This window comes from Bubalus bubalis, chromosome 3 (genome assembly GCF_019923935.1).
Source record: "Bubalus bubalis isolate 160015118507 breed Murrah chromosome 3, NDDB_SH_1, whole genome shotgun sequence".
NCBI lineage: Eukaryota > Metazoa > Chordata > Mammalia > Artiodactyla > Bovidae > Bubalus > Bubalus bubalis.
Genome location: NC_059159.1, coordinates 165147981 through 165386470, shown reverse-complemented (window position 1 = coordinate 165386470; position 238490 = coordinate 165147981). Strand labels below are relative to the sequence as shown.

General features: G+C 52.4%; 3 protein-coding genes across 14 annotated transcripts; 1 reads left to right on the top strand and 2 right to left on the bottom strand.

Annotated features, from left to right (window-relative positions):
- The first annotated feature begins 1382 nt into the window (after nucleotides 1–1382).
- AKNA (AT-hook transcription factor) lies at nucleotides 1383–60509 on the top strand. Of its 7 annotated transcripts, none has more exons than XM_006061210.4 (22): nucleotides 1383–1454; nucleotides 18375–18761; nucleotides 22248–23314; nucleotides 25209–25283; nucleotides 32256–32412; nucleotides 33145–33302; nucleotides 35846–35905; nucleotides 38495–38622; nucleotides 39081–39288; nucleotides 40998–41152; nucleotides 41252–41431; nucleotides 42262–42508; nucleotides 43910–44016; nucleotides 44605–44816; nucleotides 46298–46460; nucleotides 49759–49935; nucleotides 50574–50689; nucleotides 51349–51495; nucleotides 53751–53846; nucleotides 54814–54930; nucleotides 55186–55378; nucleotides 59337–60509. In XM_006061210.4, exons 2-22 carry the CDS (start codon nucleotides 18488–18490, stop codon nucleotides 59596–59598), a joined length of 4299 nt encoding a protein of 1432 aa, XP_006061272.3. In that variant the 5' UTR covers nucleotides 1383–1454; nucleotides 18375–18487; the 3' UTR covers nucleotides 59599–60509. The 7 variants fall into 7 exon arrangements, with proteins under 7 accessions (XP_006061272.3, XP_044796440.2, XP_044796441.2 ...); XM_044940505.2 differs by lacking the exon at nucleotides 1383–1454 and adding an exon at nucleotides 1862–2005; XM_044940506.2 differs by lacking the exon at nucleotides 1383–1454 and adding an exon at nucleotides 2054–3448.
- Nucleotides 60510–62661: 2152 nt separating this feature from the next.
- Nucleotides 62662–65556, bottom strand: ORM1 (orosomucoid 1; the record flags this gene model as incomplete). The annotated part of the gene is given in 5 exon segments (NM_001290935.1): nucleotides 62662–62831; nucleotides 63977–64080; nucleotides 64224–64331; nucleotides 65100–65170; nucleotides 65414–65556. Coding segments are annotated over 5 exon segments (492 nt in total), but the record flags the coding sequence as incomplete, so codon positions are not given.
- A 14832-nt stretch (nucleotides 65557–80388) lies between these two features.
- COL27A1 (collagen type XXVII alpha 1 chain) lies at nucleotides 80389–233163 on the bottom strand. Of its 6 annotated transcripts, none has more exons than XM_044940501.2 (61): nucleotides 232787–233163; nucleotides 224416–224486; nucleotides 217851–219568; nucleotides 209306–209359; nucleotides 205123–205176; nucleotides 195425–195478; nucleotides 193900–193953; nucleotides 184174–184218; nucleotides 183481–183534; nucleotides 183007–183051; nucleotides 179698–179751; nucleotides 178762–178806; nucleotides 169837–169890; nucleotides 167515–167559; nucleotides 158237–158290; nucleotides 157481–157525; nucleotides 154118–154171; nucleotides 152826–152879; nucleotides 151929–151982; nucleotides 149063–149116; nucleotides 148860–148913; nucleotides 146685–146729; nucleotides 145279–145332; nucleotides 143377–143421; nucleotides 138082–138135; nucleotides 137394–137447; nucleotides 137105–137158; nucleotides 132983–133036; nucleotides 127508–127561; nucleotides 126908–126952; nucleotides 126780–126824; nucleotides 126448–126501; nucleotides 125172–125225; nucleotides 124234–124287; nucleotides 122776–122829; nucleotides 120893–120946; nucleotides 116838–116945; nucleotides 114639–114692; nucleotides 114415–114522; nucleotides 113203–113256; nucleotides 112185–112238; nucleotides 107632–107688; nucleotides 107410–107463; nucleotides 106596–106649; nucleotides 106258–106311; nucleotides 105356–105409; nucleotides 105165–105272; nucleotides 104590–104697; nucleotides 103304–103411; nucleotides 101518–101571; nucleotides 100961–101023; nucleotides 100399–100452; nucleotides 100221–100256; nucleotides 100099–100116; nucleotides 99858–99893; nucleotides 99577–99603; nucleotides 96329–96394; nucleotides 95319–95487; nucleotides 94160–94269; nucleotides 83660–83878; nucleotides 80389–82399 (listed from the first exon to the last, which is right to left on the bottom strand). In XM_044940501.2, the coding sequence occupies exons 1-61, from the start codon at nucleotides 232840–232842 to the stop codon at nucleotides 82253–82255; spliced, it is 5520 nt and encodes a 1839-aa protein (XP_044796436.1). In that variant the 5' UTR covers nucleotides 232843–233163; the 3' UTR covers nucleotides 80389–82252. The 6 variants fall into 6 exon arrangements, 5 of the variants coding, with proteins under 5 accessions (XP_044796436.1, XP_025138102.2, XP_044796439.1 ...); XM_025282317.3 differs by lacking the exon at nucleotides 232787–233163 and adding an exon at nucleotides 231033–231577; XM_044940504.2 differs by lacking the exon at nucleotides 232787–233163 and adding an exon at nucleotides 227457–227478.
- Nucleotides 233164–238490: the final 5327 nt, after the last annotated feature.

Sequence of the window (238490 nt, the reverse complement as noted above, 5' to 3'; positions counted from 1 at the left end):
TTTATCCCTCTCCTGCTTTCCCCTTTGGTAACCTTTGTTTTCAGTGTCCATGAGTCTATTTCTATTTTGTAAATAAGTTCTTTTATATTTACACATATAATTGGCATTGTAATTTTCTCCTCTTTAAATTGGGAGTGTAATACTAACCTAACTTGTGAGCTATTGTAAGTCAATAAGTCAAGTCGCTCAGTCGTGTCCGACTCTTTGCGACCCCATGGACTGTAACCCACCAGGCTCCTCCATCCATGGAATTTTCTAGGCAAGAGTACTGGAGTGGGCTGCCATTTCCTTCTCCAGGGAAGCTTCCCAACCGAGGGATCGAACCCGGGTCTCCCGCATTGCGGGCAGATGCTTTACCGTCTGAGCCACCAGGGAATAATTTGTGAGCTATTGTAAGGAGTAGCTAAAATGTTTGTTCCTGGGACAGAGTAAAGCTTCAGTGCATAGAAGCTGTTACTATGATTACCATAAGATATGTGTGTAGGAGGTCACCGAACCTGGGGAACTGGGAGGAGCTTTCCACCAAAAGGAAAGAGAACTGTGTTATAACACAGCTGGATACCAGACCTTGGGCAGATCACTTCCTGTCTCGGGGCCTATTACACGCCCTTGCCCCTGTGAAATACGATTGGTCGAGGAGCCCTTTAAATTACTGTCACTGATTTATTTCTTATAGGCCTGGTGCGATGTTTATTCATTTACTCCCTTCAGCAACCCTGTGAGGTGAAAGTTAAGAATCCCGTTTACCTGAAGTTCAGTGGCAGCGAGCGGCAGAACTGGGGCGAGAACCTAGGCCAGTTTGACACCTTACACTGTCATCCTTCCCGGAGCACTCTCACTGAACAATGGATTATTTCTGTCTCGTTCTCACTGCAGGACTTTAGGCAAGTTCCCATCTCTGCCCAGGCCTGCGTTTGCCTGCTTGTCTAAAAGGTTTCGAGTAGAATACACTCGAGGGGTAGTGATAATACCTACTTACCTTATAGGCAAGGATCGGACAGGAAGAGTTTACAACCGTGCCTGACACATAAGAGCTCTAGAAAACTTTATTATCGTTACTGTCGTGTTTATTATTCGCTTCCGCCATCAGAGTTTATGTATTCTTCCTCACTGCGGTTCTGTGAAACCCTTCACTAACGTCTTAACTCCAGGCGCCTCAGTCTCCCATCTGCGGCTGGGCGGGTTTCAGAAGAACACGCAATCTCCCAGATTTGAGATTTTCAGTCCTGGAGCCTGGAGCCTACGTCCAAACCTCTTGCGGCGGGACACAGGCTGCCACCTCTCAGCGATTGGTGGAACATCCAGAAACCCCGCCTCCCGGGGCCGTGCCCGGGCCGTCATAGGCCGGTCTTGAGATTATGCAAAACATCGCCGCTCCGCCCCGCGCCCGGATTGGAGGCCTTTGTTTGCCGCTCAACTCCAGGAAACTACCCGCGCGCCGCGGCAGCCGGCAGGTGAGACCCTGGGAGGGGCTCGCGGTGGGTCTAGGGCGGGTCCTGGCCTCTTGCCGGGTCTCAGTTTCTCCATCGGGGAAATGGGGAGGAACAGTGGACAGCGTCGGTGGGCTCCGATCTACAGGGACCGCGCAGCTTTCGGCCTCTCCCACGTGGAAACCCCTGCGCTCGGGAAGGAGACCGATCGCCGCTCCGGGAATGGGAGGGAGCTCTGGATGGGCTATGGGGTTCGAGTCCAAACCCCGCCGGCCTCAGTTCCACCCTCTGACCTCAGTTTCCACCTCCGCGCAATGGGGGCGTTGGCTTTTTCTCTCCCTATCTCTTCAACTGGGGTTGGTCACAGGGAGGGGAGGGGTCCCGAGGGAATCTGGGGGTGGATCTTGGCTGGGCTTACGGCTGTGTTTGGGTTGGAGGTGTGGCCCGTGTAGCTGTGGTTACCCGGGAGGTGGGACTTCTGTGTCTGTCCTGGGATTTGTGTGATATTCGCTCACCCGGCAACAACCTGCGCAGCCTGACAATCCCGAGCCGCGCACCCTCCCCGGACAACTAACGCAAGTTTCTTTTCCTCTTTTTGGCAGGGGTGGGGAGGTAGAGCAAGGCCCAGCATGAGGGTGGGCCACTGTGACACTGGTGGGATCTGGAGCGGACTGCAGGCATAAGGCCAGCCTCTCTGGTTACGAAGGTGGGGACACTGAGCCCCAAAGAGGAGCTGAGACTTGCCCAAGGGCGCGCAGCGGGGCGGCCGCAGAGCTAGCTTCTCCCCTGTGTGATGGGTCTGGCACAAGCGGAGCCGGAGCCTTCTTACTGCGCCACCTTGGACAAGACTCTTCCCTGCTCCTTTCCCTGGCTTTCGTTGAAAGAAATGACATGTTGGCACGGATCATTACCTACATTTGGAAAGTGTCTGCTTCAAAGTTAAGAAAGTTGGAAAGGAACATTGCTGATAACTGGGCTATTTTGGAGCTGAGAAAAGAAGCTGAGATAGGTTGCAGTGATAAGAGGCATTGTTCCTGTCCTCTAGAACACAAGGAGAAGAAATGACTGAAAGTGAAGCATGAAGGACTGGGGTTAGATACATAGAGGGACTTCCAAAGAGGCATTTCCAGGCACCTCCTTTGGAGTTGGTGGGTTTTATTTTTTTGGCTCTTGTTTTGTTTTGTCAAAAAACAGAATTGCTACCTATCCATTTGAGGGGCCCTAAGTCTGGCTTACTTACCAATAGAGGATGGACTCTGTGGTCTTTGGAGGATTATTTATTCTCAGGGGTGGTCTCTGTTCTTCAGAAAGAGGGAGAAGATGCCCATGTGAGGCCTTTAGGCAAAGGCCCAAAGTCCAGAGGTTTGCATTTGAAACATGTGATTTGGGTTGTTTCTTGCAAGGGGGTTTCATCAGCTCCCATCAGTCCACAGAGTCCACCAGAAGTGCCAGGGTTTCCAGAGAGACTGGGAATGGTCCTGGCACTGTGGCTGGCATGCTGAGAGGGTATTTTGGAAAGTGGTGCACATCAAAGACATTTCAGTGTACCCCCATGAAGTAGGAAAGAAAGAGTATTTTTTTGCTTTTTTCAGCATCCGGCTGAGTCACCAGCTGAATTCCAGGCCTTTTTGTGTTTCCTCAGTCCGGGAGGGAGGTGGAACAGATCTGAAGACTGGGAGTTAGAAGACCTTGGATCGAATCCTCAGCCTAGCTTCAGTTCTGAGTGCCTTAGCTTCCCCCTTTGCAAAATGGGAATGGTAATGACATTTTAAGGCTCAAGTGAGGTGGCATCACAGGAAGTTTGGTTCAGGCTACATTCTAAGTTTGGCGATGGGGACACTGAGGTCCACAGAAAGGAAGGCATAACAACAATAAGACTGTTAATAATACAGAATGCTATCTTCCAGCTACTGTGCAAACGGTTTTACTGCATCAAGTAAAGTCTGGGAAGGCAGGAGTTTTTGTGCATCTTGTCCCCAGTCACCCTCTCCGTGCCTAGTACAGAGCTCTACCACATGGTAGGTACCCTGTATATTGTTGTTGATCAACTAGTGTTCACATTGTTGCCATAAGATGAGTGCTATTGTTTTACATTTTACAAATGAGAAGTTCGAGATTCAGACAGGTTAAGTCACTCACCTGAGGTCACACAGCTCTTCTTTGGGGTTAGTCTGCTGTTATTTTGGGATGTTGCAGGGGTGTGTCATCTGGTGAGAGCTGATTGAATGTATCTCTTCCCAGTGCTGTGTTCAGTGATACTGTGTTGGTAGCGTGAAATTGACCATAGTAAGGGCATTTATATTATAGAAATTAGTAAAGGCCATGGTTCAGGGCTTTTTCTTTTCCTTTCTTTCTTTCTTTCTTTCCTTCCTTCTTTCTTTCTTGACTGAGCCATGGGGCATGCAGGATCTCAATTCCCTGACCAGGAATCAAACCCAGGCCCCCTGCGGTGGAAGCATGGAGTCCTGGTCACTGGACTGCCAGGGAATTCCCATCGCCCCCGACCCCTCCTGCCATGCTGTTTTTAAATAAGAGAGCTGCATGTGAAGTGTATGGGGTAATGAAAGACTGGCCTTTGCATGACAGCCAAAGTTGGCCAAGGCCTGCTCCCCACTACTGTTCCCCTGAAGTGCAGAATTTTGGAAAGTGACTTTTATGAGATGAGGCTGCTAGTCTGTGATGCGAGTGGTGCAATGCAACAGCCCTCTGACTTGGGAACGGGTTGTTACAAGCCTGAATTCCAAGCCAAAATGTCTAGCCTTTAACCTGAAAGTGACAGCAGCCACCAGTGGCATTTAAACAGGGAAAGGCTTGGTCAGAATGATGCTCTAAGAAGATTTATCCAGCAGCATGTGCTGAAGAGATTGGAGGGTGAGCTGGGGGCAGGGCAGCTGGGAAGAAGCTCTGGTTGATCCGAGGAGCCAGGAGAAAGCTAACAGGGTCCCTGGTTTTCTTTTCTTTTTTTAAAATTCTATTTGTTTATTTTTACTTGATTGAGGATGATTGGTTTGATTTCTGCTATACCTCAACATGAATTAGCCATAGGGATACATATGTCCCCTCCTTCCTGAACCTTGCTCCCACCTCCCAGGCTTTCCCACCCCTCTAGGTGGTTACAGTTTGCGTTTCCTGAGTCATACAGCAGATTTCCATTAGCTATTTATTTTACATATACATATGCTTCCACGCTACTCTCTCCATTCATCTCAGCCTTTTAACAGGGCCCCTGGTTTTCTGAGCACATGTGCTAAGGCTGGCAAACACTACCCTGTAACTTTTGAAGTGAACCTGGGTCTCCACTTCCCAAGCCATGCTTCCTTATAAGCAAGGCCCTGAGGACAGTGTTACCCTCCATCTGTAGATGAGGCTATGGAATATATGTTTGGAAACATATCAGAACCACCAGATTTGGACCCAGGCCTCTCAGCCCCCACACTCTCACATTTTTAATTTTTTGGTCCCTCCTCTATTCCAGCCTGCAGTCCCATCTTAGTCTCATTTTCCTTGCCAAGTGTCAGCCAAACTCCAGCTAGACCGTCGGGAGAGACTGCCTGCCCCCAGAGGTGGTCCTGGACCACCTCCCTAGATCCTCACCAGCATTTCTCACATCCTCCACTCCAAGCTGAGCCTCTTGTGGGGGAGGGACCAGTGATCAAAGCCAGACTTGGATGCCTAGCTGTGAGTCTTCTTAGAGTCTTGGGATCACAGCCAAGGACCAAGGAGGGACCTCAGGGGTCAGGAGGCTACTTTCAGCCCCTCTGCCGTCAAATCAGGGATTCATCTGGAGGGTAACACTTTACTTGTGGGTGCAGATCCAACTCTGCTCCTATTGTGCTGTGTGACTTTGGGCAAAGTGTATAACCTCTCTGGGTCTTTTCTTGTCTGTTAAATGCGTGATTATGAAGTTCCAATGAGACGACACATGCCGTGTCCTGAGAGGTTTGACTAAGGCTGAGGCTGGGATTGCTTCCTTTCCTTTTTGTGATCTTCACATAATCCTACGTGTTGCATAATGGCTATGTATTATTTATTCATGAGTAAGCCATGTGAAAAAGCACAGGGTCAGAGTCTAAAAAGAGGAAGAGAGGAGGTGTGGGATGGGGATACCGAAGAATGTCAGAGCTGCGAAGGCCCTGGAAGAGCCCAGCCTTCCCCACTTTCACGGGCAGGGAAACGGAGCAGGGTCGGGACCAAGGTCACATCAGAATGAAGACCTGCACAGCTGTGCGGCAGTGGCTTGTGTTTGTTTTGCTTTGTTTTTTTACCAAATAGTGAAAGTTCATTTTACTCTTAAAATAGCTGTTATTTTTAGAAAATACACATAAGGAAAAAGAGTAAATTTGCCTTAGTTTTCTACCTAGTAATAATTATTGTAAACATTTTGGAGGAATTCTCTTTTTCTTTTCCTGTTTCCCTCCTTCCCTCCACTTCCTCCATATTTTACTGTGTTTTTCTTTAATGGACTCAAATTAGATATTTATTATTTTCTAATTGGCTTCTTCACTTAATGTATGACGGTTTTTTGCATTACATTATATTCTTCTACAATATGACTGTTCCTCACTGCATAATATTCCTTTGAGTGGAAATACCATCATTTATCTTTTTAATGATCCCATTATTGGACACCGAGGTTGTTTCCCACCTTTCCACCACCTGCAAAGTGATTAAGATGGTAGTGTCTGGTTTCAGACTACTTGATTCAAACCCAGCTTCCTCTCCTGGGACATGGGCATAATAATTCCTGCCTCCTTGGATTGGTATGAGGATTAAATAATGAGTTTCTAATCCATGGAAGGGCCTTTATGTAATAGGTGCACAATAAAATTTTGCTGTTAGCAATGTGTTCCCGCACGTGCACATTTTTTTGTTGTTGAACTCTTTCCGTGGAAGATAAATTTGAGTGTGTGTGTGTGTGAGTGTGTGAGCATGAGTGTGTTTTCTTCAATATAAGCACACTCTCCTACATAACCGGTGTTTTAGTTGGCTGAGGAAGACCTTTATTCTCCTCCTTAATGATTCAGGGTGAGGACACAGTTTCTAGCTGGGTCAGTGATCCCCAGACCAGGTTTGGGGGCCATAGGGAGAAGAATCCCTGGGAGATAGCAGCATTTCTCTCCACTTGATCAGAAGGGCTGGCTGCTGCCTTTTGTGTAAAGGACTCAGAGCTTGATCTGTGGTTAATATTAGGAGAGCCAGGAAAGTTCAACTTGGTCCTACAGGCAGCAGGCCATAAAGCCATTTCATAGATATGTCCAAAGTCATTTATTCATGAGTTCTGTGCCAACTAGGCATTGGCCATGGCTTTAGGCTATGTAGTCTCATTGACCAAAGATCCTGTAAAGTCCCATTTTATAGATAAGGAATCTGGAGTTCAGAGAAGTTAAGTGACTTGTCTAAGGTCACACAACTTCCAAGAGAGACCCTGGAAGCCTCTGATTATTCACAAAACCCATGTGCCCTGAACCCCTGCTCCTCACAGCCTCCCATCAGCTTAGTGTTTCTGCCTGTGTGGGCAAGTGGGATCAAAGAACCCAGGAGATTTCATGACAGAAGGCCACTCTGATAACCTCAGAGAGAATCCCATTAAGCCTCAAAGATCCAGAGCCAAGAGAGGGAAAAGCTTTTGTCCAGCATCACTCAGGCTGAAACTAGGTCTCCTCTTCCCAAGCCATGCTTCCATCATTTCTGGGTCCATTCCTGAAAGTCTCTCCTGCCTCCTTACCCCTGTGGATTTTAACGATAGGTGCAAATCCAGCAATCTGGGCAGGAAAGAGTGGGTGACCTCAGGGTGGGTTTTCATTTCTTCCCCAGGGAAGGAGAGAGCTCAAGGAGGCACTGAGGATGAAATAACAGCCATGGTTTCCTTCAGGATGGCTGAGAAGCCTGCGGGTCCCCGGTACCCCATGGGCCTCGGGACATCATGTAAAGGAGCGACTGTCCAGGGCTCATCACATCAGCCAGCAACGCCTGTCTGGATCCTGGGCCATGTCCTGTGCTGTGTCCTGGGAGGCACCAGAAGGCTTGAAAAAAGATTCACTTTCCAGCCTGATTAACATGCCAGGCATTTAGGTGGGGCTTAAGAATGATTGTGGAGGCGGGGAGTAGGGAGTGTGGGTGAGAAATAGCCATCAGGACATTGGAGCATTGTGACCCAGGGGCTGAGGAAACAAATGGCCAGGGCTCGCTGAGCTCCTGTGTTGAGAACTGGCTCGTGCAGACACAGCCCTCCAGGCGTGCTTCTGATGAAGGTGCTCAAGCCCTGGCTGCTGCTGCTGCTAAGTCGCTGGCAGTAGGGGCCAAAGGTTTGTGTTTGCTCCTTTGCTTCTGACCCATCTCTGGGCCTCTGTTTCCCTGATGCATATGATGAAATCATATCCTTGTCCTGCCCATTTCCCAAGGTGTTTCTCAAGCATCTAATGCTGTGAAGGATGGGAAAGCACTTCAGAAAACCGAAAGGCTTTGTGAGGAACCAGAGCCTCCTTATAAAGTCAGAACGTTGACTTAGTGAGTTGCAATTCGGGATATAAGCTCCCCTCCTGATTTTCTGGTGCCTGGATTATTAATGATCTCCACAGTATATACAGTGTGAGGACCAAGCATGGCTGTTAAGACTTGGGTCTTTGCGCGTCTGAATCTCTAGCGGCACTCACCAGCTTTGTGACTGTGGGCAAGTTGTTGTGACTCTTGGGGCCTCTGTTTCAGTTCAGTTCAGTTCAGTTCAGTCGCTCAGTCGTGTCCGACTCTTTGCGACCCCATGAATCGCAGCACGCCAGGCCTCCCTGTCCATCACCAACTCCCGGAGTTCACCCAGACTCACGTCCATCGAGTCAGTGATGCCATCCAGCCATCTCATCCGCTGTCGTCCCCTTCTCCTCCTGCCCCCAATCCCTCCCAGCATCAGAGTCTTTTCCAATGAGTCAATTCTTCGCATCAAGTGGCCAGAGTACTGGAGTTTCAGCTTCAGCATCATTCCCTCCAAAGAAATCCCAGGGCTGATCTCCTTCAGAATGGACTGGTTGGATCTCCTTATAGTCCAAGGGGCTCTCAAGAGTCTTCTCCAACACCATCGTTCAAAAGCATCAATTCTTTGGTGCTCAGCTTTCTTCACAGTCCAACTCTCACATCCATACATGACCACAGGAAAAACCATAGCCTTGACTAGACGGACCTTTGTTGGCAAAGTAATGTCTCTGCTTTTCAATATGCTATCTAGGTTGGTCATAACTTTCCTTCCAAGGAGTAAGCATCTTTTAATTTCATGGCTGCAGTCACCATCTGCAGTGATTTTGGAGCCCCCAAAAATAGAGTCTGACACTGTTTCCACTGTTTCCCCATCTATTTGCCATGAAGTGATGGGACCGGATGCCATGATCTTCATTTTCTGAATGTTGAGTTTTAAGCCAACTTTTTCACTCTCCTCTTTCACTTTCATCAAGAGGCTTTTTAGTTCCTCTTCACTTTCTGCCATAAGGGTGGTGTCATCTGCGTATCTGAGGCCTCTGTTTACCTACCTGTAAACTGGGGGTGTCACGTCAGCCTCACTGGGTGGCTGTGAGGGCCACAAACAAGGCTGGGATGACAGGCTAGATTCAGAAGATCAGCCAGCAGGCGTCCGCCGCGCTTCTCCTGCGCGTCAGGGTCTGTGCTGGGCGCTGGGTAGTGGTGTGCTTCACAGAGCTCCCAGGTGTCAGGCAGACCGTGCTCAGTCACGTCCGACTCTTTGCGACTCTATGGACTGTAGCCTGCCAGGCTCCTCTGTCTGTGGGATTTTCCAGGCAAGAATACTGGAGTGGGTTGCCACTTCGTCCTCCAGAGGATCTTCCTGACCCGGCGTCTCTTATGCCTCCTGCATTGGCAGGCAGATTCTTTACCACCATAGGCACCTGGGAAGCAGACCCAACGTCTAATTCCAACTGGCAAGTCTGCAAAAAGGGCACATGGTTCTGGGATCTGCAGGCTGACTGCAAGTCACCAGGGAGAAGAAGTGGGGTTGAGTGAAGAGGGGGGCACTGTACGTTTGTCCCAGGGACACCAAGGAGCCCCCCGTGTTCCCCAAGCATGCTGAGGACAGAGAGGCTGGAGTGCAGCCTAGCTGTGGAGTTTCATCTTCTTTCTCAGAATAGTGGGCAGCTTAGCACAATGTTTTAAGCAGAGAAGGGCTGTGTTTGGACATGTCCGTTTTGCGAAGAGCACTTGGTACAGTGTTCGGAAGGGCCTAGAGAGATCCTTGGGCTTTCCAGGAGATGCTGTTACAAGAGGCCACGTAGGGATGCAGTGACGGAATGGATTCCAATGAGATTTAGGAAATAAAATCACTAGCAGTTGATGATGGATTGGTTATGGGGTGTAAGAGGGAAGTATCCAGCATGGTGGTCGGTTCTGGCCTGCGCACTTGAGTCAAAGATGGGGGCCAAGCTGCGTACAGAAGGGTGGGTTCAAAAAGTGAGTGTTCGTTGCCATTCCCTTCTCCTGGGGATCTTCTCGACCCAGGGATCAAACCCAGGTCTCCCACACTGCAGGCAGATTCTCTACCATCTGAGTCACCAAGGAAGCCCAGGGCAGGTGCCAGGGTAACCATATAATGAATGAGCTTGGTTGGTTAAGTAGCATTCGGCCTGTAGTTGGAGATGATGTGCTGGCGGAGGGCACCACACAAGCAAAGGAAGGGAGAAGGGTTGGTAAGCCTGGGGTGTCAAGGAGATGGAACAGGGCACACAGGGGCTGTCTCCCTTGGGGTTCGGCGCCTGCTTCTAAGTTAGGGGTGGGGGGTTATTTAGGGGCTGCACGGCGTGCCTGGAAGCAGCAGCCACCTGGCATTTTGATGGCAGTGCTGCCTGAATTAATGGCCAGGGAGGGAGAGAGTGAGTGAGTGACGGGGTGTCAGGGGAGCCCGCCCCTCACACAATGGCCCACATGGTCACCAGAACTGGCAGGGAGGAGCCTTATTAGGAATTGGCTCCGTTCCACCTTTGGCTGAGGCTGCGGGTAGACCCCGCCCCCCAGATGTGAGAAAAAGGCAGGGGAGGGGATGGGGTGATTACTGGGATGAGGGCACCCGGTTCTAGCTTTGCCGGATACAAGCTGACCTTGGGAGAATTCATTCATTCCTTCTCACGTGTATGCTCCAAGCACCGGGGCTCTGCACTTTGCAAATGTTACCTCACTGGATCTTGGCAGCAGTCCTGCAGAGCGGCTATTCTTCTTATCCCTGTTTTATAAATGAAGAAACTGAGGCTTGGAAGGCTGAGGTGAAGGCTCAAAGGTCACAGAGTTCTCAAGAAAGAGGTGGGACTGGGATTTGAAGCCAGGTCCGAACTGTCTGTAAAATACATTTTTCTGTCCTACCTGGGTAGTTTCCAAACCTGGCTGCTCAGCAGCACTAATCAGAGGGCTTTTTGGACAACACAGAGGCCACAGTGTCTTTTTCTGTTTCCTGAATCAGAATCCCTGGATCCTGGGCAGGGCCAGGGCTGGGAGCCAGACTGCAGGGGACGGACACTGAGGCCACCCCTCTCCACCTTGGCTCACTCTGCTCTGCACACACACACTTGCTGTTCCCAGGGAAAGCCCCGCTGGTTCCCACCTTGCCCTTTGCACTCACCCTTCCAGAATACTCTACCTTCAGCCCTTCTTGTGGCTTACTCCTGCCCATCTTTTCCTTCTGGTCCCCTGTTTGAATGTCACCTTCTCACAAAGACCCTCCTGGCCATCCCCAAACTCTTTGCCCCAACACATGACCCTCTGACCCACAGATTGGCTACCAGGGCCACACATTCCAGTCACCTGGGACACTTTAAAATCACTGATGCCCAAAGACTGATGCTGTTACTCTGGGTGAACCTAGGCATCAGTGTTACTGAAAGCAGCCTGGGATATGGATCTTCATCTCATGTCACCCTCTCTGTCTCTCTCCATGATTGTTTACTGTCTATGTCTAGTGGAGCCAGGGCTTGGCCTGTCTTGTGCCCTGCCAGTGAAGTTCAGTTTGAACAGCAATCAGCCAGTTCTCTACCTCCATGATGCCTGGAAAATATCCCTCTTAATTACAGGCCCAGCTTGGGAGGAGGACAGTGGGTGGGATGGCAGGAATCATTGCAGCCTCCCTGAGGTGTTGGAAGCCTCCCTGAGGTATTGGCAGACAGGCCAGAGTATTCTAGCTGGATCCCAACCTGATCTCTGATTCTGATCTCAGTGAACTTGGGCAAACGCTGGTGCCTGGGGTGTGCTTATTGGCACATGATGAGTTCATCCTACAGGCTGCAAAGGGCTGGAAGGGTGCCAAGCAAGCATCTGCCTCCTGTTCCCATCCAATCCCAGCCTAGGCTCCCATTGTACAGATGGGCACTGTGCCTTAGTGAGGGGGCTTCGAACAAGGTCATGATCTGCAGAGTAGGGGCTGTGGAGAAAGCTCTTAGAGGGTTGAGGCTGCTGGAGGCCTCCTTCCAGGCTCAGCATGCTGTGTGACCCTGGCCAACTCTCTGACCTTCTCTGGGCTTTTTTGTCCCCATTGTATACTCTGGTGGAGATGGTCCCAAGCTCTGACACTGGAAGTTTCTTCAAGTCCTTTGCTGAGCGGTGCCAACCCGCAGAGGGCCTGCAAGGGGTTAAGCTCCCTCTGTTCCCTCTTACTCTGCGCACAGACAAACCCCCTCCTTCTGAGAAACACTTGTAGGAAATAAGGCTGGGCGCTTCCTGCCGAGGCAAGGCGGCCTCAGCCACAGCAGGGGCGGGGAGAGGTGGGGAGCGATGCTTGTCTGTGAGCAGCGGCTGGGGCTGGCAGAGCGGCCTGGAGGCGGGCCAGGGTGCCGTGGAGACAGGGGGCTCCCCAGGTTTGGAACAAAGACCTCACATGCAGGTCCCCTGAGCCTGGGCCAGCAGGATGGTGGTGGAGCCTGAGAGAGGTGAGGGAGCGGAGGAGGATGGGGGGTCAGAGGAGCCGCCTTCCCCCTGGACGGGCCAGTCACAGGCTCTCTGGGACAGTCCAGGCATCTGGACCAGCCCAGCCAGGAAGTGGCAGCTGCGGCAGCCGTATTACTTCTCTGCGGCTTTCGGGAGCCCAGCCCCCAGGGGCAGGGGTGGATTTGGGGGGCATTTCCTCAAGCCTCGGAATCCTGGATCCCAGCCTGAGCTCTGGTTCTGATCTCTGTGAACTTGGGCAAGCGCTGGTCCCTCTCTGTGCCTGGGGAGTTCTTTCTTCTCTGCACATGGCGAGTTCATCCCATGGGCTGCTAAGGGGCTTCAGACATGATGCATGGATGGGGAGCAGCCAGGATGCAGTGGGAGGTGGGGTCCCCATTAAAGAGTGGCCCTTCTGCTGCACAAGGACAAGGAGAGAAGCCAGGGAGGGGCCCCCAGACCCAGCCCAGTTTTTAGATTGGTGGAATTAGATTGGTGGAACAAGAGTCCACAGCAGCGAGGGGCATCTCTCCTCTTTCTCCTGGCCCTCTACTACCGCTGATGGGCAGGGGGCACATCCAGTGTGGAAAGTGGCTGGGGAACTCAGGGAACTAGTTTCTACACAGCTGGCAGGACACCTCCCCCACCCCCCCGCCTTGATAACAGCAGGTCTGTGCCCTGCCAGCTAGCCACGGAGGGCAGCTGAGTACAGGGCTGTGAGCTCAAAAGCCCTGCCTTTTCGGAGAGGACCAGCCACTTGGTAAAGGGCAGAGGGGGGTTCCTTCCCCTTCCTCTCACTGCCCACCGAGTCTGATGGACTTGGTTTCAGAGTCACAAGCCCTGGGTTTCGATCACTGGCCACACTTCCGGGCTGTGAGGTCTTGTGAAAGCTGACCGCCTCCCTCCGGCTCGGTTTCTACATTTGGGAGATGTCAGGGACTGGGTGGGTGTGGTGGGGGCTGCCTCGGAGAGCCCTGACTGGACAGTACAGGGTTTTGGAGGGCAGGGTAGGTGGGCAGAGGTGGGCTGTGCAGCTGAAGTTGGCAGAGGAGAACCTGGGGACAGAGCCATGAAGGGAAGGGTCTTCACTTTTGGACTGAGGGGACAGAGAAGCCCCGTGGGGGTGGCTGAGCCCCTCAGGAAGTGGAGAGACACCACAAGGGGCTCAGAGACCCTCAGGAGAACCAGGCGAGAGGTGGCGTGGCGGCAGGGAAAGGAAAGTGAAGTCGCTCAGTTGTGCCCGACTCTTTACGACCCCATGGACTGTAGCCCACCAGGCTCCTCCATCCATGGGATTTTCCAGGCAAGAGTACTGGAGTGGGTTGCCACTGCCTTCTCCAGGGGATCTTCTCAACCCAGGGATCGAACCCGGGCCTCCCGCGTTGTAGACAGACGCTTTACCGTCTGAGCAGCAGGGAGGTGGCGCACCAAAGGCGCGGGGAGTGGCTGGCGCTGCCTTCTGGGGCTAGCTCCCCCAGGGCTGGCAGGGCCCCCTCCAGGACAGCCCAGCTCCTGATGAGACTCAGTGCTCCTGGGGCTCTCCCGAGCTCAGCCCCCCAACCCCACCGCCCCTCGGAAGCCGCCATGTGCCCTCAGAAGGCCGACTAGAACCAGCCTGCCTTTGGCCCTCAGTCAGGGGCCCTGCCATAGCCTCAGCCAACTTCTGTTCGCCCTTTCAGACCTCTGCACCTCTGCCTGTACCATTCCCTCTGCCTGTAACGCCCTTCCTCTTCTTCTTCCTCCAAACCCTTTGTCTCTCAGGCCCAGTTTCAGGCTTCCTGCAACAATAGCCCTTCTGTACCCCTCATCTGAAATTTTGGAATGCTTTTACTCATGTCTGTATTCCTCGTGTATGGTGTAGCGCTTGGCACACAGTAGATCACAGGGCTGAGTTTTTTTTTTTTAAACTTTTGATGTGGACCATTTTTAAAGTCTTTATTGAATTTGCTACAATATTGCTTCTGTTTTATGTTTTGGTTTTTTGGCCTCGAGCCACACAGGATCTTAGCTCCCCAATCAGGGTCCCAACCTGCACCCTAGATAGGTGAAATAAATCCCAACCACTGGACAGCCAGGGAAGTCCCAGGGTTTTTTTGTTTTTTTTTTTTTCAAGTTAATTTGCACCCACTGGGCATTCAATATGTGTTAATATCTGTTACTATGAAGTAGGATCTCAAGGAGGAGGAGGGAGTTGAGAGTTGTGAGTCTGTGGTCTTCAGAAGCCAACAAGTCAACCAGGAAACTCTAAGTTCTTACCTCCCAGCCCACCCTCATAGGGTGCCGCCTCCCGCGGTTGAAAGGCAGGTGGCGTTTTCTCCATTTTGGTGAGAAAACTGAAGCCCAGCTGTTCAAGGTGGAGCAGCTGCACCAAGCCCAGAAGCTTGTCTCTGGACCCCTGCCTGCTTCTCTTTCTCGGTTGCCTAGTGAAAAACTGTCCTGGCCCAGCATGAAGTCCGCATGTGATTGGCACTCATGTGTGTTTGTTGACTGACTGGCTGACCGACTGGTCCTGGAGCCTGTGGCTTGCACAAAAGGCAGGGGTGTTGCTCACGAAAGGCTCACAGGGGAACATATGCAAAAGTCCAGCCAGTGACCGCAGCTGCCTCTGACAGGCGGTTACCCCTGGTCACAGTGAGATTTCTGCCATGACTGAGTCATCCCAGGAGACAGGATGTTCCTCTTTGTGCGCCCGAGGCCCCTGTGATTGGGCGGGCTGCTCTGTGGCACGACCAGAAAAAAGCCCTTTAAAGCATCAGAAAACCCCACATGCCTCCCCCACCCCCTTCCTTGGCAGAAGTTTCAAAAAGAGAAAAGCAACGGCTTTCAGCACCTCCTACACCTGCCATAGCAGCAGGGTCCGGAAGGCCTGCTGCTGCTGCTGCTAAATCGCTTCAGTCGTGTCTGACTCTGTGTGACCACATAGATGGCAGCCCACCAGGCTCCTCTGTCCCTGGGATTCTCCAGGCAAGAATACTAGTCAAGGGCAAAGAATGGGCCTTGCCTGAAGAGCTGTTTAAAATGCAGATTCCTGGGCCCTGTCCCAGGCCCTGCAATCCTGCTCTGTTTGGGTCAACCTAGGGCTCTGCATTCTTAGAGGATTTTTTTTTTCCCTTGAGTCTTTATTACTATTAGGCAAAACAAGTGAATTGTTTTTTTCTTTTTGTCTTTTATTTTTAATTGGAGTATAATCGCTCTACATTGTTATGTTGGGTTCTGCTATATAGCAAAGTGAATCTGTCTCTTGTATGAGCGCTCAAGTTATCAGGAATTTCCAAGAGGGGTACAGACCCCCAAGAGAGTATAAGGAGCAAGGATTAGAACTTCCTTTTCAAATATTTGTTTTCTATTGGATCTTTAAAAAATTCAATTATATATATATATATTTTTTTTTTTTAACATGTTCACGTGAGAAGTCATGTGGATAATGTTATCAGAAATACACATGTATTAGGTATATGAGCAAATATATTTTTAATGGTGTGTGATTTAAAAAAAAAAAAATTGGCCCCTCACTGGGCCAAAGTCGATTGTTACAAATTCTTTTTTTTTTTAAACTTTAGTTGGAGGATAACTGCTTTACAGTGTTGTTTTGGTTTCTGCCACACAACAGTGTGAATCAGCCGTAAGCAGACACAGTCCCGTCCTTCCTGAACCTCCTTCCACCGCTCCGCTCCGTCCCACCCCTCAGGGTTGTCCCGGAGCGCCAGGTTGAGCTCCCTGGGTTACACAGCAGCTTCCCACTGGTGGTCTCGTTTGTATATAGTAATACACATGTGTCAGTGCCACGCTCTCAATCCAGCCGCCCTCTCCTTCCCCCACTGTGCCCACGAGCGACAGTCGCAATCTTGCTGTCACTAACCAGCTGGGTGGTCTCGGCTACGTCACCCCTCCATGCTGAGGTCTAGTTTTCTCACTTGAAAACTAGTTTTCTTTTGACCTCCTTACCTGTTTGGGGTGAGAACAGATTGAGAACAGGTAGTAAAGCGTCTTGTCTGGGCCAGCAGAGAGAGGGTCCAGCCTGTGTGGTGGCGATCACGCAGAGGCTTACAGGGTGATCTGGGGGACACTCGAGGAGGAGGGAAGACAATTGGGTCAGGGGAAGAGGGTGAGGACCCTGAGACCAGAGAGAGAACAGTGTTATTCCCCGTTCCTACGCCGGCCCTTGAGTAGACGGCAGACTTTCTCGGGCTGTGCTGATCCCTGGGGGACTCTGTCGAGAAATTGTTGCCTGCTGGCTTTTCTCAACGGTAAAAACCAAGGCTCTGACCAGGACCCGATCACTCACGAGGCTGCAGGGACAAACACAGATAAATCTGTCCTGAGAGGCCTGGAGTTATTCTCATTGTCCCCAGGGTATGGAGGGAAGAGCCAGGACCCTAACTACCCTAACTGCAAGGTGACGTCTCATGACAGCCTTGTCCTGACCTGTGCACGGCTTCAGGCAAGGCCCCTTCACGCTCTGGGCCTCAGTTTCCCCATCTGCAGAGTGGGTCCTTTGCAGGAGCCCCTTGGGTGGGACCATGCCACTGCTCTGCCAGCTTTGTGTTTCTAGGACTCAGAGGGAGTGTTTGGGGGGTGCTGGCCATAGCAGGAGGGGAGAGGAGATGGGAGGGAAGAAGAAAAGAGGGAAAAGAAGAGAGGAGAGAAGGCAGGTGGTGAGGAGCCCTTCTCCAGCCATCCTTCCCTTGCCATGGCTCTCTCAGTAGCCAGCCTCTCCTTTCTGGCTCATTCTCCCCAAGCAGCCGGAGTGAAACTTGTAACCACGCCTCTGGGTGCTCTCCCAAGTCAGGGATATGCTGCAAATTCCTGAACAGGCCCCAGGGGGCCCCCGGGTCTGGTCATCACGTCTCAGGCCCACACTGTCTGTTCTCAGAGCCCCAGCCCCTGCCCGCAGATAGCACCGCCATCAAGAAGCCATGTCCACGTGCCCCTCCTGCCTCCGGGCCTTTGTACTTGATGGTCTTCTGCCTGGAATGCTCTTTTTGTTTTTTTCCAATTGAGGTGAAATTCACAACATGAATCTAACCACTTTCCAGTGAACAATTCAGCAGCATTTAGTATATTTATAAAGCTGTGCAACGACTGTTATCTAGTTTCAAAACATTTTCATCACCCCAAAAGGACACCTATGTCCGCTCAGCAGTCACTCCCCTCTGCCCCAGCTAAGAGCACTAGTCTCCTTTCTCTGTGGATTCACCTATTGTGGATATTCCATATGGACAGAATCATACAGTTTGTGGCCTTTTGTATTGGGCTTCTTTGACTTAGCATCCTGTTTTGGAGGTTCATCCCTGTAGCATGTGTGAGCGCTTCATTCCTTTTTGTGGCCGGACCATACTCCTCTGTGTGGATGGACCACAACTCGGTGGTCCATTCATCCATGGATGGACGTCTGGGTTGTTTCTACCTTTTGGTGGTTACAAGCGGTGCTGCTAGGAAAGTGTGTGCACATGTATTCATTTGAGTACCTGTTTTCAATTATCTGGGGTACCGGAATGCTGTTTTCACCATTCCCTCACTCCCAGTCTTGATTCTTACCCGAGGGGGCTCAGGAAGTTTCCCAGAGGACACGCTCTCTACATGGGACCTATATCTTGACCTTCTGGGCCAGCTCTGGACCCCCGGGATCCCTCCCTGGGCTTCCCCATCACTCTCACTTGGATTTGCAATTGCGGTTGTTTGTCTGCTACCTCTGGGCTCTCAGTTCTCAAGTGAACAGGGCCTGTGCCCCAGCGCCCACATGGGGACCCTGGCCCACGGTCACGGCACACAGGGAACCCTGCCGTTTGCTGACGTCTGGGCTCCTTATCCTGTATCTCAGGTCATTTTACAAAACTCTTTAGAGAAAGAAGAATTATTACCCCAGTTTTACTCATGAAGGAATCCAAGGTGGAATGATCGGGCCAAGGTCAGGCAGCTTCAAAGGGCTGGAGCCAGGACTGAACCAGGGCTTCTGATTGCAAAGTTCCTGCTGCTGATTCCTGCTCCTGAAGACAGGAGGGGGCTCGAGGACTCATGGTCTCCCTTTGTTTGTGTCCCTGACAGGCCACAAGCAGGATGGCTGGTGCTAAGACGGGCCAGTGGGGACTCTGGTGCCCATAGGGGCAGCTCCACCTCCTGAAAATGAAGGGGCCCAGGTGAAACGCAGGCCAGGCCCAATGGCCAGCTCTGGAACAGAGGTCCACTGGGTCGAGCCAGGCCTGGGGAAGGGGCCCCAGCGGCGGCGCTGGGCCTGGGCTGAAAAGGGAAAGGATGCTGATGAGAGTGGCACACGCAGCTCAGAAGAGGAGGGACCCTTTCCCACCGCGAGCAGCCCCGAGCTCCTGGAGGACTTCCGCCAGGCCCAGCAGTGCCTGCAGCCACTGAAGTGGGGCCCAGACTCACAGCCTGCTGGGTGCCCGGATCCCGAATCTGGAGAGTCTTCAGAAGCCGGTGAGGCTGACTCCCCTACAATGCCACAGTGGTACCCTGAACATCCCACCTTCTAGCGGGAGGGAGGTGGGAAGTGAGTGTGGAGTTTCAGAATTTTTTAAATTAAAATCTATGAAGTCTATGCTTAAATTTTTTTTAACTTTTAATTTTATGTTGAAGTATAGCTGATTAAAAATGTTGTGATGTCTTCAGGTGGACAGCAAAGGGACTCAGTCATTCATATACATGTATACTTTGTCCCCCAGACTTCCCTCCCATCCAGCTGCCACATAACATTGAGCAGAGTTCCCTGTGCTATATAGTAAGACATTGTTTGTTATCCACTTAATGAAGCCTATAATTTAAATTTTTTTAAAGATTTAAATTATATAAACAGTATTGTCCATTGCAGAAAAATCAGAAAATACAAACCAAAATAGAAAAAGACTGAAAATTACTCATAATCCAGATAGCTGCTCTTTTTCATATGTGTGAAAATATATATATATGTAATATGAATATAGACCATTCTACAAGCTATATTGTAGCTTCCTTTTTTGTAACTTAACAGATACGAACACTTTCCCAGCTTATCACATATTCTTCCACAAATCATTTCTAATGTCTGCTTAGGAATTCCATGGTGTGGGTATTCTGTAATTTGTTGAGCCAATCCTTTTACTGCTGAGCATTGGGTAATTTCTAGTTTTTTGCTATTACAAATAATGCAGAGATATGGCATTAGTCTATCTTTGCACACCTGATTTGATAATAACCTTGATAATTTTAATTGCCTGGTTCAGGGGTTATGCCCATTTTTACAATTTTTTAAAATCCCAGTTAGCAACGAGAATGTTGGCTTCCCTTGTTTTCTAAAATAACCGTTCTCTTTGCATCAAAAACAACTGAGACTAAATTCCTAGCTTGGCTCAGCAAGTCCTTTCTCCTTTCTGAAGCTTGATTTTCCCCATCTGTGAAATGGGAATAATAATACCATCGAGTTTGATTACGTTGTGCCTACTACATTTGAATATGAGTGAAACACCCCCGTCTTAGGATTCTGCAATCAGGTAGGCCCTCATGGATGTCAGAGAAGCCATCAGGCTGATAGCAGATTGTGCAGTGACCCCAGGTTCCTTAGGCCAGGTCTGTGTAAAGTGGCGTTTGCCCACAGCTACCCACTCGGGAGCCATTTCTGAGCTCTCCTCAGGGAATGGCAAATGGGATCTCTCCTTGAGGTCACGTGGTTGCCCCCTGCTGTGATGTAACAGCCGCTGCCACATCCTGTGTCCTTACTCTGTCCCAGGCACAGGGCTGGGCAGGGCACAAACCGTGCCTCCTTCTTTACTCACCGCCTTCTGCCAGTAGGAGACTAGCCTCCAGATAAAGACCGCCACAGCGGTCAACTTCTTATTCATGGCGCCCTGTGAGGGATCAGAAAAGCCAGGAATGAACCCACGGCTGCCTGGTTCCAAAGTCCGACCTCTTCATTCCACCGCCATGTTCCCCATCAGCAGAGATTAACTTGCCTTCATAGCTGGGACCTTGCTTCCAAGTCCAGAACTGCTCTGAGCCACTGCATGAGCAAGTTACTTAATCTGCTGTAAACAAGAGAGGCTGGCTAAAGGAAATTTTAAGGAGTGGAAAGATATAGAAGTGCCAAGGCTAGAGGAAAGAGCATGGGGGAGCAAAGAGTGACATAAAGATTATGGCAAAGGTGCATCTGCCAGAGCAGAGAGTCTGTGCTTGGTGGTACCCAGACTGTATCTCCTGAAACTCGGGATCTGTGCCAGAGGCGGACATGGGGTCTGGGACAGTGTAAGTGCTCAATAAGCATTGACTTCATGGATGATGCATAGATGGATAGATGGATGGATGGATGGATGGGTGGGTGGATAGGCAGATAGGTGGATAAATAGATGGATGAGTGGATGATTGGGTGAGTGGTTGATAGGTGAGTGGGTAGTGGATATGTGAATGGATAGATGGATAGGTTGATGAGTGGGTAAATGGATGGGTAATGAATGGATAGGTAGGTGAGTGGATGAGGGATGGGTGAGTGGGTGGATAGGTGGATGGATGGATTATTGGAAAGATAGATGGTTGGATTAATGGATACTGCTACTGCTAAGTTGCGTCAGTCGTGTCTGACTCTGTGCAACCCCATAGACAGCAGCCCACCAGGCTCCCCCATCCCTGGGACTCTCCAGGCAAGAACACTGGACTGGGTTGCTATTTCCTTCTCCAGTGCATGAAAGTGAAAAGTGAAAGTGAAGTCACTCAGTCGTGTCTGACTCTTAGCGACCCCATGGACTGCAGCCTACCAGGCTCCTCTGTCCATGGGATTCTCCAGGCAAGAACCCTGGAGTGGGGTGCCATTGCCTTCTCCGGATCAATGGATGAGTGGGTGACAAATGGATGAGTGGGATGGTGGGTGAGTAGGATGGATGAATGAATATTGAGCACCTACTGTATAATAATTCCAACAACTATCCATTTTGGGGGAGTTTTGCATGCATTATTGTCTTTTATCCCTCCCTTCCTTCTTCTTTCTATTCTGTCAACCAATATTGAGCAGTTCCTCTGCAAATACAATAGTAAATAAAAGCAGAGGGTATCTTCGTCCTCATGGAGCTTACAGTATAGTGGGGGAAGAAAATATTAATCAAACAATCACATAAATAAATAGAAAGCTGCCACTGTAATAAGTATTTCAAAGTAGAGGTATTCAGTCATGTGAAAGCCTATAAAAGGGAGATTTTGACCTAAGTTAGGAAGGTTAGAGAAGACTGCCTTGATGAGGTCAAGGTTGAGCTAATGTGTGAAGGACAAATAGGAGTTAACTAGGCAAAGAGAGGGCAAGAGGACCCTACCAGAGAGGTCAGCATGTAGAGAGGCCCTGTGGCAAGAGAGGATGTGGCACGGCTAGACCAGGGAAAGACTGAGAGGGACCGTGGAAAGAGCTGGAACAGGAGAGCTAATGGGGGATGGAGACAGGGACCTTCAGCCCTGTCCTGTCAAAGGCTCAGCTCTGTCCTGGGAACAACAGGAAGATACTGGTGAATTTTCAGATGGAGGATAAGATGATTAAGTGGCTGCTACAGCGGTCCAGGCAAGAGGCTTTAGGGCAGTAGGTGAGTTTGAGAGCACCCTAGGAGGTAACCAGGAACGGAGCAGGTGACAGGTTGGATTGTGAGGTTTAGGGAAAGGGAAATAGCAAAGACACCCTGCAGGTTTCTGCCTTGTGCAGTTGGATGGGGTGATGTTTCCATTTGCTGAGACAGAAAACACTAGGGGGACAACCAGGTTTAAGGATTGAGGTTGGAAGACCTTTGAGACCACCAGAGGAAGTATTAGGTAAGTATTTGTCCATATGGGGGAATTTACTGGGCTTCTTGCCATCACCCCATATTAAGAAAATGAAAGCCCAGGGGTTGAGATGACCTAGGTAATGGGACTCGGTGAGTCCAGGTCTAGTGTATATGAAGCCATGATGTGTCTTTCCAGAATCTGAAGAAGAGGATGAGGACAGCCCAGAAAGTTCCAACTTGCTTCTCAGCTGGCTCCCCCAGCAGGATCCTCAATCGGACATGACCAAAGAGGATCCAAGTGAGGCTCTGCAAGGTCCTGAGGTCCAGGAAGCTGGAGAGAGCTCCCCGAGGTTGGGGTATGAGACCTATCTCAGCTCAGGGGGCCATGGGAGCACCAGCCCCACCACTCTGGACTGGGGTCAGCCTGCAAGCTGGGTGGCTTCTAGCAAACAAGCCAGTGGAGACAAACTTCCAGAACATTCTGAGGTCAACCCAACTGTTGACTTCAGCTCACCCAGGTCCTGGAGCAGTGGGACTGTGAGCCTAAATCACCCCAGTGACAACCTGGATTCTACCTGGGAAGGAGAGACTGATGTACCCCAGCCCACTGCCCTGGCAGAAACTTCACCCCAGAGCCCCAGCCACCACCTCCTCAACCCAAATGACAGAACTGAAGGAAGTGTTGCTCTGGTAACGCCCACGGAATTCCAGGGACCCTCAGCACCACCCGCCCAGAGCCTCCAGTGTCCTGCAGACAGATGGAGGAGAGAAAACAGCAGCCTCTCCTGCCCTCAGCCCGGGGACCAGTCCTGGAAGCAGACACGGATATCACCTAAGCCACTCCCTTCCCGATTCACCGGCTCCATCAGCCCTCCCAACCCCTCCCCTAGGCCAGCTCGGCAGGACAGGCCACCCCCCAGGCCAGGAGCCACTCTGGCTGGCCACTCATCTTCTGATGCCCCCAAGTACGGCCGGGGGCGGCTGAACTACCCGCTCCCTGATTTCTCCAAGGTGGGACCCCGGGTGAAGTTCCCCAAAGATGAGAGCTACCGCCCCCCCAAGGCCAGGAGCCACAGTAGGCTGCCCGAGGGCCCTGCCAAGCCACTGATCTTCAAGTCTCCTGCTGAGATTGTGCGGGAGGTGCTGCTGAGCAGTGGAGATGTCTGCCCTGGAAAGAACCCACCTCCTACCCACCCTATCACCAGGGTGCCCCAAGAATTTCAGACACCCGAGCAAGCCACCAAGCTTGTCCATCAGCTCCAGGTAAGCCTGACTCATTTCCACACCAAGGCGCCTGCTGGTGTGGGTTGGAGGCTGAATAGGATTGGCGGGGGCGGGTGGGGGGGCGGTCTAGAGGATCTGGAGGGGCCAACCAGGAGCCCCCTGCTCGTGATGGGAGTGTTGCACCCCCAGCGATGAAGATACTCCCAAGCCTGTTGTTCAAAAAAAAAACCAGTGATTGCACTCATGCTATAAGGATAGGCTGTGTTTGTTTTCAAGTCCTGCTAAGAAAAACTGGAAACATACAAGAGAGAAAATAGCAGTGATGAGCCCTGAAGCCCGATCACACAGCCGTATCTACCTTTTTCATCAACGGCCTCTCCTCCTCGACCTCTCACCTGCTACTCCTGGGGTATTTTGAAGCAAATTTCAGGCATCAAATCATTTAACCCTCAAATATTTCAGTGTGTATATCTAACAATAAGGAATCACTCTTAAAGATAATCGTCGGCCTACCTAAAACTTAATGCCCATTCCTTAATATTAACCAATGTCCAGTCAGTATTCAGATCTCCCCCTTTGTCTCATAAATGGCTTATTTCAGTTTGTTTGAATCAGGATCCACACACGGCTCAGATAGGTATTGGTTGTTGTACCTTCAAGTCTCTCACCATCACCTTCTGCCTTTTTTGCTTTTTTTTTTTTTTGATGTGGACCATTTTTAAAGTCTTTATTGGTTTTTTTTTTTGGCCGAGAGGTATGTGGGATCTTAACTTTCTAGCCAGCGATCAAATCCAAATCCCCTGCATTTGAAGACAAAAAGTCTTAACCACTGGGCTGTCAGGGAAGTCCCTTCTTTGCATTTTCTGCCAAATCTCTTTCTTCTGTGTAATTTATCTGTTAAAGGAATCAGTTCTGTCCTGCAGAGTCTCCCACATTCTGGGGTTTTATGATACACCCTCTGATATCTTTTCATATGTCTCCTTGTCCTCTCTTTGTCCTGTGTTTTGCCCAGTTAGAACTAGAGGTGTTTCCAGGTTGTAGTCATTTGCTTATTTCCCCCCGATCGTAGTTCCATGTGGGTAGGGATTTTTGGCAAGAGTCCATCATAGGTGGTGCCTTCAGGAAGCGTGAACTGCCTGCTGGTCTCATTTGTGATACTGACCATTGATGGCCATTACCTTGATCCAGGCTTTCACTGAGGGCGACAGTGGTAGTATCCTGCTTTTTTTTTTTTTTTCCTGGAAATCTTCTATAAAATAAAACTTTCCTTCATCAACTGTTTGGTTACCAAGGGCTCATTCACATGGGAAAGACAGGAGAAATGCTGGATTCTGTCCTTCTAACGACCAGTTTTCAGAACAATGCATCGGTTCCCTGGCCTCCTTCAAAGGTGACCAGTGACATTTGTTTTTGCTTTTCCTCTGTAAGGACTTGTTTTAACAAGCACTTCAGTTTTGTTTCTGGCAGGTTGTAACTCTGAGTAAATGCAACTGTGATTTTCAAGTCTTCTATTTTCCTACCAATGGACCCTTAGATGGTTCATTCAATCAGCCATTCAGAAATATTTACTAAGCACATATTACTTAACTCCTGGGAGCAGAGCCATGGGGGAGACACATGCAGGCAGAGTTCAGATAGATAGGCAAGTAGCTGAGATTCTCTGTGACTGGGTTATGCATCGCAGTGAGCTGACCCTGAGGCCATCGCCGCTGTCAGGGCTATAGACAGGTTGGTGCATGAGTGGTCCTGCGGCCTCAGACCCTCCAGGATTTGGCCATGGGGTCTGTATTGCAGGGGTCTGCTGAACTGCCACTACTGAGCCCTTTCCCTCCGAGGCACACAGAGGCCCCCTTTGGGGAGTGGGTTCCCGGGGTGGGGGGAAATCTCACAGTCAGAGGCCGGGTGTGTGACCTCGTTGCCCCCCTTCCCGCAGGAGGACTACCACAAGCTCCTCACCAAGTATGCCGAGGCCGAGAACACCATCGACCAGCTGCGCCTTGGGGCCAAGGTACTGGGCCGGCCAGGGTGGAGGGGTGGAGAGGTGGAGGGGTGGAGGGGTGACACTTTTCCCTAGCCACTGCCTCCTGCCTCCAGAGACCCTGGGGCTAGGGGACGCATTCCTTCCTTGTTCTACCATAGGGTCACTCTGTGACCCTGGGGCGGCAACCTGTCCTCTCCAGGCTGTTGATGAGCTCTGAGTCCTCGAATCCTAGAATCTGGGGTGCCCAGGAATTTCACCAGAAGCTCTCCTTCTAGATAAACTCTGGAGTAAGACCACCTGGGCTCAACTCTTGTCTCCATTACTGACTAGGTCTGTGACCCTAAGGAAGTTACTTGGACTCGCTGAGCCCCAAGGGAGTAGTGCAGAATTTCTGCTCCACCCTGGGGCTAACACTCCCCTTTGCCTTTCTCCTCCCCTGTCTTCTCACCCACAGCCTCTCCACCCATTCTGAATGTCTAGTGCAGGAGAGGGGAGTGTGGAGGGGGAAATCAGTCCCCCCACATCCTGCCCAGTCCTCACCCGGTCTATGGGAGGCTGTGAACACTGCACTTGGGACCTTCCCCTTTTCTGGGGTGAGGCAGGAAGTGGAACTTGTTGCAGTCCCTCCTGGCTTCCTGCTTCCGCCTACGGGCCTCTTGCCTCATCAAGCAGCAGTGGAGGAGGGGTGGGAGCTGGGGTGCAGAGATGCAGACTCTCCCTCTCACTTGCCTCCTCTCTCAGGGCCCCCACCCAGGCTGCCCCCATCCTGCTCCGAGACCCTCTCCCTTCCAGGGAGCTGCTTTCCACCATCTAGCAACTCCTCTTCCATGACGTGTTGCCAAGGCCGCCACGTTGAGAAAGCGGAGGGGCCCTGTTCTAGGAGCAAGACTTCCCTGCGTCCCCACATCCTCCTGACACAGGCAGATCCTTTCTGTCCTGGCCTCCTTGGGCACAGCTGTAAAAGGGGGTTAAACACACTTGTTCCTCGGAAGGAAACCTATGACCAACCTAGACAGCATATTCAATAGCAGAGGCATCATTCTGCCCACAAAAGTCCATATAGTCAAAGCTATGGTTTTCCCAGTAGTCATGTGTGGATCTGAGAGTTGGACTATAAAGAAAGCTGAGTGCTGAAGAATTGATGCTTTTGAACTGTGGTGTTAGAGAAGACACTTGAGAGTCCCTTGGACTGCTCGGAGATCAAACCAGTCAATCCTAAAGGAAATCAACCCTGAATATTCATTGGAAGAACTGATGCTGAAGCTGAAGTTCCAATATTTTGGCCACCTGAGGCAAAGAGCCAATTCATTAGAAAAGACCCTGATGCTGAGAAAGATTGAAGGCAAAAGGAGAAGAGGGCAACAGAGGATGAAATGGTTAGATAGCATCACTGGCTCAATGGACATGAATTTGAGCAAACTCCGGAAGATAGAGGGCAGGGGAGCCTGGAGTGCTGCAGTCCATGGGGTTGCAAAGAGTTGGACACAACTTAGGGACTGAACAACAGCAGGCCTCCTGGGAGCCATTGGGCTGCCCCCTCCCAACCCCCATGTCTTCAGGCTTCTTTCAGCTCTCTGAGTCAGATTCAGGGGCAGAAAGAGAGCTGGAGGACTGTTGAGGGGGCTTGATAAGACATCCCTTCTGGGGAAACCACATTGTCATAGGCTCCTAGAAGGTCCAAGGAGAAAGGATCTGGTCATCAGGTCCCCTGTCTCACAGATTGGAGAATCAGGACCCCAAAAGGGGCAGAGGTTGCCAAAGGTCAAGGTCAAGAACAGAGGCTGGGAATATCTTCTCCCTCCCTCCTTTCCTACCTTCCTCCTTTACTCTTTAAAGGGAATGAGTCTGGGTTTTGGAAGTACTTATCTAAGAATTAGAGAATATTAACAGTATTAAAATGAAGGTGTTCATTGGGTGCCCTTGTGTGCCAGGCACAGAGTAGGCATGAGCAGGGGGACTCAGTGGGATCACAGCCATGTGCGTCTCCTGGACATTTCCCCCGACCCAGTGGGGACTCACCATGTGGGGACGCCAGCCTGGCTGGTATCCCAGACCCCAGTGTGTGAAGAGGTAAGGTAGAAGAGGCCAGGGATGGTGCAGCATTAGCTCACCTGCTTTTGCTTTCTAGAAAAAGTGATTCTTTGGCCTGAGAATTCTCCTCAAGAGAAAGGTGGGTACAGGTCAGCTCGACGCTCCTGGAAGCAGAACAATCCTCTCCCCACCCTGGGAAACAGTACAGGCAGGACTCACGTCCGTCCCAGTGTGCTGAGAAGGACGTGGAGCCTGAGTTGGGAGGGGCCTCACTGGGTCTGCAGAGCTTGGGGAGCTGAGTTTCCAGCCGGGCCTCTCACTGTGTCCAGAGCTCTGTCCAGGCTCGGGAAACCCCAGGATGGCTTCCTGCTCAGAGCCCTCGCCAGGGAGGCCAGCTCACAGAGGCAAAAGTGTTACTGCTCCTGCAGGCTGAGCTGCTGCTAAGCTGCAGGCTGAGCTGCTGAAAGTCCCTTGGACTGCAAGGAGATCCAACCAGTCCATCCGAAGGAAAATCAGTCCTGAATATTCATTGGAAGAACTGATGCTGAAGCTGAAACTCCAATACTTTGACCACCTGATGCAAAGAATAGCAAAGAAAAGACCCTGATGCTGGGAAAGACTGAAGGCAGGAGGAGAAGGGGACGACAGAGGACAAGATGGTTGAATGGCATCACCAACTCAATGGACTTGAGTTTGAGTAAACTCCAGAAGCTGGCGATGGACAGGGAGGCCTGGTGTGCTGCAGTCCATCGGTTTGCAAACAATCAGACACGACTGAGCGACTGAACTGAACTGAACTGAGGTTGAGCTGGCTGGAGTGACCTTCCCAGCAGCCAGCTGAGCCACTCACTCTGTTCAGAGCCCCCAGGGGAAGGCCTGGACCCCAGGCCAGGGATGTAACCCTGGAGACCCAAGCCAGGCACAGCAGTAGAGGAGCAGCGGCAGGTGGGGACCAGGGGAAGGAGACTGGCATTTGCTGAGCAGTAAAAGCTGCCAGGCCCCAGGCTAAGCATACTGCCAGGGTCAACTCATTTGATCCTCTTCACAAGAGGAAACTGAGGCTCGGCCAGTTGGAGCGATTTGTGCAACCTTTCCACAGCTGGTAAGAGATTAAAAGTGGGGGATTAAACTCTGCCTGATTCCAGAGTGAGCACTGTTTCTCGCCGTGCCTGGGTGAGCTCCGCTCAGGCCCTGGCAAGGTATGTGGCAGAGGCATAGGGACAAGGTAGAATGAGGATATTACAGTGTAATAACAATAGCAATAAGTGATGCTACTGACCACTGTCCTAAGTCATCTACCACTGGGGAAACTGAGGCACAGAGGTTAAGGGATTCACCCAAGATCACTCGCCAAGCAGGTGCCAAACCTGGGGTTTGAGCCCAGTGTTCTGGCTGCAAAGCCCACTCTGAGTCGACTGTCTTTTTAGGCTTACGAGTTTGTTTATGTATTTATTTTTTTAGGTTTAATAGAGCCAAACTTGATGATCCTGGTTTCTGCTGCTGAGGTGGCTGACCAGGGAGTCCCAGGGCCTGGCCTGGGGGCACCACTGGATCTGTTCTGGGGTGGAAGCAGGGAGGGAGATAGGGCTGATCAGGAGTCGGTGCCCGGGGACCAGCTTAGGGTCAGAATTGATAGGGGTGCCCTGGCTCAGCCAGTAAAGAATCCACCTGCAATGCGTGAGACCTGGGTTCTATCCCTGGGTTGGGAAGATCCCCTGGAGAAGGAAAAGGCTACCCACTCCAGTATTCTGGCCTGGAGGATTCCATGGACTATATAGTCCATGGGGTCGCAAAGAGTCAGACAAGACTGAGCAAGTTTCACTTCACTTCACTTCCTGCATTCACTACCCTGTGGCCATCTCCCTCCAGCTGCTGTCCCCCATCTCAGCTGTAGGAGGGTCTGGAGGAGTTGAGACCGGAAGTTACCCCAGAGAGAATCAGGGGGCATGACACAAAACCGTCTTTCCTGAAGTGTGTGTTCTGCAAGCCACCTGGTGGGGGTGGGGGTGGGGATGCAAGGATGGGGGAGGGGCTGGGGGAGGGGGACGGGGGGGTGGGGAGTAGGGAGAAGGGCTAGGGAGGTTTGTGTGTTCTGAGGGGTTGAGGAAACATTTCCTATTCTCTCCACTCCCCGCCCCTTTCATAAAGTCCATTAGCATTTTAAAGGCTGTGTGAAACCCAGCTGTGCTGAGAATAGTTGGTTATTTAACCCGCTGCTTCCCACCCTTGCTGGTCCACCCTTCTCTGCTTAACACCCTTGAGGGAGCCAGTCCAGCCTCAGGGAGCACCATGGGATGCCCTGGTTTAAATGGGGGGTGGCCCTGGGTTAGGTCCTGCCCGTGTCATGAGACAGGTTGGGAGGGGCAGGCCTGAAGCCTCTCAGCGATTGCCCACACTCACCCCCAGCTCCCTGCTTTCCTGGGCCTCCACACAGGCTGTTGGTCCCTCTGCGGAAACAGAGGTGCTGAGAACTGCTTGTTCCTGTTGCTCCCCCAGGTTGGGGTCTTTGGGGGGGAGCCAGGCCTGAGGATAGGGGATAGGCAGGGTAGGGCAAGGGAGAACATGCAGGAGGGCCAGGCCTTCCCCAGATTTGGGTCACCTTGGGAGGAGAGGGGTGCTGGGGGGCACATCCCCCCAGGCAGGCTTGAGCAGATGGCCAAGGGGATTATTAAAATCCAGCTTTGTTCTCATCAGAGGCTGGGCCTGAAAGAGGGGGGAGGCAGCAGGGGCCAACCCATGGCTGGGCCATTGTCCCTCACTTTGGAGGAGATCGCTCTGCCATGGCCAGGACGTGAAGAGCAGCTTAAGCAGGCAGAGGCTGCCTGTCTGTAGGCCTGGGAGCCCACCCTGAACTGTCCACTCCTGACCTTGGGGGAGCAGAGGGTAGTAAGATAAGCTGCCTGATGCCGAGGACTGGGGGGCACTGAGGCACCAGGGGAGAGTAGCTTTTTTAGGGACCTGCCTCCATGAGGGCCAGATAAATAACAATGGCAGTGATGAGGGTGGTAGCGATGGTGATGGAAGGAGTTATACCTCCGATGATGACAAACACGAGGGTGATGGCTGCTGTTCATGGAGCGCTCCGGGCACAGGCAGGTGAGTCCAACCAGCTGCTGTAGGACTCGAAGCCAGAAGTAGAGCTTCAGCGCGAACCCAGGCGCTACAGAGCTCAGAACCTCAGCCGGGGATCAGCGGACTTCCTGTTTAGAGGGCCAGATAGTGACTATTTTCAGCTCTGTGGGCCGTACATTCTCTGTGGTAACGATTCATTTCTGCCATTATCACATGAAAGCAACCACAGACAATACATAAAGCAAGCAAGCGTGGCTGTGTTCACTAAAACCATGTTCGTTAAAACAAACCATAGTTTGCCAGGCTCTGCTTTAAACCACTATATGGCACTCGGGTCTTTAGCCTCAGATGGTCTTCCCTGACTCTCTACCTCTCTCCCACATGCTGGACTGTTACCATATGAAATCCATCCTCAAATGATGGAGAGCTGCCACAACTGAGAAACAATCCCTTCACTTGGTTTATGCATTCATTGAAACAGCTATTAATTGCCTTTATTATCAATGTAATGGTAATTCTTAGAAATGTTTTTATTAAGAAAAATAATAATGATCATATTATTGTAAAATGATTATACTTTACATCTGTTCAGTTCAGTTCAGTTCAGACGCTCAGTCGTGTCCAACTCTTTGCGACCCCATGAATCGCAGCATGCCAGGCCTCCCTGTCCATCACAAACTCCCAGAGTTCACTCAGACTCAAGTCCATCGAGTCAGTGAAGCCATCCAGCCATCTCATCCTCTGGCATCCCCTTCTCCTCCTGCCTTCAATCCCTCCCAGCATCAGAGTCTTTTCCAATGAGTCAGCTCTTCACATGAGGTGGCCAAAGTACTGGAGTTTCAGCTTCAGCATCATTCCCTCCAAAGAAATCCCAGGGCTGGTCTTCTTCAGAAAGGACTGGTTGGATCTCCTTGCAGTCCAAGGGACTCTCAAGAGTCTTCTCCAACACCATCGTTCAAAAGCATCAATTCTTCGGTGCTCAGCTTTCTTCACAGTCCAACTCTCACATCCATACATGACCACAGGAAAAACCATAGCCTTGACTAGATGGACCTTTGTTGGCAAAGTAATGTCTCTGCTTTTCAATATGCTATCTAGGTTGGTCATAACTTTCCTTCCAAGGAGCAAGCGTCTTTTAATTTCATGGCTGCAGTCACCATCTGCAGTGATTTTGGAGCCCCCAAAAATTGAGTCTGACACTGTTTCCACTGTTTCCCCATCTATTTCCCATGAAGTGATGGGACCGGATGTCATGATCTTTGTTTTCTGAATGTTGAGCTTTAAGCCAACTTTTTCACTCTCCACTTTCACTTTCATCAAGAGGCTTTTTAGTTCCTCTTCACTTTCTGCCATAAGGGTGGTGTCATCTGCATATCTGAGGTTATTGATATTTCTCCCGGCAATCTGGATTCCAGGTTGTGCTTCTTCCAGCCCAGCGTTTCTCATGATGTACTCTGCATATAACTTAAATGAGCATAAATCATAACAAAAATTAATAAGATTATTAATATGGAAAACCATAGACTCTGGAGTCAAAGCAGGGTTATAATCTCAGCCCAAGGATTTTTCAGTTGGAGATTCTGAGTAAGTAACTCAGCCTCTCTGAGTCTCAGTTCCCCCTTCTGTAAAATAGGCCTGTGGTCCCTCCCTCTTAGGGCTACCATAAAGAGAGAAGGAAAGGATGCATAAGCCATTGGCCCAGTATTTGGCCCCCACCCATAGGTTCCACTGAAAGGCAGTAGTTATTATCCATTTTTAATTTATTTATATTTATTTATTTACATCTATTATCCATCTTTATTGAGCACCTGAGTGATGGCATGAATGAAGGGGATGCCTTCTGGGTGGTTTGGCCCACCTCTGACTGGGCTCTGCCATGCCTCCCCTCCCTGACAGGTGAACCTGTACTCGGACCCGCCCCAGCCCAGCCACAGCATCCACGCGGGGACGATGCCCCAGGGGACCAAGGTCTTGTCCTTCACCATCCCACAGCCCCACTCTGTGAAGTGGTATGTGGGCCCCGCCGAGGGCCCGCAGGCTTCTGAGGCTTCAGGTGAGTCTGGGAGACAAGATGTGTCTGGAGGCTTCTCTGTGGTGACTGCTCTGGGGACACTTGGTCCACCCCAGGGTGGCCCCAGCTTCAGGCTGGGGAAGAGAAGGAGGGAGGTGAGGCCCCTCTCTGGGCCCTGTGACTTGAAGAGGTCAGATGGAGATGTGGAAATGTCTGCTTTGAGCCAGAGCTGCATGGGTGAAGCCCTAGCTCTCTCTACTTAGCAGCTGGATGGTCTTGGACAATTTGTATGACAAAGCGTATCATCACAGTAGAGCCCATATCAGGCTAGCCCCTGCGCCAAGCCTTGCCATGCACGGCCTCAGTTAATCACATCAGCCCGGTGAGGTCCCCACTGGTGTTACCTCACTGACAGTCAAGGCAGCCAAGGCTTGGCGAGGTGATGGCATGAAGAAGGTCACACCGCTACAGAGGAGGGTCGGGATTTGAACCTCCATCGTTCTGAGCTGAAGCCCACACTATTGACTGGGAACCCAGAGGTCTGGCTTGGCCTCTAGCTGTGTGGTCCAGGGCAAATTTGCACCTTGTCCTTGCCTATAAATGGGGACAACATTGCCCAGGTCACTTCCTGGGGCTGGCAGAAAGGTGGGGAGATCGTGAGAAGGCTGAGCTGTTACTGGAGGATGGAGGTGGTGGTTTTGAAGTTGAGCACTAGTCTCTCAGCCCCAGGAAGGACTGTTCTTGGCCCCAACATGTAGTGACTGTGTATTCCAGGGTCGCCATCAGCTGGAGGAGACCTGAGCCCCTCCTCACCTCCCAGCATGCCCACCCTAGGGTGGCTTCAGGAGGACACAGGGGGCATTGCCCAGGACCAGCCCTCAGTGGAGCGGGCCCAGGAGCTGGCTTCTCAGGCCAGCCAGTTCCTGACCAAGGTGAGTGGAACCCCAGCTTTGCCCATGGGAGACAGACTTCCCTTGGAGAAAGCAGAGCCTCTACCCGCTTGGGGGAGGGGCTGTGTGTGTGCCAGGCTCACTCCTCACTCCCCTGCAGCAGTTAACTTGGGACTTTCCTGCTGGTTTTAGAGGCCACAGAGCTCCAGCGTCCTCCTTGTCCCCCAGCGCTAGGTTTAACTCCCTTTTTGGCACTGTGTCTCATCAAACTCTGTCTAACTGTGCTTGAAAGTATCTCCTGGTTCACTCCTGGGGGAGACTTTCAGCTTTTTCAGGATTCTGGAAGGGTTATGGAACCTTTACTTTCCCTTTTCCTCTTTGGATCACCCCACTTCTCTAGTTCTTTTCATTATGGAATCCATTCTCAGTTACTTCTCAAGAGGCCTTTTCATTTTCATCGAAATAACTATGAATTTGTTATTGTTTGTAACTATACGCTTGGCCTTTTTCCAAAAGTACTTTAAAGCAGCTTAGAAAATACCCGCATTGTAACCACATTTTGAAAACAGAAGCCAGGAAACTGGGGTAAAGGGGAAGTATGAGTAGGAAAAAAAATAAAATGAACTTAGGGAGAAGTGAATAAACAAAGACCCTGAACACTTTATCAGATTCACGTTTGGCTTTGAACTTCCTAGTAGTCAATGCAAAAAGGGAAACGCAATAGTTACGTCACCATGTCCATAAAACAAATTCTTTCAAAGAAACACTACCATTCTCTTTTCTTTCTTTCTTTCTTGGTAAAAACTTTACTGAAATATAATTCACATAACATGCAGTTCAGTCATTTAAAGTTAATGCTTCATGGCTTTTAGTACTTCATAGTTGTGCTGCCATCTACACCATCGATTTTAGAACATCTTCATCATACACTAAGAAGCTCCATATCCATTAAGCAGTCGCTTCCCATTCCCCTTCTCCCCAGCCCCAGTCAGCTGCTCATCTACTTTCTGTCTCTTTGAATGCATGCTAAGTCGCTTCAGTCGTGTCTGACTCTTTTCTAGCTTGCCAGGCTCTTCTCTCCATGGGATTCTCCAGGCAAGAACACTGGAGTGGGTTGCCATGCCCTCCTCCAGGGGATCGCCTCCTCTCAGGGATCGAACCCTTGTCTCCAGCATCTCCTGCATTGGCAGACAGGTTCTTTACCAGGAGCACCATCTGGGCTTCCCTTCTGTCTCTTTGAGTTTACCTGTTGTGGACATTTCGTATAAATGGATTTGCGTACCGTTTGTCCTTTTGTGTCTGGCGGCTTTCACTTAGCACAGTCTTTTCCACGCTCACCCATGTTGTAGCAACATGAACTTAATTCCTCTTCATCCCCGCCATTCTGGGTCCTGTAACTGGAGAGACATTTCTCCTTGTCCTGTGGACTGTAAAGCATCTCAATACTTTTTTTACATTTGATTACATGTCAAAATAATATTTTAGGTTTATAAAATATCTTATTAAAATTAATTCACCTATGTCTTTTCACATTTTTAGTATGGTTACTGGAACATTTTAAATTACATATGTAGCTTGCATTATGTTTCAGTTTTATATGTTATATAAGTTATATAATGTAATTATATTAGGAAAAGTTGTATATTTTGGCACTGATCTAGAGCTTTCCTAGAAATCTACAAATAGTCTTTGCCTTTTTTCCCCTAATTAAATTTTTTTGGTAACTGTAATAGATACTCATGGTAAAGATCTTCACACAGGGCCAAGAATATACTCAGTGAAATTTGCTTTCCCATTCTTGCCCTTCTGCTTTGTACCAAATCTTTAATGAACACACATGTGTTTATAGAAATGGTCACATAAGTATATACACTATGTTGTACCTGGATTTTTTTTAATGTCCCAAATTTGTATATTTCTGAGTAGGCAATAAATTCACTTGGCTCAAAGTTCAGAGAATACATATAGTAGAAAACCTTCCTCCTCTCCCTGTCCTCCCACACCATCCAGTTCTCCTCCCCAGAAGCAGTTAATATTTTAGTTTCTTTCATCCTTCTAGAGATAATTTATAATATATAAGCAATTGTATTTGCATTTTCCCTTTTTTATTCTCTCTACATTTTATGGCAGATGGTAGCATACCAGGCACACTGTCCTGTACCTTGATTTGATGCTGAAAAGTAGTTCATGGAGGCATTTACACACAAGAACACACACACACGTGCCTTCCTCCTCTGGATGGCTGCGTACTATATCACGGATAGGCATCTGGATTGCTTCCTGTCGCCTCACCCCCCCCCACCCCAGGATGCAGCTAATATCCTGCCTCATAGGTTTCATGCACATGAATGAAATAAAATCAAATCCGGAAGCTCCGCTTAGATCTTCCCCAAGGCTGCCATGGCCAGTGCCAGTGCCGGAGCCTGTTTCTGGCACCTGCCTCTCAGTGCTTGTCAGAAAACCCACGTCCCAAGGCGGGACCCAGCTCCCTATGCCAAAGTGTGACTGTGGCTAAGTGTGGGAGTTGGCAGAGCTCACCTGAGCCTGGATTAATGGAGTGCGTTTCTTTCCCCTCCAATGCCCAGGTGGAGTCCTTTATAGAGCTGATACACGCAGGACGGCTGACACCCCAGGACCAACTCAAGGTACTGTCCTCTTCAGAAGCTGCCCGCTGAGCTGCTAGACGACTTCTCTGTGTCCCATAGCACAGTCTCCAAAGCCTTGTTTGCTGCAAGACAGACCAGGGAATCCCAGACACTGTGTCTCCCTTTTGAACAGACAGCCCCGCGTAGCTTTCCATGATAATGATCGCTAGAGCACAATAGTCACCACTTACTATGCAGCGGTGGTGGTGTACCAGGCTCTGTGGCAAGCCCTTGATGTACATTAATTCATTTTATTACCATAAAAACCTGGTGAGGCAGTTACAGTCATCACCCCCCATAAATGGAATGAACTGAAACCCAGAGAGGTGACTTGAAGACCACACAGCCAGTAGGGTACAGCCCAAATGGAGTTCTGTCTGATTCCCAAGTCCAGGGTCGTAACCACTGCCCTGCCCAGCTCCCCACTGATTATCCTACCTGTCAACAACCAGGAAAAGGCATTTCCTTTTTAAATTTTCTTTATTATAAAAGCGATTGCTAAAGCTTGAAAACTGAGGATAGGGAGGCGAAGAGATCCCCTAATCTAACCATTATTGGCTTCTGGACTCCAGTATTTCTAGGTAACTATGGTCACTCATGGAGAAGGCAATGGCACCCCACTCCAGTACTCTTGCCTGGAAAATCCCATGGACAGAGGAGCCTGGTGGGCTGGAGTCCATGGGTCGCTGAGTCGGACACGACTGAGCGACTTCACTTTCACTTTTCACTTTCCTGCATTGGAGAAGGAGATGGCAACCCACTCCAGTGTTCTTGCCTGGAGAGTCCCAGGGACGGGGGAGCCTCGTGGGCTGCCATCTATGGGACACAACTGAAGAGACTTAGCAGCAGCAGCACGGTCACTCATAAAATTTAGATTTCTGCTGCATCAGACAGGGTCCCAGGAAGGAGCAGTTGGAGCTCTCAAAGCTGCAGGTGTAGGGATCAGTGAAGGAGCTGTTAGCAGGGGTGTAGGCAGCAGCCTCAGGGGGCCCGGCAAAGGACAGAGAAGCCCAGGGACTCACACCTGCCTGAAGCTGCTGTCTCCCAGTTCTCTCCCCTCCCACCCTCTGACCTCTAATAGATGCCTCCCCTAGAAAGACCCCAGGGGAAGGTACAGCTGGGAGCCCAGCTGAGGCTCAAGGCATAGAGCAGGGTGAGGAGAGGAGCCGAGGGGGAGGACTGGGAGGGGCAAATGCAACATCCTTGGTTTGACAGTTTTCACTGTTATTATATCAGCAGTTACTGTGTTGTTATATGGGCTTCCCAGGTGGCACTAGTGGTAAAGAGCCCACCTGCCCATGCAGGAGACGAAAGAGACGCGGGTCCACCCCTGCAGGAGACGAAAGAGACGCGGGTCCACCCCTGCAGGAGACGAAAGAGACGCGGGTCCACCCCTGGGTGGAGACGACCCCCTGGAGGAGGGCGTAGCAGCCCACTCCAGTATTCCTGCCTGGGCAGTCCCACGGACAGAGGAGACTGGCCTGTTACAGTCCACAGGGTTGCAAAGAGTTGGACACGGCTGAAGTGACTCAACAGGCATGCATGTTGCACACATGCTCCAGTTACAAGATGTCACACGGATAGCATTATCCCATTGAGTAGGTAGTCAAGGACCTTGAAAATCAAAATTATTCTTTTTCTTCCCCCCTCTTCTAATTCCTCCATATCCAGGGAAGTTGAGAGCTGTTGGAAGATCAAGCTAGACTGGGGATGAGCCTCTAGGTTGTCCTTGGCCGACCTCTGTCGTCAGCATAGAATGAGTGAGATGAGGATAAGAAGTCAGGGATAATGGTCCCACCTCCCATGGTTCTAGCCAAGAGTTAACTAGCATCACGTTTACTATGGGGGCCTCATGCAATGGTTGGGACTATGAGCTCTGGAGCTTGAGGGCCTGGGTTCAAATCCTAATTCTACAACTTGCTCACTCACTGTGTAACCTTCACCAACTTTAGTAACCTCTCTGTACCTCAGTTTCCTCCTATTTAGATGAAGATGATAAACTACCCCTCTCGTTAGGGTTATGCTGAAGATTAGATGAATAACGCAGCGTCCTTTTAGACAAAGCCTCAGTGCTTCGTAAATGTCAATTATTGTTATCAATAGTATGACGCTGATGATAATACATCTGTTGGGTGTATTATCCAACAGGATGTATTGGATTCAGGAGAAGAGTGACTAATATTCCAAAACCCACAGTTTTGAGAATCAAGTATGAGGAACTAAGGCCTCTCAAGAAGTAGGTCTTTATGGCGACACAGCAATAGTATATTTGACACTGTGACCATCATGGAACATCAGGGTTCTTATGGGTCTACCCAGGGAAGACTGGCACCCTCTGGGGCTCATGCCGAGGCTCTAAGCCTTGCCTGTGTCCTACCAGTCTAAGGGCAGGGAGATCAACCAGGGCAAACAGGTTCCAGAGGCTACCAACCCCAGCCTTCCAGACACTCGGGAGCCCAGAGGTCTCCGCAGTCCAGGGTGAGTCCTGTAGCCATCCCATGCACCCGCGAGCAGCTCATGCACTGTGTCCGCAAGGATGGAGCCCACAGGGCCTAGGCACTTGAGTCTTACTGGCCTGTCGGGTTTCAGGTCTTCCAGCAGCTAAAGGCTGCCCACGTGGCCCTGGAGGAGGACTACCTGAAGGCCTGCAGGGAGTGGCACCTGTCCCAGCAGCTTGCCGGCTCCAAGGGGACACCCAGGAGATTTGATCCTGACAGGTACCTGCTGGGGAGGGAGGCCTGCGAGGACAGATGGGCCAGGCCCCAGGTCCCCGCCGGGAGGGGCACGCTTCATCCTTATAATTCACACACTTGGGGAGCGGCAAGAAATCCCATCCCAATTAGCAGCACGTCCAGATGGGGGATACTCAAAGGCTGAGTTCTGTGTACTTTGAGACTCCCTGCCATGAGAAGTGCCCTTGGAGATAAGAGTGGAATCCCCTCACTGGAGAATGGGGAAACTGAGGCCAGAGGGGAAAGGGATTTACTCAAGGTCCTACACCCAGGTGGTGACAGAAAGGAACTTGGACTGAGCCTCCTTATCCCCAGTAGAGTCTGCTTTTATCTTGTTTATTTATAATCTACATGATGATGTCAGATGGGCCCTCCATGGGCATTTCTGGGGTCTGTACTCTAAAGCACAGCCTTCGAGACCCGCTGACGTTTCCTTGTTCCAGGGAAGTGGAGGCAGAGATATTCCAGCTAGGAATTCGCCTGGATGAGCTGAAGGACCTCATGGACCGCAACGAGCAGGAGCCTGGGCAAGTTGGGTCAGACTTGGCTCTGGACAGCCCCCCAGCCACGCCCTCCCCCCACCAGCCAACAGACCTGCCCTCTCCCTTGGAACAAACCCGCACATCGGCCATCCAGACCCTCGGCCCTGAGGTACCTCTTTACTCAACCGTACTAGATTGTTCCTTCATTCACTGGTTTCTCCATTAGTTAGCTTCATGACATTTGAGAAGTTTGTACCATATGCCGACACTCAAGACACATGGTGGGAATTCAGTAGAAAACAACCAAAATAACAGGTGGCCTGTACCCTCATGGGCTCCTCTGGTGGCGCAGATGGAAACGAGTCTGCCTGCAATTCAGGAGACCCGGGTTCAATCCCTGGGTTGGGAGGATCCCCTGGAGGAAGAAACGGCTACCCACCCCAGTACTCTTGCCTGGAGAATTCCACGGACAGAGGAGCCTGGCAGGCTACAGTCCATGGGATAGCAAAGAGTCAGACACAAAGAGTCAGACTGAGCAACTAACACTTTCACCCTCATGGAATTTTCTGTAGAGTTAAACTTGTTACTTTAATTTTGATTGGTGCTCTGAAGGAGAATTATGGAGTTCTACACCAAGTAGATAACAAGCTAACATATCTGAGTTCATTAAGGAGTCAGAAAAACTTTCCTTGAGGAAGTCATGTTTAAATGAAATCTGAAAAGGAGTAGGAATTACTAGGTGCAGAAGAGGAAAAAAAAATCTGGCAGAAAAAACAGCCTATGCAAAGGCCCTGTGGTTAGAGTATAAACAGTGAGGCGTCCATCGTCTAAGGGGTCCACATCTAAGAGATGTGGCTGGACAGGCAGGTAGGGGCCCCAGGAATTAGGTATGTGGTCACATCAGGGGGATGGTTTTAAACTGCTGTTTTTTCAGCAGGGGATGATATAAGAGGATTTGCAGGTTGGGCTTCCCTGGTGGCTCAAATGGTAAAGAATCTGCCTGCAATGCAGCAGACTGTCTGCACGATGGGAGATACAAGTTTGATCCCTGGGTCAGCAAGATCATCTGGAGAAGGGAATGGCTGCCCACTCCAGTATTCTTGCCTGGAGAACCCCATGCACAGAGGAGCCTGGCAGGCTACAGTCCATGGGATCACAAAGAGTTGGACATGACTGAGAGACTAACACTTTCACCTTCAGAACTGGGGTGGGGGGCAGATGCAGAGACATGCATGGACTTGAGAGAGGTTTAGAAGGTGCATTGGACTGGAGTTGGAGTGATGGTGAGAGGAAAGGAGCGAATGATGGCCTCCAGGCTTCTAGCTTGTAGACCCAGGTGGATGTGGAGACTATTCACAGAGATGGCTACACTAGACAAGAACCATACATGGAAGGGGCTGTGAACGATTGTCTCTAGCCCACGTCACAGCCCTATGGGAGATGGCGATCTCTAGTGCATTATCTTGAGGGACTCCCCTGCTCCCACAGTGAAGGTGTTTTGAGTGTCTGCGTGTTCACACTGGAATGAAAATCTGGGTTCAAATCCTGGCACCACCCCTTGCTGCTGTATGGCTTTAGGCAAATCATTTGAGCCTCAAGTACCTGTCTGTAAAATGAGCTGTAATAGCCTGTATACTGGTGGGATTGTTGTCAAGTGATATCTGTACAGTGCCTGGCACATAGCACATTCATGGCAGCTGGTTTTGGAGATCAGTGACCCAGTTCTTACTTTTACACACAGGAAAAGAGTAATAGGCCAGTGAATCTAACCTCTTTCTTGCTCTTCAGCACCCAGCGTGAGCCTGGCATAAGGTAGGTCCTTAAAGAGTGGTCTTAGGTATCTGCTGAATCTCTGCCCCTCCTCCTTTCTGGCCCCAGCCCGACGCCACCAGCATTGGCCCCCACCTACTGCCCATGAACTCGGATCTGAGCGCTCCCAGCAATGAGGCAGAGAACGGGCCGCTGGGCCTCCCGGCCCCGCTCAAGCACAAGGAGCTGCAGGTGGAGCAGGATTTCCACGGCCTCCTGGAGCGGTGAGTGCCCACCAGGCCCGAGGCCAGAGTGTCTGGCCCTGTGGTGGGATCTTGCTGGCCTTGTGGGTTGAAGTCACATTTCTCTGTGTTTTTCTGCAGGTACCTCAGTGTGAAGTCCCTTCCAGAAGCCCTGAGGATGGAGGAGGAGGAGGTGGAGGGCCAGGACTGCACCCTGGGTTTTGACAGGCCGGATCCAGCTCCAGGAAAAGCCGTGGCCCCAAGGCTCCTCACCAGGCAGCCCCCGGCGCAGGCTGAGAGAAGTCATGGGGTTCCCCTCGAGTAGGTCACTGAGCTTTCCCCGCTGGTCCCACACCAGCTCAGAAACCACAGGGCAGTAACTGTCCTAGGAGCTAGACAGCCCTTTACAGTTTAGAAACGGCTTTCCTGACCTGTAGCTCAGTGTCTCTACAAACCATGAAATGTACACCATTGATAGCACTTGAAATGATTTCGGGAGGTGTGGGATGAGATCTCTCGTAGGAGAGATGCAGCATTAAATAGCATCACTCTTAGTCTCAGAGATTCCATGTACAACAAGGAGAAAGTCTCAGGGCTATAAAGTCTTCAGGGCCTCTCTTGATCTTCCTTTAAAAAGAGAGAAAGAGAAAGAAAGCCAGCAGGCCTCAGGCCAAGAGCCTTTACTAGGCAACAGGATTTATCTAGACTATGATATTGCTGTTTTCATGTTCCTTGTATTTATTTGCAAAGTTCGCTTCTGTCTGTAACACAAAATACTGGTCTTCTGTTTACGATAGTGACATGGTCTTTTTGAGTAGATGGAAGTTGATGGAAATGGCTGGAATAGGAAAGAGGGAAGGCAAATTCCAGAAGCCTGGGAAAGGGTGCTCTGGCACCTCTATTTCCGCACGGTTTCTGCCCCGGTGTATGGGGCGGGTTTTGTCAGCACCCTCATTTTACAGTTGAGATAAGTGTGGTTCAGAGAGGGTGGTACCTTGCCCAGGGTCACACAGCAAGAGGGAGGCAGCATAGGGTGAGGATGGAGGGGTGCCTGACTCCAGAGCTCGTGTCCTGCATTGCATGGCTCCCAGGACAGAGCTGCCCAGCCCATGCCAGGGCTCAGGGGCACCATGCCTCTCCTTCCCTGCCAGGGAGACCATGGAGCAGATGGTGTCTGTGAAGCCAGCAGATGTCTGTGCATCCGTGACCAGAGATGGGCATCTGCAGGGTCTGGCAAAAGCCGAGGAGGCCCCTCCCGGCCACAGCAGGCCCCCCCATCCTCGGGGCCCCAAGTCCGCAACGTCCCACCAGAGCAGTCTGGCCAGCCTCGAGGGAAGTGGCATCTCTGAGCGCCTCCCACCAAAGTCTCTGCACCAGGCCGGCGGGCCCCCGCTGGAGGTACGCGTGGGTGTGGGGCCTCTCCCTGCATCTCCCCTAGCCTCCTGCCTCCAGGCCTTTGCTCAGACTGCCTGCTGCTACCGCCTCTGCCGTGGCTCCCCACACCTCCACCTCTCTACCTGGACCTCCTCTTTCTCCTCTGAGACCTGTAGCTCAGTGCCTGTATCTTTCTGAGCCTGCTTAGCACAGCTGAAGGTGGGGGTGCTGTCTTTGACTCCAAGTAGTTTGTGCCATGAGAATGGCACTTTTTAAACTATGACAGGAATCACAAATCACTGTGGAAATATGACTTATGGGATGGCTCCTCCCCTAAAAAACCACATATGGGGATTTCCCAGGGGTTAAGACTTCACCCTCCAATGCAGGGGGCACAAGTTCAATCCCTGCTAGGGGAGCTAAGATCCTACATGCCTTGTAGTAAAAATAAATAAATAAATAAATAATAAAAGAGAAGCAATATTGTAACAAATTCAATAAAGACCATATGGTCCACATCCAAAAAAATAAACATACATTTGCATGTGTACACACACACCCCTATAGTCCTAATGAGCCCATGGTAAGGAATATGCACTCGGCCATGAACTCATTGAGGGCAGACACCCTTGTCTCTCTGTTGGTGATCTTTGCCCCTTGCATTAGATGTGGTGTGTTGGAGGTGTGCGTGGTTGATCAGTTTGGTTTTCCCAATTCACGCTGCTGCTGCTAAGTTGCTTCAGTCGTGTCCCGACTCTGTGCGACCCCATAGACAACAGCCCACCAGGCTCCCCTGTCCCCGGGATTCTCCAGGCAATAACACTGGAGTGGGTTGCCATTTCCTTCTCCAATGCATGAAAGTGAAAAGTGAAAGTGAAGTTGCTCAGTTGTGTCTGACTCTTAGCAACCCCATGGACTGCAGCCTACCAGGCTCCTCCATCCATAGGATTTTCCAAGCAAGAGTACTGGAGTGGGGTGCCGTTGCCTTCTCCAATCCCAATTCATGGCACCTGGGCATTTCTGCAATCAGGTAGAACACGACATTCCAGGCCCACCCTGGAAGATGTGTGGATTCGAGAATCCCATTCTCGCAGTGGGACTGCTTTCTCCTCCTCCCCTTTCTATTTCTCAACTCAGGAAGTCTATGACAGTCTCCCTCCCAAGGGCTCTGGCTCTCACCCCTCAGGGACACGGGGCATGCTCAGGGTCCTCTCGGGGCGTGGAGTCCCTGCTGTTGGCCCGGGGCTTATGCCAGGCCCTGAGTACCTCAGGACCCCGCGCGCCCAGGGCCTGCCTGTTGGGAGCTGGGCCAGCCTCCCTGTCTGTGAGCCTCTGGAATGTGAGGCCCAGGCCAGCACTGGGGAAGGGTTTCCCAGTGTTCCCTGGGCACATTCCTCAGATTTAAAGGGACACTGTCTCTTTCAGGAGCCCTGGATGGCATCCCCCGAGACAGACAGTGGCTTCGTGGGCTCAGAAACCAGTAGAGTGTCACCCCTCACTCAGACCCCAGAGCACCGGCTCTCCCAGATCAGGTAATGGGGACCCCATCAGTGTTACCCACTTGGGGTAGGCTGAGAATCAAAGTGCCTGTGAGCTCAGAACAGGGTCTGGGCATTCTCAGAGCCCCACACTTCATCCCCACCAAGGATGGGTTATTGCCTTCATGTTATGGATAGAGGGAAAGTGACTTGCCCAGGGTCACTCTGCCACATATTGACAGACTGGGAATTTGTTGAACAAATGGGTGATGAAACGGTGAATGAATAAGATGTGCCGGGAGGGTGTCGTGACAGAGCCGCCAGGTTGAGTGACAGCCTCCAAAGCCAGAGGAAGGTCCCTGGGACTACCCAGGGCTGCGTGGGAAGGGAAGATTACAAACCTCATTGCTGTTTATATTATCTAAAAACTAAGTTGAGCTTTATGACTTTGTGTACATGAGTAGGCAAGTGTACCGCTCTGCAGTTTATAAAGAAAATGTGTGTGTAATGGAGATGCATCCTCAGAAATGCCATCCTGCCAGGGCTGCTGAGTCCCAAAGGATAGGATGGTCTAGCATGTGGAGGGGCTCGGAGGTTGTGGCCTCATTCTGTGTGACCTCAACGTGTCTCTCTCCCCCCCAGCACCCCGGGGACGTTAGTCCGGTCCTTCACTCTGCCTGTACCCCAAGATGCAGCCTCCCACCCCCAGACCAAGGGTCTTCCAGTCCCCAGAAGAACCTCTGAGCCCAGCGGACCCAGAAGCCGAGCCCAGAAGCCCCCATCTGGCCAGGACAGTCCTCTCCAGCAGAGGGCGCCCAGCTTCTGCCTGGAGCGGGCACTGGCGTCTGAGATGGGTGAGTGAATGTATCTGGGTTGGCCAGAACCTGGGGGTGGCTGGATCGCACAGGGTAAAAAAGATCAATAAGAAAATCTGCATTACCCTTTAGGATGCAAAATATCATACAGGTTCATTATAGGAAAATTTGAAAAGGGAACAAAAAACAATAATTAGCTAAAAACCATCATTGATGACATTTTAGTCTAGAACCTTTGAGCTGTTTTCTATGCCATTGTGTGTGTGTTTATTTGCAAATACTTAAAATGGAAATGGGATATTTTACATGAATGTTTTATAATTTTTTTTTCACAAAACACTGTGTTATGAACACTTTCTGTGTCTATAAAATCTGTGATTTCTTTGTTTACTTTAAAAACATACATGTGACCTTTTTATTGAAATAAAACAAGTATACAGGAAAGAACAGAAACTGATGAATTTTCCCAAGGCAACCACAGACAGAAAAACTCCACATGATCAGAACCCCAGCCCCCTCCAAGCCCCTCCTAGACACTCCCACCCTTCTCAAAGGTAACCACTGTTCTCAGATTAGCTTTGCCTCTTTTTGAGGTTCCCATTTAATTTTTAAAAATTAAACTTTAGTTAAAAGTTTAAAGTTTAAGTCACATGCAGTTGTAAGAAATAATACACAGAGAGCCTACGTGCCCTTCCCCTAGTTTTTCCCAACAATATCTTGCAAAACCATAGAGCAATGTCACAACCAGATTCTAACATGGACTCGGTCAAGACACAGAACATTTCCACCATCTCAGGGTCCCTCCTGTTGTCCGTTTATAAATACATCTAACCCCACCTTAACTCCTGATAACCACCAATCTATTCTCCATCTCTGTAATTTTGTCATTTCAGAATGTCATAGAAATGGAATCGTATAATCTTTCAGGATCGGCTTACTTTTCACTCAGCATACTTTTCTGGAGATTCACATAGATTATTCCATAAATCAACAGTCTATTCCTTTTTATATTGTTGAGTAGTCTTCCCAGGGTGCATTGTTTTTAATGCACATGCTGGACGAGTGGTTTGTAACTCGGGTCACCCACCCACGTTGAGAGCCTTAAGTTTTGAATGCTCCGAGAAACATGCAAGCAGGCAAAGCTGTGACTAATTTCAGAGGGAGGTGGAGGCTCCGAGGCTGGTCCTAGGGCAAGCTGGTGATGTGCAGAGTCTGAGGGTCTATGTGGAGGAGAAGGGAGCTCTTTGCAGGAGGACAGCCTTGGAGACTCGGATCTGATGCAAAAATAGTGGATGGTAGGGGGAATCTAGTCATAAGGGCCTCCGCAGCTTTGCACCCCAAGCTCCCAGCAAAAACCACATCTTCTTTCTGTTTTGAGGGTCACTGGCCTCCACAGGAGCTTCATTGTGACCTCAGCCGGGCCCCATCTCTTCACGCCCACCATGCTTCCATCCACACAAGTTCACACTTCAAGGGTCCTCTCGGCGTAAACTCACTTTGGTCTCCTTCCGCCTCCCTAGCGGTCCCTGGCTCAGAGTTTAAGGGGCGGAAGCGGATTCCTGAACCGATCCTCCCCAGCGCGACAATTAGCCCACCTCCCACCCCTGCCCCTGTGGCTGCCACTCCACCCCGTGGACCCGCAGAGATCACCTCCACCTTTTTCCTCACCAGGACGGGGCGCGAGTAAGTTGGATGCTTGGGCGCTGAGGATTCAAGTGCATCAGAGAGACAGGAGGGTGACGCCCGAGGGCGGCAGGGGCTCTCTGGGGTCTCCATCCCGTGCTGGCTGTGCTGGGACCCAAGCATCCCACCTCCCAGTTGATCCTGTGGGTCCTCCGTGGTGTAGACGCTGAGGACACTTCTCTAGCCAGTAGGAAATAATCTAGAATTTCACCTTACTGGTGCTAGGAGCCCTCTCCCTGCCTCCCAGCATTTCCCTTCCAAAATGGGTCTACACTTCCTGGGGGTGTGTTTTCTGCAGTTTACGGGTTTATTATATGAACCAAAAAGAGAATGTTTTTTCAATTTTTTCTTTTTAATCCAAGTGCAGTTTTTCTAAGAAAGATTTTTCCTTGCTTCGCTAAACAGGAAAGGGAAAGGGGGTTAGTCCTCTTCCTGCTCTCCTGAGTGGCTTTTGGCCAGGAGTCAGTCACAGGCCTTTGTCGGTTTGGGGTGTTGGTTTCCAGGCCTGAGCTTAGCAAGTGCACTCCTGCAACCCTCTGTGACATCAGCAGAGGAACGAGAGGCTTGTTGTTGTTCAGTCACTAAGTCGTGTCCGAATCTTTGCGACCCTAAGGACTGCAGCCTGCCAGGCTTCCCTGTCCTCCACTGTCTCCCAGAGTTTGCTCAAACTCACGGCCGTTGAGTCAGTGAGAGGCTTATTTACCTACAGCATGCCAGCCCCTGGGAATACAACAGTGGACGAGACAGTCCTTGACCTCGTAAAGCTCACCATCCTGTAAGATGGACCAAGAAACAAGGTTGCACCCCCAGTGGGATAAGTACAGTGATAGCACAGGCCCGAGGGACCGTGGGAGCACAGAGAAGGGGCATCTGGCCCAGTCAGAGGCTTCAGGGAGGGCTTCCTGGAGGAAGTGGTGTCTCAACTGACACCAGAAGGCAGAGAGCTGAAAGAGTATCCCATGTGCAAAGGTCGAGGCACCTAAGTTTGTTATAGCCAGATCCTCAAGTATAAGGTGGGCCGTTAAACAATAAAAGCAGAGAGGAAGACGGGGAGACCTGGGGGAGAGCTTAGAGAACCTCTGATACAGCTGGTGAGAAGTTCGGATAATGTCTTTGCTCAGAGGAGGTGCTCACTGAATATTTATGAATGTGGAAAGTCTCATCTAAGGATAATGAGGGAGGCTTTAAGTAAGGAAGCTGCAGGGTTGGATTTACACTGTAGCAAGAATCCTCTGGCCACCATGATTGTGGGTGTGGAGGCCAGGGACGGCTGAGAAGGCTACCACACCCCAGAGAGAGGAGTTGGGGCCGTCAGCGAGGGCAGGGAGTGTATTTGAAAAGGGGTAATTAGGCATTGGGCCAACAGGATTTGGGAGTTAGTTAACTTTCAGGGTGCTCGGGGGAAAAGAAAGGTTTAGAACAACTCAGATTTCTGGCTTGTCAACCAGTTGGATACCGATGCAGAGATGGGGAACTTAGGAGGGGGAGTGAAATTGCAGGGAAAGATGACTTTTAGGTGCCAGCTGGCTCTCAGTCACTGAAAGATTAGGTCAGGAAGGCCGAGATCGTGATGGAAACAAGCTGGAGAGGACAAGTGACACTCAAGGGCATGGTCCAAATTCCAGGCCCTCGCTCAGCGGCCTCTGACCTGGACAGGGAGCCAGAGCCGCCCTGGTCTTGCACCATTGCAGGACCGTGGTCCTGCCTTTCAGGGGTTAACAGGTGGCTAGAGTTCTCACTCTCCTGCAGCCGCCACCCTCATGGTTTGCCTTGGAAACCCCAACAAGCGTTTCCCTGGGAATTGCCGAGGGAACCAGCTGCCTTGGACGCCCAGAGCGCCAGGGCAAAGGCAGAGAGAGGTCTCCACTCCCTCTGGGCACACCCATCTGAGAGCTGATGTCTGCTGCAGGTGGCGCCAGGAGCCACCCCACCACGAGTCCAGGGACCACCAGGCAAGAAATAACCCTGAGGGGAGCCCTCACCCCGGAAGCTGGTCCAAACAGTAGACAGAGAACCTGTATCAGCGTGGAGGAACGCCATGCCCAACCCGGACTCTAAAGCCCCGGGTGTAGGGGGTTTGTGTGCCAGGGTGTCTGGGTGGGATTGGCTGCCTCAATGCCAGTGATGCCCTCAGAACAAGACCCTAGAGATTCAGGGACCAATCAAGGAGAAACACAAATAAGATTTACTCCTGAGATGCTAGGGGCTCAAGAGGTTCCTTACCAATCACAGGTTGGGCTGTGTTTGGGGGCTTCCCTGAGATGGCAGTCTGCTCACATCCAGCTGGTGATGGGTAGCACCACATGTCTCCTTGTCCCCTCTCCACACACACATCTTTCCTCTGCTCCCTCTTGGAGTCTGGAGGCCAGACGAGTGACAGGCCCTGAGCACCTATGAGGTGTGAGGCTCTCAGGCGTTGTGAGATGGGGAGGTCTGCTTGGCCGCCAGGCGCTCGCCATCTGCGTCGGGAGACAGACAAACAAGCATTTTCTGCCTGGAGCGGAGTGCTGGGTTTGAGCAATTTAGGAAAGGTTTAGGGGGAACCCTGTAGGGGCGGCGCTAGCAAGGGAGGGGAGGAAGCAGGCCTGGAGAGACAGTCAGGGTCTCTAGAGACAGACATAGAGGAAGGGGAGGCAGTCCAGGGCCTGAGGCAGATCCGAACTGAAAATTTTTGTTTTGCTTAGGCCGCACTATGTGGCCTGTGGGATCTTAGGTCCCTGCCCAGGGACTGAACCTCTGCCCCCTGCATTGGGAGTGTGGAATCTTAACCACTCGACTGCCAGGGAAGTCCCAGAATTGAAATTTTAAAGTGCAGCTTTAGCCAATGCCCTCTTTACTCATCAGAGCGTGAGATGGTTAGATGGCATCACTGACTCAATGGACAGGAGTTTGAGCAAGCTCCGAGATGGTAAAGGACAGGGAAGCCTGGCATGCTGCAGTCCATGGGGTCACAAAGAGCTGGACACAATTGAGTGACTCTCTCTACTCTGCATCCTCATCTCAATCTTGAAAATGTGTCACTGGCATTTCAGAATAGCTACTCAGAGGCCCTGCATGCTAGGTTGGGTAAACCTCAAAGAAAGTTCTGCTTTGCTCACCAAATGTTCAGGGACATGAACTCAAGAGAGCTGTTTAGATATGCAGCGAGGAAAGTGGACACTCAGGGAGTTCAAGATCCCCTGAAGGCAGACTTAGACCATGCTTGCTGGGAAGGGACAGAGACCTGGCACCCAGCGAGCGGCTGCTCCCCGGTTCATTGTGCGCCGTTCTTCATTCCCGTCTCTACCCCCAACTCCAGCCAGGCCATCCGGGAGCTGCAGGATGAGGTCTCCCGGCTCCGGCTGAGGCTGGAGGACAGCCTCCACCAGCACCCCCAGGGCCGCCCCACGCGCTCAGCGTCCAGCTGCGACCGCCCCACCCGGGCCCGGGAGCGGTCAGGGGATTCCTCAGCCACTTGGAGCTCCCATTACGTCAGGTAGGTGACCCCCACGTTCCTGCCCCCATGCCTTGGTGGGAGCTGCAGAAGGCAGAGTTAGCTGGTGTCTGGCTGTCCCCTGACATGTGGACTTGGGCACAGCCATCCCCCTCTCTCACTTATTCATTCATGCTTAGATTTTTTTTTACCATGTCATATTTGATGCATAAAAGAATAGACTGAACACATGTGTTACTAATAAAGCATGATACAGTGAATGTCCCCGAACTCATCACCCAAGTGAAGAGCTAGAACATTCTCAGGACACTCACCCTCTCACCCACTCACTCCGCAGCTGCTCACCTATGATGACTTATAAAATCATCTCTAACTTCTGAGTGTCCCTATCGGAGGGCACTAGGTTAAGGTTTTCAAAGGACACGCTCTCATCACTTCTTCCCACGACACTTTGAAGTAATCGCGCCTATATCCTCATTTGACAGATGAGGAAACTGAGGGTCAGAGAGGCTCAGAGCCATCTTCTGTGGGTCTGACTCCAGAGTCTTTGCTTTTGACTTTTATGTTTTCCTCTTTCCTTATGTTATAAGCATTTCTCTGGGTTGGCCTTCTCACTGATCGTCTTTAAAGGCTGCATAAAACCACATCCAGTGACATCATCACTCTCTCTCTTTTGCTAGCAAATCCACGGAAAGGTCGTCTGGTGAGCCCGGGGGTGCAGAGCAAGCTGTCCCCACGGGAAGGCGGCGAGCCAGGTCCTCCTCGGTGCCTCGGGAGGAGCCTCGACTGTCCCTGAGTAAGTGACCACCTGCCAGGACTGATTTTTGGAGGCCACAGTCTGGGCAAGTTGGCTCAAGAGTCAGGGGCCACAGAAGCCACCCTCGAGGAAACCCAGAGAAGGTTTTGGGGCGTCTTTGTTGGGCAGTTGTAGTGCTCTGAAGTGCCACGTGCTTCCAATGGCAGCCGCGGCGTGCTGCGCACCGGCTCTGTGCTGCAGTTTCTGAAAGGGCTTCGAGCGTATGTGTCATCTTGCTTCGTCTTCACTGCAGGGTGGGTCGAATCATCCACCTTCTGCAGATCAGGACGCCAAAGCCCGAAAGCACAGGGGACTTGCCTGGAGGAGCAAGGCTCTGAAGTCGGTGGCCCCAGCTCATGTCCTCCCAGCTGTGTGGCCTTGCCAGCTTGTGTACCTGCGCTGTGCAGTTAAGGGGCCAGCTAACAGTGCAGTGATCACAGTGTCCACTCCTGGGGCTGCTGCGAGGGTGCGTGACAGGGAGCATGCAAAGCGCTTAGCACAGGGTCAGGGGTCCGGGTGTGTCGGCTGTGATTACTAAGGGGCCGGGGGAAGGGGGGCTGTAGGCTTAAAATCCCAGAGCCTGGACTCGTGATCTGCCCAATCCCTTAGCTACGTGTCCCCCATCCCCTCCCCCTCTGATGCCCCTCTTTCCACCCCAGGTTCCGAATCTGAGCCAGCCTCCCCCAGGTTGTTCTCTGAGAGGGGCAGGACCACCGAGAACAGTCCGCAGGCCGCTCGGGATGGAACAAAAGGAGTGAGTAGCACCGGACGGCCCAACAGGGTCACCTTCCGAGGCCAATACACAGGTGAGCCAGGAGGGGGCGCTGGAGGTGCACAGTCCCCAGGTGGTCGCTTCCATGTAGCCAGTGGGCCATTGAAATATTGTCTTTTTCTGAGTTCTGTGATACAAAAACATCAGGGAGCATTGTCTCTGTGAATCTGGGTGTGTTTGTCCATGGATTCACTCAGCAAACAGTTTCTGAGACCTCCGCTTTGTCGGGGCCTGTGCTGGGTTCAGAGAAAGTCCACTCAGCTGGTCAGTCATGAAGCGGGTTATGAAGAGCTTCCTGCTTGCGGGACCTGGGTATAACAGTGAACACAGAATCACTTCCTCCTGGCCTTCCATTAAGGTTGTGATTCCCCAGGGGGCACCCAGCACATAGCGTGTGGTGACACATAGTAGGATTTCAAAGTGCATTACGTTAAATATAACCTAGCTTCCCAGGTGGCTCAGTGGTCAAGAATCTGCCTGCCAGTTCAGGAGACATGGGAGATGTGGGTTTGATCCCTGGGTTGGGAAGATCCCCTGGAGTTCAGTTCAGTTACTTCAGTCGCTCAGTCGTGTCCGACTCTTTGTGACCCCATGGACTGCAGCACACCAGGCCTCCCCGTCCATCACCAACTTCCAGAGTTTACTCAAACTCATGTCCATGGAGTCTGTGATGGCATCCAACCATCTCATCCTCTGTTGTCCCCTTCTCCTGCCTTCAATCTTTCCCAGCATCAGGATCTTTTCAAATGAGTCAGTTCTTCGCATCAGGTGGCCAAAGTATTGGAGTTTCAGCTTCAGCATCAGTCCTTCCAGTGAATATTCAGGACTGATTTCCTTTAGGATGGACTGGTTGGATCTCCTTGCTGTCTAAGGGACTCTCAAGAGTCTTTTCCAACACCACAATTCAAAAACATCAATTCTTCGGCGCTCAGCTTTCTTTATAGTCCAACTTTCACATCCATACATGACCACTGGAAAAACCACAGCTTTGACTAAATGGATCTTTGTTGCAAAGTAATGTCTCTGCTTTTTAATATGCTGTCTAGGTTGGTCATAACTTTCCTTCCAAGGAGCAAGCATCTTTTAATTTCATGGCTGCAGTCCCCATCTGCAGTGATTTTGGAGCCCCCCAAAATAAAGTCTGTCACTGTTTCCACTGTTTCCCCATCTATTTGCCATGAAATGATGGGACCTATTCCCCTGGAGTAGGAAATGGCAATCCATTCCAGTGTTCTTGGCTGAAAAATCCCATAGACAGAGGAGCCTGAGGGGCTACAGTCCTTAGGGTCACAAAGAGTCGGACATGACAAAGCATGCCCACAGGTCAAATATTAAATATGGATGTGGTTCCTACTTTCATGAATCTGACTGCACAGCAGAGAAGGCAGTAACAAATAAGCAATTATAGTAAGCATGTAAATTGCAGTAAGTAAATTACAGACTTGGCTCTCACCCATGTATCTCTGGGAAGGAGGGCGGTTAACCTCAGATCCCGAAGGCTAAGTGATGCAGACAAAGCAGGAAATGAGATACACATCTCCCAACGGAGCAAAAAGACACTGAGGTTTAGAAGTCAAAACAACAGCGTGTCCAGGGTCCCCAGTGCAACACACACGGAGTATAAAGTGAAGACCCTGCATGGCAGAGGAGAGAGAAAAAAATAATCAGGCATCATCCCAAAGGTCTTATGTGAGATTCAGGGATGGATAAGGCAGGGAATAGTATAGCTGAGTGCAGACCCAAGAGTCTGTCCGATTTTTTGATAACCTTAAGGACCTGACATCTGCGGAATGCAGGGCAGAATACACGGATACAGCCCCCCTCAGTCCTCCCAACAAGCCTGTGAAACCCACAGTATGACTCTCCCCATTTCCCAGCCACTTGAAGCACAGAGAAAACACCACTGACTCCATGCCCAAGCCATTCTAATCCTAACGAGCAAGCTGGGGTCTGGGGAGTACCATCATGCTTTGTCATTGCTTATCCTGTCTTTCTGCCTGCTTTCCAGTCCTGACTGAGCCTGGGTTTGTTGATTTTTTTCCATATGTCAAGAACTAGGCAGTTGGTTCCAATAGGATCTGAGATGAAACAGGAGTCTGGAAAGGGCTTACAATAAATGGACAGATAAACGTGTTTTATCTATATATGTATACGTACATGCACACTTATGAAAAAAAGATTGAGAGGGAGACTGTTAAACCATCTGGAGGAAGAAGAGAGATTTGTATTCTAAATCATCTCCAGTTCTGCATCCACGCACAGCTGATACTGTTCTGGTTTCTTCCCCAGGCCAGGAGTACTATGTTCTGACCCCCAAGACTGTCCCAAGAAGCAGTGTCCCGGTCTCCTGTCCCCACTGCCAACCCCCTAGGATGGAGGATCCAGGTAGGGGGTGGTACCTAGAGAAGCAGCCAGGGCCGTAAGGCTGCAGCTTCTTGCTCTTGGCTGGGGGGCAGAGGTGCGGTTGGGCCGGACATAGGCTGCCCTGAGCCCAGGCAGGTCAAGGTGCAGACGGGAGCAGGACTTTTCTGGACTTCTCAGCTTTCCCAGAGTGCTCTGCCCTCACACCTATTTCTCCAGGTGCTTTGCCTGAAGCCACTCTCCTTCCCCTTGACGTGGAGAAACCATGAACATGATTTCAGAAGTTCCTGATGCGGGGAGGGGTGTGAGCAGCAGGCAGGCTGGCAGCGATGATTATCTTGTCTCCCCTCTGTCTACCTTCTGCCCTCCCCACCCTCTCCCCCAAACCCAAGGGTTTAGGGGAAGAGTAGTGGGGGGAGCAGTGGCCTGAGAACATGGACACCAAGTTCTAGTCCTGGTTCTGCCACTGACATGCTGTGTGACATCAGACAAGTTCCTTAACTTCTCTGAGCCTTGGGCTCCACATCTATAATGAAAGGTTTGGAGATGGTCTCTGAGGCTCTTTCAAGCAATGGTGATGATACTGATGGTGCTGTCGTTTATTAAGCCCTTACTTAGCAACATGATAAGGCTTTTACAAGCATTATCCTCACAACCCTAGGAAGTAGGTTTTGTCCATTTTATTACCATTCCCATGAGCTCAGAGAGGTCAAGTGACTTGCCGAAGCACACACAGCTCACAAGTGGTAGAGCCAGCTAGTTCAGTGGCTTGTTGGATTCAGTCAATCAATAAATGAAGACTCTGAGCAGAGGGCCTGGCTCATGAGGTGCCTCTCCCTGCCATGGTAACCCATCAGCACTGTTGCCCAGTGGAGGCAGCCTGTCTCCTCTGCAGTGGTCCCTGAGAGGAGCTCAGTGCCGCGGGAGGCCTGCGGCGGGGCCTGGTGGCTCAGACATCACCCTCTGCTGACCTCCCTGCCTCCTCTTCCAGGTGGTGCTGTCAGCAGGGGCCCCCTGGGACCGTCTCGCAGTGAGACCTTGCGATGTCCCCTGTGTAGTCAAGTTGGGTCCCCCTCTGAGGGGGATGGCCCAGACTCAGCCACCTCTGGTAGGACTGATGCTCTGTCTCTTTCCCGCTGCTCCCCTGGATTTGGGTTTGGGGCCCTGGGAGGGGGTTTACCCAGGGTGGCAGCTCACCCAATCTGGGGTGGAGCAAACTGGATGCGAGCTGGCTTCCCAAAGCGAGGCACTCCCTGCATGGCCAGCCCCCGCTCCAGTGGGGTTGGCGGGGCTGGGGGCCTTCTGTTCTCTGCCAGATCTTCCCAGGTTGTGAGACTGTGTCTCTACTGTCCCTCCCTGACAGCGCCAGAAAAGGCCGCCACCAGCAGAAATGCACCTTCAATGTCCAGCCCCAAGCAGAGGAGCAAGCAGGCAGGGTCGCCACCCCGGCCACCTCCTGGACTGTGGTATCTGGCTGTTGCACCCTCGGCACCAGCCCCTCCTGCCTTTGCCTACATCTCCTCGGTTCCCGTCCTGCCTTATCCATCAGCCACTGTGTAAGAACCTTCCCTTCCAGCCCTCCTTGCCTGTTTGAATCGCTTAATAGCATTCAGCCCTGAGCTGGGTAGCTGAGAACTCAGCACTGAGTACTCCTGTGTTTCTCCCCAACACTTGTATAGTCACTCAACAAACCTTGAATGCTCCCTGGGTACCAGGGAGACTGCTTGACCCTGGGGACCCAACAGTGAAGGAGCCTGGTGCAGAGGGCCTTGCCCTCATGGGGACTTAGAACCCTAATCATTTCCCATTTCCTTGTGAGTCTTCTTAGCAAGCAACTAATGCCCTCACTTAAAAAAAAAATAGACTTTATTTTTAGAACAGTTTTAGATTTATAGAGAAAAGGAACAGATAAGACAGAGAGTTCTCATATACACCCCAAACACAGTCTCCTCTAATACTACCATCTTACCTTGATATGGTAACCTTCCCAAGTAGCACAGTGGTAAAGAATCTGCCTGCCAGTGCAGGAGATGCAAGAGACTTGGCTCAATCCCCGGATTAGGAAGATCCCCTGGAGAAGGAAATGGCAACCCACTCCAGTATTCTTGCCTGGAAAATTCCATGGACAGAGGAGCCAGGTGGGCTACAGTCCATGGGGTCGCAAAGAGTTGGATACAACGGGGCAGCTAACACACACGCACACCTTGACATGGTCCGTGTGCAGTTAGTGAACCATTATTAATACATGGGTATTAACTATAGTCCACAGTTTACTTCGGCTTCTGCAGTTTTTTCCTGAAGTCCTTTTTCTGTTCCAGGATCTGCCGCCCCAAGGAACCACATACATTTAGTTATCACATCTCCCAGGCTCCTCCTGGCTGAGACAGTTTCTCAGACTTTCCTTGCTCCCAGTGGTCTTGCCAGTTCAGAGGCACACCAGTCTGGTCCATGGTAGGATGAGCAATCGCTGTTTACATGTTACATTCGGATGTAACATCGGTTAAGACAGAAGACACAGGAGTCGAAGTGAAAAAGGCTTAGGTTTTAGAATCAGAGCTGCACTGGAATCCTGTCTGCCCTTTATGATTGCTGTGGCCTTGGTAAAGCTACTTCCTCTCTGAGCCTGTTTCCCTCTCTGTTAAATGGGGTCAGGTCTCGGTCGCATACAGTTGGTGTGAGGATTAGATGAGGCAGGTGGCATGAGATGTTTGTGGGGTTTGTAGTGCATGCTGGCACATGCTCTTTGCTGAATAAATGGCAGCTGTGCCATCGCCGTGGATGCTGCCACCGTTCAGTATTGTTGTCAGTAAGGAGAGAAATGAGGGAAGGTGCTTTCAACAGGATAGGATTGTGCAGGGAATAAAAGCCCAGACCCTGGAATTAGGAGATTTGTCTTCTTCTGCAGACTGTTGTCAGCTAGTTCTATACCGGTTTCCTTCACTTTAAAATAAGTGGGTCAGGGCGGCCAGTCGCCATAGTGCTTCTAATACTACTTAAATTGGGACTGATGACACTACATTTCTCCAGCGGCCAGTCAAGCAGGACTGAATATGCTCAGGGGTTGCGGCCGGGAAAGCCTTAGAAAGCTGAGTGGGCCTGTGCTGCCACCTGCTGGCCAGCCGCCTTATAACCTCTGAACTAGAGGCTTTCTAGTCCGGCTTTCTAGTTTCTAGCAAATTTTTCGGTTTAGTGGGGTTTTCTGGTTGTTGTTGTTCTGTTCTGTAGCATCTGCCCTATGGGGAATTCGGGGTAACTTTCAGGTCAGTCTGGTCATCAAATTATCAGAAGGCAGGGGTGTGTGGGAATCCAGTAGTTACACTAGCTCGTCTGTCCCTAAAGGAGAGAACTGGGTTCAAGAAGCCCATTCATTCATTCGGTTCAGATGATATGTATCAGGATCTACTGGGAGCTAATTAGCTGTGGGTTTAAATCGAGTACTGCCCCAGCCCCCTGATTCTGGGAGAATCCTCAGTAGCTGTTATTTATAGGGCACCAAGAGGCAATGGCACCCCACTCCAGTGCTCTTGCCTGGAAAATCCCATGGATTGGCGGAGCCTGGTGGGCTGCAGTCCATGGGGTCTCGAAGAGTTGGACACGATTGAGCAACTTCCCTTTCACCTTTCACTTTCATGCATTGGAGAAGGAAATGGCAACCCACTCCAGTGTTCTTGCCTGGAGAATCCCAGGGACGGGGGAGCCTGGTGGGCTTCTGTCTATGGGGTCGCACAGAGTCGGACACGACTGAAGCGACTTAGCAGCAGCAGCAGCAGCAAGGCAATGGCACCCCACTCCAGTACTCTTGCCTGGAAAATCCCATGGACGGAGGAGCCTGGTGGGCTGCAGTCCATGGGGTCGCGAAGAGTTGGACACGACTGAGAGACTTCCCTTTCACTTTTCACTTTCATGCATTGGAGAAGGAAATGGCAACCCACTCCAGTGTTCTTGCCTGGAGAATCCCAGGGACGGGGGAGCCTGGTGGGCTGCCGTCTATGGGGTCGCACAGAGTCGGACACGACTGAAGCGACTTAGCAGCAGCAGACATACAGAGCTTTTTACCTGTGTTTTCCTATTGGCTCTACCCTGGGAGGTAGCTAAGTGTGGCTGTTTTCTGGGGGAAATGGAGCCCTTGAAAGTGATGTAGCTTGTTCATGGTCATGCGGGTGGCCAAGAGGAATGACCAGGATTCGAGGCAGCCTTCTGCATCCCTTAGCTTCTCTGAGCATCACTTCACTCATCTGTAAAATAAGCATAAAAGTACCTACGAAATAAATGAGGTAGTGCTAGTAAAGCACTTATCTCAGAGGCTGGCCTGTGGGTACCCAGGATGAAGATTCCAGTCCTGGGCTAGGCACTGTGTTTAACTGTTTGAGCAACAGTCAAACTGCCTTCCAAACTAGTGGCACCGTTTCACATTCCCACCAGCAGTGTATGAGGGTTCCAGTCTCTCACATCCTCTCACAAAACTCACTGCTATCTGTCTTTGTTTTTAGCCAACCCAGTGGGTGGGGAGTGTGTGAAGTGGCATCTCATGTAGTTTTGATTTGCATTTCCCTGATGGCTAATGATATTGAGCATCTTTTCATGTGCTTGTTGGCCATCTGTTTATCTTGTTTGGAGAGACATCTGTTCAGATCCTAGCATAGCACACTGTGCAATAATGCAAATTAGAAAGTGAAGGATCAGCAGTAAGACTGGAGTTTACCGCATGCCAAGCAACACACCAGCGAATGTCTCCAGCCAAGTCTTCCTAAACTCATTCCTGCTCCATTTAGGCAAAACACTTCTTTGTCCCCATCTTTCAGTCTGTCCCCCTCGACACACTGTATTCCACGTCACAGATGCCACTGCTTCTTGCCCAGCAGTAGTTTCCTTGAACCCTAAACTTGGGCATCTTTGGATGAATGCAGGAGTCACTTCGTGGGGAAATCTGTGCTTCATCTCGTGGCTCCTCTGCCCATTTCCCCCAGGACTTTTAAACAACACCCCCACATTCCCGCAGGACCGGGCTGGGAAGGACGCACTTCCACCCCCTGCTCTGGGTGAGAGGAGCCAGACCATCGCACTCCTGCAGCATCCTAATTATTATTGTCACGCCTCTCTATCACTCCACACCTGACAAATAGGACTCCACGCATTACCTCTCTGGTGAAGGAGGCTTGCTCCAGAACCTGGGGTGGTCCTGGTCTCCCTGAGACCAGGCGTCCAGACTAGATGCTCCAGGAAGGCAGCAGGCAGGGTTGTTCATTCACCATGGTAACCGCAGGCCCCAGCACACCAGTCGGTACTTAGTATAAGGTCAGTACGTATTTGTTCAATGAATGGATAGATGGCACTGACTGCTTTCGAGCATTGTTCTGGCTTCATCCCTCCAACACATCCCTTGGCGGGGGATATTTTTCCCATTTTGGAGGTGAAGAAACCGAGGCTCAGAATGTAGGGGCCAAGGACCGAGCCGGGCCTGAGGCGCCCCAAGGCGTCCCCGTGGTCGGGAAACTCACCCATCTCTCCCTGCAGGTACTACGCGCCGCCAGCACCTACCTCAGCCCCCTCAGTCCGAGCAGCCACCGAGTGGCCCCCCACAGCCTGCTCCCGGCCGGCCCGGGGACCCCGGCACTCCGTCCAGCTGGACCTGAAGGACCTGGAGGAGCTCAACAAGGCCCTGAGCCGGGCGGTCGAGGCTGCCGAGAGCGTCCGCTCCACCACCCAGCACATGAGCCGCTCGCTGTCGGCCGAGCTGCGCCAGGCCCGCAGCCTGCGGGGCTCCTGCCTCTTCTGACTGCGCTCGAGGCTCAGGCATGCGTGGCGGGCAGGGGGCTGGCAGTCGCCCCCCGCCCCAGGCCAGAGGGCGCTGAGCCACTCCCAGAGGCCCCGCAGACCCTCACGAGGAAGGCTCCCTCCGCCCCGGGCCCTGCCTTCTCAGCCTCCGTGCCTCCAAAACGGAACAAGTGGCAGTGGGTGACTCAGAGAAGCCACTTCCTAGCCCTGAAGGAGGTTGAGGCTGGGACTGAGGCCACCCTCTGCCCAGACGCCATCTCTGGGAGGCCCCTGGCCTGCACGCGTCCATCTCCAGCTAATAATATGTATTTTATATATGATGGACAGGTTGTTGTTTTTTTTTTTTTTTCTTTAACTGAGGCATTTTTCTGGCCTTGAATCCTTCTTAGGAGGCCAGATAAGAGGGGATGGGGCCAGGGTCTCTGGTGAAAACTTGTCCCCCACCTGTGACCAGCCACTCCAGAGTAGGCGTCTCTGGGAAGGACGTGGCTGGGGACTTTCCTTCTGGTGACTGGTGGTCGGTCTGTGGGGTACTTTGAGGCCATTGGAATATCTTAGAAGCACCCAGCTTCCCCATGATCAAGAAGCCTTTCCCACGGGCTTGCTGCGATGGAGACACCCCACTGGGGGCCCCGGAAAGTTGTCTACCACGGTCCCGCCTCAGTACCTCATGCTGAGACCCCTGGCTCTCCCCTCGGACCCCTGTGGAACTGGGCCAGTGGCCAGCTTCCTGCCAGCTCCTGGTGTGTGCCCCTGAGGCCAGGCCATCTGCTCCCCAACCGTGTAGCAGCTCAGACCTCAGCTTTTCTGGAATGTGTGTGCATCACTGATATTTGTATATTTGGGGCATTAAAAAAAAGTCTATTTTCGTTATGAGAGCAAATAAATAAGAGTGAATATTGATCTTTAAAATTTCTTTATTTGTATTTTTTGGCCATGCCACGTGGCACGTGGGATCTTAGTTCCCTGACCAGGGACTGAACCTGCGTGCCCTGTAGTGGCAGCATGGAGTCCTAACACTGGCTCGCGATGGAAGTCCTACATAGTAATCTTAAGAAATGGAGGTCAAAGAACACCCCAAACATTCGCAAACCCACCCACATCTCTGGTGTATGTCATCCACTTATGGTTTTTAAGGTCACGTTAGGGTACAAAAGACTCAGCACTGAGCGGAGCCCTCCCCCGGAGGGCAGGTTGGGCGCGCATTTCCAGACTTGACCTGCCTGCCTCTTGGTGCCATCTGTTTCTCCAACTTTACCCACTCAGAACCGTGAAGCTTTCTGCTGGACGGGGCTGCGAGGAGAGGCCGTCTGGCCAAGCCTCTCTTGTGAGACATTGTGAGCAAATTGGTGTCTGGGTGAGCACGCGCCTGGACTCTCTTTCCAGTGCTCCTTTTGACACCAAACAACAGCTACTATTGACTGAGCGTCTCCTAGATGCCAATCCTTGAGCTAAGTGTGCCCCCATTTTATTGATGAGGAGACCGAGGTTCTGTCTACCGGAACTTGCGATGGTCTGACTCCAAAGTCTGTGTTCTTTGTAACTGTTTTATTCTCCCTAAACCTCCATGACATTTTCTCCCTGACTCCTGCTTCCTCTTCCCTTGGCCTTTTCTTCAGTCTTTCCCACCTCTCATCTCACTTGCTTCTCTGGACCCCATTTCGATTTCATTTTTCAGCTGATCCTTCTCAGGAGAGTTGACAATGGCATCTTGCTGAGATGAAGGATATCTTGTAGGTTCTGAGCCTCCAGGCCCACACCCTCATGGGACGTGGATGGGAAGGCAGAGCCCAAGGTAGGGACCCAGGGCAGTGTCTCCAGCCTCACTGCCCCGGGCACAGCATGGCTGCAGCTTTGGACAAAGGATGCTGGAGTCTTGGGGGTGTGGCTCTTTGGAGGATGCAGGTGTGTGAGCCACAGGACTGGGTTTCAAGAGCGAGGGTTATGGTCCTCTCTCTCCAGATGGCTTAGGACCTGTGTACACAGAATACTTGAATTATTCAGTCCAACTTCTCTGCCACGTGCATCATGCTGCTTTTCTCCTGTGACCATATATCGCAGAACGCTTGGGTCTGGAAGGAGGACAGCCTTCTTTTTTATTTTTTAATGTTTATCTATTTATTTATTTATTTGGCTGCACTGGGGCCTTAGTTTGCACGTGGGACCTTTGTTGCCGCATATGGGATCTGTTCCCTGACCAGGGATTGAGCCCAGGCCCCCTGCATTGGGAGCATGGATTCTTAGCCGCTGGACCACCAGGGAAGTCCCAGACACGAGCCTTCCTTGCTCAACTCCTGGCTTCAGACTCTCAGTCCTCTTTGCACCTCTGAGTGGGTCTGCCTTGGACATGGCTCCATGACGAGAGCTCCGATCACATATGTAAGTTGTCTGGATTTGAGAGACCCTCCTTACCCTTAGGTGTCCTTTCTTCCTTCTGGGTGACAGGCGGGCACTCTGGGGACACCTCAAGGAGACACACAGCCCCTCTGGCCTGGCCCCGAGTCCCCTGAGCCTCCATCCGGCCCCTGCCCTGCCCCCGGCACCTGCCTCTTCCAGGATGCTCACGGAAGACTCCGAGCCGGTCTCCCTGCCTCCTGCTTTGCCCCTCCCAACTCACCTCCTCAGATGGCCAGGGTGACATCTATTAATAAAGTGAGGACCCTGGTGCTTGGCACCACACTCCTGAGTCTTCACCACCCTCTCTCTGCCTGACCTCCTGCTCACGGTCCTCTACCTCGATATTCCTTAAACAGATCTTTGGCTTCAGTGGGAACAGCAGGTGCTATCAAGCTCTAATCTTTCTAGAGTGGTTCAGGCGCCCCTTCCAGGTAGCCTTCCCAGACTTCCCCACTAGAAGGAACCTTCCCTGTGCTGGGCTCCCAGCACTCCCAGCACTGGGCACTCAGTGCATATGGCTGTCCATTCTGGTACATGTGCTGGGGACTACAGCAAGGGCTTTTCCATCCAGGGATCCACTCAGGGCAGCTGATCAGCCAGGGCTGACCTCAGTTGACTCAGGCGGGCACATGAATGAATGAATGAACGCTCAAAGGACAACCTGACTGCACCAAAACAAACTTTATTGATGCAACCAAGGGAACTGAGTTACAAAGGGTGAGCAGGGGGCTGTGGGTGGGCCCTCGTAGCCCCCAGGATCCTGGCCCAGTACTAGGACGCTTCTGTCTCCTTCTTCCTTTCCTCCTCGTGCTGCTTCTCCAGCGGCCCACACGCATCCTAGCGGGAGAAGACAGCACATGGCCAGGGAGGGGTGGGCTGGGCTGGGCAGGAGGCAGGGCCGGCTGAGCTCAGGAGACCAACGGGCCAGGCCTGGCAGCGGGCACGGAGCGGGGGTGAGGGGAGGGGCCGGCCAGAAAGAGACTCTGGGTCTTCGGAGGGGAATGAGCTCTGGACTGTGGCACCAGCCCACGCAGGGCTCCGGCTGGGTGACCATGGGCAGGTTATTTTCTCTCTCCATATCTCAGCTTATTCAGCACTGAAACAGAGGCTCAAACCCTCAACAACTGGCGTGTCTGAGCACTCACGCCCTGTCTGCCCTTCTGTTATCTCCTGGATTCCTCGCACCGTTTTGAAGATGATGAGGGGGAGGGTCAGGGCAGCCTGGGGCCTGTCCCCCGAGCCAGCGCGATGGGGGAGGTAGGCTGCTGGCCGCAGGACCAACTCCCGTGCCTGTGTTCATAAGCTCTTTTCTGAGGTTCCCGAAAATGGGGGGCGGTGATTTGTGCCGCTAGTGGTCATGGGAAATGACCTTCAGTGGCAGGCAGATGGAGATGTTTTGATTTTAATAATCGTGATAGTATTCCACGTATATCAAGAAAGGGTAGCCAGCTCATCAGCTCTGTGACTTCAGATAGTGCACAGGACAAGACCAAGTAAAGCCTTTCATTTAACACAGATTTAAAGGAAAGCATTAAGAGGACACAGAAAATTCTGTTATAGCAAAAATCGGGACAGCAGTCCTAGACTTGCGGTTGGGGTGACTCCAAAACCATGAGACCTATTGCCCGTCACACAGGCATTAGAGGCCTGGGGCGTGGCAGGCAGCAGCTGTAAATGATCATTCCCTGTACATACAAGGAATTCTCTTCTCCGTTTGCTGCAACTTGGCTCTGCTCTTCCCTCCCCTGTTAGGTTTTCCAATCCCCCCACGTGCTCCAGGCATCCTCTCTGATTTCCCAGTGACTCTTCCCTCCTGGACACTCATCCATCCCCCGGGGGTCCTTCAGGGAAGCCGGTGCTTGATCAGGAGGTCCTGTCTCGCTGTGAAGCCTTGACGGACAGCTCCCCTCTCTAGGCCTCTGAGGCTGCCCAAGGTGGGGCCACCCTCAGGGTGAGCACCACCCCATCCTCCTTGCACTCACCTTCTTCTCGTCGGTGTATGTGATTTCTGATTCCTGGATGCCTATGCACTTGATGACATCTAAGAACTCTTTCTTCTGCTCCTGGGTCACCTCCGGCTTGTCAGCTACAAGATGGACCAAGGGGACAGGTGGGGATGTGGGAGGCCTAAGTGGGAGGCCAGGGAGGGCTGGGGTTCTGGGGAACCTAGCCCGGGGAGTGGTGGTCCTGGGGTGAGGCTTGGGTGGAGTGGGGGTTTGGGACATCTACCATAGAAGGACACCCCCACATTCTTTGTGCCATTCCAGGAGGCAGCAAGCATGAAGGTCCTGAAGTGCTTGCTGAGCAGCAGGTCAGCAAAGTGTTCTCTGTCCGACTCTGAAAAAGAGAAGACTCTGGTGAGACCACGGGAAACCACACAGTTCCCCATCTCATGGGCTAGGAACAGGGATGTGCCCAAGGCCACACAGCCAGTCCAGGAAGGCCAGGGGTTCCCTGGGGCCACTGGTCCCGCGCTCCTGCCATGTGCCAGGCTCTGCACCGAGTGCCCTCCATGTGTACAATCTCAGGAGCCTCATGTGGACCGTGGTTGTCAAGGCCTTTATCTCCCCATTTTACAGATGAGGAAACCAGACTCAGACAGGAGCCTCGGGGCTGCAAAGTGACATCTGTTCAATTTCACCAGCTCCTAGTGGGCGCCCTCTTTGCAGTGTTAGTGGGACGTGGGTGAAGCCACTGCCTGCCCCATACAGGCTCCCACCTTTAGCTCGCAGAAGATACGGAGTAACTGACTGAGACGTAGGACTGGAGCCAGCCTGGGGTTTAGATCCTAGTTCTAATTATAAGCTGTGTGACCTTGGGGAAACTCCTTGACATCTCAGTTTCTCTGTTTCCCCATCTGATCACTATAATGTCCTCCTAGGGTTGTTAGTGAGTATGAAGGGGATTAAATGTAAAGCACTTCGAACAGTGCCTGGCACACAGCAAGAACTTGAAAATGCTGGCAGTTATTACTGATTATTTGCTGTGTGCAGGTGCAAGGACCGCAGAGATATAAGAAGTCCTCCGGGCCCCCTCCTTGAGGCTGGACAACCCACCATCTCCCCTCTCCATACAGCAGCCCTCCACCTGAAGGCTGGCTCTCACCAATTGTAGACAAGGTTCCATTCTGACGATAGATTTTTATGAAGCTGCAGTTGTAGACGCACTTGTCTGCACTACAGCCGGATAGAAGCAGGGAGAAAAACAGAAAGCGGTCAAAGAGAAGTGCTCGATCGCTCATCGCAGTCAACGAGTCAGATGATAATTAGAGTCAGTATCCACCCCCCCCCCCCCCCCCACCGCAATTCCATCAATGGGAAGGCTGAGGCTGAGGCCAGGAGGAAAGTTGGACTCGCTTAAGGATTTTCTGCAGCTGGGAGTGAAAGCCAGAAGCTGGGGCTGGTGGTGTGGGCTCTCACATGGTCTGGTACTCTCTGGCGATCAGCTTGTCCTCCGCGTGCCTGGGCTCAAAGTAAAAGAAAGCCGCCTGGATTGCTCTAGCCGACTCATTGTACTCGGGGTTTCGGAAAGCGGAGCCGATATAAAACCACTTGCCAGAGAGCTGGGGAGAAGCCAGGAATTGGTGATGGAGCCAAATCCTTGATAGTTAGCTGGGATGAGACAGCAGATCTCTGTCCCGTTTTTGCAAACAAGGAGACTGGGGCCCCGGATGAGGAGTGATCATACAAGAGCTCACTCAGGGAACCAGGTATCTCTCCAAATGCCCCCCCAGCCCCTGGGCAGCCGCTCCCCACCTAGGACAGAGTTGTTCCCTGCTGAGGGATCTTGCAAGTAGACATCTGAGTTTAGAGGCCGAGAAATGTCTCTGGAGGCTCATCAAAATTTCAGCCCAGGCCCCAGGAGAGAAAAGGGAGGTATCAGGAGGGCAAAGGAAAGCCCAGGGAGGGAAGCAGCTGCCCATGGTGCTCAGGGAGTCAGGCACTTACCAAGTCCATGGTGGCATTGGTAATGGGCGCCACCGTCATCAGGTTGGCACACTCGGGGCTCTGGGCATCGAGCAGGGGAAGGAGGCTCAGGACAGTGAGAGCCCAAAGCAGTGCCATGCTAAGACCAGGAGACACCTGCAGCCAAGCAAGCTGGGGGTTGGAAGACGTCAGTGACTTTTAAAGGAGCTGTGGGCGGGTCCCTAGGACCCAGTTGTGACACAATCCGGCACTCTTGTGAAATGTTTTGCACAAATCCTTCCGTCCTTCCTGCAAAGCCAGCTGTAGGTAAATCTTGCAAGCCTGGGTCTAATTTGGGTCCCTAACCTGGAGGAGTTACCAGGGTCCAAAGGTTTGGACCCGAGTGGTACTAGTTAATGTGTTTAGATAATGATCGAGGGGCCTGTAAACAAAGTCTCCTGTTTTCATTGAATTCCTGTTCTATTAAGCACCAAGACTTAAAGGTCAGTCAGTCAGTTCAGTCACTCAGTCATGTCCGACTCTGCGACCCCATGGACTGCAGCATGCCAGGCCTCCCTGTCCATCACCAACTCCTGGAGTTTACTCAAACTCAGGTCCATTGAGTCAGTGATGCCATCTAACCATCTCATCCTCTGTTGTCCCCTTCTTCTACCTTCAATCTTTCCCAGCATCAGGGTCTTTTCAAATGAGTCTTCGCATTTGGTGGCCAAAGTATTGGAGTTTTAGCTTCAACATCAGTCCTTCTAATGAACACCCAGGGCTGATCTCCTTTAGGATGGACTGGTTGGATCTCCTTGCAGTCCAAGGGCCTCTCAAGAGTCTTCTCCAGCACCACAGTTCAAAAGCATCAATTCTTCAGTGCTCAGCTTCCTTTATAGTCCAACTCTCTTAAAGGAACTGCTGTAAATCAAGTGCTGAAGGCAACTTAGAGAGTTCCCAGGAGAGTGTGGTGTATATGGGAATGAGTGGGGGAGAGATTTAGGGGTAGGAGGTATGGGCAAACATGGGATCAATCCCAAATGAGTGTGGGGACATCTGTGAAACAACAAAAATCCAGAGAGGCCCCAACTCAATCCTGGAGGCAGGGACATTTCCAAAAGAAAGGGACCTCTAAGTTGAATGTCTATTTCCAGTATTGAGTGAGTGAGTGAAAGTCGTTCAGTTGTATCTGACTTTTTTCGACTCTGTGGACTATACAGTCCGTAGAATTCTCCAGGCCAGAATACTGGAGTGGGTAGCCATTCCCTTTTCCTGGGGATCTTCCCAACCCACGGATCAAACCCAGGTCTCCCACACTGCAGACAGATTCTTTACCATCTGAGCCACCAGAGAAGCAAATGTATTGGGTTGGCCAAAAAGTTCACTCGAGTTTTTCCCTAGGATGTTACAAGAGATGAATGAATATTTTGGCCTATCTGATACTACTTAAACCGCCTCTCAGAGAAGGCGATGGCACCCCACTCCAGTACTCTTGCCTGGAAAATCCCATGGACGGAGGAGCCTGGTAGGCTGCAGTCCAGGGGGTCCTGAAGAGTTGGACACGACTGAGCAACTTCACTTTCACTTTTAATGCATTGGAGAAGGAAATGGCAACCCACTCCAGTGTTCTTGCTTGGAGAATCCCAGGGATGGGGGAGCCTGGTGGTCTGCTGTCTATGGAGTCGCACAGAGTCGGACACGACCGAAGCGACTTAGCAGCAGCAGCAGCAGCAACATCTGAAACAGGAAATGGTCCCTGTGTTTTCTCCACCCCCTGCTGGTTGAGCAGGGAGCTTGCCTTTCTTTTCACCCATATGTTCCCAGTCCTGGAACAGTGCCCAGCAAGGAGCAGACACTCAGTATAAACCATGGAATAAATAATTCCTCTGCTCATTTGCATTTCTATGTGATGGAGTCAAATCTTTATCTATATAAATAGATTTCAAAAATATTATTATGATAGGCTTACAATTTTGTATTCTTATTCATTTCATATATTTGCATAATTTTTCCTGTGTCTGTGTAGTCAGCGGTTGTAGTTTGAATGGATGAATAGTCTTCCATTCACTTCCTGGATTCTAACTTCCATAAACATGTCCTCTCTTTATACCTAGAGCATTTTATTTTATTTTTTTTTTCCAACTTTATTGAGACTTTATTTCCAACTTTATAGGCAGTTGCCTATAGCGTTTTAGATTGTGATTTTTCCTCTGAAGATATATCAGAGACCATCCAAATTTCTTTCAAGAGAAAGAAAAACATATGTCTTTAAAAATACAAGACTTTAGTGATATTTAAAAGCTCCCCCCAATAAATAAAAATAAATAGTCTTCCATTCACTTCCTGGATTCTAACTTCCATAAACATGTCCTCTCTTTATACCTAGAGCATTTTATTTTGTTTTTTTTTTTTTCCAACTTTATTTCCAACTTTATAGGCAGTTGCCTATAGCGTTTTAGATTGTAATTTTTCCTCTGAAGATATATCAGAGACCATCCAAATTTCTTTCAAGAGAAAGAAAAACATATGTCTTTAAAAATACAAGACTTTAGTGATATTTAAAAGCTCCCCCCAATAAATAAAAATAAATAGCCCCCAAGCTACAAACAATTCAGGTATCTGTCAAAAGGAAAATGGAAACACAAACTGTGTTATTTTTATACAATGGAATAATACTTAGCAACAAAAAAAGAATGAACTGTGGATATATACAACAACATAAATGAATTTCAAAAACATGCTGAACGAAAGAAACCGGACTCAGGCTTCCCTGATGGTCCAGTGGTTCGGAGTCCACCTGCCAATTCAGGGAACATAGGTTCAATCCCTGGTCCAGGAAGATCCCACACGCAGTGGGACAAGTGAGCCCGTGTGCCACAAGTACTGAGCTCACTCTCTAGAGCTTGTGCTCTGCAACAGTGAGGAGCCCACACACCACAGGGAAGAGTAGCCCACACACCACTGGAAGAGTAGCCCACACACCACAGGAAAGAGTAGCCCACACACCACTGGGAAGAGTAGCCCCTGCTCACTGCAATTAGAGAAAGCCCGTGAATGGCAGCGAAGACCCAGTGCAGCCATCCCCCCGCCAAAAAAAAAGAAAGGAGCTAGACTCAACAGCTTAGGGACTGGACTTCCCAGGTGGTCCAGTTGCTAAGACTCCATGCTCCTGATGAGCGGGCCTGGGTTCCATCCCTGGTCAGGGAACTAGATCCTACATTCCTCAGCTAAGCGTTCACAGGCCACACGAAATCCCACACGCTGTAATTAAGATCCCAGCTGCTGCAGCTAACACTCGGTGCAGTCAAATAAATAAACATTAAAAAAAAAAGAACTAACCCAGCACACAGACAGTGTGACTCCACTTAAATGAAGTTCTAGAACAGTCAAAACTAATGATAATGGTAGAAATCAGATCAGTGGTTGCCTTGGCAATTTGCCCAGGGACATGAGAGAACTTTTTGAAGTAGATGACTGTGTTCTATATTTTCATTCTGGTGGTGGTTACACACGTATTGATATGTACATTTGTGAAACTCTTTGAGCTGGAAATTGAAAACGTGTGAATTTTATTGTATGCTGTGCATGCTAAGTTGCTTCAGTCGTGTTCGATTCTTTGCAACCCCACGGACCTAGCCCACCAGGTTCCTCTGTCTATGCGATTCTCCAGGCAAGAACGCTGGAGTGGGTTGCCATGCCCTCCTCCAGGGGATCTTCCCCACCCACGGATCAAACCCATGTCTCCAGTGACTCCTGCATTGCAGTGACTCCTGCTTTGCAGGGGGTTTCTTTTACCATAGAGCCACTGGGGAAGCTCTTATTGTATGCCTAGTATACCTTAATTAAGTTGATTTAAAAAAAAAAAAAAAAACTTCTCCCCCAAAAGAGAGAAAGCAAAACCATGATAAATCAAAAAGCACTTAACAACCTTTAATGCTGTACTGATATGGCAATGCAGAAATGAGTCTCTCCCTCCACATCCTTGTCAGAACTAGAATTTCCCTTCTTTTTCTGTTTTTATCAGCTCAGCTAGTGTCTTGAACTTGCATTGCTTTAACTGGAGTCTTGCAAACACGATTGGAACACTTCAGGAGGGAACAGTGCAGGTAAGGGAGAGGGTGATACAAGAAGGATCAAGACAGTCTATGTGACTGGAGCCTGTGATGGGGTCAGAGGGATGGAGGCTGATGCTGGGGGTGGTGCTCTGGTGGGAACCCAAGCTGCAGAGCATGGAAACCAGGCCAAGGAGTTTGCAGTGTCCTCTGAGGCACTGGGGAGAAACAGAAAGATTTTAAGTGAGGTGTGTGCAGAGGGGTAGTATCAGATTTGCCCTTTAGAGAGAGCCCACTGTCTGCAGTGAGAAGAACAGGGGACGGGGAGGACAAGCACAGGAGAACGAACTTGGCAGAGCAGCTGGGCAGTTGCAGTGGTCCAGGTGTGAGATGATGGAAGTGGGCAGTTTCAAGACACTATGTAAGGACATGCTGAATGCCATGTGGGCACACTGCTACCATCAGACCGGGGCCAGTGAGGTTCTTACCTAGAGCCCAGATCTTTCCAGGTCCCTACATATCACACACATGGACACGCACACACACACACACACACACACACACACACACACGTTCATGCAACAACACACAAGCACCTCTGTCACTTGGGATCTGCCGCCTGGTACTGGCACAGGGTGACCCATAACCCTAAATGCCTTCTGTCACAGCCAACCATGTTCAGAGCCCAGGGGAACAAGTCTTCCCATCTTCTGCTCTCTCCCTGAAACACCAGATGCTCTTCCCAAACACCCCGAGGTTTTGAAGGCGATGCTACTGCTGGCACGGGAGATAGCGGCAGGATTAGGACGGTCCGTGTGGCTGGAGCATGTGATGGGCTCAGAGTCATGGAGGCTGATGCCTTCATCCCTTCAGACCCACTTCCGAGTCCAGGGAAGATTTGAGTGGACTTAGAGGTAGTGAAACCTAGCAGGACCCTGCAAGGCCCTCCCAGGTAAAATAAAAACCCTCCATTTCTTGTTGATAGAAAAAAGGGGGGTGTGGTAGGAAGGCTTATGTCTCCTAGGCCTTCTCTGAGTTCCAAAGAGCAGGCTCAAGCAGTTAATGATTAGGACAACATGGACACAGGACTCCTAGTCCCTCCGGAAGGGATGTTGATAACGATTTGATGTTTATTTTTAAGTTGTTTTGCAGAAACTAGACCTACCTGTACCCAGGTGGAGGATGGGGACGACATCCTGACCACGAGCACGCAGACACCAGACTAGCTGGAAGCAGAAAGCTGATGATGGAGATTTCTGAAACAACTGTTGCTGTTACCTCCCCACCAACCAATCAGAAGAAGATTCACAAGCTGATCACGCATCCTACACCTCTCTCCTTTTCACCCTTCCTGCCTCTAAAAACCCTGTGCCCCAGCCAGCTAACCAGATGGACTTGAGACAGGTGTAAGTCTCCATTTTCCGTGTTGGCACCTCCTCGATTAGCTTTCTCTGCTCCAGACTCTGTCTCCATTTGACCTCCCTGTGTGTGGGGTGTACGAGCTTGGATCTGACTACAGAAAAAGACAGATAAATTAATTTTCTCATTCCTCCCTCTCTGCATAAAGGCCATACTTTCTTACCACATTAGCCCTTGCTTCCCAATAGTAACGAGAAACCACTTTTTTTTTTTTTTTGCAACCTGTGGTTGGGGAGGCCCTCCTGAATTAGAACTAGGCAATATTTGCAACAGTTGCATGTGGTAGCCAAGAAATATTTTGCAATGTGAAATCATTCATGTTCCTCTTAAATTCATGTATAGGTAGATATAACACACATTAGGCATGGATCTGATTCTTGGCATCAGCAGCTCGAGGTTGAATGCTAGCATGGTGAATGATTTATAGCTTTACAAACTTTTGAACAAGCCTTAATCCATTGATTAAATTTCCCAAATGTTAATTTTAAAGAGTCAGTTTTATTTAAAAGCTTTTGATGTATAATGGTTAGTTATTTAGAACAGTGGTCTGTAGGCCTTCATTTGTTCATGCTCAAAAATGCTAGGGTCGCCCCCTGGGTGGGCGAAGGGTGAACAGGGAGGGCCAGTAAATGGCAGGACGCGGTCTTTCTTTTGTCCAGAGCAATTCAGCTCCGGCCTAACCTGCATGCCTCCTGAAGCAAACCATAGATAGTGAGTGTGATACACAGTAAGTGCCCTGCACACGAAGCTGCAAGTTGTGAACGTGTGTTCCATCAGCATCAGGCGTGAAGTTGCAGCTTGCCCTCCATCTCCTAAGATCCTTCAGCTCTACCATCTCCCACCTCTTCTCACCCTCCAGTCAGTAACTCTTGGCTGTTCACTCGACGCCAGCCCCTGTATGCCAGCTGTTGTACTGTATTACTGTACTTTTCAAGGTACTGTGCTGTAAGATTAGAAATGTTTTATTTTTTGTGTTTTTTTTTTAAGTATTATTTGTGCGAAAAGTAATATAAACCTACTACAGTACAGTACTATACAGCCAATCGTGTTAGCTGAGTACCTAGGCTCACTTTGTTGGATTTACGAATATACCAGACTTACAAAGGCACTCTCTGAACAGACCTCATTTGTATGTAGGGGACTGACTGTAATAAGAAACATGTACTTGATCTCTACCTCCATTTCTGGTAACACAGGTCATAAAAACTCCTGGGATCTCCAAAGTGATACTTGTCTTTTTGTAGACGAATGAGATGTCCCTTGGCTGGGGGTTCCTGGATACACTCAGAATGGGGACCGACTTTGTGATTAGAGGATTGAAATTTTCAGCTCCACCCCTTCATCTCTGGGAAGGGAACTGGTGCTGGAGATTGTCTTGGTCACTAATGACAAACAATGATTTAATCAGCCATGCCCAGGTAAGGGTGCTTTCAGTGAAGTCAGAGCTGGGACATGTGGAGGTGCTGGGTAGGTGGCCGATCCAAAGAAGGCATGGAAGTCCTGTGCTCTTTCCCACATACCTTGCCCTGGGCATCACTGTTATCTGACTATTCCTGAATTGTATCCTTTTATGCTAAACTGGTAATCTAGTAAGTAAATGATCTTCTGAATTCTCTGAGCTGTTCTAATAAATGGTCAAACCCAAAGAAGGGGTTATGGGAGTCTGTGATTTAAAGCTGGTGAGTTGGACGCACAGGGGACAACCTGGACTTGTGATTGCCATTGCATTGGGGACAGTCTTGTGGGTCTGAGCCCTTAACCTGCAGGATCTGATGTTCACCCTGATTAGTGTTGAAACTGAGTCCCCCTAAATCCAAGTGTCCTTACCAAGTTTATGATGAATCTATCTATCCAAACGTTTATTTCCTTTCTTGTTCAACCCGTTTCCCTCATAACTGAGGGGTATCAAAGAAAAGGGGAGAAAGAAACTGAGCAGGACCCTGCAAGGTCTTTGCACCTTTCTAAGCCTTTCCTTGAGTTCCAAAGAGCAAGCTTAAGCAGTCAGTAAGTGGGACAATATAGATGCAGGACTCCTAGTCCCTCCGGAAGGGATGTAGATAGCAATCTGATGGTTGTCTTTGAGTTGTTCTGCAGAAACTAAGACCTGTACCTCGGTGGAGGATGGGGACGACATGCTGACCACAAGCCTGTAGACCCTAGACTAGTTGAAACCAGAAGGTTTATGATCAAGATTTCTGAAACATCCCCCTGTTACCCCACCACCAACAAATCAGAAGAAGGTCCATGAACTGATCTCGCATCCTAAGAGCCTCTCCCCTAACACTTTCTTTTAAAACCCTTGTTGAACGCTGTTGGGGAGCTCTAGTCTTTTGAGCATGAGTTGCCCATTCCTCTCACTTGGTGCCTGCAATAAATGCTGGACTTTGCTTCACCACAACGCAGTGTCAGTAGACTGGCTTTGCTGTGTATGTGGCAAGCAGACCCAAGTTTGGTTCCGTAAGAGTATCAGAACTGAACTGAATTGTAGGATACCCAGTTGGTGTCTTGGGCTTCCCAAGTGTACGGTGGTAAAGAACCCACCTGCCAGTGCAGGGGACACAGAGGACACGGGTTCAATCCCCGGATCAGGAAGATGCCCTGGAGAAGGATATGGCCACCCACTCCAGTATTCTTGCCTGGAGAATCCCATGGACAGAGGAGCCTGGTGGGCTACAGTCCATGGGGTTGCAAAGAGTTGGACATGACTGAGTGACTAAGTACATGCAGTTGGTGTCTGGAAAGTCAGAGAATTGCTTGGTGTGGGAGAAAATCCACACACTTTGTGGCCAGAAGTATGTGAGCAGAGGAGAGAGAAATGAAAATTTCCCTTCCAGGGAGTAAGTGGAATGCCTCCCCTGGGAAGGAGTGAGTGGTCCTCACCCTTCTCACCCCCAGGCTGCCCCTTGTGGCAGGGGGGTGTGTGTCTCACTCTCCTCCCAAGAGGCCATCCAAGTAGTTTCTCCAAGCACACCCAGCACTCATCCTCACACAGAACAATTTTCTCCACCTTTTTATTAATACATTTCAAGGATGGTTTGGAACCTCCATGAACTGAGGTCTTCAGCAGCCCTCCCCAGCCTGCCCTTCCATCTGTCCCTGGCACAATGTCAAGAGAAGTCTGGCAGGAAAGAGACAGAAGAGCAATCAGAGCAGAGTAGGGTGCTGGTAAAGGAGTTGTCCTGGTTTTCTTGTTGTTCAATTGCTAAGTCATGTCCGACTCTTAGTAACCTCATGGACTGCAGCCTGCCAGGCTTTCCCAGCCCTCACCATCTCCCGGAGTTTGCCCAAGTTCATGTCCACTGAATCGGTGATGTCATACAACCATCTCATCCTCTGTCGCCCACGTCTCCTTCTGCCTTCAATCCTTCCCAGCTTCAGGGGCTTTTCCAGTGAGTCAGTTGTTTGTATCAGGTGGCCAAACTACTGGAGCTTCAGCTTCAGCATCAGTCCTTCCAAAGACTATTCGGGGTTGATTTCCTTTAAGATTGACTGGTTTGATCTTGCTGTCCAAGGGGTTCTCAAGAGTCTTCTCCAGCACCATAGTTTGAAAGCATCAATTTTTTGGCGCTCAGCCTTCTTTATTGTCCAGCTCTCACATTCATACATGACTACTGAAAAGACCATAGCCTTGACTATATGGACCTTTGTTGGCAAAGGGATGCCTTTGCTTTTTAACACACTTCTAGGTTTGTCATAGCTTTCTTGACAAGAAGCAACCATCTTCTAATTTCACGGCTGCAGTCACCAACCACAGTGATTTCAGAGCCCAGGAAGAGGAAATTCGTCACTGCTTCCAACTTTTCCCCTTCTATTTGCCATGAAGTTATGGGACCAGATATCCTAGTTTTGCCACTTGCTAACTGTGGGACCTTGGGCAAGTTATCTAACTTCTCCTGTCTCAGTTTCCCTGGCTGTAAAGTGGGGATAATAGTAATAAATTCTACTCATTGGATTGTTATGTGCATTCAATCTGTTCACATTTAGATGAACTAGATATTAGATGAAACAAACTTGCTTCTAAGGGTTCTCCTATTATAATAAACATCACCATCTGTTTAATGAGAAGTGGGGTGGTGAGGAAGGAAAGACAGACTCCTGCATTATATAAATTCTTCAGTAGATAGCAAGTTACAACCCCCTTCTCAAGATACCAACATGCAAAAATATGTCTTGATTCGATTCACCAAATATCTCCCCACCCCGCATTAGATACATGAGAAAACCAGTGACCTGGGCCAGGAAGATGCCCTGAAGAAGAAACTGGCAACTCACTCCAGTACTCTTGCCTGAAAAATCCCATGGACAGAGGAGCCTGCAGGGCTACAGTCCATGGGGTTGCAAAGAGTTGAACACGACTTAGTGACTAACATACACGCAGAGGGCTAAGGTGACATGGTGAAAAGGTGAGGTTTCAATAACCAGGGAGAGGCACCACTCTGAAATGATTCACTGCCTAAGAAAACCACTTTATACGTATTTCTGGCCATTTTATACAAGCCAAGGCTAAGTTCTGTGTCTGACAACTATTATGTGACCTGCATGAGCCACCACAAAAATACACCAGCAGAACAAACAGTCTGAATTAAGAACTTTGAGTCTGGACTGAGGAAATACCCCCCAAATATTTGCCTAAGTCCAGATCCTGTTTTGTGATCTTGGGCAACTTATGTAACCTCTTTGGACTTTAGCTCCCTCATTGGAAGAGCCAGGGCGATAACACGAGTCTCTGAGACAGTGCGTGAGGTGAACACAGGTCACATTCCACATAGCTCCTGGTTCACAGAAAGTGTGCAAGGAAGTGTAACCACTGTTATTTTGAAAGGTGTTCATAGGGGTTGAACCATATGAAAACTGTGGACTTTAGAGATCAAAAAAAAAAAAAGTTGAATATCATTCCATTTCACCTGGTTCATCCAACTATTGTATTAATAGGACAATCACCTGCTCTGTGGTTGGCAAGCAGGGAAAGACATGTCACCCCTTTTTTGCTGGGGAAAAATAGAGGCCCAGAGAGAATGATTTGCCCAGGGCCACGTGACACTCAGAAAGCTGAGACTGGAATCCACCTGCCAGCCTCCCCTCCTTCTCTCCTGTCCCTCTCTCACTTACCCAGCACCAGGCTGCTGGTCATTGTGAAATATGGCTGTCCTTGGCTAAGGCTTGATTCGCTGGGGACAGAGTGAATGCAAGCCTGGGCTTTCCCCTGGGGATGTCCTCCTTAGCTGTGTTGGGAAGAGTTGTCTTCTGTCCCTGACACTTTCTACTTTCCACCTGCCCTTGCTGGGAACAAGCTGGCCCCATTTCACTGGCTTCCCTGGTCAGGTCACAGAGGCCTCCTGGAAGGGAGGCTGTGCTCAGGGTGCTGAGCAGCATAGCTTTAGCATAACTCCTCTTCTCTTTTCCCTCTGGCCCTTCTTCCTGCCTCTCTCACCCTTTGTGTCTCCATGGCTGATGACTCTCTGGAACACAGACTGGGTCGCCCCTCTGACCTGTCCTTTCAGTTCTGTCAGTTGCCCCTGGACAGCGCCGCTCGAGTGCCCCTTCACAGCACAGACTCCATCTGGCCAACACAAACCCTGCTCTCCTGTACAAACCTGTGGCTTGTCCTATTCCTAACCCAATACCCCAGGCTTCCCCTGACCCTCCGGTACCACTTTGAATTACTTGTATGCAAGCGTGCTAAGTCGCTTCAGTCGTGTCTGACTCTCTGCGACCCTATGGACTGTAGCCCTCCAGACTCCTCTGTTCACAGGATTCTCCAGGCAAGAATACTGGAGTGGGTTGCCAAGCACTCCTCCAGGGGATCTTCCCGACCCTGGGATCGAACCCGTGTTTTTTACGTCTCCTGCATGGGCAAGCAGGTTCTTTACCACTAGCGCCACCTGGGACTCCTTGCTACTCCCCAGATATGCAGTGCTTCTTTACTTCCAGGCCTTAACTGTTCCCTCTCCTCCCAATGCCTTTCCCTGTCTGACTAACCTCTATTCATTCTCTATTAGCTTTAGCTTGTGATGATTCATTTTATGTCAACTTAACTGAATCATGGGGTGCCTCTTTGTCAAACACGAGAGTGTATCTAGGATGTGAAAATCTCCAAGCCCTTCCAGACCACAAATCCTGGGCTCCATGGATGGAAGTCTTAGAGTCACTGCCGGACAGTGACTCCAGGGGCTCACAGTCTGGGATAGATGCCAGGATGTGGAGGGTAGAGAAGACCCAGCTGTGGACTGATGACCTAGAACCTTACAGCTAGTCTTTAAAACATAAAATCCTAGATATGAGCTCATCTTCTCATGATTTGTTCTTTCTTGTAAATGAGAAGGGCAGAAATGTTCTGATTTCTCCAACATCCCAGGAAAGGAGGAACAAGCTAAAGAAGAAAGTACTCTGAACTGAGTCAGGAGATATGGGTTTTGGTCTGGCAGGTATAAGTATGTCCCAAATACTGAATGGGACGTGTGTGTGTGTGTGTGTGTGTGTGTGTGTGCATGCACGTGTGTGTGCTCACTTAGTCGTGTCTGACTCTTTGGGACCCCATGGGCTGTAGACAGTCAGGCTCCTCTGTTCATGCAATTTTCCAGGCAAGAATACCGGAACAGGTTGCCATTTCCAACTCCAAGGGATCTTCCTGAGCCAGGGATTGAACCCTTCTCTCTTGTGTCTCCTGCATTGGCAGGAGAATTCTTCACCACTAGAGCCACCTGGGAAGTCCTGAACGGGACATACTTATGCTAAAAACATACTTACTGTTGATCTGAAATTCAAATTTATCTGTGTGTCCTGTATATTTATTCACTGACTCTGGCTGACTCTATCTGCCAGGTTCTCACTCGCTTCTTCCAAAGCAGGTACGGCGATGGCTTCTCTCAAGAATCTCACAGGTAAGAATTGTTCACACTGAAGCACTCCTAGCAATCACCCAAAGATGGAAAGAACCCACAGGTTATCAATGGATGAATGAGTAAACAGAATTTGGTCTATCCTCACAATGAAATACTATGCAGCTGTGAAAAAGAATGCAGTCTTGATCCACGCTATCAGGATGAAACTTGAAAACATTATGTTGCATGAAAGCATTCATTCACAAAAGGTCAGATACCACTAAGATTCCATTTACACAAAATATCCATAGCGGTTTTCCAGGGGCATGCTTCAACAGTACATGAGCCGTGAACTTCCAGATGTTCAAGCTGGTTTTAGAAAAGGCAGAGGAACCAGAGATCAAATTGCCAACATCTGCTGAATCATCGAAAAAGCAAGAGAGTTCCAGAAAAACATCTACTTCTGCTTTATTGACTATGCCAAAGCCTTTGACTGTGTGGATCGCAATAAACTGTGGAAAAGTCTGAAAGAGATGGGAATACCAGACCACCTGACCTGCCTCTTGAGAAATCTGTATGCAAGTCAAGATGCAACAGTTAGAACTGGATATGGAACAACAGATTGGTTCCAAATTGGGAAAGGAGCACAGCAAGGCTGTATATTGTCACCCTGCTTATTTAACTTATATGCAGAGTACATCAAGAGAAACGCTGGACTGGAAGAAACACAAGCTGGAACCAAGATTGCCGGGATAAATATCAATAACCTCAGATACACAGATGACACCACCCTTAGGGCAGAAAGCAACAAAGAACTAAAAAGCCTCTTGATGAAAGTGAACGAGGAGAGTGAAAAAGTTGGCTTAAAACTCAACATTCAGAAAACTAAGATCATGGCATGTGGTCCCATCACCTCATGGAAAATAGATGGGGAAACAGTGGAAATAGTGAGAGACTTTATTTGGGGGAGCTCCAAAATCACTGCAGATGGTGACTGCAGCCACGAAATTAAAAAACGCTTGCTCCTTGGAAGAAAAGCTATGACCAGCCTAGACAGCATATTAAAAAGCAGAAACATTACCGACAAAGGTCTCTCTAGTCAAAGCTATGGTTTTTCCAGTAGTCATGTATGGATGTAAGAGTTGGACTATAAAGAAAGCTGAGCGCCAAAGAATTGATGTTTTTGAACTGCAATGTTGGAGTAGACTCTTGAGAGTCCCTTGGACTGCAAGGAGATCCAACCTGTCCATCCTAAAGGAAATCAGTCCTGAATATTCATTGGAAAGACTGATGCTGAAACTGAAACTCCAATACTTTGGCCACCTGATACAAAGAACTGACTCATTTGAAAAGACCCTGATGCTGGGAAACATTGAAGGCAGGAGCAGAAGGGGATGACAGAGGATGAGATGGTTGGATGGCATCACTGACTCAATGGACTTGAGTTTGGGTAAACTCTGGGAGTTGGTGATGGACAGGGAGGTCTGGCATGCTGCAGTCCATGGGGTCACACGACTGAGCGACTGAACTGAACTGAACTTTCTTCATTCTGTTCTTGTGTTCCTTTTGCTGTTTTCTTGAGGTCTTTTTCTTCTCATACAGGCCATGTCTTGCAAGTCTTTGTTTGGACTTGTTGTTCTTCACGTAATCCAAGGAATCGTAAATCATGCCAAAGCCAAGAGAGACTCTCAAGAGTCTTCTCCAACACTATCGTCTGGCCACCACCAAAATGGGTTCTGAATTCAAACTCAAAGATGATACGTGGTATGGTCTTGTACATTTGGGCCAGTTTCCCACATTTGCTGTTTTAGGTGCTGTTGTCTTTTCAGGGTGAAGCACGTCGATGACCATGCCTTTCCCCTGAAGCAGCCGGTTGCTCATCAGCTTCCTGGTCCGGATAGTTACTGTGTTGTTCATGATGGCGGCTGAGCCTCAAGCCCCTCTCCGCTCTTCTAAGGCACCAGGGCTGTGGTACTGTTATAGCAGCCCTAAGAAACCAGTGGGACCCTGCAGGACCCGACTCCTCATTCTCAGGCCTCTCACTCTGAGGCACCATATCTCTCCCTGTCCCCTCTCCTTTGGGGGAAGCTGCATCAACAGGGCACCCCGCCACCCCTCCACACCTCCTCCAACCCTCAGCCACGCCAGAAACTTCCCTCCCGTCTCTTCAAAGAAGCACACAGCCACAGGTGCGTCATTCCATTGCCTCAGTTTTAAATATTTATTTAAAATCCAGAAGGGAGAAACAGAACCCACTTGGGTTTTAACACATTGACATGTGGACAGAGACATGAACGAGGACAGCAGAGAAACCCAAGGACAAGACAGACGCCGGGACAGAGGCCAGGTGGAGACTGGCGGCCTGGGAGACCGAGCGCTGAGATGAGGCCCGAGCGGCTACAAAAAACGCACTTCCGGGAGCAAGGGGGTGGTGGGCAGGGCAGGGAGACAGGAAGTGGGGGTAGGGGAGGGTGGGCCAGAGTGAGGTATTAAATAAGGAAAATCAAATCCAATTCCCAAAGAGACACAACTTTAGAAAGAAAAAAAAAAGAGAGAGACACAAATAGACTTTCACATAAAATTTCCCCTTCTATAAAAATAATTCCATAGTTAAAATGACCTCAAAAATCCAACCTGGATGCTGACTGGTTCACTGATACAGGACAATTCAGATTACCCTGTTGAGCCCTGCCATGCTGAACTCTGAGATTCCCACAACAAGCCTTTCTCCTGCGCCCACATTTACACTTGGAGTTAGCAACACTGGGTTTCTACAGAATTGAATGACAGTGAAAAAGCAAGAGTGATGACTGTTATCTTGGAAGGATAAGCTCCAGAATGGAAGACCTTAGGAGATGGTCTGTGCTTTCATGAGATGGGTCCGTATTTACATTCCACCTCCAAGGCCAGTCCTGACCCAGCGCCATTCTCCTCACTGGTTTCTTCAAGGTTGAAGCTCAAGGTCAGGACTCCCCAGTCTAGATCACGCCATCCAAGATAAGCTAACTTCCCTCCAAGACCAAGAAAGGCCAAAATAAGATCCTTCATGCTCAGGCCTCCCCCTGCCTTTAGAGGACAAGCATTTTAAAGTCCATAAGTTAAAAGGTAAATCTTTCCTACTTCTGTTTCTGGTTGTTTTTTGTTTTTTTTTTTTGCTTTGCTTTTTTTTTTTCTTTTTTTTACTTTTACCTTCTTTCCCCACCTCCTTAACAGATTACCTGATGAGCACAAGGGTGACACTAGGGAAATTTTAAAAATTCCCTGAACTTTGTCATTTGGAGGAGAGAGAAAAACGTGGATGATACCCCACATCTAAATGTTTCTTCAAAGTCTGTGGCAAAATGGTAGCACCTTCAGAATCTTAAATAGACTTGTTTTGTTTTTTCCTTAAAAAGATCACATACACTAGAAGACAATTGTGAGCACCAGCGATTTCACAGTGGGAGGTAGCAGACGTGGACACCCCCAGCCCCGAGGATCTCACCTCTCCCTCTCTGCATCCATCGCTTCCCACCCCCTGGCTGCTCTCTCCCCTTCTCACCTCTTTCTCAGATGAAAAAAAAAAATTGTAACACACCTTCTTTGTGTTTGTTTAAATAATATATATATACTTCTTTCTTTCCTTTTCTCCTTTTTTCATGTCTCCTCTCTAATATTGCACATCAAAGCTCCCCGGCAGGGACCAGCTGACAAGATGCCCCCTTCTCTCAAGCTGGCTGGAAGGTGGGGCTCTTTGGGCAGGAAGCTGGGCAGGGAAGGGGGTGGCCGCAGAGCTGGGAGACAGGCCGTGGGGCTCAGGCGGGTTGCAGGCCCAGCTTGTTCTGGCCGGCTCTTTGGTTGGTGTTTGGGGCTGAGTTGGGATCAGCTGTTCCCAAGGACACCCCGTGTGTCCTGCTACCCTTCAGCCTCTTCCACTGGGCAGACAACAGCTGGGGTCTGCTCAAGGATCCCTGGGCAGGTGAGCTGCCTTTCCTGGGCCCACCTACCCCTAGGTACCCTCCCTTTGCCTCTTTCTCCTCTTCCCTCCTCCTCGAGGCCTAGAGGAGCCAGGAGGTCAGAGGTCAGAGGAAGCATGCAGGTCCAACTTCGAGGCGGTACTGCTTCCCTGATGAGGCAGGAGGGAGGTTGTCCACGCCGACAATGGGCAGCTGCTGGGGGTCCTGGGTCCGGAAGGTGAAGAGCGTCTGATGCCAGCGGCCATCCTGGATCTGAGGGTAGAGGGAAAGGGGTACACACCTCCATCATGGTCCTCATCATGTATCACGTGCCTTTCCCCATCATCTTTCTTCTTCCTTTTAAAATATTTATTTATTTTTTGGCTGCACTGGGTTGTTTTTTTTTTTGTTTTTGTTTTTTTTTTTGTTTGTTTTTTTTGCTGTGTGAGGGCTTTCTCTAGTTGCAACGAACAGGGGCTACTCTCTAGTTACGTTGCACAGGCTTCTCATTGCCACGGCTTCTCTTGTTGCAGAGCATAGGCTCTAGGGTGCCCAGGCCTCAATAGTTGTGGTACACGGGCTTAGCTGCTCTGAGACATGTGGGACCTTCCCGGACCAGGAATCGAACCTGTGTCCCCTGCATTGGCAGGTGGATTCTTAACCACTGGACCACCAGGAAAGTTCTCCCTTTCATCATCTTTCCTCACAATTTTTAATGTCCACGTGGCATTTCACTGTCACAGTGACCTGTCTGTGTCCATTTAGACTGCTTCCACTATTTTGATCCCTATACGTAAAGCTGTCATGAGTATCGTTGCCGCTAAGCTTGTGCACGTTGTGACCTTAGAACAAATTCCAGAAGTATCAACAGATTTGCTGGATCAAAGGATAGGTACATTTGTAAGGCTCTGGATATATACTGGAGATATATACGTAGCTGCTGCCCTGAAAACCTCTACCAATTTATTTTTAATTTTTCCAAATAGCTTTGTGTGAGAGTGTTGGGTTTCCCCACATCCTCAGTAACACTGTGCATTACTGGTTTTGTTTAATATTGTGAGACTGGTTTTTTGGATGACTTTCTGTCTCCCTCTTCAATTACAACCCAGCCTGTTTTAAGCCTTGGAAAACAACCAGGTTAAGAGAAAGAAATTAACTGGAGGGCAGGGGGCAGAGAGAAGAGTAGAAATATATCCTTCTATAAGTAGCCTTGCAAATAAGTACCAATCTACCAGCCCAGGCCTTCCCTTGAAAGTTTCCCAGGGAGGAAAGAGGATGAAAGCAATTTTATAAAACAGCTATAAAAAATTATTACACAAAGATAAAAATTATATGCATACTAATATATATATAATAGTATAGTATAAAATTATACTAATATATATTATAGTATAATATAAATTATAACATAGTATACTAATATAGTTTAGTATATGTTATACTAATATAGTATAGTATAAAATTGTTATATATAAGAACATGTTTTTACACCTGTCTGTGTATGAGGGGCCTATGAAGGGCCCCAAGAGTTACCTTGCAGCCATCCATGGACACTTCTGGACTGAACTGACCCCCAGCCTCAAAGATCTGCCCGTTCCAGGCCCGGAAGCGCACAGCCTGCTTAGCTGGGGTCTGCCCGGTGCCTTCCTGCCACACGGTCATGTTAAGGCAGTGGATGGTGATCTGCTGTGTCACCTCAGAGCTTAGCAGGTGCAGGAAATTCATCTGGACCCGGCTGATGGCAAACTCCACCTGTGGAGGAGACACAGCGGTCAGGCAGGGTTGGACTTGGCTGCCCACTGCTCTCCGAATTCCTCACCTTCCTCTGGAAGGTCCAGGCACAAGCCCTTTCCTGGGAAGCAATTCCCAGCCATGGTCCCAGAGGTGTTGCTCACTCAAAAGACAGAAATACTGAGGTGGGTGTGAGTTAGTCCCACAGCCAAGGAGTAAGGAAGGGAAAGAACCAGGTCTGCCTGGCTCCAGCCAGAGCCGCGAGGGTCCTGATGTACTGTCTCCGGGGCTGAGCTGGGATACAGAGGCTCAGAGAGGGAGAGGATCTTGCCCAGGATCGAGAGGCTCTTAAAGGGCAAAGGAAATGACAAGTGGCTTCACCACATTTCTAAGTCCCAAGCTCCAGGTAGGGTGGGTGGGTGCTGCTGGAAAAGGCAGACGTGACAGCAAACGAAAGGGCAGGATTTGGGGCTTAAATGGTTGTACTGTAAGTCCTGACAGTTGGGTTTTCTTATTTTGTGTGATGCAAGTGCCTGACTTAAGCTTTGATTGCTGAGACATCCACTTCAAAGAGGCATCCACTTCAAAGGCAGACTACTTCCTATAATACCCTGCCAGTTATAGAACTAGATAAAGAGCCAGGCCACCTCCGGTACTGAGGCCCCTTTGTTTTTGAGCTCTGGATTGATTTCAATAACCAACCACTTGGGCTACTTCTTTTTTCTCTCTCCATGCTTTAAATTCTGGCCCTTATATTTTAAATTCACCAATGAAGACTGAGCCTACGAAACCTTAGCGCACCCCCACCCCAATAAAAGCAGCACCCAGGCCCCTGCACCATCTCTCTCTCTCTCCCCGTGACCCCAGTGTGTGGCTCTAGGTGGGCTGTGGAAATTCCAGGTCCTGTAAGTAATAAACCTTTACTTTTTTCAAAGTTTCCTGATAGTTATTGCTGAAGGTCATCTTGAAATCATAATAAGAACCACTAAGGCTGGTCCGACCATGACATGGTTATTGATAGATTGAGAGGTACATAACAATTGGAATAGTAGGCAGGACTGCACAATCTCCCTTACAATCCATGGAGAGGAGGCCCTTGACCTGCAGCTTGCTTACTAACCACCTCATTCAGGTGGGTGTTAGCATCTGGGAAAGGACTCTGTCTCACTGCTGTGTGCTTTCGCACATCGCTGTGATTGTTGTTTAGTCACCAATCCGTGTCCGACGCTTCTGCAACCCCATGGATTATATATATAGGCCACCAGGCTCCTCTGGCCATGGGATTTTCCAGGGAAGAATACTGGAATGGATTGCCATTTCCTTCTTCAGTGGCTCTTTCTGACCCAGGACTCGAACCCGCAGCTCCTGCTGCATCTTCTGCATTGCAGGAGGATTCTTTACTGCCGAGCCACTGGGGACATCCAACCAAAAAGGTCACGCCTGCCTTTGAGAGAGTCTTTTCCTAGGCAGGTTGATAAGGAGTCTAGGGGTCCCCAAGGAGAGAGGGGTCTGGAATTCTCAAGGAGGAAGAAAAGACAAACTTTTTTTTCCTTCTCTACATTCCTTAGGACTATATAACAATAATGTATCCTGCCTGAGGACAGTCTCTGGATTAAGGACAGTCTCTGGATTAAACCTTCTGTTATCTTAAAATGTAGATTATGGGAGTAGACCTGGTCTTTACAAGGATAAACCTTCTGGCTAATTCTGTTATCTTAAAATGTAAATTATGGGAGTAGGTCTGGTGAGGTCTTTACAACCTCCAGACATTCTTTGGATTCATTGGAGAGTATATAACTTCATTGCTAACACTAGCAAGTGGGTACTCTTTCTGCCCCCTTCTGATGCCTATGTCAGAAGCTTTCTCTATCTCCTTTATACTTTAATAAAACTTTATTACACAAAAGCTCTGAGCGATCAAGCCTCGTCTCTGGCCCCGGACTGAATTCTTATCCTCCGGGGGCCAAGAATCCCGGTGTCTTTGCGTGATTCAACAACAACCTTTCACCTTGATAATCCAACAGTCTTCCCGGAGCAATGTGATCAGGGCCAGAGGCTCTTACTAGCCACTGGACCACTGACTATAAAGGCCTTGTTGTTTAGTTGCTCGGTCATGCCTGACTCTTTGCGACCCCATGGACTGAAGCATGCCAGGCTTCCCTGTCCTTCACCATCTCCTGAAGCCTGCTCAAACTCCTGTGCATTAAGTCAGTGATGCCATCCAACCATTTCACCCTCTGTCATCCCCTCTACTCCTGGCTTCAATCTTTCCCAGAATCAGGGTCTTTTCTAATGAGTCAGCTCTTCGCATCAGGTAGTCAAAGTATTAGAGCTTCAGCATCAGTCCTTCCAATAAATATTCAGGGTTGATTTCCTTTAGGATTGACGGGTTGGATTTCCTCACAGTCCAAGGGACTCTCAAGAGTCTTCTCCAGCACCACAAGACAAAAGCATCAATTCTTCGACGCTCAGCTTTCTTTATGGTCCAGTAAAGGCCTTAATTGACAATGTGTATAAAGGTCCTCTGGGTGGGTTAGATCCCTGGGTTGGGAAGATCCCCTGGAGAAGGAAATGGCAACCCACCCCTGTATTCTTGCCTGGGAAATCCCATGGACAGAGGAACCTGGCAGGCTACAGTCCCTGGGGTGGAAAAAGAGTTAGCGACTAAATAACAACAGATCCTCCATGCCTCAAGGGCAGAGTTCTGGGATAAAGGCATAAGAGAAATACTCCTGTACATGGGGAGGATAGGAGAACTCCACCTACGACCATAGAGTTGGTGGTTGTGCCAGAAAAGTGAAATAGCCTTGCAACTGGAAACCAGTGGACCACCAGACAGAAGACATAACAGAGATCTACGGTCCCCATGGTCCAAGCTTCCCTCATCGCTGTCATTCTTCATCCCTGACCCAGTGGGGTATTACGGCTCCTATCCCTGGGGTGATGTTACTAAAAGAATTAATGGACAAATGTAAATGTCCTAAACATCTGATGTCAGCATCTCCTAAGAACCCTGCGGGGGTTTCTCGATAAATGCAAGACCCCATGGAAGCATCCTGGGGGGCATACCAACATGCTAGTCTCTGATATCACAGTCCAGGAGCCTGAGGGCTTTTCCCAAAGACCCTGCACACACCATGTGAGTGGACTCAGACCTCAATCCTGAAGAGATCTCTTGGAACACCCTGGGAAGGAAAGTGGCCAGCTGTGAAGATGGTTCACAGTGGTGCCGTCTAAATTCTTCCTGTAACCCACTTTGGATTAAGATAATAGGAGAAAATCAAGAAGTAGAAACTGAGATGAAAAACTATACCTTAAATGAAATTCAAATTTTTCTTAAATATTTTATGCAGCAGGACGGAAAGAAAGGAGCTAATTGGCTATTTGGCTATATTGTTGTTATTCAAGGCTGCCAAAATGTATCAACTGACCAATATCTCTAAAGACCCTAAAATCCATAATTTTTCTTAAAGATCCATCTGGGCTATACGCTCACTTCCTCCAAGATCTTCAGCTCCCTGGGCTTTCCCCTGAACAAGGCAGAACTAAGAAACACACCCTATAATGCACCCCTTAAGGGAAAAGCTGAAAAGGGTTATCTAGCCATCTTGGATAAGAAAGAGGGAGCCGGGAAGGCAAAGGACCCTAGACCACTGATGCCCCACCAGGGCCCCCTCTCCTGGACGTTCATTCATGGCGTGGTTGCATCCTTCCCTCGCGGTGATCACTGCTAAGGCTCACAGTGAATGGAGAACATTAAGATGAGGCCCATCTCCTGCTGCACAAAATTGGCCTGATCTAGTGGGTTTACCATTTCCACAGCTGTGGTTATCCAGATGACCCCCTCTTCATTTTCAACTCCAAAGAGGCCCCATTTGACCCAGGGAATTATTTTAATAGAGCACTACCCTAATTACAGAGCAATACTACAACATTTTATTGGAACTGCCAAAACCATACAAAAGGGACTAAAACTCCTAGAAGAAAATTTACATTCTTTCTCTGTCCCTTGAAGATTAAATCTTTGAAATGGAAACACCCAGGAGGTAACTAAAACTCTGCCTAAAATTGTCTGGGGCTGAAGAAAAAAAAAAATAAAACAACAGAGAAAGGGACCTTTCAAAATACAAACTGCTATAAAAGCTCTCTTATTCAAAATCTAGTCCACAGCCTCCTTAAGATTACTTGTCAGGAACAAATACAGATCTTAAGTCATCTCCACAAATATTGGTAGAAAGCATTAGGTGCTGAAGCACGTAACTTTAACTTGTTCTGTCTGCCAGACACAATTTGGAGCCGAATGTTATTTATAAAAAAGTGAGTTTTATATTGTACCTGATTCATGGCTAAAATTTTGGAAAGGAAGCTATAGGGTCTCAGGGTCTGTGTGGTTTTGTAATCTCTGGATGAATATGTGACTTTTTTTCTCTCTATCTCTGAATGGTATAGCCAAAGTTAATGTGTAAAAGAGCTCTGTTTAATTGGCTTAAAAATAAGCACTTATGAATTAGTTACTCCAAACATTCAGAAATACAGAAACTAATCCAAATGTTTTTCAAGTTCACGTGATCTGGGATAATCTTTGGTAAATAAAAGCTAGCCTACATTTGTTTTAATTAAAATAGGTATGTCTTCAGAGTTAACAGCATTAAATATACTGCAGATAGACAACTTTTCCAGTGTTTACTAGCTAAATAAATCCATGTTATTTTTATTACAAAAAAAATTAGCTTGGGATGATGGCTGACTTTGTCTACTGTCTAATGAAGATTTTATAGATAGTTTAATCATATTGTCAGAAAAAAGAATTTTTTTATGTGGTCAAGTTGGCTAAAATTGGATTGTTATTATAAGAGGCTTTTAAAAAAATAATATCAATAATGTTCTTATGTAATTTTCTTTCATTTGCTAAAAGGATACATTTTATTGGAGTATTGATCTGCTCCTGTTAAAAGTATGAAAAGTTATTCTTTACTTTTTAAGTAATCTGGCTAGAAAACAAAGATTTTGTGTTTTATCAGAATAATCTCCTGAGCTTCATGTTGTCTTAATTGGATCTTTAATTACCTAGAAAACAGTCTTCTCAATACCAAAACAGCTAACTTTTGCTCACAACTATGGAACCTTCTGTATTTGCTTTTAAAATCCTTTGTCACTTCAGCTAAGTAGATAATTAAGCATTTTTAAAAATAATGATCTGTGGTTCTTTGTAATTAAATGTTGAAAATCTTTGATATTTTTGACAAACTTCTGCAAGTCAAATTCTAAATGAAGTTTTTTTGATCTGGAAGTAACTTTGGGGTTTTCCAGAGGATCCTTGGAACATCTCAAAATATCCTTCTCTTTCCTAATAAAAAGAGAGACACTAAACTAATTAGGCTTATTTAATATGTTAAATCACATGGGAAATATTGTCAAGTAGGCTCGGAGAAGGCAATGGCACCCCACTCCAGTACTCTTGCCTGGAGAATCCCATGGATGGAGGAGCCTGGTAGGCTGCAGTCCACGGGGTCGCTGAGGGTCTGACACGACTGAGCGACTTCACTTTCACTTTCATGCATTGGAGAAGGAAATGGCAACCCACTCCAGTATTCTTGCCTGGAGAATCCCAGGGACTGGGGAGCCTGGTGGGCTGCCGTCTATGGGGCTGCACAGAGTCAGACAGGACTGAAGTGGCTCAGCAGCAGCAGCAGGAAATAACGCTATGTCTTCTTTATGGATATCCTCAAATGGATATATTTTGTTAATACAATATTCAAGAAATCATATGAAATTCCTGAAATTCTGATACGTAATGTTATCCAACATAACTCCAATTGTCTTAAAATGTTGTGTGTCACAAAAATAACAAAATTTTCCTTGTCAACTTGATCATAATGAACTCTCATCAGATCTTTAACTGTGGGCATAAAAAATGTCATTTCTTTTGTTATTTATAATTATTGCTTTACTCCGATGCCTTTGCAAAAGTGCTCCATCTTCAGATTCACGGACAGGAGTCTGACAAGTACAGATTTTTGATAACTTTTAAATCATACCACTGAATGGACAGGGAGGCCTGGCGTGCTGTGATTCATGGGGTCTCAAAGAGTTGGATACGACTGAGCGACTGAACTGAACTGAACTGAATGGGCAAGGATTTACGAGGGTTGGACTGTGAAGAAAGCTGAACACCGAAGAACTGATGCTTTTGAACTGTGGTGCTGGAGAAGACTCTTGAGAGTCCCTTGGACTGCAAGGAGATCCAACCAGTCCATACTAAAGGAGATCAGCCCTGGGTGTTCTTTGGAAGGAATGATGCTAAAGCTGAAACTCCAGTACTTTGGCCACCTCATGTGAAGTGTTGACTCATTGGAAAAGACTCTGATGCTGGGAGGGATTGGGGGCAGGAGGAGAAGGGGACGACAGAGGATGAGATGGCTGGATGGCATCACCGACTCGATGGACGTGAGTTTGAGTGAACTCCGGGAGATGGTGATGGACAGGGAGGCCTGGCATGCTGCGATTCATGGGGTCACAAAGAGTCGGACATGACTGAGTGACTGAATTGAACTGAACTGAAGGAAAAACTGGATTTATGAAACTGCTAACAAAAGATCAAGATCGGTGATCAACTGCATAGGACTGATTATAATTTTTTATGACTTTTGTTTGGCAGTTATTAATCTTTGTTTCCACGTTTAAGGAAAATTGTTCTCTAAAGCTAGCAATGACTTACAACAATTTGGGGAAGTACACCTTTGTGAACAAAGATGAAATAATTGCTGTTTCTCCCTACCGGATCCTTCTAGAATTCGCTCTGTGAGTATTCTTATTTTCATGGCAGTATAGTTATTTGCATAAGCTCAGTAAGACTCTGTTCTTGTAACAGAACATGATTGGAAATACTGGTTATCAACAAGGCTTTGACTAGATTGTCATATTTGAGAGATAGATAGATATATAGATATAGATATAGATATAGATATATATCGGAGAAGGCAATGGCAAGCCACTCCAGTACTTTTGCCTAGAAAATCCCAGGGATGGAGGAGCCTGGTAGGCTGCAGTTCATGGGGTCGCTACGAGTTGGACGCGACTGAGCGACTTCACTTTCACTTTTCATTTTCACACAATGGAGAAGGAAATGGCAACCCACTCCAGTGTTCTTGCCTGGAGAATCCCAGGGATGGCAGAGCCTGGTGGGCTGCTGTCTATGGGGTGGCACAGAGTTGAACACGACTGAAGTGACTTAGCAGCAGCAGCAGCAGCATATATATATATATATATATATATACAGACTCTGATATGACCAGATCGCTTAAGGAACTAAGGTTGACTTCATGGAGCCAATAAAGACCCTTGGAAAAACTGGTCTGTTACCTTGACTACAGGGTTCCCAGCAGTCTTATCAGGTGAGTAAGGAAGGCTACTTCCTGGCAGTTACAGGAATCAGAAGATATTTTGGGCACTTTGAGAAGAGAGGAATTTACCCAAATTTACAGGTATTCTAGGTAAAGTCTGATGGTTAGATCTTGGTTTCTTGCCCTGAAGAAGCTTCTAAAATTCAATCTGAGACTCCTTATGAAAGGTTTCAGCAAAGCAGCAAAGAGCTCATGTTGTCAATCATTTTTCTAGCTGCACTTGTGTGAATAACCACATTTGTTGAAACGAGACTTAATTTGCAAACAAATTAGTCTTTCTATGGCTCTCTTTAATAGAAATGGGGATGACTGCACAGAGAAAAATTGTTTCAATAGAAACTATGACACATGGTTGTGGACATTGGATTCTAGTTCTGTTAATCATCTGAGACTTTGCTTTCTACCTGTAAATTGGACAGGATGCTGAATTCTTCTTGGCTCCTCCAATATCTAGCTACAACTCTCCAAACTAATGTTTCCAGTTTTTCTCCCACCCTTCTGATTTCACTTTCTATTGAAAATGAAGATTGCACTCTTCCCAAAGCCATGCAAGCTACACTGGGCTAACATGATATAAACTGCAGAGAGATCATCACAACTGTGCATGTATGGACAATCTTCATGCCCGTTGCCATGGGGGCCACTCAGAAAGATAACCAGGCACATTCAAACTGCAACCCAAGGAAACCTATCAGACTGCCTCTGTCTGCCCTCACTCCACCTGAAGATGTTTGGAGCCCAACATCTAGAAATCTTCTTGACTTGCACCTTTAGAACTCAAAAAGTGGGACTATAATCTTCTCCAATCATTGGCTTTTTTTTTGTTTTGGCCACATCATGCCTCTTGTGGGATCTTAGTTTCTCCACCAGGGATTGAACCCAGGACCATGGCAATGAAAACGCCAAGTCCTAACCACTGGACTGCCAGGGAGTTCTTGACTTCTTTTGTTTCCATACAGATGCCTCTTATTCAATACCTGATTACCTGTACTGTACCTTATTTGGGTATCACTGCCTCCTGAGATGAGATACTACTCTTTTACTGAATTGACCTATTCTCGGGACCAAGAGATTGGTTAGATGAGATATGAAACAATCTCCCTACTCGGGACAGATTCAGATTGACCTACTTACACACGATGTCCAAGATGTATAAATGCTTCACAATATTACACAAATCTTGGAACAGATTCTGGGGCCCCTCAGATCACTGACTTAGTTTCATTACGGGATCCTTCGAGTTTGGGACAATGGCTCCTGACTGAATTTCAGACTATTGCCTCTATAATAATTACAGGATTTTCTACTGTGATCCTGTTCAGATGTGTATTTTCTGGGTTTCAAGGTGCCTTACCCCTGACTTTTAACATATCAGCTACCCAGGAGGTTAAATATCCTCACCATTGACTCTGATGTCTTACATCACAGGGCATCACAGGGCAGATGGTCGTATAAGCCCTGACCGTTGTGTTGTTTCCTTTTTTGTGTGATACAAGTCCCTGAGTTAGGCTCTGATCACTGAGGCATACACTTCAAAGAAGGTTATCTCCAATAAACACATTGCCAGCCCCACAGACTAACCCTGGAAGGGCTGGGCCACCTCCCAACACTGCGGCTCCTTTGTGTTAGAGCTCTGGTTGATTTCAACAACTGTTTGGATCACTTATTTTTTCTCTTCTGCTTTAAACTCCCACCCTTAGGTTTTAAATTCACCAGCACAGAGTGAACCTATGAAATCCTAGCCTCCTCCTCCTCCAATACAAGGAGATGCACTGTCCCTTTCTCTCTCTACCAGAGACCTCACTGTGCGGCCCCAGGCATGCTGTAATTTCCAGGTCCTGTAAGTAATAACCTTTCTACATTTTTTTTTTTCCCCTGTTTCCGGGTGGTTATTGCTGGAGGGCATTTTGCAACCTTAAGAAAAATCAGGGAGGCTGGTCCAGCCACAACACTGGTTATCATTAGGCTGAGGCCAGCCCAGGACAGTGGTTCATTGTTCCTGATGGGGATGGCGACTCAGATGGGCAGTCGCATTGCCAACCCAGGTGCCAGCCTCACCCGTCTGCCAGGTGGGTTTGCCACAAAGCTGCTGACCCTCCGTGTCAGAGGGGAAGGGGCCTGTTGGACTGTGAGCTCTGCTTGTGGAGGCTGCCATATTTCCTGTTGAGCCCAGCACCTGGCTCAGTGTCTGGCCCATGGTGGGGACCCAGCCAGGACTTGTTACCCAGCTGGCTGGGCTATGGATGTTCAGACTCTGGGTCTGCCATGGTCAGGACAAGGTACTTTCCGGAGCTTCCCCTGGGGGGCGCTGGAGTCCCACCTCTCCTGCAGCCAGAGAAACCCTTTTCTCTGCAGCATGAATTGTCTCATATGGAGGACTTGCTGCAACTACAGACCCACCCTCCAGCGAGGGGTTTCCTAGCCGGGGGCGTGGTTATGTTCCACCCGCTGCTGCACACTGTGGTTTGTTGGAGTTGCCCTGGGCCACCTAAAATTCTCAGCCCAGAGACCATCGCAGGTATGTGGGCACCAAACATGAGCTACATATTTGCATACACAACCCCAGAACACATGCCCCAGGGGATCATCTCGCTGACTTCTTTTGTGCTTACGGTCATAGTTGTCTAAGCCAAGCCAGCTTGGCTAACTGCTGTGTCTTAGACATTAGGCAGAAAGTTCTATTTGAAGACAGAACCATCAGCATCACCCAACACAAAAGGATTTGGAAACCAAATGCAGAGATGAGGAACTGGGGTTCAGAAAGAGGAGATGATTTTCCCGAGGTTATGTAGCAAGATAGTTAAGGCTCAGTCACAAGCCTGGATGGACTGTGGTCCAGGGCAGGGGGCAAGGGGTGTAGAGAGAGCAAGCCAGTGAGCGCTGGGGAGCAGATGGATACCTTGGAGGCCGTGATGGGCTTGAGACACGTTTGTCCACCATGTGTGAAGTTGCAGGAGACTTCGATGGTGTCGGACGAGCAGCCAAGGTTCGGATCCACCCAGTAGGTACCTATAGGCAACATGGGATGGGGGGCGGTGTATGCATGTGGGGAGGAACCCCAAGCTTGGTTCTACAGGTGAATCTGACACCTGGTCACCCGCTGAGTCCCAGCTGGACATGAAGTCAGGGAGGTGGAGCAGAAAAGGGATTCTGTGAGCTGTAGTGATGGAAGGAAACTCTCTGGGCAGAGCTCAGAGCTGGCAGAGTCTCCAGAGAGGCCACATGGGAAGTATCCCCCTGTCGCCACTGGTAAGTATCATTTTCCAGAAAGGACTACAGGTTGAGAGAAGCTGAGCCACTTGCCCGAGGGATTTAGGGATTGTTTAATTGAAATGTTTTACTGCCAAGGCTCTGATCCTCCCAGAACTTGGTGGGAGTCAGGGCTTCTATCCCATCAACCAGGAAGCTCTGCTGGCACCTGGCTTCCCCTTTTGGGTTTCCAAGGAGCCAAAGGCCCCACAGCTGATAGATCAGGACAGCCTTCTCACGCAGCAGAGAGAAGGGTGGCTCACCCAGCTCACAGAGCAGGAAAGAGGCAGGACGGACATTTGAACTCAGGTCTGTCCGCCTCTAAAACTGTCGTCCTTCCAAGGCACCACACAGCTCACAGAGAGAGGAGAGTTGGATGAGGTGCAGAGGACAGAAACTGGGAATCCTGGCTCTCCAGGGGAGCTACGATGGGGGCCTTCCTGGCCCTGGGGCCTTTTTCTGCCAGAGCTCTTGGCCCACTGCAGTGAAATGGTCATCCCCAGCTTATGGATCTGTGGGTTCAACTCTGGAAGGGTGGGACCCGTCCTCTGTGTTTCCCACCATATCCCCATGCCCCAGGAGGCTCAATGCCTGGCACACTGTGGGGCTCTGTGACTGTTGAGTGAATAAATGACTGCCTCCCCAAGGACAGACACTCGGCCCAGTTGACCGGAGAACCTAATGGCTAATTGCTCTGTCTTAGAGCGGTTAACCATCTCTTCAGCTCCTCCTGGAATCCCCTGCCCCACCCTGCCCCACCCCTGGGGCCGGGAAGCCCTGCTTGAGACAGACCCCACAGGCCCTCGTACCATCCACCATCTTCTGCTCACAGTCCATGAGGTCCCGGCAGACCCGGGCGGGGTTCTCTTTGGTGCCCAGGGGCGTCTTAATGCTCTGGATGAGGTTGCTGAGGTAGTGTAAGGTTTTAAAGATCTCCCCTCCCTGGTCCAGCACCAGCCGGTCCGGATGGCTGTAACCCTGTTGTGAGAAAAGAGGGTGGCCGTCGGGCCCTTGAGGTCCTTGTCCGGCTGGAGCTCTAAGCCTCCACTGCCTCAAGTTCTTGCCACTAAGGAGACATCTGAGCTCCCTGCAGGGGCTATGCTTGGGTGTCCCTCCACTTAACAAATAAAGAAACTGGGGACCAGCGGTGGCCAGGGGCAGATCTACCTAGAGGGCCTGGGGGCTTGAGAGATGTGGACAGTCAGCCTGGCTTCTGCTGCAGAATAGGAGGGTCCTGTGAGCAAGGAGTCAAGGAAGGGGTCCCAAATCCCTCAGGAAGGAGTTGGCGAAGGACTTACTTTCCACTGACTACCCCGTCCCCCACTCCCCAGAATGGAAGGAACATAACAAGCTTTTCCATCTGCCATTCCCCTGGCTCATGAGCCTGGAGAGAGCACTCAGGGCACAAATGGAAAAGTCTGACGATCTGAGCTGGGAGGTATTGAGTCCCCCATCGTGGGGGGAAAGCAACTCAGCAAAGGACACTCTTGACAGGGTTTGACCAGAGGATACCCAGGGCCCTGTTCAGCCTTGTATCCTGGTGCTGAGGTGACCACTGGCCAGGGTCTTAGCAGAACCCGTGGACAAGTTTCCTGCCTCTGGTGGATTCTGGGACTGAACCAAGAAGCTGCTTCTGACATCTCTACCTGACTCAGGAGGAGAGCAAAAGGGCTCGGCCCTGCTTCTGGGTTACTAGCTGGCTGTGAATTGCTCAGTGTGGGTCACGTGGAGGCCACTGACCACATGTGGGTCATCATTTCTGCACCGCCCCCTCCACCCCAAGGAAGGGACCCCACGTGGGCAGGGCCCCGGGTGGCACCTCTGCTCTCAGTGCTCCACTTGTGTCCATCCACGTCTGGAAAGCTGCCCCAAGGTCATCTTGTTGCTGCGCAGAGAGAAGACAGGGTGTGCCTCCTGGCCCCCACCGAGCAGGAGTCCCAGGGTCTGAGCAAGGGCCCTCCCACCCCACCTTCCCTAGTGGGATCCTGGCCAATAGCATGCCTTCTGGGGAACTCTGTTCTTCCTCCCCTTGCAAACAGATGCTTCCACTAATTTCCTCCAGGCACTTCCATAGCGCTCTGTCGCTCCCAAGATTAAGTCCAAACTCCTGGCAGTGGCCTGCGTGCTGTGTTCTCCAGCCCTGCCTCTCTCTGTCTCCCACGGGTGCTCCGTGCACCAGACACACTATTGCACTTCTCAGTTCCTAAGTGCCATGCTCTGTTTAGCCACCACGCCTTTGAACGCGCTGCTTCCATTTGCCTGTTCCCTTCCTCCATCGTTCCATCCTCTGTTCCAGCGGTTCTCAGCCAGGGGTGATGCTGCCCCCTAGAGGGCATCTGGCAATATCTCGAGACTTCAGGGGCTGGCACAACTCGAGCAGGCAGTGCTACCGGGATGCAGTGGCTGGAAGCCAGGCTGTGGCTACACATCCTCCGATGCACAGGACAATCACTCACAGCAAAGAATTGTCTGGTTCCAAATGTCCACAGCGCTGTGGGTGAGAAAGCCTGCCCTGCACGCATCCTATAGATACCACCCTGCGATGGGAACTCTCTCCGAATGCCCCCAGGCTGGGTGTGGACCCAGCCTTCTACATTCCCACAGCCCCGGGGTCTCCCCTTTGCACTCTAAGTGTCTCACTTCCACTTGCACCACCAGTCCTGGCACTGGGCTTCCCAGAAACACAGCTGCACGACCTCATCATGAATATAGAGAGGGGGCAAGATCTGACAGTGAGTAAAGCCCCAGGGTTGGGGTCTGGAGCTAGGACTCCGGCAGTCCTTCTCAAGTTCAGATCCCAAGCCTTGCAACTTACTAACTGTACAATCTGGGCAAGTTGCTTAAACTTGGTTCTCTCATCCTGATATTAAAACTCATAACTGTTGAGAGGAATAAATGATTTCAAGGTAAAGAATCCGCCTACAATGCAGGAAGACACAGAAGACTTGGGTTTGATCCCTGGATCGGGAAGATCCCCTGGAGAAGGAAATGGTGACCCACTCCAGTATTCTCACCTGGAAAATCCCATGGACAGAGAAGCCTGGCAAGCTACAGTCCATGGGGTTGCAAAGAGTCACAAGACTTAGTGACTAAACAGCAGAACACACGAAAAGCACTTCTTTTTTTTTTTTTTTTTGCCTCCCCACACAGCCTGAGGAATCCTAATTCCCTGATTAGGGCTCAGAGACTGAGCCCGAGCCCTCAGCAGTGAAAGCGTGGGGTCCTAACCACCAGACCACAAGGGAATTCCAGAAAAGCGCTACGAATGCTATATGGCATATAACAAGCACTGAATCTATTAGTTATTATTCAAGAAATAAAAATCCTCTCGTTTTCCTTTTTTTTTTTTTTAAGAGGGAAAAGTCTTTTCCTAGATCTCTTAATTGCCTCCTAGTTTGCTTCCTTTACTGAAGAAAGAAGGATGTAGAGGAAGAGGCCAGGGCCGTCACTCTAGCTTCGTGGATGAGACAGAGGGATGGACGGCGAGGACAGAGAGCAGGGATTCAAGCTGCTCGTGGCCAGGGCTCCTTCTCCATGCAGTCCTTCCCCTTGGCCGTTCTCTGGGATGCGGTCGGGGCCTGCTTCTAACAGTCAACTGGGACCATGATCAAATGTGGACAGACTGCCAGAGGGCTTGTGAGGGGGGGATGTGTTTTCATTCAAGCAAGGGAGGAGCACCGGGGCCCAACCTGCAACCTTGCCTGACCCTCTTTGGACTCAGAATCTGAGCTGGACACACTCTGTCATGCGGTGATGCACAATAAGAAATCTATACTTGATCTTCAATCTGGTTCCTGGCACAGAGCTCCGAAAACACTTGGAGTTTTCTGAAATAGGGTATCTTTTGCTGTGTTCATGAGATGACTTTTGGAAAGCTCCTAAGTAACCTAAGGGTGGGGGCTGGTGGTCTCCAGAACCAACCACGTGATCAGAGGGTTGCAACTTTCAGTTACCAGTCCCACAGCCTCCAAGGAGGGGAGAGGGGCTGGAGACTGAGTCAATCGCCATCCCCGATGACTTAATCAATCATGTCTGTGTATCGAAGCCCCCCGAAAATCCTAAAAGGACTGGGTTCGGAGGGCTCCCAGCTTGGTGAACAGGTGCAGATTTGGAATAAACACAGAAGCTCGTGACCCGTCCCCATGCCTTGATGATGCACAACCTCCATCCGGCTGCTCCTCTGTGCCTGCGCTCAGTCGCATCCGACTCTCTGCAACTCTATGGAAGGCAGCCCACCAGGCTCCTTTGTCCATGGGGTTCTCCAGGCAAAATACTGGGGTGGGCTGCCATTTCCTCCTCCAGGGGATTTTCCCAACCCAGGGAACAAACCCGCATCTCTTGTGTCTCCTGAATTGCAGGTGGATTCTTTACCCGCTGAGAAGGGAAGTCCAAAATGACACGTGTGAGTTACAGCCTTTTATAATAAGCCACTAATCTGGTAGGTAGAATGTGTCTCTGAGTTCTGTGAGCTGCCCTAGCAAATTAACAGATGCCAAGGAGGACCTGGTGGGAACTTTTGGTGTATAGCTAGTTGGTCAGAAGCACAAATGAGACCTGGATTTGCCACTGGCATCGGAAGAGAGGCAGGGAAGGGGGGTGAGGGATGGAGGTGTGGGGTCCTGGCGGGGGGAGCCAGCAGCGATCTTGTAGGACTGAGCCCTCAACCCGTGGAATCTGATGCTGCTCCAAGTAGTGTCAGGACTGAATTAAATTCTAGGACACCCAGCTGGTGTCCCCCAAATTGCTCACTGGTGTGGGGCAGCTCCCTTCCCAAAACTCAGGGGCTGGAATCAGTACCAGAAGCTTAAAGATCTGTCAAAGGAACGGCACAGAGTGGGCCAACAGGGCCCGGAGCCAGCGGAGGGAGGTCTTCCTGGATCTACTGGCCTGCATTCTGGCTAATACCTGGGTTTCCTGCCCCTCAGGGCAGGGTTGAGGGTTCGGTATGGAGTGAGGAAGGATGGGGCGTGGGCAGCCCTGGGCCAGGGAGGGGTCTGTTGTCATCCCTCCCCCTCCACATCCCAGGCCTTACTCCAAGTAGACCGAAGAGAAAGTTCTCCAACTTACAAAGTGGATAGGGCTCCCTGGAGGACCCTGCAAAAGAAGAGGCTGGGTCTGTGTCTGGCAGGGACACTGTGCTGCGGTCCCAGGGGCTGTCGGGAGCTGGGAGGGGCTCTCAGGGCATGAGAGAACCCACCACCCTGGTCTCTGCCTGGCACCACCCGGGCTGAGCTGTACTATCTCAAAGGCCTGGCCTGTGAAGTCAGGGCCAGTCCTATGAAGGCCGCCAACACAGTCTGGGGTCCCACCAGCTGCCCTACAGTTCAAGGGGAGCACACACTACCTACCGGTGGGCCGGGCTGCCCTCTGGGACCGGGAGGACCCTGGAGGAAGAGGAGAACAGTGAGGCCCCGCTCAAAGGCCTCTCATCCCCCGACCCCGCCCAAGCCTCCTCCTGAGACCCAGGCACCGTGGCCACCTGCGTACAGACCGAGGTCCCAGGACATGACTGGTCATGGGCAGGAAAGCCCAGAGTGCCCGCCCCCTGACTCCACCATCCCCCCAGCCCTCACACCCCAGCCCACTCACCCTCGGACCTTGCAATCCCTGGAGGGGGACAGAAGTGGGGAGACAGAGTTAGAGGAGCAGGTTGAGCCGTGCCGCCCCCCTGCCCCCCACCCACCACACTGCCCACCAGCCTGTCCACTCACCAAGTCCCCGCGGCTGCCTTTGTCGCCCTTTGGACCCTGCAGGAAACCATGGCCCAGTGAGAGGGGGCTCAGAGGAGGAGCCCCACCGCCCGGATGGGGAAACTGAGGCTCAGACTGGCTCTAGGTCACACAGACAGTCTTGCCCCAGCAGTCTTTCTGGCCAGCCCCCTGCACATACCTGGCGTCCTGAAGGTCCCAGGATTCCCAGGGGCCCGATGATACCTTCCTTTCCCTAAAGGGGAGAGAAAGGCTTGTGTGTTCTTGTCCCAGCGCCTGGGGAACAGAGTCACTGGGACAAGAGGGTAGGGGGCAGCCTGAAGGCCCCCAGGAGATGGAAGGGAGACCTCCCCAGGCGGGGCCAGGCCGCACGTCTGCTGAGCCTGAGCGGTGTGTGTTACAGTGGGCCATTGGTGGGGAACGGGAGCAGGTGAAAGCGGGAAAGACGGCAGCCCAGCTGGCAGGAAGATCACGAGCAAAGGTGTGGAAGCAGGGTAGGGGGTGGGAGGGAGGTTCGAGAGGGAGGGGACGTATGTATGCTTATGGCTGATTCACGTCGTACGCAGAAAGGAACACAACATTGTAAAGCAATTTTCCTCCAATTAAAAAATAAATGTTAAGAAAAGGTGTAGAAACCGGAAGGGAGATAGTGGGCAGAGAAGGCTCAAGACTGAAGGAACAGGAAGGGTGACGTCACCCAGCTGATGGCTGGCCGGCCTCTGGACAGACAGGGGAGGACTCACCATCAAGCCAGGAGGCCCCCGAGGGCCCTGGATGCCTTTGAAACCGACGTCTCCTGGGGGGCCCTGCGGGAGGTGGAGAAGGGCTGCTGTGTCTGGGCGGCCACTGGGCGAGGGCTCCGGCAGCTCCGCCACCCCTGGGGTCTGCCCAACCTTTGCCCTCCCGGTCAAGAGAGGCCTTCCCTGAGAGGCTCCAGAAAGAGGAACAAATGTCCACAACTAGTACGCAGCAGGCAGCGTGCTAGCTCAGCGCTAAATGGTGCAGGTTTAATCTTCATTGTAACAACCCTTTGCTGCTACTGTGCCCATTTTATAGATGAGAAAACTGAGGCTTGGAGAGACCAAGTAACTTGCTCAGGCACAGAGCAGATAAACTGCGGAGCTGGGCTTAGAACCCAGGTCTGCTGGAACATTAGGCTGGGAGACAAAGGTGTTCATGCTAGATTCTGGCTGTGTTCCAGCCCCCATTGCAAATGCCCAAGAAATATTTGTGCCCAAGAAATAATAAGTGAACAAGCAGGTGGATGGACAGGACCCCAAGAGGAATAGAGAATCTGTACCTTGGGTCCAAAGAGGCCAGCCATTCCTGGGAATCCCATCTCGCCAGAGTCACCCTATGGGGAGAACAAGATGAGACAGGGCAAGTGAGGCCAAGACAAGGTGCCTGGCCAATCAGGCAGGACCCCCAGGCCTGCCTCCTTGAAGGGATATCAGCCACTCCACCTCAAGGCAATCATATGAATGTGAATGGCTCACAAACATGATGCCCGACAGCAGTGGCTAGAAATGCCAACACAATGTTGAACAAAAGTGCTGTGAACAGGTATCTGACTTATTTCTGCTCTTTGGGAGAAATAATTTAATCATTCACTAGGAACTACGATATTAACTATAGATTTTTCATGACTGTCCTTTATCAAGTTGAGGAAGTTTTTTCTATACCAAGTTTGTTGAGAATTTTTATCAGAAATGGAGTTGGATTCTATCATTTGCTTTTCTTGCATCTACTGAAATGATTAATTGGATCTTCTATTTTAGTCTGGGGAAGATTGCGGGCAGGAGGAGAAGGGGACAACAGAGGATGAGATGGTTGGATGGCATCACCGACTCAATGGACATGAGTTTGAGCAAACTCTGGGAGAAGGTGATGGACAGGGAAGCCTGGTGTGCTGCAGTCCACGGGGTCACAAAGAGTTAGACATGACTGAGCGACTGAACAACAAATTTTAGCTTGTTAATATGGTGAATTATATTGATTTATTTTTAAATGTTATACTATCCTTGCATTCCTGATCTTTTTTTCCTGATTCACTTGATCTTCTTTTTAAAAAAAATACATTTCTTTATTTGACTGTGTTGGTTCTTACCTGCAGCATGTGGGATTTTATCTTATTTTTAGTTACAACATGCAGGATCTGTAGCTGTGGTATGTGAACTCTTGGTGGTGCATGTGGGATCTAGTTCCCTGACCAGGGATCAAACCCGGGCTCCCTGCATTGGGAGCATGGTGTCTTAGCCACTGGACCACCAGGGAAGTTTCAAATCTCACTTGATCTTGACATACCATTCTTTTAATGTATTCTTTGATTTTTCTAAAACAGTATCGAGAACTTTTGGATCTATACTTCTGAGGTATATTGGTCTGTAGTTTTCTTTTCTTGTAATCTTTGTCTAGCATAGACATCAGGGTAATGCTAACCTCACAGCATGTGTTTGGAGGTATCCCTCCCCTTCAATTTTATGGAAGAATGTATGCAGAATTGGAATTTTTCTTCCATAAACAATGACTAGAATTTACCAGTGAAGTCATCTGAACCTTTGCAGGAAGTTTTCAAACTATAGATGTAATTTCTCGAATAGATACAAGGCTGTGTGTGTGCTAAGTCGCTTCAGTCGTGTCTGACTCTTTGTGACCCTATGGACTGAAGCCCTCCAGGCTCCTCTGTCCACAGGATTCTCTAGGCAACAATACTGGAGTGGGTTGCCATGCCCTCCTCCAGGGGATCTTCCCGACCCAGGGATTAAACCCATGTTTCTTACAGTCTCTTGCACGGGCAGGTGGGTTCTTTACCACTAGCGCCACCTGGGAAATCCAGATTCAAGGTTACATCAGGCTACTTAAGGTTCTGGTTGGGATGGCCTCTCCTCATTCTTAAGGGACCACCCACACCTCATTCCTCAGCTTTTTTCCATCCCCTCATCCCTGACTCAGGGGAGGCAGAGTGATATCTCGTGCCCATGGAGAGTGTTGCTCTTTGCTTTTCACAGTGCAGGAAGGTGGCTGGTGGGTCTGTGTGTGTGTGTGTGCATGTGTGGGAATATGTGTGTTCCTTGGGGCTCACTCACCGGCTGGCCTTTGGATCCAGGCTCCCCCTGGTTCCCAGGAAGCCCCATGCCGCCTTCTGTTCCTCGCTTGCCAGGGGGTCCCATCTGCCCAGGCAACCCACTTTCACCCTTAAAGAAACACACCAAGATGACCAGTCAACGGGAGAAAACGGCTCTAGGAGATGGGGAGGGCAGCTGGAGAGACAGAACAGTGATTCCACCGGGTCAGTTAACATCTCTGGTTGCTGGGGCAACAGGTGTAGGTCTGGGGATGGCGGAGGGTGCTCAAACTTCAGCCTGCTTAATAAGAAAGTCTCTTTTCTTGTTCTGGCATTCAAGGGCCCACTTCCTGACAACTCTCTCACACACCTCTCTTCACTGTTTCTTCCCAACAGGCCAGGCAGTCCCTACCTCCACTCACGCTCTTCTTCTTGCCTAGAATGTCGCCTCCCCTTCTTGCCTCATTTAAATCTTCCACGGGCCAAGGCCACCTCTCCCCTCTGCCCTCTGTCTTTAAAGAGGGTTACAACCTCTCTCCAACTAAACTTCAAGCTCAGAGAGGGTGAGAGCCTCATTCATTCATCTCAATTTTCCCTTCAGTGTCTAACCCTGGGCTCAGACAGCCTCATGACTGCCTCCCCCACCGAGCAAGGAAACTTCCTAAAAAGATGCCTTGGAAGGTCCCAGCAGCCAGCATTTGCCCCACAAGGCCCACAAGAGGGCGCCCACGGACAACTCAATAAACAGTTGACAGCCTCAAAGGCCTGGTAGGGGGCAGTATTATAGCTCCAGGGATTAACTCTCCTTTAAGCCAGGAGAAGGCAATGGCACCCCACTCCCGTACTCTTGCCTGGAGAATCCCATGGATGGAGGAGCCTAGTGGGCTGCAGTCCATGGGGTCGCTAAGAGTCGGACACGACTGAGCGACTTCACTTTCAGTTTTCACTTTTATGCATTGGAGAAGGAAATGGCAACCCACTCCAGTATTCTTGCCTGGAGAATCCCAGGGACAGGGGAGTCTGGTGGGCTGCCGTCTATGGGGTTGCACAGAGTCGGACACGACTGAAGCGACTTAGCAGCAGCAGCAGCAAGCCAGGTTCGAGCTTGGGGCGGGACCTCTGAGGAAGTAGACTCCCTTTTTCTCACGGTCCCTGGGGCATGGGTGCCCACGTCAGCACTGTAGACTCCCTTTTTCTCACGGTCCCTGGGGCATGGGTGCCCACGTCAGCACTGTACTCAGGGGCACTGCAGTCAGTACCAAGGCAGAAAGGGTGGAGGGCGGATAAGAGCATTAACAAGTGTCTGACCTTGAATCCTGGGGGCCCCTGTGCTCCAGGCAAACCAGCCACACCTGGATCTCCTCTCTTCCCAGTGGGGCCCATGGGCCCGGGGTCCCCGTCATCTCCTTGCTCCCCCTGTGAAGAAAGAGGGCAAAGGAGGATTTTTCATGTTTCAGGAAATAGGCAGCCAAGGAGGCAGGGTGACTTCAAAATCCACCAGCGTGGGAGAAGCCTGGTGGGGGTGGAGGTCAGACTTGGGGATGGAGGCCGTGTGTGAGAATGGCTGGACCAGCGGGACAAGAGGACTTGAGGATTCGTGAGTGGGGAGATGAAGGATCTTAAAAGCCAGAAGCTCTCTGCCCTGGACAGGGGTTGTCTCTCTGGGTGCTGGCATGGAGGAGAGACAGTGAGATAGGCCATTGTCCAGGTACCACAGAATGAAGCCACTGGCCATGCAGGAAACTTCTAGATATGCTGGTTCTGCCCATCCAAGTTCCCAAACCTGCTCCTCCTGGCCCATGGCCTATGGCACCCCACATCCCACCACACGCACACCTCATCTCGAACGGAGACACCCTCTGTTAACCCCCAGTCCAGCTCACCTGCTGTCCTGCTTGACCATCGCGGCCAGGAAGCCCATCTGGTCCAGCAACACCCTCAGGGCCCTGTCTCCCCACCACGCCCCGAGGCCCTGGGAGCCCCTGCAGGCCCTGGGAGTAAACGAGAAGCTGGTGAGGGCTTCTGGGGAGGGCAGGGGGTGGGATGGGTGAGCGAAAAGCTGCGAGCCACTCACCTGGATCCCCCTCCGTCCTGGCGCCCCAGCCTTGCCTTGCTTTCCCTTTGGTCCCTGAAAAATCAAGGGGCACACGATGGAGGCTTCCTGGAGGAGGTGCAGAACCCGAGGGGCTCCAGAAGGGAGATCCCTCTGTGGCTCAGCCCTGCCCCTCTACTTCGGCATCTGCATCTGCCAATGGGCCCAGGCACCCCCACCTGGAAGCCCAGGGTCAAGGCCAGCCTTGGGACCTGCCAGGTGTGGTCCCTGACCCTGCTCTGGGCCCTGGGCCCTCACTGGGTACCCTGTGGCAGAGGCTCCAGGCATTGGCAACTTCCTGGTGGGAGCTGAGCCCCATGGCTGGCAGGTCCGTGTGATCCTCAGGGGTGTGGGTATCCCAGAAGGGTGAGGAGTGTGTGTGCAAGCAGAAGGAAGGCATGTGTGTGTGTGCACCCGTGGGAGAAGTTGAGGGCATTGAGACAGCCCTGGCCCAGCCTCAGTGGAGGCCGATCTAGGAGGCCTGGGTGAAGGCAGGAAATTCCCTCTCCACCGCCTCCACATTCCTCCAGAATGTCACACTCCCTGTCTTCCTCCACATGCTCTCACTTCACTGCTCCCAGTTTTCTTTCTGCAGTACATTGTGGTGGAAAGGGAGGCCAGCTTTGGATACTGACTGCCCAGGGTTCAAATCCCACTAGCTGACTGAACAGGTGGTCCCCCTCCCAGAGGCTCTATGATTGGGACTGGTCATCTCCTGTCCCTCAGGCCCGCTGAAGGAATCCTGGCCGGACCACACCCTGCAGCGCTCCGTGGTCCCCTCTCCTTCTCATCACACCCCAGTGCTGCCTCCCATGTGCTACGTGCTTAGGCCGGTCTTTCCCTTCCCAGGGTCTACCTTCCCTGTGAGCATCTGGGCCTCTTACCTCTTCCCCTTTCGATCCTTTGGGGCCCGGCCGTCCCCGGGGTCCCGGATGCCCCTGCAAACCAAGGTGAGATGACGCAAGGCAGCCCCAGGATTCTCTCCCGGGGAGGGTGGCCAGTCTCCGCCTGGAGGGGGAGGGGTGGGGAGGGGTTTGGGGGTGCAGGCTCTGGGGATGCCCCCAGGGTCAGGGCAGGAGAAACCAGAATGGGCTGTCCCAGGCCCTCCCACAGGGCAGGTCTCTTTAAGCTTTAAAGAGACCAGATCTTTAATTCCCCCACTGCTCCTCCACCAGCCCCCCTCTCAGGGCAGGAGGGGGATGGGACAGGAAGCACCACTCACGGGTTGGCCCTGCTGGCCTGGATTTCCACGGAGGCCTTGTACACCCTCCTGTCCCTGGAAGTCAAGCAGAGACAGGTGAAGGGGCTCATCTTGGAGGGAGTGGGGGCCAGGGCAACTTCTAGCCTGGAGGACCCCAAGGAAGCCTTTGTTCTTATTCTTAGCCATGGTTCACTGTCCCCCTAAGTCTCAGCTTCTTCATCTGCAAAATGGGCAGTGGTGCAGTTGGGAAAGAATCCACCAGCCAGTGTAGGAGACAGAAGAGACTCGGGTTCGATCCCCGGGTTGGGACGATCCCCTGGAAGAAGAAATGGCAACCCACTCCAGTATTCTCGTCTGGAGAATTCCGTGGACAGAAGAGTCTGGAGGGCTACAGTCCGTGGGGATTACAAAGAGTAGGACACAACTGAGCGTGAATAAAGGAAAGGACTCCCACCATCAAGGATGAAGGGTGAAGAGCCGGGGTGGGGGTGGGGGTGGGGGGTGGGGCTGGGTGCTCGTTCAGTGGCCTGTCCTCATTGCTTCTGCTGGGAGAGCTGTTCTCAGTCATAGATGGGGATACTGAGGGTCCTGGAGGGGAAGGGTCTCCCTCCCTCAGGAAAGATCTCGGACCCTTCCCCTTTCAGTATGAATTGAGCCCTTGGGGATGGTGGATGAGCCCTTGGGGATGCTTAAAACCTGGGCACTAGGAGTGGCAGGACGGGCCCGTTTCCTGGCGAAGGCTGTTCTCATTCCAGGTTGCATGAAACAGAGGCCAAGGAATGCCCTCTTACAACGCTTGCGATGCTGCCAGCAAGTAGGAGTTCTGAATACTTACAGGGTATCCAGGGTCCCCTGGTTCGCCACGGTCTCCTCGATCACCCACGGGGCCCTAAATGAAAAGGACAGCAATAGAAGACCACAGGGGGTGCCAGACCTGGGCCTCCTGGGCCACGCCCTCGGCGGAGCTCACAGCAGCCTCCCCCTGCTCCCCACACAGCTGGGGCTTGGGGCTCCACCCTGGCAGTGGTCCAGAGGGTGGATGGTGGGGGGCCCTTACCCGATCTCCAGGTGGTCCGGGGGGCCCCTCAGCCTTGCCGTCCTCACCTTGCTCCCCCTGCGGAGCCGAAACCAGCGTTAAGACAAACTCCCTGCTCCTGGGGAATTCCAGACACTCCACATTGAGGCCAAGAGGGCCTTCATCAGAGATGAAGAACCCAGTCTACTTAGGGTTACAGACAGAAAGACTGAGGCCAAGAGGGAAGGGAAGACATGAGGTCCAAGGCAGACCCGGGCGTGGAAGCAGGAATTCGGAACACAGGACACTGCTCTTTACCCTCCCCTAGGCTGGACTTCCCTGATGGTTCAGATGGTAGAGAATCCGCCTGCAATGCAGGAGATCCAGGTTGGATCCCTGGCTCGGGAAAATCCCCTGGAAAAGGGAATGGCTACCCACTCCAGTTTTCTTGCCTGGAGAATTCCATGGACAGAGGAGCCTGGCAGGCTATGGTCCATGCAGTTGCAAAGAGTCAGGCACGACCAAGTGACTATCACTTTTATTTTCAGGCTGGATACCCCAAGGCCGACACTCTCAGGCTGTCAGCCAGGGTAGCTGAGCCGAGACTTGGTTACACCTGGCTTTGTATGGGACCAGCTGCCCAGGCCTTCAACACGCCCCTTCCGGTCTCAGAGCTTTCTCTCAGCTGCGAAATGGGGGTAGTGGGGCAGTGAAGGGGACAATGTTGATACCCAGGGAAGGTGGTGGGGCTTCCATGAGATGCAGAAGTCCCTGCACGGTGCTCAGCAGGCATTGACAATAATTCCAACAGCTGGCAAGCGTGAGCACCGACCACCACAGCTGCACGCAGACACTCAGTGAATCCTCCCAGCATTGTCTGTGCTAAGTCCCTTCAGTGTGTAGAACACTTTGAACACTATGAACTGCAGCCCACCAGCCTCCTCTGTCCGTGGGATTCTCCAGGTAAGAATACTGGAGTGGGTTGCCATGCCTTCCTCCAGGGGATCTTCCCAACTCAGGGATCAAATCCATGTTTCTTATGCCTCCTGTATTGTCAGGCGAGTGCTTTACCACTAGCGCCACCTGGGAAGGCTGAATTCTGCCAACAGCCTCACAAAATAGGTGATATTATTCTCCCAGTTTACAGATGAGGACACTGAGGCACAAAGAGGTGGTGTGAGCTGCTTAGCCATTCAGTCCTCAACGAAAGAGCCCCTTTCTCCGACTCTTGCTGGGAGAAGGTGGGCGGAGAACCTGCTTTAGAATGACCCTCCAACTCTTGATGGGAGCCCCAGGGAAGGCCCTGAGCCTCCCTAGGAGGCACTCAGCAGTCACACACTTGCAGGTCTTGCTCATAAGACAGTGTCTCATCTGCAAAATGAGATTCTCCTGTCTCATAGCTCTGCTCTGATGACCCAGGAAGCAGCTGTATGGTAAGCTCTCAGCACACAGAGAAGAGGCTCTGTAGAAACTGCTGTTGTTGATAATGATAACAGCTGGGAGGATGCATGGCACGGAGGTGGTCAGAGAGACGGGGAGGAGCAGAGTTTAAAGCCGAGGTCCTTGGGCCATGGCAGGTCACCTTGGGCCCTGGTCCACCCGCAGGATGTGTGGCTGGAAGCCATGTAGCTACAAGGAGGGTGTAGGCAGAGCCTGAGGGCTCAGCATGATCTAGCCCGACAACTAGCGTCACCTCCCATGGGGGGACGTTCTGGGCAGGCGGCTCAAACCAGGGCACCTCCAAGCCCCCTGGCTGCGGCAGGGACTGAAGGGGAGGTCTGAGAGGCAGGAGAGAGGGGACAGTCCCGGAGGCTGGAGCCTGTCCCAGGCCCGAATCAGTCCTGAGGGCTGGTGGCCGTACGCCTTGGCCTGGGGCCCCTGTGGCTCCTGTGGGCAGAGACCGAAGGCAGGAGAGTAGGCCTGAGGCCTAGAACCAGCTGTAGCCAGGAAGGGGGGGTGGTGGCTGGCCCAAGAAGTAGGGTTTCCCTCTTCTCCCTGACCACTCTTTGGCTCCTTGTCCCAAGGCTCCGTCTTTGTGTGAAGGGAGAGAGCTGGACTGGGGGGCTTTACTTAGTGGGTTCTGTGCACCAGGCACTTCGTGAGGCATGTTTCATAGAATCTATATAACACACCTATGCTGCTGTGACCATTGCTCCCATTTTACAGATGAAGAAACTGAGACCCAGGGAAGGAAGGGTCTTAGCCAAGGTCATACAAGAATCAAAGCAATGATGGGGCCCAAAGCTAGCTATACAGATATCCCCCTCTCCTACCCGCCACACATCGTAGCTGAAGTTTGGGGATGCATTTTTAGCACCCCAAGACGAAGCCTTCCTTCCCCTTTCTCCTTGTTCCCAGAGTCTTATCCCATCTCCGAGTCCCTCGGGCCACTGCCTTTGAAGATAGACACACGCCCCCGAGGGAAGCCCCAAGCTGAGCAACATATTGGTTCATTGCAGTGTCTTGTTTCCGACTGGAAAAGCAAGGCCTGGCATCAGACAGTCTGAATCCTGGTCCTGCCATAGCCCACACTGATCCTGAGCTAGTCCTGGAGTGTCATGGAAACTCTGTTTCTCACCTGTCAAGTGGGGTCTGGACACCTCCGTGCCAGCATCATGGTGATGAGTGTGAAGAAATCCTGGAGAGGGCGGTCTGCTCCGGGAGTCTCCCCCAGGAACCTGCTCTTCCTCCCTCCCTAGTGCCATCCCGCTGTGACTAGTGACCATTCATGTGGTGGTGGTGGTGGTGGTGGTCAGTCACTCAGTTGTGTCCAACCCTTTGTGGCCCATGGACTGAAGCACGCCAGGCTTCCCTGTCCTTCACTATCTCCTGGAGTTTGCTCAAACTCATGTCCATTGAGTCAGTGATGCCATCCAACCATCTCATCCTTTGTTGTCCCCTTCTCCTGTCTTCAATCTTTCCCAGCATCAGGGTTTTGTTTGTTTTTTTTTTTTCCAATGAGTCAGCTAGCTCTTTAGGGCATCATTCCACAGCCCCTAGCTCAGAGATGCTGCTGCTAAGTTGCTTCAGTTGTGTCTGACTCTGTGCGACCCCAGAGATGGCAGCCCACTAGGCTCCTCTGTCCCTGGGATTCTCCAGGCAAGAATACTGGAGTGGGTTGCCATTTCCTTCTCCAATGCATGAAAGTGAAAAGTGAAAGTGAAGTCGCTCAGTCTTGCCCAACTTTTAGCGACCCCATGGACCACAGCCTACCAGGCTCCCCCGTCCATGGGATTTTCCAGGCAAGAGTACTGGAGTGGGTTGCCATGCTCAGAGATAAGAACATACTAAATATTAAATCATTATAATAACCATTATAAATCCATAAACACCTGTTGGTTAGCAGATGAATGACTGAACGCAAAATAACACCGTGTAAGTCAGAAAGTGCATCTGGCTGATTCATATGTGATGTCCTGCTTAGCTTCATGTGCCCAAGGTACCCACCCACCTCACAGATGAGGCAGTCAAGGCTTGGGGAATGTTGGGGCCCCTCCCAAGGCCCCAGCAGACTCGGGGCAGATTTGGGTCAGGCTCTAGCTCTCGCAGGCACAGGGACTGCCTCCGGGGCTGTGGACGGCCCAGAGTGAAGGCACCCTTTTGTTTCAGGCTTCGTGTTAGCCCTTTCTGCACCAGCCCTGGCAGACCGTGAGGGCTGAGGGGGGACTCGGGGTCCTGTGTGAGGCTTGTGCGGCTTCCTGTGGGATGTGTCAGAGCCTGTGGCCCACTCCGGTTGCAGAGCTGTTCTTCTCCAAGCAGGAAGAAGGGGCCAGCTGGATGGCAAGCTAGGCCAGGGTGATTCACTCAACAGCGGGATGTAGTTAGTGGGGAGCTGACTCGGCAAAAGAAAGGAGGCTTGGGGAGCTGGGAACAGGGAGACTGTGGTGGGTGGTGGGGTGGGGTGGGGGGTGCCTGATAGGAGCCTGTTCCTACTGAGCCATCAGGGGAAGAGGGAAGAAAGGAAGGAAGGGACTCCGCTAATGTAGGACCCAGAGAGTTGGGTCCTGGGCCAGCTCGGTGCTGTCTCGGAATGTGACCCTCAGACTTGTGGGATCCACATCCCCACCTACACAGTGGGGAGGGGTGCGGCCATCAGCGAGGTTCCTTCTACCACTTCCTGTCTTCCGTTGAATCTGGAGCCAAGGGGTGGGGCCTGGACACACCTTCCCTCTGCCTGGGCGGTTCCTGGTCTTGAAATGCTTCTCACTCTCCATCCCAAGCCCTCCCCTGGCTCTCACCAGGTGATCTCATTCACTAGTGAGGCTTTGCTCCCCCATCCTCATACAAATGACAGATGGCATCCTTACATCACTGATGTCCATTTCCCCTGCTCAACCGGAAGCCCCAGAAAGGCAACAACTGTGTCCATTTTTGTTCTGGTGCCAGGCGAGATGACACCCAAGATACCTGTGCTAAATGTAGGTCTAATGACACCCTGTCACAGCCAGGGTGACACTGGCCTCTGGGCTGGCCAGGGTGTGAACAGGGGTGAGCCTGCCATGAACCCAAGCTAGCCCAGCCTCAGTGGCCCCAGGACTTGCTCCCAGTGGCCCCAGATATGAGAAAGCAGTTGCCACCCAGGACCAGACACCCACCTTTTCACCCTTTGGTCCAGGAGGTCCGAGGGGTCCCATGATGCCTTTGTGTCCCTGCAAGAGGTAAGACGGCAGGAGGTGAGAGCACGGGGGAGGGAGGAGTTGGGAGGAGCAGAGGATGAAGGACAAGAACTCAAAGATGGAGACACTCTGGGCTGTGCAATCAGGTCCTGGCTCTGTCCGAACTCACTGTGTGACTCTGAGCAGGCTCTGTGCCTCTCTGAGCAATGGCCACCTGGACATGCCATGTTGGCCCCAGACACTCCTCTGAGGGGTGTTTGCTTGAGTGGCTGAAGCCTCTGCTCAGGCGTCTTGGAGCAGACCTGGGTGCAGATCTCAGCAGAGCCCCTAGGTGTGTCCTCCTGGGCAGAGGCAGGAGGCAAATGCTTGCCTCAGCAGGCTTTCCCAGGCCGGGGTGAGGCCTGAAGGTGCAGACCCCCACCTTGGGCTCCCAGCACCCACTCTCCAGCTGCCCTCTCCTTTGCCCTCTGCCTCTCCTCCTCTCCTTGCTGCTTCTCTTTCAGACACTGGATCCCACCGTCAAGCTTCAGAAGCTGTCGGGCCTTGCACACACATTCTTTTGGCTCCCCGAGCCTCAGTTTCCCTTTCTGAGCAAGCCGCATGCCTCTCTGAGGCCTCACCTCCCAGATGTCTAACATGTGTTTGGCTTGGCCGCCTCTAAGGGGTGGGGGGGTTGCCAAATTAGGATGCAAAAATGGGTTCCGACCCACCACTTCCACAGAGAGCAGTTGCAAAGTTCAGACACGAGGTGTGTGCAGCACCCACCACGGGGAAGAAGGACTGAGCGAGGCCAGGGATTCAGGGGGGCTCTCTGTCTGTTCACCCTAGCCCTGTCTGGCCCACTGCTGGTCTGTGGACCCAGGTGATCCTGGGCGCGAGGGAGACCATGAATCTGTGTGGCCCTCGGCTGGGAGGAGGTGGGGGCAGCAGCCGAAGGGGCCTGAGTCCAGGCCTGCAGGGCAGAGTTCCAGAAAGTGGGGAGGTCAGAGCTCCTTACGTCATAACCAGCCAGTCCTGGCTCTCCTTGGGCCCCCATCCGTCCTGGAGCACCCTGTGAGGGAAGAAGACCCCCATTGGTACCCAGTGTGACTCTCACAGAAGGAACGCAGACACTGTCTCTCCCACAGGCTCCTGCCCAGTTCAGCCCAGCAGCCTGGCACGTCCGCCCTGCTCAGAACCTGGTCCGGAGACCGAGGTGGAAAGCAAGCGGCTCTCCAGAGCACTCCTCCTCCCCCAGCCCTTCCCTCTTCCAGCTCCAGTGGTTTAGAGAGCCAGTTGCTAAATTTTCCCCACTTTTGTGAGCCAATTATTAAATAAAACCATGATGAAAAGTTAAATTATATGAACTTACAGATAAATCAATTATATTAAAAACACAGATGATAAATATCCCAAACTCATCCCTTCCTAATTATTTTACTACATTTTGTTGTTATCTATGCTCATGAGGATATTTTTGTTGATTGAATCTGTGTGGCAGAAACGCTGTTATCCCTGGGTAGCCAGTATCTGCAGGGGAACAGTTCCAGGACCCCCCGTGGATGTGAAACCCTGGGGATACAGACCGACTCTACCAGCTAATGGAGCTTTCTCACACATCCCCTCCAAGTCTGCATTCAGTGACATCATGCTGGTAGCTGGAAATCGGCTACCGTGGGAGTATTTACACCACGGAATCTTGCAAATGCCGCAAACCAGCACAGCTGTTTATTGGCGCACATCGGCCGCTCAGAGATGCCGTGCCAGCCTTGTCTGCCCCTTCCCTTTGTTCCTCTTGGGGTCTTCCTCCTGCTGCAGCGATCAAACCCTTCAGGGCAGGCCAGTGATGGGCTGGACCACCCTCAGGGTCACCCGGGGATCTTCAGTAGCTTCATCCTGCCCCCACCCATGAATCTATTTCCAATGGGAAAAGTCCTTGTCCAATAAAAATACCCTCAAGGGTCTGGTCCCTTCCCTACACCCTGACAGCAGGACTTGATAATCAGGGGTTATAAAGGGCTTCAGAAGATCCACAGACTCCCTTCAATGGCAAGAAATTCTGTGCTGTATGTACTTTACAGGGGGAGGGGCGAGAGCTTCTGTAGGTCCCCAAAGGGATCCACAATTCCAAAGATCTGTCTGGAGGGCAGACACAAAGTCAGGTGGGCAATGCTTTCCTCTCTGCCCTCGGCTCCATGACCCTCACCCCAGCCACCCAGAGAGTTCTCACCGTTGGTCCCAGGCTGCCCCGGGACCCTTTAGGGCCTGGGGTGCCAGGGGGTCCGGGGTCTCCAGGGACGCCCATCTCACCCAGCTGTCCTTGGTAGCCCTTGGCACCCTGCAGTGGGGGAGAGACAGGGTATCACCAGGTGTCCGCAGAGGGGAGGGGAGGGTGGGAGCTAGGGGGCAGGGGCATGGCCCGATTCAGGTGGAAGGAGGAGGAGGGGTCCCTACCTTGGCTCCCGTCCGGCCCTTCTCGCCTTGCTTCCCTGGTTTTCCTTCAGGACCCTGAAAGATAAAGAGGGGAAGAGAGAAAAAGATGAGCAATGAGAGAAAACTGAGGCGGATCCACAGATTTGCAGAGCACTCACTCCCCAGGCAGACTGCCTGGGCTCAAACTGATTCTGCACTCAATGCCTGTGTGACCGTGAGCGTCAGCACACTTCCTGTGATCTACATCTTTGCCAAGTGGGGGCAGAGGTGGTATTGGCCTCACAGAGCTGACAGCCCTGGGCTTGACAATCTCAAGGTCCTTTGCTCCTCCAGTAATTAAATACAGCATGGCCTCAGTCACGGGCCAGGTACTGTATCTGAACTCTGCATCATGTTTTGGGCAATTCTGGCCACAGGGCTGGGAGGAAGGGACTGTTTATCCCACGTTAGAGCTAAAGAAACAGTCTCGGGGAGACGGAGACCCTGCGGACACAGATCATCCAGCTAGGTAGAATGAAATGTGGATTCTTACTTTCTGGGACACCCCTTTTCCTAAGCCGGTCCTGTCTGGGCAATTGTGAGTCATGATTACAGAAGCTGGTGGCATCTGCCAGTGGGCTGAGGTGACTGCAATAGCTGATTCCTCTTCAGCAGGAGGAGTGAGTCATGGACAAAGAATGCAGTCCAGGGCCAGGGAGATGGGAGTCCCCCCGGACAGGGCAGCCTGCTGGCCCCCTGTTCCGACAGGCCCAGCTCCATCTGGGAGCACCCCAGTGGTGTGGGAAACCCTGAGTAAGGGCGAGAGCATCCAGTGGGCTGGGACTGCGGGGCCAGAATGAAGACATTTGCTGGGCCCCATCCATATAGATATATTTCTGGAAAGGCCTCGATGGCTCATAAAATTCTATTTTTAAATCCTCCACTGTTTCCAGGCCACAGAGTGGGAGATTTCTGTTCTGCGGCCTCAATGCCAAAGACACTCAAATACAGGCCTCTCATCACCTCTGCCACCCGACGCACACACAGTCTGGCCCCAGCGAACCTCCTTCCAGTCCCAGCGTATGAGAGCTGGCAGTGACCGCAAAATATGGACAGAAACACTGCAACACCGCCACCGCCACCATCCCCAGAGCCACGTCACACCCCTGCCTCGGCCGCCACCATCACCAACGCATCAGCCCCGCCACCATCATCAGCCCCGCCATCCTCACCACCACCGTCATCATTATCACGACCACAACTGCCATCACTGACCCCCCATCACCATCACCGTAACCACCATCCTCTTCACTAACATCAATACCATCCCGTCCATCATCGCACACCAACACCGGCACCACCGCTACCCCCAGCATCACCATCAGCGCCATGCCCATAACCACCGCCACACTAACGCCATCCCCATCGTCGTCACCGCCCGACCACCACCATCATCCTCACTATTGCCATCACCACCGTCTTCCTCACTACCATCACCATCCCCCATCACGACTACATCACCACCACCACCAGCTTCAGTCACGTCCTCCTCCATACTCATAAAGATAATCTGCTACATTTCTAGTCCATTTTATAAAGTGCTTTCCTATCCAAAGTTTCATCAGTTCTTTAGATGAAAAATCCGCGGCTCAGACAGAGGCAGTTCGATGCGCCTAAAGTCACAGTGATAGTGGGTGCTCGAGCCAGAACCTGGCCTTTGGGCTCCGGGTCAGGGCTATTTCTGCCACGCTTCTGCCCGTTCACAGTCGTGATGCTCAAAAGTTCACTAAGAAGGAGCTCCTAGAACACTGGAACTCAAAAACGATTTCGGCACACGTTCTTCCAAAGCCTTCATCATACCAAAGGGGTGACCCAGAGGGGGCAAGAACAAGTAAGGGTCATGCAGCAATGCTGATGGAGAACCAGACCAATGCCTCTCCTGCTAATTTCAGCGTGGCTGAATGTGGGGGCTGAGCAGGATGAGGTCAGCAGGGTCCAGGTTTGTGTAGGGCACAGCAGACAGACCAAGGAGAGTGACGTTATTCCTGTGGGCACTAGAAAGGTACGGGAGAGACACAGCCAGGTTTGTGCTCTGCAAAGTGCTCCAGTGAAGGAAGGATAGAAGCACAAGACCCTTTGGTGGCTGCTGTCCAACGACCTCCCACCCAACCGCCGGAAGGCACGAGTGTATTATTCTGACCCAGGAGCCACAAACGCTGGCACACAGCTGTGCACACTCACCCGGACGCCAGTGATGCCAGGGGGGCCGGGGGGCCCGTCCTCGCCCTTCAGTCCCTCTTGGCCCTTCTCGCCACGTTCACCGTCAGGCCCGGGGTCACCCCTGTCCCCCTGGGGTGGAAAGACATGAGGAAGGAAGACAGAGAGAGAATAAATTAGTCACCAAGTCCATCAGAGGCGCCAAACCTCAGGGCTCCATTGGGGTGTCCAGAGCCGACCAGACCCTGGATTCCCCTGATGGCTCAGCCAAAAGGGTCAGCCTGGTACAGGCAGCACGCAGTACATGACATCGTCCAGGGGCCCTGCCTAGGCCAAGGAGTGGGCCAATCAGAGGGAAGAGAAGACCTCGACCACGCCCACCCCGTGCAGTTCACAGGAGAAGGACAGATGCTTTCTCTCCAGCCCTGTAGACACATTGGGAGAACAAGAGCCTTAAAAAGCTTAAGGAAATTTTTATAAAGGAAAAAATTCAGCCGATTCAGTCTCTCGGAACAAACTCTTTCCATGTTTCTGAGTTGCGTTTTCAACCCTTGTTTACACGAAACCATTTACAATAAGTAACAAGTAATAGTTTCAATGGCTACATACCAGGTTCAGAGCGCTAAAACAACTGTTCCAAAGCAATGAAATTAGTAAATTTAGCTTTAAAGGTTTAAACCAATTGGACCACATGTCTCCATCTATTGTTTTTTTTAAATGTCTTATTCCATTTACTGAGAGTAAGTGCTCCCTTTGCTGTCTGCTCTGCACAGCTCTTGTTCTCACTGGCTGAAGTACATTTCCTCTGTCAGGTGGGTGGCAGCGAATGCTTACACAGCATTTGTCATTTCAGGCCGTGTTCTAGCAGGCCGGGCTGTGCCAGGATGGGGCTCTTGCCCTCGGCCCCCGTGAGCAGAGCAGGTGCAAGGGCTTCAGTACAGGCAGATGTGGGGAGGAGCAGGGCAGCAGGGGCCTGTGGCCGGTCTGCAGGTGGCTGAGCTGTGACTGGAGAGAGAAGTCCCCAGGGAAAGGGTATGAAGCCACGGTGGGGAGGAAGGGGTGGGCGGAGGAGCAGGATTGGAGAGGCAGGAGCATCTTTGCCAGTTTTGTTTTCTGGCACCACACTTTACGAGGGACACTGATAGACTGGTGTGGGTCCAGCAGAAAGAGCAGGGTGCACCAGGGCAAGCAGCCGGAACCTGGGAACCAGAACGCTGAGAGCAGTCTGCAGGCTGGTTGCACCAGGTTCCAGGCTCTGGGTGTAGGCGGCTGGGGCCCAGGATGGCTGGGGCAGTTTCTAGCTCTGGTCTGAGAGGATGCCCCAATGAGTGGGGGTAGGGGGCGATCCAGAGATGACACAGCTGAGGGAGGCAAGAGCCAAGCTGGGGTGTGGGCCAGTGCAGAACAGATCTGGGCACCAGGAGAGGGTCGAGCAGGTGGGTCTCTGAGGTCCCTTCCCACTGAGATGCTCAGATTCCAAGCCCAGCCTGGCATGGAGACAAGGCTGGCCCTGACAATCCTCCTGTGGATGCTCTTGGCTCCAGGATTCCCCTTCTGGCCTGTTATCCTGGCCACCTGCTCTCCTCGCCCTCAGAGGCAGAGAGCCTGTTCCAGGAGGCTGGGCTGGCTTTCTGGGAGGGGCCCTAGCCTGGGCCCTGCAGGGGCACTGGCTCCAAGACCTACCCAGACCCCCAGAGCCTGGGTTCCCTCACACCCAGTGGTGGATCCCATGCAGAAAGGGATCCGGGGGTAAAGGACTAGGGTCCCAGAATCCAGGACATCTGTCAGTGCTCAGAAGAACCTTTACAAGTTGCCCAGCTCAACCCTCGATATTTACAGATGGGAAAATGAGGCCTAGAGAGAGGTAGAGACTTCCTAATGCCACACGTGAGCTCACGGCAGAGCACAGGTAAGACCCTGGGTTCTGGTTCTTCTCACTCCAAGGTTCTCTGCTCAGGGGACAATACCTCCTCCCCCGCTATTGGATTCAGATCTCAACAGCTGTTGACTTGGGCAAGTTTCCTCATTTGCAAAATAAGCACCAAAGGGTTACTGTGGGGAATGAAGGAGATCATCCATGTAAATAGCTTAGCATAGCATCTAGTGCCCAAGCGCTGGATAAATGTGAGCTATTAGTAGGAATCCCTGTCATGGTTGTCACCATCAGCAAACTCAAAAGAGATAATCAGCATAAACGATAAAGTGCTGTGCATGTCTGAGAGGCTGTTTTCACCATGAAGGTGATGCTCAGACAAACGCCGTAAAGGAAATAGATTCTCTCCTGGATTCATGCAAAGCCCAGGAAGACACTCTGCGTGTGTGCTAAGTTGCTTCAGTCGTGTCTAACTCTTTGCAATCCTGTGGACTGTAGCCCATCAGGCTCCTCTGTCCATGGGATTCCCCAGGCAAGAATACTGGAGTTGGTTGCCATGCCCTCCTCCAGGGGATCTTCCTGACCCAGAGATTGAACAAAGGTCTTCTGCATTACAGGCAGATTCTTTCCCATCTGAGCCACCAGGGAAGCCCAGACACCACACATCTGCACAACTACTACTCCAGCCCTATGTAGAATTGGCTTTGGAGGGAGTGGAAGAGGAAGAAGTAGGGCCCAGGAGCCACCACAAGTGAGCAGAAGTGACTGTGAGGCGCCCAAGCCTGGACGACCCCCTCCCACCCCACCTCAGCAAAGATTCCAAGGAGACGTGAGGCGGCTGCCCAGAGGTGAGGGAGGCCCCCACACACAATTCCTTGCTTTCCTCATCTGTCAAATGGGGGCGGTAATGAATCCAGCTCGGAGGGTTGCTGGGAGAGTTAAATGGGTTAATTCATCTAAAGCTCTGAAGGCAGGTGATGCAAGCGTACGAGTGTACAAAGCATTTTAGCCAGAATGTTCATCAGCATCATCGCGATTCATGCAGGCACTTGTCAAAGAGTGTGTGGAGGCCATCAGGTGCTCTGGGTCTCCAGAGCCAGACCCTAGGATGCAGCAGGGCTGGAGGTGAGAGAAGGCAGACGGACGGCAGACAGGGGGCGCTCTCAACCTTGCGAGCAAAAGGCAGGCAGCTGGGGAGCCAGCCGGGACCTGTCACCTAGGCATCCTGGGGACAGGGCAATGCAGGCCCAGAGAAGGGGCTGCTTATCTGAGGTCATAGGAGAATCAGCGGTGACCGAGGGAATCCTGGGATGTGACACTTGGAAGCCTGGGCTGGGACAGGTCAGCCCTGGGAAAACCCACCTAACAACAGTTCAGGGCTAGGTCAGGGGTGGGGGCTGCAAAGACAGAGAGCGATGCCCACCTGCCCTGGGGTTTGGGGGAGCCCTAGCACCTTCTTAAGGCCCCAGCATCTGTGGCTGACAGATGAATCTCAGCAGCAGGACTGAGATGGGCCCACATGCTTTGGTGCCAACGAGCCCTGGGTTTGGATTTTGGATTTTCACTCACAGGCATAGACTCTGGATGCACACACCTCAGCCTGAGCCCCAGTCTCTTCACCTTTAGAACGGGGGCATGGTGTAGAGAGGTAGCCGACTCTCAGGTCTTGCCTGTGCCACTTACTAGCATGTGTCCTTGGACAAGTTGCTTAACCTGAGTCTCAGTTTCCTCATCCAAAGACAGGACTTACCCCATAGCACTGATCTAAGTGATACATACAAAGGGCTTAGTGTAGTCCCTGATAGTCTGTGACTAGTCCTCCAGAAATAGTGGCTATGAGTCATGGGTGGTGATTACTCTTCTGATCGTTTAAGATGTCTGGAAGATAATAGATATTAAAGCTTCTGGCCTGGTACCACCTTGAGCCAAGAGAAGCTGCAGTTTTGAGGAGAAAGGCGGTAGTGAGGAGTAGAAGGTGGGGTTAGTCCCCAGTCCGTGAGCAGGGTAGAGAGCGGGCGCTGAGCAGGGCTCACCCCTACAGAGCTTGCACTCCCTAGAAGCTGGAGGACTGATCTCGGAGTTCATGAGAACACAGTGCTTCTGGGGGAATACCTGGGTATTGGATGGGAGGACAGTGGGGCCAGAGGCAGAAGGCAGTTCCAGAATATTCCCTCTCCCCCAGACTCTGCACCAGAAGGACACTTACCTTCAGCCCGTCAGGCCCTGCAGGGCCACTGTCACCCTCGAGGCCTGGCTCTCCCTGGAAAGGGTAGTGGGAAAGATGAGGAGACATTATTGGGGAGGGGGTTCCAGTGTGATTTTATTTCCTCCTCCACACTAGAGCAAGAGCCCAACCCTGATCTCCTCTAGTAGTGCCCCAGAATGTCTGGCAACAAATAAGCAGTGGAGCAGACCCCCAAGCCGCAGCCTGTTCTGTGTGCAGGCTGGGGTGGGGCAGGGGCTACCCAAGATACAAAGTACTGGTCCTGTGTCCAGGTGGGCTGGCTGGACTGGGGAGGTAGTGAAGCCTACTGGTTGAACAGGCTTTGATGTCAGACCTCAGTGCCCCCACTGGGCTTCCCATTCATGGTGGTCTAGCCACAAACAACCTCCTTAGCCCCCATGGGTGTCTGTTTCCTCATCTGAAAATGGGCTGATACACTTTCTTTAAGGGTTCCTATGAGAGCCAGTATAAGCATCCCACAGATGATAGCTGTTAGATATATTCTTCTGGGAATTTGGAGTGAGCCCTCATAAAACACCTTGGTGGAATCCCATTTCTCAGATGAGGAAAGTGAGGCCATTTCTCAGACTTTCTTGTCAGCAAGTTTAGGAATGATACCAAGCCCCTGAATCCCCATCTGACCTTCAGCCAGGTTCCCTGCTTGCCTTTCTAGCTCCAGAGATGCCTCTGGATGTCTTAGGTCTCTAACGGGCTGTCAAACTAAGTTTGTGTCTCCCTCTGCTTGTTCATAGCTGTTCAGCATCTGAGCTGAAAGGGGCCTCGGAAGTCATCAAATACAAGGATGGTATAGATGGGACAAGGGTGTAGATTCCATCCTTGCTGTATCCATGGCAGGCATCACTAGTCAGCCTACTAGCCATTCCTCTTGTGTCCATGGCAGACATCATTAATCGATCTACTAGAATGAGGCTTCATGAGGACAGGGCCTTCTGTTACTCACTGCTGTGAAGTGCCTGGCACACAGTGGGCATCAAGTGAGTGCACGTCATGCTCTTTCCTAGTGAGCCCAGATGGAGCCTCAGGATCCTGCTTAACACAGCACTCCAAGAAACTATACTGCTCAATTTTCAAGGCCTTCTTCCCTCATTTTACATCTTAGCTCAGTTTGTGGAGCCTCTTAACTTTAGGCAGGGAGTAGTAGGAGGCATTGGAAAAAGGCACAAATGAGAAACTGGATTAGGTGCTTGGTGCCTGCACTAACCAAGCCCTCCACACTAACTCTCACTCCTGGGCCCCACCTTCCCCATCCGTAAGGTGCTAAAGGATGCTTGCTCTGTATCCCTCACAGCACCCAGAGTCCACTTTTAGGCAGGGACCTTATAATTCAAGCACAGGACATAGACAAATGGGTGCAGAGATGTCCCAAAGCTTCTCAAAGGAAGCCAAGCTCTGTGGGTTTATTTTGGTAAAAGGAAAGGGAAAGATAACCTTCCACGTAACTTTCCATAGAACAGGGTGATAACAGGTGTTTGTGAATAAAAACACTTGGAGGTCAAATAAGTTTGGAGATTCTGGATCCCCACAAAAAGAACCCCCAATTTCTTGGTTGCAGTCCTTCTCAGAGCCTTGAAAATGCTCCCTCTAACCTGTAAGAGGAAACACCGAGCATGCAGAACCTTAAACATTTTGACCACAGAATGCTTTTCTCTGCAGAGCACCTCTGCATTGCAGAAATGCTGGCCTGCCAAGAGGCAGGCTGGATGAAGCTGCAGAAATTCGTGGTCTGTTTGTACAGCTGAGGAAACTGAGGCTCAGGGAAGCTGAGTAAAGGCCCTCCCTCCACCAAATACCATGGGGGATGGGGAAGGGGATTTTCCAGGGAGAATCAATTTGCTTTGACTTACCCGCTGCCCAATGAGGCCCTGCTCCCCAGGGATGCCCAGAGGCCCAAGGTCACCCTAGGAGAAGCCAAACACAAGTCCATGGGTAGGAGGATAGGACCAGCCCAGCTCTCACCCCACCTTCTTGTTCTCATCAGTTCTGATGTGGGGGAAGTAGGGGTGGGGCCAAGGAAGTTCTTTCTTCTCCAGGACTAGAGAGAAATTGTGAAATGCCAACCACAGCCCCTGTTCGCAGTAAGCCCTGGGCATGTTCAGGACCACCACTAACACCACCATCACAGCTTAGCTCATACGTACACAGCCCTGTTTCAGTGCTTTTTTATTTCACACAGCTAGTTGTCAGAACAGCCCTGCCAGGGAAGGGGTCTGCTTTTACAAATGAGGAGACTGAGTGACTGCTGGTTAAGTAACCAGTCTGAGCTCATGAAGCTACTAAGTGACAGCTTTAGGATCCAAACCCAAGCAGTTAGTTTGGCTCCAGGGAGTATCAAATACAGAGATGGCAACTCTGAGGCTGATCACCTTTACCCACCCCCTGAGAGCCCTGGAGAGAAACCCAAAAGAGGAAGAGGCCCTAAATGAATCAGAGTAAATGTCCCTTGAACATGCATGTGTGCTGAGTCACTCAGTCGTATCTGCCTCTTTACAATCCCATGGACTACAGCCTGCCAGGCTCCTCTGTCCGTGGGATTCTCCAGGCAGGAATACTGGAGTGGGTTGCCATTTCCTCCTCCAGGGGATCTTCCCAACCCAGGGATCAAACCCGCATTTCCTGTGTCTACTGGCAGGCGGATTCTTCACCAGTGACTCACCTGGGAAGCCCTAAACGTCCCCCACCTCCTCCAAAAGACCCCCAGAAGGGTCTCTCTCATCTGAAGGTTTCCAAGCTACACGCTCTCCCTGCTGGTGTCTGCAGGCACAGGGAGGAGGCGGAGCTCTGAGTCCCCAGCCCGGCCCCAACCAGAACCGCCCCATTTCTGTTTTATACATGGGGTAGTTTCTTGCATTATTCCAGCAAAAGATTCTGAAACTAAGTCAAGACTGAAGGTTCCAGGCCTCCAAGTCCTGCACAGGGAGCGGGTCCTCTTCCAACAGCAGAGTGGGGACGGGGTCTCCCCAGAGCCCAGGGATCAATGGGCTCCTGTTTCCCTGCAGGTAATGAGGGGCACTGGCGTTGAAATGCAGATGCTATCGCGGGAGGCCAGGAGGTCCGGCCGCCCCGGCATGGGGCAGGTGCCAGAGAAAACACTGCCAGACGGTGGGGGGGCAGCAACGGGGGCTCCAAGCCGGCTGGGCCATCTGCTGTGGCCATGGCCAAGCCCTACTCCCCAGCCAGGAGCACAGAGAACCCATTATCCAGGGCACAAGAAAGGCTCATTTCTCTTCCATGGAGAGGACGTGGCCGCCAGCTGGGAGTTGGTTTCAGCAAGTTATTTTTCTCTTCTTTCATCCCCCTCTTACCTTCATGCCAGCTTCCCCAGGAAGGCCCAGTTCTCCCACTGCACCTGGTGGTCCCTGCAAAAAAAAAAAAATGCCATCGGTCCATCCTAGAGCAAGGGCTGGTCCCTGGTTTCCCTGGTTGCCAAGGGAGGAGATAACTGAGGCAGGCTCAGAGAGGGCAAGGGACATGCCCGAGGTCACACACCCTGAGAGACCCAGAGCTGGGAGCAGGCTGCAGCCTTTGGGAGCTTAGAACTGGGACTAGGCGAGGGGCGGGGTGGTTGGGCTCAGACTGCGGAGCCTTGGGGCTACCCAGAGGCTGCTCTAGCCTTCGCCCTCCCTATGAGTGTGGTTGACCACAGTAGGAGCCCTTGGCAAGCGTGGAGAGGAAAATTTCATGATTCACATAACAACAGGGGAGGGAGCCAACAGATGCTACATTCAGGGCTGAGGGATTCCAGCCCTTCCTTCTTTCTGCAGCCAGGCCAGGATGACAAGGGTGGGAGAGATCCCCAAGTTATCATCATTAGCATGGCCATAGCCCTTGCATAATCCCTAGGGCTCAGTTTTCTCCCCTGGAGAAGGCAGGGGTGCCTGAGACCCCTTTCAAGTTCCTTGCTGCAAGACCTTAGGAGGACTGGTTCGGTAGTCAAACCTCCAAGTCAGGGTGAAGTCCCAGCAGGGTCAGGATGGGGGATATTGCCAAAAAGCGTGCCGAAAAAGAGGCACTGCCAACCCCCCATGAGGGTCCTGGCATGCCTGCATCCCACCTGCTGCCCCTGGGCTGGGGAGCCCAACCCCACCCCCTCTGGCGTCATGGTGGATCCACCTTCTCTGCCAGGCCATCTCCCCACCAGTGCCTGCAGGGCACGGGACAGGGAGCCCCGAGGAGAAGGGCCGGGAAGGGCTGCTTCCTCCCCAGCAAGACCACGGGGTGAACAAGGGCCTTCGGCACTCACCTTGGGTCCCATCTCTCCGGGAGGGCCAATTGGACCCTGGGGTCCCTGAGGGCCCTGGAAGATAGACAGACACACAGACAGTCGGGAGAAGCCAGCCTGGGCCCTCTTTGGGGTCCGAGGCTTGGTAGTGCAGTCTGGAGGGACAGGTGAGGGCGAGGACCCTGGAGCCCGGGACTCTGCAGGTCTCACCCCCACCCCCGCCTCACTGAGGACCCTGGTCCCGAGCTCCCTCCTCACCCGCATCCAGCATCATCCCCCGCCCGTCCACCAGCACCCTCTCCTAGGCATCTCTGAAGACTCAGGGCAGTCTCCCCTGCTCAGAAGCCTCCCGGCTGGCTCCCAAGCCTCACTCACTCTGTGCCCTCGGCCTGGAACGCCGTTTCGCCCACCCATTGTTCCAAAGAGCATCTGCCCGAGCTTCTAGATGTGGGCTGCTTGATCTCCAGTCCTCCCCCTGTCCCCCTGACCGCTCCTCCCAGCCCCAAGCTGGTGCTGCCTTCATCTCCATCAGTACAGCCATGGCCTCTTCACGGGGCTCCTCAACACAGGGCATGCTGCTGCTGCTAAGTCGCTTCAGTCGTGTCCGACTCTGTGCGAAAACCCACCCTTCCAGGGAGATCTCCTAAAAGGTCCCCTCTGTTTCCGTCCCCTCAACAGCTTCCTGTTGCCTCTGGGACAAAGAACTAACTCCATCCGTGGCTCTGGGTGACTGGCCCCTGTGACCGCGTCCCGCCTTCCCCAAGATCCAGCTCTGACCGCACCAGCCATGCTGGACTCTACAGGGCCCCGACAGCGTGTGGGTTTATCTGCATCCTGCCCTCTCTTCTTCGCAGACCTGAAGGATGCGGTTCCCTCCACTTTGCCCTGTGCTAAGCAGTGGGCCTGGCGTGCTGCAATTCATGGGGTCGCAAAGAGTCGGACATGACTGAGCGACTGAATTGAACTGAAGCACTCTCTACACGCTTCCTTATTTCATCCTCACCACAGGATGACAAGAGAGGAACCATTATGCCCATCTTACTGACAATAAAACTGAGGCTGGAAGGCAAGGGAGGTAGACCCAATCCAGAGCCCCAAACTTCTCCAGCCAGTGTTCTCTCCCGGACCCGAGGCCTATCCATGGGGGTGGTAGAGCCCCGCACTGCCCCTCTCTAACCCCTCTCCTGGTCTCATCACAGGACAACACCCCCCACCCCCACCACCCAGCAGGTGAGGACGTAGCTGAGACCAGCCTGCCAGGGGCAAAGATGCAAAGAGCGAGGGAATGGGCACTTACCGGTTCTCCTGGGAGGCCCTTGGTGCCTGGGGGACCGGAAGGACCCCGGAGGCCCTGCAGGAACAAAGCAAGCTGACCTCAGTCCCTCCCTGGCCTTCCCCGCCCTGCCTGGCCCCTGGGTCTCAGTCAAGCTGTCGCATCGAATGAGGGTCCTGCCACGTGACACATGGGAGCCTGAGTCCCAGAGGGGAACAGACAGGCTGGAGGGTCTTCAGGGCGGGAGTGGGCAGCTAGAACCTTCGGGATTTCCACAGCAGGAGGTGGCTAATGGGGCTATTTCCTCCCCGCCAAGTCCCACAGAGAGACTTTCACAAACCAGCGGCGCTACTTACAGGAAAGCCTCGTGTGCCCAAGTGCCCTCGCTCGCCAGCCACGCCCTGGAAGCACACGCGGGCTGTTAGGAGCACGTATCACAGAACAGGGAGCGGGGAGAGGGGCTGGCAGCTTCGGCCTCACATACCTGCTGCCCGGGCTGGCCCAGTCTGCCCTGTGGTCCTGGAGGGCCCTGCAGGAAGCCAAGCATGAGGGGCGCAGTGGGTGCTGGGGAGGACTCTTCCCTGAGAAGGGACTCTTGCTTCCATGGGAGATAGAAGGAGCCCCAGGGGTCACCACATACACCCCCCTCCCCAGTGTGCAGGCGGGCAAACTAGGGGGAGTGGATGGCCAGTGGCCAGGAGCTGTAGGTCGAGAACAATGGACCCCTGCATCCCAATGAGGGCAGAAGCCGTCTCAGCAATCAGGGATCTTGGAAGGGCTTGGGGAGTCAGGGGCCAAGCCTGATTCCGCCTCCCTCTCTCTCATTCTTGTCTCCTCTGTCTCTCTCACTCACGTGCTCTCTGTCTCTCTCAGTCTGATAGCTCATTCTCCCTTCCCTGTCCCCATGCTGGGGGCATGCCAGCCCCAGGAAGCGTGGCCAGATGAGCTCTGAGGAGCATGCCCTGCAGCCTCTCAGGGACGCCCTGCTGTCCCCAGGGGCCTGTTACAGAGGAGGCGGTGAGCCTGGATTCCTGACCCAGCACCCTGGGTCAGGAGATGAGAGGAAGGGGGTGGGGGTCAGTACCTTCAGGCCCTTGGACCCCTGCTCCCCAGCTGGTCCGTCCGGTCCTCGGGGTCCCTGGAATAGGAAAAAGGGGCTAGCACAGTGGACAGCAGAGGTCTCCCTTGGGCTGGGAACCAGGAGGCAGGGCTGCCCAGAGCCTTGAGTTCTTCCCTGCACAAGCGGGGGTTCCCTCTGCCTCCCTGCCTCCCACACACTCCCCACCCGCAGGTGGGTCAGCCAGAGCAATGTGTCTGCTAACACGGCCCTGCAGAGGCCTTGGCGTAGGTGGATGCAGTCAGAGGCCCTACCGTTCTGGAGTGGGCCTGGTGGTAAATTTAAACCCTGTTTAAAGAAACCTTGGAGGGGGAGGAGCGGGGGCAGGGAGTGGGGGGTGGAATCAGCCAGCCAACCCATTTCACAGGTTCGGAAACTGAGGGCAGAGCAAAGAGACACGTGGCCACGTCCTGGCAGTTAGGTCTTCAGACTCCGTCCCCTGCTCTTCCCAGAGCACACGTGGGGTTGAAGCAGCTTGTGGACCACAGTCCTCGGGGGAACCTGACAGAGGACACCCAGGGGAGGGTCTCCACATGGTCAGAGCTATGGAGCTGCCCCGTCTCCAGCCAGATGAGCAGCTACTCTGGCCCAGCTTACGTGAGGAGGGGCAGGCACAGGGCAGCTGTGGCTGGAGCCTTGGGCTCAAATCTGACCCTTGAGACAGGATGTCCGGTCTCTTGAGAACTGGGAGGCCCCTGGGGGCAGGCAGACTCTCTCCTACCCCCTCACTGCACAGATGGGAACACTGAGGCCCTGCAAGGGAGGGAATTTGTTTATGGTCCCTTAGCATATAAGCAGCTGGTATTCCCTGCAGGGTTCTACAGGCCTCCCATAGGAACACAGATGAGGGTGCCCTGGGGTCCCCCATGGAGAACAGTGTAGTGTTCATTCTATAGGGGCCAGAAAGGCTGTGTTGGGTGTTGGGAAGACAAGGAGGAGGAGGCTGTGAAGGAGGCTGGCCCACCCTAGTCTGGGAGTGTGGAGACCAGCCACAAAAAGGGCCAGGGAGGCATCTCAGGGGAGGGGGTATGAGGGATGAGAAAACTGAGAAATCATTTAAATACTGGACAAGGATATTTTCAGTTAATAATGGAACCAGAAAAAGTTATCATTCCTCTTATCAGCTACCTGGGGCTCCCCATGTTTCAACTCCATGTCGCAGCCTTAAACAGTGCTCACGGATGAACTCATCCTGGGCCAGGAGACCACGCGGCTGGGAGTCTTTGTTCCTGGTGTCTCAGGCCTCCGCCCAGAACTACCAGGGGTCCGGCACCAGGCACAGTGCTGCTTAGGAAATGCTGTGTCCAGGGGAAAGTGACAGCTCCTGACTGAGCCTCAGTTATACCATCTCTGAAATGGGAATAAGAAATCGCTCCCTCAAGGCAGGAAGTAATGCACATGGGCAGCTCGGCACCTGGCATGTAGTTAAGTTCTCGGAAGATCTGATTTTGCCAAAGGGGGCTGCAGGCTCCCGAGGGGCAGGGGCGCAAAGCAACGGCTGGCCTGGGCAATCTGGATTCAGGGCCCTGCTTAGTATAGGCAGCTTATATCAGGCTGAGAATGTTCATGGGTTCAAGACGAGGTTTGATTAGAGGGTGTGGGTGCGAGTCCTGGTGTTGCTGCTGGCTTGCTGTGTGACCCCAGGGAAGCCCCTTCCTTTCTCTGGGCCTCAATCTCAGGTGGATATTGTCAGACCACCTGTTGGACTTAAAGCCCCTGATTCATACAGGACTTAGTAGAGATGGAGATAGATGGAGATGCAGGGCACCCCAGGTCCTGAGACTTGGGACAGAGGCTGAGCTGATGGCAGGCCTCTGTGTCCTTCAGAGATGGCTGCTGAGCCCCGACCTCTGTTTCTACCTGAGCATAAACCTTCCTGGAAAGGGACAGCTCTAGGAACAGAGCGGAGGCCCAGAGGTATTGATGGCTTGGCCTGAATCACACAGCACCCTCTTTACTCAGGGAATCAAAGTCTTTCTGCAAGAAAGCTATGAGATCTATAACAATAAGAATAGCATCAACAGCAGCAGCAATCATAGTGAAAGCTATTTCCCTCATTTGACATATAAGGAAATAGCCTGTGGCGGCCCTGATAGTAGGCGGAGGAACCAGCCTGTGACTCTAAGTCAGCTAGATGCCCATTTTTTTCCACCACTACCTGTCTCTATTTATCAGTGAGGGAGTGAGTTCCCCATCACAGGGGGTTATGCAAGTCAGGGCCAAGGCACAGTGTCCCAGGAGACAATATCTAAAATTCCTCTTACCTGGGAGGCACTGCTATCTTCTGGGAACACCTGGGGTTGGCTGGGGGAAATAGGACCAAGCTTTCTTGTCTGGGGAGAGGAAAAAGTAGAGAGGCCCCAGCCACCCGCCTCCCCAGTTTTCCTGTGCAGGGAGAGGTGAGCCTAACCCTGCTCTGGGCCTCTCTGCAGCTTATTCTATGTCCTGCGGGTGCCCCAAACCTGCCCCTTCCTTCCCCAGGGCAACACTGAACAAGGGAGGCAGGTCCGGGTTTCAGAGCCACAAATCGCTTCCTGTGTAGCCACTCCCCAGGAACAGGTTTGCAGTCACAGCTGGGGCTGCCTCCCAACCAGGCTGGGCTTCTAGCTTGGCGGGTAGGAGCCCCAGGGGACAGAAAATCTGGCCAATCACAGTTCTTGTGAATAAGGGATGAAAAGGGAGTGAACATGTGCCCAGCACTCGCTACGCACCGCTGCCCTTCCAGGTGCTTACCATGGGCGGTGCTGGCAGAGGAAGTGTATCCCCACGGCCATCCAAAGAGGTCGGTTCTGCTGCTGACCCCTTTTATAGAGGAAAAGCTGGGGCTTCAGGGAGGGTAAGTCAGCTGCCCAAGGTCAGAGGGGAGGAGGAGCTGGGATTCAAAGCCAGATCTGCTGAGCTCTCAGCCCCACTCACACGAGCAGAGCTCAGTGCAGGCTCTTGGGTCGCAGAATCCTCATAACTCTGTCAAAGTGGTTTTGGAGAGAGATAGCAGAGTCTCCCAAGTAAGAGGACTTTTAGACATTGTCTTCTGCAATATCCTGCCCCAGGCTCTCACCTGATACTCCCTGAGACAGGGGGTTCATTCCCACACTGATAAACAGTGACCGGTTAGTAGTGGGAAAAAATTGGGCATTTGGCTGTTGAGTTCAAATTCTGGCTCCTTACAACTTCCACCTAATGTCAGGCACTGAGCCTTACAGAGAAACTGGTGTGAGGGACTTCCCTGGTGGGGAAAGACCCCGAGGTCCCAATGCAGGGGGCCCAGGTTTGATCCCTGGTTGGGGAACTAGATCCTACGTGCCACAGCTAAAGACAATGCATGCCTCAAAAAGAGATCTGCATCTGGCACAGAATGCTACACTAAGACCCAGTGCAGCCAAATAAATGGGGGGTGGGGGAAGAGGCTGGCGTGAGGTCCCTGAGCTGGTCACTGGAAAGCCTGAGATGTGCCCCTACGTGACCCATGGACCCAGACCCTGATCAGCAGCTCTACCAAGAAGAGCTGAGGATCTGAGGCCCCATCCTGGCCCTGGACTTGACCTCTGTGCTCATTCTTCCCCAGGCAGGGGGGTAGGGGAGTCAGGGGGTGGGGGAGACAGGTGGTGGGTAGCGGGGCCCATCCTGCACGCGGGCAGAGAACAGGCAGGGCCTTGCAGGCATCGAAGCTCATTTCCCAGAGCGTATTTGGGGAAACTGAGGCCCAGAGGGCACAAGGGCTTTCCAGGGTCACAGGGGAGGCCAGGAGCTACACAGGGAGCTGGCCCAGATTTGAGCTCTTTAACTGGCTCAGCGGGCACCTCTCCAGTCCCCGCCCGCCCTCAGGGACCACGTCATCTACGAAGTGGCCAAACGTGGCCTGTCAGGCAGGGGACCCAGGGCACAGGGTCCGACAGGTTTTGCATTTCCACCAAACCCAGCCAGGGGAGGGGGCTTGTGTTCCTGAAGTTCCCCTTCCAGCCCTGGAGATTCTGTGATTGGGAACCTGGGTATTCTCAAGGAGGAGATACCTTCTTCAAGCCACCACTGGGAAAGATGGTCAGACGGCTGCGGGAAGCTCTGTGACTTGACGGGGGCCTGAGCCTGTGCATCCGGCAGGTTGTGGGGGGCAGGGCAGCTCCCCCTCCTGCTAACCTGGCATCCTGGGGCAGGAGAGGATGTACAGAGGGCCAAGGTGGAACCCGGCTGCCAACGGGCCTCAGCCACTGGCAGAGACCAGGACATGGCACAAGGAGAGGCCCTGCCGGGTCCAAGGAATGCCTCTAAATCTCACCTCTCACAGGCCGACTGCTCAGACCATCTGGTTCAGGGGAAATTGTTCAACTACTTGAAATTCAGCCGGGAAGAGAAGAGCCGTCTCAGATGCCCTGAATAAGCCTGAATACAGGCCAGGCCGCCTGCTCCACCCGTGCCATCCTGTTTCCTTTTCACAGAGCTGCTGTCCTGGCACCTGAACATCCACTGGGGGCAGGAAACCACCCCATCAGCCCTCCCTGCCTCCAGAAGAGTCAGAATCCCTGGGTTCAAAACACAGTCCTGCCACTTTCTAGCTGTGCAACCTAAGGCAAGTCACTCAACCTCTCTGAGCCTTACTTTCCTTTTCTGTACGATGAGAATTAAGACTAGCACCTATTCTTAATTATAGGGTCGTGTTGATGATTAACTGAGTCAAGGCATGTGATAGATAGTGTTCAGCACAGAGTAAGTATTAGTGATCACCTCTGGCTACCATGTTCAGGCCAGCCCTGTGTAAAACCTCCTGTGGCTCCCCACTACCCTTGAAGCATTGCCCACAGGTCTAGCTGTGGTGTCTGAGGCCCACTTGGTTTGATACCTTCTAATTCTTGGTTTCACTCCTCTCCCTGGCTCCTCTATTGAATGGGGATTCCTAAACATGCCACTGCAGCTCACCCTAGGGCTTCCTCTCTGTCTGGAACTTGGCATCTGTTTAAGCATCTGCCTCTGCTTGACACGTTCCCGGGTACCCTGGCCAGGTGAGATGCCTCCTCCAGGCTCCCAGGCTGCCATCAATGTGTTCATGACCCTGTACTGTCTGTTTGGCCTTGATGGAGCCACAAAGCCACGCAGGGGTCCTGTGGGTGCTATTCTCATGATATCTACAGAACCTCTAACAATGGCTGGCCCCTAGGAGGTGCCTAATTGGAGGCAAATGAATGCATGAACAAACACTCTGTGTGGCATTGGTGCCACAGAGCGCCCCCGTGCCTCCTGGATGGCAAGGCCTGGTACTCAGAACTGGGCTGCGAAAGATGAGTGGGGTTTCCACACTGAGAGTCACACCCAGCAGGAGCCCGGAACCCTGGCTGGTGCTCTGAAAGTCATAGATCTCAGGTCTGGGGTGGGGAGGGAAGGATCAGGAGGGGTCTCTCCAAGCAGGTGGCCCCTGCCAGCATCTGCCCCAGGGGGCTGGGCCCCACTTACCCGGCGTCCCTTTGCTCCCCTCATGCCCGGTGGGCCTCGAGATCCTGGAGGACCCTGTGGGAGAAGAAAGAGTCTGGAGAAGCCCCCTTTTCGGAAGCAAGTATAACACGGAAGAATCTGCCTGCAGTGCAGGAGACTTGGGTTCAATCCCTGGGTCGGGAAGATTCCCCTGGAGAAGGGAATGGCAACCTACTCTAGTATTCTTGCCTAGGGAATCCCATGGACAGAGGAGCCTGGCGGGCTACAGTCCATGGGGTCACAACGAGTTGGACACAACTCAGCGACTGACACAGGGGGATAACACGGAAGGCCAGGCTTGCAACCTCAGACCAGCACTGCTCGGGGGCGGCCCCTCCTGAGCCCAGCAACTCCAGAAAGAAGCACTAAGCACTTAGCCCAGTGGGAAGGAAGGTCTGTCGTGCCCCGCCCCCACCCCCCAGAGAATCAGTCAAGGAGCTGCACCTTGAGCAGGAGTCAGTGCCTGGGAATCCAGTAGCTGGGAGAAGGCATCCTGGATGGATGAGCCACTTCCTTCTTTATCTCAAAATCAACAACCAGAAGCTAGGAAGACATTCCTGACCAAAGCCTCCTCCAACGCCCACTTCACTCTTTCTCCCTCCATCAGTCAGAAGAATACGGGGGTCCCAAGTCCTGTTTCCTACCCTGACCTCAAATACGACCTGAAAGCATCCAGAAGGCTCTGAAGAGGGCAGAGAGAGCCAGAGGGCAAGGGGAAAGAGGGGGCAGAGCCAGACCAGGGCCCTGCGGGGAGGGAGGGTGAATAGGAAGCAGGCATGGAGCGGGGAGGGGAGGAGGGGAGAGGCTGAGCAGAGGAGAGGAGGGTGGGGGAAGCATAAAGGAAGGAGCAGGGTCTGGCCCAGGGAGGAGGCCCGGGTTATCTCGGCTTGATGAAGGGATGACAAGAAGAGACAGGGAGGGAGGAAAAGAAAACACAGAGCTGGCCTTGTTCCTGGAATTCCCAGCACCTGGCCCAGAACAGGCCGATGACAAGGATTTTGGGAAGGATTGGAGAAGACAGGATAGAAAGGGAGGGATGGAAGGTGAAGAGAGGAAGCAGGCCACCTCGCTGCCTGGTTCCTCCCTGCCCCCAGCGCCTCCGAGGTTCCAGGCCCAGCTACACATGTCAGGCAGTCAGGCTGCCTCTTCACCCCATGCAGGCCAAGGACCCCTCCAACAGCTGCAAGAGCCTCCCAGCTCAAGCGGCGATTCTCAGACTGGGCGTGCTCCCTTTCCAAGAAGAGGTGGCCTCATCCCCCACACTGAATACCAGGGAGAGGCCCAGCTCAGTTTGGGGCCTCAGGAAAAACTCTTCTTTCTGCTCTCTTTCCCAGGCCTTGAGGGGTGCAGACCCTCCAACTGCTAAAGAGCCAAGGTGAGGGCTGGATGCCAACCAGACCCCTTGTCAGCAGAGCAAGCAGGGTGTGGACCCAGGCTTGGCCCCATAAAATGAGAGACTGGACTTCCGGATGATGAAGAACATGAAGACTGGGTGAGAACCACGGACCATTTTATGGAGGGATCGCAGACTGCAGAAGGCATGCAATTGCGTCACTGGGAAATTTCAGGAGCCAAGTCTTAACTCAGAGGCAGTAGGGTGCTTCAAAGAGCAGACTGTTCCACCAGAGAACTAGGTTCAAATCCCGACTCTGCCACTTACTAATTTTGTGACCTTTTGCAAGTGGCTTACGCTCTCTGGGCCTCAGTTTCATCATCTATAAAATGGGTATAAGAGAGTTTTTGCCTCCTATAGTTGCTAGGAAGATGAAATGACTTGGAGGTCCTCAGTAAAGGGTCGCTGTCAGCTCTCTCTAAGAGGGAAGAGGTCAGAAACTGAGGGACCCAGGGCCTGACTGGTCCCCCTCCAAATAATGGAGGCAGTAACCCTGGCTGACCTCAGTGAACTGTAAGAGAACATGGATGTTACAGAGCTTGGAAAAGTGAAAAGTGCCAATCAGCTATGAACAGTATTATCAGAAATGTCAGTTTCATAGTCTTACTGATAATAGTAGAAATTATCATATCTAACAAATAGGGGTAGTACTTACTATTGTACCTGACTTCCCTGGTGGCTCAGACGATAAAGCGTCTGCCTACAATGCGGGAGACCCCGGTTCGAACCCTGGGTCGGGAAGATCCCTTGGAGAAGGAAATGGCAACCCACTCCAGTAGTCTTGCCTGGAAAATCCCATGGACGGAGAAGCGTGGTAGGCTACAGTCCATGGGGTTGCAAAGAGTCGGACACAACTGAGCCATTTCACTTACTATTGTTCCCATTCATTAAGCACTTGCTATATTCAGGTAGTTTGCTAAACATTACACCATGTGTGGCATCATTTATGTCTCACAACAGTCTCATAATGAATGTGGTATTATGCCGACTCAAAGGTGGGGAAACTGAGGCTCAGAGATGCTATAAATGTTGCCAACAATCACACAGCTAACAAAGAGGGAGCCAGGATTTGACTCAAAGTGTCTAATTCTAAAGCTTTCTGGACCTCCATGCCATCATGGTTCCCCAGCGGCACTGGGGACAGCTGGCTGTCCAAAGAGACCCAAGTGTCCAGCCCCACACTGTAACAGAGGAAGGTCAGTGGCAACCTTGGGATCTGAAGGCAGCAACTCACTGTCTGACCTCACTAAGTCAGAGCCAACCCATTGAACAGATGGAAGCACTGAAGAAATGGGATGGGGGAGGGACCAGAGAGCCATGGAGGCAGGGAATGCAGAGGAGGCCTGCTGCTTCTTTCTATGCATTGGCCTGAAGGCCCTGCTGTTTTCTCATCTCCTTCTGGCCTTCCTTTTTGCCCCATCAATTCTTTTCAGACTTTGCTGCTCCCGTTGGACAGATGGGCAGACTGAGGCTCAGGGAGGTCCAGACCCAGGGACACAGCTGGGATTTGATGATAGAGCCCCAGCATCCTGTTCTCTGACTTTGGCCCTGCCCTGAGCACCTCCCACACTCCCGAACTCCAAGCACACCATCTCCAGGAGCATCTGCTGGAGCCTGGTCCTCGGGTCCTCTGAGCACTGGGAAGGAAGGTGGGCCAGCAGCCTTTGGGCTGGATGGGCTAGGACCCTCAGATGAATGCCTCAGTCTGCCAACCAGTCTCTCCAGCCCCAGGCCAGAGGTAACTTTTTCCCTCCTTCTCACAAACAGGTGGAAACCATGCCATCAAGAGCCCAGAGGGCTGGCTTTTGATCCCAGCTCTGCACTGTGAGCTTTCCGCCTCATCAAAAGGATTGTGGAGACTTTTCTGGTGGTCCGGTGGCTGCCAGTGCAGGGGCCTGGGTTCAATCCCTGGTCGGGAAGCTAGATTCCACATGCCGCAACCAAGAGTGTGCACGCTGCAACTAAAGATCCCACAGGCTACAACTAAGACTTGGCAGGGCCAAATTAAAAAAAAAAAGAAGCTATAGCGGACTGGCAGGGCCACCTGCTGCCTGGAACCTCGATCTCTGGATGATGCTTAGTATCCAGGCTTCCTGCCCTGGGCTAGCACTCTGTATTCCTCCTCAGCACCCAGCACTGCCTCTCCCACCCCTCCCTGCCTTGGGATCCTCAAGAACATCCCTGATACTTCAGTCATCATGAGAAGCCCAGAACCCCTGCATCCTTGGACCCTCCGCCCATTTGTCCCAGCATTTCCCATCTTCTCCCCTGCTTTCTCCAAAGCAGTGGTCACTTATCTACCGCCTTCTCTTTCCCCACGCCAGAAGACGAGCTCCCAAAGGGGAAGGACAGCTTTCTGCCCTGTTGATGGCACTTCCTGGAATGGACATGTGACACGGTACTTGCCGAGTGAATGAAGAGAGCAACAGCAGTGCTAACGCCCATGATACTCCCTCGCAATGACTGTCCCTACGTAATGAACATTAGCTGCCTGGTTTCATTTCACCTACGTGCTCGCACTATCATGACCAAGACTATTTTATCTATTTTTTCAGATAAGCACAGTTCAGGCACACAAAAGTTCAACGATCTGCTCTGGCAATATAGCAGGAAGCTGGGATTTGACCCAGGTCTGCCTGGCATTGAGACCTAGACTCCACCGTGACGCAACAGTGAAGTCTGAGCTCAGCAAACGCGAAGGCTTTGCTTACCGGAGGTCCAGGCTCTCCCGGGTTTCCCACCACACCTGGGATTCCAGGATGGCCCTACCAAGAAAGAGATGAACAAGGAGGAATCAGTTCTGGAAGCTTCCTCTTCCACCTGCAGTCCTGCCTTGGCCAGCTCAGACCCAGCCCAGGGCTATGCGGGCAGCAGCCAGGCCCCGGGAGGAAGGAGCTGGTCATTGTGAAGGCCTGGGGTTCCCAGAGGCAGGCAGACGACAGCAGAGCAGTCACCACGGCTGGGGCAGGAGAGGGCAAGGGGACGCAGGCTGCTCCTTACCATCGACCCCTTGGGTCCGGGCGCGCCTGGGGGTCCCATCATGCCCCGGTCACCCTGTGATGGAGACAGCAATTCAGGGAGGTCACGGCAGTGGGCGGCTCTGTGGGGACAGGTGCAGAGCGCCCTCCGGGGACTAGAGAGGGACTAAGCCTTGTCCAAGATCTGTGGCCACATCACCCAGAGTCATCAGAAGCGAAGACGCCCAGCAAAGTGTGGCCATGGGCACTTAATGTCGTTCAAATCCCAGCTCTGTCACTTCCCATCTGGGTGACCTTGAGCAAGTCACCTCCCCCACTGGAGCCTTGGTTATCTGGTCTGTAAAACACACCTGCTGGCATTCATAAGGCAACTTAAAGCACTGGGATGCTTTTTTAAAAGGTAAATCTCTGCCTCCCTCTGTTACCTGCCCCCGTGCAGTGTCAGTTTACAGCCGTGAGCAGCCCAGACCACAGGGATAACTCTCACAGACATCTGGCTGCACTTGGGGGTACTGGCCAGAGGGCAGGGTAGAAGCCCCAGGAAGTGCTGCGACAAGTGACAATGGTTCTTTGAGGGTCTGGAAGGCCAGGAAAAGGAGGAAAGGCCAGGGAGAGAGGTCTGAAATCCCCAGGGCTACTGGCCCCTTCACCTTTTTAACATTTCAAAACACAAACTCTATTGCTTAGATATTCCCTCCAACGTGACTTACCTTTTCTCCCATGATTCCTGGCTCTCCGACCAGACCAATGAATCCCAGAAGTCCCTGGAAGAAACATGTACAAAAGCAAGAGAAAGAAGGAAGCAACGTGAATTCAGGGATGCGCTGAGTTTCAAAGACAACTGGCCCAAATCTCTCTTGCACTGGGGCCGTCTCCCCATGTCTCCCGCCCCACGCCCGGTGATCCAGCTGGCGTGGGGCTGCCACCAAGGAGAGAGCTGTCTCTCTGGGCACCGTCCTGACTTCCTTCACTCCACCAGATGGTTCTGATTTCGGAGCCAAGCAGTGGGGCCGCTGCCAGCATCCCTGGGAGCACCACACATTCTTTCCTCGCCAGAAGCTGGGAGGCAGCCACGTTTGGGGAGGGGATGGGATGGGGGAGTCGGCGGGGAAGCAGGGGCAAGGTCCTTAAGTGGTGCTGGGAAGAGCGGTGCTCGAGAAATCTGTCCCCATCTTTCGGGGTTCTGGGGTTGTTTCAAAGAGAGAAACAAACCTGCTGGCTGGAATAGAAACACCCTAACAGCCTCTGCCAAAAGACCTGATTGAAATCTGGGAAGTGGAAGCCCTTTTACTGTCTTGTGAAAGGCTTCCTCTCATTTCTGAAAGGGCACACACACACTGTAGTTCCTGTTGCTCTTTTTAACTTCACTGGGTGATAACTGGCCCCTGTGTTCCAAGGCTCTTCTAGGAGGCTGTAGGCTTCGCTCGCTGCCCTGAGCAGGCAACTCACTCACACTCAGCAAGGATGAAGGGCTTAGTTAGAGGAGGGAGTCAGACAATTGTCAGTCCAGACCCTACTCTCTTCAGGAAAATTCCAGCAGATGGAGGTCTAGTGTGCTACAAGGGTTGCAAAAGTGGTTTTCGAAGATCCCAGGTTTGCAGCCAAGAGTTTCTGGGAGAATTAGGGAAGACCGAGGGATGAGTGAATTGGTCCCATAAAATTTGCTCCCTGTCCCCAAACCATATCCAGAAAAAAATGAGACCTTAAACCCTGATCAGAAGCAGATCGGAAGTTGTTCACTAGGGCAGTGAAGCTGGCCAGGCAACTAGAGGGAAGAAAAGGCACCGGATTCCCAAGGGTCAGCTCTGCGAGGCTCAGAGACAGTCTTAAAGTGTCAGCTCAGACCAGGACTGCGTGTGTCCTGCAACTGCAGCCTAGAATGCAACGCTGGTCTGTGTGGCCCCGAAGCCCATGCACCTGTCACTCCAATGCACGTGGCCATGGGCAGGGCACAGGTCTCCCTGGTACTTTAACCCCATCACCATACGGCAGGGGGCCTGTTTCCCTGGGTTCAGAGGCCCTTCAGGGTTGAAGTATGAGATGAGAGGGATGAGGTTCAAGGTATGAGATCACAGCTAATAAGTCAGAGAAAATGACCAAGTATTTGTCTTTTGCAACAACCTACTTTAAAAATTACTTAGCTCATGTTCAAGGTGATAGGGGGTCCCCTAGTGACTCAGACAGTAAAGAATCCGCCTGCAATGCAGGAAACATGGGTTCGATCCCTGGGTCAAGATGATCCCCTGGAGAAGGGAATGGCAACCCATTCCAGTATTCTTGCCTGGAGAATTACATGGACAGAGGAGACTGGTGGGCTACAGTCCATGGGGCCGCAAAGAGTTGGACACCTACTTTCAAGGTGATAGCAATCTTAATAACAAAAGCTGTCATTTACGACAGGCCGAGCCCTGTAACTGACACTTTATCTACATCATCACCATTCAGCCTTTAGGCTTGTGGACCCTGGGGAAACTGCAGAGCTTCTAAACCTCATGTGCAGAGTGAGAGAACTTACAAGAAATGGTTTACCCTTCCTCCCGGGGTTGTTCTGAGTATTGGTGATAATGCATGGCACATGTAGGCACTCTATAAATGGTACTTCCCTCCCATCCTATTCTAATTTATTTTAAAAGGCCACAGGGTTAAGACAGAGGCCTGAACTCCCCACAAGGGAGCAGTCAGACCTTTAGAGGACACTGAGTAAAGGGAATAAAAACTGCTCTGTTAAAAAGCCCCTGCCTGACTGGCCCAGAGAAACAGAAATTTCATAGCTACTTTAAATTTATGAGTTGTTGGGTCCTGAAAGGCAGGCAGGTCATAAACTTCAAATAAGAAGCACCCCCTGCCACCAAATCCTAATGAATAAGGGCCATACAGCAAGTGCCCCATTCTCTGTCCCCACCCCAGGACAGGTCCCCCTCCCCACTGGGAGCACTGTTCCAGAACATACTGGCACCCTGTCCCACTGATGGAGCTGAGGCTGGTCCAGGGAAGCCTGCCCCCGAGGCCCAGGGCCTCCACCTGGCGGGTCTGGTGGAGCAGCAGCCCCAACAGCTGTGGGCACAGCTGGCTCCTCTTGGCTGGCATGGGGCAGGGGCCGGTATTGTCACCTACAGCAGACACTGCATGGGTGGGATCCGAGTCCCCTGGGTTGGGGAGCAAGCTGGCCTGTCCTCACACAGCCTACAGATAAAGGCCTGTTGTTGACTATGGGAGTTTTTCTCCCTCCCTCCCTGCTCTCCCTCCTTCTGCTGGGTGCTGGGGGATGCAACCAGGAACCAGACAGTCATGGATGCTCTGCTGGACTAGACATCTTAGGCTTAGGTGTTGAGATGCCTGGCTACACCCTGGACAGAGCTTCTTAAAGGTAAGACCCATGATTTGTAAATATCTTTGTGCGCCCAGCACCTAGGACAGGGCCCAGCAGGCTGGCTGCACTCTGTTAAAAAACCCTGCAAGGACTCAGGAGGTCAAGGGTTTTTAGTGTCTTCGGGGCAGGTCATGGGAAGCCAGCAGGCCTGAGTGTCAACCTGGGCTCTGAGAGTGATGGCACTCCCTGGGAGATCACGGTCTAAGTACTTAACTTCTCAGAGCCTTGGTTTCCTCATTTGCAAAATGGGGATAGTAGTATATACTGCCATAGGATTGCCAGGGAACTGCTGGGATGGTATGGAAAGTGTTTGGCACACAGCCTGGTTCCTAACAGGTGCCTGATAAATGTAGCAGATACTGTGACTATAAGGAGGTCCTTCTACTCTTCCCAGGGATCCTCGACTCTGCCATGAATGGGAAAGGCCTGCTCCTTCCCACACGGGGAAGGGGCTGAGGGAACAGCAGGCTCAGCTCCAGCCCTGCCTCACAACTCAGAAAGGTCTCTGTCTTCCCAGCTCAGCTGACTGGGCAGCTAGCTGAGGTCTCTACTGAACGAGTGTGCCTGCGGTCGCCCCAGGCCAGGTTCCCACACCTCCTGCCCATTCCTTTGCTTACTTGGTCATCTAAGTTAAACCTGTGTGTGTGTGTGTTCTTGCTTAGTCACTCAGTCACGTCCGACTCTTTGTGACCCTTTGGACTGTAGCCCTCCAGGCTCCTCTGTCCATGGGATTCTCTAAGAATACTGGAGTGGGTTGCCATTTCCTCTTCCAGGGGATCTTTACTACCTAGAGACTGAACCCTCTCCTCCTGTATTGCAGGTGGATTCTTTATCCACTGAGCCATTCCTCTCTCTAAATTCCACACTTGTTAGTGTGATCGAGGAGGATCCAGGGGTTCTCGATCCGGGGTCCCTGTAAGGCTCCATGGATGCATTTCAGGGGTCCGTGAACTTGAGGGAAAAAGTACAGCTGTCCTTTTCGCCAGCCTCTAGTTGAAGCTGAGTACTCCCCTCAAACATGAGCTTAAGGCACGCAGGCAACATATCTACAGCACCGGTAACAGTCACAGATCTTTATAAGTCATGTTACAGTCACTGCTGCAGACAGCTCCAGATGTATCAGTGAGGCCGGTCACCACTTCAAAATTGAGGTCATTATCTGACCTGCCATTAGATCTCGTTATTCAAGGCAAGAATAAAGAAGCAAATCTTTGAGGAGATCACAATTTAACATAATCTCACATTTGTATTTCAATATAATTCATTTCCTTCGTAGTCTTTTGTTTTGTATTTTGTGCATTTAAAGAAGTTCTCTATTCTGAGATGGCTAGATAGCCTCACCGACTCAATGGCCATGAATTTGATCAAACCCCGGTAGACAAGGAAGGACCGGGGAGCCTGGCATGCTGCAGTCCACACAGTCCCAAAGAGTTGAACACAACTTAGTGACTGAACAACAAATTCTGAGAAGGGGTCTATGATCTTCTCCAGCCTGCCAAAAGGGTCTAAGGAACAAAATAAAAGGTTAGGACTCCAGGATAGAGGGATTTCAAAGGAAGCTTTGTGCTCTACCATCCTAGGATTCCAAGTATCTATTTCCCAAGGGCCCTACCGTGAGCATAACTATGAAATTAAATTTGCTGAACGTATTGCCTTTTTTTTCCAATCAGGAAATACATCCAGGCCGCGGCAGCCCTTCCAAACTCCCGGGCTTCCCACAGAATGCGCTCGAATGACACTGGAAAGGTTTCAAAAATCCAGTCCTCCCCTTGCTTTAATTCCTTTCTTCCCCCCAACAGATGTTGCAGGCCTGGTGAGGAAGCTCCTCGTGTGCGTGACTCTCACGGCATTGATGGCGTTTCTCGGGAGAGACAAATTCTTCTGGGTCCCCAGCATCATTCCCCTTCCAGCCCGAGGCAGCCCCTTGCTGGGTTCAGAGGATAGGGTCCTTCTTTAAAGGAGTGGACGAGACTGCTACCTTCCGACCTGACCTACGAGCCCAGAGCTTACGCTTTCAGGAGGCGCTGGGCTGCAGAGGAGGGACTAAGGCCGGTCATCCACTCCTCAGCCTCCAGTGCCAAGGGCCCTGGACCTCAACACTGAAGGTTATGTTTCTCCAACTTCCTTTTCAGTGATCACGTGCAACCTCCTCTCCACTTCAGACCCTGGCCTGACTTCCAGCATAGCCAGAGCCACTGATGTGAATTTTGTTTTCTTTATAATTTAGGGATGCCTGGACCGAGAGCCCCTGGCACGCGACTCTGCTTCTCTGCTCTTCCGGCCCTCCCGTTATATTGAGCACGGGTGGTGACTGAGAAAGGGTTCTTCCACTTTGCACGTTCTGGGAACAGAGTCACGTAACGTCTTTTGGGCGAATGCCCCCAGAACATCTGCAGAGTCAGGCTGTGGAACCGTGGGGACTGAGATTCGTGCTTTCTCATGCAGTGACCTCACCTCCCTGACAGCCAGAGTTTGTCCATGTCAGTGAAGTGGGGAGATGAGCCGTTTAGGGTTAGATAACCCTAACCCGACCACTCCAGCTGAGGTTGGGGATGAATGAGCTCCATGTACGTGCTTCCCACAGCTAACGCCTCAGTAAAGGGAGCCAGTAGGGTCCGAGACGGCGGTGACTCACCTGCTCGCCCACAGGCCCCGGCCGTCCAGCATCGCCCGGCTCGCCCTGCAGAGAAACAGAGGAGGGTCACTTGGGAATGGGTGGCTGGAGTCCAGGCCTCCCAGGAGACACCCGGGTCGACTGGCCTTAGGTCCCTCTGGTGGGGAGGAACCAAGAAACTCAACTGCAGTCTGGCCTTGGAAACTCCAAACAAATGGTAGGGACAAGGGACACTGGGACAAAACCTCCTCTGGCCCCAGGGATGATCCTCGTCATCATTCCCTTGGAGTGGCCCTGGGCAGGTTACCTGGCATGGGGTCTGTATCTCATCTGGGACCCCCATCAACCCACGGCATTCAGCAGAAGACGGAAACTGAAGCTCACAGAGGTGAAGTGACCTGCCAAGGTCACACAGTGAGCTGGAAGTAGGGCGAGCACTGGAACTTGGGTCTGACTGATGGAGATGCCCTGCTCCACCAGGATGAGCGGGGAGCTGGGGAATCAGGGCGCTGGATTCCCAGAGCTCTGCCATCAGCTCACAAGAGACACGGAGCGGTCTCGTCTCTGCTCTGGGCTCGGCATCCCCACTCATAAATAAGTAAAACCAAACTCATTTGCCTCCAAGCTCTCACATGCGCTGTGTCCTATGTCACCTCCAACATGTCTGACTGTGACCCCTTGGACTGTAGCCCACCAGGCTTCTCTGTCCATGGGATTCTCCAGGCAAGAATAATGAAGTGGGTTGCCATTTCCTCCTCCAGGGGATATTCCCAAGGATCAGACCCTCGTCTCTCATGACTCCTGGACTGACAGGCGGGTTCTTTCCCACTAGCACCACCTGGGAAGTCCCCGAGCCCTCACACTAGGTGGCCATTCGAGATCTTGTCTGCTGGCTTTACCCCACGCTGGGGTGACTCCCACTCCTTCTGCAGCCACAGCCGCCCTGGCAAGCAGAACCATGGGATAGATCTGCCCAGGGCCCCGTCACCGCTCCCACCACAGAAACCCAGCTGGTGTCTGAGGGAGAAAGGCCCAGGCCTCAGAGGGCAGGACATGGGCTCGGACTGGCCAGGAGTTGGGCTCACGAATGGATGGGGCAATCCCAGCTCAAACCTTAGCCTTCCCTCCAGGTCTGCCCCCAGACCTCAGGCTTGAGACCCCAAGACACAGACTCGGGGGCCATTTGTCCTGAGAGGAGGGCACTTGGACGGCCTGGCCCCCACAGTTCCACCCTAACCCTCTGTGTGTTTGCCCAGCTGTCAACTCGGCCCAGTGATCCCTGCCTGGGATGGCCAGGGAAATCCAGCCTTCAAAGGGAGTCCCTGGAAAGGCATTAAGCTGCCCATGTGTTGAGGAACACAATCTCCTACTGGGGCCAGTTCTTTTTCATTTTGATAACTTCAAAAAAAACTGTTAATAAGTGAAATGCATATTTATGGGAGATGATGGGGAAAATACAGAAGCCCAGAGAGGGAAATGGAAATCTCCGATAATCCCACTACCCTGTCCACACTCCAGGCTTTGCTCTGAGCCTTCAGTGACGCAGTTCAGCCAGCCCCATCCACAGGCTCCTGCTGCACCGTTCCACTGCGTGACCTGCTTCCCACGTGCCCACCATCACCCCTGCCACACACGGACACCTTCCCGTCTGGTCAATCCTCCCAGCACACCATCTTTGGTGGCTGCGCTGTGCCCCATGACTTGAACACTGGTCCCCTGGGGTGGACACTGAGATTCTGTCCTCGTTTTCCTGTTACTCATATACACTTTGTGATAAATGGAGACCATCTCCTCCGCTTTTCACAACAGGTCAGGGATTCAGGGGTCATCCTAGGGCCTCATCGGTTGGCTCCCCCTCTCTCTTCTCCTCCCCTGGTGTTCCCTCCTCCCCCTTCCTGCCACGTCACTTCCAGGTCCCCTCACCTTCAAGCCATCCGGGCCAGGTCTTCCAGGAAACCCCTTCCTGCCGGGTTGACCCTGCAACAGGGAGAAGTGAGTGAGAGAAGCCAGGAGGGGCAGGGGCACAGAGCCCCAAAGTCACCAGGCTGGCAGCTGTCCTTGGGGAGTCAGGGAGAGTGGTCAGCTGTGTGACCTTGGGAAGCCTCCCCTCCCAGGCTGGTTTGTTTGTTAATGGGAATGATGAAAACTGCTTTCAAGGAGTGAGGAAAAGGAAGGGACTGGAACAGAAGATAAAGGACACAGGGGCATGGAGAGTTAATGCCAGTGGTTCTCAAACTGTTGCCCCGGGGCCCTCTGGGGGACCCTGAGACCCTTTCACAGGAAATTCACAAGGTCAAAACTATTTTCATAAGAATATTAAGATGTCATTTGCCCGTGTCACTCATTTTCATGAACGCAAGTGGAGTTTTCCAGAGACTACACGGCACGTGGTTTTATCCACAGATGGAGCTCAGAGGCAGACTGGAGAATCCAGCTGACTCCTATTAAGCCAGACATTAAAGAGATCTGCAAAAAATGGTAAAACAATGCCACTCTTTTCATTAGATGATTTTTGCTTTGGAAAATATAGCTTTGGGGGGGGTGTAAAACTATTATTTTTCTTAACATGAAAAGAGTTGGTCGTTAATCTTGAATGTATTGTTAAAAGCATTTAAAATTTCTTGGTTTTAAGTACTCATATCGATAGATGTAACCCATGTAAAGAAAAGCATTCAAGATCCTCAGTCATTTCCAAGGATGTCAAAAGGTCCCAAGACCAAAAATATCTACAAACTGCCAATTTATGCAATTGAGACTGAAGGTGGCCGGGCATACACCTTCCTTCTGGAAGGCCACTTGAAGCAGTAGAGAGAAGTCAGATTCAGATTCCAGGGAGGGTATCCTGGCTTCCTGGCTGTGAGATTCTGGGCTAAGTTTTTTACCATTTTTTTTTTATGGCTGTGACGGGTCTTAGTTGTGGTGTGCGGGCTTCGGTGCCCCTTGGCATCTTGGATTTCAGTTCCCTGACCAGGGATGGAACCCGTATCCCCTCCATAAGAAGGCGGATTCTTAACCACCGGATCACCAGGGAAGTTGCCTGGGCTATGCTCTTTGAGCCTGAGGGCCTTGAATGATACCAAGAAAGGCAGTGCCTCTCTCAAGGGAGAATCGAGTGAATGAAAATGGACTCAGTGCACCTGCACACAGTAGGTGCACAGCAGCTTCTTGCTTCTTGTCTCTCTCCTCTGGGGTCTGTCCTCACGCCCACCTTGGCAGGCCCAAGGCTCTCATAGACGACTTCTCTCCAGAGCACCACCCAGATGATGCCCGCCTGCACACAGCTGGCTCAGCACCAGCAAATCCCACACCCCCAGGCCAGCAACACTCACCTCCAAGCCAGGGACCCCTGGTGGCCCCATGGGCCCCTCATCTCCCTAGGGTCAGGAGACACGAGAGAGGAGAAAAAGGAGAAAGTTAATTCAGTGGGAGTCTTGGAGAACTTGACCTGTCAGGAGGGCAAGGGGTGGGCACAGGAGAGCCCTCCCTGGCCAAGAAATGGGACACCTGGGCCCCCTGCCTGGCCCCACCCAGGGCAGAGGCCTAGAGGCCAGACCACAAGTGGGCTTCTGGGTGAACGGGGCTCCCCCGTCATGTGAATGTGGTCAGTCTGGGCTGGCAGTGGTGCTGGACAGGAAACCCAAACCCGATCACATGCTGTTTGAGCAGAGCCCCAACTGCAGCTCAAAGATACGGGCTCTGTTCCGGGCTCTGCCGTTTCCTCGGTGGCAGACATTAGCTGCACCATGCCTCAGTTTCCCCATCTATAAAATGGTGCGGAGCAGAGTATCATCTTAAACGCTGATGAGTACCACTCTGCTTGACCCTCCAAATTGTATGTCATTATTTTATATTGTTAGGTTAATCATGTTCCCATGAGTTAGAGTTAGTCACTCAGTTGTGTCCAACTCTTGGCAACCCCATGGACTGTAGCTCACCAGGCTCCTCTCTCCATGGCATTTCCCCAGCAAGAATACTTGAATGGATTGCCATTTCCTTCTCCAGGGGATCTTCCCAACCCAGGGATCAAACCCAAGTCTCCTGCATTGCAGGCAGATTCTTAACTGTCTGAGAGACCAGGGAAGCCCCATTGTGACTTGCAAATGTAATTATCTTTTTTTTTTTGTCAGGCTATTGATTGTGAAAACTGATAAACATCTTTTACTATTGTGATTATGTTTACAAAAACAAACAAACAAAACAAAAAACCCCACTGATGAGTAACCTGAATTCCTGGAGGACAGCCATGATCTCTTATTCTTTTCTGACACCACAAACCCAACATCATTCAGGATGGGTGTGCCCAGGGTCTAGTGGGTATGTGGTTTGGGAAGGCAGGGAGGAGGGCCTGAGAGAGGGTAACAAATGGAGGAGTGAATGAATAGACGAGTGGACAGATGAATCAATGGAGATGTGAGCAAGTGGTGGGCATATTGAGGGTCTGCTCCAGTGATAATGTTGTAATGTGAGCGTCAACGGGAGCACAGGCTGGTGCCATCTTTCCCTCCCACCCTCCTCCCACTTCCTGCCCATGGAGATGCCTCAGGCCCTCCCGTAGGCTCAGGGAGCTTCCAGACTGGCCCCTCTGGCATGCCAGGCCTAACCAAGAGGCCCCCTCCAGAGCCCACTCCCCCCCACCCCAGCTTCCAGGAAAGCAGCCCCACGTGGCAGCTCACAGGGCCAGTACTGGGACCCCGCCAGACCCAGAACCAGCCCGAGAAGGGATCCATGTCAGCCAGATGCCTGCCTGTGGTCGCGGTGAGTTGGGGCCTCCTGCACCCTCCCCCAGGGCTGCGTCATGGGAGCTCTGGGGCCTGAGCCAAGGTGTGCAGGGGAGGGCCTTGCACATGGGAAAAACCGGGGGCCAGCCCATGGGGTGGCCAACAGCCCTCCAGCTGGTGCTCCAACAGGCCCGAGGAAATCATCAATCCCCTTCACCACGGAAGAATCAGTAAGCAAGTCTTCAGTCTGCCACTTACTAGCTGCATAAGTCATGTCATTCTCCCAGGAGGCCCCAGGCAGCCCCTAGGAGCCCAGAAGTTAAACAGCACAGGGTCCATGCAGGGGGCTTTGGGCTCAGCGGACTCGGGTTCGAATCCTGACGCTGCCTGCCACTAACCACAGGGAGCTGACATAGTCTATCCCCTTGAGAGTCAGGACCTCCCCTAAGCTGACGATGCCCTCCCTCCTACAGCAGCACCCCAATAAACTGTGCTACTGTGAGAAGAGGCAGTGACAGTGGCTCCTAGAGAGGAAACCCCAGGGCAATGGTGTTGCCATGATGGGAGTGAACTGCCAGCCAGGCCAGGGCAGATGAGAACCCTGGAAGGGTCCCAGGGCGGAGCTACAAAGGATGAGCTGGAGGGCAAGCCTGAGGTGGCCCTGGGCCCTGTGTCTCCTGACCAAGGGGCCCTGGAACTCAGCTAAGGTCTGCAGGACCCAGGGAAGAGCAAGCTAGGGGCTGGGGTCGGGGGGGATGGGCAGAAGGCAGGGTCAGACGGTCTCACCTCGGGCCCCAGCTGCCCACGGGGTCCTGGCAGGCCTCGAGCTCCAGGCTTACCCTGGTGAGAGGGAACAGAGAGCGGGCTCAGAGGCAGCACCTCCATCTCCACCACAGGCTGCCAAGACTCCCGCTGGCTTGGAATCAGGCCTGTGGTTTGCATAGAGCGGTCAGCTTCATCAGCTGGAGCTCTCCCGGGCAGGGACTCACCTTCACGCCTTCTGGGCCGTTGTCCCCGGGGGGACCAATGTCTCCAGGGAATCCCTGAAAGGAAGCAGAGAGCTGGAGTCACCCAGGGGGGCTACGTAGGGAAATGTGAAGACCATAGGTCTTGGAGGGGGACCGACCTGGGTCTCCATCTCATCCTGTAGGGGAGATGACCATGGGCAGGTCAGTTATCACGGTTCTAAAACAAAGAATCAGCCCCTACACTTCAGAGAGGTGCTGAGAAAATGAGGCAGGAGAGTGCAGGAAGGTCCTGGCGTAGGAACTAGCACATACAAGGTCATCTAACCCAGACCTTCCCAAGTCTTAGGCTGGGGCAGCCAGGCCTTCACAGCTAGCCATCTTCCGCTCCAAGGAGTGCCATCCTTTATTGCAGGGATCCTGTATATTCTGGGTTTGCTGTGACTTTGAAAGGCTAGAAAAGCACTGATCTATAAGGATCAGCAACTATCAGAAGCAGAAATCCCCTCTGTATCCTTGGACTCTGCCCCACACCACCACTGAAAGTTCACTGCTCCCAGACCATTCTGATGGATGACTGCAGTGGAAGCTTCTTTGGGACATGGAGCAGAATCTCTTTTTCTTCCCCAGCAGAAAGGACCAGACTTCTCTGTCCCTTCAACTGCCCCTAGTCAGGGGCCCCGGGGCCCTCAGTCTGGCTGCCTCCCACTGCTTAGCTTCCATTGTTGGTGATCACTAGGATATCCGTGAACCGACCAGCAGAGTCAGTGTAAGAACATCCCCTCCCTTGTTTTAGGTATAATATCTCTGTTAATTCAGCCTAGAACCCCATTTGCTTTCAGGGCAGACCCACTACTCCCTCAGTTGCCTGCCGACCAGAAACCAAAGTCTTTGAATACGAGTCCCTAAAGCCAGGATGCTCCCCGACTTCACCTTAGTAAGTGGCTTTATTTTCTTCCTCTTCTGAGGTTTTGGTAACTCCCGTTAGATTCCAGCTCCACCATCCTCTCACCCTTCTCACTAGGGAAGGCAAGTCTGGTCTTGAATTTGGAGTTAACACGGGAAGCCAAAGACCCACGTCTTTTTCTTCAAATCGAGACGCTCAAAGTCCCATTCTGCCACCTACTCACTGTGTGACCCCAGGCAGGTTTCTAAGCCTGTTGGGGCCCTGGCTTCTGCATCTCCAAAATGCTAACTATAAAAATCACCGAACAAGGCTGTTCTGAGGCTTGAAGAGAAAAAGGTGAGTGCACCGCTGAGTTCGGTATTTGGCATCTGGTAAGCACTCAATAAAAAAAATCTATAAGCCAAAGGGTTTTGGGTCCTGGGAAAACAAGGCTGCTTGGGGTGGGCCTGTCTCCAGGGAGAATTTGAAGGAGGCCAGGATGCTGATCAAATTCTGGTGTCACACAGATCGCACCCGCTAATGAAGGAAAGAGCTGATTCACTCAGGGGCTGGGGAGTAAAAGCTGCACCCACGGTCTCGGAAAGGTGACAAAGACCCCGGAAGGTGCCGACAGGCTCGTCGGCTTCTGTCTTCGGCTGAGCAGAACCATCCGGATGCTGAGTCCACCAATCCAAACAGAACCCAAAGATGGGGGAGGCAGACCCCAGAGCTGTCCAGGGACCCAGGAAGGAGCCAAAGGGCAAAATGAAGAACTTCTTTGCTACAAGTAGCAGGGCGACCCTGAGGAGGCCACCCCCACCCTGCTCAGTCACTCAGCTCCCTCCTCTGCAAAGGGTGGGGTGACAGTATCTCCCTCGCTGGCCGTGGTGGCCATTCAGCCAGCTCCCATCCTGAAGATACGATGCAGCCCCCTGGTAGGAGGCAGTGCCTAATAAAACGAGGGAGCCGGCTTTCCACCCGCACTGGCCAGACTGCTGGGAAACCCGGCCTCTCAGAGAAGTCTTTTTCCACAGTGACCAGGGGAAGGAATCAGGGCCATGGAAGAGAGGCCAAGTCCATTTGTCTAAAGATAGGACTGTGTCAAGGCCAAAGTCAACACAGTGGAAAGTAGAACTTGTGGCTTTTAGGAAACACTCCCTCATCCATCCGGGCGATACCAGGAGTGATCTTTGGAAGGATGGACCAGACTTCTGTCTCCAAGACCTCAGGGATGTGCAAGACGCCAGGCCAGGGAGGTATGACACAGGGGTGGGGCGGGGACTAGGGCTGACCTAGACCCCCTAAGATAGACGGCAGTCCCCCAGCACTACTCACCCTATTCTCCAGAGCTGGTCCCTGTACTGGGGGGCAAGGCATGGAGCGGGCGAGCGGGAAGAGGAGTTCAATCAGCTGCCCAGCTGCCTCGCTCTTTTGTACAGTAATGCCAGTGATGGACATTTAACAGACCTGTGCTCATTATCACACGTGTCAGAAGCTCTCAGGTTCTAATGACTTAGCTGTAGTTACCATGTTAATTGCTTGATCTATCTGTCGTGACATCTTCTCCATTCCAACACCAGAATCTTACTCTTGTTTCTTGCTCCCTGTACCTGTGAGCTCTGAGCTCTGCACCTCTCCAGGGTGGCTGTACGTAGCTGGAAAAGTTCCAGGGCTCAGAGGGGTAGAGAATGTGGGGAGCTCCCGTGAAGGGTCCAGGCAGCACAGCTCAGAGGGTTTTCCTGATGCTTCTTTCTGGAAACCGTAAAGGTGGCCATGGAGCTGGGGAGGGAGTCTGAAGCCAGCTGCTGCCCCACTGCCTTTGCAAGCCCCCAGGGAAGCCAGGAAACTGAGGAAGAAAAGGAAAGATTGCTGCTCTAGGAATTTCTAATCCCATCTTTCAATTGCTGTGTGACCTCAGACAAGTCTCTCCCTGTCTCTGAGCCTTGGTTTCCCAAGGACGACACGCAGTAACAGTCAGACACAGAGAAATAGAGCATTAAATACCTCGGGTCCCGGGGGCCCAGGAAACCCAATGGATCCTTTGTCTCCAACTTTGCCCTGTGGAAGAGAAGAGATTGTAGGAGAGGCAGGGGTAAGCAAGGGTCCACCTTTCCTGGATCCCTTGTATTAGGCCCCAGGCTGGGGATGGTTGGAAAATTCAGGAGAATATAAGTGAAATCTGCCCAGACAACTACGAGGAGTTACTGTTCAAGTGCCAACTCCTACTCTTCCTGGGCACTGGATCCTGGGCAAGTCACTTCACCTTTGAACCTTACTTTCCCCATCTGTGAAATGGAAACAATAACAATTCTCTAACTCCTGGGGTTGTGGACAGTCTTTCAAAGAGACGCAGTACAGGAAGGATCTGATGCATGTGTGAGTGCGTGCTAAGTCGCTTCAGTCACATCCAACTCTTTGCGACCCTGTGGACTGTAGCCCACCAGGCTCCTCTGTCCATGGGATTCTCCAGGCAAGAATACTGGAGTGGGTTGCCATGCCCTCCTCCAGGGGATCTTCTCAACCCAGGCATCAAAGCCGTGTCTCTTTAAGTCTCCTGTACTGGCAGGCGGGTTCTTTACCGTTAGCGCCAGTGGGAACGTTCAATAAATAAATGACATCCACTGCTATTGTTGATAACATTACTATTATTTACAAGACACTGGGAGCCCTGATTCTCACCAGAGCTCTGCCAATGCCTGATGCCTGGGTATGCTGCTGCCCCTCTGGGCCTCAGTGTTCTCATCTGTAAAAGGGGCGAGTCTCCATTTCTACTCTGTTTTACTCACCTCCCAGAGCTGCTGTGGGAGGAAATGAGGTCCTGGATGTAAAGGCATCTCTGGCCACATTCCATGACCATTTGGACACTATGAGCCTGAGGCTCTAGAAGCAGAAGGTACTCACCACTGGCCCTGGCTTCCCCCGTGCGCCGGGGAACCCTGGCAAGCCCTGGCTCCCCTGAAAAAGATGCATAGTGAACTGGGGTTAGCAACTCCCAAAAATGGCCAGATGGACAGCTGCTTGGTCACCCCACTGGCCCGAGGCCTGGACAACACCCACTTTTAGGGGGAGGATGAGCCCTCTGCTTGCAAGCTCCAGCTTGGCAGCCCTGTAGGCTGGAACCCAGGGATGCAAGGGTGAAACGGCAGCTCCTGTCCTCACCAGGTCATCCGGGACCCCGGGACCCTGGAGCCACCGAGCAGGCACTGCTGCTGCGCCCGTGATGCCTGGGGAAGTCTGGAGACTGGGGCCCAGCTGCAGAGGCAGCCAGGCCTGGGTGGCTCGCAACCCGGAGACATCGAGGCTGGGTCAGGACAGGCCAGCCAGAAGGGAGGGGAGAGGAAGAGGGAGAGCTGGCCAACATCTGGGCCTCGTTGACTGGCTGGGAGAACTCCAGATGTGGCCACATGGTGCCGGACACAGGCAAAGAGGAGCCGGCCTGGCAGGCAGCCTGGGATCCTCCGTCATCCCGGCCAGTCACTCACTCAGACGTATCTTTTTAAGTGTTCACCATCCTGCGCAGGACCCTGACCTGAGCCCCTCTGGGCCAGCCGGGAGCCCTATTCTGAGGAACCTGCTGTCTGGCCATGGGCGGAGCACCAGTCCCCATCAGCCAGGGAAGAAACGTGCTGCCACAGGTGAGGGGCATGCAGAGAGGGGCACGACGACTTCCTGAGCAGGCAGAGAACACGGCATCCACGCAGAGCTCTGGGATGGGGCTGGGCCGTGCCCAGATGAGGCGGAGGGTGTGCCCAGCGAGGCGGCCATGTGTGCCCACTTGGTGCAGTGAGGAGGTCAGTGAGGCTGGGGCTCAGGGCTGGAAGGTGAGGGGCAGGAATGTCAGAGGGGCCTGTACGCTGGCGGCCCAGGTGCAGGGGCTAGGAGCTGGGACTCCAGTCTGGGGCAGTGAGGAGCCGTGGATGAGCACGGAGCAGAGCTGGGCCCTTGGCACACTTTTGTGCTGGTGAGGAAGACAGGCTGGGAGGGACACAGCTGGGGCCTGGGAATACGTCAGGAGGCCGCTGTGAAGTCCAGAGAAGAGACAACGAGAGGGTGGATGGAAGATGGAGGAGCCAGGATGGTGGGAAAGGATGCCACCTTCCAGGTGGGTCCCGGCCCATGTCGGCCCCTGGGAAAGAAGCCAGAGCCACAGAAGAGCAGGGCGGGGGGACAGGGGGCGAATGTGCAGGAGTTACCTTGTCTCCTTGGAATCCGGCATCTCCTGACACACCTGGAACCCCTTGTTCACCCTAAATACACACCAGCAAAGAAGGTTACGATGGAAACCATGGTGAGTTCTGGACGCCTCCCCCACATCCAGACCCAATGGCGAGGTACAGCTTTGCCGAGGCCATTCCCCAAGTCAATCCACCCAGCAGTAGCCTTGTTAGAGAAAAGGGCAGGCCCCAGCCCCAGAGGAGCCTGGGTGGGGAAGGTGTGCCCCCTCGGGGGACAGAGCCAGCTTAGCCACAGGTCTGCCTGGGGTTGCGCAGGTGGCTGAACACTCCACTAACAGAAGCTAAGCTGCCCCATGTTGCCTGGCCCTGGTGGGAGATCAGACAACCGTGGGCCAAAGGAACCGTGTCTTAATCCTTTAACCTCTTCATCATCAACTGACGTCACATGGAAGAGCGTGCAGCTTGGACAGCGTCCCCGTACCACCATGGGTTCAGAGCACTTGCATCTGTTGCTTGATATTTTTCACTGCCAGGCTGTGAGCTGTCACATCGTCCTTCCGTGGGAGTTTCTGTGCCAGCAATTGGCTTCAGTCTACGTCTAATTAACTGCTTTGAATCAGCTATAGCATGAGAAACCAGAGATCTTGGCTCATTGAGACTACGTGTAAACAGCAAGTAAACTGGTCTCGAGTTAAGTCTGGGTGTTTGCCTTTTAAGATGACACATTGCATGGACTTCGTGACACTGATCCTGGCTGTCGGAGGTCTCTTCTGCCCCCTCCCTGTACTCAACCACATCCTGGTGAATGAGCTGTCACAGAACCAGATTGGGAGGTTTCTCCTTGGACCTGGAACCGTCTCACACAGCCCTCATCCTTTCCAGCTTTCCATGTTGGTACGTTGGCCCCAGGACTCAGAAAACATTCATAGCCTTGGCAGCAGTTGGATGGATGGGGAGAAAAACCCAAGAAGAATGGAGAATCTTAGAGAACTCATGTTGTGCAGCGAAGGCCATGATCCAATAGAACTTCCTCGGTAGAACAAAAGCCAGAATTTTTTTTTTTTAATAAAAAAAAAAAGGTGTTTTTTTTTTTTTTTTTTTTTTTTAACTTACTTTGGTTTTTCCAATTTGGAAAATCTTATACAATATCCCAGAGTTTTAGGAACTTAGGAACATTTTTTTTTTTCTCTAATGTCCAAAGAAGGAGTAAGATGGTTTTAAAAAAATTTTCAAAGTCCCCTAAGAAATCAGGACAAGGGATCTGGAGAAAGCTGGGCCTGGAGCAGGAGCCTGGGTTCCAGAATGTACCTCCATGGGGGGAGAGGGAGCCAGGTGGTGGCAAACGGGACTGAGGCCAGGCTGGTTCATGACAATCTGGGATTCTAGGCAAGATGACCGTGGAACATGAAGGGGTGGCTCTGTCATCCCAGGGGAGGGCCAGAAGGCGGGGTGGAGTGAGGAGGTGCTGATAAGAACACTGCTCCCCAAAATATTATGACCCTATTCTAGCCAAAGAAGCAGAAAAGAGATTTCTTTTTCTTTTCTTTTTTTTTTTTCAACTCTAAAGACTTACTTGATTTTGTTGAGATCTGTGAGCAGGAAAATAATTTCCTCCCCCCCTTTTTTTTCCAGGGCTTTTACATCTCTCGATGTCCCAGGCAGCACCAGTCAGCAAGCCAGCTGAGTTCTATATAACACGTTTATTTCCATGTTCCTGAAGAAACAGTGAGCTGGAGGCCAGCTCTGCAAAGGGCCTATAAAAAGCTCCCTGACTACACTCCTGTTTTCCCCCCACTTCCTTTCACCTTGTCCATGACTTCAACATTTCCAGAGTGCTGATGACTCAAACCACGGGGTAAACAGGTAGCTGTGGGGAAGCCCCCGCCTCCAACAGAAAGCCCCTACATCTCCAGAGGGCGGGCTGTGGAAGAGGGGGCTTAGCAACCAGCAGGGCAGAGCCAGAGGGCAAAGCTGAGTGGGGGGGGCGGGGGTGGGCGGGGGGTGGAGAGAGGGGCAGCTGGAGGCTTGGGCATGAGGGAGGAGACGGGAGAGGTGGAGACAGACACAGGACTGGGGTGAGCACCACCCGGCTGGGCACCAGGGGTGGGGGTGGGTAGGACAACCCGGGATGCTCATTGCAGCCCAGCAGCTCTAGTTTTTCTAAGAGTCCAGGCTCTGGGCTGGCTCCTACAGATCACTGAGTTTCCTTTGAAGAACCTCTTCTCCTCTTTGGGTTTGTTTCTCCAGTTGTGACATGTAGGCACTGGAGGAGGTGACCTCTTAAGGACTTCATCGATTCTGCCCTTCTGACCTCAGTCCTGCTTCAGGGTGGAGGTCTCTGCTGGCAGGTGCCGGGTTCAAATCCTGATGCTACATACCAGCTGTGCGTGCTCAGCAAGCTTCCCATCTCGTAGAGGGGTGGAGGATGGGCGAGCTAAGCCCTGTAGAACACTTACAGGGGGACCAGTGTTGGTCCCTGCTTCTGTTCCTCGAACTTAGGAGGAGCAGAGTCATCTGAAGACAGGTGCAGGGAGCGTGGCCCCAGAGCAGGTGAGCAGCTCTTATCTGCTCAGGCTTACGGAAACTTGGATGCTGCCCAGAAGCTCTCCCACACTCCCTCTGGGGGGCCTGGTTTGTCAAGAGGCTGCAGTGGAGGGCAGGAAGAAAGCCACAGAGCCAAGCACAGGAGCACGGCCCCTACCCACTGAGTCTCTTCATTCGGATGCTGCAGGGCCCAGGCCAGGTGCTGCTCCTTTCTGGGCCCCGGGGTCCCACCTACCCAACTCCAGCTCTGGTTTGGCCCAGGGTTGGCTCGGCAGTGGAACTGTGGAAGACACAGGGCAAGGGTGCCACCCCCGGCGCAGCTAGGAGGAACGCGGTCAGGGGCCCAGGCCCGTCCTGGCTTTTCTGTTGCATTTTCAGACCCTGGGATTGGGCTCCCAATTCCAATCTTGACAGTGTATGTGGATTTGTTTCCTCCTATGCCATCGCCCCTGCCCTGGGGCTCAGCATCTCAGCTCCACTTCTCCCATCTCTCCATCCCCACCCTCTGTATCCTGTGGCTTTGACCTCAAGCCTGGACGCTAGCCTCAGCTTTGCTCCCCAAATTCGGAGACCTGCCTTAACTCACCCCCAACCCAAGTTTCAACAGCCCCAGGCCCCCATTCTGTCTGCCAAGATCCGCATGCTTCCAGAACTGTCTGCCTGAATCCCACCCAGAGTTACAGGGAAGAAGTTGGGGAGCACAGATTTAGGGAGGGCCAGAGGGGAGGCAGAAAAAGTGCAGGTGAGTGGACCTGGCGAGAAACCAGCAGCAGTGCCGAGGCAGAGGGAATTCGCATGCAGATAAAACACAGTGCAATAAGGGAGTATTCAGATCACCTTATCACCTTTCAGTCCGGGTTCCCCCACGTTTCCCATCAGTCCCTGCAAGACAGAGGCCAGGGTTCAGCTGTGACGGAGGGTAAAAGCCCCAGGAGTCAGGAGCCCTGGCGTAAACCCATTGGCTTGCTGCAAGACCCTGTGCTGGCTGCTCCAGCCCAAGGCTCAGTTTTCTCATCTGTAAAAGGGGGCAATGAGCCCCGGCCCAGAGGGCGATGGTGTGGCGTGTAGGACCGTAAGAAGGGGCGGCTGACTTGTGAATCACAGAGCTCTGGACACATCCAGGGGAGAAGGGCGCTGATGGGGGGAGACGGCCTTCATGAGCTGTGTCACACGCTTGTTAGCCAAATGGAATCATCCCTGGAACGTGGCCCTGGCAGCATAAGCCCACCTTTCACCTGCACACCCATCCCACTCAGGGATGTCCTGAGCTCACTGGCTTGCCGTTATAGTTTCTGTCCCCCTGGTGATGTTCTGCACTGGACTTTCAGTGCCCTGAGGTCCAGAATCATGTCTGACTCATGCTCAGCTGGGGGACTGCTGTCCAATAAAGATGTCTGGCATAAATGACATGCACACAATGTTTGGCTCTCAGGACTGAGAAGCACTGAACCTCTGATCTGCCACGTTCCACCCCAGCACCCCTCTGAGTACAGTCCCCCAGCATTGTGTCAGGGTACCCTTCCTTCTAAGCTGAAATGAGTCAGGGGGCACTGGCTGGGATGAGACTCAGAGTAAAGAACAGTTTCTGTTTACCTTCATGCCCTTGGGTCCTGGGTAGCCAATCGGACCCAATGTTCCCATGTCGCCCTGGGAAGAGAAAGAGAAGACGCAATGAGAGAGGCTCACAGGAGGCTGGCCTGGGAAGATTTCCAAGGATGCAAACCCCCTGTCCCTGGGTTGATCTTGTAATTAGGCGTGTTCGCCTCCACTGAAATACTGGAATTAATTTCACAGAGGTCCTCTCCCAAGCTCGTTTCTTGATTGGTGCCCCTCCCACTACCTCTTTTCACCTCACGTTGGATTCTTCATATCCCCTACCAGCTAAGGCAGGGGTTCCCAACCTCCAGGATTTAATGCCTGATGATCCGAGGTGGAGCTGATACAGTAATAATAGGGATAAAGTGCACAATACATGTAACGTGCTTGAATCATCCCCAAACCATCCCGCCTCCCCGGTCCGTGGAAAAATTCTTCCAGGAAACCCAGTCCCTGGTGCCGGAGAGGTTGGGGACTGCTGAGCTAAGGGATTCAGGGCATTTCATTGGGCTTCTGTGGTCCTCAGCCTCCTGATTTATAAAATGCAGATGATGAACCCTCCCCTCCGAGAGCTGCTGAAAGGGCAAAATAAGCACACACAGAGGCTTCGACTCCTCTAGCTTAGTGAGGGGCAGGAATTTCTGCTTCCAGAGGCTGGGCCCTCTCCTTGGGACAGCAGCAAGGAAGGAGTGAGGTTGTCAATCACAGACACCAGAGTTACAAACGGACCCCGTAGGACACTAAGATCAGCGGGTAAGTCCTGGACCACAGGTTGGAGACCCAGCGTCACATCAGATCAGCCTGTTCAAGGTGGGAGCAGGGCACGGAGTTCGTTCACCCTGGAGAGTCACATTCGCTGAGGGCTGGGGAAAGGCTGGGAGGCGGTCAGCGCATATCAAGGCCGGACCACTCGGTCCCATCTCTCCTCCGAGGCTCACTCACTCATTGTGAGATTTCAGAACTGAACCTCTCCATGCCTCAGTTTCTTCATCTCCAACAGGGACTAATACTCTGTACCTCCCGGAGTTTGGAGAAGCAATTGACTTACATGGATAAAGTACTTGGCACAGTCTGGAGGCATTTTTGGCAGTTACAACTGAAGAGGTGCTACCGGCATCTCAGGGATGGAGGCCCCACAACAAAGGGTTACCTGGCTTGGGGGACTTCGGTGGTCCAGTGGCTAAGACTGTGTGCTCCCAATTTGATCCCTGGTCAGGGAACTAGATCTCACACACCGCAACTAAGAGTTCACAGGCGGCAACCAAGCCCCAGCACAGCCAAGTAAATAAACGAATATGAAAAAACAATACAGTCATGACCAACCTAGACGGCATATTCAAAAGCAGAGACATTACTTTGCTAACAAAGGTCCATCTAGTCAAGGCTATGGTTTTTCCAGTAGTCATGTATGGATGTGAGAGTTGGACTGTGAAGAAAGCTGAGCACTGAAGAATTGATGCTTTTGAATTGTGGTGTTGGAGAAGACTCTTGAGAGCCCCTTGGACTGCAAGGAGATCCAACCAGTCCATCCTAAAGGAGATCAATCCTGGGTGTTCATTGGAAGGACTGATGCTGAAGCTGAAACTCCAATACTTTGGCCACATAATGCAAGTACTGACTCATTTGAAAAGACCCTGATGCTGGGAAAGATTGAAGGCAGGAGGAGAAGGGGACGACAGAGGATGACTTGGTTGGATGGCATCACCGACTCAATGGACATGAGTTTGGGTGAACTCCAGGAGTTGGTGATGGACAGGGAGGCCTGGCGTGCTGCAGTCCGTGGGGTCGCAAAGAGTCGGACATGACTGAGTGACTGAACTGAACTGAACTGAAAAACCAATAATTATCTGGTTCAAGTGTCAACAGTGTTGAGGTGAGAAACCCTGGTCTAGAGTGAGGGGTGCACCCTCTTTCCTGAAGGCTCCTCACTTCCTGCCCTGCCCTACTAGTGCTGCCCTCAGCCACAGCCATCAAATTAAGCCTTCGCCCAGGGAGAGGGAGCCCCTGAAATACTCTCTTAGCTCCCTTTTCCCTCCTCTGTGACTGTCCGGCTGCTGTGTGAGCTCCATCAGTGTGCTTGACCTCTCTGGGCCTTGGTTTCCCATTCCCTGAGCCAGGCTCCATGGAAGCCGCTGGCAAGCACTCCGAAGCACTGAAGGAATGCAGCCTGCCCCAGGTGGCCAGGCTCAAGAACCGGCTCCTGTGGGAGCTGCCTGGAGCTGGCTCGGAGGGAGGCTGGCATAGAATGGGACATCACATTCCTGCTGACTCCTGTGGAAGGAAGGGCAGAGATGGAGGGAAACACGCAGAGCTCAGAGACCACAGCTAGCCTAGCTGAGGCAACGCTGATTCTCACCGCACCCCACCTCCCACACCACCCTCCTGAACCCACCTGACTGGGTGAAACCAAACCTCGCTGAGCCTTTGCCAAGGAGTTCTGCTTTCAGTTCCCATCAAGTAATCTTATTAAGAAGGGAGCGCTCAGTTTAATGGGTGATCATAGCAACACAGATGACACTCGGGGAGGCTCCACGCTGCGCACTTCCCACACCTCAGCTCTGTTACTGCTCCTGACGGTACGATCGTTTGCTTCATGATCTGCCTGATCTCTCCATTTTACAGATGAGGAAACTGAGGCTCTGAGAGGTGAGGGCTTGAACAAGTCACAGAGCTCAGCAGAGCTGGGATTCACATTGGGTAGTCTGTCCCCAGAGTTTCTAAGCAATTCTGAAGTAATCTTGGGCGAGAAGAAGCCAGGATTGCGGCCTGGACAGAGGCTGGAGGTAAGGATAGCCAGCTCCTCAGTTAGGTTCAGTTCAGTCGCTCAGTCATGTCCGACTCTTTGCGACCCCATGAACCGCAGCACGCCAGGCCTCCCTGTCCATCACCAACTCCTGGAGTTCACTCAAACTCATGTCCACTGAGTGGGTGATGTCATCCAATCATCTCATCCTCTGTCGTTTCCTTCTCCCCCAGTCTTCAATCTTTCCCAGCATCAGGGTCTTTTCCAATGAGTCAGTCCTTTGCATCAAGTGGCCAAAGCTCAGAGAAGAGCATTTCAGCTCTTTGGACGCTTTGGCTGGTCCCTCCCCACCACCCCGCTTTTCCTGGAGGAAGAGAGCAAAGGGTGGCCACCCAGAGTTCCTCGCGGTGGTGCACACACAGACAAGGTCTTGCTGATGCAGAGGCTCCAATGGGGGCTGGGGTCTTGAACAGAGAGGACCAGCCAGCAGCTCTGGGAACATACGCTTCCTCTTCCCCAATCCAGACCCGATGGCAGCTTGTTGCATGGAGGCTGGATTCAGTACAAGCCTGACTGACGCATGTAGGCACCCCACATGCACGCACCGCCCCTCTCCCAAGGGGTCTGTGTCTGGTTGGGGGCCAGGGCCAGTGTGCGCTTCCCCTCCAAGAACCCAAGGAAAAGGGGCTCTGGCTGCAGGGCACATGGGAGGAAGGTGGCTGCTTGCTGAGGACAGGTCTTCTTCACGTGGGTAGGACCCCACGTTGGACTAGAAAAGCATTTGGGGGAGAAGAGAGAAAACCCCAGGCTGCATTCCGCCCCCCTCCAGTATAGCCCACAGATACCAGCCTGCTTTGTGCTCAGCACTGTCGTGGGCAGCTTGGCCAAGTGACACACAAAGTCGGGGCCCCCAAGAAAGCACAGTGAGTCATGCCCGTAATCTGGAACCTGTTTCCCCGTCTGCCAGACCTCCCAGATCCTGCTCAACACACTTCACCCCTCACTTTACAGACTCCCACCAAGAATGCAACCAACCAGCCACATCCACGACCACTGAAAGAGCTCCTGAGGGCCAGACGCCACACCAGACAGTTTCCACCCTCATCAAATCTGTTCAGACGCTCCCCAGCTGCTCACAGTTGTCCCATGAGGTCACCACCATCGTCAGTGCCACGTCACAGATGAGAAAACTGAGGCTCAGGGTAAGGTGAAGCAAGTTCCCCAAGACCAAGCAACAGGTAGGGGACACAGGCAGGACCAGAACAGGTCTGCGTGTCCATCGGGTCCTGCAGTCCATGCTCACAGGCCTGGGACTGACCCGACTTACTCCAATGAAGGACCCAAACATGCCTGTCCTTATTGCTCTCATTCATGAGTGATAAGACGTGAGGGCAGGCTTGAGATTCAAAAACAGGTGAGAGTCCTACTCCCCTGCCCAACAGGTCAGCAGGTGTCCAGGCTGGGGCTTGCCAGGAACCCCTGAAAGAACACCTGGGGGGCTCCCAGTGCCCACCCTCACGGATGCTGGCACAGCCTTCCTCCCTGTTGTTCCTCTGCTGCTGGGCATCCCTGGCCACTGCTTCCTACACCGAGAGCTCCGCCCTGAGCTCACACTGTTCATTGTCCTCAGCACGAGCATCACCTCCCTGAGCCCACAGGCCAGGTCAGGCTCCTGCCATCATGTCCGAGCCTGACGAGGCTTTAACTCATGGCCTATTCTACACCAATGACCATTGACATGAGTGCCTATGTGGCCACTGCCTGCCCGGTGCCCTAGAGGAAGCGCCCACTAAAAGGGGCTAAATCAGTGGGTGAAAAAGAAGCCCACTCACTCCTTTCCAAACCCTCCAGGGAAAAACCTTCCCTGGAACCGCCTTTTGAAGGCAACAAGGCCTCCTTGAAACTCCAGTAGGAGGTCAGGTGCTTGGGGATGGGGACCCAGGTGGCCAGCCCTGGCTCCTATGTGGTCTTCATAAGCACCCTCTCTCACCCAGAAGAGTCCCTGGCACAGTCCAGCTCACATTCTCATACACCTGCTGTCTCCATTCACCCCAGAAGTCATGCAGAGCTAGAAGGGTGGTGCAGTGGTTAAGGGGGTGAGCTGTGAAACAGACAGCTTCAAGGCTGTGTGACCTTGGGCCAGTGCGTCAGCCTCTCTGAGCCTCAGTTTCCTTAACTGTACAATGGTAATCCCACTTTTCACTCAGAGGGTTTCTGTGATAATTAAATACCTAGCACAGGGCCCGGCATGCGAGGGTTTGGTAGATGTCAGCTAGCGGGGTTCCTGACCTTGTTTCATAGACAAAGAAACAAAGTCAGGGGATCATTTGGTGACAGGACAGGGTGGGCTTGTCCACTATATCCCACACGCTGGGATTCGGCCAGATTACATATTCTTTGGGTCTCATTAAATGGAAAAGGCAAGATTCCCTTTGTGTCACTCTGAATACAAAAGACAGAAATCTTCTTTGTTGAGCAGACTCTGGAATCAGGCACACTTTGCTTAAGGGCCAGCCAAAGGGATTCAATTACTCAAAGGGGGCTGCTTCAAGACTGACTCACCTCTGAGACTGCAGGGGGCCACCCAGTGGCTTTTGGGACCAGGGTGGCACAGGGCTGAGTGGCAAGCTCCCCGCTGGAGACCTCGGGCCCCAACCTTCCCACCAGGGTGAACAGACTGCTGTCTGCCTGCCTCATGCATCTCAAGGCCCCAGCCTAATGCGTGTCAAGCACAAGCAGAGCAGACAAGCTCTGCACATGTTCATCTGTCCTCTCTCCTTCCTTCCGTCTGCAAGGACCCAGGGCACAGGGGACGTTTCAGTTTCGGTCTGCATGCAGATTGCTGCAGCTGACTAGACCGAAGGCATTGAATAAATGTGGATCTCCATGAACATGATTGTCAGTACATGGAATTCCCATTTGCTCAGCTAGAAACCCACATCCTCTGGAAACTGTAGGTGACTCACAATCCCTCTTCCCTTTAGCTCCTGGTTAGAAAATTCCTTTTCCTCTCCAACTCTTTGGGGAGGCAATTTTTTTTTCCCCAGACACAGAAGCTGCTGTCCCCAAAAATCCAGGTCAGGAGTGGGTGCCTTGGGTGGGACAGGGTACTGGCTTGGAGGCTGATGGTGACTTGGTGGGTGCAGGTCTAGACCCACCCTCCCTGCCAGGCACAAGGGGAAAGCAATGTCACCTTGGCACCAGAGGGAGTTTAAAAACAGGGGCAGCAGGACTGAAAGTGGCCAAAGAAAGACATGAGGCCAGGTGGGGAGGACGGAGGGTGGGGTGGACTCAGTTCTTTGGAAAGGAGCAACATGAAGATCACAGGGCCTGAGAAATGCAGGGACACCCAGGGCTCAGCCCCAGCTCAGGGCCCTCAGGAAAGGGTGGAAAGAGAAGTGCCCTGAGCTAAGAGTTGGGAGGCATGGCCTCTGATCATGCCTCCATCTTCTCTTGCCTCAGGTGTGACCTTGACCTAGGGCCTCACTCTTCCCATCTGTCCAGTGGGATTTTCCTAAACCATACTGAGCACAGGGTTGCCAGATTGAGTGAATAAAAATACAGGATGCCTGGTTAAAATGTGCATGTCAGATAAACAATCAACCAAAGGAATGACATTATAGTGTAAATGTGTTTTAAATAATGTATCTGAAATTCAAATTTCACTGGGCCTCTTCTATTTTATCTGGCAGCCCTGATTGTGGAGAGCAAAGGGGAGCATCGGTGAGAAGAGCTTTTAAAGAGTCAGGAAGGCCAAGGGCTGTAATGGCACGGTTTCTAGAATCCGTGTGTGTTCGGCCAAGCAATACTCTCGCCCCTCTCAGGATCCAACCCAGTGGACGCCAACAATGACAAATAGGACCGTGTGCCAAGAATGACAGCCAAGATATGTAAACATCCCTGCAGAAAAGCTTTGGGGACGGGGATCATATAGCCTGAAGAAGCAGCCTTAGGAATAACAGATGCAACCATCTTTACATCTTGAACAGCCTCTCCCAGGGACAGGGAGATGAGTTGGACTCAAAACACAGGAAAACCCTGCACAATGAGAGCTCTGTGAAAGTGGATGGACTTTCAAGGGAGGGAGCTTCTAACACCAGGGTGTTCAAGTTGGAGCGTAATGTTCATATGACCAAAATCCTCCAGAAGGGAGTCCTGCTGAGCTTCGAGAGGGTTGGACCAGAAGACTTCTGAGATCCTCATAAACTCAGGTTCCCTAATACTCATTGCAGAAATTTCTTTTTCCAAAGCATTCAGGTCAGTGCCTTGTGCCAAAGAAGGTGCTCCACAAAGGACATCAGGGGTGACAAGTGTACGCCTCGCATGTGGACACTTCCTAATCCCAAGCCAAGGCAGACATCACCAGTCAATCGCAGCACTATCTCCCGATGATGTCTAATGTGACTTTGAAATCTTTCTCAATGCAGCATTCTAAATGGCTGCTGTTGTGTGCTGTGCTTAGTGGCTCAGTCGTGTTCGACTCTTTGTGACTCTATGGACTGTAGTCCACCAGGCTCCTCTGTCCATGGAATTCTTCAGGTAAGAATACTGGAGTGGGTTGCCATTCCCTTCTCCAAGGGATCTTCCCAACCCAGGGACTGAATCTGGGTTTCCTGCATTGCAGGCAGATTCTTTACTGGCTGAGCCACCAGGGAAGCCCTAGTATATAAAACACTACTACTACTACTGAATCACTACTTATTAACAGTAATTATTTAACTATTTATTAACAAGTAGTAGTAATAAAATCATTATTATGATTATTACTAAATTTGTTATTATTATTACTAGTGCTTCTTGAGTGCTTACTTGAGTACTTCTTGCTGTTGTCCAGTTGCTAAGTTGTGTCTGACTCCTTGTGAGCCCATGGACAGCAGCATGCCAGGCTTCCCTGACCGTCACCATCTCCAGGACTTTCCTCAAACTCAAGTCCACTGAGTTGGTGATGCCATCCAACCGTCTCATCCTCTGTTGTCCCCTTCTCCTCCTGCCTTCAATCTTTCTCAGCATCAGTACTAGGCAATTTATATATACTAGTTTCCCTGAATCCTCACAGTACTCTCCCAAGTTAGGTACTGATATTATTCCCATTTTAAAGATGAAGAAATTGAGGCACAGGAGGCTTAGAAAATATGCTCAGAATTGCAATTAAAAGAGTGATGGAGCTAGGATTTGAACCCAGGTAACCTGGCTCTAGACTGGTCTGGGTATATATGTGGTCCTAACAAGAGTGAGCATAAAGATCCCATCTGACAGAGTGGATCCCTGAGGCTCGGGAAGTGAGCCTGTAACTGAAGACCACAGAGCCCAGAGGAAGTGAGGCCAGGATCTGTACACAGGTTGATCGGACCTCCACTCCTCACCCTGCCCTGGCTCTGCTCTCACCTACTTGAGCAGGAGCACATTGCCCATGGGAGCCTCTGGGCCTTCTTCCCAGGACTGATCTTCCCTGAACAATGGGGCTCCCCAATTCTCCAGGGCCTTCACCAGCCTCCCTCTCGATAGAATGTCTCTGCACAGTGGCTGGAGTAGCCAAAGCTGGCAGCCCATTTGTCACCCCGCAACAGTCTTCTTGTATGAGACTCAAACCCCACAAGATATATCCCAAAGAACAGAAGACAGGGCCATCAGACCCTTAGGGAAGCTCCTAGACTTATTTCCTAGACTCAGGCCTGTCACTGGCCCTCGGGCCTGGGCCCAAGGTCAGGGCTCACCCTCCGGAGGTCTATCGGGGAGCCCGGTTTTGGTTGATAGCACCACTCCACAAAGCTACCCCAACGTGGATGGAGTCAGAAGTCAGATTGCTTTCCGCCTCCCTGGTACAGGCCTCTCTCAGTCCCGGGCACATCAAGAGATAGTAACAAGAAATAGCATTTTAAAATAAAAGCAATATTTTCCACTAACTGCAGATTTACTAAGTGCTAGACCTTGTACCAAAGATAGTACAAGAATGCCTCATTTAATTCTCACAGCCCTCCCAAGAGGAGTCTACTATCATACCCATTTTACAGATGAAGAACTAAGGCTCAGGAAGGGTAAGTGACTTGACCCAGGTCACACAGCCTGGCTATGGCAGAACTGGGACTTGACCTCACGTGGTCTGGCTCCAAAGTCAGTGTTCTGAAAAGGATGGAGAAGATTGTCCAGGGTGGTCCAGAGCCTCAGCTCCTCTGCTAGTCACTTCCTTTGTCTGGACCTGAAGCACCTCATCTGTTGGATGGGCACACTACCACCTGCCCAGACCTTGCTGCAGAGCAGCGGACAGGCAGCAGGTGTCAAAGTGCATGGCCGTCTCATGCTCCAAACCCTCCCCCACTTGAGTAATGAAGAAAGGGGCTCAGAGAAGGTTGGTGATCCACCTGAGGCCACACAGCATGGCTTTCCTCCCTTAGGCCCTGCCCCAAGTGCTCTGTCCTGCTTTTCCAGCTCCTCCAGGGAGGAGATGAGGAGGAGCCTTTTCAGCAGGACTTATGGCTCGTTCCCCACACTCTCCCTCCTGGCCATTCTCCTCCCCAGGCATCTGTGTACTTACAATGAGGCCGGGGACTCCTGTGGGCCCTGGCAGGCCCAGTTCTCCCTGCAAAGAAAGAGAGACCAAGGTGGTTACTTGCTCTGTGTCCCTCCAGGCCACGCCCTCCACCCCATCCTCCATGTGAGCCCCTGGTAGAATCGTTCAGAGCTGAACACTTTTTGTTCCTGACTCTTCTGAGCCTGGCCTGGAGTTTGGATGAGAACTTCCTCCTTCATCATCAGCTTCCCACATCTGTAAAGTGGGGAGGTTGGATTTCTAATCCAGCACCTTCCAGCGGCAGGTGTGAGAATGGGCAGAATCCTCACTGTGACAATAAGATGGGCAGGATGCCTGGCCCACAAGATCTCATTGCATCCTCACCTTACAGATGGCAAAACTTAGGCTCCAAGGTCAGGCAACTGTCCCAAGGTCAAGGACGAGGAAATAACAAGGGGGTGAGGACACCACGCCAAGACCTACCTGGCCGGCCTCCCTCCATTTCTCAGCCAGAAGATACTGGGGGCCTTGAGCGAATCCCCGATTCCCCCAGCAGAAAGAGGCTCTCAGGGTCCACCCCCCAGGGCCTCTGAGAGGCTGGGAGCTCTCGCCTGGGAGTTGGGAGACACAGCCATGTGTGGGCAAAGTTTGTTTTCCAGATCTCTAAAAATGGCCCTTCAGTTGCTTGCACCAGAAAAGACAGGTAGAGGGGATTGGATCAAATTAAAAATGCATAAGTGGGAATAAAAATAGGCTCTAGAAATGGTGATTATGAATCACCAACATCCTCCAGGGGGTTGTCTTCCTTCATCTGTGCAATCAGATGGGACATCATTATTACAGCCACTGAGAAGAGGAAGAGGAAGTGAGGGGTAGCCTTGGCTTTAAAGCAAAGGATCTGAGACTCGGGAAAGCGAAGGGACTTGTTCAAGGCCACTCGATTATGCAGCAGAGCTGGGACCAGTCATCAGGACCTCTTCCTACTCCTCTGGACCATAAGTACAGAGTCATCCCTGCCCCTCCCCAAGGACACTTCCGGGATGAAGTCACCTATTATATTAATAGTGGTTAATTCGGTGACTGGTACGCTGAAGGAAAGACTCTGGTTTCCCACTTCTGACCCCTTGCCAGTGCTCTTTCCTCCACCTGGAATGCTGCCCTACCACCTCTTTCCTCATCCCAATTCCAATGCCATCTTCCCCAGGAGTCATCTCTGCTTCGTTCTCCCTCCTTCATAGCACCTGTGACCTCTCTGATCCCACATGTCTCACTTCACCTCGTGCAATGGACTAAGGAGACGGTCATGAGCTCCTCCAGGGCAGGAACAGGCCCCATCATTACCCACTCTTTCCAACCCCTCCATCCAGTGAAAACCCAGTACCTCCCTGCCCTCTCTCACAGCCTTCTCACAACACCTCTCTGAGACTGGCCGATCTGCCATTGGATCCCTGTCATTTACAGATGAGGAAACAGATCCAGACAGGGCAACTGACTTGTCCAAGCTTCCATGCCTGGCAAGGGGTGCAGAAGGATCCGAACCCAGACCCACCTGGCTCTGAGACCAGGGCTTCAGGTCCCCAGGGAGCCCGGGAGTCAGCCCCAAGCTGGGTGAGGCTCAAGGAGCATTTGTGGAATTAAAACAAGCACATATCAGGTGCTGACTATGGATCTAGCAGCCACCTCTGCTGAGGGCACAGCTGGGCACAGCTGCACAGATGGGAAGCCCCAGGACAGATGTGGGCACACGGCAGATATGCCAAAGAGCCCTGGACATGATCTGCACTTCCAGGCAGAGATCATGCTTTCCCACCACAGGAGCTGGAGCCTCGGACGGGAAGGGAGAGGCGGGCTCAGCTCCCCAGGGCAGGCTGACCTGGCTCCCTGACAGGCCTCAATTATTTACAAACTCTATAAACATGCCTATGCTGGAGATTGCTTTAGAACTCAGCTCTTCCCTCCATACACGGCCTGCAAACCATCTGCTCCCCCAGGCTGCTGCCGTCCCATAAACATTTCTGGGACTTTGTAAGATGGTAGTGGCCCTGGATTCCCCAGCAGGAAGTGACCCACGAACCTTCCTGATCCCTTGAGGATGGGACATAGCCTAGGGCTTTGGGACCCGGGGCTCAGTGGGCCAGAGGGCTCTCCCGGAGTGGGGGTGGGGTGGCTCAAAGGCCACCCATAGTAGACAGAAGCCAGGAATTCAGGAAAATCATGCAGTTCACCCAGGAACACTCAGCTCATGGGTGACCCGGCTGGGTGACCTAAAAGCTTAGGGTCCTAAAACCTGCTGTGTGCTTGTTCCTAATCTCTTTCCTGTTCCCCAAAAAGATGTGAAATACTTACAGGGTTTCCATCCAGTCCCGGGGGGCCTCTTTCCCCAAAGTCTCCAGGAAACCCCTGAGGGCATGAGAGAGAGCAAACATCTGCAGATTAGTGTGTATACCTGTGGGTGGCTTGGATCCAGACCCCTAGGGGACACAGGACATGTCCATGCAGTCTCACTCGCTGGTTCCAGGATCTGGGCAGGCTCTGCAGTCCTGAGTCACCTCAGGCCCTCAACAAACATCCTCCCCTCGCCGGCCCCCAATAAAGAACTTCCCAAGGACTGGAAGAATGGCCAGGGAGCCCTCTTTTCATGTTCTCTGAGTGTCAGAAAAGAGTACCCAGCTCCCTGGCACGTAAAGGCCAGCCCCCAAGCTGAGACTTCCCTGGTGGCTCAGTCAGTGAAGAATCCACCTACAATGCAGGAGACCCGAGTTTGATCTTGGAGAAGGAAATGGCCAGCCACTCTAGTATTCTTGCCTGGAAATTCCATGGACAGAGGAGCCTGGCGGGCTACAGACTATAGAGTCGTATACGACTTAGCAACTGAACTTCCACCAGGCTGAGACCTGGTCCTGATGGAGCGGGGGGGTCAGGAAGGTCTAGGCCTCCACCAGTCACTGACTTGCCGAGAATTTTGAGTCATGCCTTCCCCTGTGAGCTTCAGTTTCCCCACAGGTCCAAGCAGGAGAGGCTTCTGCAGCATTTCCCAGCCCTGACCTTCTGCAATTTCTGTGATGTGCTCTTTAAAAGCTACCCTGTGGAATCATGATCCTCATTTTACAGATGAAGAAAGTGAGGCTCTGCAAGGGCAGGTGTCAAGGTCATAGAGTCACACGGATAGGGAATACGGGCACCATGGCCACAGGTGAGTTTCGGCAGCCAAGAAAAACCAGGTGGCCCAGCGTGGGCAGGTCTGGCCCTCTCGCCCCCACCCTGACCCCTTCTCCACACTCTCTGGGGAGACAGGCAGCTGGAAAAACATCAGCTGTGGAGAAGCTTCTCGGAGCCGAGGAGGAGGGGACAGCTCCATTCTACTTCAAAAGGAAAAGAAAGTCCCGAGCTTGGAATTCAGGGAAACCTGTTCTCCTCTCCTTGAATTCAAATCACTGTTTTTCCAGGGAAATTTAATAAAAAAACAAAGCACATGTTTCTCTGACCAAGAGGAGGCCTGAGCTGTTCAAACAGTCAAGATTCTTCACGGAGGATAATTTATTTCTGGTTTCTGAAGCCACTGGGGGAATCCAGAAAGTAGATTAAACTAAAAAGACCAAAGACAAAAACAAAACCCAAGCCAATTACAAAGTCTAAACTGGCTGAGCAAAGATACCTTGAAGCGTGTGTGCATCTGGGCCTTCGTCCTGCCCTGCCCAGAACACTATTCCCCTCAAATCCCTCCTCTGCCAGGAAACCCTAGTGGACCAGAAGGGAAGGTGTTGATATGGACCCTGTAGGAGGCGTGGCTTCATTCTGACACCCAAAAGAGGAAACGAGGACACATTAAAGAGATCTGGGCCAAGCCAGTGACTTTGACATTCGCCCTTAAGGGGAAGGTTATTGGTCCCATTTAACAGATGGGGAAACTGAGGCTCAGAGAGAGAAATATCACCTCACCAAAGACAAAAACCAAGTCTGTGGCAGAGCTGAGCCCAGGTCCCACCTCTCTCAACTCTGCCATGTTTGTATGAGCTGAGTATGGGCACATCCTGGCATGCAGAAGCTGCTTGAATGTGTGCCTGACTGAATTAAGAGAGTGGTAAAGGTAGGCGTGTGTGTGTGTGTGTGTGTGTGTGTGTGCATGCATGCGCACAAGAGCATGCCCCTCCAGATCAAGTTTTCATGGGGCTACATCTGACCCTATCTAAGATGCTTCTTCCCACATCCTTAGGGTCCCCCTGGAAAATTTCAATCCAGCCCCACTTGGGCATGCTATAAGGTAGAGAGCTGCCTCATCTCCTGGGGCAGGAGATCTCAGCTGGGCGAGTAGTGGGCAGCAGAGGCTCCTGAAGGCACTTGAGCCACCACCTCTGACCTTGGAGGATGCAGCTGGGGGCTTGGCAAGACAGAGGACAATCCCTCAGGTGACAAGGTGGGATGCTGTCTAGCCGGACACCTGGCTGACTTCACAAGGCAGGGTTCGGGGAGTCGATGCTGTGCTCTCCAGATCCAGGGTCTGGAGACAGCCTGGAGACTTAGCTGGGCTCACCCCCAGGTGGGCTGTGTGACTACAGGCAGACCCTCACTTGACCCTCTGTCCTCTCAGGCTGAGGGTGTGCTCTCTGGGAACCCTTCAGCTTGGCCCATCCCTTAGACAAAGCCTGGAAGGGAGGAGCAGGAATGGCCCTGGGACCCCGCCACCAGCCCCATCACCTCAGGAAGACAAGACAGCGTGACAGCAGTCCCCAGGCATCAATCCTGGCTGAGATGCCCAACGTGTTCACATGCAGAAGCCACCAGACGGGTTCAAACCCATGTGTCTGCAGTCAGGGCCACGCTAGGCTGGCCCAGGGACTCCTCTCAGACCCCGGTGCCAGGCCAGCTTCCCCCGTGAGGCTTTAGAACCAAAGCAACAGGATGCCAACCCTCCACCACCCGTGGGCCTCTCTGAGCCTCGGTTTTCTCTGCTGTACAATCGGGGTCCTGAGAGTTTGAGCCAAGATGCTGGATGGAGGGCGAGTCCCTGCCGGCACGTGGAGGCAGCAGCGATGTGAGGGCACCTCTCTGAGGCTTAAGCCAAGACTAGACCATCAGAATCAATGGTCAAAAACCCAAAGAGAGGCACTTATGCAGAGAAAATGCAGCCCAAGGAGAGCCGTGGCTGAGGATGGGGTGGTGGCAGCAATAAGAGAAGCAGCACCATGACAGACGACCTATCATTGGCCCCATTTTCGAGATGAGGAAACTGAGGCCCAAGGCTATTAGGGAACTTGTCTGAAGTCACACAGCTATGGAATAGCAGAACTGGGATGTGAACTCAAGCAGTCTGACTCCAGAGCCCATTCTCTTGGCTGTGAATCAACAGTGAGTACACAGAATGGGCTAGAGCAAGCCTGTAGCCTCTCAAAGGTGCATGAGAGCCCTGGGCTAACACGTAAGAGGGAATGGCATTGCCAAGGCTCAGGACTGGTTCTGGTTCTCTGCTGTGCTCAGCGGCCTCAATACCCAGCCCTGTATCTACCTTTTCTTGCTTTCTTCAGAGCCAAGCAGATGACCTAGAAATCTAGGGTAATTAAGAACACAATAATCCAAAAAAGGGCTTCCCTGGTGGCTCAGACAGTAAAGAATCTGCCTGCAATGTGGGAGACCTGGGTTTGATCCTTGGGTTGGGAAGATCCCCTGGAGGAGGGCATGGCAACCCGCTCCAGTATTCTTGCCTGGAGAATCCCATGGACAGAGGAGCCTAGCCTACAGACCATGGGGTCACAAAGAGTTGAACACGATTGAGTGACTAAGCAGAGCACAATCAGAAAAAAGATAGGGCTTTAAAAGAGCTGGAACTGGCATCCAGATCTGCGACTGGAATAATCATAGATGGTCTAAAATGGAAAGACCGTAGCTGTTCTTGGCATTCAGCACCTCATTCGTCAGTGGGGAAACTGAGGCCCAGAACCTGCCCAAGGTCCCCTCACCTCGCTAGCTTGCCGCACCCCTCCACCGCTGAGCAACACATCCCAGTTCCAACACTTGCCCAGGGCCCTGATGCTTGATCCAAGGGGTCCCAGAGAGGTGGCGGTGGAGCGGAATGTGCACCACCACCTCCACCCTGCTTGCTTCTCCCCCTCTGGCCGCGCCCGCCCGTGCACAGCGCACACTAACAGCCCGGCCGATGGCGGGACCTTCCTCCGCAGGCCTGAGCTCCCGGCTACAGCAAGCTGGCCCGAGGCCCAAGGAATGAGCTTGGCGCCCTGCCGGGCCCCAGCCACGTGGTCTCCCCACTTCCCCAGGTCAGGCCCCCCTGGGGAACTGAATGCCTCGTACTTTGGGCAGAACAAGGCCCAGGAGGAGACAGAACCAGGATCCAGGGCGAGACTCCACATTCTCTCTTGGCTACGGCAGTTCAGAGGAACAGATGCCCAAACAGGGACAGTTCTCATAACCACATCTGTGGCAGGATGCCAGGGGCTGAGGAGGTCTCCGAGGGTCATCTTCTCCGCCCCCTCCCTCCAGCCAGTGTCTACACCGACGGCCTGCTCCAGAAGCTGAGACGTCGGGGAGGGGATGCCTGCAGTCTCCAGGATCAGAAGTCCTACTACGTCTTGAAGACTCAGCTCTCTGGCCTGCGAGATGGTCAGTCCTGCCCCACCCACCTGACAACTCACCTGCCCAGCTTCCCCTGAGCTAAGGAAGAAGTGAGATATTTGCAATCCAGTCTCTGGTAACATTAGGCCTTGCTGCTGCTGCTAAGTCGCTTCAGTCGTGTGCGACTCTGTGCGACCCCACAGACGGCAGCCCACCAGGCTTCCCCGTCCCTGGGATTCTCCAGGCAACATTAGGCCTTAGCCTCCAGTAAATTCTAAAATGCCATCACACGCTGGTTAGGTCCTAACAGTGGAATTCATGATAACCTCGAGGAAAAGCCTGCAGAAGAAACTTGGAGCCCTCTTTACAGGGTTTACATTCGCTAAAGTCAAGGAGCTCCCGCACAGGTTTGACAACAGCCTGTATTTTCTTCCAGAAGATGTGTGCCCTCCGAGTGCTCCAAAAGGGAAAGACTACTTAAGATCCCAGCACCCTTTTCTCATGACACTGAGCACGTCTTCACCCTACCTTCTGATATCTACCCAGGAATCCAGCCACAAGGAGTCACCGCAGGGAGGAAGATGGAGGGAGGCAGGGAGAGTTCTCAGCAGGATCCCAGGGTTGCCAACAGCCCTGGGTACAGTTCCAGTTCCAGTTTTGGACCCTAGGGATCATACCCCTAGCTCACAGCAACACCACCGCTTAGGACCTTCATCTGTTTTGTCCTCAGTTTCTCCAGTTGGAAACCACTTTGCTCCCTGCTGCCCTCAGGCTGAAAAAGAGCTTGAAGCCAAAACTGAACTATGTGAGAAGCCCTGTCCTGCCCCAGACAGGCATGTGGCCTTGGCCGAGTCCCAACTGTCCCTAAGCCACACACGGAGGGAACCGGAGCCAAGGCTGGACCTTTCCAGCTCTAAGCTTTAGGGTCTGCCCGCCTGACTCGCTACACAAGACCAGCCCTGGCAGGTCTGGCCAGAAGCCACGAGAGAAGCTGTGAGCAGGGGCTGGTCTTGCCAGGCATTCCAGCGGGCTCGACAGTGAAGCCAGAGTGCAAGACAAGAGGATTCACTGTGGCATCATCCTAGGCCCCATGTGAGACTGCAAGGCGTGGCTGTGTCCCCAGCTGTGTCACTGCGTCGTGCCCCTAACAGCCCAGGAGAAGCCTCTTCAACTCCAGCCAAGCTTGTAACATCTTATATCTGGACCCCTCCTCGGGAAACCACAACACAGGCGACGGGAGATGAGAGATGTGGAGTAAGCTTTCCTTTGGAGGATGAAGATGGGAGCACAGAGAGGAGAGGGGTGACGGGGAGAGCACCCTGCCTGAGCACACAAGGGTCCTGGATTCAAGTCCCAATTCTGCCACCAATGTGCTGTGTGACCTTGGGCGAGTTTACTGGCCTCTCTGAGCTACGTCTACTTATGCGTCTGACAAAGAGGTGGGGCCAGGTCATCACTAGGGTTCCTGCAGCTCTGATGTGCTCTGACCTCTGCTGTGTTTCACAGCTCCCATCCGCAAAAGACTCCCACACAGCCTCCTGATGCTGAGCAGGCTGTATGCATGGGCCTGAGGTTTTGCTTGCTGGAGAGAAACGGACCACAGCAAAATCATTGCCAGCCCTGCCGAAATGAGGCCAGCTGCGATCTGGCATGAAGGGATTCAGCTCATTCTCCTGACATTTCCTCTTGGTAATAAGTGCCTAGAAATCGTCTGGCCCAAAGCTTTTGACCAGAAGAAAACCCATTCACAGAAGGAGCCCCCAACTCCCATCAAACGGATCAGGGGCTTAGGAGCACGTAACAGGGGGATGGCCCTAAAGACCAAGCGAGGAGTGTGTGAGCCAAGGGTGCAGCAGACTGGGAGGCCAGGCAAAGGCACACACAAAGCCCGAGGGACTCAGGGATATAAAGTCTATTCCATACATATTAAATCATTCTGAGGCAGACCCTGCCCATGTGCTGGCCAAGATGATTGGACCAGGGTCAAGCAGACTTTCTCGGCCCTCTGGGGTATTGCATGGCCATAGGACTCCTTGGCGGAATGGGGGTGGTTCCTCGCACCCACGCCTGCCACCCCAGTGCCAGGGAACACCCATTATGGAGGGCAGGGTGGAATCTGAGGGAGTTAAAGGCACAAAGACGTGGAGTGAAGAGACAGAAATGAGTTGTCTGTTACAGGGGTTGAAGTGTGGCAAGGCCTCAGAGGGTCTCTGGGTGCATAGCTTTGAAACCTCGGTTTCCCTGCCTGGAAAATAGATAATCAATCTTACCTCAGTGAATCAGTATGAGAACCACATGTAGTGGTTCAAATGCCGCGCAGGTAGCAGGGCCTCCGGGAGTGTGTGCTCAGGGACAACTACAGGTCACGTAGTTATGTCTGACTCTTTGCGACCCCATAGACTGTAGCCCACCAGGCTCCTCCGTCCATGGAATTTTCCAGGCAAGAATACTGGAGTGAGTGGCCATTTCCAACTCCAGGGGCTCTCCTGACCCAGGGATTGAACCCGTGTCTCCTGCGTCTCCTGCCTTGGCAGGTGATTTCCAGGGCTGCACTGAGACATTCTACCTGAGCCAACTGCTCCCACTCTGTGACTGATGCTTTGGGAAAACAGACCCAGAGAGGTAAAGCCATTGGCTTAAATTCACACAGCCCAGAGGAATCCTCAGTCACCCACAAAACTACAAATAGAAACAATAACTGCTACCATCTATTGAGTTTTTACTATGTGACAAGCACAATGACTTCATGAGCTAGAAGCTATTATCCCCATTTTTCAGATGAGAAAACTACAGTTCAGACCCAGCAGTACTCCTGCCCCAGGGCCTTTGCACCTGCTCTTCCCTCAACCTGGAAAGCTCTTCCCCACAGCAACCACAAAATTAAAAGATGTTCACTCCATGGAAGAAAAACTATGACAAAGCTAGACAGCATATTAAAAAGCAGAGACATTACTTTGCTGACAAAGATGCATGTAGTCAAAGCTATGGTTTTTCCAGTAGTCATGTATGGATGTGAGAGTTGGACTATAAAGAAACCTGAGCGCCGAAGAATTTATGCTTTTGAACTGTGGTGTTGGGGAAGACTCTTGAGAGTCCCTTGGACAGCAAAGAGATCCCACCAGTCCATCCTAAAGGAAAGCAACCCTGAATATTCACTGGAAGGACTGATGCTGAAGCTGAAGCTGAAGCTTCAGCACTTGGCTACATGATGTGAAGAGAGAACTCACTGGAAAAGACCCTGATGCTGGGAAAGATTGAGGGCAGGAGGAGAAGGACGACAGAGGATGAGATGGTTGGATGGCATCACCAACTCAATGGACATGAGTTTGAGCAAACTCAGGAGTTGGTGAAGGGCACGGAAGCCTGATGTGCTGCAGTCCATGTGGTCGCAAGGAGTTCGACAGGACTGACTGAACAACAACAGTTAGCCCTCAGGCACAAAAGAACTATCAGCCGCAAACTGTTCTAGGTCTGAGGGTGAGGTGCCCCTTCTGTCAGTTCCATGAGGTCAGGACCTGGATGTCTCTCTTCTCTGAACCCCGCCCCACGACTTGGCCCCCAGAGGGCCCAGATCCCTATACTACAACAGGTAAGGTGTCATGAACACGCATGTCAACCACAGAATCACAGTCAACCCCGTTTCTGGCCACCCCTGAGTGTTCCTGGCTCCCTCGCAGCTGCCTCTCACCTTCTAACTCCCCCACTATCCCTTCTCCATCAACCACAAACAAAGGGAGGCCCAGACCCAGAGATGAAGATGGGTCCAAGCCCAGGAGTTAACCTGTGGGGCAGCAGCAGAGAACCTTAAGCCACCAGCAGGGGCCAGGGCTGAAAGAAAGATGCTTCAGTTACAATCCTGGGTCTCCTTGGACCTGACAACGGGACCCTGGACATATCACCCTGACTCTCAGAGCCTCAGTTTCCCCTTGTGAAAAATGAGATCGTTGGAATGAATGACTTTCCCCCAAGTGAAGATTCTAGGAATCCACTTGCGCAGCATTATTGCCAACTCGTGAACTTGAGCCAACACTGAGATCAGAGGCCCTGGACAAGAACCGAGTTAGTATCCTGGTTCCGTTGTGAAACTCTGGGCAAGTTACTTGAACTCTCTGGGCCTTGGCTTTTTCTTCCTGCCCCACAGATGCCCAAACAAAGGGAGAAATAATTTCCTTCTACAATGGACAATCAGGGTCAGAGCTGGTGAACTGGGGTTCCTGCTGAGCCTGTCTTGTGGTCACGTCTCCAATGGGCCTGCCCAACACCCCAGGGCCCTCTGGCCTTGTGTGTGTAGCAGTAAAACAGGTAACACCAGCACAACACAGAGACTGAGTGTTCTCAGACACAGGAGCACAGATATCCGGTCTAGACAAGGCCCCCAGCATGGACACTCACGACCCAGACAACAGAAGCCCCCCGACACAGAACCGCCTTGCAGGACAACTGCTGGACGTACTGAGAAGCACCATCCCAGAAGGGCCCAGAGTCCTCAGGAGCCCCCAGCCCCAGCTGTGCAGCAGCCACTCAAGTGTTCTGGCAGCAGGACCCGAGGCCCAGACAGCCCCCCATTCCTGCCCACACACTCTAAGCAGAGCAGGGCGGAGCAGAGAGAAGCGAAGAATGCCCAGGCCGTGGGTGGACAGGCCACATGGCCAGTGGGAGGTCAGGTTCACCCATAGAATCTGCGTAATAGACACGGAAAATCTTTACCGGCCTACCCATCTTGCCCCTCTTGCCAGGAACGCCAGGCAGACCCTGTAGAAGGAAACAGGGAAGAGATCAGGACAGGATTCCAGCAGGAGACTAACAGCATTGCTCCAAACCAGCCTCTCTTCCACCCACAAGAGGAAGTCACGGTAAGCCTGGCATCCAGTCCGCAAATACAACAGGCACCAGTAATGTGCATGTCGGATGGATGGTCCTTAAATGCAGGTCCTCAGAGTAGGGGCCTGCAAGGACCTGAGCTGGGGAGATTCCTAAGGAAAGCACCTAGGACTCTGGTATTGAGTGGATATTCAATAAATGCTCCCGCTGTTTCCCTGTGATTCTCTTTCCCCAGTTTATTGATGAGATTACAGTTGAGTCCCCCAAATGTGGGCTCAGGTGGAGAGGGGACAGAGCCGGTCCAGAGGCAGGTGGGGCACACCACCTCTGTCCTGGGAACTCCAGCAGCCCCGGACACACATACACAAATGAGCGTGGTGTGTTCAGGAAAGCTTCACATAACTCGTGCCTGGTGGGGATCTGGTCCATGGGCCACATTGATCGGAAGTTTGAAATAAGCCCACTCTTCATTTGCTGAAAGCCCTTCAGGAGCTCCTCATGCTTTCGGAAGAGTCCCTCTCCTGACCTTGGTTCCTGGGGGCCATATAGCTGTGCCCAGGGGCCCCCTCCGGCCCGTCTCCCATCCGCATTCCTGCCTTGCACTCAGAGCTTTGTGCTGTTAAACTCGCCAAGTAAGCTTCTGTCCCTGACTTTGCACATGCTCTTCTCTATGTCTGGAAGGCATCTGCCTCGACTTCACCCTTAGTGGACACCTGTTTAACTCTGCAGCACCTCCTCCAGGAGGGATTCTAGAACTTTTCCAGCCTGGCCCGTGGCAGAGGGAGTGGGTGGGGGAGAGAGAAACAGAGAAGGCGTACTCACTCGCTCTCCATCAGACCCTGGCAGGCCGAAGAGCCCCGGGAGTCCAATGTAGCCCTAGGAAAAGAGCAGAGGGGCGGTCAGAAGGGCTGGCTGGTGGGGTGTGGCTTGCCCGGCTCGGCCCAGCCCGGCCCAGACCCCCCTTGCTGCGCTCTGGCGCCCGGCTCCTCTTCCTCGCTGGCAGCGGTGGCGGCCCAGTGGCTCCACGATGACATAGGCCTTGAGGCAAGTGTATATGCCCATGGACTGCATGGTGCTGGCTTCCACGATGTAGTCCAAAGGCACATACCCTCACGCCAGGGAAGGGCGCGGGCACTCGCAGGGGAAGGCCCGCCCCATGCCGGGGGCTCCTGGATCTGCTGGAAGGAAGCTCTCCGCTGGGTTAGATGCTGGGGTGGCACCAAGCCCTACCCACCCTCCCAGGGAGGCTGGCGGGCACTTGCGGCTCCTGCAATGCCTCCTTCTAGGCCTCCAAGGCTGTGCACGTGGGGCTCACATCACCCTGGAGCGCCTGAGGGTGGCCGACAGTGACAGCCGCTGCCACCCTGGCGTGCTGGCATCCTGCCAAGCACGTGTGCTGCTGAGTTCAGCCCTCCCAAGGACCCTGCAGATGGCCCGTCCTCCTCCTCACTGACAAAGAAGACCCAGGCTCTGGAGAGAAAGCAGCACAGCGAGTCAGGGGTAGAGTCCGGATCGTCTGCCCTCCAGCCTCTCTCCACGCCATGCCCTCCACCAGGCATGCCCTTCCCACCCCCACGACTGCAGAACCAAAGCTTTCAAGCCTGGCTCGGAGGTTCTCTCCTCTGGCTAGTATCCCTGATGCCTCCAACCAGAAGCAACCTCCTCCCCTCTCCCTGGCCCCCTATTTATACCCATTGCATGGGTGCTAAGTTGCTTCAGTGTCGTGTCTGACTCTGTGACCCCATGGACCATAGCCCACCAGGCTCCTCTGTCCATGGGATTCTCCAGGCAAGAATACTAGAGTGGGTTGTCATTTCCTCCTGGAAATCTTCCCGACCCAGGGATTGAACCTGCATCTCTTGTGACTCCTGCATTGCATGTGGATTCTTAACCACGGAGCCACCAAGGAAGCCCCTATTTGTATCCCACTTAATAGATTTACCACTTTCTCTTCTGTATCTTCAGTATCTTTCTCCACGTTTCATGGCCTCATTAGCCCGGGAACTTCTCCAGAGCAGGAACCTAGCCCAGGGTTCCTATCATATCTGTACTCTCTAGATGTTTGTGAAATGACTTCACTGATTGAATGGACATGAGTTTGAGCAAACTCAGGGAGATGTTGAAGGACGCAGAAGCCTGGCGTGCTACAGTCCCTGGGGTCACAGAGTCAGACACGACTGGGCGACAGAACAACATAAGCTAACATTTACTGAGCATGAAGCATGTGCCAGACCCACTTCTCCGTGCTCTGCAAACATTTAAGGCATCTACTGTGCCCTCTCCACACCCTCAGGAGGTAGGAATTATTAGTCAGCCTCCTATAGAGGTGAGATCATTTAGGCCCAGAGAGGCTAAGTGACTTGCCCAAGGTCACATGTAGCAGAATGTGGTATTTGAATTGAGGTCATCTGACTCCCAGGGCCAGGGCCCTCTAACCACTTTGCTACACTGCCTCCCATAAACAAGCAACCGGTGCAGACTCACAAGCGTTTCTCCGTCCCTAGAAGAGGTCACGAGGCCCCTTTCTCAGCATCATCTTAACAAATGATGTTTACTGATCGTTCCTAGCAGGGCTTATATCCCAGATTTGCAGTGATGGGCTCAGAGAGGTCCAGAGATGTGCCCAAGATCCCACAGCTGGTTAATGGCAGGGTAGGTCTCCAAACCAGCTGCCCTGACCCCAAGTCTGTGCTCTGCCTACTTCATAAACATAAGGCCAGTGATGGCAGGATTGGGCGGGCAGCCTGAGTGGCCCTGGCTCACCCAGGCTGCTCAGGGCCCTGTGACCCTGAAAAGGTGTGTGCCAGGGTCAGACCAGCAATCCCCTGCACACGTGACCTCTAGATGCCACAGCAAGGCAAACGGCAAGCAGCCCCAGATGTCATTAGCCTGCCTCGCTCCTCCAGTCCTCCTGGTAGATCAGAGACCTGGGGCTGAGCCAGGAAGCCCTTCTCCCTCAGTTCAGGAGGCCCTTCTGGAGCCAGAGCTCGCGGGGACAGTTGGATAAAGGGAAGGAGGGGGCGCCCAGCTCCTAGGACAGGAGCCTCCTCAGCCCCTGTCTATCACTGCCCCGCCCCCATCACCATCATCATCATCACTGACATCATCAACACGTCCTGGGGAACTTTCCCACCTCCCAGCCACTCTCCTAACATCCGCCCGTCAGATCCAGGGATTCGGGCTGAGACTGCAGCCATAAATAGCCTTGGCTCAGGCTCGAAGGACACGTCATACCTGACCTGACCTGGCCTGACTGAGGACTCTGTGACCCACTTGCTGAGCATTCTTTAAAAGGCAGGCAGCCCAGCCCTCCAAATACCTGGGTCCTCAATCCCAGCCCCACCTTAGGCAAGCTGTGGGAACTGGGCCCCTATCATGAGCCCAGTTTCCTTGTATATAGAAGACAGGATTCCACTAGATTGCTTCTTAGTGTTCTAAACTCCATTTTACCTCCATTCAATTCATCCAGAACTTTCTCCATTGCCCCACAACCCACCTGGGAGCCCACCTCAGCAGTATTTACACTTCCAAATTCCTAGCATCCCCCTAACCATGCCAGGGGTAGGAATGGACATCCCTCCCACTGGAAAGATGGGCAAAGAGCCTACTGGCTACTCAGGGTTTGTTTCAGGGGACTTGAAGGAGGGGCCGAGGAGATGCTCCATTAGCCTCCAGGCCTGGACAACATTCACTCATTGGTCAGGACTGCCCTCCCTAAAGGGTGATACCCCAGCCCTCAGCTAGGTGTAGGAGTGAGGCCTCAGAGGACTCCAGTGACAGACAAAGTGGCCCCAGCTTTGGTTCCTTACTGATTGGACTTGCTGGGGGACACAGCAAGCAAATGTGTGATTATAGCAGCTGGACTGCGGCCGAGCCTCCAGCCAACCTGTGCTGCCCAGCTGCCTGGCCGTGGAGACCAAGCTGGCTCCAGGGTTCCCCACCATGTAGCCATTCTCTGCCTCTCTGCTCTTGGGAGCACTCAGGCGGGAGGACCAAGGCCCCAGCTCCCCCAGAAGACCCTGGGTGGACACTGCAGGCTTTACAGCCCCGATCGCCCACCGGGCCCGCTGGAGGGACAGGAAATGCCCACCCGGACCCCCAGGCAGGCGGCACGTGCCAAGTCGCACTTACCCGGCTACCTTTGGGCCCAGGGTCTCCTACAGGTCCAGGAAGCCCCTGAAACACAAAAGACAGAAGGGCAAGGACATATGGAGACGTTCTAGCTGCTGCCACCAACCCAGGCCAAGTCCTGTCTCCTTTGGCTTCAGCTGTCCCTCTGTATGATAGGAGTGGGGTTACACTCCTGGTCTTCAAACGGAGCCCCGAGCTACCCCAGGGCCCCAAGCAGGCGGCTGGGAGAGCTTCTGGAGCCATGCTATCACACCCCAGAACTACTCTTTCTTCTGTTTCCTCCTGAGCATCCTTGCCCTGCTGCCTTTAGAAAAGGCTCCTCAGCACAGCCCCCTGAACAGCCCTTTCCTTCAGGGCCCACCTGGCAGATATAGCTCCTGGGCCCCCAGCCCACCGCCTCCCTCTGCCTGGGGGCACCCGTGGCCAGCTCCACACCACCACGGCCACAGAGCTTCCAGAAGCCATATACTGCACCTGCCTGCCAGGGTAACCTTTGGCCCCTGGGCTACCCTCGGGTCCTGGCTGCCCCTGCAAAGGAATAAGAGAAACATAAGGAAAGGGGAGACCCTGCCCAGCTCCAGGTCTGGAGGGCGGTGGGGGACCGGGGTTTACAATGGACAAAGAGAAGGGCAGGAATGTGAGACGAAAGGGGAGGAAGGGGAGGCCGTCGGCCTGCTGGGCGCCCCCGCTAACCCACCCTCTTCCCCCAGCCCACCCTTTTGAGAAACCGGTCCGACCAGCTTGGAGGGACAAAACCCCCTGTCCTTGCAGCCCAGGAATAAAGCACTGAGGGGCCTGGCTGGGCTCTCCCACGCTGGCAGCGGCTGATGTTTGACTTGGGCCAGGGCAGCCAAAATTCCTGCAAACCCCGTGGCGGCGTGTATAATATCCCCTAACATCGCCCGGAACAGGCCAGCTATTCATGGCTCTAACCGGAGTCCAGCGGCTCATGCCAGCACTGGGCCGGTGTGGACTCCAGCCCTTTCAGGCAGATGTGGCTAGGGGAGAGGTGGGGTCGGGTGGGGGCCCCAGCGGGATGGGAGGCAGAGCCTCCTGGCTCTGGAGCTTACTCGTGGAACCGGGCAGGGTGGGGTGGAGGCCAAGGACAGGCAGGGGGGCTGGAGCAAGGGAGGGCGAGGAGGGCAGGGCTGAGGCTGCAGCCCTCACCTGTTCTCCGGGGTGCCCCGTCGGTCCAGGATAACCCTTCTGTCCCTGTGGAGGGAAAGAAACCACTTGAGCCTAGGACGACACGTCTGGGTCCGGGGATCGCAGAGGCGCGGCCTTCCCGCCTGCCTTCGCAGCACTGCAGGCGCTACGGCAGGGACGTACGCTAGCACGCGTTTGAGAACTGCTCTCCGAGTGGAGATATGTACATCAGGCATCCTGCAGTTTCCTCTCCGTCACCAGGGGTTCTTAGGCCAGAAGACAGCCGGGATTGATCCCTCCTTGGGCAGGGCTTGTGAGCTGAATTAGGATACAGCAACTGGGAGAGACTGATGCTGTTATCACCACCCTTCTTTCCAAACCCAGAGAGAAGGTAAGAACATCCGAAGCAGGGCTGGAGGGATGTCTGAGTGATGGGTGGACCGATGAGGACCTTAAAGTCTGGGCTGTGCTCACCCACCATACAATGCTGGGATTTTTCTGTCGGAACCTTCTCATTAATCCCCTATCAGAAAAGATCTCATACATATTGACCAATTGTGTGACCCCCAAATAGCTACCCCCCTTCTTCCCAGCGATTCCAGCCACTATTCCAGGGGGAAAGAGGCCACTAGATTGACTGAGAAAGACTCTGGTGACATTTCAGTACCAACCATGTGTCCTGTCCCCATGGTCTAATTCCCATGGTCCAAGGCCAGGTCTCCAGGTCAAGAGAATCAAAACGAGTGTGTGCCTTCAGGTGGCACTGGGGATAGCCACTTGGACCGTTTCATGAGTGTAAGGAGCTCTTTGCAGGGAAACCCCACACTTCAAACTTCCCTAAGCTTTGGGCTGTTATGAAACAAGACAGAGCAGGGGCTTCCGTTTCAGACAGTGTGGTGGAGATGGGGTGATCTCCATTAGATGGCCCCCCCGCCCTCACAGGAGCCCTGTGCTGGCTCCAGACCATCTCTGACTTACTGTGCAACCCTGGAGGGGTTACTGCCCTTCTCTGGATGTCAAATAAGGGAGTTAGAACTCCGAGGACCCTTCAGTTCTGGTGTTCTGGAACTCAGGAGTTCTAGGGCTCCCCCAGCATGTTAGTCACTCAGTCGTGTCTGACTCGTTGCAACCCCATGGACTGTAGCCCACCAGGCTCCTCTGTCCATGCATTTCTCCAGGCAAGAATACTGGAGTGGGTAGCCATTGCCTTCTATAAGGGATCTTCCCAACCCAGGGATCAAACCTGGGTCTCCTGCATTGCAGGTAGAAGCCCTAGGGCTGCCCCAGGCTGGTGATTAACAAGACTCTAGACTACACACACACACACACACACACACACACACAATGCCTGTGAACCCCCTCTACCCACTGTTCTTTATATCATCTCCATCCTACAGAGGCGAAAACCAAGTCTTGAAGATTGGAAGTCACTTGCCCAGAATCCCATTAGTAAGGAGCAGCGGCTCAAGCTCACCACTGGGTCCTTCTGACGCCGGAGGCCACACGGAGAGCCTTGCAGCCCCCCGGGCATGTACAGTTCATGCACATCCACAAACACCCACAGGCACACACGTTTGGCATCCCCACAGACCCCCAGAAAGCGGCACTCTTTAATTATAAACAGCATCGCTCTGATCCAAGAGGTTTGGGGAGTTTACGAGCATTCCTTCTGCACCTACTCACACCTCGAGACTGCTCAGCGTTGTGACTGCATCTCAGACCTGGGGCCCACGAGCTTGATGCAGCACGGCTGGGTGAGATTCCGCCAGCATGCCATTCTTCCCCGATGGGCAAAGTGACGCAGCGGCCACAGTCAGCAGCCAGCATGCAGAGTGGTTAAGATCTCTTGTTTCAGATTAATCTGGATCCCTATCCTGCTTCCCTACTGGCTGGAGGACTTGGGACCACCTCTCTGAGCCCTGGTTTCATCTTGCAAAATGGGGTTTTCAGGGGTTGGCATTATAGACTGTATGATATAATGTGAGAAGCACTTAGCACCACACTGAATTCAAGGGCCCCATAAAGACCAGCTGCTGTTAGTAGCATGATCTTTATATTTCATTCATTCATGCAACAAACATTTGCTGCACTTTCATGCTCCGGCCCCATGCTAGGCATCGGGTGAACAAGAAGACAAGATCCTTTGCCTTAACGGAATTTACAGTCTAATTAAACATATATAAAAACAAATAAATATAAAACGTAATGTCTCAAGGATTTGCTCACATGGGGGTAGAGTCTCAGTCTTGCAAGATGAAAAAGTTCTGGAGATCGATTGCACAACAGTGTGAACATACCCAACACTGCTGGACTGCATACACAAATAGGGTTCAGATGGAAAAATGCACGTGATGTGTTTTCTCATCATCACTGAAAACGAAATTCTAAAAAAGGGATAATGTGTGGCATGTGCTATGGAGCTATGGAGAGTGCTATGGAGAAAAGTGAGCAGAGTTAGAGGACAGAGCAGGGCCAGGTTGGGCAGGGTGGTGACCGTGGCAGGCAGGGGGGCTGGACACAGGGCTGGCTCTCTGGGGAAAGGCTTCCCAGGCAGAGGGAACAATAGGGGCAGAAACCCTGAGGGAGAATGCTCTCAAGAAAGAATGAGCCCCGTGGGACTGGAGCAGAATGAGTGAGGGGTGAGCAGCAGAGTGACGAGGTGGTCAGAGAGGAAGCAGGAAGCCAGAGCATGCCAGGTGGAAAGATGGCAGGAAAGCACAGGTGGATTTTGAGCAGGGATGTGTCATGGACAGGATACGTGACCATCATCCTTTCTCCACTTGAAGCCTGCAGATGAGGAAAAACAAGCAAAGCCTTTTCCCATGGAGAGCTGAGTGGAGCCTCAAGCTCTACGCTGTGTGGCTCAGCCAGGGGTTGAGCTCTAAGCCGTCTCTGAGCCTCTCTGTCATCCCCTGCTGCCTCAGTGCCATAAAGGAGTCACTGCAGTAAACGGAGCAAGACTCCCAAGAGACGCGAGAGCGGGCTCCAGGGAGCCCTGAGCACCACGTGCTCCTTGGGCTTCCTTGCAGCCACAAAGAAGCTAGAAACCAATGCTTTGGCAGACTTGTCAGTGAAATCCCAGGAGGAGATTTCAAGTCAATCTCCTACTCAGGATGCAGTGAAAAGGAAGTGAATGACCATCGGGGACGTGAACAGTGACTCACTCTATGCCTGGCCCCGCATTAAGGCCTAGGTGCACCATCTCATCAACACCTGCGATCATCCCTGAGAGGCAGGAATTACCACGCCCACTTGCCAGATGAGGAAACTGATGCCAGATGAGGAAACTGAAGCTTAGTGAGGTAAAGAGGCCACACAGCAGGCTGCGAAGTCCTATGTCCTAACTGCTGAGACCCGAGCTCAGCTGGAAGAGTCACAGGGTCACCAAGAGAAAGACCCTCTTACAGACTCACCTCCCCAGGTCTGAGCTTGTGGATCACTGAAGCATCATGAACCCACTGTCTGAGTTGAAAGGGACCTAAGCCATCAGTTTCACAGCCTCCTTCATTGGATACAATGAGAAACCGAGGCTCAGACAGGTAAACAGACTCGCCAAAGGCTAGTTGGCAAGTTATGGCCAAGCCCAGACCATTCCCCATGACTCCAGACCCACTGGGCTGGGCTTTGTCCAGAAGGCCACAGTTCCTAGGTCTTTTCCAAACCATGGGCCCAGAAGGGCCTTGAACACTGCCACGAACCCGTGTTTCTGTTAGCCGACTGGGAACAGCTGAGATTGAACACAGCCAAGACATGGGGTTGGGGTGGGGGTGGGGGTTCCTATGCTCCCTGGAAAGCACCTTAACGGTGTTTACCAAGCTGGGGCCAGTGAAATAGCTTCAAATGACAGGGCCCCAGGTCTTGGAAGAATCTAAACCATTACCTTCTCCGGGGCCCCAGCAATTACAGGGCGGGCGCTGACCGCAAGGTGGACCCACGGGCAGTGATTTCCCCACGGGTGATGGCTGCCTGACCGGGACGAGGGGAGAGCAGAGGCTTCAGGGGAGTTCCAAGGACCACAGAAATCTGCAAGGGGCCGCTGGCTGCTCGGCAGGCGGGTCTCCACAGGACCCGTGTTTATAATAGAACTCGGGCTATATTTTGGTTTGGGAGCCAGATTAATCATTGCTTACAATGCACAAGTAAAAACCAGACATCACCTCACTGTTACTGCAGACAGTCTCCCCGTCGGCTAGGGTGCTATTTGGGCTTTGGGCAGGGAGGGGAGGGGGGTCTTGTCCGTGCCTGGGGGTCCTGAGAACCAGCCTAGACCTCTCAGCGGATCCCCTCTCGCACGCTGATCTTGAAGGCTCCACATCAGCCTGCATGAGGCCCCAGCTTCTCTTGCAGTAGAATAAAGCTCACCAGACCCACTCAGCATTCCATGAGGCTTCCCGCTAAACTTCTCTACCACCCTGGCAGCCCCCAGGCCACACTGGGCGGCCAGCAGGATGGACAGCCCCTCAACAGAAAGGGTCAGGAGGAAGAAACATCTGCCAAGAGGCGGAGTGAGCCACGACACCATACCCGCCAAGTTCCTGCTCCTCTCTGCACCTCAGTTTCCCTAGCTGATCTCTCAAAGCATCCTGTTGGCCCCAAAACAATAGGATTCTATGGGATTCTGCAATGTGATGCGTGGCTTGTCCGAAAGCACAGTCCATCCCAGTACAGTCAGGCCTCTGATGCTGAACTCTGCTCAGTGGGTACCTGAGAGAGGTCAGGGCAGGGAGGTAGAGCTTCTGTACGGAGCCTTCATTCATCTGGTTACTCCTTCATTCAAAGGTTTGCTGAGCCCCACCAACGTGGCAGACTCTATCTTAGCACTAAGAATACACAGGTAAACAAAGCAAACCTGCTCTCTACCTTCTAGAACAGGATATGGGCACTAAACACATACGAAGCGGAACAAACTAGCGTTGACTGCTAGGACAGTACAGACACCCAAGCAGAGGAGGTGGTGTTGTAAGCTGAGGCTTGAAGGAGGAGCCTCGTTGGAGAGCAGAGGGTCAGCGGAGTTCAGAAACGGAGCCGGAGGGACTTCCCTGGTGGTCTGGTGGCTAAGACTCTGTGCTCTCAAAGCAGGGGGCCCGGATTCAATCCTGGGTTTGGGGAACTAGATCCCACATGCCACAACTAAAGATCCCACATGCCGCAACGATGTGACCAGTAGAGCCATTTAAAATAAATAATTCTTTTAAATAAATAAATGTTCTTAAAAAAAAAAAGAAACAGAGTGGGTGTAGGCACCAGAAGATCAGAACAGCTCAGCAACGGGGGGAACCTGTAGGGGTGCTGTATGGAACTGGGGGTGCTATGTCCAGATAGAACTGGCAGTTCTGCAGGAAGGCAGGAGATTGCCTTAAGGTTTGTCAATCACACACCCCCCAAAAACATCCCCAGATGACCCCCTCTGCCTGTCCATTTTACTACAGACTCTCAGACAGTGGCCAACGCAGAAGGCATAGGGAGGGGTTATGGGCAGGGTGAGGGTGGCAGGAGGGAGCCAAAGGAAGTTTCAATTTGGGTACCAACTTTATTCCATCAGTGATGTCTGCCTGGGGCACTGTGTTAAGAAGAGTCTGAGGCTGGATTAGGCTTGGCAAGAAAGAGCAACTCGTTACGTCTGCATGGGCAGAGGAGGCAGGGAGGTGTGGGGTGAAAGAGCCGATGTCTGTGTCCAGCACTGTGCTGAGCCCCACATGAGGAACAAAGAAGAAGAGGTCCTCCTCTGTGAACTTGGTCTAGTCTGACAACTATGCCAAGAATATCAGTGAGTTGCCTGCTAGCCAGAAAATGCAGAGTCCCAAAGAGGCTGAGAAAATGCGCTGGTGTGAGAAGGGAGATATGAATTCTGCCTGGAAGTGCTGGGCAGATACTCTTGGAAAAGATGGCATGTGAGGGTAAAATCGAGAGACTGATACATGAAGATAAGTAGGGAGGAGAGAGCCTGCCAGGGGAGAGCCCAGCATAAACAAACACAGGGAGGCAGGAAGGCCCAGGGCACATGGGTTGGATGCTTCAGGGGTTTCTATACAGCAGAATTCCTTGGTCTTGGCACCACTGACACCGCAGGCTGGATCAGTCTTTGCTGTGGGTGGGGTGTGTGTGTCATGCATCACAAGATCTGTAACAGCATCTCTGGCATCTACTCATTCAAAGCTAGAAGCGCCCCCTCCCAGGGGGTAATGACCAAAAATGCCTCCACTGTGAACTGTTCCCTGGGGGCAGTTGAGAAGCGCTGCTCTATAGGAAAGAAGGCAGGGGGATTAGACTAGGGACAGCACTGGATTCTGCCCTCCCAAGGAGCAAACAGAGCTCTCCAGCTTTCTGGGCTAGAGGAGGGTGTGTGTGTGTGTGTGTGAGCCCTTAGTCATGTCCGACTCTTTGTGACCCCATGGACTATAGCCCACCAGGCTCCTCTGTCCATGGGATTCCCCAGGCAAGAATACTGGAGTGAGTAGCCATTTCCTTCTCCAAGGGATCTTCCCAAACCAGGGGTCAAACCCAGGTCTCCTGCATTGCAAGCAGATTCTTTACCATCTGAGCCACAAGGGAAGGCAGTTAACTGGTAACTAAGCAAGATGACTGATGGGACCAAGTGGGCAAGACCTTCTTCAGTGCTGCTTCTTCACGATCATTCGTTCATTCATGCTGGGTGCTGAGGACATAGCATCTTATTTAACCCTCCGAAACACTGCACAAAGCAACTGAGGCCATTGGCCCAAGCTCACAGAGCAGGAGGGGGACAGAGCTGGGATTCCATCCAGGCGTGTCTGACCTGCCCTTGGGAATCAGCTCAGCAGAGTCCTTTGGCTAGCATCGCAGACAGATGCAGAGAAGGGAGCCTTATTGAAGGTGGGGAGGCTCTTATGTAAGAAACTGTTTCCATCAGCACTGTAGAGAGGGAAAGGGCCTGCAGGTTAGAAGACCTGAGTTCAAATCCCAGGTCTGCCATTTAGCGACCCTGGCAGCCCTGTCCACTAGCCCAGTGGTTCTCGGCCGTGGCTGCACGTGATGATCTAGTGCTCTTGTCACTGAGACCGGCTGAACTGGAGCCCCTGTGGAGGGGGAGGACAAACTCCCGCACTGGTTCTCACACACAGAGGGGCTGGGAACCAGGGCTGTAAACTTCACTCTCTGAAAGCCCTCAGTGATCTCATTGGCATTTAACACCTGTGTCAGCAAAGGGCCTGGTACATAGGTACATCTTTGTGCAATGACTGGAAGAGTGAACGAATGAATGAGACCTATTTGGGCCTTAGTTTTCTCAGCTGTAAAATGGGCATAATACTGCTTAACTGCTGGAGGCTATTATGAGGAAGCGATGTGATGAGGAACAGCAAGCCTTTCTGTCACACTAGTCAATATGAGAAACTCCCAACTCAAAGTCCCTTTCTCCTGCCCACTTTTCTCCATGGCCTTTTTCATCTTCTAACACACCTCGTATTTTTACCATTTTTATTGCCTCCTTCCTCCCACAAGACTGAAAACTCTGAGGATCAGGGACTTCTGTCTCGTTATTCAGCTCAGAGGCCTGCACACTTCCTGACACACAATAGGCAACCAATCCGTCCTGTTGAAGAAACGAATAAATAGGGCTACTGGTGGCACTATGAGGTGACACCAAAATTCAACGTGCTGATGAGCAAAGGGCACACTGGCCTCGCCTCTCAGCCACTGATGTTCTTTCTCGCTCAAGGCTCCCCACATGAGATGATGCAGGCAAACCGCTCAGCAGGACCAGTGCCAAATGGCTACCATCGTTACCAAAAGATGCTTGTGGGAAGAGCGACTACGGACAAACAGGGATGGTTCCAAGTGAGGTTGCCCACCCCACTGGTCTGCCTCCCTGACCCCCACCACTGGTCAGGGGTCCCTGCCTTGAGATCTGAGCACCCCCATGATCTGCCCGCCACCCACTGTGATTAGGTGACACTGGCCTGCCAGACCAAACTCCTCCGTGTTTGCCTCGACAGGAGCCAGAGGGACTAGGTGGAAATGGCTTTGCCAAATCATTTTCCTACCGCACAGAGACGCTTCCTTAATTTAGAAAAGATGTCTCTCCCTGCTCAGGTGAGCTGGTTTCCCTGCGCTGGGGACTCTGGGCCTCCCTGGACATCTGCTAAGAGCAGGAAGGCTAGAACCCCAGGCAGGAGCCAGTCCAGTCTGGTTTTCCATCTTCCGCCGCCTCTGCTAGATTCCTACTCCCGTGCCAAGCGAGACCACCACCGGCTGCTTTATGAGCCAGGACTGGAAGAAGACTTTTCCACTCACACCTCATCCATCAGAAAGTGCTGGAGCCCAGAGAGGAAGTGAGCGGGGAGAGGGAGTCCCTCTGTGTTCTCTGAGCCAGAAAAGACCACGTTTCCCCAGCTCACAGACAGCCATGCACTCCTGTCTGGGTCTGGCTTCTTCAGATCTGCAGGAGGACCTGTTCTGGCCGAAGAGGCTGGAGGAGAAGGGGTCCAGGGGTAGTGATGTTCCACGTCCACCTGTGCCACGGGGACCCTCAGAGCATGGACAGGATGGAGCCAGGAGATGCCATGGCTGCCCAAATGAGAACCAGATGGCCAAGGAAGAGGGAAGCTGTGGCTACAGCTGGGAGCCAGCAAGGATGCTCAAGCTGCGGCCCTCGGCTGATCTATAGACTGAAAACCCATCAGCAGTGGGGAGTTTTCCTGCAAAAATAGCAACTGACCCTGACCCTGCACTGTCCTCCCTGTTTCCTGAACACCTACTACACACAGGCCCTGAGCGAGGCTCTGTAGGAAGAGCGACAAACCATTTTTGCATGTCCTGGTTGGTGAGGCTGGTCTAGGGGCTGAAAAGAACGCAGTTTAGATGGACTATGGGTCTTCGAGCAGAGTAGAGGCTCTAGACCCGAAAGCTGAGGTTCTAGAAGGGCTTCCTGGAAGGGGCACAAGTATTGTTGAGTCTGAAGGATGGTTCACCCTAGCTGCAAAGCCAGAGAGGAATTCAGGGGCACAGCCAGCCAGAGACCCACCACCTAGGAAAATGGCAGCTCTTCCCCCAAAGAGGTAACACCCCCTGCCTGACTGATGCAGTGATGAGGTGGGGGCGGATGAGAACAGCTCAAAATGCAGAGAACTCTGCCTCTATAGAGATTTCCTTGCAGTATATGGGAGGGATGATATTAGACCCAGAGAGGTTACTGACTTGCCCCAGGTCACACAGCAAGCAAATGGTGGAGCAGGGAGTCGAGTCCAGATGCAACTGACCCCAGAGCCCACTCTCTCAACTTCCAGGCTCCAGACCTTGCTCATGGTTTACAGCCCCCGGGAGATCAGGGACAGGGGATGGGGTAGGTCATGGTCACTCCAGGTAGAAGGCTGAGGCTCAGGGAGGGGATGTGCAGGTCCCAGGCCACTCAGCTCATGGAAGGTGGAGCCGAACCTATGGGGGCTCCTGGCTCTGACAATATTCCTTCCACCACCAAGAGCACCCTCAGGACCTCCCTGGAGCAGCTGGGATGCAAAAGGAAGGACAGCAAACCAGGGTCACTTCTTGTCACATCTCACTAACCATGGTGGGGGGACCTGCTCCAAGCCAAGGTGCTCCACGCCCCCGAGTAAGCACAGACCCTCAGAAACCTCCTCCCCTCTGGCCACCAGCCCACTGCCGAGGATCTGGGCCAGGGCTGGGGAGAGGCAGTACATAGCACTCCTGCCTGAGGACCCCGCTTGCTAGGAAACCCACTGGACAAAGTGAAGCATCAGCACCAAGGTGTACCTTTCGTCCAAGGGGTCCTGGATTCCCAGTGAGCCCGGGCAAGCCCATGTCGCCCTGAAAAAAACACAGAAAACAGGGTGAGATGGGGCAACAGGAGCAGACACTCATTGAAAGTTCGGTCTCCCAGGGCCAGTGGTTTGCAAATAGGATTCACGGAGGCCTAAAGGCCGCAGAGGAGACTCAGGTCCTCTGCGCAGGGTGAGGGCAGCCAAGCAGGCACGGGACCCAGCCCCTCCCCACTTAATTCAGTCTCTCCATTTGGTCTGTTTTCTATGTTGGACTTCGGCAGAAGGAACCATCTGGGGAATGGGTTACACCGCCAAAACTGTTTGCAAACCACTGCCCTGGAGAACACGCAACCTGTTCCAATCGGCAATCCCTCTCCTGCATTCCTGACCCCCTCCCTCCTGCCCATGCTGGGCATGGTGGCCACCCAGTAGGGGGCATTTCTGCCACCACCATGAGACCCAGGAGCAGACAACGCAGGAGCAGGAGAGAAGCCTGGGACCCTGGAGGTCATCCAGCCCGGGTACAAAGTCTGGTCTGCACCTCACCAGTTGTGTGGCCTCCAGCCGCCCGCCTCTGGGGCCTCTGTTTCCTCCCAGGCAAGCTAGGCCCAGCTGCCTGGGCTATAAGCTTATGACGATCCACTGGGGGCGCATGTGGATGTATATACACAGGAAGCGCTTGCTGAGTGAGCAAACTTCTCATGAAGATGTGAAGGAATGAGCCACCTGTGTCTAGGAGAGATCAACAGGAGCCGCCACCTCTAAGTCTCCATGCACCAGAGGCTGGGCTGAGAAGCAGAGTTCTTCCAGTCAGGAGGGCTTTGGGGTTGTGTCCAGAAGGAAACCAGACTCAAGGACTCCTTCCAGAGGATGGATGTCCGGGACACTGGGTGACCTTACTTGGAGTTCTGGGTTCCCCTGCTCTGGCCTGACCTGCACTCCCTCCAGGCCCCTTGCCTAACTTACAGGGTGGATGCTTCAGGGGCAATGAAGTCCTTGGGCCTAACTCTTCTCTCTTCCATGGGAGAAGTTCTGGTCTCAGCCCTTCAGAGTCAGGCAGCCCTGCCTCTCCAGCCCATTCCCTTCCACGTCCTGGAAATCCATAGACCCGTGTGTTGAACTAACCACCTCGGAGAGGTCTTTGAATGTCTGCTGGAAGCTTCCTGGGCGTGTGCCACCAAGAAGCTTCTGGATGCCGAGGGCCACCTCGCAGGCCCTGCAGAAAACCCACTCAGAGCATCAGGCCAAAGGACATTCACCAAAGGAATGTCCACAGGTCACATTTTTTTGTCAGTTTTATTGGCTGCACATGGGAAGAAGGCAGCAAGGATGGCTTTGGGTTTGGTGCAGGGAGAGCTGAAGGGCTTCAAAGAGAACAGACCACGTCCTTTTCTACATCCTGCCTCCAGCCTTTTGTTACGCAGAGGCCTCTGTCAAGAGGTCCGTGCCACAGCATGGCAGTTTCCCTACCGTCCACTCCTCCGCTTCCCTGAGCACTGGGGTCCCTGGAAACCTACCTTTGCCCCATCGTGGGCCTTTCCTGGTGAGAGCCCGGGGTCCCCTTTCTGTCCCTGAAACAGAAACAATTCCACTTTGGCCGCCATGTCTTCTAAAGAGGGTATCTCCCCACCAACTCCGCTCAAATCCCTGTCCTCTGCTTTAATGCCCTCCCCTTCCACCCCACTCACATTCCTCCATGGGGTCCTCTTCAATCCCATCACTCCCCTGCTCCAGCAACCCTCCATAGCTGCCCACCACCCTACTGATAAAGTCCAAACTCCCCCTTGGGTGTCTCAAGTCTTCCATCATCTGGTCCCACCCACCCTATTCAGAGCTCTGCTCTCCTCCTACCAGCCCAGCCCAAAGACGGGGCCCCTCTGCCCCATCCCAGACTACAGTCCTTCTTCCCTCGGGACTTGCACATTCCTGCTGCTGGGTCCCTATGCAGGTAGTCACCCCCAAGTAGAAAACCACTCCCCCCTCAATCATCATTAGCCAAACCAGAAACATTCTCAAGATGCAGCTTGACTGCATCCTCCCCCACCAGCCTGTAGATCCCTGGGCCCACTGTATGGGTGATGCGCTCCCCCAGGGCTCTCAGAGACCTTCTAAGAGACACATCCTGAAGTTAAGCTTGATTCTTCCTGCTTTTCCTAGCCCCTCATGCTCACCTCACCGTCTCAAATTACCTAGAGCCAGTGCCCTAACAGCCACTCAATCTATGGACAGCCCTGCACAGTTTGCAATATCCCTCAACCCACCAGGTTCCCAGAATAGCCAGATGAAGTGGACAAAGGAAGTGCTATTACCCCATAACACATTCAGGGAAACTGAGGCCTGGAGAAGGAAAGGGACAGCCCAGGAACCCAAGCTGAGGCACTGGCAGAGCTAAGACTAGGACCCTGAATTTGTGATTCCCATAACAGATACCTGGGACCCAACAAGTTAGAATAGGCGGGAATAGCAGAGACATTGACAAGTAGTATGTCCCCAGTCAGACCAGCATCCCTAGTCCCAAGCACAGGGAGCATCCCCATCACAAGGATCCGGCTTCAAAGAGGGCTCTGGCCTGATTAAATTACTCAGGAGGCAGTCCTTTGAGAAGTCAGTCTCCTGATCTGTCCCTTAGCCTCACTCCCCAGCTCCCTCCCCAATCTGGGTCCTGAGTCAGAAGTCCTGGGTTAAGCCACAGACACACAGTAGGGTCTCAAGCAAGTGACTTCACTTCTCTGAGCTTGTTTCCTCACCTTTAAAATGCGGGCTGCACAGCACACACACACACACACACATACACACACAGAGGCATGTGCACAGACACATGGGTGCATGTTCACACACACACACATGTGCACACACACATGCGCACACACACACACACAGGGGTACAGGCACACATGGCTGCCTGGCATCCAGGTTTCTTGGCAAGGAGCCAGTGAGACGTTACACGTGGGGAGGGTGGTTTGGCCAACTTTAATTAGTTCCCATTTGATTCTTTTCTGTGTCAGGACCCAGATCTTCCAAATCCTGACTCAGTCACTCTGCATGAGAAATCACTGCATTCCAAACCTTAAGAGAGTGAGGGCGCCCTTTCGCTGCCCACCTACCACGTGCCCAACACTGTGCCAGGCCCACTCAATGCAGCACCTTGCCAGCCCTCTTATACCCACATGTAGCAACACAGGACCAAGCCCCAGATTCAGAGGGGCTGAGTCGTAGTCCAGGGTGGCATGCAGGTAAGAGGCCATGTCTCACTAGGTCTGACTAGGTCCTGAGTCAATCTGACTCCAGAGCCCTCACTTACAAATGGGAAGCCTAGATGCCTCTCCCACATGCCCTCCGGCTGCCCCAGGCTGCAGGGCAGTCCCTCCTTGCTAGAACCCCAACTCTCTGTCCACCTAGGTCCATCCAGGTCACTGCTGCCGGCCTCACCTCTAGGATCAACAGCCTCATGCTGCAGCAGCCCCTTGTTGACACTTTCCCAGCCTCGGCGTTCGCATGCCCAGCTCCAATGCCTTTTATGTCCATGTGCAAGGCCAGGCCCAGGGCCACCCAGGATTCCAATGGCCAAAAAAGGATAGCAGCTTCTACCCACCCCGCCCTTGCCCACCTGGCTCTGCAGCCAATAGAGGAGCTGGGCTTAAAATGCTCTCATGGGGGGGCCTTTTTGCATCCTGTCCTGTCATCTTACAAAGGGGGAAACTGAGACCCGAAGGGATGCCAGACTGGTTCCTTTGCCCAGAGGCCATATCCGGGGGCATTTTAGTTTCTATGGACTGCTCTCTGCACTCTCAGCAGCCAGCACCGTGTTTGGGACTTAACCCCTGCCCAAGTACAACAAAAGAACACTGAAATTTATTGAACATCCACACATCCTACAGTGTACACTGGGAATACCATGGTGGGGATCAAGACACAAGTCGTGCCTGTGGGGACCTCTCGAGGGAGAAACCAGAGCCTGGTAATGCTGAACACTCTAGCATTTTCTAGTGCTCTTCTACGTCTTCAACGTGTAAATCTAAAGGGAGCCATGATCACTATCTCCATTTCACAGATGAGGAAACTGAGGCACAGAGAGGGTAAATAATTTGTCCAAGATCCTATAATTCATAAGTGGGATTTTGATTCAGGAAGTCTGCTTCCAGAGCCCAAGATCTTTACATTTCAATACACGACAGATGAACATCTATGACCAGTGATACGTGGAGTACAGGAGGAAGCTGGGAGAACTTGACCCAGACTGAGAGTCAGTCAGCCAAGCTAAGGCTGGAGGAAGACAAGAAGGGAGGCAGATGCAGTGTGTGCTCCAGGGACGCTCAAGGCACCCTTGCTCAGCTGAAGGTGTGACTTCTGGGATGCAGAGAGTTATCCGTCTTCCCAGCCAGACTCCGCAAATTCTCTACTAAGAGATATAAGGAATAATAAAGTCTAACTAATGGTTTACACCTCGGTGAGGTTGAGGACGTGAGTGCCAGACCCAGCTCTCCAGCCAATGAGCAGGTGTGATCTTGGACAAGTCCCTTTCCCTCAGTATGGAACAGCAGACTCTAGTTAACAGAGCCTTGAGGAGCTAGAAGATGGTTAGGAAGGTATATACTAAGCCAGAAATGCTACTAACAGAGCGGGAATGGAAACTCTGAGCTTCTTTCTTGCAGGTGAAGTTGGGAAGTGGAAAGAACAGAAGGCTTTGGTTACATGAGGCCTCACGAGGGGCTGAGACAAAGAAGGAGCGAACCAAGGACTGGAAAATTCTGGGCCAGAAATCCCCTGTGCAAGTCATCTTTTGCAAGATACACGATCCTGAGTACGTAGCACAGGGCCCGGCCCAGAGGAGGCATCAGAAAAATATTTCCCAAGTGAGAAAATAAATCAGTGGAGTCTCAAGAGACAACTCTAGGGCTAGGATTGGGTCAGATCTGGCCCCGGCTCTGGACGGTCCTCTGAGGATTCACTAGGTCTCTCGCCATCATTACCGCTATTTCATGTGTGTATAAGTTCTGGCCACGGCAATAAGGCAGGAAAAACAAATAAGACTACTAACCTTTGAGGAAAAGGAGGCAAAAATATGTCCTTTTTTGCAAACAATATGAGTGCCTGTCTAGAAATTCAGGAGAACTAAGTGAAATACTGTTAGAACTAATAAAATAATTCAGCAAAGGGCATGGTTGTAAAATAAACACCAAAAGTATAAATATACAAAGTCAATAGTTCTTTTTCAATAGCTGAAAGCCAGCTAGAAAATATAATGGGGAAAATATTCCATTCATAACAGCAACAAAAATATAAAATTTCTAAGAACAAACTTAGTAAGAAATGTGCCAGGTTTATGCAATAAAAACTATAGAGGTTTATTAGGAGACGTTTTAAAAACTCAACCAAATGGGAAGATATGCCATGATTTTAGATAGAAAAAGTTAATATTTTAAAGATGTTAATTCTTCACAAATAAACACATTTAATACAATTCCAAGAAAAACCCCAAGAGAGGTTTTTTCTAAGGAAATTATTAAGATGGGCATAAAGTTCATCTGACAGATTAAATAGCCAGAACATTATAAGTGGAGCAGGGAGACACACAGTATAAAGATAATAACTGTCATAAAATAGTACTTTACTAGGCTAAAAATATACAAACATAGCAATGAAACATATTTGAATGGCCTAAAATAGACCCTGGTCTATCATATAATAGTGGAGGAAAAGTCATTTAATAAATGATCAACTACTGCAGGGAAAATAAAGCTATACGCATACCTACTTCCATGAAGATTAATTCCAGATGGTTTAAAATTTTGAGTACAAATGATATTATAAAATGAAATATCAGTGAATACCTCTCTGTCTTGGTATGGGAAAGAAATGTCTAAGTAAAAAGTAAAGAATCATACATTTTACATGTGGTAGTGTTAGTCGCTCAGTCCTGTCCGACTCTTTGGGACCCCATGGACTGCAGCCCGCCAGGCTCCTCTGTCCATGGAATTCCCCAGGTAAGAATAGTGGAGTAGGTTGCTATTCCCTTCTCCAGAGGATCTTCCCAACCCAGGGATCAAGCCCCAGTCCACCTCATTTCAGGCAGATTCTTTAGCTGAGCCGCCAGGGAAGCCTCTACTTACGGTAGAGCGCTCTCCAAATTAGGGCTTTCCTGAAGGCTCAGATTCTGACATATTGTAAAAGTTCCTAATAAATGTCAGTTACTGTTGGTTCAAAAAAAATAGGTAACACTCTCATTTGTGAAAATCATCATGAATACTCTCAATAGGCAAACAATAAACTCAAAAATAATTTGTAAGATACATGCAGCCTTAATAAGCCTTCATATATAAACACAAATGATGTTTACAAATCAATAACAAAGACAACATCCCAATCCCTAAAATAAACAAAATCATAAATGGCGAAATGCAAATAGAAAGCAAATGTAAGAAAATTATTCACAGATGATCAGTGCAGTGTATTGGAAGCAATAATGAATTATCTTTTTCAAATATCCTCTTCTAATGCTAGCGGTGGCATAGATTGGTTCAGTCTTTCTACAAGGCAACTGTTAATAAAACAACAGCCAAACACTATATGGCACATGTACAGGCATATTTTAAATTATTCATATATATGTAGTATGCATGTATATATATGTATATACATGTGTGTATATATATTATATATATGTAACATATATATATATATGGAGAAGGCAATGGCACCCCACTCCAGTACTCTTGCCTGGAAAATCCCATGGACAGATGGCCTGGTGGGCTGCAGTCCATGGGGTCGCAAAGAGTTGGACACGACTGAGCAACTTCACTTTCCCTTTTCACTTTCATGCATTGGAGAAGGAAATGGCAACCCACTCCAGTATTCTTGCCTGAAGAACCCCAGGGACAGAGGAGCCTGGTGGGCTGCCGTCTATGGGATCGCACAGAGTCGGACACGACTGACGCGACTTAGCAGCAGCAGCAGCAGACTTTTCCACATTTCCCTTAAAGAGTATGTCCTACTTCAGTCACTGGAGAAAGGGAAAGGGGAGGCTGGGGTCTGATGCCCGAGACTTCTGTAAGGAGTCACTCGGATCACTAAGCATGGCCCTTCTTGCCCGCCTATCCTCCCCAGATGCCCAAGGGCTCACAGTAATCCTGAGTATTTCACTGCAAACCAAGCAGGGCAGAGGAGGGAAGGGGCAGCCAGCTGCCAAGGAGAAAAGGGCCAGGTGCCTCATCACCCAGCACAGGCACAGCTGGAGCCCTGTCCACCTCAGACCCAGAGCTTCTCACCTGACCTGGGCCCTGCATCCCATCTGATTTCACCTGGCACAGAATCAGCATCCCCAGGGGCAGCTCCAGGCTGGCCACCCTTCAACTTAATGGCCATGGACCCGGCTTCCGCAACTGCCTGAGTAGCCTTTGTAAAATGATACACCTGACTGTGTCCCATCTGCTGAAAACCTCACACCTTCCCACTGCTCTTTGTATGAAGTCTAAAAGTCTTAGCACACCCAGCAGGCCTGCTGCCCTCCCCAACCTCTTCTCACCCTTTGGCCTGGTGGTCTGCTGCCCTTCAGACTTGATTCAGCCTTCCCACCCTCCAGGAAGGCAGGCCTTACCTCCCAGACCAGATCACTTGCCATCCTGTGGGGACTGAGCACCCAGTGTCTCTCATGTGGAGCCCTTTGCATGGTGTGGTCAGCTGGCTTCCACAAGAGCAGGGACTGTCCCTGTCTGTGCCCCCTTGTAGGCTGGGCACCTTGCACCTGTTGACAGCTGACCACCCGCCACAAGCCACCACTGCTCTTAACTCAGTTATACCTCGTGACAACCAGGGATGCCGGGAGGACAGCTACTATTGTTATCCCATTTTCCAGATGAGCAAACTAAGGCATGCGAAATTCAGATAATTTGCTCAGAGCCACAGAACTACAAGTTATTACTAACAGACCTGGAATGTGAACTTCCACCATCTGGCTCCAGAGTCTGTGCTCTTAACCACTGTGCTTTCCTGCACAACTGCGGTTGCTGGACACATAACTCAACACTTGGTCTCCAAGGTCAGCTAATACCATCCACCCACGGTTCTGGCTTCTCTGCTTCAGTCTCAAAGTCCTTGACCTTGACTCTGTGGGAATTGGCAAACTCTCTTCTTGATGGGTTTGAATGTGGAATGTATGGATACATGGTACACAGGGAAAGCCCTGGCTCTGGAGGGGGCAGAAGGGACTGAAGTGTGGCTCTGGCCTGAACCATCTGTACAGCCCTGTTAAGTGTCTTCCAGCCAGCAAACCCAAGGACCTGAAATTCAGCCCCGCCACTGCTGGTCACTGCAAGTGAGCCCATCAAGTCATGGACCCTTTGGGTCTCTGCTCCCCTGACCTCAAGAGGGATGAAGTTCCTTACCTTTGCTCTGTCTCCCCTTCTTGATTTCTCAATCCACCAGTCTCTCCCACCCTTAGTCTGGCAGGGGGATCTTTAACCCACAAGGCCATAAGCTCCCAAGAGCTCAATAAATACGGTACAGGGGTGACCCCACTGTGACCCATCCAGATGATGGGCGGGCTCCCTGCCACTAGGCAGGCCCTGCCTGTTGGGCTGATTTTTCCATCAACAGCGCATAGTAAGTGCTTGATAAATGTTTGCCCATCGAAGGGAAATGAATGGATGGGTGGCCCCAGAGGCAGCTCTAGAAGTCGACACTGTTTGGAAAAGGAAGAGCCAGCACCGGGCCTGGAGGGAGCCAGCCCTAGAGTCCCACCAGGTCAACAGCCAGACCCAGAAAGGATCTGGTAAACAGCAAGGACCCTCTCCCCAGAATCACACCCATTCCTGCAGATCCACAGCATTCTCTTCCAATCTCAGGAATTCTGTCCCAGAAGAGCTTTTCTTTAACCCCATCCTGGCCAAACCACAGATGAACACCAGCCCAGGGCAAAAGTCCAGCAGCCTGGGGCCTTCAGTCCAACTGTACTGCCCTGGATCCACTTGGGCTCACCTCTTAGACTCCCAGTCAAGTGTCCAGGAAACGGGCGTGACTTTTCCCCAGGGCATTTTAATGCAAATTCTACTGGGAGAAAACTCCCACTCCAGTATATTTTCTGGAACCCGCTCCCTTATTTGTTTATACAGAAGCAAGCTGGAAACCTGTCCATGAGGCCCTGAGTCACAGGTTCCGGCTCTGTATTCCTGTGTTCCGCAGGAGAGCTCATCTGCCAGGTCTGAGCCTTCCTCACCATACTCCTCAAAATGGCAGGAAAAGCGGCTGCTAGGTTCTCCTCCTGTTTCCCTACATCTGCTAGCAGGATGAGGGGTGGGCTGCAGGCCAGACTGGGGCCGGTGTGGACAGGGGAGAAGCTGATAGAGCATCTGCTACCATAGGAGCAGGGGGTCAAGTCTGGGAGTGGTGGGGGAGTGGAGGAAAGACCAGACAGTCTCAGAGCAGGCCAAGAAAGCAGGCTGGGAGCAGGCGTGTTCTTGAGCAAGCCTGGCAATCAAATCAGTGGCTAATCCTCAGCATCTTGATCTACCCAGGCCTGGGAGACCAGAAGCCTCTGCAAAGCAGAAGTTTCCCAAGGAGAACTCAGACCCTCGGCCTGACTCATGGGGGCAGGTCCCACTGCCCTTGCCTAGGCAGGGTCTCAATCATCTGCCTGAGTCTCAGTTTCTCCATCTGTAAATGGGTGCAGTAACTCCACCATCTCATTAGGTGTTTGTGGAGATCAAATGAGGCTACGTGAAGTGCATACAGAGCGTCTAGCACAGAGCAAGGGTTCAATATACAGTGTTTGGCATGATCGGTGTTTGCCTTGTTAAAACCCAGAGCACCTCCAGGCAGCTGCTGGCCCAAGGCCTCTGGGCTTACTTTCCAAGAAAGGACCCCAGCTCAGTCCTGGCCGAAGTCACATACCCACAGAGGCAGAGGCGAGCGCTCCTGCAGCTCTGTGTGAGGGCTCTGTGCCAGCACTCTGGTACCATACTGTCATACACCCAGGGCTACCTGTGTACATTTGTCCCACAAAGAGCTCCAGGAGTCAGAACTAGCTTATGGAGGATGCTCAGCTGACAATCACAGCATGAGCTGGGGCCAGTTGGCTAATGGTTTTCTGCAAGCTGCAGGACCTTTTTAACGGGTTAGCAAAGGACCCTGAGCCTGGGCCAACCAAAGCCCAGGGATGCTCTTCACCTGGTTACCCCACAGCTGAAAGCCAGGCAGACCCTCTGCCTTTCCCAACCTGCCCTGCACTCTTCTCAGCACAATTGCTGTGCTCTCAGCTCCCCTGACCCCTCCTCCTATTTCTCCAGCCATCACTTGAGGCTATCCCTTATAGCCTTAATATTGCTGGCCCTGTACTCATCCTGGGGCTTCTCACTCCACACACCACCCTGGACAGCTCTATTCTCTCCCGGCGCCCCAGAGCTAGAGACTCCACAGTCATCAGAGCACCAGTCACCTGGGTTTCTGGTCTCATCTGCAGTCCAGAGGTTGCATCTCTGTGCTGGCCACCCCCTAGGGCTCCATCTCCAACTCAGAGCTCCCCTGAGTTTCAGGATGTCCACGAATCTCTCTGCCTGGCTGGGCTACAGATTCCCAAATGTAACATTCCTTCCTCTGGTTCCCTGGTTTGGCCACTGAGACTAAAGAGAGAATCCCCATCTCTCTCCTCTTGTCCATCACTGAGTCCTCTCTATCTCCCCTCCACATCGCCGAGGCACCCATTCCCTTCCTCCTGCACCCCACGCTGGCCTGTATCACCCCCAGGTCTCCCTGCCTCTACTCTGGTCCCCAGCCCCCCAGCCCGCCTTCCACACGGCATCCAGGGATTTTTCTCAAACATGATCTTTCCACATCCCTCCCCAGCTCAAAACTTGACCTGCCTCCCCAGGGTGTGTCCTGTGACCCAGTAACACGCTAAGGCTGGATCTCCAAGGCCCTCCCCTGTTTAGCAGCAGATGATCTTTCTTCCCACCCGCTTTGAAGACCCTAGGTTCCTTCTCACCCCAGCCCCTCCCCACCAGTTGCTAAACTCCGAACTCCTTGCTGCATCTCCAGCCCAGTACGGGGCCTAGCACCTGGGAAGCCTTCAGGGAGTGCTGGTGGCCTAGACATGGATCCTCCACGGAGACTCTGAGGCCTTCCTGCCAGGATCCCCTAAGAAAGGAAGCCTCCCCCAGTGCGGGGCCCAAACCCCAGCTTCCACCCCATGGCTGTATCTCCAGACCCCACGGCATATACTCACTTTGGATCCAGGGGGGCCAGGAAGGCCTGGATTTCCATAAGGCCCAGGAGGACCCTGAAAGGCAAAAGAGAAAAAGAGATGAGGGGAAAAGAGGAGCATCCCACTTCCTAAAGCAAGGCCTGGCACTTCTGCCCGCCCGCTGGGTCTTCTCCACTAGCAGAGTCTCAGCAGTCTGGCCACAGCAGCTGCTTGCAGAAAGGCTCTCTTGATGCCTGGCCCTGTGCTCAGCTCTTTCTGTGCATCACCTCATTCTATCTTTTTAACCCACAAGATACGTGCTACCATGATTCCCATTTTCAAGATGAGGAAGCTGCCATCCAGAGAGTTTTACAACTTTCCCAGGTCACCTGGCTGCTAAGGGACAAACCTCAGATGTGCAGCGTCCAAGCACAAGCCCTTGAATTGGATCACCTCTCCATACTCTCTGCACCTGGCCCCACCAGCCCCTCCCACACTTGCTTCCTTCGACTCAGAGCACACTCAGCTATTGGCTGCCCTGCCCCACGCCTGGTACTTCCTCCTCACATCGCCTATGTCATGCTGTTCCATCATCTGGAATGCCTTTCCTATCCATCACCTCCCGATGAAATCCAACCCATCCTTCAAGACCTGGCTTTAATGCCACTTCCTCCAGGGAACCTTCTGGGACTCCTCCTGCTTAAGGGAAACTCTCCACCCTTCAGACTCCAACTGGACTCTGCACGAGCCTCCGGAGCTGGACGCGCAGTCACGGGAGTACTCGGCCTCCTCTGAACAAGGGCATGTCTCTTCTATGGCCACCACGGTAGTCAGAGCTCTCTCCCTTAGATTTCTACATGTTCTGAGCTTACAGAGTCCCTCGGGGACCATGAAACCGCTGGGAAGACTAAACCCAGAGAGTCAAAGGGTCTTTGCCAAGGTCACACAGCAGAGTGGTGGCCAAACAAGGGCCGGAACCCAGTTTGTTGGCTTCAAGTCCAAGGCTTATTCGTGGCACTAGATTTTCCCAGGCCATATTTGAACGTCCCTTATAACAGCTGGGGCCTTATGTCCACTTTCTCTGCAAAGGCCCTGGGCTAGCATCCTGCAGCCCAGTAATATAAACAGAGTCCTAAGAGTCAACTACTTTCTGAGAGTCTTTGTCCAATAGAAATAATCTGAGGCACTAAGGGTGGGGACAGGCACTTCAAGGGTGCCCCGTACCACAACAGCCTCCAGACACACTGCCCTCATCCGTGGCCCCTCTTGACTCATCTGGCTGTGTATGAATTCGCTTCCTTCCTCTCGCTTCAAGGCCAACTTCCCAGCTGCAGCCTATCACTCTCCGCCCGAGGCACCTCCCTCTTCCTTCATGCCTGAGCTGGGACCCTCCCCTTCCCCGTCCATGTCAAGGAGGAACCGAGTTCAGACGCTCACTCAGCCTAGGGGATTTATAACGGTGTCACGGGTAACCTCCAAAATAATCAGCCCTCCAGCCCCTTCCTGATATTTCACCAGATGCTATATCCTGGCAACTAGATGCAACCTGGTCCCAGCTCTGAGTCTCCCCTCTCCCCAGGCTCAGTCTCCCCATCAATTCCATGAATGACGGGAAACTCATGGTCTCTAAGGAATCTGGAAGACCTCAGAGCTTCACCCCAGTCTGGGCTCCTGGGATCTAAGCTCAGAGCTCAACCTGAATTTGGAAAAGGTTAGACGAAGGATGTTTGAGGAGGGGACCCTTGCATCCAGTACCCCAGAACCAGATGAGGTAGACAAGGTAGACAAGGTCAGGAATGACTACATCTCCCCAGTTGTGCCCCCAGCTGCCCAAAGATGGAGGGCTAGAGCACCCGGCTACCCCTCAGGGAGGTGGGGGCATCCTGCTTTCCCACCTCCACCTTCATTCCCCTCTCCAGCCATTGCCTTGCAGAGAAATGAAATGCATAGTTGACTGGGAGCCAAGCAGACCGCTTCTACAAACGCTGCAGCCCAGAAAGCTGAGTGGAGGGAGGCGGAGGGATTCCCCTGCTTGGGCCGAGGGAGTACGCAGAGGTGGAGAGGGCCAGGCCACGGAGCCCTGGGGAGCCTCAGGTAAGGCCCCGCCCCCTCCCCGAGCCCCAGAGCCACCATCTGTACAGAGGAACTGGGATTGCTTAGTCCCAGCATTGTATTATCTTTGGAATTTCACGATCTATGGAATTTCCCATTTAGAAACAGGGTGATGGGCTCCAGGGAGAGGGGGGAGTCCTCCAAGAGCCTGAGAGGAATGTCAGGAGAGTCATTCCCTCCCTTGAAGAACTTCAGAGCTGGGAGGAATCTTGGCTGGAAATGCCTTACCAGGATCCCATGTTTTAAAAATGCAGAAACTGAGCCCCACAATAGGGAAAGGACTTGCCTAAGATCACACAGCTTCTTGAGGGGAAATACTCTTTTTTCCTTTTGTATTGGGGTATAGCCAATTAGCAAACAATGTTGTGACAGTTACCAGTGAACAGTAAAGGAACTCAACCATACATGTACATGCAGCCATTCTCTCATGGGAAACGTTCTTGACTCCTAGACTAGAACCCATCAGCAACCATTTGCCCAGCACATTCTGATGCAGGAGACTTTGCTAGGCATCAGGTAAGAAAGAGCAATCAATAGGACGTATCTCTGGCCCAGAGGGCTCAGCTAAGTAGAAGGGAAAACCAGCACAACAGGTAGTTTAAGGTCATGGGCTCTGCAGTCAGACTGTCCAGGTTCAATCTGGGCTCTAGCGTTTACTCCATGCTTGGCCTTAGTCAAAGTAACTGCATCTTTCTGCACCTCAGTTTCCTCACCTGTAAAATGGGGATAATGCTGGAACTTATTTATCAGGAAGGCTAGAAAGCTGGGAGGGGATCCTGCAAATGCCACCCAGGTGACAGGGTTCAGTGGTCAATGTGAGCTTTCTACAGAGGAATCCGTGCAGTTAACTGCCACAGGAGCTCCAAGAAGAAGGTGATCATCAGAAAAGGAGGGAGCATTTGATCTGAGTCATGGATGGAGGAGGAGTTTGCACAGGAGGACATGCCGGGTCAGGAGGACAGTCCTGCAGAAGCTGGGGGCTCAGGAGGAGTTTAGAGACCCAGGCAGATTGCCAGCACCTGGGATGCTAGGTCCTGGGGCCTCATCCTGGTCCCGGGCAACAAGGTCCCTTGGCCAGCAGTGTCCATGATATCTCTGTGGTCCCCAGCTCTGGGCAAGTGCTCCATGGAGACTCCAAAGCCAGGAGGAAATGCCACTTCAGACCAGATTCCAGAGTCCTGGGCCCAGGGAGCACAGGGCCAGGTCTGGAGGGAACTAGGGCTCGAGTAATTGCATAACCAGAACCATCCGCTGGGCTCAGAGCTAAAAATATGCCCCAGGCAGCTATCTCTGCCAGGGCCTCGCCAGGCACCCAGCGTGGGAAAGGCTGATTCAGCCTGGGCACAGATGCCAGGCGCCGTGGGTCTGAGCCCCCTTGGGAAAAGGAGAGATTTCTCTCCAAGAGGACCCTCAAGAGTCCCTGCATCATATGGTTAGGAGCTGGGTTCCAGTCCTGGCTCTTCCATTTCTTAGTTATTCGGTTTTCTCATCCCTAAATGAGAGTGATCATACTGGCCCATGGGGGCCCTAGAAGGAGAGGGGATCAAATAAGGCAGCGTTAAGTGACACGCCAGGCATAACAGACCAGAGCTATTAATATTTTCCACTCCGAGGTTCGGGCTAGCTCCTATCAGCCACCAAAGCCCTGCCAAGCCATCCTCCAGACTCTAATTGAACCTTTCAGCATGGGGAGCTCACCCCATCCCTGGGATGGCCCATCTGGTTGCCTCTGACAGCATCCTACCCCAGGTTGGCCCAGCAGAGATGGGAAGATGGATGCAAGGGTCATGCTCTTCCAAGTCAGCTTTTTCCCCAGCCGAACACCAAAGCCCATCAGCTGAGGGGATGTGATCTGCAGAAACCCCTACTCTACTCCAGGCTGCCCAGGGTGATACCCACAATGGACAGCTGAGACCCTGAAAGAGGTTCTCACTTTCCCATGCCTCGTCTGGACACCCAGTGACCCCTAAAAGCCCCATGTCCACTCCAATGGACTAAGTGGAAAAGGGATGCCAGACAGCATGAGTACACGCAGCAAAGCTGGGGCTCCAGGGACAAAGAGATGCAGGACATAGAACCAACCAGAACTCAAGCACAGTGTGTGATCACTTACCCGAGGACCCCGTGTGCCAGGGGGTCCAGGAAGCCCAGGCAGTCCAGGGGGACCCTGAATAAAAAGCAAGAACATAGCATCAGTGCCACGTGGCAGAATAGAATGGGATCAGGTAGTCATTCAACAAACTTGTGCAGAGCTCTGGGCATGAAGACCCCATAGCTGAGAAGAGAGGTCCCTTGAGGTCCTAGCCAGAGGAATTCTGCTCTTTGGGGTTTTCCGGTCTTTGCAGCTGTTGTTTCTTGGTCTCTGAAGCTCTCATCTTTCATTACATAGTTAACTCAGGGTATCACCTCCTCCAGGAAGCCTTGTTTGATCCCTTCCCCAAGTTGGGCCAAGTCCCCTCTATCCCTCTGCTTTAAAGGCCACTGTATTTTATTTGGGGAATTGTCTGCTTAGAAGCCTGCTCTCCCACTAGACCATGGTCTCCTCAAAGGAATTAATGGGATATGAGTCATCTCTCTCTCCCCAAGCCTCAGCCAAATGTTTGAGAAACTAAAACAGCAAAAGACCTCAGAGTTCAGCCAAGTTCTCTGCAGAGCCTGAGCAGAGAAGGGACCTGTCCAAGGTCACACCAGCATCTCTGAGTCACACACAGAGAGTCAGTGTCACTAAAGGATGTACGCAAAGGCTTTCGGGTTCAAATCCCAGTGTTGCCACCTACCAGCTGGGTTTGGGCAGGTTCCTTAACCAGCCTGTGCCTATAAAATCGGGCAATAATACCCTTCTCGTCGGATTATGGAGAAGGCAATGGCCACCCACACCAGTACTCTTGCCTGGAGAATCCCATGGACAGAGGAGCCTGGTAGGCTGCAGTCCATGGGGCCGCTGGGAGTCGGACACAACTGAGCGACTTCACTTTCAACTTTTCACTTTCATGCATTGGAGAAGGAAATGGCAACCCACTCCAGTGTTCTTGCCTGGAGAATCCCAGGGACGGGGGAGCCTGGTGGGCTGCCGTCTCTGGGGTCGCACAGAGTCGGACATGACTGAAGCGACTTAGCAGCAGCAGCAGCATTGGATTATTGCGAAGGTGAAACGAGATGGCAAACGACACGGCGCCTAGTATGCAACTGTCACTCAAACGCCCCACCTAGTCCAGGGCTCATAGCCGGGTTCAGCCTTCATCATCACCCTCCGAGAACTTGCATCACCTCCTTCACTTGTCTCCCCACCTCCACCCTCTGCCCTCTCCAGTCTTCCTCCACACAGCCAGGTTCACCTTCCCAAGGCATCTCCCGGCGCAACAACACTCCGTGGCCCCCCATTTCCCCCATAAGACAGGCCCAATCCTGCCACGTGGCATTCGGGGAGCACCTGCGTGTTCTCAGTTCTCTTCCTTCCCATAGGAAGCGAGGCACCCGAGCAGACTTGCTGAGCCGCAGGCTGACCGTTATTCAAATCCCAGTCTCGCTATTGGAGACTTGGCACAGGGCCTTCGGCCTGAGTCTCCGCGGCTGTCCTGCACCACGGCTACTGTCCTGCCTACATCAGAGGAGTAAAGGAGGATTAACTAAGTGCCTGATGTAAAGAACTGAACACAGAACTTTCAAAGGAAGCCAGGCTTTCGAGGATGTGTGAGGCCTGGGGAATTCATTTGTTTCAAATAACCATCAATGAGATTCCAGGTTTCCTGCCCAGAGTTAGAATCGGTGTTGAAAACCCAGTACAATTTGGCTGGTAATTAATCTAGATCTCACACTGGGCAGCTTCGGCTCACAGTTCTGGTCTGTGAACACCATGTGCTTGCTCGTCCGTGAAAAAAAAATCAGAAGAGAGAGCCAGACAGGCAGATATGGGGACCAAGGCCCCTGGGTCACTGGAAAGAGCCTCAGCTGGAGGGAGAGGGGCTGCTGCGTGACCTCAGGCAAGCCCTGGGCACCTCAAGCCTCCAAGTACCTCTGGCCAAACTGGCAGCCGGCAGCGTTCCTTCCATCCAGAGCCTAAGGGTTGGGTAGACAGTTTCTAGTCTTCTATCTACCACTGCAGGTTTGAGAATCAAGGCCAGCCTACTCTGTTTCTCCCTGAGGAGCAGTAGAATGCAGTATAAGACAGGGCCCTGGGTCCACACTGGGTACCCTCTCCTACTAGCTAAGTGGCTTTGGCTGAATTCTTTCCAGTTTCCAAGGCTTCACTCCTTCATTGTAAAATGAGGCTGCAAGAGCACCTCGCTGACAGATAATCTATAAAAAGTGCTAATCCTGGTGCCTGGCACACAGTTCATGCCCAGAAAGTTAGTGCTGTTTCTGTTAAGCAAGCTGCTGGAAATTCTCCAGCTCAAAATGTCAAGCCATCTTCCTCAGCATCTGTTTTGGGGGAGAGCAAAAGATTTCCCTTCCTGGAAGGCCCTTCCTCAGCCTTCCTCTTCCAAATGACCCAGAATCAAAGGAAAATGCCAGGGGCTAACGCCAAGCATTCCCGTAGGTATCATTCTCATGACCAAGCCCTTTTCACAGGTGAGAAACCAGAGAGAGGCTCAGAGAGGCAGAGTGATTTACTCCAGGCCGCACAGCTCACAGAAGCTGGGTTTGACTTATTCTCCTATCCTGGGGAGCACCACACAATCTTGGCCAGGTGCGTTGTAACCAGGTGTGCAAACCTGGGCAAGTCCCCTCTCCTCTGTAGGCATCTGTGAAATGAACATCCCAGAACCTCCCCGACACTGGGCATCTCATGAATTTCTGGGTGGTGATTTTTTCCTCTTCTAGGTTATTCGGCGGGAGAGAAAAGGTGAGATCATGCCCAGCTCCCAGAGAAGGTGGCCAAGGCCCAGCGGGGTGAAGGCTGGGATAGGGCTCCACTGAGGGACAGTCTCTGCGGGGTGTAGCTCCCTGGTGGACCCTGGGAGGGCCGCTACTGCAGAGGCCTGAACACACCCTCTTGGCATGTTTCCTGCCCCAGAAACGGGGGCATCCAGCCTGGAGTCTGACCTCATCCCCAACATCTGAGGAGCAGACTCTAAGTGCCAGTCAGGACCCATGGCCCAGCCTGGTTACGTCAGTTACAGCCGCACTCCTTGACATGGCAGCCCAGCTGCCCAGCAGCGTTCCCAGGTCCGACCCTCCCATATTCAGTGAGGCTGGATGCCCCCTGCCCCTCTCGCTTGATCCGAGACCCTGCCTGCTCCCCATGCAGTGGAAAAATGCTGCCATTTCTTTCCAAGGCCTGAAGCCTGAGCGAGTGACTCTGGGATGATTCACGAGGCCGGGGTGGGATTTTTCCACTCCACGCTGCAAACAACGGGGCCTCTGAGAGGGCCTGGAGATGAGGGGGAGGGGCGCTGGGGCCGCAGGCCTGTCTGGGGGAGGTGGGCGAGGCCTGGACTCGGGGCTCGCGCAAACAGAGCCATGGACACAACCAAGCTGCCACTCCGGGCTTTCCCCAAGGGTCCCGGCCCCCAGCAGCCAGGCCTCGGGGAACCCCATCCCATGGAACAAGTCCACCCTTGTGTCCAGCTACAATAGCCCGCCTGCCAAGCCTTGCAGAAGGAAGGAAGTCCTGGCTGGCCTGGCCCCTGGCAGCAACCAAGAAAGGTTTCACAGGCCCGGGGATCTGGGAGACCCGAGTCCAGTCCTGACTGTGCTGCTAACATCTGGGTGACCCTGAGCAATGACCTTTCATTCTCAGACTCTGCTCGGTGCCTGTAGCCAGGTGGGGGGAGGCAGGGGATCTCAAAAGGCTCCTCCATCGCTAACTATCTGAGCTCAAGATAGTTATTCCCAAGGTTAGCCCACAGGGCGCTGAGCTCTCCCCAGTCTCTGTCCTAGGGAAGGGCCTACTGGGACAGGGCTTTTCAGTGAGGCCTTGAGCAAATTGCTTCATCTCCCTGTGCCTCCTGGCCTCAGTTTGCCCTGCTGTAAAATGGGAATACAATAGCCTTTCCCCCCCACCCCCCCCAAGATAATGTGTATGTGTGCCGGGTATTCTCCATTCGCTCTCCAACTCCATTCTGTGTCCTGGGAAGCCCCCATCTACAGGCCGCACCCCCAGGCTTCTGGCTGAGTCTTGTCAACAGGAGGGCCCAGCAAGAAACTGCAGAGTAGAAAGAGAGGGTGGGTGGGGTATTTCTCTCCCTTCTCCCTCCTTGCTGTGTTTGGTTCCAGCTCCTGTCGGAGACCCCAGTTCATGTTTTAACTCACTGGCTTGTGGCAATACCTTCCCCTCCTCTTGCACCTTCAGGTGGGACCCCATGTGCTTCTCCAGCCCCTGTTGATTCCCTTGACGGTGCCCGCACCTCTGTAAACAGTCACTTCCTTAAACTCCCCTCAGTTACACTGTTCCCTGCCTGGGCCACAGGATACAGCATGCAAACTGCTCCACACAGAGCCTGGCATGCAGCAGGAGCTCAAAAAGGACATGCCAAAGACAAAGCAGACACTTCTCGATTCTCCTGTGTCCTAGATGATGCCAGTATAAGGGGTAAACGACTCAAGATCTAGTTCTAATTCCTAACCGCCAGCAGCATAAAGGCCCTCCTATGTCAGAAGCTCTTGGCTCTCTCAGGGTGACAGTGCCCCTGCCTCAGCCATCAGCACATCCATAACAGCCACAACTATCCAGATTCTAATGTTGGAGGCAGACAATCCACACAGCCCTGGAAAAGTAGGTGGTACCATACCCTCTTTTTACAGAGGTAAAAACTAAGATTCAGAGAGGTCAAGTGACTTGCCAAAGGTCACACAGCACCTAGCACCCAGAAGGCACTCATTCAACATCTGTTGAAAGAAGGAAAAGATGGCTGGATAAGGAAGTGGTTCAAACTCAGGTCATTCCAAATTCTGTGTGCTTTTGCACTCCACACGCCTTCTTACCCCACCGGCAGCAGAGATCTGTGTAACTTCAAAGAGCCTGGCCTGCGTGTCAGGACAACCTGTTTTTCGTAAGGATCAAATTCCTTCATTCATCTCCTAGATAGTCATGGAGTATCTGCTGCGGGCCAGGCGCTCAGCCGGGTCTCCCTGAGGTGACGCTTGGAAAAAGTGCAAGGGCGTGCAAATGCCAGCGGCCTGAGCGTGAATAAATAAGGCCTTGACTCGCCTCCTCCTGGGCGTGGGGCTTCTGTGCAGCTTCTGTGCAGCCTCTGTGAACCGCAGCCTCCCCGCCCCTACTGACCCAGGGCCAAGCTCAGCTTTTCCATGCTCCCCCCCTCCGCTCACAGGGCTCCCACAGAGTTCCCTCTCGAAGTGGCTACAACTCCTGGCCAGCCTGGGCCCAGAGCTGTGCCTCAGCTTCTGCCAGTCTGTCCCGTGCCCCTTGAGATCCACGCAGAACAGGTCAGATACAGCCTTGAAAACCCTCTCAGGGGCTTCCCTAGTGGCTCAGTGGTAAAGAATCCTGCCTGTCGATGCAGGAGACACAGGTTCGATCCCTGGTCCAGGAAGATCCCACATGCAGTGGAGCAACCAAGTCCGTGTCCCACAGCTACTGAGATTGTGCTCTAGAGCCCGAGAGCCACAGCTACTGAGCCCACAAGCCACAGCTACTAAAGCCCGTGTGCCCTAGAGCCCATGCTCCGCAACAAGAGAAACCGCTGCAATGAGCCCCTGTCACGACCAGAGAAAAGCCCGTGTAGCACTGCAGACCCAGCGCAGCCAAAAATAAATAAATAAAAATTATTTTTTCAAAAAAGGAAACAAAACCTTCTCAGGCTCTGAAAGGACCTGCAGTGAATTCTAAGAAGGGAATTCTCCCAAAGCCGGTCACAGAGGAGAGACAGCCTCAGGGAGAGGAAAGAAGTTCCCCATATCACCCAACAAATCTAGAACTCCCAGATGGCCCTGGAGATCCCTCAACTTGCTTCCTCACTGGAGGTGGGAGCTATTATCCTTGTACATTCTGCAGAAAATGAAGCTTAGTGTGGGTCAGGGCTGCAGAGCTAGTAAGGAGTGGAGTCAGGATTTAAACCCAGATTGGTGTGTGCCCAGACTGGAGACAATTAAATCTCATGCCCAGGCACTGCAGCTTCCGTTCTGCTGGGGTTACATCCCAAATGTATATGAGGGTTCTGGGTGGGGACAAGGGAGAAGAGAAGGAACACTTGTCTGAATCAGTTTTTGTCGCTATTGCTCAAAGACACCACTTTGATTAATAATTTCTGCTATCTGGTGAAATATAAATGACCAGCTTGCCACAGCAGACTGGACAAAGCTTCTAGAAGCCTCTTGGTTCCTACTAGAGTAAGATTAGGTTCCGAGCTGGGGGGCGGGTGGGATGAGGGGATTGCACAGGACGTCAGGCAGGATGGCACCCGGACAGACTGATGTCTTCCCTCTTGCCCTCATCTGTTCTGGGCTGGAGGAGCAGGAAGAGCCATGGTCCCCGCAGAAATTGCATCCCAACTCCTCCTGCAAGATCATTCCGGGTGCCCTCGGCCAAGTCTTTTGTCTCCCCAGCCCTGGTCCTCTCCTTTGTAGAGCAGGGGTCAGGGAACACATCCTACCCTCTGGACCAGTTTCTACAAGGTCCTAAAGGAAGATGCTACATGTGTGGAAATAACTCACGAATGTGCTAGGTATAGAAACAGAAGATGTTCTAGACACTGAACACTTCACTTGAGATCAAGGACAGGGCCTCCCTCTCTCAAGCCCCCAGCCTCTAAGCCCTGAGTCCTAGCATCTCAGAGTGCACACTTAAGGGGTGGATTGGAACGTGCTGATCTTGGGGTCTGGAGCCGGGGCGTAAACTGAAGCTCAGCCTCCAACGTGCTGTGTGGCTTCTGAGTGAATCCTGGCCCTTTCTGGACCCAGTCTCTAGGCTCCCCACCTGTACAACAGCGAGGGTGAATTGAATGATCCCTGAGCACCCATCCACTGCACAGGTCAACTCCAGCACCTTCTTTGATCAGGGTGGGAGGAGTTCCAGACCAGTTCTGGCAAGAGGCCTCACCTCCTGCTGACCTGCATCACTGAGCTCCAGGAGGAGAGTCCAAGGCTCAGGCAGCCGGAAATGCCCGAGGCAGAGTCTACACCCTGGGAACCTGCTCCTGCTCCAGCTCTGCAGGCTCGGCCATGGCCTCTCTCGCTCTACATCACACACAGCCCTGGGGGACAGGGTTGGCCCCCTTCACTCGGCAGGGTGGAGACCCTACACTTCACCCTCCTCTGTCAGAGGGGGACAATTCACCCCCTTTCAACCTCACAGCCAGCGAGGCTGGCAGCCCCACAGCTTGGGAGGCTAAGCTGTCACAGGCCAAAGGTACCTGGCGCCTGAGTAGGATCGGGTAGCCTGGAGCCGGGAGAAGTCTGCTTCCCTCGGTTCCCCGCTCCCTACCCTGCCAACTTCAGAATGCGGGACCTGAACAGAATGTTGACATAATTGCAAAGCAATGCATACAATTTCCATAAGTTCCTCAATATGGTTATAATAAAAATGGGCTCTCAGTCCCCTTGGAGACAGACTGAATAAATATTATTCCTCATGATTATTAAAACTCATTAAGTGTGTTTGTAAGGCCTGGGAATTCCCAGCATCTGCCAGTGTCTCCACATTGTGGGGAGCCTAACCCCAAGCCCAGGGCCTGGCGGGAGACTCGGCCCCAGGAAGGAGGAACCCACGAGGTGGTCATCTCCAAGGCAGGAGAAGAGAGCGGAGGCCCGAGCTTTCTGGAAACTCCATCTCATCAATCCCCCCCCACCCGGAGGAATTGGCCTCCAGCTGCAGAAAGGTCGTTGCCCCTGGAGACAGTCCCAGGCACGCTGGAGGCATCAAGCCCAAGACCGTCTCCTGCACGTGGAATGTTCTTTCTCTCTCCCTTGATTGTTCACGCTCACCCTGACCCTTCTTACCCCAAACTCCTCTACCAGGGCCCACAGATCAAATGTCTTACAGGAGTGAGCAGGTAAGAGAAATGAGATGAAAGGGCTGGGTTGGAAGACCAATCATGAGATGTGTGGACGAGTACAGACAAGAGCGGGCCTGTCCTGTCCAAGCAAGCAGCCGCAACCCGGCCATAGCCCATGGGCCACTGCCTCTCTCCCTTCTTCCAAGAAAAGCTGGTCACCCTGTCTTTTATAAGAAAGCTCTCACATTCAAAAAATATTAATCACTTATTAAATATTTTTAAACAATGTTGCATGTGCCAAACAAAACATATTCAGGACTACCCATGGACAACCTTTGCCTGAAACTTGCGGACAAGCCAGGGGGCTGGAGGAGCTCTGGTCCAAGAGTCAGAGAGCTGGCCTTTGGGGACTGTGGGACCAGGGGCCAGTCAGTTCGTGGTTTTCCTTCAGCCACTCAACCTTTACAGTTATGTTAGTGAACAGTCACCTGGGGCTTGGGCCAAACAAAGCCCAGAGATGCTCTTACCTGGAGGGGGCCACCAGACCCAAGTTCATCCCAGGGGACTACAGATCTGAGGCAGGATGTACAATTCATGAATATGGGAGAGATGGAGGTATGGGGAGACCCAGGTTCAAGTCGAGGCTCTGCCTGTAACCAGCTCTTCGGTCTAGCTTCTCTTCCTCTGCCCTGATCAAGAGCAACCGCCCAACCGCCCCATCAGCCACTCAAGGTCCAAGCAGAACGCACACCCACCAACTCTTACCGGCAAACCGCAGTCTCCCTTGGGTCCTGGAGGTCCCATCAGCAGCAGGAAAGGTGTGGGTCCCACCAGGTGGAGGAACGAATAGCCAGTACTCATGGGCTGGGGGCTGGAGGCCAGGAATTGCGCTGGGCCCAGCGCCGGGGCCAGGGTGGTCTGCTGCCTGGTCCGGGGCTGTCTGGGGCTGGACCCCCTTGTTGGATCGTTCAGCGGGACATCCCGGGCTGCCTTCCCGGATCTGAGCGGGACGGGCTTCCGGGGTCTGGCTTTCTTTGTGGCTTCTGATCCAGTGGGTTTCTTGCTTCCAGTGGAGGCTGAACCAGGAGCAAGAGTGGGAGGCATCGCTGTGGCCGGTGGCCGAGCGGTCCTGGGAGGGCTAGGACTGGGGACAGGTGATGGGGGCGGGACTGTGGGTGGGGGAGGTCTGTGTGTGCTGGTGTGTGCAGGAGCCGGCTCACTGGCATGACTACTCATCTTGGCCTCAGCCTGGACCCCTGGGGGCAAAGGCTTTTTAGAGGAGGCAGCAGCTGGAGGTAGGGGCCGGGCACTGGGTGGTGGGGGTCTGGGCATGCCGGGGTTCCTCTGGATCGGCTTCACCGTGGGACGGGAGACTTTGGCAGGAATGGGCTGGGAAGTAGGTAGCACCGGCTTCTTGGTGGGTGGGGCTGGCTTTGTGAAGGCAGGCAGAGCTGTCTTCCGGGTGGGGCGGGGGCTTCTGACTGGGGCAATTGAAGGAGAAAGGGCTGAAGGTGTGGCAGGGCGACTTTTGGAGGTCTTGGTGGCTGTGTTCTTCTGCAATGGCTGGACAGGTCTGGGGGAGCTGGCAGGAGAGACCAGGGACACGGGAGGAGGCCCTTCACTGACTGATAGCTTGGCAGGGGACAGAGGGGTCCAGGCTGGATGGGATGAGATGGGCTGGGGCGGGTGTGTGGCACTAGTCCTCGTGGGCTTGACGGGCACGGCAGGCACCGCAGTCACCCCAGGCCCCCTGCCTGCCGGCCGTGACCCCAGGGCTGGCGTGGCAGTGGTCAGATTCTCCAGGCCCAAGCGGGCGAGGTTGGTCTGGAAGGTGAGGAGTGTGCCAGAGTCTCGGGGGAAGAAGGGTCCCAGCTGGGGCCGGTAGGTGTCAGCCTGTCCACACTGCTTTCTCAGGTGTGTACAGTAATTGTGAGCGACCTGCGCCACGGGGTAGATACTGAACTGGCACAGGGCCCCCTCAAACTGGACCGCGTGCGGGCTCATCTTCCCAAAGAGGAACAAGCCGTCAGGGTCGAGCACTGGGTCCCTGTGGAAAGGCAGCGAGATGGGCACCCGGCGCTGCCCGCAGGCCGTCACCAGGGTGACCGTGTGGCTGCGGAGCTCCAGGGCCAGGTGGTGCCAGCGCCCGTCGTGGACGTCAAGGTCGAAGGCCACGGAGCGCCGGGGCCCCAGGTGGACCACAGTCTTGCCGGGGAGGAACTGCAGGCCCAGCTGCAGCTTGCGCTTCCGGCTGCGGACGGCGAAGAGGAAGGCATGGTTCACCCGGTGGGAGCAGAGGCTGAGCACCAGCGCCAGCTCCGTGCCCAGGGCGGCGGGGAGGACGGCAGCCGTGGGAGCCTGGAGCCGGGCCCGCTGCGTGAAGATGAAGCCCGTCTGGAACGGGATGACCCCTGGGGGCGGGAGGCTCCGGCCGCCCACCGCCTTTGTCCAGCTGAGGCCCAGCCGCTGGAGGACGTCCACATCTGGAGAGGGAGGGCAGGAGGGGAGAGAGGGCAAGGTCAGGGCCTGCTTTCGGCCACAGGGACAGTGAGGACAGCCCACCCACTGCTGTCTGCCGCCCCATGGCTGTGACTGACAGAGCAGAGCTGGAACCAGCCCCTTGCTGGGCTGTGTGATCCTGTGTATATACAGACCGTCCTTCACTTCCAATGCAGTTACAGCCCCATACACAAATGTCACATCCTAAGCAAAGATGCACTTAATACATCTAACCTAGTGAGCATCACAGTTTAGCCTAGCCTACCTTAAACTCAGAACACTTATTGTTAGGCTAAATCATCTCACACAAAGCCTGAAAGTTGCCCAGTCATGTCCAACTCTTTGTGACCCCATGGACTATACAGTCCATGGAATTCTCCAGGCCAGAATACTGGAGTGGGTAGCCTTTCCCTTCTCCAGGGGATATTCCCAATCCAGGGATGGAGCCCAGGTCTTCCGCATTGGGCGGATTCTCTACCAGCTGAGCCACAAGGGAAGCCCAAGAATACTGGAGTGGGTAGCCTATCCCTTCTCCAGCGGATCTTCCCGACCCTGGAATCGAACCTGGGTCTCCTGCATTGCAGGTGAATTCTTTACCAACAGAGCTATCAGGGAAGCCCCCATACAAAGCCTATTTTACAACAAAGTGCTGAATATCTCATATACTATATTGAGTGCTATACTAAAATCAGGGCTTCTCTGGTGGCTCAGATGGTAAAGAATCCGCCTGCAGTGCAGAAGACCCAGGTTTGACCCCTGGGTCAGGAAGATCCCCTGGAGAAGGGAATGGCAACCCACTCCAGTATTTTTGCCTGGAGAATTCCATGGACAGAAGAGCCTAGTGGGCTATAGTCCATGTGGTCACAAAGAGTCGGACATGACTGAGCAACTATCTCACAGACACATACTAAAACCAAGAAACAGAACGACTGTGCTGGTTCAGAATGGTTTCAGTGTATGGGTTGTTTCCCTTTGTGATCCTATGGTCCACTCGGAGCTGTGGCTGCTGCTGCCCAGTGTCTCAAGAGACAATCATACTACATGTCGCTAGCCCAGGAAAAGATCAAAAAGATCAAGATCAAACACTCCATGTACAGTTTCACTTTTGCACCATCATTAAGTCAAAAAATCATAAATTGAATCATTGTAAGTTAAGGACCATCTGTAAGTGGCTAAAAACACAGACACTGAAGCCAAACTTCCTGAGTTCAAATCCCAGCTCCACCACTTCCTAGGGTTGTGACTTCAGTGCCTCAGTTTCACCATCTTTTAGATAGGATAATAGTAGTACCAAAACTCAGAAGGGCGTGTGAAGATGAAATGAGCTGATGCACTTGGGGGGAAAAAGTGGCCTGGCACAAAATAAGCATGTTTGAAGGATAGCTATTAATATGAAAAATAATGATAATCATCAAATGCTAGAGCTAACAGTATTGCTGCTGCTAAGTCGCTTCAGTCGTGTCCGACTCTGTGCGACCCCAGAGACGGCAGCCCACTAGGCTCCCCCGTCCCTGGGATTCTCCAGGCAAGAACACTGGAGTGGGTTGCCATTTCCTTCTCCAATGCATGAAAGTGAAGAGTGAAAGTGAAGTCGCTCAGTCGTGTGCGACTCTTCACGACCCCATGGACTGCAGCCTACCAGGCTCCTCCGTCCATAGGATTTTCCAGGCAAGAGTACTGGAGTCGGGTGCCATTGCCTTCTCCAAGCTAACAGTATTAGAGACTGCCTAATGTGGCGTGTTGTATGGAGGAGGCTTGTAGGCTGCAGTCCATGGAGTCGCGAAGACTCGGACATGACTGAAGCGACTTAGCAGCAGCAGGAGCAGCATGTGGCATGTTTCCCCTTTTCTCTGCCTCAAAAGCCATCTCCTCCAGGAAGTGGTCCCATAAGTGAGGGACCAACAGGAATGTTCGTGTCACCAGAGCTTGGTAAGGATGTCCAGGGGACCAGACTAGTTTCACCATCTTCAGGAACCCTAGTCTGCTAGAGCAGACGGGGGAGCCACTGTCTACACGGAAGGCAGGGGACACTTCCAGTGACCCCCCTCTTCCCTGCGTGGCTTTGGAGAGAGCAGAGGAAGTAATCAAGACATTCTTGTAACCTCTGTCCTCTGGCAAAGGGTTTGGACAACTGACCGTGGTCTGGCCAGGTCATATCCGCCTGGTAATTACACTGGCAAGAGCTTGCCAGAGCAAAAGGAGGGTTTCCAGGGTGTTTATGGAAAGGTTTCCTGACCTTGCCTCTTGTCGGGTCATTCAACCTCCTTCGGTCAGCTGAGCTGCCAGCGCCTGCAGACACCTGCTTGGGAGCCCCATCTCAGCAGGAAAGGACAGGCTCCATCTGGAACTGGGCTCTGGGAAAGGTCCATAGGCCCCCTCCCCTGAGCTCAGCATCCTGACCCCTGAATGTGGAATGCTCTCTCCCTCATCACCTAGAGTAAGGGGTGTGCGCTGGGCTGAACGTAGCCAGCTCTTCATAGACCCTAGGCTAACTGCTGTGAGATAGATGGACAGAGAGATAAATGGGCTGGGAGAAACTCAGAACCTGGGCGATGGCAACATGGCAGCATAATGGCTCCATAGCAGGCTCTGCAAACAGAAGGCTGGACTTTAGAGCCGGACAAGACCACCTGTAGGTCTGGACTCTGAGCCTCCATTCCCTTCGCTGTAAGATGAGGCTACGAAGAGTGCTGACGTCATCAGGGCCCTGGGAGACGATAAGGTGGGTCTTCCTCTTGATCCTCACCCACCCCTGCACTCTGTGTCTCTGATTAAGTTTCTTCCTGCACTCCCCCGCCCCCCATCTCCCATCCCCCAAGCCAGTTTCCCTGCCTGTAAGACAAGGGAAACCAGACCTGGAGGTGGCCACAGAGTCCTAAGAATGTTCTAAACACTGTAGCAGCAGACTGCTGTTTCAGGCTTGAAGGCTCTTACTCCTCTCTAGGACCCAAGGGCCTTCACTTCCCTTCAAATTCCTCCTTTCTCCCACCTCTGTCTGTCCCCAGGTCCTAAGCTAAAACAAGCCACCATTTAAGGATTCTCTGAGTGGCAGCGTCTTTTATACACTTAATCACAGAAAGCTGCTAACTATCATAAAACACTTCTCACTATAAACAGCTTAAAAGGGAGGAGCTCCTCAGAATGGCAGAAAGCCACCTCTCCTCTCTCCCTGCCCCACCTCACCTGGGACCAAAAGGCTCCCAGCCTTGCAGACCTCTCTCTCTGCACCCCACCACTTACAGCCCCTTGCACTTGCCCTGGGAAGATGACAACTGGCCAGGCCAGGGGGCACCGAGGAGGTTCCCCTTACCACCCTCTCCAGGTGGGCTCTAAAGCTGATACCAGGCAGTCTCCGGGCCTCCCCCGCACACTCAGTTCAGGGGCCAAGTCCTCCCAACTCAGCTACCTGGAGCTGGCAGAGGTGGTCACCACTGAGCCTCCAGGAGCCTCTGATCACTGCAGGCTCCATGGAGACACAGAAGGGCCACTCTTGCCCCAACTTCACAGGTAAATATATAATCAACAATAAGAAGAACTAATGTTCATTGAGCATTTACTACGTACTAAGTGCTTTACAGGCATTAACTCTTGACTCTCTCCGTCATCTATGAAGCAGGTACTGTCTGTCATCCCCACTCTTTCGGAGAAGAGGGTGAGAAAGCTGAGCCATATATAGTGTTGGGTTGGCCAAAGGTTCATTTGGGTCCCCTCCCCCTCCATAACAAATGAAGTTTTTGGCCAACCCAATAACTTGCCCAGGGTCGCACAGCTTATAATCAGAGGCACAGCTGGGCTTGAAACCCAGGCTGCTTGGCCCCAGGTCCTTGCTTCATTACTGCGCCTTCCTACACTGGAGCCCCTCAACTGCTTGGAAGGCAGGCTAGAAACGTGAGCAGGAAGGGTCCCATCAGAGGAGAGGAGCTGGGGGACTGGGGAATGAATTCAGCACAACGCCGAGATGGAGGGACCCGGCCAGCTGGCCACAGCAAGATCCCTTTATTACATAAACCTGGCTTCACGCTGCCCCAGCCTCTCTGCCCCCCACCCCCCTTCCCAGTGCCTGACTCAGGACTCTGGACAGCTGTTCACCTACTTTGTGGGGGAAACAGCAAGCTCGGAAAATATGACATTTGCACAAAATGTTGCTGGGCGGCAGAAGTCTCTTCCGGGCACAGCCCTCCCCTCCCAGGGGCCCAATCCCTGCCCAGCAGCCAGGTCAGGCCATAGGGGCTCTGGGAGTGCCCGGGTGCCTGTCCCGGCACACAGGCCGGGCGTGGAGGAGGGGGAGGGGCTGCTATTTTAAGAGGCATTGTGGCTGCTTGACAAACAGATGTGGGAGAGGTTTCAGTTTCCATGGGCAGCTATGTAGACAGTCCCCCCCGGCCCCCCGCTGCCTGGGGCCCCCTGGACAGATCCTCAGGGACAGCAGGGAAAAGCAGCATCTCACGGGAAGGGGAGTGCAGATCACAGGAGTAGGCAAGGATGCTGGAGTCCTTCATGCCTCTTGTCAGCCCTTCTTGGGGTACCCATCAGACAAAGGGGGACAACTGAGGCTTACTGACCTAGTGTAACTTACTCACATTCTGCCCTGGAGAGGAATAAAAGCATCGCCTCTCTACATTTCTGCACTGAGCGCTTCCTACCCTCACAAAACATCAAACGGGATGCTTTCAAGGCCAGAGAGAATTTGTTAATGATTGGCTCCATTCTACTGATGAGAAAATCGAGGTACTGAGTTCCCCATCAGGGGCACCGATGTCTCCTACCCCTGCGTTCCCAGATCCCTTCCATCCTGCTTTGTCTCCCCTCGACAAAGAGAAGAGACAGTTACCTTCAGGAGCTCCTTGGGTGGAGGCCAGGTGACAGGTGAGCGAGACTAAGATCCAGGTGAAGAGAAACCCCCTAGAGACCAGGAGACACAAGCAGATGTGGCGTCAGCTTCCACCCCTCACGTCCAGATCCGGCCGGGGAGTTGGGAGGGAATCCTTCAGCCCCAGTCCCACCCTGGTCCTGCCCAGGGGAGGTGGGAGGTGAGATGCAGACTCTAGGACCCCATTGGACCAGCCCACACTCCTGGGGTCCAGGCACAGCCTTCTGAAAAAGGAACTACTTACACAGTACAAATACAATCTCGCTTTTTACAGATCAGTAAATCAAGGTCACAGGCAGGAAGCCCTGCCCTGGACATCAGAAGACTCAGGGTCCAGATCAAAATCTGCCACTGATGCCCTGGGCAACAAAGACCAGCGCCTGCCCCTCCCTGTCTCTGGACCTCAGTCTCCCCATCTGTGTTATGGCCTCAGGACCTTGAGACCCAACAGGCAGCAGAGCCAGGGAGGAAAGGTCAGCAGGAAGACCAGAGGGGTCTGCTTAGATGACAGGTATCTTCAAAGGGCAGGAAAGAGAAGAACTCAGTCTCCAGACTCAGGGCCAGGGGTGGGAGATGACCGCTTAGCCAGGACCACTGCATGTTATGGAAGCTGCCTACTAGCTTCATGCTCACAGAGAATGGAAGAGGGAGGAGAGAAGGGGAGACGATGGGGAGTCAGGCTCCCCCTAGGTGCAAACCTGGCCCCATTGCATACCAGCTATATGACCTTGGATGAGTCCCTCAGCCTCCCTGAGCCTGTCTCCTTCTCTGCAATTCAGCTGACGTTCCCTATCTTGCAAGCCAGGCGTGAGGATTAAATGAGCTCATGCATGTCAAGGGCTCGGACTGCTGCCAGCCACAGAAGTGCTTCTTAGACCAACCCTGCTGCCCTTGCAAGCTGGGTCCCAGAAGGGTTAATGCTCTGCTCAGGGGCTCCTGCCAAGATGGGCAGAGGCAGTGATCCGATTTCACCTTCCTGTGGGAGCAGCCACTGGTGACACCCGAAGCCACTGGGGCATCTGATCCCCAGGCAGGCAAAGGGGAGGGCGGCACGTGGCCAGAGTCGGCCAGCCAGGAGGCAGGCAGAAAGAACCCCGCCAGGCGGGTGGTGAGGGCAAAGGCTGGGACACGCTGGCCCAGGATCCATTTCCAAGAGGAAGGCTAGGATGGTGTGCTTCTGGGGAATTGTGTAATCCAGGAAACCCATCTGCCAGAGTGGATGTCGAGAGCCCCAGGTTCTTCCTAGCTCCCTGGAGGCCTTGGAAAACAAGCTCACACTCTGTGATTTAATAGCAAATCCTCCAATTTAATTCTAATTAGCATCAATGGTAATCCTGACCTAGACAATGTGGAAGGCACTGGTGGTTACCTACCCATAGCCTTCCCCCTCTTCTTGCTTGTTCAGGGAGACATGAACTTCAAAGGAAATTGGATGACTCTGGATAGATCTAAGTCCATCTTGGGAATTTGCCATGCCAGTGACTGGTTTAGGCCTGCATATATGACGCAAATATGGCCAATGAGATGCCAGGAATGTCTGTCAGGACCTCAAAGAAAGCATTTCAAAGGAACACAGGAAGGGCTTTCTTCTAGCCTTTCAATGTTGTTGAATGAAGACTGCTGCTGCAGCCGTTTTGTGCACATGAGGTGACAAGCCACACGAACATGTGAGAATGCCAGAATGGAAAAACGGTGGGTGTTTGATGACACTTGAGACGCTAAATTGGCCAATCCTATTACGGCTTTTCCTTTGGACCTCTGGATATAGGAGGTAATGAGTCCGTTACTGCTTAAGCCATGTTCAACTGGGAATTACATGCAGCATAAGGCAAGCTAACTGAAACAGCATTCAGACGCTGATGGCAGTCCCTTGAAAGCCTTCAGCTTCTGGGCCTTAGCACATGCTAATCTCAAGTGCTCTGGACTCCACTCTTTTGCCTGGTCAGCTCCCACTCACGTGTTAGAGAGCAGCCAGGATGTCATTTCCCACAGTCTGCTGCACGTACCTCCCCAGGTATCCCATGTGTATCTGTCTATTTTCCTGTCTCATTTTCTAACTCAAGTCCCTGAAGGGGCAGGGCCCACGTCTGTCTTGGATTCCCAGCACCTGGCAGGCATGTAGTAAGTGTTCAGTGTATTTTTACAGAAGAAATGAATGTCATCTGGAACTACAGGACTCTGGACTTTAAAAAGTATCTTCCCAAAGACTTAATGCCAGTAGGCCCACCCCACCTCTCACTTTTTCCAAGGGTGCTCCTGGATAACCCTTGCTCCCTCCTTCTCTTCTCCAATCTGCTTCCACTGCTGTGAGAATGGTTTTCACGTGGGACCTGTCCTCCCTGTCTCCAGCTTACCACCAGGAATAACAAAAGATCGGTGCCTAGCTGTCCTGAGTTGGGGAGAGGGCTAGAGGCTGAGCCTTCTGGTGTGACCTGCCTACTTGGAGCAAACAGTAGCCCCATCAGCTATGACAAGCGATAAGAGGCAGCTTTTTGATTTGACAAAAACTGAGCCTTAGGGAGGGCAGGTAGTTTCTCAAGGTCACCGTGGGCAGCCTCTGGGGACTAGGTCCTTTTTCCCATACCCACCAGGTAGCTACTCCAGGAAACTGGCCAGAGCTACTGAGAAAGAGCCATCTCCTACATACTAGTCTTGGTAGTTTCAAAGCACAACTGCATATCAAAGGCTCTGAGAAGTTCTGCAATAAAGAAATCAACTGCCCTTTCTCTTGGTCAGCAGTCCCTGAAACTAGAGGACCAGGGAACTCATTTCTCTTGAGAAGACCTCCTCAGAAGACAGTGCTCCTGGCTCTGCAGGGTTCCTGCAACCTCACTAGGTTCTCTTTCATTTCCTTTCGGTCTCCTCTTTTCCCAGCCTTTTCCAGGCACCAGCCCTCACTCCTTGAGTCTCTCCCTGTGTCGTCACATCCACCCTTCTTAGGATGCTCCCCAAGCTGATAAAGACAGGCCAGGTGGAGAGGAGAGGGTACAAGAACCACGCACATCCTTCTCGGTCAATTTCTCCTGCTGGAGTTATGCCAAGGTGACTACCCTGTAGAGAATAAAAGGATAAATTCAGAGGCAATAGTTGTAATCCCAGGAGAAAGAAGACTCCCAGGGGAGATGGGATCAGACTAGCCCCTTCAATTAAGCTTCTTAACACCGTGGTTTCTAACTCGAGAATTTCAGCCCTGAAAGAGCTATTTAAAAAAATATTTGCCTCCCTTTCATTCACCTCGACAACTGCAACTGACCCTCTCAGACCTGGATTCCTTGTGCACTTGACCCAGAAACTGCCAAAGTATAGCAAGGGAGTGTAGAGTGCAAGTGAAGTGGGTTTTCCTGGTGGCTCAGCTGGTATAGAATCCGCCTGCAATGTGGGAGACCTGGGTTCGATCCCTGGGTTGGGAAGATCCCCTAGAGAAGGGAACAGCTACCCACTCCAGGATTCTGGCCTGGAGAGTTCCATGGACTATATAGTCCGTGGGGTTGCAATGAGTCGGACACGACCGTGCAACTTTCACTTCACTTCATAGAGTGGGAGAAGGTCCTCTGAGATCATTTCGAGGTCAGATTCTAGTCTCATCCCCTTTGTAGAGATGGGCCACTGGGGCCCAGAGAGGGGAAGCAATTTGCCCAAAGCCACACAGCATGCCAGTGACCCACATCATCTGACTCCACTACTTAGCAGACCATTTTTGCTTGACTCATCTCCCAAGAAGAAATCAAAGACTTACAGGGACTTCCTACTTGCCAGAGACCAGAGTCCCAGCCTTCACCAACAGGAAAGAGATGCAGCCTAGGGAGCCAACAGCCATCTAAGTAAGCTCCAGGCCTGGAAAGTTGGCTCCCAGAGGGAGGCCCTGCCGATTCTTTTGCTCCCGTTCCAATCCTGTTTAGGCTACTGCTAATAACGTTTAGTGCCTGCGCTGGCTCAGAGCTTTGTTCTTCCAGACTTCTGTTTTCACCGCTGACTCGTGGGCCTTGGCTCAGCAAAGCCAGGGCTCCAGAATGTCGGGAAGACCAGAGCACAGGGGCCAGAGAAGGCAGAAGGCGGCCGGAACAGAAGCCATGAGTTCGGGAGCCTGACCTTGGAGACACAGACTGGCCACCGAGCCCTCCAAGAAGGGAACCCAGGTGTTCCTCTCTGGACCATGAGGCTGCCAGAACCTGCAGCTGGCTTGCATGGTTTCTTCCTCCATCCTTGTTACCTGAGAACACAGGGGAGCTTCAGGGACCAATACCAGTCTGAACATCCACTGAGCACTCAGAGCTAAGACCCGGGGCATAGAAACATGAGGCCAAGTGGACCCATGGTCTCTGGGCTTGGCTATGCTCCCATGGAGCGAGCTGGGAAGGATGCTGGCCAGAGGACCACAGAAAAGAGAAGAGGGGTGGACCTATCCCACCTGCCTCCATGGACTGGCCAGGCCCCATGTGCCCAGACAGCCACGCCCCAGCCTTCTTCACACCTTACACCTCTTCTATGGGAACACAGACAGGTCATCTGTCTGGACAGGATGCGGCCCAGAATTTTCCCGCTGACTCACACATCCATTCAAGATGAAGTGAATAATGATACAAATAGCAGCTGCCGTTTATTGAGCACTTACTATATGCCAGGCCCTGTTCTAAAAGCCTTTTACAAGCACAGCCCCACTAATTCTCACCAAACCCTGCTTGCTGGAAATGAAGATGCCTATTTGGGGACGAGAAAAAGGAGAAGCAGAAAAGCAAGGTGCCTGCCCCAGCTTGCAGAACAGAGGCAGGGATTCACACGGCCTGACTGCCATGCTCTCCTGGCTCATGGGTGTGAGTTTATGTTTTGCTTCCATTTCCACCATCAACTGAAATGGCATTTTGTGGGTCGGGCAGGTTGTGGGGTATCAAGAGGGTCCCTGAAACACAGAGAGGGAGGAAGAGAATATGCCAATAAAGCAACAGGTAGAGTGTGCTTAGAGAGGGACAGACAGGGGGTTACATGTGGAGGGCAGGGCTCCCGCCAATACAACACCAGGGTTGCTGATGGCTACCGGATTGAGCCTGGGGGGTGGGGGGGTGGGTACAGCAGGCTTATGGAGGCATACGGAAGGGGGAGTGCTCTGAGGACAGGGAAGACGGAGAAGCAAAGAGAAGCCAGGGATGCTCCATAACAGTGTCCTGGAACCTGATCTGGGAGGTGCAGAAGAGCAAAGCTAGGAGGCCAGAGGGCATAGCATCTGGGGAACTGCAGCAGCAAGGGAGGCAGAGGCTGGGCCTCAAAGCCGCGTGACTGCCCACTTGTCTAAAGCTCGGGCCCCACTGTGGGGTGCTCTCCTGGCACCGCTTTTCTACCCAACCGCTGGCATCTGCCCTGGCACAGGGTCTCCTGGAGAAAATGAGTCAGCAGCGCGCTTACTGGTGGTGGTGGTGGTGGTGGTGATGGTGGGGTGTGTGTGTGTATGTGTGTGTGCGTGCGTTGTGGTGGGAGGGGGGCGCCGGGGAATCTCAGCCAGCCAGCTTTTTCCAAGACATGGGAAAGAAAGGGGGCGGCATCGCCCCCCTGATCCCAGCACAGAGCGGGCAGGACCCGGTGGGGGCAGGGCGGAGCTGCAACCCAGACCAGCCTCTTGGGAACAGTCCCTGCCCTGGGGGCAGAATGGGCAGGGAGCAAGTTCTCTACTTCTCCAGGCAGGCGGTGAGCATGAACCACAGTCCGTGGGGCCCTGAGGGGCTGCTCCCCGCCTGCTCACTCTCACACACACCCACACCACTGACTCCTCCTGCACACGCTCACTCTTTACAACTCCTACTCCACAGGTTGGGAACCAGAGATTCCTTGGCCCTCAGGGGCCCGCGGGGGCTCACATCTGTACCATGAGGGGTTCGAATTAGTCATCTCCCGGAGCCCTTTCTGCCCTGACATGCTGGTTCTCACTTTTTCTAACACACATGAGGGGAAAGCGACCGGAACTCAGGACCACCCCCGCTCCCACCCCCACCCCTCCCCAAGCAAGGAAGCGCTGAGACACACAGACCCAAACAGACGGACACACACGCGGCGATTTCCAGAAACAGGGGACGTGCAAAGAGACACAGACACCGAAACAGAAGCAGGAGCCCCGGAAATCTGCAGACGCTTTCCCGAGAACAGACAGAAACCGAGACTTACAGGCTGGGGACCTGTGGACACCCACACTGGTACACGTCGAGACAGCCAGAATCGGAGACCCCTCCTCCCCCAAGCATCCAAAGAACCCCCTCCGCCTCCCCCGCCCACCGCTCCAGGCACCACCCCCAGCCCTCAATCTCGACCCCGGGGCGGGCTCTGCAGCGACCCTCCCCAGCTCGGCCCCCGCCCCAGCGCGATCCGGCCGCCGCGCCAGGCGGGGCAGGGCGGGCAGCGCTCGGCTCGCCAACCCTCTCCGGGCCGGGGGCGCTGCCCGCGTTAACCCTTGGCGGCCCGCCCTGCAGGGGCGCAGGAAGGGGCAGGAAGCTGACGTTCCGCTGGAAGCGTCCCGCGCGGCGGGGAACCCCAGCCCGCCCCGGGGCTGGAGCCTCCAGAAGCTGGGGAGGAGGCGTCCCCGAGCCCTTACTCACCCCCCTTGCGCCGCCGCCGCCGCTGCTGTGCCTCGGGTCCCCCGCGCCGATCCCGCTCCCATGGCGGGCCCCTACTTCATGCTCCCGAGCCCGGGGGGCAAGTGTGGGCGCGCCCCATGGGGCCGCCAGCCCCCCGCCCCGCCGCGCCAGGCCGGCTCAGAGCGCGCGGCCCCCGCGCCCCCAGCGCAGTCCGGCTCCCAGGGGCGCCCGAGCAAGCAGGCAGCGCGGCCGGAGCTCCGCGGGCGCCCGCGCCAGGCCCATGGTCCCAGGAGTCCCGGCGCCGCGCTCGCCCCTGCCTCGCTCTTTTCTGCTTCCACCGAAAAGGAAGAAGAAGCAGAAGAGAAAAAAAAAAGATGATCAAACTTTTGGAGGCGGGCTGCTGGCGGTCCCCGGAGACAGAGCAAGGCCGGGCGAGGGCGCGCGGAGGGCGGTAGAAGCTGCCTCCCCGCCGGCCTGGGGGAGGAGAGGAAAAGGAAGGATTTGGGGGAAATGAAGGCGATTTAAAGTCTCGGCCCGCGGTGGCTCTCCACCTTCTCTCCTCCCCGCGCCGGGCCGCCCTCTGCTGCCCCCTGCTGCCCCCTGCCGGCCACAGCCGGGGACACAGCCTCCGCTCGCCCACGGCTGTCCCGCGGGGACACCCCACCCCCCAGCCCCCTTGCAAAGATGGGGAAACTGAGTTCACAGAGAGGAGAGGGTCGGCCAAGACTGTACAGCAGGATGTTCGCAATTCGGAGATTCGGGACCTCTTTGTGAGACTGGGAGTCCCTGAGTTGGGGGCAAAGATAGAGGAGATAAGGGGACATACTACTGCTGAAAGGAATCCGAAGTTCCAAGGAGTTCCAGGGATAAATCTGGGACCAGGGCTCGGTGTCCTGACTCCCATGAAAACAGCAACCAGTGTCCCATCACACACACACACACACACACACACACACACACACCTATTTTCGTCTCAGATTCACAGCATCCTGGAGAGCGGACTTTCCTGGGCACGTAGTGGGTGGGTTTGTTAAATGCTGGTCACCTCTCTCTCCCCAGTCTTCCCTGGTGGCTCAGACCGTAAAGCGTCTGCCTACAATGCGGGAGATCTCTCTCTGTACGCGATAAGAAACGCGAGTTTAACCTACCTCTCCACCTCAGCGTAGACCAAAGTCTCACTCAGACCACCCCCCACCCCCCGCCGCCGGAGCACAGAAATGCACACCTTGAAGACGCCACAAACACCCGGCAAATTCGCACACTCCCAGGTCCAGTCCGAACCCTGGCATTAGAAGCCCCTCCGCCTCCGCCTCCAACGGCTTGTTCACATTCCCACACATTTCTACACTTGCTCCAAGTTCAGACACACACTCACTCACATGCAAGTGCAGCCACGCACTCCTTCTGGGCTCACACGAACCTACCCTGGGGTGTCTGGAATCGAGCGCACACCCAGACTCTACACACGCAAATGCATGCACATTAGTGCTTACATGTGCGTAAATGCACACTAACCTAATCAGATCCTCCCAACGTACACAGCCGCGTGCATACTTCTCACACATACCTTCACGTGCGCACACACCCAACGTAACAGCCCAAGTGCACACACACTCGCGCCCTACCCCCACCTGCACAGAGCTTTCCGCTAGTGCCCACTGCACTCGGAGGGCACACATTCACTCCTCGCACGTGCACCTCCTCCCCACTCGCGCGTATCTTTACGCACACACACACCCGTATCCCTAGCGCTCCAGGAACCCAGGGGCACTTACTGGATCCCTAGGTGCGAGGCTAGACGGTCGGTCCTTCCTCGGGCGCCTAACGGCATTTGTATTCATGGGTCCCCGCAGCCCCTGGCGCGGGCGCGGGGGCGGGGGTGCGGGGTCCCCTTCCCTAAACTGGTCGCGGGCGCTCGGAGCGCAGCGGCACCGGGAGGGGCATGGGCGCGCTGGGCTGCGCCACCCGCCGGGTCCGCCTGCGCTGGAACTTCAGCCGCTCTGCGTCCTCGGACTCCAGCACGGGCTTCGGGTGCGGGGGGCGGTTCATAGGTGCAGGGGCCGCGGCGCCCGCGGGGCCTTTTGAAGTCTCCGCTGGGGGCGGGGAGGGGGCGCTGAAGGCAGCCTTTTAAACCGTGGCTGCACGCGGGCTCGGTCGAGCAAGGTGTCTGGTTTCAGCAACTTTAGGAAAAGTCCCAAGCCTAAGGAGGGGGGGCGGTGGTGGGGGGAGGAGGGAGCGGAGGGCGAGCCAAGCAAGTTAGAAAAAGCAGCAGCAAGGCTGTGCGAGGCTTCCTGCAGGGGGCAGAGCACCCGAGGCTGCCAGGAGAGAGGCTCAGCTTGGTACTGCGGTACCCGCAGGCGGCTGGATGGCACGTGGACCCACCCTCGCATGGCCACGTTGAACTTGAGTTCTTAACCTCCACCTGGCCGAGCCCCAGGCGTGCAGGAACACCCCCCAAATCTGCACAAACTGTACCTGTTTGTGCATTCTTCTGGGGGAAAGGGGCCACCGGTTCTCGGGTTTTCAGAAGTCCAGGGCTCCTGAAGACTGAGAACTCCTAAACCAATCATCCTTGATGTGTTTTGAGCTACCTCCTTTGCGCTAGCCTTTATTTACATATTTTGCTATTTTGTTCATCGTGGATTCTTTGACGTCTATGTATGACATTTTTAAAATAATGCATTAAAATGTTATGTATCTTGGGGTTTTTTTTTTAGCCACTAAGTCGTGTCAGATTCTTGCTACCCTTTAGGCACCCCCTCCCCTTAGATATAAAATTTCATTACTAGGGGTTTGGAGCATCCCTTAGTATTTTCTTTTCTTATTGATTTTTACTGGAGTATAGTTCCTTTACATGTTGTGTTAGATTGTGTAGTGCAGCAATGCACCAGCTGTATGTATGCATATACCCCTCCTTTGGGGATTTTCTTTCCGCTAGTATTTTGCAGCTCACATGCTTCCCCTAAGCCGGGTGCAGCATTGTTCTAAATGCCACCACTTATGGAAGGCCTGTTATCTATTTTTCAGATGAGAAAACGGAGATTCTGAAAAACTTTTCAGAAGGTTAAATAACTTTCCTGAGATCACTAAGCTGTTCAGTGATGGAGGTGGGATTGGAACCTGGGTTGTCTGATTCCTGTCTTCACAGCTGAGCGTGATAATTCAAATGTTAGCCTCTAAAGGATTCTGAGCAGATCTTTGCCAACCTCTCCAGCTTCATATTCTGCCTGGTGAGCACCCTCTTTCTGGTGCCTGGACCCAGGCTCTGGACAAGCCTGGCCCATTTCAAAGTCTTGTCCATGCTGTCTCTTCCCAGGTTCTTCTCTCCCCCAAACCCTCTTTCTGCATGTTCACACACTCTCTGTCCCTTTAGGTGAAGCTCAAAGCTCTGCCCTGCACCCATATTTTAAAAAATCATTTTATTTATTTGTTTTTGGCTGTGCTCGGTCTTCTTTGCCGCACAGGCTTTTTCTCTAGTTGTGGCAAGTGGGGCTACTCTCTGGTTGTGGTGCGCAGGCCTTTCATTGCGATGGCATCTTTTGTTCTGAGTACGAGCTCTAGGGCATGTGGGCTTCAGTAGCCGTGGCTCTAGAGCACAGGCTCAATAGTTGTAGCACTCAGACTTAGTTGCCTGTGGCATGTGGGATCTTCCTGGATCAAGGATCGAACCCATGTCTCCTGCACTGGCAGGCGGATTCTTTACCAATGAGCCACCAGGGAAGCCACCCTCTCCAGCCCACATTGTAGCACACATCACATGGTATTGCCATAATTGGATCTAACCCCGTACCCAGCATAAAGCCTAGAATAAAATAGATGCTCAAACCATTAATAATTTAAATGAATTTCTTTAACTCCTACAACTCTTTCAATGTGCTAACCCCTGTTCCAAGTTGGGGGAAGAAGGTCTGCCACTATGGAGTAAAGACAAAGAAATGTGTACTTGGTCCTGCTTCCTGGGCACACACACATTTGTATTGTGGTCAGCACCTTGGGGCTGGAAAAGGAGCCTGTATGGGAGACATCAGATGCTGCCATGTCATAGGGAACCTCCTGCAATCACATAAAGATAACACAAGAAGAAGGTGGTAGATACCATCAGAGAGATACAGATGAATTGAATTGTCAAGCTGACTGACGGATAGAGAGAAACCAAGGAAGACTCCCAGGAGGAGGTAGGCTTTGGCTCCCAAGTGTGTGTTGGATAAACCTACAGCCATGGGGATGACAACTCAAGTGGAAGAGTCACAAAAGGGCTTGGGGGGCGGGGAGCAGATTTCAGGCAGATTTTTGTAGGTGGAGTGAGGGAAGCCCAAGTGGAGAAACCATCCAATTTTCCCAATGGCACCACGAGGGTGAAGATGTACAACTTACCAGCCAGAAGGACATTTCCAGGCAAGAGCATGTATTTCCTTCAAGGTCAGAGAGCAGGTCAGTGGCTGAGTTCCAAGGTCTTTCCAAATTTTATTCCTAAATCTGAGTGTGACGTGGTGAGCCCTAGGGAGCCTTGCTTTCATGAGGGAAGCCCCAAAGACCCATGGGAAACCTCCCCTGAAGCCCATAAAGATTGATGGCATCCCCTTTTCACTGTCCTCATCTATAAAGTAGGTACATCGAACATGATCCTCATCGTGGCCCCTTGAGCTTGAGAGAGGGAGATTGTTGCTCACCAATCAGTCCAGTGCAGTAAATAATTATTGAGGGCTCCCTGTGTTCTCTGGGGCTGGAAGGGAAGTGAGGTTCATGGCCTTCCATGAGCTCATGGTCAGTTGCAAGGAGGAGACATGGACACCGATTAGACCTCTACAGAGAGGACCTCATTTCCTGCCTCAGCTGCTCCTTCACACCCAGTCTTTCTGCCAAGTAGGCTCCTGGCACAACGCCAGGGACTGGGCACAAACAGTCCTGATGAAAGTTGGGTCTGTAGACACTGAGACATCACCCACCCTGCGAAAGGGGTGAAGCACTCACAAGCCAGCCAAAAAGGGGGTTCTCTGTGGGGCAGAAGGTGGTCAGCCTGGGAACTGAGCGGATGCTCCCTGCAGGCCCAAGGAGATGAGGTACGAGGCAGAAGGCTAGGAATTCCCAGCCTGGTGAGAACACTTTGAGGCACATGGTTTACTTCCCACCCAAGCAGAGCAGCCGTGGACCCATTGCTCTCTGGGGCACTACTGCCTTGAGAGAAACTGTTGATCTCAGTAGCTCAATGATCGACACTTAGTCGGGGCTCAATAAATGTTTGGCTAAGTCGCTAGATGAAGTCTACCTGCAAAAAGAGGGTTGCACACCACCCTGCTATCAACCTCCACCGATTCAACCACCAGGCCTTTCCAGAGGACCCACCATGTACCAGGGGTGCTTCCTGCTCTCCAGGGTTTGCTGGAGGAGGTGAGCAAGGAGACAGACAGACAGATAGCACAGGTCAGGAAGTCCTGCCTCAACTCATACTGACTTCACTGGTGCCACAGAGCTGGGAGGAGAACTTGGATGCCACGTATTAGTCCCCAGTGTTCTGATGCCCGGCTCTGCTGGGCACACCGTGATGAGCCTTTCTTTCATATCTGGTTTGCTCTGCACATCCCAGAGGACTTGTAGAGACAGTGCATGTCTCATGACAGAGTCGTTCATCCCCTGGTCACTCAGCCAATCGGGAGATGCTGCCGTGCATCAGGTCCTGAGCTGGGCGCAGGTCGTAGTGAATACAAGCTGTGGTCCCTGCCGTGGGCAGCTGCCATGCTGAGTTTCTAACATTAGCATGAAGCACAGTGCCTGGCACATGCGAAGTACTCCATAGATGCTGAGTGAAATGATTGAGGGGAGGAAAGGAGGGAGGGAGGAAAGGAGGAAGGGAGGGAGGAAGAAAGGGAAAAAGGAAGGATGGGAGGGGAAAAGGGAAGAAGGAGGGAGGGAGGGAAGGGAGGAGGGAAGGAGGGGGAAGGAAGGGAGGGAGGGAGGGGGATGCTACTTCAAAGTGCATCAGGTCCTGAGCTGGGCACTGGTCACAGGTGAATACAAGCTGTGGTCCCTGCTGTGAGCAGCTGCCACAGGAGGAAGGGAAGGAGGAAGGGAGGGAGGGAGGGAATGAGAGAGAGAGGGAAGGAAGGCAGACATGCAAGCGTGAGAGTAAAGTCTACCAGATTAGGCCGAGGCAGCTCCTCCCCACCCGCTCCCTCTCCTATAGCAGGATCCTCCCATGTATTACTTGGGCACCTGCCATGCAGCAGGGCCCGATTTCAGGGGCTGCAGGTACACGTCGTCCTCTGTCCTGCTCCCGGCTGTATTCTCAGCACCCAGGACAAAGCATTTCAGTAAAGTCAACTGAACTTGAACTCCAAGCTGGAGAATGAGGCAGTCTCCAAGAGGGTCCCTTCCCTCTGCCCCCTCCAGACAATGCCAGTCTAGTTCCGCTTCCCAGGGGAGGAGGCTGGAGTTAACACTGGCTCTCATCACTGCCTGCCTGTCTCCCACGGCTTGGGTTCTGCCTGCCTGGGGGACCACGTCACTCTGGCCCATTGGCTGCCAAGACCCCAGAAACAATCTTTCCACCAAGAGGAATGAGCTGTGAAGCCAGAGAAGTTCCTGGGCCACTCTCCAGGAGAGAGCATATCCTCTGGGCACGTGATCGCATTGTCTGGGCATCCCAGACCATCTCCCCGGGGCCTTTTCCCCACTCCTCAGTCTGGTTTTATTTCCTCAGGGCTGGGCCAAGTGGCAGAGAGTTGGGAGACATCCAAAGATTGTTTTGCAGGGGGTTGATATTGACCCAAGTGTGGGGACCTTCCCCAAAAGAAATTCATCCCTGAAAGAGCCTCTAGTGCCTCTGAACCCAATTTCCTCATATTACAGGTCGGGAAACTGAGGCTCAGAGTGTATGATGCTCAAGGTCACACAGAGTCAATGGTGGGGCTGGAGTGAGAAGCCAGGCCTCCCATGTCGATGTCTTACAGTCAAACCTGTCTCCTCATCCTTCAATCCCTTCAGCCAGCAGTGGAAGAATTAGACCCATTTTCCAGATGTGGCAGTTGTGGCAGATTAAGTTCTCCGGACTCTCTCTGGTCATTTGTCTGGAACCATTGGCTGTTCAGCGCAGGGAGTCAGGAGTCCTGGGCCACGCCTGCCACCAAGAGTGAAGACCAAGCAGTGGATGAGCTCCGAGACTTTTCAGGCCTTCACCCCCGTCATCACTTCTGCTGGAGTGTCCTTCTTCACTGGATCCACCCTCAGATTCTCCACAGCTGCACTCCACCCTGCCCCCATCCCACTATTTCGCACCAGGGTGTATATTTATCTCATGCACCTACTCAACTAGACCTTGTGACGACATGGCTGTGCCTTATCTTCACAGACTCTCCAGGACCCACGCAGCGGTAGTCCTCAGTTGGACCTTGGGTGAACAAGGAAGGGGGGGAGAGAAAGTTGAGGGAAGGAGGGAGTAAGGGAGAGAGCAAGGCAGAGCTGGGGGCTGGTGGACCATTATCC

Excerpts from the sequence above, each read along its gene's own strand:
- AKNA (XM_006061210.4), top strand. The coding sequence starts at position 18,488 with ATGGCCAGCTCTGGAACAGAGGTCCACTGGGTCGAGCCAGGCCTGGGG. Across the intron at positions 38,623-39,080 it reads AGGAGATTTGATCCTGACAG|GGAAGTGGAGGCAGAGATAT; the intron begins GTACCTGCTGGG and ends TCCTTGTTCCAG. Across the intron at positions 54,931-55,185 it reads CCCAGACTCAGCCACCTCTG|CGCCAGAAAAGGCCGCCACC; the intron begins GTAGGACTGATG and ends CCTCCCTGACAG.
- COL27A1 (XM_025282317.3), bottom strand. The coding sequence starts at position 231,094 with ATGGGAGCGGGATCGGCGCGGGGGACCCGAGGCACAGCAGCGGCGGCG. Across the intron at positions 169,891-178,761 it reads GGGGCAAGATGGGTAGGCCG|GGGTTTCCTGGAGACTTTGG; the intron begins GTAAAGATTTTC and ends TCATGCCCTCAG. Across the intron at positions 95,488-96,328 it reads GTGGAGCACTGAGAGCAGAG|GGTTACAGCCATCCGGACCG; the intron begins GTGCCACCCGGG and ends TTCTCACAACAG.